The following is a 288,358-nucleotide window of genomic DNA, read 5'->3' as shown; positions in this document are numbered from 1 at the left end:
TGTGCTTCTCCCTATACCCGCAGTTCTGTGTCCATGCATGCAGCAACTGAAAGCACTGTCTGTCGAGCGTCTACGTGAAAAGAGAAGGAAGACATTGCTGGTAGTATTGTCTTCAGAGTTGTTAAACACCTCAGCGCACTGAAGGAAGCCATCTGACTGTGTGAGGGCAAGATCGTTGATGTCTGCAGGCAGAGTAGAGCTCTCCTGTCTGACTGGTCCACCAATAGCAGAGAAGATGACCCCTTGAGACACAGCCCCTCCTCATTTGCATAATGAGGCAGAAATGCATACAAAATTTAAAAAGACAGGCAGAAATAAATACCATGGGTGAAAAAAATAAGGTAAATAATACAAAGGAAGAATAAAACAGACAAAATATTAAAACACACACATAAATAAATACATTAAAAAAATTAGTAATAAATAAAGTTGAATAAAAATAAATAAGGTAATTATAACAAAGTGAATAAGTAAAGCACTAATTAAAATATAAATTTATGTCTCCTTGTATATTTAATTACTACCTACATTTATTATTTACTTTATTTTTTTGTGTATTTAATTGGATGCTTATTTATTTATTGAGCATTTATTTATTTCTGTATTTATTTCTGGCTGTGTCAGGATCGGTCCTCCATAACGGGGTGGGAGAGTTATCAAGCACGTAAAGTTTGGTTCAGATGTGAGCATGTACACTGAAGTTACAACAACTTCCTGTGTCATGGCGAAGACTTGATCTCTGACGCCACGCCACGGACACACCCATTGACGAAAACTCGCAAATAGCACAACTTTTCATCTTCAATGCCTTTAGAAGGCACAGCACAAATTTGAAGTCGGTCGGACTAAATCCCTAGGAGGAGTTCGTTAAAGTACGAAGTGTGTAAATCATCCAAAATTTGACGTAAAATTCAAAATGGCCGACTTCCTGTTGATTTTAGGGCATCGCTCCAAGAGGCTTTTTTGTGCGTCTGGACAAGATACACGTACCACAGAAAATTCGTGCACGTAGGTGAAACGTGCGGCGGGGCTGCTTTGTTAAAAGTCACTTCCTGTTGCCAGCAGGTGGCGCTATGACTGTGGGTGAATGTCAGCATGTACATGTGTTCAGGGCGGGACTCTCATCCTACATGTACAGTTTGGTGCAGATGTGAGCATGTACACTGAAGTTACGACAACTTCCGTGTCATGGCGAAGAGTTGATCTTTGACGCCACGCCACGGACACGCCATTGACGAAAACTTGCAAATAGCACAACTTTTCATCTTCAATGCCTTTAGAAGGCACAGCAAAATTTGAGGTCGGTCGGACTAAATCCCTAGGAGGAGTTCGTTAAAGTACGAAGTGTGTAAATCATCCAAAATTTGACGTAAAATTCAAAATGGCCGACTTCCTGTTGGGTTTAGGCTATGGCTCCAAGAGACTTTTTTGTGCGTCTGGACAAGATACACGTACCACAGAAAATTCGTGCACGTAGGTGAAACGTGCGGCGGGGCTGCTTCGTTAAAGTCACTTCCTGTTGCCAGCAGGTGGCGCTATGACTGTGGGTGAATCAGCATGTACATGTGTTCAGGGCGGGACTCTCATCCTACATGTACAGTTTGGTCCAGATGTGAGCATGTACACTGAAGTTACGACAACTTCCGTGTCATGGCGAAGAGTTGATCTTTGACGCCACGCCACGGACACCCCATTGACGAAAACTTGCAAATAGCACAACTTTTCATCTTCAATGCCTTTAGAAGGCACAGCACAAATTTGAGGTCGGTCGGACTAAATCCCTAGGAGGAGTTCGTTAAAGTACGAAGTGTGTAAATCATCCAAAATTTGACGTAAAATTCAAAATGGCCGACTTCCTGTTGGGTTTAGGCTATGGCTCCAAGAGACTTTTTTGTGCGTCTGGACAAGATACACGTACCACAGAAAATTCGTGCACGTAGGTGAAACGTGCGGCGGGGGCTGCTTCGTTAAAGGTCACTTTCTGTTGCCAGCAGGTGGCGCTATGACTGTGGGTGAATGTCGGCATGTACATGTGTTCAGGGCGGGACTCTCATCCTAGATGTACAGTTTGGTCCAGATGTGAGCATGTACACTGAAGTTACAACAACTTCCTGTTTCATAGCGAATCATCGACGCCACGGACACGCCCATTGACGAAAACGCGCAAATAGCACAACTTTTCATCGTCAATGCCTTTAGAAGGCACAGCAGAAATTTGACGTCGATCCGACTAAATCCCTAGGAGGAGTTCGTTAAAGTACGAAGTGTGTAAATCATCCAAAAATGGCCGTAAAATTCAAAATGGCCGACTTCCTGTTGACTTTAGGCTATGGGTTCTTGAGGCTTTTTTGTGCGTCTTGATATGATACATGTCCCCAGAAAATTTCGTACATGTAGGTTGAACGTGAACGAGGGGCTAATTTTTCCAATTTTCTAGGTGGCGCTAGCGAGTCATTTTGCACGCCCATGTGCGAAACTTGTAGAATACGAAATTTTTCACCGGTTCTGACATGTTTGCAAATTTTGGTGAGTTTTCGAGATGTTTAGGCCATGTCATTTGGCCTACTTTGCAGAAAAAAAAAAAAAAAAAAAAAAAAAAAAAAAAAAAAATCCGAGCAAATTCAATAGGGACCTCACACGGTCGTGCTCGGGCCCTAATTAAAGCTGCAAGCAGCGTTGGGCGGGCCCTCGCACTTGTAAGCGCGTCCGCGCGTGAGCCGGCCGAGTTGCATATTCTGGAGCTCTGCCGGTGCGGCTGTGAATTTGCTACGCGGTTCCGACGCCGCATGAAGGTGTATATGTCACTTCCTGTGTCCCCTATGTGGAGCTACATAGCACTTGCCGCTATGAATATAAATCGGTATTGACGTGTAGATGTCTGCGGGGTGGGAGAGTTATCAAGCACGTAAAGTTTGTTTCAGATGTGAGCATGTACACTGAACAATAATGTACCCAAACAATAAAATAAATTCCTTTTATATTTCCCTGCCTTGTTGTTTATGTGTACATACAGAGGAAGAATGTGAGAACAGCACACATTTCATCGTTACTGTGTGTTAGAGCATGGGAGAACAGTGGATACTTTTAATACAGCCCACACCCCTAATACTGTGTAACTATAACAAGTAGAGAACAGAAGAAAAAGATGTTCTTTCTTTACAACTGTCTGCATAGCTTATTCATATTGTGTAATGAATGAAAATAAATAGGCCTACTAGGCTCCTCTCTACTTTGACATTTAAGATTAGCTGTTTGATCCACCTTCATACACATGTGACATTACTGTACAACTTGAGAAAGGTGAGTTGTTTTCTGCTCCAGCCTGCCTAAAAGAAAAGCGTTTTTGGGATTAAATGGACTTTATTAGCTGCTGCAGTGCAGGATGAACTCAGAATAGACCCATTTCTCACCTTATTATTCTAAATCATGCAACGAAGAAGAAGAAATGCATAATAAATCCTGGGACAAAATCTGTCCACAGCATGTAGTCTGATGAACAAGACTTGTGTTATAGCTGACTTGGGCAGTGAAATGTTTAATTTTTTTAATTCATGTGGTCATAGTTGTCCACAACTCAAATCAGAATATAAGAAGAAATGTTTTATACCACCTCAAGAAGGCTTCCTATCAGAAAGTAGGAAGGTATTTCAAATGTACAACTGCAGTACTTAATTCTAAGTAAAGTAATTTCCCTGACATTACGTGTTACGCATGTAACAGGTTTTATACTTCCTGTGAGTATAATCCAATCAGTCTTATTTTCATACTGTATATCCGTTGTGTAATTTGATAAATTGTGTTGTATGTGGTGCTCGCATCGGGTACTACTGAGACTTCATTGCCCTCTTCAGAGAAGACTCTGACTGCAACATGCTTTTGTAAAGAGAGAAACGGACAGAAAAAGTCTCTAACTCTGCCTGTCAGCTCGCTCTGCTCCGTTAAAACTGAATTTACCATACAGAATTGAATACGAGTGCACTCCAGATTTAGCTGCAGCCAGCTGACCGTGTGCTTCTCTCTATACCGCAGTTCTTTGTCCATGCATGCAGCAAACTGAAAGCACTGTCTGTCGGAGCGTCTACATGAAAAGAGAAGGAAGACATTGCTGGTAGTATTGTCTTCAGAGTTGTTAAACACCTCAGTACACTGAAGGAAGCCATCTGACTGTGTGAGGGGCAAGATCGTTGATGTCTGCAGGCAGAGTAGGAGCTCTCCTGTCTGACTGGTCCACCAATAGCAGAGAAGATGACCCCTTGAGTTATCAAGCACGTAAAGTTTGGTTCAGATGTGAGCATGTACACGTAAGTTACAACAACTTCCTGTGTCATGGCGAAGACTTGATCTCTGACGCCACGCCACGGACACACCCATTGACGAAAACTCGCAAATAGCACAACTTTTCATCTTCAATGCCTTTAGAAGGCACAGCACAAATTTGAAGTCGGTCGGACTAAATCCCTAGGAGGAGTTCGTTAAAGTACGAAGTGTGTAAATCATCCAAAAATGGCCGTAAAATTCAAAATGGCCGACTTCCTGTTGACTTTAGGCTATGGGTTCTTGAGGCTTTTTTGTGCGTCTTGATATGATACATGTCCCAGAAAATTTCGTACATGTAGGTTGAACGTGAACGAGGGGCTAATTTTTCCAATTTTCTAGGTGGCGCTAGCGAGTCATTTTGCCACGCCCATGTGCGAAACTTGTAGAATACGAAATTTTTCACCGGTTCTGACATGTTTGCAAATTTTGGTGAGTTTTCGAGAATGTTTAGGCCATGTCAGTTGAGCCTACTTTGCAGAAAAAAGAAAAAAAAAAAAAAAAAAAAAAAAATAATAATAATCCGAGCAGATTCAATAGGGACCTCACACGGTCGTGCTCGGGCCCTAATTAAAGCTGCAAGCAGCGTTGGGCGGGCCCTCGCACTAGTAGCGCGTCCGCGCGTGAGCCGGCCGAGTTGCACATTCTGGAGCTCTGCCGGTGCGGCTGTGAATTTCCTACGCGGTTCCGACGCCGCATGAAGGTGCTATATGTCACTTCCTGTGTCCCCTATGTGGAGCTACATAGCACTTGCCGCTATGAATATAAATCGGTATTGGTGTGTAGATGTCTGCGGGGTGGGACAGTTATCAAGCACGTAAAGTTTGTTTCAGATGTGAGCATGTACACTGAACAATAATGTACCCAAACAATAAAATAAATTCCTTTTATATTTCCCTGCCTTGTTGTTTATGTGTACATACAGAGGAAGAATGTGAGAACAGCACACATTTCATCGTTACTGTGTGTTAGAGCATGGGAGAACAGTGGATACTTTTAATACAGCCCACACCCCTAATACTGTGTAACTATAACAAGTAGAGAACAGAAGAAAAAGATGTTCTTTCTTTACAACTGTCTGCATAGCTTATTCATATTGTGTAATGAATGAAAATAAATAGGCCTACTAGGCTCCTCTCTACTTTGACATTTAAGATTAGCTTGTTTGATCCACCTTCATACACATGTGACATTACTGTACAACTTGAGAAAGGTGAGTTGTTTTCTGCTCCAGCCTGCCTAAAAGAAAAGCGTTTTTGGGATTAAATGGACTTTATTAGCTGCTGCAGTGCAGGATGAACTCAGAATAGACCCATTTCTCACCTTATTATTCTAAATCATGCAACGAAGAAGAAGAAATGCATAATAAATCCTGGGACAAAATCTGTCCACAAATACTGTACAGCATGTAGTCTAATGAACAAGACTTGTGTTATAGCTGACTTGGGCAGAGAATGTTTAATTTTTTTAATTCATGTGGTCATAGTTGTCCACAACTCAAATCAGAATATAAGAAGAAATGTTTTATACCACCTCAAGAAGGCTTCCTATCAGAAAGGTAGGAAGGTATTTCAAATGTACAACTGCAGTACTTAAATCTAAGTAATTTCCCTGACATTACTGTGTTACGCATGTAACAGGTTTTATACTTCCTGTGAGTATAATCCAATCAGTCTTATTTTCATACTGTATATCCTTTGTGTAATTTGATAAATTGTGTTGTATGTGGTGCTCGCATCGGGTACTACTGAGACTTCATTGCCCTCTTCAGAGAAGACTCTGATTGCAACATGCTACTTTGTAAAGAGAGAAACGGACAGAAAAAGTCTCTAACTCTGCCTGTCAGCTCGCTCTGCTGCGTTAAAACTGAATTTACCATACAGAATTGAATACGAGTGCACTCCAGATTTAGCTGCAGCCAGCTGACCGTGTGCTTCTCCCTATACCGCAGTTCTGTGTCCATGCATGCAGCAAACTGAAAGCACTGTCTGTCGGAGCGTCTACATGAAAAGAGAAGGAAGACATTGCTGGTAGTATTGTCTTCAGAGTTGTTAAACACCTCAGCGCACTGAAGGAAGCCATCTGACTGTGTGAGGGGCAAGATCGTTGATGTCTGCAGGCAGAGTAGGAGCTCTCCTGTCTGACTGGTCCACCAATAGCAGAGAAGATGACCCCTTGAGACACAGCCCCTCCTCATTTGCATAATGAGGCAGAAATGCATACAAAAATTTAAAAAGACAGGCAGAAATAAATACCATGGGTGAAAATAAATAAGGTAAATAAATACAAAGGAAGAATAAAACAGACAAAAATATTAAAACACACACATAAATAAATACATTAAAAAAATTAGTAATAAATAAAGTTGAATAAACAAATAAGGTAATTATAACAAAGGTGAATAAGTAAAGGCACTAATTAAAATATAAACATTTATGTCTCCTTGTATAATTTAATTACTACCTACATTTATTTATTTACTTTATTTTTTTGTGTATTTAATTGGATGCTTATTTATTTATTGAGCATTTATTTATTTCTGTATTTATTTCTGGCTGTGTCAGGATCGGTCCTCCATAACGGGGTGGGAGAGTTATCAAGCACGTAAAGTTTGGTTAAGATGTGAGCATGTACACTGAAGTTACAACAACTTCCTGTGTCATGGCGAAGACTTGATCTCTGACGCCACGCCACGGACACACCCATTGACGAAAACTCGCAAATAGCACAACTTTTCATCTTCAATGCCTTTAGAAGGCACAGCACAAATTTGAAGTCGGTCGGACTAAATCCCTAGGAGGAGTTCGTTAAAGTACGAAGTGTGTAAATCATCCAAAATTTGACGTAAAATTCAAAATGGCCGACTTCCTGTTGATTTTAGGGCATCGCTCCAAGAGGCTTTTTTGTGCGTCTGGACAAGATACACGTACCACAGAAAATTCATGCACGTAGGTGAAACGTGCGGCGGGGGCTGCTTCGTTAAAAGTCACTTCCTGTTGCCAGCAGGTGGCGCTATGACTGTGGGTGAATGTCAGCATGTACATGTGTGCAGGGCGGGACTCTCATCCTACATGTACAGTTTGGTCCAGATGTGAGCATGTACACTGAAGATACGACAACTTCCGTGTCATGGCGAAGAGTTGATCTTTGACGCCACGCCACGGACACGCCCATTGACGAAAACTTGCAAATAGCACAACTTTTCATCTTCAATGCCTTTAGAAGGCACAGCACAAATTTGAGGTCGGTCGGACTAAATCCCTAGGAGGAGTTCGTTAAAGTACGAAGTGTGTAAATCATCCAAAATTTGACGTAAAATTCAAAATGGCCGACTTCCTGTTGGTTTTAGGGCATCGCTCCAAGACGCTTTTTTGTGCGTCTGGACAAGATACACGTACCACAGAAAATTCGTGCACGTAGGTAAAACGTGCGGCGGGGGCTGCTTCGTTAAAAGTCACTTTCTATTGCCAGCAGGTGGCGCTATGACTGTGGGTGAATGTCGGCATGTACATGTGTTCAGGGCGGGACTCTCATCCTAGATGTACAGTTTGGTCCAGATGTGAGCATGTACACTGAAGTTACAACAACTTCCTGTTTCATGGCGAATCATCGACGCCACGGACACGCCCATTGACGAAAACGCGCAAATAGCACAACTTTTCATCGTCAATGCCTTTAGAAGGCACAGCAGAAATTTGACGTCGATCCGACTAAATCCCTAGGAGGAGTTCGTTAAAGTACGAAGTGTGTAAATCATCCAAAAATGGCCATAAAATTCAAAATGGCCGACTTCCTGTTGACTTTAGGCTATGGGTTCTTGAGGCTTTTTTGTGCGTCTTGATACGATACATGTCCCCAGAAAATTTCGTACATGTAGGTTGAACGTGAACGAGGGGCTAATCTTTTCCAATTTTCTAGGTGGCGCTAGCGAGTCATTTTGCCACGCCCATGTGCGAAACTTGTAGAATACGAAATTTTTCACCGGTTCTGACATGTTTGCAAATTTTGGTGAGTTTTCGAGTATGTTTAGGCCATGTCATTTGGGCCTACTTTGCAGAAAAAAAAAAAAAAAAAAAAAAAAATAATCCGAGCAGATTCAATAGGGACCTCGCACGGTCGTGCTCGGGCCCTAATAAGACTAGCAACAATAGTCGTTGCAGCAGAGGGTGTCGAGCAGGAACACGGGGGCAGCAGGTGACCCGCAGCCACAGCTCCAGACTCCACAGCTCCAGAGCCAGAAAACCTGCAGGAAGTGATAGGAGAGAGGAGAGAGACGAGAAAGCACAAGACTACCAGAAAGGGGAGAAGTTGTGTTAGTAACATGCAATAATGGGATAAGGTTGCATACAGAGGGAGAGAAAGTAGAGGAGAGAGGAGCTCAGTGCATCATGGGAAATCCCCCGGCAGTCTAGGCCTATAGCAGCATAACTAAGGGATGGTTCAGGACTACCTGAGCCAGCCCTAACTATAAGCTTTATCAAAGAGGAAAGTCTTAAGCCTACTCTTAAATGTGGAGATGGTGTCTGCCTCCTGAACCCAAACTGGAACCTGGTTCCACAGGAGAGGAGCTTGATAGCTGAACGCTCTGGCTCCTAGTCTACTTTTGGAGACTCTAGGAACCACAAGTAACCCTGCATTCTGGGAGCGCAGTGCTCTGGTGGGGTAGTAAGGTACTATTAGCTCTTTAAGATAAGATGGTGCTTGACCATTAAGAGCTTTGTAGGTAAGAAGAATGATTTTAAATTCTATTCTGGATTTTACTGGAAGCCAGTGCAAAGAAGCTAAAACAGGAGAAATGTGATCTCTTTTCCTGGTTTCTGTCAGAACACGTGCTGCAGCATTCTGGATCAGCTGAAGAGTCTTAATGGACTTTTTCGAGCAGCCTGATAATAACGAATTGCAGTAATCCAGCCTAGAAGTAACAAATGCATGGACTAGTTTTTCTGCATCATTTTTAGACAGGATGTTCCTGATTTTCGCAATATTACGTAGGTGAAAAAAGGCGTTCCTTGAAATTTGCTTAATGTGAGACTTAAACGACATGTCCTGATCAAAGATAACTCCAAGATTCCTCACAGTGGTGCTGGAGGCCAAGGCGATGCCATCCAGGGAAACTATATCTTTAGATAATGCGTCACGGAGGTGCTTAGGCCCCAGAGCAATAACTTCAGTTTTATCTGAGTTTAACATGAGAAAATTACAGGTCATCCAGGTTTTAACATCCTGAAGGCACATTTGAAGTTTAGCTAACTGATGAGTTTCATCTGGCTTGATCGATAGATATAACTGAGTATCATCTGCATAACAATGAAAGCTTATGGAATGTCTCCTGATAATATTGCCTAAAGGAAGCATATATAAAGTGAAGAGGATTGGTCCAAGGACAGATCCTTGAGGAACTCCATGAGTAACTTTGGCGTGCATGGAGGACTCATCGTTAACATGTACAAACTGAAATCGATCTGATAAATAGGACTTAAACCAGCTTAGAGCGGTTCCTTTAATGCCAATGAAATATTCCAGTCTCTGCAATAGGATCTGATGGTCAATGGTATCAAATGCAGCACTAAGATCTAATAAAACCAGTACAGAGACAAGTCCTTTGTCTGATGCAATAAGGAGGTCATTAGTAATTTTCACCAGTGCTGTCTCTGTGCTATGATGAGCTCTAAATCCTGACTGAAAATCCTCAAATAAACTATTGCTCTGTAGAAAGTCACACAGCTGTTTAGCAACTGCTTTCTCCAGAACCTTAGAAAGAAATGGAAGGTTAGATATAGGTCTATAGTTGGCTAAAACATCCGGATCAAGTTTGGGCTTTTTCAGAAGAGGTTTAATTACAGCTACTTTAAAGTACTGTGGTACATAGCCTGTTGATAAAGATAGATTGATCATATCTAGTATAGAGGTGCTGACTAAGGGTAGAACATCTTTAAGCAGCCTAGTCGGGATGGGGTCTAAGAGGCAGGTTGATGGTTTAGATGAAGAAATTATTGAAGTTAGTTGGTAAAGATTGAGGGAAGCAAAACAGTCTAAACATGTATCTGGTTCTACAGCTGTTTCTAAGGTTCCTGAGTTAAGAGATAAGTCGGTGCCAATTGAGGGCAGGTCTTGGTGAATTTTGTCTCTAATAGTTAGAATTGTATCATTAAAGAAGCTCATGAAATCGTAACTACTGAGAGCTATGGGAATACTTGGCTCAATAGAGCTGTGACTCTCTGTCAGCCTGGCTACAGTGCTGAAAAGAAACCTGGGGTTGTTCCTATTTTCCTCTATTAATGACGAGTAGTACGCTGCTCTGGCATTACGGAGGGCCTTCCTATAAGTTTTAAGACTAGATTGTATAATATACAATGAAACAATTTCTACAGTTATTTATACACATAAGCTATAAACATATAGGCCTACGTATGCTATACACCCCAAACATGTATTGTATTGTATTGAAGAGTCCATCTTGACTGCGTTAGTGCACCAAGCATCATCAATGTAAAACACATCCACTTCTGCTCATCTTGCTAGAGTCTTGCACTGACAGATCGAAACATGGACCAACTGCCAAGTGCTTGATCGGGGATGTTGATGGGCAGGTCTCTGTAACAATGTGGCCAAAACAGTCTCTGAATTCATTTGTTTGGTCAACATGAGTCACATTTTGTCCAGACTGCATCTTTAGGAGCAGAATTAAGTCCAAGCTGGGCCAGCATGGCTCCTCTCCTGACTCTCTGTCCTCTCCTCTGAGCGATCACTGCACCCGCGTGGTGCCTAGTCCGGTTGTTTGGGCCAGGTGGATCGTGGTCTGCTGGTCCTTAATCCAAAAACCCCATCTTCATCTTCCAGTAAGGTTTTGGCAATTAAGCTGGGGGGGAAATGTAGCGAAATTTGAAGGAGCTCACGTCACCAGCTACTGCTTCTACAAGCGCTGCTGGTTGCCATAGAAATCAGAACAAGTAGGCTCATTTTAAATGGATTACCTGCAAAAATACTAGAGACTCTCATACTAAAAAAACTAGAGAAAACCCATGCCCTGTGCTGTGCTGCCATGCCCTGCAAATTTAAAGCTTGTATTTGTTGTGCATTTGCTGAACAGTCAGTTGCACACACCAACCATCCTCCTTTCTCAAGCCTGCAGACGTTGTACCTTATAGTAAGCACAGTCGGTACATTAATATTGGATTGGTTCTATTAGGTTAATAAAATAGAGGAAAACACAGTAAGGTTTGTGTGCTTACAACTTCAGTTTACCGATTGCCATTGTAACAGAAAACCCTCCCCAAGATGCGAACGGGGCGCAAACCTGCAACCCACAGAAACTGTATTTGTAAGACGGCATCATTAGCAGTGAGCTAAAGTGTCTTTGTAATTTCATTTTATGAGCTAAGGTAGGGAAGCTCATCCTTGTGCTGGGTTGGATTAATGTGGTCTGTTCTTGTTATTTACTGATTGGGTGATAACAGTTCAAATTGATTGGCTTTGGAAAAGAGAGGGTGGAGCTCATTATCATTTAACACTAGGCGTCTTGTAACACGTTATTATACGCGTCATTGGGGACACTGAACCCCGTAAAAAGCGGCATTACATGAACAACGTTTTTTTTCGCCGCCTCCAGACCGACGAAAAATGCGTCGTTATTTACACAATTCCACGGCGCTTTTTACGGCGTTTTGCTTTTTGGCGTCGTAAAAAGCGGCGTCCTGGCCGTTCAAATGGCGCTTTTTACGCTGTTTTTTTAACAAAACGAGGTAGGAAAGTGGCGTATTGTGAGCCTTTTAGCGTTCCATAAGTTGATAACCAGCTTCGTGGTACCGCTTATCCCGATTGCGATTGTTAGGGTTAGTGAAGCCAGATAACAAAAACATATCCTGGGTTTGTTGAACTCGCTTCGTGGTACAGGCCCCAGGTATGTGTGTGAGTGAGTGAGTAAGAGAGAGACAGAGAGAGGTGGGCGGGGGGGGGAGTGTTTGTATGTGTTTGTTTGTGTGTGTGTAGCTTAATTTGTAATATTATTTTAAATAATTTATTTATACCACAACTACCTTTATTTTTTTTATAAAATACAGCAAGAAAGTGTCAGACACTCAGTGCGTGAAGTAAAAAAACTGGTTAGAGCCAGCTGACGGTTTAAAAAAGAAAATAAAATCTCCGACAGGCAGAGACGCAACACGAGTTGGAGACACTATAGGAAAACACTGATGACAATCGCATTAATCACCATTCACTCCCTGGTCAAATGACATTGGCAGTGATGCAGGTAGTATCCTCTGTTTCTGATTAGCGGATGTCTATGCATGTCAGCAGCAGTCAACAGTTAGCCTAATATAGCTAACTTGCTAATGTTGGTAATTGTTAATTGTGTTTTATTTGGGAGGTGTTGTGTGTCTGTGGTGATGGTGTATGTTTTTCTAATGGACCCCGAGTCTGACAAGTTGAACTGAATTGAACTGATGTACGTACTCATAGAATCATTCATTCTAGTGACCAAACTTAAAGTCATCTGTCTCTCTCGCAATTCTATTTTTTCAACATTTTCACTAGCAAGGACCACACAATCAACAGGTATGATTAAATGATTTATTGACGATCGAAACAGAAGATGTACAAGGCTTGCAGTTGCCGTAGAGACATTCAAAAGTGTTGTGGGGAAGCTACGATAGGGAAATCCGCCGTAGCACCCGGGCATGACGGACCCCCAAAAGCTTCTTGTTACGTGAGAGCATTGGCTGATCTGAGATCTTTGGTATCTGAATGATAGTACGTTTGGGAGGACCAGCGGCGCATGATATGTATCAGGTGCTCGGGAATGACGTGGGAGGCTGAAAGGGTAGCTCTGATACTGAAGGAGTGACTGGGGTAATGGATGGGAGAAAAGCAGGACGAGAAAGAGTGCTTGGCGGAAGTGGCGGTGGCACCAGGAATCAGTGTGAACGTAGCTTCTTAGGTTCGGGATGACTGAGTGATGCGATTACGTTGTACTAGTTGTGACGGTGGCAGGAGTTCTTCAACGTGGCCTGTAGCACGAGAGAGAGCTATGCTGTTAATGTTAAGGTTTTGGTGACCATTCCGCTGCAAACCATCTATCCTTTGAGAACCCCCAAACCCTGGACTGGGAGCGAGAAACGGGAGGCTCTGGCAGCCCTTTCTAATTTGTAACGACTGTTCCCTCGAAATGACTTTAGTTTAAACTTCTGTTCGCTTGACCAGTGGCACAGTCAGTTGGCGATGGCTGGGGTGGGCTATGGCATCCCAGTGCCGAAGCACCTCGGCTTGAAATGTTTTAGCTGGAAACGACTGTCTAAGGTCTGTTTGCTTGAACGAAACTGCTCACTTGAGACAAATTTAAGCTCGAAACGACTTAGCTCAAAACAACTTTAGCTTGAAACGACTTTAGCTTGAATGTTGGTTTGAAACACTTGTCAGCTTGAAAGACTGTTTACTCGAATGATTTTGGATTGAAACAACGATCCGGATGAAATGACTGTTGCCTCGGTGATAGCTCGAAAAGCTGTTAGTTTGATGTTTGCTCGAAACAACTGTATGCTCGACGTGAGCTCGAAGCGACTTTAGCACGACGTGAATGACTTAGCTTAGGTTGACTTTGGTGAAGGCGACTGTTAGCTTGACCTAAGCTCGAAACGACTGTTAGCTCGATGTGAGCTTGAACGAGCGAGTTTGAAGCGACTGAGCTCGAAACAACTTTGGTTTACAACAACTTGGTTGTTTGCAATGACCGTAAGCCGGATGTGCGCTCGAAACGACCGTGAGCTCGAGACAACTGTGAGCTGGATGTTAGCTCGGAATGACTGTGAGCCAGATGTTAGCTCGAAGTGGCCGTGACCGGATGTTGGTTGAAATGATGGTTAGCTGATGTTGGCTCGAAACGACCGTGAGCTCGAGACAACTGTGATCCGCATGTTAGCTCGGAATGACTGTGAGCCAGATGTTAGCTTGAAGTGTCCGTGACCGGATGTTGGTTGAAATGACTGAGCTCAAAACGACTGTGAGCCGGATGTTACCTGAAATGACTGTTGGCTCGAAACTATTTTAATTTTAGAAATGATTATACCAATTTAGCTACGAGACGACTCGGAACACCTTAGCTAGAAAATGCTGTTGGCTTAAATGACTGAGCTCAAACGACTGTTGCCGGATGATGGTACGAAGGATTGAGAACAGAATGTTAGTTCAAAACAACGGAGCTTTAAGCTACTGTGAGCCCGAGACAACTGTAAGTCGGATATTAACTTGAGACGACTGTAAGCCAGATATTAACTCGAAATGACTGTTACCCGCATGTTAGTTGGAGAAGACTGTGAGCACAAAACAACTGAGAGCCGGACGATAGCATGAAACGAATGAGAGCCGGACGTTAGTACAAAACGACTGTGAACCGGATGATGGCACGAAGCGACTGTGAACCGGACGATGTATGTTAGCTCGAGACGACTGTTGGCCGAATGCTAGCTCGAAATGACCGTTAGCCGAATGTTAGTTAGACGCGACTGAGCGCGAAATGACTGAGAGCCGGACGTGAGCGTGAAACAACTGAGAGCCGGGCGTTTAGCGAGACGACTGTTAGCTGGATATAAGCTCGAGACAACTGTTGGCTGAATGTCAGCTCAAAATGATTGTTAGCCAGACGATAGCGCGAAATGACTGAGAGCTTGAATGAACCGGATGTTAGTTCGAAACGACTGAGAGCTCGATGTTAGCTCGAAATGACTATTGGCATCTTGCCATCTGCTGAGGTTAGTGGTAGGGTGCGGCGGGGACGCTGGCATCTCAGTGCCAAACTCCTACTGCAGGCAGCTGCTGAGGTTGCTTGAGGTGTAATACTATCGGTTACTGTGGTTGAAGGTAGGCAGCCGGGGGCGCTGGCATCCCGGTGCCCGGAGCCCCGACGAAGCCGGTCGATGGTAGGCGGCTGGGGGTGCTGGCATTCCGGTGCCCGGAGCCCTGACTGAAGCTGGTTGATGGTACGCAGCCGGGGGCGCTGGCATCCCGGTGCCCTGGCTGGAGTCGGTTGCTGAAATCACTGCTGTCATGTATGATTGGGAGTGATGGCATCTCGGAGCTGGTGCTGTTGCTGTAAACACTGATGCGAGGTGGAGGCTCCGGAATTCAGTTGTTGGAATCCTGCTTGCTTTGGTACTGATGTTTACCATCTTGAGCTGGAGGAAATATCTACTGTCCCTTTAGCAGTAGCGTTGATGCCACGGCGTGCGTAATGCGTCACCTGGAAGAGCTGGTGTTGATGGAACTGTGGGCATGCCATGCTGACATGATAGTGTTGAAAGGTTTGCTGTATTGGATGTTCTGTAAACGGGATTCTTTCATCTTTAACAGTTTTCTAAAGAGTGGCTATAGTCCATTTTGAAATCGTTTATGAAGACTGTTTGAGCGGGGTAACGCTGTGATGAGCTGTTCTTGTGAGGCGGAGGATTCTCAGGGGAAATTGTTGCAATGAAGCGGACCATGGAAGAAATGGAGTTAAGGCTGGACTCACCCTCTTCCTGGACGGCTTTACGATTAATTTCGACTTAAAATGCATTGTAACAAGCGTTACTGAGATTGTAATGGGTAAAATATTACCAAATTTTATTTAGTAATGCTTTATATTACTGCGTTACAGCAAAAAGTAATACATTACTGTAATTGCGTTACTTTTGGAACGCATTACTCCCAACGCTGTTCCTGACAGTAAATATTCACATTATTTAACATAAAAAAAAATAACTTTCAATGCAGCTTTCTTACCTGCTCTGCAGAAAGTACCTGATGGATGGATTCAATTCCAGTGGACTTGTTGGCCTTGAATGATGCTTTATAGATGAACATTTTTTACACCAATCCTAACACTAAGGATTTAAAACACTGCAACACACTGAAGTTTTAAATATGAAATTTTGATTTTAAAGTTTTACAATGAATGGTTGTTGTAGCACAGTATAAAGGGGTGAAATTTATGTGAAAACCAAAATAATTATTGTACTTTTAAATGACAAAAATTCAAAGTAAATGTGTAGCGACCTGTTTGAAGGATGAAGTGGACCGCTCGCTCACCTTTGGGTCTCCTGAAGGTTGAGTCAAGATCATGCCACTTGGTATATGCAACGAAGTACAACAATAATCTGTGAGAAATATTATAATATAGATCCTATCTAGTGAACAAACTAATAATCCTACCTATTTTAGTTGAAAAAAACCTGCCTTCGTTCATAGTCAACGTTGGGGGAAGACTCATTGGTGAATTTAAAAGCGGCATCAACTTTGCATTAAAGGAACACAAATTGCAGTAAAAATAGTAAATGAGAGAATCTGGATTTATCATTTCTATGAAATCTATGGAAATGGTTAAAACTGTACAATATCTGCTACCTCAATACAAGGACAATGTAGCACACACACATACACTCTAAACTTTGGGTCCAACAATATCAGGACATGAAGACTAAACACACACTCTACATGCGTCACGTCATACAATATCAGGACGTCATCTGAAACACAAGTCAATCTTTCACAGCCTAAAACAAAATGAGGACATGACGACTGAACACACAAAAAGACAGTGTTCCTGTCTTCTAAGTTATACTTTTGTTCTAAAAGAAAGTTAAAACCTCCACAGTAATGGACAGGGATCTACTTCCCTAGACGTAATAATAATTTTTGAAGATTACCCACATGTCTGATTTAAGAAGGTGAAAATGTATTTTATTTGTGCATAGGACTTAAGTGAGACGTATTAAAAATATAAGCAATTCACAGTAAATGTTTAGCAACCTGTTGGAAGGATGACGCGGATCGCTCGCTCACCTCCGGGTCTCCTGAAGGTTGAGTCAGGATCATGCGACTTGGTGTCTGCAACAGCAATATTTCAGTAAAACAATAGGTTTAAATAAAAAAAAGAACAACATTTTCACTGTCTAATAGACAGAGCCAGAAAGAGACCCTTTTCTACATTCACTTCTTTTAATCAAGTAATTTATACTATATATAATGATATTAACTCCCCACGGTACTCAATGATAAATTATCCCTTTTCACTTGGTGTGCAGGTAAATACACCAAGTCCTGAGTAACAAAGTTAATTAAATGTTGTTGGAGGAGAGATGACAGAAAACGCGTCGCACTTTCACCTGCCACCATCTTTAATATAGTCTGCAACATGCATTTTACCAATGCATCGGCAGAGGCACCCACCACGCCCCCGCGGTAATGTAAGCGCACCATAAAACGTAGTGGGAGTTATCGTGTGCAGTGCGTGACAGGACTGTATGATTGATTATAGCTGATACGCGCACATTAGTTTCTATCATGGGTAAGTAATAGCTACTCCTGCCAGACAGTAAAGTGTATTAAACTTTACAGTGTAGTGATGTTAACACAGCATATCGTTAGTGAACACTCCAGCCAGTCAGTTTTTGGTTGTCATGGTAATGTATTACGTCTGACTATTAACCACACCCCCATTCTCTGTTTGAGAAAGAACTTCACCAAAAACGGCACTTAAAACTGGTTGGAGGGGGGCTTTAAGTCTGGTTCTCCTATTTGACATGCTCATCAAATGGCCATGTGCTCCTCAATTAGCAAAAATCTACATAGATTGATAACAAAAAGTCAGCAAGACAAGGTCCAAAAAGAGCAATACTTACTCTGAATAAAATAGGATGTATACATGGTATTACTCTGCCTTTATTCATAATTTAGCTTACTCATTTTCTCACCAATGCATGTCTTTAACATTAACTTATTAAGCTAACTGATCGGTGCTAACACTGTGCAACTGCAGCTACAATAGTCTAATGCAAAGCGTGAATTTATGTTAAAGAACGGTCAAATTTGACATAAACTCAGAGAATAACTGTCTCTGTGGTTGAAAATGAAGAAAAGTTATTACATACCTCAGGAGCCTCAACTGTATCTGCAGGTCTGCAGCAGCAAGACGGTTGTGAGAAGTTTGGTGGCTCTGGGAAGCTACCATTAGCTTATTTAGATAGTAACATCATCATTAGATAGTCCTTGATAGTAACATCATCATTTGTTTCAACGTCCCTCCGAAGCACAACAAACATCTCTAGTGTTTACACATATTAATTTTATTAAAATACCAAATAAAAGTAATTTTAGTGATTCAACCAGCACAGAACAGGCATGGACATGTAACCAAAAACAATTATCATCATTATCTCAGCAAGATCCCGACCTTAGCAGTGAGGCTTGTGAAGAGCCTGAGGAAGAAAGTTCTCCGCCAGATTGTCAGCTAACCACACGTTGTATACACACTACTGCCAACTACCTCCCAAGTAAGATTCTTTGTTTCTTCTCTAGGTATTCCATGGATTAATTGTGTGCTAGGATCACCACTCTCCTGGGGCCTGTCCGACGAAGCCAGGTCAACATACTCAGGATATGTTTTTGTTATCTGGCTTCACTAACCAACAACAATTGCGATCAGGATTAGCATTCACACAAAGCTAACCTAGGTAATTATTGTGTGTGCAGTGTTGTTACTGTAAGCACTATCTTTTAAAAATAAATTCACATTTAATGTGGTTTCCACCATTATGGATCAAGCTGCAGTTTCCCTCTCTACCAGTAGGTGGCAGTATGAGTGCATTTAAATTGTTTGTGTGTTTGTTATACTTTTTTTTTTTTTCTTTTCTTTTAAACCTGTCCTGCCCAGCAGCCTGGTATAGAGTATAATGACCTGGATACCATATTGTGCCAGACAGATTTTACTTTAACAAGAGAGTATTAAAATACTCCTTTGTCTGTTTTATTATTTATTTAATTATGTATTGATTTGTCACCGGGCCGGACAGGGGGGCAGACACGGGATGGGGGGGCACAAACAGACAGCACAGAGAAAGGACAGCACCTGTAAGAGAAGGGGGAAAGGGGGATGGAGGGTGGGGACAACAGGGAAAAGCTGTGGGAAACACCAATTGCAGAAAGCAACGAAACCTGCAATAGAACAGAGAGGGGGGCTTGGGGAGGAGAAAAACAACAACAACAAACAAACAAACAAAAAAACAATAAAAATAATAATAATAGTAAAAGACAACCAGCCGAACAGCAGCAATAAACAGCTGACATATTAAGACAACCAAGAGAACAATGAAAACAAGAAACAGTCACACACACTAAATAAGCAACACAACACAGCCACGAGACCTGGAATAATAATTAATTTAAATTGAAAGAAAGGCATCAGGAATAGTTCTACCAGGGACAACCTAAGTTTGTTTGTGTCTGTGTGTGTCTGTGTGCGTGTGGGTGAATGTGTCTGTATGTGTGTGTGCGTACATGTGTGTGCGCATAAGCCTGTTAAAGAATGTAGTTATTAGTGAGAGTGGGATGCCACGACTGTAACAGGCAGGCAAGAACCCCAGTAGCCAATAGGGGTGGGAGAAAGAAAAAGAATAAATCAAATAAAAAAAATAAAAAAATAAATAAAAAAAACAAAGACTCCCAGATGCACTGCGATGCAAACGCAGAAGACCCCGACCCAAATGCCAGTTGACAACGTAATGTCGACGGAACGCAAAAAGCGTAACCCGCGGAAGAGCAGCGCCCGGACCGACCGCAGCGCGCACACAACATAGACCAGTGGCTCCACCCATCCAGCACCCCACCGCCGCGCAGCAAACAACCAAAATGCCCAAATGCCACGCAATCATCAACACCAATGCACAAGTGACGAGCCCAACGCGCACACTGCGCGAGCACAGCGACACCCATGCCCAGCAGCCCCCCGCGAATCCCGCGTGCGAGGTCGGGCAAACGAGAGAGAGCAAACGGAACAACACGACAGCGAAAGCCAGCGGAGAAAAACACCAGCAGCAAGTCCCAGCCCGGCAGCAAACGCGCCGCACAGGTCACCGTGCACCCGCCAATAAAAGTCCACCGTCCCCCCCAACCGCCGGAAAAAACTAAGGCCGCCGGTGCCAGCCGACATCCCCCATGCCCAGCGCGCCCCCCGGCCGCCATGCAACACCAGCCAAACCAGCAACGAGGCAAAATCAACTAGCTCAGCTGCATGCCACCAACAACCCACCCACCCGTCAAGGGCCAAGAACTCCAGGCACAAACCCAGAACAAACCGGAGCACAGCCCTGCCCCGCACCCACACTGCACATCCCGAAAACTAACTATATACCTCAGTATCCAGAGGGGTCCAACAACTGGCCGACAGAGAAATGGGCAAGCACGGATCCGAGGCCAACGAAGCAAAACAGGGACGCAAACAGGTCCCTCCAAGCCAATGAGGAGATGCCTCCCCCGGACTCCAATGCACAAACTAAACGCCCAGCAGCCATCCAGAGACCCTGCCCAGGGAAAAAGTATAATGCATCAAGATGCATCGACAATCGCCCCACAATCCCACCGCAGCCCACCAAACCGCAATTGGATCAATCAGAGACCCCCACCCCCAGAAGCCAGGACACCCTGCGACCCCCCAAAGCGCAAAGGACCCCAGACCGCATGTCCAGGGGGAAGCTGTACCCCCCAGCCCCAAGGAAGAACAGCAGAAAGCCGTGCCGGGAAGCTCCCTGCCGCCAGGGAGCGATAACGCGGGAGAACCAGGCCAACGGTCCCCCAGCCCAGCCAGAGGCATCCCTCCCTACAGTGCAGGCAGTGACAGCAGCCCCCGAGGCCGATCCCATCCCCGGACAGGGGCCCAGCCCCCCCCAGTCAAGCACCCCCAAAGAGGAGCACCAAAACCTACCCCGACAACACCGGTCATGCGCCCCAGAGACTCCCGAATGCCCCCACCGTGAGAGAGCTGGCAGGGGGAAGCAGCGGGGGCCTCACCTCTGCCGAAGAGGGCCCAGGCGAGGAGAGGAGACAACAGGCCCCCAGGCCCAGGGACACACCAGCCGCCCAGAAATGAGCAAAGGCCACAAGCCCGAGTCCGCAGAACCCTAGGCCAAGGGCGGGCCCCCACGCCAGGGGAGCCCAGACTCCCCCCAGCCCACCCCAGATCAGGCAAGGCCGTCACCAACCCCACAGCACCCCCGACGCCTGGGGCTCCAGGGGTAGGACACGAGGCCAATGAGAATCTCCCCCACTCCTTCAACCCCTCTGCCTGCCTCTGTAAATGTATTGTTTTGTGTTGGATGCATGTCATGGATTGTGAAGTGTTGTATGGTGGAGTAAAGATAAGGTGTGTGGTAACTAAGGTGCAACTAAAATTGGAGGGTAGTTGTGACACAGGCACCCCACAACTGTCAGGTAGTGGAGCCTCCCATCGTGCCCCTCCCACCCCCCAAGCCCTCTGTGTCTAATGTGTAATTAAAATTGAGGGGCAGGCAGTGAGGGAGGAAGAAGTGCGAGGCCGCAATAAAGCAGCCCCACCCCCCAAACGCCCTGCAGGCTGCCCGCCCCCCAGGGTCCTAAGGGTGTATGTTGTGAGACATGACCAAAGGGGGAAAGGTGAAGGAGGTCATAGGGAGGCTAGAAGACCAGATTCCTGACTGGCCCCATCATTTATTCAGTCCCGTCCCCCACCCCCCTAAGCAGGAGGACGCCAGGTCCCTCCAGCCCAGGGCTTATAGCAAGAGCCCCTCTAGCACCGGCAGCACCCCAGAGTCAGCGACAACCCCGCCCATCCCCAGGACGGGCCCAGGGGGGCCCAGCCCCCCCAGCGTGCAGACACCCGCCCCAGAGGCTCCAAAGCCCCGTGCCCCAGACCCCCACACACTCCCGAGGCAGGTCAGTGCAGCCCCAACCCAAAGTCCAACAATCCCCCGTCCTCGCCAACCCCCCACCTCACCGCTCCCCCACAATCAGGAGCACTCTGAGCACCACCAGGCCATCGGAGCTGCCCCCCCCCCCCTACAAGGGAGCAGGTCCGGGGCAGCAAAGACCCCACCCAAGGAAAGAACGGCCCAACAACCCAGACCCGAAGGTCGGCCCACACCCAGGAGGCAATGCCACTCAGGCCAGGTCAGGCCAGAAGACCCCCACCCCCGCGCCCTTCCCTCCCTAGCAACGAAGCATCCTACACACAAACCTAAGCTAGCGGCACACAACAGCCAAGTAATGCGCTGCGCAGGAGAGATGCCAGCCGGCGCAAACCGCCCCCATCCCCCCCGCAGCCAGAGAGACCACAGACCCCACCCACGGCTACACCGTGACCCACGCTGCGCGTTCACCACCGGACCGAAACCCACCACAATCATACCCCCCCACCAACCTCCACCGCCATGCCCGCCGCCCGCCCCCTCCCCCCAACCCGGACCCACACACCGGACATACAGAGAGGCAGCCAAGCATAAGGGGCGGCTGTGGCTCAGGAGATAGAGCGGGTTGGCCGTTAATCGGAAGGTCGGCGGTTCAATCCCTGGCTCCCCCTGGTTGTGTGTCGAAGTGTCCTTGGGCAAGATACTGAACCCCGATTTGCCCCTGGCGGCTGTTCCGCCAGTGTATGAATGAGTGTGAATGCTAGTTTCCGTTTGAGCAGTTTCCGTTTGAGCACTTAGGCTCAGTGTATGAATGTGTGTGACTGGTGAATGCAGATGTAGTGTAAAAGCACAAGTACGGAGTAAGGCAGTGAGAAGCATGTATGATGTGTCAACCTCTATACTAATGTCACTTAATGTGTCAACCTCTATACTAATGTCACTGGGACGGGGTAACTTAGCCATATCGATAGGTCTTCACATATCTTCTGCCAGAACTTTTGAACAGGTGTACATTGCCACATAGCTATGTAACCTGAGCAGTTCCGGCAGATGTTTGACTGCATAAGACCCATTCTGAACATCCTTTGTCCAGTATAATGTGTTCTATGGAGAGTTTTATACTGTATAAGTTGTAGATTGGGATTTGTAGTCATTCTAAAGGTATTTAAACATATCTGCATCCAAAAGTTTTGGTCTGGACTAATGGATAGATCTGTCTCCCACTTTAAGAATGGGAGTGAGATTGAGAGAGATCTGTTTTTAACAGTAACATGTATACTTTTGATAACAGTTTTGGAGGCGAGAGTTTAAGAAAGTCTGTTATCATTGGAGGTAAATCTAAGTCCATTATTTTATCCTTAAATCTAGCCTGAATTATGGATTTAAACTGTTGAAATTCCAGAAATCTATTATGGCTAATTCCATATTGTGCCACTAGATCCTGGAATGGAATAAAGTTACTGCCTTGCATTACATGCTCTAGATGTCTTATCCCTTTGTCATACCACAGTGGGGAATTTAGTGTTTTCTTATTTTGCAGGATGTCAGGATTATTCCAGATTGGGGTAAATCTGCATGGGATAGGTGAAGACCCAGATATTTGGAGAAGTTCCCACCAAGCTGCCAAGGAAGTGCTTATGTTAATGCTTTTAAAGCAGGTATGACGTTTGATGCTGGAACTGATGAATGGCATATCGGAAATTTTAATTTCATTACAGAAGGTATGTTCTATGTCCATCCATGAGTGGTCCAGGGGGCTCTGATTGATCCATTTTGAGATATATTGTAGTCTATTAGACAGGAAGTAATGATAAAAATTTGGCAGTTCTAAACCACCACAGTCTTTTGCTTTTTGCATAGTTTTTAGACTGATTCGTGGGGGTTTATTTTTCCACAAAAATTTTGAGATGTTTGAGTCCAGTGATTTAAACCAGACAGCAGAGGGTTTTGTGGGTAACATTGAAAACAGATTTTAGGTAGGACCATAATTTTTATGGTGGAGACTCTTCCCATGAGTGATATAGGTAATGATGTCCACCGTACAAGGTCATCCTCTATAGATTTAAGTAAAGGCGTGTAGTTTAGCCATGTCAGTTCTGACAGCCTGGAGGAAATATTGACACCCAGATATTTAATATTCCCTGACTTTAGCGGTGTGGTAGATATACTCTGGAAATCACACTTTACAGGTAAAACTATGGATTTACTCCAGTTAATGGAGTAGTCCGAGATGGATGAGAATTTATCTATAAGTGTGATTGTCTCAGAAAGAGAAGTTTGTGAGTTTAGGAGGAAAAGTAATACATCATCTGCATAAAGGCTTATCTTGTGGTGTATATTTTCTGTTTGAATTCCTTTAATATTATTATTTTGTCTGATCGCAGCTGCTAGCGGTTCTATAAAAATAGCAAATAGCGAGGGAGAGAGTGGGCAACCCTGCCTGGTACCCCTCTGGAGACTAAAGCATGGAGAAGTATGATCATTTGTTTTGACAGAAGCTCTTGGGGAACTGTATAAGATTTTAATCCAATCTATGAAAGAGTTTCCAAATCCAAATTTATATAAAGTAGCGAATAGAAATTTCCAATTTACTCTGTCTAATGCTTTCTCTGCATCTAAAGAAACAACTATAGTTTCCAGGTTATGAATAGTGGCATAGTCTATTACGTTAAGTAGCCTGCGTGTATTGTTGGTGGAGTGCCTGCCCTTAATAAATCCTGTTTGGTCAGAGTGTATTATACCAGGAGTGACCTTCTCTAGCTTTCTTGCTAGGGTGTTGCAGATGATTTTAAGATCTGCGTTAATAAGTGATATTGGGCGATAACTGGACGGGAGTGTGGGGTCTTTGTCTGGTTTAAGGAGCAGGCTGATATTAGCAGAATTCATTGTTGGAGGCAACATGCAAGTACCCCTAATTTGCATAACCATCCTAAAAGAATGTGGGCGCAAGTATTTCCCAGAATTCAGAGTTCAGCGGGAAAACCATCTGGCCCAGGGGCTTTATTATTCGGCATATGTAAGAGAGCTTCCTGGAGTTCAGCCATTGAAACAGGTGAATCCAGAGCCCTGATCTGTTCATCATCTAACCTTGGCAAATCTATATTGTTCAGAAATGCATCAATGTTAGAGCTAGATGGGTCAATTTGTGATGTATGTAAGTTTTTATAATAATCTCTGAATGCATTGTTGATTTCTTCTGGGTTATAAGTCAGATTCCCAGCTGAGTCCTTTAAGGAAGAAATAGTTGTTTTTTCTTTATTCAATTTCAATTGGCTGGCTAAGAATCTGCCGGATTTATTGCCATGTTCAAAGTTCTCCAAGCGTAGTCTTTGCAACTGAAATTGGGTCTTTTTATTAATAATTTCATTTAGTTCAAGTTTTGATTTTCTCAGATCATTCAGCATGTGTTCCTGTGGGGAGGCAGCAAGGGTAGTTTCTAATGTTTTTATTTTTGGTTCTAGCTGTAATTCACAAGATCTCTCTTTCTTTTTTTTGTATGATGAATAGGAGATTATTTTACCTCTCATGAGTGCTTTTGCTGCCTCCCAAAGAAGACATGGCGAGGTTCCTGGCAGGTCATTAGTTTCCATATATATTGCCCACTCCTTTTTGAAGTAATTTATAAAATCTAGGTCTTTAAGCAATGATGCGTTAAATCTCCAACTTCTAGTTGTGTGACCCTTTTTTTAGTAAGAGTGATAGAAACCGGTGCATGATCACTGATAGTGATAGGGTGAATCTGAGTGTTGGAAATGTCTGTCATAATTGAGCTGCTAACCAAAAAATTGTCAAGGCGAGAATATGAGTGGTGGACTGGTGAAAAGAAGGTATATTCTCTAAGAGTAGGGTGGTGAGAACGCCAAACATCGCAAAGACCAAAATCGCTCATGTATTGTTTAAGGATGTCTGCTGATTTCCAAATACGGTGACCACCTGCCGTACTGAGCCTGTCAACTGCTGGATTACATACCATGTTGAAGTCCCCTCCTAATATAAGAGCTGTGTCTGAGTGAGCAGAGAGTGAGTTGAAGAAAGCATGAAAAAAGGAGGGGTCATCAACATTTGGGCCATAGATGTTAGCAATACATAAAGGAGTATTTTGAATCGAAATGTTAACAATAATGAATTGACCCTCTGGATCAATAGTGGTGGTATTATGATTGAAGTGTGTTTTTCTATTTATCATAATGGTGACAGCCCTTTGTTTTGAGTTCTAACAGGCTGAGTACGAGTGAGGAAACTGTGGTGAGGTTAGTTTATCTGCTGTCTTGGGTAAATGAGTCTCCTGTAGTAGGACAATGTCTGCTTGCAGATTATTTAGATAGTTAAAAATTTTTAATCTCTTTTTCCTTGAACCAACTCCGCCTACATTCCAAGAGGTGATTATAAGTGAGGTCATCATTCAACTAAGGGATGTGGTGAAGGCTAGTGTGTGCAGTGTGCGTGTTGTATCATTGTGTGTGTTGTATGCGCCTGCGTGTGTGTGCTAGTGGTGTGTCCGACTGTTTGTGAATTAAACAGTATGAAAATTGCACAGCTGATCGATGTGTAAACGGGAGGAAGAGCAACATTAACAAAAGAAAGAAACAGTGAAACAAAAACAGAGGAAAATACACAAAACATTATCGGACAGTCTAGTCAGATAACCACAGTATAGGCTGTTGAGACGTGCACTGTATTTTATAACTTAACTTGCCATATGTCACGGAGTAATTAACTGATAGGGGAAAACATGATCGCATAGTGATACAGTTCACCTGTTGCTGGACTTGGGTCTTAGTAGAGCCAAGGAGTGGTGTCTCGGTCGCGGTACAGCTGGCCATCAACGTAAAGTTTATCCACAGCGATGACAGCCCGTGATCCTTCTCCAATAAGCTTCTTTCTTATCAGGAACAGGACTCGGCGTCGGTCCAGGATCTCCCGGGGAAACTGGTCGTTAACGCTGAAGTTGGTCCCTCTCAGCTCCCTGCCGCGGCCTTTAACCAGTTCCTTCTGCTTGAAGTGTTCAAACTTCGCGACAATGGGCCTGGGCCTCTGGTTCTCCTGTCGCCGTCCTCCCAGGCGGTGCACCCGGTGGATGCTGATGTTCTTCATGGTCTCGGCCGGGAGCTTAAGTTGATTTTGGATGAAGCTTTTAAGGGTCTCCTCTGGGGCTTCATCCGCCTGCTCCAGGATACCCGAAATGACCAGATTATCCCGCATACTACGAGCCTGGAGATCGATGATCGCTTCTCTAATGTTTTTATTGTCTGCCGAGAGCCGCGTCATTCCCTCCGTGAGGGATTTAACCGAACCTTTGAGGACCTTGTTTTCCGCCGCGAGCTCAACCACCTGTTTCTGGCTGAACTCCAGGGATTCCCGCAGAGCCTGAAACTCTTTGTGAAGTACTTCCACAAGAGATAATCGGGCATCAAAGCTAGACAATTTCTTGTCTATTGAATCCAGGATCTCTGTGAAATCTGCACCTTGCGAGGAGACTGCTCCAGGTGATGCTCCAGGTGAGTCTTCAGTGCAGTTTCTTTTTGATTTCCCCATGACCACTCGATGAAAACACTGGTCAATGTAAACTTCAAGGTCCTCCAAACACTCGTCCTCGAGGTCCTCCAGTGCGATTTGACTGCTCTTATTTGTTAATTCGCTTAAAATTGGCGGATTGTTTGTTTAATGAATTGTTTGTTTAGCTGCGCGCTGCCATGTTTGAATTGCACCAAGTCTCACGAGATTACACAAACGCTCACCGTGTCATCTCCTCTCCTGGAGATGTGTTTGTTATACTTGCCAACACGTGCCAACAATTATCCATGTTATTGACACAGATGCATTTAATGCCGTTCGTTTCATTTGGTATTTGATGTTTATGGTTTACTTGCAACCTAGTTATGTACAGTATACTTTTTATTTGTATTTGTGTCATCTTGGATATTGGCTCCCTGGTAAGAGCGGACTTAGCTGAGTAAAATGTAATACTGTTAACTTATATGACTCCTTCCTCCACTCCTGGGTCCTGTTTCAAAAGCATGTTTAACAGACTCTGGGCCTAACCCGGAACTCTGAGTTGATTAACCCTGAGATGGGAAGCTCTGAGTTTTCAGTTCCAGAACAGCTGGTCAGTTCTATAAGCTCTGATTATGTTCACTCTGAGTTAAGATTGTGCGTGGTGAACGAAAAAAGCCATCAGAGGTGGAGCTGGCACAGGGCCCAGATATTTTTAAATCCTGGATATTGGAGAAGGAGAGAATTTTGAAAATGTTGTCACTAAACCAGGGTTTTGCAGAATTATAAAATACTGACATTCTTTTCTGTCAATAGTATTGTATCAAAAGTAAGAAACTGATGCTTAACTGCAGTTATAATAGTAATAAATAAAAACACATAAAATATCCTAAAAATAACAAAATACCTCCATACACACAAACACACAAAAAACAATTCCATTGAAGATGGGTTTCTTTATTCTCCGTCAGTGACAAATTGCAAAAAATTTTACTTGTACTGAACAGTAAATCTGTTTGGCAGTCAGTGACGACAGCTGCCATTGTTTAGATTATAAAAAGTAAAAATAAATTAATAATAAAAACAATACTATTACCTTATAAACATTCAGTTCTGACACCACACTTAACATATACACAGCGTGTGGATTGCAGTGTACACCTCCCCTGTGGTTGTAAGTAACATTGAATCTTGGAAAACCAACTTAAACATCTCAGTTCAATGTTGTGGCAGCACAGACATCTGAACAAAGGTCTCGCAGCTGGCAGATTTCTTTTCAATTTGCAGAAAGAACATCAAATGTACAGTTATCTAATGTTCCATTACCAATACAGGAAAAAAGATGAAATCAAATATAAATAGTGCTTTATACAGGCTTATAAAAGTATGCAAATTCTGTATAATGCCCTCTTAGCCATTCTCAGATATTGTTCTAATCTTATGAGTACAGAATTTCAAATCAAAAACAACTTCAAAATAAAACAGGTTAACTGTGTTTCTGAACAGTTTATTTTTTTTCTACTTAATCTTATATTCTAAAATGAAATAGGAGCAGTCTGACCAACAGAAAAGATTGTAAAACTGCAACTGTAAATACAAAGCAGAATGTGTTAACGCTGTGTGTGTGAACACACAAGTACATTATCAGCATCAAAGAATTTAAGGCCTTTAATATGAATTTTTCTGCCAGAACACATTATGTATAGCAAACAGTGTCATGGCTAGCTGTGATTCAGCTGTGTGATGCACTTTAGTTTTTTTAATTTTCTTGTAATGACTTTAATACCATGGCCACAGAAAATACTAGTTTCTAATTGGCTTGCAGAAGTCTATGCTCAATAGGGTTGTGAAGTGGAAGGAGCTGCTAGTTTGGTTGGCCAGTTTGGCATAACCAGCTATGAGAAGCTACTGTCAGACTGTATCTTCAGATGGTGCGTTTCAATACCCATACTACCATTCTATTTAGTATGCCAGAATGTCCCAATACATGTCCACATGTTTTTGTATTTAAAATTACGCACTAAGGACTGCAAAGCATGTATGAGCAAGGGGGTCAAAGTTCAAGGCGCAATGTTATGATGAAGTTGTGTGTCTTAATTGTTGACATACTGCATGCAACAGTATGCACGTTGGAAGGCAGCCTAAATATATATTAAAGTAAAAGAAAAAGTTTGAAATGCAGCAAGGGTGCAGTTTTAGAGTTTTTACAGTCACAGAAGCATATTTATGGTTCCTGTATTGTAGCTAGGCTAGCAGCAAATGTTTAAAAAAAAAATACTTTTCAACAAATTAATTATGAAGAGACTGTTCCACTTGATCACAATCAGTGTTGGGCAGTAACGCGTTACTCAGTAATGGAAAAGTAATAATATTACTTTCCCCAGTAACTAGTAGTGTAATGGATTACTTTTCTAAAACTGTGATATTATTACAGTTACTAATCCAAGTAACACTGCGTTACTCATTGACGTGAATGCACGACGGTGTGGCAGGTCAGGGGCACCGGACTTTGTTGTTCATGAGAGCCAAAACTAAAGGAAGAAAGGAGAACGAGGGGGAGAGGTGTTCTTTCCAAAGCTGTAAGTAGCTACTGCCATTATTGTGTCACAGTCTAAGATGCAAAGAACATTGTTGTTTATTGTAAACTCTGTACAACCAATAAAAAGCTTTCAACCGCGAACAATTCTACATCTAATTTATAGAAGCATCTGCTGAAGCAGCACAGCAACGTGAAACTTACAGAAAGAAACTCCGGCAGCTGTCACTGATGCTTGGACTTGTCGGGAGAGAGTGGCGTTAACGTAAAGGTTTGTAAAAATACTGAATACTGGTCTTATAAATAGGCTACATGTGCAGAAAAACAGTAGTTCAAAAGTCGGGATTTACTTGCTTTATTTTTTTATTTCATCCAGTGGCGTAAAGAAACGTTATGTTTTGTAAAGAACACATTTCTTGCTGCTGTTAGGAATGTGACATTAGTTAAAAACTCGGGAGAAACTACTTTGTTTTGGGGTGAAGGCGGGTGTTTCTCATACATTGATTTATTTGTGGCGGGATAATTATCAACACTGATATACAGCACCTCCTCTTGCCCGCTCTCAAATTCAAATTCAAATTAGCTTTATTGGCATGAATGTATAACAACAATATTGCCAAAGCATCATACAAACTACATAAGAACAATCAACCCCATACATTTCATTAAACAAGTAATTAAAGCGTAAAGTGTGTTAAAAAATTAAAATGTATAAAAAATTCAAATAAAATAAATAAATAAAACAGTAAGGGTGTGTGTGTGTGTGTGTGTGTGTGTTAGAAAAATTTAAATATAAAAAATTTAAATAAAATAATTAAATGAAACAGTAAGCATGTGTGTGTGTGTTTAAAAAAATAAAAAATATAAAAAATTTAAATAAATGAATAAAACAGTAAGTGTGTGTGTTTGTTTTAAAAAAATATATAAAAAAATAAAAATAAAACAGTAAGTGTGTATGTGTGATATCTCTCCCTTTCTCTCTCTCATGAACACCGCTGCACAAACCTGTCCAAAGTTAGAATATAGCTGTGATTAGCGGCAACCCATCCCACCCCACCCCGCCGTGCCCCACAGTTGTCATTCTGTGGGAAAGACTGGATAGTCGTATAGTAACATAACTAGTTACTTTTATCACCCAGTGATAAGTAATGTAATATTATTAATTTTAAAGGAGTAATAAGTAACTACTAATATTTTACAATGTCTGAGTAACTTGCCCAACACTGCTCACAATAAAGCATATGCTGAAGTGTGCATCCCGGCGATTGGTCCACATCAATCAACCTCTCGTGTTTGCCAATGGCTATTTCAGAGGTGTGTAAAGCAATTTTGAAAAGTTCTGAAGGAAATTCAAAAGAATCTTCGGCTTGCTTCAAACCCCTCTGAAATAGCCACCAGGAAAGATTGGATTGCCCTGAATGAGAAGTGCAGGAATTTCCTCTGCCTAGAGATGCTGGTGAAAAGGAAATAAGTGTCTTTAGGTTAATGGATGTGGACCAATCTCCGGGGGACAACAAATTGCAGCACATGCTTTATTTATTGTAGTCTCTTCATACCAAAACTTACTTGCTGACCCCTGTACTGGAGTACACAGTAAAATTATCCTGTTAACACAGGAAAACCACATTTTTTATCTCGAGATCTTGAGAAAATTATCCTGAAAACAGAGTAAAATGTATGAATGCTGTAGTGACTGAAAATTACTTTGGAGGGACGAATACATTCGTACTGATTGGTTGGGCCAAGTCAAAACAAAATAATGCTCTCAAACAGAAATCAGCTAACTTTAACTTGATGTCAGACAAAAAGCAATCTGATTATCAGGCCAATGGCCTTAACTTAATTTATTCCTTATTTATATCTGAGTGCATTATGGCTTACCTGAAGAGCTCATCAAGTGAAGTAAATAGATTGGCATTTACAAGTCTGTCATACCAACCACATGTTGCACAATTGCAGCTTTGATACAAAACCAAAATGTATATGTGTACTCTTCATGTAAAAACAGTCATATAATGCCGTTATTTGGATTCAACGCTGATAAAAACACATTTTCTGCATGATGTTCATAACCTGCAGATGGTTGATCAAAACATATATTCTTTAATACTTACATAAATCTTATATTCTGTAACCCAAATTCATGGAAAAATGTGATTCCTGCATTGTTTGCAGTGTATTACATAAAGAGTACACTGTTACACTGAGTACACAACTCTAAGAATACAGAAAGGTTGTGATATAGCAAACCAAGTAAATAAAGCAATTTAACAACTTGCTTTCTTATAAAAACAAACTGTTAGGTCAATATTTGTGCAAAATAGAAATGTGAAGTTCAAAGGAGAAACAACATACGACAAACTTTCAGATATAAATGGTTGAATTCTGTAAAAATCAGGTAGTGTATCTTTCAAAAAAATTATTTGGTGAATGTTACATTGCCTAACAGTAAAGTTGCTATTGAAATGATAACTTTAAATAACACAATAAATTACCAAATTGTACTAAAATGTTTTAATAAAATCAGATCACTTGTGATTATGATCCCACTTGTATGATGGCTGTATGATGAGAGGTCAGGGCACTGTGACTTAAGTAAACAGATAAAATACAAGCAGATAGACAAAACAGTGATGGAATTTTTCTTTGTGTTTTTTTTCTTGTGTTTTATGAAGTTGCAGTGCTTTGAGCTCTCTAGGCCACTGTACTATTGTAAGGTTTCTTTTTCAAATAAAATTGATTTCAAAAATTCAATGTCATGTGATTTTCAGGCTATTTTCATTCACACATAAAACTTTTTGAATTTGAAATTAAAAAAATTAACAATAGGCACAGCTCACCCACTAAATAGATGCTTTATAGGTACTCATGCACCTGTTGAAACAATGAAACATCACTGCATTTCTTTGACTGTCACACTACTGAACTCAAACATTGGAAAATCAAAAAATAATTAAAAATGAAACACCATTTTGAAGTCTGTTTACAAGGCAGCTGTCAATATGACATAAGGAATGCTTCTGTACATTTGATTTTCAATGAAACAGGAAAGATTAAAAAAAAAACTCCAACACTCTGAAAGGGCTTTTTTTTATAGATTATTTGCATGTACAGTAAGAGCTGTTAAAATATTTCAACTGTGGTTTTTTGTTGTTTTTTACTAGATGTCAATTTCTATTAAGCGCTAAATAATTTGAAAAACACATTTGTCTGTTGTCGTTTTTTTTTGAGTCAAAAAATTACTGTATTTGCATGCAATACATCTTATTGCATGTGATAGAGAGTCTATATATGGAGCACGCAAATGTGAAAACACTGAAGCCTTACAAAGTTTTTGTGAAAAAAAGGCCAAAATTTGTAAATGTATCAAGAAACAATTGTCAATCATCTGTACATAATCAGTGTATGAATACTGCTGATTGATCATTTCAATGCTTATTCCGTACTTAAAATCATGTTTCATCAATGCAATCTATTTACAATGACAGAGTACTTTTATACATACAATCCCTTGTCTTATATTGTACAATAATTACAATTACAGCATTGAATCATTGTGTCCTTTAACACCTCAATACAAAAAAGTAAAGAATATCTATCTATCTATATATATATATATATATATATATATATATGTGACCAGACATGATGTGTGATGCTGGTTTCAAAGTATTTACTACACAGCACAACCATTAAAAAAACAAAATGTAGCTGCAGGTAGAGGGTTTTTGAAAAGCCAGGCAGTCAGATAATATCAAGAAGGAATCATCAAGAGGGTCTCCCTTTGTTTTTTGTTTTTTGATGGAAACATATTGCATCTATTGCTTCTGCGAGCTGCTTTGAATTCTTTATCACAGTTAAAGTATTGATGTCACAACAAACACAACAAATGGCATGTGCTAAAATGTCCATGCCTCGCTTTTACTTTTACTTTAGTTAAATAGATCAAAGTGTATGCATTCAAAGACACACATAAGCAGGTACTGTATCTACCTGTGACTGATGGTTATCCTGTCCAGAGAGTCTTCAGTGACTAACTAAAGGATGGTGCGACGTCTCTACTTTCCAGGCTGACTGAAGTTAACGTGTCCTCCACTGACACCGGAGCCTCCGACATTACTGGCCCTGTGGTCAGCCTCCTGGAAAACAGTTGAAATGCCAACTCCAGGTTTGGGTAAAAACCCAAAAGTCTTCAAGTTTCTTTTCTGTGGCTTAACGGAGACAGTCTCTGATAGCCCTACTTCTTAGCCAGCTGGAAAGGATGTTGGCCCTTTAAACATATGCGTGAATACAGCTTAATCACTTCAGAAGAACAAGCAAAAAAAATCAGGGATATCAGAATTTGTAATGCATGAAAGGTTATTTATCATAAGTCTTTGTATTCATCTTGAAAAAGCACTGAAGCTTACTTAACTTGTCAATACGCATTAAACCATGCAGGTTATTAAGTTATTAACATAATTGTTTGTTCACAGTCAACTAAATCGTGATTCATAGCTTACAGCTAGCCAGCTGATTTGTTGGTCTGGTTTTATAAAAATCAGGACAAAGCAAGTCCATGTCATGTAAAACAGGAAATGATTATGATTTACTGACCCTCATACAGACATGTGATTATATGAAAACCACCTTTCCTTAGCGCAAAGGTAGAAAAGGTTTGGCTGTCCAGGATCTAAGGTGCACAAGCAGCAAGACTCCAGTCTTCCCTAAATGAAGAACCTTGGGATTATATTCAATTCAGCTTTAACTATATCAAATAGTGTCACCAAATATGTTTTCCAAATATGCAGAAGAAGCTATGATGAAGTAGCCCAATCTATCTGAAGTTCCACTGGCTGCCTGTTCAGTTTCAAGACACATTTTAAAGTTCTTGCCACGGTATATGTAATTCATTTAAATGGCCTTGCACTTAGGTCTACTGTCAGGTCAGTGACTCAGGTCAACAGCTTCTGGATTCCTCAGTCCCAAATTCAAGCTCAGAATGTAATTATTGACATTTTATTTATTAGGCCCCCATAAAACAGCCTGCCTGTCACCCTGACAAGTTCCTGCTGTTTTCCATTAAATTAAGATCAAACCGAAGAGCTTTCAGTCCCTATATGGCCAACATTTTTTATCTGTGTTTGTCATGTGATGTTTTGTCTTGTCATTCCCAGGATTCCCAGTCCCAAACAGGACTCTGGATTGCACAAAGACTTTTAATAGACTTTTAAAAGTGTATGATGAAGTACCATTCCTTTTGATTTAAAACATTCAAGTCATGCTGCGAAGCACACACAGATTAAACTTGAAATTAAAGAGGGTTAGCATTCTCCAGAGACAATGAACAAACTAATACAAGTGACCAAAGACCTTATAGACAGGATTAGGGGGAAATAGAGTGTCGGAGAAAATCTAGTATGTGAGCAGTTATTTTTTACACTTCAGACTTCATCCAGTGAGACAAACTCAGGTAAAAGCAGGTCCATCTAAACTGCATTCCATTTTGAGATAATAATTAAAAATCAAGAGGGCTGTTCCTGTGTCACTGGAAACAGTTAAACCACAGCAGGTTCAACTGGACTGCAGCTAAATGATAAAGTTACCTTATAAACTCCAGTATAGTACTTGACTAAATGTACTTAGTTACTGTCCACCACTTCACCCCACACAGGTAAATCAGAGGCATACTCGCAGATTTATGGTTGTACCTCTCAAGAAATGGCAATTAAAGAAATGGATCTCAGATTTGTAATTTTCCACTTCAGCTAACCATCATTAACTGCTGCCGAAATAATTTTGAAATACCACTGGCACAATACAGTTCACGTTGCACCTTTGATTAACACAAAAAATACCAGTCTATACAAATACCATATCCTTACAGTAATAACTCTGCTACAGTCTACTGCCCTATCCATAACCTCTAAAACATATACAGTTTAAATTACACCCTCTTTGTATACCTATGAAAAATGAGTATGTGCTAATGAAAGATGGAAGGAGGTACCCCTCCCTTGTGTAATCACATTCAGTTGTCCCTCTGTCAGTTATACCAGGCGACTCCCGGAGGATAGATAGGGGTAGAGAGCCTCTCAAATAACTGTTGTTGTTTTTGTTTTGTTTTTACCAATTGTGTGTTTGCATGTAAACATGTAAAGTGAGAAGTGCTTGTTTGCTTGTAATTTATGTACTAAGGTGTTTATGTCTTTAGATGTATGTCATTAAATGTTTTTAACAGAGTGAATGGCTGTGTGACTAATTTGTGTGTGTTTTTAATCTGTGGCTAATGATTGCATGTGTGTTCCTCTTGAATGTGTTTTATTGAGATGTTTGGTTGCTATAGGACAACAGGAGTTCCTTAAATCCAACACAATTATCTCCTATGGAAGACAATGTAAGTAACCTTAACCTAACTGTAACATTACGTGTAAATTGCTATGTAAATTGGTGTTACGATACATTAATGACATTTTTATATCTTAGCCTTAAAGCTACATAAAGCTGCTGACGGACGTTGCTGACGTACTGCGGTAAGCGTGTCGACTCATTTCCGTTTCCGGTGCTTGTGTGTTGGTACCGTGTTGTGCTGCTCTCGCTGAATACCAGTAACATTTGTTAGATTACAGCAGCCAACTGTCAGCTAAACACTTATTCTTACAGTAATTTTGCCTAAGCACTCACAGTTCTTTCCATCTTTTGGTGACTGCTGTTCAATCTCATAGTTGTTCAAAAGTTTTGGTAGCTGATGCTACAGTACTTTAGCTTAGCCGTTAGCGACTTTAGCTTAGCAGCTAGCGATGGCTTCTCCTTCTCCCTCTCTCTCTCCTACTTTCTCCTGCTCGGTGTGTCAGATGTTCAGTTACTCCTCTGCCTCCTTTAGCGGTAATGGTACATGTAATAAGTGTAGTTTATTTATAGACATGGAGGTGAGGCTCAGTGATTTAGAAGTCCGGCTCTGCACCTTGGTAGATCAGTCTTTAGCTACTGTAGCTAGCCAGTCCCCGGTAGTCGGTGCGGAACGGCCTGAGTTAGCCTGTGGTAGCCGTCCCCCGGCATCTCCTGAGCAGCCAGGAAGGGGGGGCTGGGTGACTGTCCGAAGGAGGAATAGTCGTAAGCATTCAAAGCCTACGGGGCACCATCAACCTGTTCACATTTCTAACAGATTTTCCCCACTCTGCGACACACCCGCTGAGAAACCAACTCTGATCATTGGCAGCTCCATTTTGAGAAACGTGAAGTTAGCGAAGCCAGCGGCCATAGTTAAGTGCATCCCTGGGGCCAGAGCGGGCGACATTGAGTCTTATTTGAAACAGCTGGCTAAGGATAAACGTAAATACAGTAAGATTGTTATTCACGTCGGCGGTAATGGCTCCCGGTTACGCCAATCGGAGGTCATTAAGATTAATGTTGAGTCGGTGTGTACATATGCAAAAACAATGTCGGACACCGTAGTTTTCTCTGGACCCCTGCCAAATCTGACCAGTGATGACATGTATAGCCGCATGTCGTCATTGCGCCGCTGGTTGTCGGGTGGTGTCCAGCAAACGATGTGGGCTTTGTAGATCATTGGCAGACTTTCTGGGGAAGACCTGGTCTGATTCGGAGAGACAGCATTGTCGTGTAAAAATTTTTACCATGTAACGACTGACTTTCACCTCCTTTTGGACCTCCCTTTATAGCTCTGTTTCTTGGCTTCACATCATCTCTTGGCTCTCTTTCCTACTGCACCTGAATCTGAGAAAGTCCAAGATTTTCATGTGCCTAAGCATTTGGTGGGAAAGTCCCTGACAGCCTGCTCCTCCTCTCTGTGTCTTTTGCATGCACTCCGCTTGATCATGCATTTCTTCCTTAACCTGACTTTTGTGGAATAAACTGGTGTTGTTTGTGCTCCTGTGCTTACTGTGATGGACTATATTGATGTATGTTTTGTAATACAAAATCACAAAATCTGCTTCTATATTTTCCTTTGCAAGTGTTTTTGATGCTGCCTCACTTGCTCACAAGCTCGTGTGCTTTGGGAGAAAAGGGAGCTACTGCTGAGCCTGGGCAGTTAGATACAGAAAGGAGCACACACAGCTATAGAGTTTTAACACTGTGTTCCTAACTTTACACTATAAAATAACACTTTAAAGATGAAAATGTAGACCACCATTGCTCTAGTAATTATTGATAACAATTTAGGCTATAATGCTCCAAAATAATTCACAACAGCATCCATCCCACTTAGGAAGGAGCAGCTCTCATTTCTAGAAATCTGGCCAAGTTTATTAGCGGACCAAATCCATGACAACCCAGAGTTGAGACCAGGTTGCAGAGTCGCAGTCTAACACACTTCTCTGCTCCTCCATTTCAGGAGTTACTTGAGGGAGTGAAAATCCTATAGTGACGGTGTCTGCCGGGGGGCACCGTCGGGGGACCATCAAAATTATTTAAATCAAAGGTAAACAGAAGAGGAGCTGTGCATAAAAGCCTCATAAAAATTAAAACCACAAGAGCAATTGTGCAAACGAATAGGAAAATTAAATGTGGACTCTTAAACATCAGATCTCTCTCTTCTAAAGGTGTACTAGTAAATGAACTAATATCAGATTATGATATTGATTTATTTTGTCTTACTGAAACCTGGCTGGGTGATGGAGAATATGTTAGCCTAAATGAATCCACCCCTCCCAGTCATATTAATACTCACATTCCTCGAGGCACAGGCCGAGGAGGTGGAGTTGCAGCTATCTTCGACTCTAGCCTACTAATCAGCTCTAAACCTAAACTAAACTATAACTCATTTGAAAGCCTTGTTCTTAGTCTTTCACACCCAAGTTGGAAATCACTGCAACTAATTATTTTCGTTATAGTGTACCGAGCACCTGGTCCGTACTCTGAATTCTTATCTGAATTTCCAGAGCTTTTGTCAACTTTAGTCCTTAAAATGGACAAAGTTATTATTGTAGGGGATTTTAATATTCATGTGGACGTTGAGAATGACAGCTTTAGTACTGCGTTTATCTCTCTGTTAGATTCCATTGGCTTCTCTCAGAGTGTTCATGAACCGACTCACTGTTTTAACCACACCCTTGTTTTGGTATATGGTATTGAAATTGAACATTTAATAGTGTTCCCACAGAATCCCTCTTTGTCCGACCACTGTTTGATAACTTTTGAGACTATTGCTGAACTACACGCCATTGGGCAAAAATTTCTATACAAGATGTCTGTCTGATAGTGCTGTAGCTAAATTTAAGGATGTGATTCCATCAGCTCTAAATTCATTATCAAGTCACAAAGTAACAGAGGACTCCTATGCTAATTTCAGTCCCTCCCAAATCGATCATCTTGTTGATAGTGCTGCAGGCTCACTGCAAATGACACTCGACTCGGTTGCCCCTCTAAAAAAGAAAATAATAAAACAAAGACGGTTAGCTCCATGGTATAATACTGAAACTCGCAAATTAAAGCAAATATCGCAGAAACTTGAGAGGAATTGGCGTTCCACCAAGTCTCACATTAAGCAAATTTCAAGGACCGCCTTTTTTCACCTACGTAATATTGCGAAAATGATGCAGAAAAACTAGTCCATGCATATGTTACTTCTAGGCTGGATTACTGCAATTCCTTATTATCAGGCTGCTCGAAAAAGTCCATTAAGACTCTTCAGCTGATCCAGAATGCTGCAGCACGTGGTCTGACAGGAACCAGGAAAAGAGATCACATTTCTCCTGTCTTAGCTTCTCTGCATTGGCTTCCAGTAAAATCCTGAATAGAATTAAGACATTGTTAAGACTTTCCTCTTTGATAAAGCTTATAGTTAGGGCTGGCTCAGGTAGTCCTGAACCATCCCTTAGTTATGCTGCTATAGGCCTAGACTGCCGGGGGATTTCCTATGATGCACTGAGCTCCTCTCTCCTCTACTTTCTCTCCCTCTGTATGCAACCTCATCCCATTATTGCATGTTACTAACTCGACTTCTCCCCTTTCCGGTAGTCTTGTGCTTTCTCGTCCCTCTCCTCTCTCCTCCTATCGCTTCCTGCAGGTTTTCTGGCTCTGGAGCAGTGGAGTCTGGATCTGTGGCTGCGAGTCACCTGCTGCCCCCGTGTTCCTGCTCGACACCCTCTGCTACAACAACTATTGTTATTAGTCCTATTGTTCACGAATGATGAAAAATTTAATCTGGCTGAATTTAAGTCTGTCCCCTAATGATAACACAACACTTGGTGTATGCATAGTGTGGTTTAGATACAATGGACATAGTGCCTGTTGGAAGCAGTGCAAGTTACTCAGAAATTGTAATAAGTTATAAGCTACATGTCGAAGTGTCTTTGGGCAAGATACTGAACCCCGAATTGCCCTTGGTGGCTGTTCCACCAGTGTGTGATGTAGTGTAAAAGCGATTTGAGTGGTCGAAAAGACTAGAAAGTATGGAGCATTTACATAGTTACTCATCACTCCTTAAAAAAAGTAATAATATTACTTAGAAAAGTAATATATATAAAAGTAAATAGTTACGTTACGTTACTATATTACTTTCACTCCCCCCCATCCTCCCAAAAAACAAAGCAGTCTCTCCCCACTCCTGACTTTTTAATAATTTCATTTTTGTAACAGCAACATGTATTTATAAGAGCACTATTCAGTGCTTTTACAAAATGTAAAACATTGATTAACGCCACTCTCTCCCGAGTCCAAGAATCACTGGCAGTAGCGGCCGGAGTTTCTTTCCATAAGTTTCATGTTGCTGTGCTGCTTTAGCAGATGCTTCCTTAAATCAGATCTCCCTCATTCTCCATTCTTCTTCTTCTGATTTAGCTTTTTGGCTAACAGTTGACTTCAACAACATAAGGTCCAGTGCCGCTGACCTTCCCCACAATCAATGAGACGCAATGCATTCACGTCAAGGATAGTGCGTTCAGTAATATAGTAAGGCAGCGTTACTTGGATTAGTAACTGTAATAATAGTACTGTTTTGGAGACCGTTACACTACTAGTAACTTGGAAAAGTAATATTATTATATAGTAAGATTATTACAGTTACTGCCCATCACTGGTTGGAAGTTTCAGTCCAAAATCATTGCTACTAGTATCACCACCTTATCTTGTTATTATAAGATGTTTTTATAAGATCAGGATCTCATAAATGCTAAGAAACACTTTTGGGCCCTTTTTATGGCCTATTTGGTTTTGTTGCCTTATGAAATTAATTAAGAACAATGTTTGGAACATTTCTGAGCGAGTTAAATAAATAAATCTGATTTCTGAAGGTGACGTTCTTAAAAGTAAGTTGGAACGACACTTTCATTCAGTGCCTGTGGCTTTTAATGTGCAAATGCTGACACACTGCCAAGCTGAAAAATAAGGCTAAAATTGTCATAGATAAGAACACATCTAAGCAACATATTCATGTTATAGGATAAGGCAGTTAACTTAGGCATTCACACTGTCTGTGATTTTCTGTCTTCCTGCATGTGGCAGCTGTGTTGCTTTAGAGTATGTCATAGACTATTTGTCTAATATTACAGTTTGCTCTTGGTTTGTAATATATGACACTTGGCTGCTAGTGGACTAATCCATATTTGTAATTAGTCATCTGCTGCAACATTTAGGTGAATAACAATTTATTTGGAGTATAATTCAATTTAATTCACTTTACAGGTTAATTTGAAAATCATCTCTGGTTAATCTTCAGGTTTAAATTCCAAGATGTACTGATCTAACATGTGTTCCAGGATCCAGTGTTCATAGTGTTATGTCTTATCAATGTTGGTTGTTGTGTTAGCTTCTGCCACCAGGCTGTACCTTTGAGTAAGATGAGAGACTTTTGAAGCAGAGGTTTGCTGGAGTTTCTCTCTCTACACCTCAGAGCACTTGACTCCCATGCTTATGTACATTCTGTGTCTGAATAGCAAGGACTTAACATTATTCCTAATGGCACTTCATGTGTCACAGCCAGTGCTGTGACTCTGTGTCTCTCTGGTTGTTTGTCTGTGTGTGTGTGTTGTGGGCATGACTTGACTCCGGAAACCTGGTGGAGCTACACTCTGCTTACCCATCAACTCATCAAATTCCTGCTCAAATACTCCTGATTTGCTGTGACTCGTCACCTAGATTATTCCTAACCACATGTGGTAGAGGACCTCCAGCCATTTTGTCTCCGATGTTCTCTTGTGAGCTTGTTTTTGCGCTCTGAGTAATTCTTGTTGTTTTCTTGTTTTCTTAGAACTCTTGTGCTCCTCCACATCCATCACCGACCGCGACAGCCAACCAGTACAGAACCACGCCATCTCAATCCAGCCACCACATCACAAGCTCATTTGTGAATAAAGACTGTTAACTTTTACACTGCCTTCTGTATCCTGTGACCGCTCTTGGCTCTGCCAAACTCGAAAAGTAACATCACGTTTATGTATCCTCTTTACCTAGATTCTGACCCATTCGCGATACAATACGCAGTTATCTGATATGGGCAGATATATCAGCCTGACTAAATTATTGGTCTAGCTCTAGTGCAATTCTGTGTTTGTTCTTGCTATAACATACTGAATTCTTATCATATATTTATCCATGACATACTTTTAATGCACTTATTTATTTTCATTTAGGCTTGTTATTACAGTATATGATCTATGTTATTACATTTTTCATTAAATAAGCCACCAAAGTCATGGCGTAGCATATGGAGCCCCAAAAACAACAAAATGATGATTTAAAAATAATAATTTCCCCATCATCTATTATTCTGCGTAAGTACAAAGCTTTATATTTATGTTTACACTTCATTTGGCAGTAAACATATATAATATATCATATATATTGACACATTTGATATCCTTTTCCTGTTTTTTGTCATTTACAGGGCTCCACAATCACAAAAAAAGTAATGTACAGTATTATATTGTACAGACAAGGTTACTATGTTAGTGGTCAGCATTTTTATTGCATTCTAAGCAGGTTTACGTGATCAGTTTTTATTACTTAAAAAAAAAAAATTATGGTGTTATAACATCAGTTTCTATAGGATCCATACCAAACCTAAATCTGTCCATTTTATCAAAATATCTTGTTCTAGACCAAAGTGGATAGATTAATGATCCAACACTGGCCCAATCCCAATCTCCACACTCATGGACTCACAGACTTTGAGGCGGTCTGTAGTAGGTCTGTGAGGGCTTAGGGCTGTCCCACAAAAAGTGCACAAGGACTCTCTTGCAGACTTTTTGAGTCCTTTTTGCATACTTTCCATAAGTCTTGATATGTTTACATGTAAGTGTATGATGCTGTTTTGATAAAAAGAATATCTCGTCCACTCTGTAAAGCAAAAGCCTGGAATATGTTTAATTCAGGTCCCTTCAGTGCCTCGGCCATGAAGTAAGTAAAAAACATAAAAAAACAAACACACATGTTTTGGCATTGTCAAAGTTGTGGGCATCAACTAAGTCAGGTTTTAGGCTCAGATTTTAGCTAGAGATTGGGATTGGGCCTTTGCCATCCTTAGGTACAACCATTAATGGGCAAAAGCATCTCTGATGACCCTAAATCTGACGTTTTAGATCTGCATGTTTATCAGTACAATATGAGCGCATGACCAAAAATTCAAAGTGCAGACAGCTTTCTGTCATTGTGTGAACATTTAGTAAAACTAGTGTTTATGCAGTGCTTGTCTGTTTTTGTATAACACTTTATCACAAAGAGGAGAGTTCAACTCTTTCCAAATGCTAACACATAATCTTCCCAGTCCACAACTGGTCTTTAACAACAGAACAAAATAACATAATACAATAAGTTAATAAGCATTATCCACCTAACATTATGCACAAATATCATGCATATGTAGCCACATCATAATTTTAACTTTAACAATCATATTAAAATAATGCATAGATATAAAAATCAAATACATAAACACTATCTATATGGAGGACCGAAACTGTCAAAATCAAAATAAATAAATGACTCAATAAATAAATTAATATGCCATTAAATGCAACAAATATTATGTAAAAAATAAATGTAGGCATTCAGTAATTTATAAATGTGACAACTTGATTTTTCTGTTTTGATTTGCTTCAGTATTCATTTACCTTTGTATTAATCCCACTACTTTTTTCCTTTCTCGTTCAATTTTGCATTTTATTTATACATTGTAAAATGTATTAAATTTATGTATGTATTATTTTCCCTTTGCAGTTTCCCCAGATTTATTTCCAAAAACTTTTCGCTTCAGCTCACCTGGGTCCTGCTAATTATAGATACAGTAGCTTTAATGAATTACCTGTTTATCTAACCGAAATCAGAGAAGGTAGAAGGTAGATTTATTTGTAATTTTACAACACATGGTTGTATAATGTGATGAGGTTTGTAATTCCCTTCATGCTATTCACAAAGAGCAAACAATATATACAGAAATTATAAAATTGTATACAGAAATAAAACAATTTTACATGGTGTAGTGTTGAGGATGAAAACCTGTTAAAAACAGATGCCCCCGATACCGGGGGCAGCCGGGCTGTGGTCAAAATCGCTGACTGAATTTTTTCTATTTTTGCCGTTTTAAAGGTTCAGTGTGTAATATTTCTGAGGATCTATTGATAGAAATGCAATATAATATCCATAACTATGTTTTCAGTGGTGTATAAAGACCTTACATAATGAACCATTATGTTTTTATTACCTTAGAATGAGCCATTTTTATCTACATAACCTATATTTTGTCGTCATTTTTCTACTGTAGCTGACAATGAATCATCACAGTGTTCTTCTTCTGCTTGTATAATTCCGGCAGTGTAGATGCCCGTCACTAAATTAAATACATACATAGAAGAAGAAGAGGGAATAATAATATACAGTCTCTGAGTAGTCTTCTGGTTTATTAGAAGTAAGAAGAGAAGTGACATTTGGACAAATGAACAAGCACGTGTTATTTAGCACGAGAGCCAACAGCCTGTGAATCTTTATACCATGAAGTCAGAGGAGTCCGGACAGATACAAACAGCTGACGGCAGAAATCACGGATGTTGTGGATTTTCCCAGATGGAAGTCTACAATGTGGGACAGATGTTTTCAAAGCGGTGCTGAAGTTGTCTGTTTTCTGCTGGACAGGTAATTAACTTAAGTTTGTCAGACTTTAGCGATGTAAATGAAAGCACAGAGAGCCATGACGTGTTTCCCCTGTCAGTGGTGTTAAATATGTAGTTGCATTAATTTCATGTTGCCTACTTATTCTCCAGCCTGTGGTTTGGCTTTGCCGGTTACATTAGCGAGACAATCAGATGATCAGTAACAATAAAACCGTAACATTAGCTTAGAGCATGGAAGCATCAGCCAGCTAAACCTTTACTGCCCTGGTAGAAAAATCATGTAAGGTTAGTTGCATTGTTTTTATTCTCCAGCGCTGGCTTTGGCTTGTGGTGTAAAATATGTAGTTGGATTAATTTCATGTAGTTACTCTCTCTCCAGCGCTGTTTTGGCTTTGTTGTTATGTTGTGAGACAATCAGCTGATCACTAACTGGCAATAAAACGCTAGCTTACAGCTGGAAACTCAGATCAGACAGCTAAACCTTTATTGCCCTGGTAGAAAAACTTTTATGTAGTTAATCTCTCTCTCTCCAGCGCTCTGTTTTTGTTTTGTTACCTTCATGAGACAATCAGCTGATCACTAATTGGCAGTAACAGGCAGCTTCCAGCATGAAAGCTTAACTTTTACTGCGCTGGTAGAAAAAATATGTAGTTGGATTGTAATTTCATGTAGTTATTCTACAGCGCTCTGTTATGGCTTTGTTACGTGGACAGAAATGTGCCGTTACCCTCCTGAGACAAACAGATGATGAATATTATTGGCAATAAAACGGTACCAGCAGGGAAGCTCAGATCAGCAGCTAAACTTCACATTTTACTGACCTGGTGGAAAACAAGACCGTGTGCCTATCGAGTGACCAATAATGAATACTTTCCAAATTTGCATTTAAAAAACGTGTTTTATTTGGATATTGCTTCCCCACTGTGCACACAAATGTGTAATTTTTACTTTCACATGGTAAATGCCCATTAAAAACGTTGCACTGTTTTACCACAAGATGAAATTATGGCTGTCAGTACTATGTATTTCTGTTGTAATTGTAATTGTTGTAATAAAAAAAGACATTATGGTATGATTTGCATGCTTATCTAATTAAGCAAAGTGAGAGGAGTCTTGATCCTCACCAGCCAATGCCTTTATAAACTTCATGTATTATGTGGTTTATAATGGACTGTAGTAGCAAATTTATTAACTCTCTAAAGAATGTAATCTCAACCCATTCGAGCAGAGGGAGATATACGTGTAAAAAAAGGTGCCATGCCATGGCTGAATAAAGAATGCAAAAATCTGATGTTAGCTAGAGACCTGCTATTAAAGCAATTTTTGAAATCAGGTCTAACAACAGACCCTCAGAAGTGGGCCAGTTCTGTTCTCTCTTTTTATCAATAACCTACCAAATTCATGTCCAAACGTCTTTTCGCAAATGTATGCGGATGACGTAGTAATTTATACTCAAGCAAAATCTATCCAACAAGTAGCTGCTGACCTCACAGTGGCTCTATTCTATGTGCAGGACTGGCTAAAGGATTCATGCCTCATGTTGAATACCAGAAAAACTGTGTGCATGTATTTCTCAAAACGCCATGTCAAAATAATCAGATCAAATGTCTTTCTGAATGGAGTGGAGCCTGACCTGGTCTCAGAATTTAAATACCTTGGGGTAGTTCTCGATCCAACATTTTGTTTTAAAAGTCAGGTAAAAAAAGAATCACAGGTAGTCAAATTTAATCTTCAAAATTTTCAGCATATTCGAAATGATTTAACTATAGGTGCAGCTAAAACATATTTTTATTTAATGATTATTTCTCATTTTGATTATTGCTTGACTACCTGGTCTCTTGCTTGCCCCACAACACTAAAAACCATAGAAAGTCTCTATAAAAAGGCACTAAAAATACTTGATAAAAAAACGTAAATTTGCAGAGGACCACGCGAGCCTCTACCAGAGGAGACGTAATAATACCCGACAGGCGTACCACCTTCGGTCAGATGGTCCTGTCAGTCCGGGGTGGGAACCTGTGGAATAGTCTTCCTATAACATTGAGAGAATGCCCTACATATAGCTCGTTTAAAGTCCAGCTGAAAAAATGGCTATGGGCAAATCAAAATTGCACACATTAATGGGTATGCTGTATCTTATTTTAATTTTTTTGTTTCGTTTCGTTAATTGTATATGGATGAGTGTTTGTGAACTGAATGAACTTTAGTTAAAGTTTTATGTGAATATTGTATATAGGACTTTTAATAATTTAATGATAAATGATGCAGATGTAAATTTTATTCTGTAATGTTTTATGACCTTTGTGATCTTAGCCTGTGGGACTACGGATGGAAATTAGCTTGTAGCTACAATCCGACATGTTTACATGCATGTATTCCATGTTTGTTCATTAACATGTACTGTCCCAATCAAATAAACAAATAAATAAATAGACTGTGGTGAAGAAACAGTGAGGCTTATATTGTTCTATTATCTGTCAGTGGTCATACTTGATGCACTAGATGTGAGATGTTCTTCATTTACTTTGGTTTGTTAGTCCAGATGAGCCAACCCTCCCAAGTTGTAAAATACTGTATTACAGGAGTATGAGACATCATGTAGCACTAAATTTCTTGATGTGGCTTTTGTTTATTAATGAACAAGTAACAATAATATTCACAATAACATATGGTTTAACTGAATAATTAAGTAGATATAATTTTTTAATATATTGATGAATATACACTGTTTTTATCAATATTTCAATGTTTTGTTATTTGGAACTTGGTTATATGGACAGAAAAAGTGTTTTAAAGATATCTCCCAATAAAAGTCAACATTTAAACAGTAAATATGGTCAAAATATCGATATATTTTGAAAATATTGTATAACTGTTGTATTTTAGTTTATTTTCATCAAATTTACAGTTACAATTGTATTCTAGATAGTACTAGAAGAGGTCAGTTGCATTATAAGCTTCCTTATGATGGTTTTGATGGTTTATTGAATTAAAATATAGCTTTTTTTATCCTTTGGGCTAACTGAACCACCTCTTTTGCATAAAGAAATGTAAAAAAAAAAAAAAATAAATAGAAGGAAAAATGCTAAGGAAAATACTACATACTTAAAGTTCCCATAAAATGGAAACCGGAGTGTTATTTCCTACGTGTTTCCTGTTAACACAAAGTGGAGGGACAAATATTGATTGACTTTTGCAGTAGCCAATAGCGCTGAATGTACGTTACGCCCGCAACCCGTCATGCAGACTCTGTGCAGACTGGTTCCAGCTCCCGCTGAGTGAACACAGCAGCCGGGTCTAAACATATTCCCCGATTCCCCGAGGCCATTTTGACGGGGTGGTTTTCTTGTGTGGTTTGGGTCTTGGAACCTTGGGTCAGCTAACAGGACCGCTAGCAGCCTGAGCTAACTAACTACAGATGCAGACAGATACAGTTAGCAGCAGTTAACAGTTTAGCAAAAAGTAAAGCTATCTGTCCATCCTGAAGCTCTGTAAATCACCTCGGTACTGTATTCCCTGATGGTCTTTGAGACTGTGTGTTCCTGTTTAGACTGTGTGACCTGGGAGGCTGCTGAACGCGGTGTCATTGCACGCTCCCCCATCCCTGGCCATAGACTGTATAAAGCCCCCTGGCCTGAAAACCTCCATGGCTTCAGTAACATTAGAAGTGTAACATAAAACACTCCCCAGTGCTCCGAGCTCCCAGTCCAGGCATAGTCAGCTAATATGACAGCTAACTAACAGCAGCTAGTAGCAGTTAGCTGCAGCATGGTGGTCCAGTGGATAGCACTGTGGCCTCACAGCAAGAAGGTTGTGGGTTCAAACCCTGTGGAGTTTGCATGTTCTCCCCGTGTGGGTATGCTCTGGTTTCCCCCACCATCAAAAACATGTTAGGTAGCTCCCAGTCCAGGCCCACTGACTAAACACTGATATATACATCTGGAGTTGGTCTCTGGGCACTGCATAGTGGCTGCCCACTGCTCCCTTGAGTGATGGGTTCAATGCAGAGAATGACTTTCACAACATGTATGTGACAATCTTCTTACTTTATCAGCAAACTCTGTAAATCACAGATAGCTGAGGCAGGGCAGCCGGGGGACATCAGAGGGAGAACCAGAAAATATTGTTCTCCATCAAATATGATCCAGTTTCACCAAAATCAGTTAAGATGTGTTTTTGTTTTTGTACAGTAATCAGTGAGGTTGGCCCCCAGAAACACGGTACTCCACTCCAGTGGCATCATAAAAATTAGAAAGCTTTTCATTGGATGCTGAATAAATACACGCCCCCGAGTGCAGGATGTCATCAACATTTTAAAATCGTTTTCCAGGTAATGACAAACTCTAAAATACCATCAAGAATACCTCCAAAACAATGTTTGTTTATCATTGTTGGGCCAGATGCTGGTGTATTAGGGACATATAGTGCAAGGCATTTGCAATAAAAACAAATAAACATCGATTTTGATTTCATGGGGACTTTAAATACAAAAATAAAATACATTTAAAAATGAATCATTAGATTAAATGGAAAATTAAATGACAAAGGAAATAAATAGGGGGATTAATAGTATATTGATTGGATGGTGACTGGAATCGGATGATTTTCAGCTTAATCGGCCATGGCCAGAAATGGCCAGTTTAAAGAAAGAATTTTCCATTAAAAAAACGTTCCAAAAATGTTTGTGTATGCTGTCAATTATAGTTCTTTGAAAGAAAGAAAATCAGAACTGGCTAAAATCAGAATTGGTAGGTCAGCCCTTTAAAAACGTGTATCAGAATTAGCCATGCAATTGGTACATCATCATTAATACAGAAGCAAATTAAATCAGAAATGTCAATTTATGCCACATTGTTTTTGGTGCATTTAACGGCATATTAATTTATTTGAGTCATATATTTATTTACCTTTGATTTTTTGGCATTTTTATTCCTCTATAATTATACGTATTAAAATAGACAATATGTACAAACATTTTGTCATGTATTTTTAGGATTTTTACTTTTTTCTCGATGATAGCAGAATTGGGAAAAAGTAAAAAAATAAATATACTATTTACAATCACACAAGCCATTCCAATGTTATTGTCACTGCAAGGAGAAAGCAAAAGGCAAAATAAATGTTAGTTCAAACAATGTCCATGGTGAAGTTAGCATACAGTATGTGAGGTGCTACAGTAATAAGCAATAAAACAAAACAGTGTCCAAGTCTCCAACTTACTTTATTCCAACATCCTGGCACAGGTAAGCCATCGTCTCCCTGTAAAAAAGAAAAACAAGAAGTGAAAAATAATGTACGCTGCAGACAAGAACAATATTATCATGCAAGCAACAATGCATACAAAACACGCTTTACAATAAAGAAATATATAAAGAAGAAACAGTTGAAATTAGTATTCTCTTCATAGAGAGAATAGTTATTTTTTCCATTCAGGGTTTAGGAAGCAAAAGTCCTGTTCTATTTCAGAAGATGTATTATAGGTCTGTTTCGAATCAGACGGTTGTTGATTGAATTTAGTCCATAAATCTGTTTCTTAAAAGATCTGGCAAAGTAAGATATAACAATAACATTACTAAATATAGGATGCATCCTTTTTACACTAGTGAAACAGGCCAGGCAGCTCATTCATCTCTTGAACAGAGATATTTTGGGGAAGATACTGTTTTATCAGGAGTAGACAGGCATGCAGTTCATCAAAGACTGCCTCAAAACAATAATTACTTAATTTGGCCATTAGTCTATCTTTCATATTATTTGTTAGTTTGTATTTGTTGAATAGTTGTTATAGTATTTTGTCATAGTTCTCGTTCAAAGCTTTGTAGATACAGCATGACACATTCATGAGTTTAAATCAGTTCCCTTTCAGATTTTTGGGTCAATTTAGGAGGAAGTTGGCGACTATGATGCTGTGTTTTGTTTTGTTGCAATGACAATTTTGCTACAGATCTAAATTGAGCCACTTTTCCAACATAACTTGTGTAAATTATGCTGGGGTTTCATGCTTGAATTTACAAATATATGTTCATGTACTAAACTTCTTAGACAGCCTTACCTGTGAAGATGAAATTCAGAAATTAAAGAGATCTTTTCTGTCAATCCCTTTCTCCATTACTAGATTTATGGTACCTTCCCATACCAAATCTAACCAAAAAGAAGCCTTGCAAAGTTTTTTGCAACAAATGGGATGCATGACAAGATTTACGTTGGACCAATAAGCAGGTTATAGGGAGTGTTTAGAAAATCACATGACTTGCTGCTCCCCCTGAAACTTCCACAATACGAGAACAAGAATTTAAACAAACATGTTTATTTTAGTTGTCCATTTTGTAATGAGACATCTGCTTTACCAATCACAACGCACAGCAGTGTCAGCAACTCATGATAGTAGCTGGAACATGGATATAGTATCACCATCTGAGCAATGTCCAAATTTAGTTTTATGAACTTATCCCCAAAGAAGCCAGTCTAATCAAAAGCAGAATACATGACAATGGGTTGTCTAATTAAACTGATGGCACAAAGAAAAACTTAATTTGCAGACAGGCTTTTTAAGGCTAAATGTGTACACAGAAAAACTTGCTGCAATGACGCTTTCCATTCTAATACAACGGCTTGCTTTGACCAAATAAATTAATTTAGTTTCCACTGCTTTTCACCACCTGTGGTTTTATGTAGCCTTGAAGATGGAAAAAAAATGGTGCTCCATGCAAGAGATGGTAAAGTAAATAAGGGGTTATGAAGAAAGGCTCTACTAAACTTTCAGTCTAGTACAATTTCAAGGCTTTAAATTTAAGATATTTCTGGTTATGTAATTGGTGATATTAGTCACAATCATAGATATGAAATAGTAGTTTTTTAGTAGTTGTGATACAGGTGTTAAACAAGTATTTCATTTCAGACGAAAGGCTTGTTCTTGTTAGTTCTACGGGAGGTCAGTTGGAAACGTTCTGGCCTATTACTAGGTGAGTCAACTACAATAAGTTGATTTTAACTTTCATGCAAAAGTAGATGTTTCTGTGAATCTACAGTGCAACTTCTGAGTGCCCATAGTCAGGGGTGAGGTTAAGGATAGCTAGAGGCATGCTGGGAAAAATGAAGGGAAGGAAAGAGCACCATACCACAGGGCAAGGGGCATCCAGCCCGTCCAGGCCTGGCAAGCCCGGTTCACCTTTCTCCCCTTTAAAGCCTCGGAAACCCTGTTTGTGAAATCAACCATTTAAAAACCAGATTTGCAGCTCATTTCTAGCGAAGCAGCAATTGTCCTCCACTGCTTAATGGCGGGAGGATCTCCCCTTCGGTCCACTGGGTGACTGGATGCAAGTTTCCTAAACATGCCGGCAACCTGGGACAGACAGGAACTGGGCTTTCTGAGATGAGTTTGAAATGTTTCGAATGATTTCATGTGTACAATGACAAATGGAAGGATGTAACTTTTTTCTCTCTGGCTTGGGCCGGGTATTAAAGGTATGGTTTCAGGTCAAATTTTTTGGCCTGTGCAGAAATCTAGTTTGTCCCCAATCTGTCATATAAGGGCAACATAAAGGACAGGGTAGAGGGAGGCTGAAAATAGAGACAACATACTTGGCATCTTTTGATACTCATCAGCAGTAGCTGCCCGGTTCTGCTCTGTATAATTCCTGGAAAAAAAGAGGTTCCTCAGGCAGAGTTGTGGTCTGTGGTCCATCCAAGTCATTTTGTACCTGATAAATCTATTTTCATCTTTAAGCTACAACCTTTCCTTTGTCTAATGAAAGTTTTTTAATTGATCAAAATTAAATTTAAGATCTCATCAATTAATTCACCCTCATCTCCCAATATATTGGACAGGTTGCAGTGGACACTTGGACCAAAACTTCCCTGAGGTTGATTAGAATCACTAAATACCAGAGCCAAAAGGAAGCTGACTACTGAATACAAATCTTCACAGAAACTGAAGCTCTATGGGATTTTGTTGTATTCTAAAATAGTTCTCCTTCCCTTTGGCTCTTGGTTAATCAGACTAATGACATACCAACGGACAGGGGGCATCTAATCCAGGTGCTCCTTGGTCTCCCTTATCCCCTTTGGCCCCCCTGTTGCCTTTCTTGCCCCTCTCTCCCTGCAAACAACAGCGTATTTAAAAAGACAAACTTCAGTCCTCCTCATTAAGCCATACATGAAGCAAATGTTTGTTTTTTTGAAAGAGTTCATCTGCCAGGTGTTCTTACATATATGCAATTTAGACAACATGACATTTATTTTAATTGACTCATGTGTTTGGTGGGCTTTTTAGTGGAAAGGGAATGTCAGTAGAGGTAGTTAGGGAAGAGGGATTAAAGCCAGTGCTGTTGGTGGGCAGGTTTCATCCAAGTACCTTACCAAGGTCTACCTACAAGCTAGTGTCCACTAAAAGTAGGTTTTAATAGACTTGCAAGTGAGAAGGCTGTTACATGTACTGCTATGTTTTCATTTTACCATGTAAAATAATCTGCTGAACAAAACATCAAATGTGAAAATGAGTGACAGGCTAACATCCAAAAATAAAAGCTAAAGAATAGTGAAGTGGCAGACAGACCATGTGAGGTGACTGGCTGATGGAGCATTCCAAAGATGGGTGGACAAAGTGATGGATTTGACGTGAGTGACTGCTGTTGATTTTCTAACAGTAAGTGTTGGTTTCTTTAATTGTGACCATGGTTTTTAACCAACAAACATGACAGGGGCATCAAATTATGCTAATATGGCTTTTAAAGGCAGTTAAAATGACTTATTTTGTCATTAACAAAATATGTTTACAGGTGTTGGGGAGTACTACTACAAATGTGAAAAAAGTTCACAAAAGGGATCAGATAAAGAAACATTATCTATAGGGTAGGTGAGGGGTCTAACTGCAGACACACACACACACGGCTATTTAAACAGTTTACATTATCCACAAAAAAATATTAATACTCCCATAGATCTTCAGGGGCTCACCACAGCCACTGCTGGCATATACTAATTTAAGTGGTTTAGATTTACAAATATTGAAAGTGGTAGCTATTTCTAACTGTGTGTATACAGTGAATAAAGTATTATTACAGCACGCTACTAACTTCTGTGTCTCCATTCATTTAAAAAAATTGGATATTTAGGATATTTACAGAATTATTGATACAGGTATACATGTTGTATTGCATGTGTGCTCATTTTTACAGATGTTACAGTTTGACAGTCCACAGGCTGTAGTCCATATAACATTAGTCCAGCAGGGTTTTAGTTACGTGTGAGCTCAGCTCCCATGAGGAGGGTCTGAGCTCTTATGGAAGCAGTAAAATCATGCATTAATCACTTATTAATTTACCAACAACTATTATTTTTAATCACAAATGTATTTTCATTGAAATTATTATTTACAATGATAAGATAAACAGGTTAAAATAAACAAGTTTTCCAAATGAACTATGCTGCGCACCGCATGAATGTCATTACGACATGATTAATAATAATAATAATCAGTCAGTTGGGATAGGCTCAAGCCCCCCGCGACCCTGTACGCAGGATAAGCAGTTGACGATGGATGGATGGATGATACCATAACGGGCAGATTTGCGGTCTGTCATTGAGCAGTAGTCTTTGTTGGTTTATTTCAGGCACATCTGGGGCAAGTAATGGGCTGCTGTGTGTGTGAGAAAGTGTTGGACAATGTAATGAGCAATTAAGTCTCTGTCTGTGTAGGCTCAAGCCGGTAAAGTTCGTTATACTACAGACCCCCACGAAGCTCAAATAATAACAGTCCAGTTTCCACAGTTTTTCCTATTAAATTCAGCTGATAGCAGTAAAATGCCATAGTATATATTACTCTTCAAAGGGAAATTATGAATGAGAAGTGTGTGTGTGTGTGTGTGTTTTTTTAATAAGACTGGAAGAGAGGCGTTAACGACGTTATGTTTTTCTGTGAATTGATGGCTGCTGTATGGACAGAGTTAATGTCCTATTTTGACAGAATAAATCAATAGTGCCTGTAACAAAGATACTGTTACTTGCTGAATTATTGAAGCAATATACAGTCTGCTTTGTTGCTACACTGGCATGTTAAGTGCTAAGTAGACAGGATAGGCTCAAATCAATATGCTATATTTAAGGAATTAGCCAACTACTTTTCACTTACAATGTTGACTGATTAATTAAATATAAATCAACAACAAAATCCCTTCCCCTATAAGTGTCTACATGATTTAATTTTCTAATTTTTGAATGCGCTCCCTGTCAAATCACATGATTTTATTTTGGGTTTTTTTGCGTGTATTTCCTGTCTTGACACTGGAGCCGACCTGAGACAGGAGCCTGCACCGGAAGTGTCTCCACAGTCAATGCGTTCTCATCTCAGTGCGTCATTACCGACGCTTTCAGACGGCATGACAAAGTGAAATTATTTGACATTAAAGGTACCCTTCAGCGTCCGGCATGCCGGCTGTGGCTTTTCTTCAGACATGTTCAGGCTCTGTTACTTCAATGTTTCCGGCTCATACAGCGCAGCGAGCCTCATATTGACACAATACTCCTGGAAGCGGCTATAGACAGACTGGGAGACAGCTTCACTAATCCATGCTCCTCACATGATAACGTTGCATTTATTTGACTTGCTACATCGGCATTAGCTTGCCTGCTGCTTTTTCAGTAGGCTAACTAACAATACTATTTATTTTCTTTCACCGGAGGCTCAGCAATGTCAGCACAGCTAAATGTATTGGATGATAATAAAACGGTTAGTGAGCTAGACTGAATATTATAATGACATTCTTGTCACACTTTATAACAGTTAGGCCGCGGTAAGTAACATTACTACATTGGCTCTTCCATTGTGTTGTTCTGTGCCGTTATGTTGCATTATTGTATATTATGCGGGTCATATACATCATATACAGCGACTGAGACGGTGGAGAAGCTGTCTACCTGAGTATTGGTACAACTACAATAAATCTAAATTGAACATCAAACAGTGGTTGATCCATGCTAAAGTAGCTGGCTGCTCCTGCCTTGCACCAAGGCTGGTATAATCAAATCACTTCACATTTGCTTTGTAGCGTTACATCATTTCTGTTACAGGATTACACAGGATAGTAATATTAATTGTGTTATCTGGTAAAGTAATGTGGAAAGCCATAACATTACACATTATATATTGCAATGCACTGGATAACATTAGCAGCTGCTCGGTGTTAGCGAGCTAACGTGACTCTCTCTGTGTTTCTCCAGCCTTTTAGATTGTTCACGGTTTTCTCCGACATAAGCTGATTCTCGTTTGGCCTGACAGGCTTCAGCACATAAACCTTTATTGTTTTGTATCCTTACGTGGAGTTTATGTTGGAGTCTCTGTTGTGCTGGGAACCAGTTGTTTTATGGTGTTGGTGGACTGCATTTCATTAGCTGCGGTGTTGTTGCTGTAGTCTGAGAGAGGCTCAGGAGCACGCATGTAGCAACATCCCAACCCGGTGCCTTCACGTTAAAAGCAGAATAGTGGCTGTTCCAAGCAATAGTAAAAACAGGCGTGTGCTTAATTTCTAAGTGAGGTTAGAGCCTATTGACAATAAGGCAGTAAAAATTTGATTTATTAATAAGTGATTTTAATTGAAAAACAACATATAGCCCCTTTAAGGTTTATCAAATGCTTTTGGCTCAAATGCAAAGCCCAGCTGTGAGTGTTGCTAGTATCAAATTAAGAGATGATGTAGGTTCATGCAGTTGCTGTAAGTGACATGAAATGTTTCTTTGTGCAGCCTTGCTATTCTTTATCAGCTATTGTGCCACTTGGGAATTTATGAAGCCCACTGCATGAGTGTTCAGTAGTTTGAAAACCATGAAAAGACTACAAATATGGTAAATTAAGTATCAGCAGTTATAAAGGCATTGGATAAAAGCTGAAAGGTTCAGTCTGATCACTTTGAATCTCACCTAACTAATAAATTAACCTGTCTTGAAAATTAATAGCTCAGAAACATGCACAATTGTTAGTGTGCTGGCATTTAAATGTAGCATACAATTTCACAGTGACGCAGGGAGCACTGCTTGCCAATACAAGGGGTCAGTGGTTGGAGTGAATATTTGAAGGCTAGCAAGGATTAGGTACTGTTAAGTAGGAGTAAGGGAGGGGGAGGAGGCCAAGGTTTGTGAGAGGGAGAGAGGGCAACCCCAGAAATAAAAAGAGCCACGGGCCACAGAGCAAGGTGGAGGGAAGTAAAAGGGGATAGGAAGACCTGCGGAAACAAAGGAAGACAGGACAAGAGTAAAAACACCAACACTATCCCCTAAGCTTTGTGTTCAACACCTTCAACTGGACAGTCATATTCAGGTCTGTTCATCAGAAGTGTATTTTTCTGGGTTCTGTAACTGTACATTGAAAATATTGCTTCTATTGACTAGATGCCAGTTGAATGTGCTGAGAGAGCTTATGAAATGTGAAGACTTATAAGATGGGAGTGGAGATATTAAAAGAGTCACAGGTTAATGGGAAGGAAACAGAAACATTCTTTTAGAGGAAGGGTATGTCGACATATGTGCAGGTTCTCTGATACACTTAACCTGCAGATGAAATACAAATCCAGTGCAAACTATATGTACAATACTGACATATTCTCACCCCTATGTGTTAGCAAACAGTGTAATACATTGAGCAGACAGAAAATATTAGCTTCATGTGGAGTCATGTTTCTGGTCAAAAATACATTCTCATTTTAGCTCTGTTTTTGGTTCCCACCGACTACACAGAAAAATATCTAGTTCTTTAGCTGCTAAATGCACCACTGTATTCACCACCTAGTGGCAAACTTTGTCTGTCTGCTGTTTTATCAGAGCTTTTTCCAAAAAAGAAATAGCTGCTTACTGTTGCCAAGTGAACAGTAAAGCTGTGGGCCGCAAACAACAATGACCTGAAAGTCAATATAACTCTCTATAGAACAGCAACAACTTTTACCCCTTTCACATACTGATTTAATAAATTTTTAATAAAATATTTATTATAGCTGACATAATAACAGACATAAGATCACAGAGTATGGTCTAGACCTGCTCTTTTATGAAAAGCGCTATGATATAACTTGTTGTGATTTGGCACTATATAAATAAAATTTAATTGAATTTGAAGTCTAAACTGAATCCACATTATGATGTCACATAAAAGATAATAAAAACAGAAGAACTGCAAGGCAAATGTAGTAGGCTGTCTCCAAGGCCACTACTTAACGTCACTAATATCTTACTATCTGTTGTAAAAAAAATAAAAATATATATAAAAAATGTCTGGAGAATTAGCAAGAATTATTCACATTCTTAAGTGCATCAATGACTCAGTTTCAAAACAATGCCACTTCAAAACATAAATTTGCCTCAAAAAGGCAACGGACACCTTGATGTGAATTATTCAGGATTATTAAAAAGCATATATCAAAGCAAACTATCTGCTTTATTGATAGTCAGCTCTTTAATTCTCATCTCCTTCATGAGAACATCTTTGAAGACTTCATAGCTCTGCTCAGGTGACCTATTATGGCCCCACAAGGCAGATGCAACGATAATGGCAGAGCGTAAATAATGCTGTGGATGCAAATACCAGCCTGGCCTACTGCAATATGACTCAAAAAGTGTTTAGTTCAGTTGCTGAATTTAATGTGCAAAGGCATACAAGTGAGCTGATCTGTGTGTATTCCACAAAACAAATCTAATGTGTCCATCAGCCAGAATCAAGTCCTTGGTTCTGTTATCCTTATAACTGACAAAACATTACAGGTAGTATCTTACCCGGTTCCCTTTGAGTCCTTGTGGTCCTGCTAAACCCTGCAAAAAAAATGAGAAATAAGATGAGTGCATGTGCATCATTGCCTCACTTTGGGAAATGTGCTTGTTTGCCATCTTAGGGCATCAAATTGACATAAATGCAGTGCCCTTATTCATTTCAGTGAGGCAGAAAAATACAGGTTTGTCCGCGAAGAAAGTTAAACCTGGCTCAACCTTTGCCAAAATGCAATGCAAAAGTCAGAAAAAACCTGCACTGGAAGTCCAACCCGTTGGACAACCAGTTGGCACATATGGATGCATGGTCAAGGCCCGTTGTCAACAGTTTGTAATGAACTGGAGAGCCCCTTAGCGTCATAGTTCAATGCACTGGGGGAATACCTGTAGCGTTACTTTTGAACGCTAAAGGTACGTTTCACCACGTTAACAACGTGCTGTTTCAAAATTGCGATACTTTAACAAGTATTTTTATTTTGGAGGTCTAACAAGACATTGCATTTTTATTGTTTCAAAGTTGAAGAACACCAAGATTAAACCTGGCTAAGCAACCCCAAGGAAACCCCAAGGCTTTTGTTATGAAAACAAAAAATATTGTACAGAAAAAAATGTCATTGTTACGGCCTTAGAGCCGTCTGTCCTGTGTTTTGTCTTGTATGCCCCTCTCCTGTACTTCTTCTGTACTTCTCCAGGACCCTGTTTCAGAAAGCGGGATTAGTGAAAACTCTGAGTATGTTGAGCCCCCGATGAGGGAAACTCTGGGTTTTCTGTTTCAGAGACAGAGATTAGATAAACCCTAGATCAGTAACTATTGAAACTTTTCCTGTGAACGATGGCAAATTATCTGCTTTTGATCGTCTCACACCTTCTCCCACAAGTAAGTTTTGGGGAAAACATCTCTGTGCGCCCATGGGTGTGTTGGTCTTAAAATGAGGTGTGGTCAGACGCATTGTTGGTGCATTGCTATCTTGAGTCAGCAGAAAGCGATTGCGCCATTGACCAACAAAAACCTGGTCTAAAGTCAATGGAGCAGTATTTCCCTGCTATTTAAAGAGTGCCTTATTCAGATAGTATAGGGGGATTCCATTGATGTGCAGATCACAGTTATATCTGCGGATCAGGTAGGTCTGGTCATAAAAGTAAACATTCTGATGAACAGTAGGTGGGTGAAATAGGGTAAATTATCTCCCCATTCAGACAGACGCTGTGCACATTAACGCACAAGGTACAGCAGCATACCTTCAGTGATTATTTAAATTTTCCGACATGCGACAGGACTGGTCAGGATGCACTGACAGAAGCTTCTCTAATCATGACAGTAAATTAAAAGAAAAACATACATCAATACAACACACACTTAAGAAATCACCTGGAAGAGAGAGAGATGTGACCCATGACCAGTTCATCATAGCCTATAAAAATGCAGCGCAGTGAGGATCCAGACATTTCATAGAGAGGAATGTATATGACACGGAACTATCTGTCAGCCTGTCACTGTTAACAGAGAGTCTAGTCTAAAGTGTTCTAAAACGTGTTATGTTTTTTTTATAATGTGACATTCACATTCCATTTAAATAGCAATGCGCCAAGGTACAAGCACACCTGGCTTAATCAACACTTTCGCTGTCATCCACTACTCACTGTATAGTGGACTATATAGTGAGCTCACCATTTTGTAGGGCTGTCCGAATGTATGTATATGTATTATTATACCCTATATAGTCCACTCAATGTATCACAGAATGCATTTTGAAAAGTAGTGTACAACCGATGGTCACTAACCAAGCCCTATATACCATCATGCATTGCGCTGATAGAAAAAAACAGTCCACCAACTGATTGTCCGACGGCAATGACGTAATTAACAGTGCCAAAAAAAATGATTGGAGTAGTGTCCGAAGCCATTTTTAAAATAATGCGAGTGAGCTTACCATCCCATTGTCTCAATTTCGCTTCATATTTTCAAATTGTACAAGCATTAACAATCTGAATACTTTCAGTTTTCATTTTATATATATATGTTAATTGTTGATATAGTTAAATAATTTAACACACAGTTAAAGGCTATGGGCAGCTTTGGCTCAGGAGGGTTTCCCACTAATTGGAAGATTGGTGGTTTGATCTCCCGGCTCTTCCAGTCACCATGTCAACCAAGTGTCCTCGGGCAATGTACTGAATGTGTGTGACTATTCATTTCTGTTTCTGATGAGCAGTTGGCACCTTAGCCTCTGTCATCGGTGTATGAATGTGATGTAGTGTAAAAGTGCTTGAGTTGTCGGAAGGCGCTATACAGGTAGAGACCATTTAATTTAACCCCTTGACGCCGATTGTCGCGAATTCGCATCATACCTCTTCCTTGCAGACTGCAAGCCAAAATAGCACATGGATTCCCCCAATGCCTGTTGGTGCATATTTGATACGAACCTAGGAACCTTTTGCAAGCCCAGGTTTCTCATTTATGCCTGTTGTTTTGCATTTGCATCATACCTACACATACCTGAATTTATATCTTTTCTATGTTTTAAAGACAAATTAACAATCTTCACTAAATTTAACATCAGCTCGAAAGCAAATGAAAACACAATTTTTTTATTTTTTTTTGATCGTAAAAAAATTCAGGCGTTAAGGGGTTAATGGCATTGGATTTGGCCACATTGCAGCCTCAACCCTGGCTACATCAACTTTGGTATCAGCCTTTCATAATGTCAGAAGCTGTTAAAATGTCTCCTTTTGTTATTAATATGCTGCTTTCAATGAGTTAAAAGATTCTTCCTGCTGTGATAAATATTTAATATGGAATTACAGACTTACAGGGATGCCTTGTGGTCCAATTGGTCCAGGTAATCCCACATCTCCCCTTTCACCCTGTAGTGACAAGACAAAATGCAAAGCATATGTTCTCCTTAAACTATATATTTATTTCAGAATAAACACTGAAAAAAACCCAAAAGAGGAAACTCACTCTTTCTCCCTTTGGTCCTGCTGGCCCTGGCATACCTGCTGGCCCTGGCACCTTTAAAACAGAAAGGGAAAAAGGTTATCCGTTATCAGATACAAACAGAATTGTACTAGAGAAAATATAATCATTAAATGCTTCAAATCAGTAAATCAACAAGTTTTCTGGTGGACATGAATAAATGTCACAAAAGATAACATCATGGAAAGGCTGTAAAGGGTTAGGACATAATTTTCTATCCTAACACCTGTAGCATTACACCCAACTTGTTGAACTACTGTCCAAACAGTTAAAAAGGAGAGAAAATGAATAAAATGCCAACAGCTGCAGCAGTTCTCTGTGAGTAGCAGTCAAGATTGGAGAGGAAAACCTTGCATCTCAGGCATATACAGTGTGTACGGTGCTATCTGAAATACAGCTGTCCAAATATACTGTATGACATGTCAACATGCAGCAGGGACATCTCTGCATGCTCCTTTTATATAGTTCTTAGCAATGGCAACTTTGCAGCCCACTGCTGATACAGGATCATGAGGAAGGAAACTGTGGAGGCAGGACTGAGGAATGAGGATTCACACCGTTTGGGCATCTTGTATCAGACAAGAAGGAAATTCAAAAACAAGTTTCCATTTTAGTGGGCGCAGGTAGTAGTGGGACTGTAACCCTTACAACTACAAACCCTGAGCAGTTATGGTTTCTCATGATTTGTTTCAGCCAATATCAAGCTATTACAATGTTTTCTCATAGCCATAAATATCTTCTGGTGCTGTTTTAAAGGCAAAGGTTGGTCACACCAAATAGTGATTTGATATAGGTTTTTCTTCTGTTCGCTCACTTTGCATTTTGTTAATAGATAACTATAATCTATTAACATGTCTATTTTTGAAAGAATTCTTACTTTACAGCATTCCACATTTGCCTAAAACTTTAGCACAGTACTGTACAATTCCATAGCACTAATTCCATTGACACAACAAGAGTCATGTAGTGTCACAAAAAGTTTTAATTGCTAATTTGTCCTCTTTGATTGCAAGACAAAAAGTTTTCCCTGCAAGTCAGAAAGTTTTACAAGTTAAATAGTTTTGCGAGTCAAAAATGGTCAAAATACATGTTTACATGTACAATTCAATTCAATTTTATTTATATAGCGCCAAATCAGTCAATCAACAGTTCTCTCACAGCGCTTTTCATAAAAGAGCAGGTCTAGACCGTACTCTGTGATGTTATTTACAGAAGCCCAACAATTCCCACCAAGAGCAAGCACTAGGAGACAGAGACAAGGAAAAACTTCCTTTTAAGAGGCAGAAACCTCGAGCAGAACCATGGCTCAGGGTGGGCAGCCATCTGCCTCGACCGGTTGGGGTGAAGGAGAGAGAGGGAAAGAGAGAGGGCAAGAGAGGAACAGGGGAGGGAGGGAGGCAGCCTACACAATATATACACACAGAGGTACAGACAGTAAAGGTGATGTTGCTATAGACTAAATGAAAAATGGTATAGATATGTATAGTAGTGTTAATGATAACAATCGTACAGACTAGATGAAGGTAAGTTGACGCTCTTTTCAATTGAAGTGCTTTTAAATGTAGTATGCCAATATTTAATGATTATTTATATTTCCCTTGGCAAGGCCACAGACTATCGCTGTCTCCTTTTTAGAATGACATGTATAACAGTTAGCTAGCCATCTTGGCATGAAGCTTGACTGGCAGTGCATTTGTGCACTCTGACATGACTAGCTAGGCTAAGGTTAGCTGCTCATGTTTAACACATTGAATATGAGAAGCAGCAAAACAAATTGACTGACTGTGGTAATTAAAGTTTATGGTCACACAACAGTAATAGACTTTAGACTGTTAATATTACATTAAAAACATAGACTGTTATCTAGATAGATAGATAGAGAGATAGAAAGAGAGACTTTATTGTCATTCTATATAAATACACAAAACGCAGTTTACAGCAAACCATTGAACTTAGCAGCTTTAAAGTCGCATATATGCCAACATTTTATATATGTTCATATTTGTATAGTGATGTTTTTATAGGTATGGTGAGACCAAAGACAATTTTCCAACCTTGGCTGGACAATAAAGTGGTATTCTATTTTATTCTATTCTATATATAAATAAATAAGCAATAAAAGGTTTACATAAAATAATAAAATGAAGCAATAAAACATACATTAAATGCATCAGCAATATTAGCATTAAAAACTAACTGGTCCAGCAATTAGATAAAGTGCATTCAGTGTGTGTTAAGCACAGTTTGGCACCACATGATCGACATTTAAAATTTCAGCAGCATGAAAATTTCACAGCTCTCGGGAAAAAGCTGTAATTTAGGCAGTTTGTCCTCGTCCTGATGATCTTGAGCCCGCCTGAAGGAAGTTTACAAAACAGATGGAACCTGTGTGTGAAGGGTCTCTATTGATGTTCCTGGCACGTCTGGGAAGACAGCTAGAGTGTCGCTCAGATGGGGAAGAGGGGTACTGATGATCCACTGAGCAGTCTTCACCACCCTTTGTAAATCCTTCCTTTCTTCTGCTGTGCAGCTTGAGTACCACAGTGTACAGCAGTATGTCAGGACACGCTCAACTGTACATTGGTAGAAATCTTTCATGAGTTCATGGGGAAGTTTTAAGCATCTGAGTGTGCTGGGCCTTCTTCACCAAACATGCGGTGTTCACTTTCCAAGTGAGATCCTCAGATAAGTGTACGCCAAGATATTTGAAACTGGGCACTCGCTCAACCTCCTTTTGACTCGCAAAACTTTTCCACTTGCAAAACTATTTCACTTGCAAACCTTATAGACCTGCAAAACTTTCTGTCTTGTAAGGAAAACTTTTTGACTTGCAAAGTCAAAAAGCTTTGTGAGAGAGAAATATGCTTTTTGCTAGCATTAAAAAGACACAAAAATACCTTCATAAATCACCAAAAATGACCGTTAAATTCAAAATGGCCGACTTCCTTTTGGGTTTAGGGCATCGCTCCCACAGGCGTTTTTGTAAGTCTGGACATGATACATCAGCCACAAAAAATTCATACATTGCAAAAACAATGTGCAGTGGGGGCTGTTCTTTAAGGGGCAGCCCCCACTGCGAGCCATTTTGCCATGCCCATGTTTTTGTGCAAATTTGTGCAAAGTTTTGTGAGTTTTCGGTATGTTTAAGCCACCAAAAATTTACTTGTGAAAATACTAAAGATAGAAAGAATTCCTTTAGTTTAAATAGGGTCCTTGCAAGTTTTTATTGCTCGGGCTCTAATTAGTCTAATTGGAATTTAGACTTTGCAGAAATCTAGCCAGACCTTAATGATTTCTATGGGGTTCTGGTCATTACATGAGCCAATATAAACCATGGGGGCATAAGGATGATATACACAGAGAGTTGTAGAGTTGCCATGTATGGCATGAAAGTAGATTGTTGATGGCAGTGCATCCTCAGAACCCAACACTGAACAGTCCTGTCCTCACAGAACTACTTTAAGAAAATAGACAGGACAAGCATGGGAAGCTGGAAAGCAAGTGGACAAGCAGACATGGCAGACATCAAGCAAGCTTTAGCAGGGGGGTGGAGGAGGAAGAAGAGGAGGAGAAGGGTCAGGGAATTGGAACAGGACTTGTGCCACTCACCACTGGACCCGGACTGCCGTCTAACCCATGAGCCCCCTGTGCAGCGTCGTACATAGTTAGAGAGCAGAGATGGGGTTGGGATTGGGGTGGGGGGTGAGTGAAGCTGTGACTCGAGTGAGTTCAAAAACACATTCAGATGATGACAAATGAAGGGTGATGGACGTGGCAGAAGTGGAGGTAGAAGTGGAGTGACAGTAATTGTGAGTAACTTCTTTTACTGGTCATGGTAGATGATGACATTACGTCTATGGCCATGTTGTTGCTCAAAGCAATACTCTTTACTTTGACTGTTATCACACTGTCACTCACATTTACTGTCAGAATATAATGTCTTGTTTGTAGACATGAACATGCTGTACCAGCTGTAGAGTGAAAGTAATCAACAGCACAATGTAGGATTCACTCCTGTCCTAAAACTACACTGTATCTCAGTGGTCGGCAATAGGCGGCCCGTGGCCAGATTACTTTGATAGCAGCAAAAAAATAATTACTATTATAGCAGCTGGAGTGCTGAAACAGATCTCAGTCATGACAGCAAAAGTTACTCACATAATCACTTCCTCTTAAGTAATTGTGCCTACAAAATAAAAGCGCAAGAACATTTTTGCAGCAGTACATTATGTCGTGTTTAATTGAGAACTTTTACTCTGAAAAAGCCGTCAGCAAACTTGAGATTGTGGATTCCCCTGCAACCTGAAAAGCAGGAATTTCCTCTGCCTGGAGATACTGGAGACACGAAAATAAGTGTCCATAGGTTAATGTGGATGTACACACTCCTGCACATGCTTAATTGTGATATGTAATATGATGTCTTCACAATCAGTTTGTTGAAAAAGGAATATAAATACTAGCCACAAGTGAGGATTGAACACACAAACTTCAGAACATGAGTCCTCTTCACTACCATGTGAGCTAACCACATAAAAATTGGAATATAAATAATCAATTGACGATGTTCTGGACTGCCAGACTTATTTTCCATCCCGTTGTATGTGTTGTTAGACTGGTGAATGTGGTTCTTAATTTGCTTTTGTTTTATTTATTTGCATTCTCTCTAAAGTCTGTTTACAGTGTTCTCTTGGCCACGGTATCTTGGCTACGGAGATGTGTTGATACTCTTTCCACCCCTGGTCAGCTACGTAGCGTATACTTGCTCAGTCTTTCCATTATGAAATGTTATTGTATTATTGTAACAATATAATATACCACTCAACATGATCCATAGTCTCAAATGAAAATGAGTTACTGTGCAATTTATGATGTGACATTTCACTATCATGTGATGACATAAAAGCAACATCTGAGACAAGAAACATCAGTCAGTAACAAATGCCTAAAGTACAGTTAAAGCAGCATGGGTTTAAAGGCTTATACCGTATAACATGTCTGTGTTGAAGCAGTGACATAATCGTTAAAATAATCAAGATTAAGTGAGAAAACTTAACAACAGGATAGAACACAAAAAGATAGAAGACAAAGAATTCTGAAACAGACCAAGTCCAGTGTACTTACAGGGAGTCCAAGATGGCCTTTGTCTCCCTTTTCGCCTTTCTGACCTGTTGCTCCTTTTTCTCCTCTGATGCCCATGCCTGGTTCTCCCTGGGTAAAACCGAATCCCATCCTTACACTTCCATGCTTAGAATGGCTATGATGTTGACAACATACCGTAAAACTTCAATTAATAGCCCAGGCTTTTATTTGCTGTAATCACTGAACTCACACTCCCTATATTTGGGTCATGTGTCTATATGGAACAGGCCTTTAATTCCTTTCCTACATAACTCTTGCTCAGCAAAGATGGCCCATAGAATACTATCAGATTGTTTATTTAAACCAGTATGAATATTACTTAATTACTTACTTAATAAATATTAGGCTTTCGAATAACGAATTAATTATGAATCATTTATTTGATCTAGCTCAGAGAGACAGTACATCTAGGGCAACCTCACGCTCAGTAGATGGTGACATGGGACTGGATTTTCACTACGGTCCCAACCCACTTCCACAAAATAATCCTGTCGCATCTCAATCCCATGAGAGAGTAAAAAAAAGAGAATATTTTTATATAAAAAACAGACGTATGAGAGAGACTGACACATTTTGTTTTATTTATTTTATTTTATTTATTTAATAAACTGCATGGAATTAATTGTTCTTTTGTATTATCTTTAAAGCTTTGGCAATATTGTTCTTTGACATTCATGCCAATAAAGCAGAAGTGAATTGAACTGAGAGAGAGATTTTATTTTATTTATTTGATAGGCTGTATGAATTGAATTTATACAGTCAATTAAACATTCGGGAGAGAGAGACCTGAATCAAAGTAGGGGAAGCCTAGATATCGACATGCTTTATACAACTTTTAATAGGCTTGATCCAATGATGATTCACTGAAAAATTGATGGCAATCGGAGCTACGGTCTAGGAGGAGATGTCAAAAATGTGATTTTCAAAAAATTCTAAATGGCGGGAAAAAACTCTAGTGGGACCTTCATAGTCCTTGAGGCTTTTTTGTAGAGCACATTGAGCTGCACCTGTGTGAGAAATTTTAAGTCAATCGGACTTATGGTGTAAGGGGCGTGGCCTTTCAAAGTTTGAATTTTTAAGCCTTAATTATAGCGCCACCATGTGGCCGATTGGGTTCATATTTCAATGGAAGCTGATGCACAACATTTCCAGTTATTCCCGCAAGTTTCATGTTTCTAGCTCATTCCAGCTCACGGGAATTTGAGCCGGCGAGGCAACAAATAAGAGCTACCCTATAAGAGGTTTTATACATATATTTATTTTATAAGAACTATAAAACCTGTGTATATTTGTCACACCAGGCCAAGAAGGATAGGCGTCTAATTGGGAATTTTTTAATTGATGTTTTACGGTACACTGTAAATGGAGTCAGATTTAATAAATTAAGGAGCTGGTGGATATTATTTTATGGAAATAATATCTCACCTTAGGCCCTGGAAGTCCTTGAGATCCCTGTATGGAACAAAAACAGTGGGATTACAGATCATTTTATACTGTATCCTAATTGTTGCCAGTTAATACCACTGGTGTATTGGAATAGTGTCCAGAGATAAAAAGTAGAAATACAGGTTTGGCATGTGCATGTGATGTCCGCCTCTATTAGTGGGGCTTCAGTTAATGAACAACTCCATATGCATTTTTTTTATTTAATTAAATTTCATGTGTAGTTTTCAGAGGTCTCTAGCAGTGACGTTTCAGATTGCAACCGCTACATTTCCAAGTGTGTCCTTGTGCACGTGCTCTAACTCATGTGCAAGCACTGTGCATCAGCTAAAACGGAAACAAGCAAATCAGAGGTTGTGGAAATCATTTTTGTTGCATCAGTTTCCGAATTAAAGGTCCCCCCACATGTTTTTTTTTTACAGATATTTTCCTTTATTAGACCTCTTCTCAGGGCAGGTTGTGCTTGATTGACAACCCTTTCTCTCTCCTATTTCACCTGTTAAGGACTTACACTTACCATGTTATCATTCTATTATTGGTTCATAGGTTTGGAGATTACCTTTATTTTGTAAAGGTATGCTAAGAATCCCTCTGCCTCATTTCAAACAAAAAAAGCCAAATAAAGTGAAAACACTTGACAAATGTGCAAGGCCTTTAAGCATGAGTTAGTCTTTAGATTTAGATGTTAAATGGCACATTTGACTCACTGCTGGGCCAACTGGTCCTGGAGGTCCTGGAGGCCCTTGAGGACCATAGATCTAAATACAGATGCACACAAACATAAGCAACATTTTTTAGGTCAGAAAATATGCACAAATTTACCATGAAGTGCACTAATCAAACCTGTAGGTTAATCACGGACCTTTACCATTTCTGACCTTCCTCCTTCTCCAGGTTCTCCTTTGGGACCCTGTGACAAAAGATGGCAAAGACGCAAAATGACACAAAGTTGACGATATATTCCCTTGTATTGCCTTGAATTTTTTATTCACCTAATCATTTGTCAGACAAACAATTAGGTGAATTAAAAATTAACACTTTTTCAAACAGCTCTTGGGGTGAATACAAAATGTTCCCCTTTCCCCTTTGCCAGGTCAGACACTGCATCCAGAAAAATGCAGCCTGAGAAGTGCCATTGCATACCATTGCGCCAGATATTCCAATATGGCCAGGGCCCCCTGTAGCCCCCTTTTCACCCGTAGGGCCATCTAAACCCTACAATGAAAGGGATATAGACATCGTGATAATAGCAGAGCTTTTTAGTTCAGGGACTGATGAGTTGATCTTTATGTTAGAATCAAAGCATAAAAGACAAACAAGAAAGATGTGTTTTTATTTCATCCTCCTTTTCAAAAATGTTACACCAGTCACCACCAGGGGCAGTATACAATACTTATGTCAATTAGGTTCTTCTTTTTCGTTTTTGGTCCAGACCAGCTGGACCAAATGTCAACGGCAGCAGTGTGATCGAACCAGGAAGAGAGGAACGCAAGCTGGGAGTGTTCCTCACTGACAGAACACAAGACTCTGGTAAGACGAGAGGAGGCGGACTCTGTGTTTACATCAATGATGCTTGGTGCTCAAATGCAGTCAAAGTGGGTGAATAATGTTGACAAGATGTGGAATTTTTTTTTTAAGATGTCAACCTATGAGGGGTGAAAGTAAAAATTATTAAATGATAAAAATGGAGGCAACGAAAATGCATGTGAATTGAAAAATAAAGGGGTAAAAATAGATGTCAAATGAATAGTGATAAATAATCAAGTGTTTTGATTAATTTAAAGTTGTTAACTTTAAGTATTTGCACAGTATGTCACTCAGCATGTGAAGTAAAATGTGTACTTTATGTTAAGATTGTATTTTTGCGAAGCTAATGTCGGTTAGCACATTAATGGAGATTCACATTATATGTTAGCATTGAGCTAACCGTCAAAGCGCTATTTTTTATTAATATTATTGTTGTGTACCAACAGTGTGGATTTGTGCATTTTATATTAAGTAAATTTGGACTACTCCAAATTCCACTTCTCTCCCTGGGAGAAAGAAAGGAGGGGGTTGAGATATCAACTTTCAACAGACGGCTGAAGAGACCCCAAAAGAAAAGGTTGAAATTTTCCCTCCCTAAGTGCTGTCTCTGGGCAGTCTGATCGTAAAACTGGCACCTTTTGATGCGAAATGCGAAAGGGGTACACAACACCTGCCTTCCTGAGCTAAAACAATGTTTCATTATAAACTGTTGTTCTCTTTAAATAATAATCCTTGCTAAGTTAGTAGTGGCGTTGCCTCTATTTGATTAGTTATGTTACCATGTTGTTGCTATCTGTTGTTGATATTATTGCTGAAAAGAATCTAAATCTAAAAGTTACTTTTGCAGTGTTTTAATGTTCCAAATTGTGTGCCGCGACCTCAGCCTTCCCTCGTTTCAGCAGCTTACTTGTTTTATTTACTTTGTTAAAGTTATCAGTCCGAGTTACCCTAGTTTTAATTCTAGAACAACCAAGTTTAAGCTTGGTGACAAGCTAAATGACACTGAGCCCCGACGCCCGGGTCAACCACATGTCCTGCCAGCAGTAACAAAGGACGACGAAAACTGCTAACCCGAGCCAGGGTTGGCCCCCACTGCAAGTTTCTTCAAAAAGCCTACCAGAGGAGCCCCCCGGAGCAATTCCCCGGCAGAGAAAGCGACTGGCCGACGGCTTGAAGCTGTCCTAAACGAGAACGCATGGACTCTGCCAGTGTGAGGCTGTTTTACCAGCATGTCCAATAATTGGTTAGTCCAGCATATGTAATCCTTGAAACTCCCAGACAAATTTAACCGAGTTATCATCTAATTGCATTCATTAGCTGCCGTATGAGTCAAATTCTCCCGCAATAGACCTCCATTCTCATTGTTTAGCCATTGTTTATTTCTCTGATGTATTTACCCACATTTTTATATCACCTTTTAGTTAATAAATTCACTGTAACCAAGGAATTGTGTGTTGCCTATTTCTAAGTCCATACCAAGAGAATTTACCCCTTCCATATGAGACTGACTGACTGATTTAAGATAATTGAGCGATTATTAACTAACTGATCACTAGTAATTGTATAATTATTAAAAGCTACCCAGAGGTCCGGAGACTCTAGGTTAATTACAACTCCGGTGGTGCCCCGCGAGAGATTTATGGATTAATATTTTCTGAATATTAAAATTCATAAATGGGTATTAATTCTCATAAATTTACAAAAAATCATATATAGCATTAGACCTGCTACATTATGTATCGATATGATGATGCAACGATATATTGCCTATTTATATATATATTAAAACCTGAAATTGAAAACTTTTCTTTATAATTTAATCGAAAATAAAAACCATAGACTGTATATAAAAATGGACGTAGTATCAGTTTATGGTCGTCAGCTCATCAAGGTAAGACACAGGAAAATATTAAAATAACTCACATATCTGTTATTGACATTATACTTCACAAGGTTTTAAATGCATAAATGAAGTAACGTTGCAACACTAACGTTAGATTTTGTTGAGACCAACGTTAACAGTTAACTATGAATCGGTTATTAATTACGTTAACGTTTACTTACAGCTCAAACGAACAATTTGAAGCAAATCAATTAATCCTTTTACATAACGGTAGTTACGAGTCGTTTATTTGGACGTCGACTCAGTATGTTACCTGTAATAGGGGCGGCTGTGGCTCAGGAGGTACAGCGGGTTTGCCGTTAATCGGAAGGTCGGCGGTTCAATCCCTGGCTCCCCCTGGCTGCATGTCGAAGTGTCCTTGGGCAAGATACTGAACCCCGAATTGCCCCTGGCGGCTATTCCGCCAGTGTATGAGTGTGAATATTAGTTTCCGTTTGAGCACTTAGGCTCAGTGTATGAATGTGTGTGACTGGTGAATGCAGATGTAGTGTAAAAGCGCTTTGAGTGGTCGAAAAGACTAGAAAGGCGCTATACAAGTACGGAGCATTTTACATTTTAATAAACGTAATAAGCTAGCGGTAGAGTCCTTAGTTACATGGTGGAAGCAGAATAACTTGTAAAACAAGCCATGGCTGTTATCACATTAATTAATTCCCCACACCGCTATATTGAGTAACGCTGCTGCTGTCGGCAGGGCTGTGTGGGATTATTCTCTGGAATAGGACACTTGAGAGAGAAAGGTACTTTTTATATTGGTCACAAGATTCTTGTTGAGTATCTGATGCCTCCACGCCTGCTTTAACTGTAAGTAACGTTACTAGAACAACTTGGCTACTGGACATTTGACAGCTGATATAAAATTGTCTGTCTTAAGAGGACAACACAAAAACATTTAAAGACCGTCTCCCTTGTTCCATTTCGTTAAAAATGTCTTTTAGACAACGAAGTCCCATCTGCTCCCATTGTGGGGCTATTATTGGCCTCCCCCCAATCAGGAGTGTTGCATTATTGAATATAGGGTAAAACGTGTGCCAGTTACAAGCTATATGGCAGTGTGTTTCAGCCAATCTCCAAGTTTTGATAAGATGAGAGATAATGGGGCCAAAGCGTAGCTCGCAGTGTTTGCTAGAAACATTGGCAAAGAGAACGTCATGGAGTGACCAAGGCTCTGTAATAGCACTTTCTAAGGCATGCCAGCAGACAGACACATCTGGGCTAAACCAAGTTAGGAGGGGCCTCAACACAAAGGACCAGAAGTAATGTTTGAAGCTGGGGACAGAAAGGCCACCATCCTCTCTCCTCCCCTAAGGTGGACATCTTAAGTCGCGGCCGCTTGCCTTTCCAGATAAATTTAGACACCGCTGAGTGTAATTTACGCCAGTAGCCAGCAGGAGGGGAGAGAGGTAGCATAGAGCTCACAAAATGAATCCTGGGTAACACATTCATTTTAACCACTGAGATACGGGCATGAATAGACATGGGAAGACCCATCCACTTTTCCATATCTTTCAAAACATTGTTTAGAGCAACAGAATAGTTATGTTTCACAATCTGGTTTAAGCAGGGAAAGACCTCAATGCCCAAATATTTAAACTGCTTAACAATGGGGATGTTAGCAGGGATGGTTGAATCGTGGGCAGAGTCATTTAAATGAAGTAGTGCGGACTTTGACCAGTTACTTTTTGTACGCAATGTGCAGCACAAATCATTGGTAGAGAGACTGATCCTCGCTGTTTTCCAGTATCTATTAGGCTACTGTTTACAAAATGGGACATCAACAGGAGGGAATTCACACGGCAGAGCATCCCTGCAAAACTAGATGAAGGCCTATCGTGTAAAGTTATGTAGCCTATAATTTTAACGTAAGTTAAATAGGCTACATTTGTATAGCACACAGAAGCCGCTGCCATGGTTACTATCCATAGAGCGCCTGCCGTTTACTGGCGGAGCACTGTCTCCCTGTTGTTCACCTGAGGAGCTCAGAGGGGCACCGCGGGGCAAAGCTACTACGTAGAGATTTTAAGGACGTTACTAAGACTGACATCTTCCCCAATACTAACCAGCATGCAGTGTGTAGCTTTCCACTTCGCTATGGCATTTGATCGCTTGTCTTACTTTTGTTTATCTACTTCTCCCGCACGCTGCATCCAGTGTAGTCTGCCGAAGCCTCCCTCCACTGCTTGTCTGGGTGGGTAATTTGCAGGCTGATCAACATCCCACCCCTCTTGTGACCCATGGTTTGACTGTATGTGTATTCAGAGCCAGTGAGCAACGGACTTTCAAAATAATAATAATAAAAACTGCATTAATGTGCCATAAAATAATTGTTGGTGTTAATTAATTAATGCGTTCATGTGCCCAGCCCGAATATTTCCACATTTATTTATGTAAACTGTATGTTGATGTGTAGCACCTTATCACCAAAGCAAATTCCTCATACGTGTAAAATACTACTTGGCAATAAAGCTCTTTCTGATTCTTATTCTGATTTCCCTCCCCCCTCCCCATTTTGGTCTATCAGACCATATTTCTCTGCTTCCCCTGCCCACTCACACCCAGCTGATTAAAAGGGTCAAACCAACAATAAAAACAGTCAAAGTGTGGACAGATGATTCTACAGCAGTTCTACAGGACTGAGGGCACAGACTGTCCCCCACCCTGGAGAGTCACATCAAACCTTGAGGAATATACATCATCAGTGACATCATACATCAGCAAATGTGTTGACGATGTGATGATAACTTTGACAATAAAATCATTCCCCAACCAGAAAGACTGGATTAATGGAGAGGTAAGGGCTCTATCCAGAGCCAACAAAGCTGCTTTTTAGTCAGGTGACAAGGAAGCATACAACACTGCCAGAGAAACTGAAAGCTAGCATGAAGAAGGCAAAGACATGTAGAAAGACATCAACACCAACAACAGCAAAGATATGTGGCAGGCAACTTCTACAGAAGAGTAATAGAAAGCACCCTGACTGGAAAAATCACTAACTGGCATGGGATGTGCACATCCAGGACCGGTGGGCTCTGCAGGGGTTGATTTAAACTGCTCAGAATATCATTGGTCCCATCTCCCAAGCATCAATAATATCTTGAGGTGAGGTGCCTACGCAGAGCCCAAAGGATACTAAAGGACAGCACCCACTCAGTCATAGCCTGTTCACCCTGCTGCCTTCTGGGAAGAGATACACAAATATCTGCTGAGCAGCTTCTTTCCCCAGGCTGTGAGGCTAAATTCATTATCAGCACCATGTGAAACAGTTTTATTTCTATGACTTGTTATTTATCCACCCCTTTAGTGTATATAATGTTTTGCTTTTTGTGAGTACCACAAAGGGAACTACAACTTCATCTCGTTTTACAACCCTGTGCTGTAAAATGATACATCTACTTTGTACCTTTAATCCCCCAACAGCATCCAGACACCAACTTTACCCAGTGCCTAAACTTCACAGCAACTGCTAATCAGGCACCAGAACTGAGGACTTCCATTAAAGCAACAGTGTGCAATCCATGTGAACACTTACAGTACATTTTCCTTCCTTCTTCCTTCCTTCTGTGCATTTATTTTAGCAAACTTTTGAATGGAGGCCTTTTAGCTGCAATGGAGTATTTTTTATTGCTGCATTGGTAAAGGATTTGATTAGTTCTTCCTTTACTGACCATCCTCCCACAGACTGACTCACATGTTTCCAGTAATAGTCTGTAAACCTTACGGAGAGACTGCGCAATCCAAACAATATATACGTAGCCATACACTAACTGCTGTTTTGTTTTGTGTTTTCTTCAATATATAAAAACAAATAAAACAATAGCTAATAATCCATTAGCTAATCCATTTTCATAGCTGTATGGAAATGTTGCGCTCAGGGACACGATACTGCCCATCTTACTTCAAGAACAAACAAAAGAACATGTTTAAGCAATGTCTGCCTCACTAGTTCATAACTGTCAAACATTCAGATACAGGACTATCAGTATTTACGGTAGACTCTCGCACTAACACCATCCTTCAAATATCATAAGCCTTTATATGTGGTAACATTTGGTATCCCTGCCACAGTGAATTAAAAGTTGAACTCATTCCTGGGATCTCTTCCAAGCTAGTGAGTCTCTATTTAGATACTAAGAAGGCAGCTGCAAAAACCAAGGCCTTCCCACTGGATAATGATACATGTGGGACTTTGGTCTTTGGTCAGGAAACCCTAGGCATTGATGTGATGTTGATTAACACAGACACTCACAGGTGATCCAGGTGGACCCATGTCTCCCTTAGGTCCCGGGAAGCCAATGACACCACTCTCCCCTTTAGGACCTTTAGGACCTTCAGGACCGACTAGGCCTGTGGGACCAGGCTCTCCAGGCTTCCCTCTGGGTCCCTGAAAATACAAGAGGTCAAAGACACCTCACCCAATTAGTGCTGCTGAATCAGCATTCACAGTATTGCAATTGTGTTCTTTAGTTACTCAGCTGTCACACTATTGTCTTCGCTCTTTGTTCTCTTTGCACTTTAGTTTTTCATTATTGGGTGTGAAGGCAGGAAGCATTCACATCTTATGTACTTCTAAATATGTATTTTTATTTAACATTTATTACATTTTCTTTTTTGCTCAGTGTTGGATCAAACATCATCAAAATATTTGACAATACACTCAAAACCAGCTCAAGGATGTGATTTTTTTTCAGTATTTTCTCACCAACATTTTGACTGCTGTAAATGTTTAAAGTTTAAACAAGGAAAAATCCCCCAGTCTGGCACAGCAGTCTGATATCATTGCCTCAATTTGATAGTAGGTGAGTGGACACCACGTCTCCAAGTGGTTCAGTCAGTAAGTCACTTATCTGGTATTATAAAGCTATAAGTTTCAAATTCTGAGGCAGCCAAGTCCTTTTCGCCAACAATATGGCATTTCATGCATGTTTAGTGTTTTGAAGTGCTCATCATTCAATGCAAATGCACTGTTTAATTTCATTGTTTGTCCAGTGATTTTAGATCTTACCACTTGTTCCCATTTCAGTTTGAAAGTTTGAGATCAAATTCAGTGAACTTGTACAAATGGGGATGCTGGGCAAGTCTGTGAGAGCCATTTAAACGGGTCACATAATCAATAATTAAACTTGTTTTGAGTATGGTGGTTGCACCACCTATGAGCGCCGCCCATTCATGTAGCCATGCATACTCTTTGTAGGAGGTTTCCTATTCGTTCAGTGCCAGAGTCCACCCAGTTCTGGAAGCAGGAAGTGCTAAAATGTTTGGTGTGTTTCTGGGAGCGAGGGCAGTTGGAAGAAAGAGGAGAGCTGAGGAAAGAAAAGATCGTCAGAGAAACCCGTAGATAGTGAATCAGTTATAGTAAGGCGTTAATCCCTTCCGTGTTCATCTACTACAACGTTTCCAACTCAGCAATAACCTGCCAACAACTAGCCACCCACCATACTAAAACCGCCGTCAGCTAACCGGTCTAGAATCCATTACAGCCAGGCAGGTTGTAAGTGCTGAAAAAACTTCATCCCCTTCCCCTCTGCTTTCTATCTCTGAGCAGTGTGTGTTTTTTGATGTGGATGAACAATTACCGTTGAGGAACGGTAGCCGTTGAGCAACCTTTCATTATTTGATGGATGCAGTTTTTCTTTCTTGCTTCTGAACTGTGTTTGAATTGCAATGAACTGAACTTCTTCTGAATAGATCTGAACTGAACCCTAAGTGGAAATTTAAGTTGTGTTTATTGTTTGTGGAACTTATTTTTTTTAAATAAATGTTTGCCTTTGATTGCATATCATTATCGAGTTGTGGTTTTTCCATTATTGTTCATTTTCTTGGATTCAATAGGAGGGTCCATAACGTTGTGTATGTATCCTTGTGTGTCCTTTGGTGGGTTAATAAATTATTCTGAGATACAATCAAAAGTATCTAATGTGTCAGGAGAGAAACCTCACTGGCACCCCAAAATAACCTGTAGCCAAACTGTCACAATGCTTTTTTCAGTCCTTTTCTGAGTTTATAATGGATGTGTATTGTGCTTATAGTGTGTCACATGACCTGTGATGTCACCCACTCATCCTCTTCTGCCTTTTTGCTTTTCTCAAAACTTTCTACAACTTTCACTTCTGATACACAAATTTAACATGAATTAGTAGGCACATTGTTCAGTAGGCACTGGTGTTATTTAAGCCACAAGAGTTATGATATTTTGGCTCTGAGCAAAATAAGAAATATGAGAATTTTTTAAATGTTGATTTCTAGGTCATTGTTAATGTAACTCTTCAAGGACATTTATTCTTCTAATTAAACTTATTTCTACCATTTATACTTTTTAAATTACTGTGCAATTTATTACAACAGAAGTGAAAACCATTGACAATATTACCGTTAAACGTCAGGCTTTTCAGTTCTCAGCTTCTTTAGGTTGTACAGTTCAGCTTCCTGGATTTTCAGCAGTGCAGGCAATTCACTTAACATTTTCAGCAATCCTTTCTAAATTATTTCAGCATTCACACACAAAGAAAATGCAATTTTATCTAGCCACACCATAAAATCTAAAATGGGGATCTTTAATCATAATTCCTACATATTTGACATTGCAATTAATAAGCCGTGTTTCCACCACAGGAACTATACCCCTTTGGAGGAACCAACTGCAGGGACAAGAGTCTAAATTTAGCTCAAGGGTCTTTATATTACCCCCCCAAAAATTGCTCGGAAATAGCATCCAGCGGTGTGTTTACAGCTAACAACATATATATACGATAGATTTACAAAAATACAGCTTTATAAATACGTTTTTACATGGAGCCGAAGTCTGTCTCCTCTTCTCCAAAACAAACGGACCAGCCGATTAGAACAGGTACAGCACTTTAAAAATCAAGTTCCTCCGACGCTCAGGCAGGCACAGACGTGAGTGCTGCAGCTGATTTGCTGCTCTTGTCCGCTGGAAATGTTTTCATGACCTTCCAAACAGTTTCGATTGTCACACTGTGTGCCTGTCTGCTCTGTTTAGTTAATTCTCAGTTTTGTTATTTTAGTCTGTTCTGTATCTGTTCTTTAGTCTGTTCTGTCTTGTGGAGTTGCCTGTGTTTCTCAGTTCTATCTTGTCTGTTCTGTGTTTTGAGTTCCAGTTAGATTCTTCTCTTGTGTTTTGCAACCTGTTAGTGTCTGTCTGTTTTCCCCTGTTGTCTCTCTGCCTGGCTGTGCCTGCGTTGGTCTCATGTCTCTCACCTGCATATCCCCTTCCAACTCATTAACCCTGTGTATATATGCTTGCTTGTTTCCCCTCACTCAGTCTTTGTCCAGTCATTGCAGTGTTTGTAGTGTGTAGCCTGTCTTGCCCTGTTTCCCTGCTTTCTGGATTATTTCCCCTTCTTGGATTTTTCTTTGGTTTGTTTGAACTCCGCTCTGTGTACTGCATTTGGGTCCACCACCCTGCTGAACCGCACACCTTTGAAAGCGACTTTATGTTTGCGTTTCTTTCTTTGTGCCATAGTTCCTTAAAGAACTTGATGGATTTATTCAGTTTGTTATTAAATTTGTAACAGACTTTATCACGTGTCTCTTCATTATACTCCCCCAGAATATTACATTCCAATCAATTCTGATGTTCATTTGAACATTTTGCTCATGGATTGAGGTTACTGATTATGCCTGTCCATTGCTTTGTATGGCGTATATGTCAGCAGGTTAAATTTGCCTAATCTTCGCAGTTTTTTAAACCACGGTGGAAATGCCCACAACAATGGGCTGAAGGATGTTTTAGTCCTTGAAAAGTAAATCTTGGGACTCAAAGTCCTGGGTACTTTTGGTGGAAATAAGACTATAGGTTATCACCATCTTCATTAATGTAACAATTTAACTGCCTGGCTAGTAAAATAGATTGCTGATAAGTTTTACCTTTTCTCCGTCCAGTCCTGGAGAACCTGGTAGACCAACTTCACCCTGAGGAAACACCAAAGTTGGATTACCAACTAGGCAAAGCAGGAAATTGCCACATGGCCCAAGACCCACAGGGGTCCCCAACTTACTGTATATCAATTGGTTTCTAGTATTTTGATTTTTGAATTTTGTTGAGACGAAAATCAACGCTACATTAAAACAATGCAAGAGCCTGCAGGTGAGACATGAAATATGATTCAGGAAGTCCAGCTTGGCCAATGGCTTTAAAGGATGCCAAAACACTGCACAGTGTTTTATAACACTCATAGACAAGATTTTACAACTCTGGAAAGTTAACATTGTTAACTATTTACAAGTTAATTATTTTATCTTTTGTCATAAAGACTGTAAAGCCAGGAATCCACCGACTCCGGCTACGGCAAGTTATGGCTGCGCCACGGTTTTGATACGTCCGTAGCCTGGCGTCAAAGTCCACTGGAAGGGTCTCAGAAGCGTTTCAGCAGCAGAGCGTGCAGCCTGCCCCACGTTATTTACTTGTTATTAATTTGTCCTTTTTGTGCTTCTACTACCTTCTTCACAGCTCTATGTTCCGTCAACTTCAGGCTGCATTTCTCACAAGGAGCATTTCAGAATCAGAGCGTTTTACAGACTGATTTTGCTGACATGTTTAGATTTTGTTCATTTTGTAATCAGTGTTTGCATTTTGTGCTTCTACTGTGTTTAAGTACGCTACGTAGTTAAATGATTTCTTTTTGTGTCTGTTTTAACAGTGTTTATTGTTGTTTTACAATCGGGAGTCTCAACAGGGTGTTTTATTTTGAAAATTGGCTGGATTCTCTCTGCCGTTCTGTGTCTGACTTCCTGCCTGGTTCGATCTGCTCTGTGCTGCATGACGCAGCTAGCAGCCAAAATAGACCTACTACCTGTTCTCTGCGGAGCGGACAGCCGCTTCTGGGACGCGCAGACGTAACGCGCCGTAGCCAGTCAGTGGATTTTAGCCGTAAGGTAAATAGCTGAAATATGGCATTCACATTACAAAGTAATCTTCCAGGAATTTGTACTTGCATATATATGATTGGCCAACCCATTGTATTGCGGCAAAAGTAGAATGAAAGGGTTGCAGTTGTTTATGATGTACCAGAGGCATTTAAGGCTGGCGGCTGTGGCTCAGGAGCTAGAGCGGGTTGCCCGTTAATTGGAAGGTCGGCGGTTCAATCCCTAGCTCCCCCTGGTTGCAAGATACTAAACCCTGAATTGCCCCTGGCTGTTCCGCCAGTGTATGAGTAGTTTCCGTTTGAGCACTTAGGCTCAGTGTATGAATGTGTATGACTGGTGTTATGCAGATGTAGTGTAAAAGCGCTTTGAGTGGTCGAAAAGACTAGAAAGGCGCTATACAAATACGGAGCATTTGCATTTCTTACTACAACTAAAGTTAACTACAGTTATTGTTAGTTGGGCTCTGAGCACTGCCAAAACCTGTGTGACCTACAACATAATACAGTGGGTAACTACATTAAATTAACCTAACTACATATTTTACACCACAGGCCAAAGCACAGCGCTGGAAACTAACTACATGAAATTAATCCAACTACATGTTTTTTCTACCAGGGCAGTAAAAGTTTAGCTGGTTGATCACTTTGATGCTGTAAGCTAACATTACCATTTTATTGCCAATTACTGATCAGCTGATTATCTCACTAACATAACCGGCAAAGCCAAACCACAAGCTTTTCATTTACATCGCTAAAGTCCGACTAACTTAATTACACGTCCAGCAGAAAACAGACAACTTCAGCACCGCTTTGAAAACATCTGTCCCACATCAAAGCCTTCCATTTGGGAAAATCCACAACGATTATATCCGTGATTTCTGCCGTCATCTGTCTGCATCTGTTGCAACCCTGTCTGGCTTCATTGTATGAAGATCCACTGGCTCTCTCTCTCTCTCGTGCTAAATAACACGTGTGCTCCTTCATTTGTCAAAATGTCACTTCTCTTCTTACTTCTAATAAACCAGAAGACTACTCAGAGACTGTTTATTATTATTATTATTTCCTCTTCTTCTTCTTCGTACGCATTCAATGTAGTGACTGGCGTCTACACTGCCGGAATTATACAAGCAGAAGAAGAACACCGTGATGACGAAACGCGCTCTGTAGCACTGTTTGTCCATTGTCAGCTACTGTAGAAACATGGCGACAAAATAAGGCAACATCCATAGAAGGGGGGACCCGCAAAATGTAAATGTAAATGCTCCGTACTTGTATAGCGCCTTTCTAGTCTTTTCGACCACTCAAAGCGCTTTTACACTACATCTGCATTCACCAGTCACACACATTCATACACTGAGCCTAAGTGCTCAAACGGAAACTAACATTCACACTCACTCATACACTGGCGGAATAGCCGCCAGGGGCAATTCGGGGTTCAGTATCTTGCCCAAGGACACTTCGACATGCAGCCAGGATTGAACCGCCGACCTTCTGATTAACGGCCAACCCGCTCTACCTCCTGAGCCACAGCCGCCCCTAAGCCACAGCCGCCCCTAATAACCCGCGATTATGTATAAATAAATGGCTCATTCTAAGGTAATAAAAACATAACGGTTCATTACGTAAGGTCTTTATACACCACTAAAAACATAGTTAGATATTATATTGCATTTAAGTCAATAAATCCACAGAAATATTACACACTGGACCTTTACTCCTTTGACAATGTGTTGAGAAAGGGCCCTGCATAGTGTTATCTATTATTTCAGTTTTATACTAATATGGTTCATGATACTAAATACATTTGCATTTCATCAAATGACCCACAAACAAATTCCATGAAAAACCTAGGGCTAGTTAATCCAGCAGTCAAGCCCCCTCCCCCAGGGCCACTAACAGGTTTTTCTGGCTATGGGACACAAAACCTTAACACAAAAAACCTCCTACCTTGGTACCAGGGAGTCCAGGAGGTCCTGGAAGTCCAGGTAATCCAGGGGGGCCCTAGGGCAAAAAAAGATCAACTACTATGATATAATTTTTAAAATTACTGTGGTGACACATATCATGATAAACATAAACATCCATATACACACAAATGATGAAAGTACTTACCATCAGAGGTATGTTGCGAATATCCTGTGGAGTAATATTAAATGTATACATAAATAAATATGTTGTTAATAATACTGTTTGTTATTCTTTAGTTTTTCTAAGAAAAGTGGAAATAATTAAGAATTACACTGAACAAAATTATAAACGCAAGACTTTTGTTTTTGCCCCCATTCATTATGAGCTGAACTCAAAGATCTAAGACTTTCTCTATGTACACAAAAGGCCTATTTCCCTCAAATATTGTTCCTAAATCTGTTAAAATCTGTGTTTGTGAGCACTTCTCCTTCGCCGAGATAACCCATCCACCTCACAGGTGTGGCATATCAAGATGCTGATCAGACAGCATGGGTATTGCACAGGTGCGCCTTAGGCTGGCCACAATAAAAGGCCACTCGAAAATGTGCAGTCACTAACAATATTTTGAGGGAAATAGGCCTTTTGTGTACAGAGAAAGTCTTAGATCTTTGAGTTCAGCTCATGATGAATGGGGGCAGAAACAAAAGTGTTGCATTTATAATTTTGTTCAGTGTACATACATTTTCATTGTTGTGGATTTCAGCCTTTCCTGGCTCCCCAGTTGGGCCTGCAGGACCCTATAAGGTGAAAAGACCATTTATAAACTTAATCATGAACATAGTGATTATAAAGTAGACATATTTGCAACATGTCTGTCTGCCAGTCATGACTTACTCTTGGTCCAGTTGAGCCTTCAGGACCTATTTCCCCCTAAAGGTTAAATGGAAGTTTTACACTTAAACTCCTCATAAATATTTTCAACTCTTATTAGTATTTGGAATGTAGTATTCTTATTGAACTGTTCTTTTTAGTTATTTCAGAATGTTGTCTTTTCTTACCTTATCTCCCTGGTCGCCTTTGTCACCCTGTAACAGAGATATCATGCAGTGACTTCCATGAGCATGATATTTTATTGAAGCTGCACATCCAGAATACATACAGAGGTCTTAGCTGAATAGAGTACAACTTAATATTATTAGCCAGACAAATAGGGTTTGACTGAATATAGATTTTTGCTGTCCAACGTCATACTTTTAATCATGTACTAGATACTGATGTTTTCAAAGTTGCCAGTCAATGATATGTGTCAGTATACTGTATTTCAAAAGTTTCAATTTCTATGAGAAAACCCCTAAATTTCTGTGAAAAACCCTACATACTAAATGTGGGATACAAATACAAATACTGAATAATCCAACCACTATGATCCTCAAATATCTAGTACCAATAGTAAATCCCATAATTATAAATTCTTCTACACATTTTAGGTGGTTCACACAATCAAAAATTCACATGGAATCTACATTGTTACTTAATTGACCCTTCGCTAAGCCACACCCCCTTAGTTACTGTCTCCGCCATGCTAAAAGACCTGTTGGACTTTTAGCACGGTGCTGCCACTGTTTATTACTTACTTGCACTCCCTGGAGAAATATTGTCTAATTTATTGGAAAAAACGATCTCAGAAAGAAGCAGACAGTTTTGCAGTTGCATCAAGCATTTGAAGGCTGTATTCAGGCTGTCAAACTGACATGAAAAAAATAATGATAGAAGCTAATGCCTAACGTTACCAATCACAGAGTCACCACCGCATTACCTGACTATTGAGAAAGAGGACAACGATATTAAGGATCAACACTGTTCCTGTACAGCTGGGTAGGTCTCTGTTCACTATTACAATCATTAAAAAGCAGAACAGTAGGGTTATATTATGTTACATTCAGTGGTAAGTTAGCTAGTGTTAGCTAACTAACATTACATTAGGAACAAACCACAGCCTACATTTTCCTGGATTTGTTTTAGGTTTTGGAAAGTGAATAAATCGTACTTCTCCTTTCAACCTCTCTGGGTAGCGACTGTAACTATTGAAAGTGCCCCAGGAACAGCTTTGACCATACCTTAGAAAATACAGCAAAAAAAACCAAACTTGATAACAACTCCTGTTGCATACGAGTCCATGGAGCACAGCCATGAAAGTGTCGGACCTCAGGTAGAGCAAGTGATTGGCCAGCTGCGTATTCGGGGTGTGGCTTAGTGAAGAATCAATAAACAAACATTAACAATGAATCTAATCAGCAGACAGAATATGATTAAAGGACTGGAACTTGGAAATAGCTGATTACAGAATTCTTGCCTCAGTGACCACTTACTAGCGTTTTATGCAGCTTTCATCTGCATCTCATGGTCTGCATCAGTGAATTAAGTTTGCTCAGTTGACATGTACATAGCTCAGCTGTCATCATGTAACCTATGTATGCTCTGCAGCCTGGTGGTACGGCAGCAGAAACGTCTATATCTCTTCCCAGAAGGAAGCAGGGTGAACAGGCTGTGGCTGGGTGGGTACTGTCCTTTCGTATCCTTTGGGCTCTGTAGGCACCTCACCTCACCGGTATCACTGATGCTGGTGCGATGGGTACCAATGATCTTCTGAGCAGTTTTAATTACCTGCTGCAGAGCCCTCCAGGCCTGGCCGTGCACAGCCAGTTTGTAGTGTTTCCAGTCATGATGCTTTCTGTTGCTCCTCTGTAAAAGCTGACAAGAACTTGGCACTAGAATTAGGCCTTTTTAAGCTTCCTCAAGAAATACTGGCGTTTCTGAGCTTTTTTCACCAGCGTGGAGATGTGAGATGACCATGTCAGGTTCTCTGTGATGCTGATTCCCAGGAACCTGAAACTGTTCACCTGCTCCACCTCATCACCTCTGATGGAGACAGGAGTGTGTGTCCTTATTTCCCTTTTCCTGAAATCAACGATCAGCTCCTTAGATTTGCTGATGTTGAGCAGTAGGTTGTTTGTTGTACACCACTCTACAAGATTATGAATTTCCTCCCGATATGAAGTCTCATTGTTGTTTGAAATCTGGCCGATGATGGTGGTGGCATCCTCAAACTTCACAACAGAGTTCTCTCCATGTCGGGGAATGCAGTCGTGAGTGTACAATGTGAACAGGAGGGGGCTGAGCACACAGCCCTGGGGGGCTCCAGTATTGAGCGATGGAGTGGGGGAGGTGTGTCCGCCAATCTGAACTGACTGGGGTCTGTTTGTGAGGAAGTTCAGTATCCAGTTGCAGAGTGTTGTATTTAAACCCAGTGTCCTGAGTTTGCTGATCAGCATTCTGATGTAGGTGTTGTTTTTCTCAAGGTGTGTGAGGGCTGAGTGGAGGGCAGTGGAGATGGCATCCTCTGTGGATCTGTTGGTTCTGAAAGCAAAGTGCTGAGAGTCCAGGCTGGCTGGGATGTTGTTCTTTAAGTGCTGAAGAACCAGTTTCTCAAAGCACTTCATCAGAAAGGGGGTGAGAGCCACAGGGCGGTAGTTGTTCAGACCAGACACTGCAGACCTTTTAGGTCCAGGATTGATGGTGGCTGTCTTGAAGCAGGTGGGAAACCTCTCCTGAGACAGTAAATGTAAATGTAAATCCTCCGTACTTGTATAGCGCCTTTCTAGTCTTTTCGACCACTCAAAGCGCTTTTACACTACATCTGCATTCACCAGTCACACACATTCATACACTGAGCCTAAGTGCTCAAACGGAAACTAACATTCACACTCACTCATACACTGGCGGAATAGCCGCCAGGGGCAATTCGGGGTTCAGTATCTTGCCCAAGGACACTTCGACACGCAACCAGGGGGAGCCAGGGATTGAACCGCCGACCCGCTCTACCTCCTGAGCCACAGCCGCCCCAGTGAGATGTTGAAAATGTCAGTAATAACATCAACTAGCTGATTGGCTCAGGTTTTTAGTACATGGCCAGATCAGGCCCAGCTGATTTACTCATATTCACTCTCAGCAGGACTCTCCTCACATCTGCTGTGGATACTGACAGGGGCCGGTCCTCTGGAGGAGGAGTAGACTTTACAGCTGACTCCTTGTTACAGAAATCAAAGCGAGCATAAAAGGTGCTAAGTTCATCTGGTAATGTGGCCTCACACATGATCGGGGCGCTCCTGCTTTTGTAGCTTGTGATGTTTTTGATGGCCTGCCACATACACAGATTTCTGTCATCACAGAGATGTGCGCGCAACCAGGGGGCAGAAAGTTCTGTCCTCACGGTACATTAGTTTATACAGCATATCTAGCTGCAGTGTTGGGCAAATAACTTAGAAATTGTAATGACTTACTTTTTACTTATTACTAATTTAAAAAGTAATAATATTACGTTACTTATTACTGGGTATTAAAAATAAATAGTCACGTTACACGTTACAATTACTTTCAACGACCGCATCCCGGCCTTAAAAGTGATGGGAAACCTGTTCAGCTGCGCATTTTAGAAATAAATCCACTTTACTTGAACAATAATTAACCTGAGGAGTCAACAACCAGCAGAACTGAAAACACTTGACACATGATTTTAACAAAACATATAACATTTTTTAACACCACTGTCTGAGATTAAAAAAAATCAAGCAGATTCTCGACTTTTGAACTAACATTACTGTTTTGCACATGCACTTACCTAAAAGAAGTATTTAGTGCTTTTACAAAACACAAAACGTTGATTAACCCCACTCTCTGCCGAGTGGATACTTTACTGGCAGTAACGTTAGCTACCAGTGTTATGCCAAGTTTTGCCTGCCTGCTGAGAACTGCATCTCTCCCTCGTTCTTCCAATAGCTTTTTGGCTACATTGTGTCCAGTTTCGCTAACCTGCAGCGCGGTCGTGCATGTTATATTAATATGCGAAATGAAACACAAACAAACAGATCTAACTCTGAAATGGCAGTTTATTATTATGTCACCAAGAATTTACAAACAATGCGTAATCTGAGTTGATTACAGTGATTGACTACAGTCTTCTGACCGGCTACCAAAGTGCTTTTGCCGCCTGGCTGCGCGCGCATCCAGTTGTGATTGTATACAAGAAACCCGTCTATATCTTTGGGGTTGTTGGTGTTGAGGTCTCTCTCCAGTCTTTGCTGATGTCTCCGCTTTGCCTACTTGATGCCAGTTTAAAGTATCGCTCTGGCAGTGCTGGAGGCTTCTTTATCACCTGACTGAAAAGCAGCTTTTTTGGCTCTGGATAGAGCCCTCACCTCTCCATTCATCCAGGCCTTCTGAATGGGGAATGATTTTATCATTTTATTGACATCACATTTGCTGATGTATGATGTTCAAACAACTCTACTTCCACTGACATGTTTGCCTGCTAGGCAAACTGCAGAGGGTCCATCAGGGGCCTGTAATGTCCTCCAGGTGGGCCAACATCAGTCTCTTGAAAGATTTCACCAGGGTAATTGTTGAGCGTTTAAAGCATGAGGGGACTTCACAGTGACCTGTTGAAGATCTGTGTGAAGATGAGGGGCAGCTGGTCAGCATAGGCTTTCAGACAGGAGGGTGCCTGGTGCCTTCATTATCTTCTGTCTCTGAAAAAGCTGACACACATCATCTTCACAGATCCTGAATGCAAGAGAGGGGTTAGAGGGAGGGGCGAGCGATGGCCCAGGTTACAGTTGGTTGTGTGATATCTGAGTCAAACTGGGTGAGGGATATGAATGTTGGTTTATCAAACCTACAGCAAAATAAATTCAGGTGGTGGTTGGTGGTTCTCCAGAGTGGGGGGATGGTTTCCTGTAGCTGGTGATGTCCTGCAGGCCTCTGCAGCCTGTCATCTCCATGACAACTGAACAAACTCAATCTGCTGATGGAGACTATACGCTATAGTTGAAAGCTTGTTAGTAAGATAGTATGTGGACTGAACTTAGGATTACTTTGTCAAAAAACATTTCTGTACATTCCCACAGATCACAGCACAACAAAGAATGGTTTCTGACCAAACATTCTTTGATTTAGAATAAATTGAAGAATGCATGTATGAGTGTTGTTAGGAATGACTGACAAATGGTATTATAAGGCTAATTATACTATCCGACAGCACTCCAACAAACACCAATTGAAGCCCAGCTAACAGCACAGATAGGTCAAAGAAACACACTCCGTTTAAGTGGAACTTAACTGCCATTCACAAACACAAAAGACTTGTGATTTAAATCTGACTTTACAGATGTTCAGTTATAATAAGGATGTCAGGATGACCGAAGCACAACCAGACAGTTATGATGCTCATTCCATTCCAGGCCTACCCTGTAGCCCCTCTTGCCAGGGATGCCTGGGGTACCAGGGATGCCAGCCTGACCCTTTGCAGTGGATAAAAAAACAGTCATGACCCACTGATCTGAATGGGTACGTATTAATTGCTGAATACACTGCTCATAAAATGACTTTACCTTTAACCCAGGAGCGCCTGGGAAACCTGCTTCTCCCTACAATAGCCATGATGGCATAAAGATGGCAGAAGGAGTATAAGAACATTATAAGAAAAACATTTGATACACAGTTTTTCTTCAAGATGTTATTCCATCAAGATGAAAGCAATTATACATGCAGTTACATGGATAGATTACAGAATGGGTCTCTGTAGTCACCCTGCTGCCTTCTGGGAAGAGATATAGAAGTTTCTGCTGCCAAACTCAAATTCATCCTCAGTACTGCTCCACTGAATTTATTTCTGTTTACCATTTTTATAATTGCTTCTGTTTTAATGTAAATTGAATGTGTAGCAGAAGGGAGTTACAAAACTCAATTTCATTACAGATTACCGTAATGATCATTGATGATTTATGAATTGCAAACACACAATCACAGACATAGCTGGTTGGTAGCGGGAGTTCCTACAGTACTGGAGTTTTCTCCTGGTAAATGGGTATGCATCAACTGTGTGTCTGATGATGCTTTGATATAACATCTCATAGATGTAGACAGAGGGTCACAATTTATGAGTGAGAAATTAAGAAGTGTTATCTAAGAGGGCTCTGAAATAGTGTAAGTAAAAGGGAAACAGATAATACAGGAATCCTTTAAACAAGCTCCTTCAAATAAAAAAAAATATAGTGAATATTTTGCTTGATTTGATTAAATTCTGTTGACTAACTAATCATTGTCCCATGTGTCCCATCCAAGTTGGATGAGGAAAGTTGGTTGGTGTGCAGAGCCACACATTTACATTGCACGTACCTTATCTGTACCGTTATAGTGTACTCCAACTGGTACAGATACTGATAATATTGCTACTGCTGTGGCTACTACTACTGCTGCCACTATAAAAAACTAGCCTCTGGTACTTGCCTCTTAACCAACTTTTCCTATGGCAACAACTGAAACCATACGACAAGCATTCATTCGCTGATTATGTGTGTGTGTTCTGAGAAACTGAAGTTCTTTTTCAAGACTAAGTTCTAATCACACATCATAAGAATATTGTAGCCTAATAGTGTAATTAAGGCTGCACTTTTCAGACTGTCTGCTAACGTACATGAGACTGTGATCAGATAAAACATTTCTGGACCCTGCTACCCTCATTAGAGACACTCCCCAACAACCAACTGCCCCACAGAGAAAACAGCATCACCCTTTGGTCTGCTTGAACCATCACTCTGGTCACCTGAAAAGTTGAAGGTGTCATTTGTCTGCTATGTTTCTAATTTAACATCTCTCCTTTTCTATGACAAACAGTGGGTGTAGGACCAAATTTTTTAATTTAATTGGCAAAATATAAATAAAATTGAATTGAAAATTGAATTTAAATGAATTTTGTCCTCTTTCCTCTTGCCTGTAATTAGTGACATTGGATTTCTGCTTGCTCCTGTCTTGTGTATAAAGATATTTTGGCCGGTGTTACTAAAGGAAAGCTCATGGGGTGTTCCAAAGAGAAATAATATAATCAAGGAATCATCCCTGTGAGAGCATTTGGTATCTTGCTCTGGACCGAAGTGTAAGATGGATAAATGTAACCCAACCGAGTTCAGGAAATTCTGATTTTTCAAAAAAGGCTACGAGACTTTCTATAATTTACTTACACTACAGTTAAAATGGACATTAATCCATTCAAGGGTAGTTTTGTTCAGTGTTTCATTTCAATTTGTCTACAGAGATCCAAAACAAGAAGTGCGCATACATAAATGTTCACTGTGAAGAATAATATAACAAGATTGCATGGCTTCAACACTGGAGAACTTACAGTAATGGCTGGTCTCTCACAGGGAAAGTACAATCAAAGCTGCTTTCAAAGACAGAGCTTATTGGATCAGTCTAAAACAAAGTAGTGGAGTATTTTACCACAGTGACATGATGGGCCTGTTGCCTGCTGGAAGCTTTGGAACTGAAGAGGTTGAGTGTAGAGGAGTCATCATTTGTGGTCAGCACCATGCCTATATTAATGGTTATTGTGTCTACCACAAAACTTCTACCTGGCACTTTTTATTTCACTCCTCTTGATTCACTCTTTATTTCACTCCTCTAGGTTGATGGAAGCTTCAGCTCCTTAGACGACCATACACTAACATTGAAGGATGAGCCAGTGAAAGTGCTTTCTCTTTATTATTAAACAATAAAAGTTTTCTAGATCTCTGTTTTCTGTGGATATGAACAAATATGCAATTTCCTGGAAGGTTTTACGCTTCCCCGCGACCCTGTACACAGGTTATGCCGTTTTCGATGGATGGATGGTTTTACGCTTGTGACATTTTCTTTCTCTTTTCCCTATCTGTCCATTTCTGAGGCTTAATGGAGAAAACACACAAATACACGTCTGCAACTGCTATTGCCATATTACCGTGGCCAAAGGAGAGCTGCTGTAGGTGCATGTCCGCTGGGACTCCTTCACCAAAACAAAACTGGGCTTCAATTTGAAGATAACCTGAAACTGTCTCTCCAGATCTACAAAGTTCTAATTAAATTTCAAGTTGTGCACTACTTTACTATAACCTGAATCCAAAAATTTTGAACTGAATACGGAACCAGAATCTTAACATAAATAGGTTGTTTTTTTGTAGTATTGTTACAAAAATATGGCGGTTGATTCTTGTAGTAAGTGATATGAAAGGTTTTTTACAGGGTCTGTCTGAACTCAACAACTGTTGTCCAGCAAAAAAACTATGTCCAAAGTACTGAAGTTGATTTTGAATCTTTAAGACTGATTTGGGTATCTGATCAAAATAGTTTGTGCTGGGGGATCAGGGTAGACTGTAGAGGAGACTCAGGATGCATTTCTAAAATCTTGGCTATGGCCCTAAACAGAGCATAGTAAATGGGCTGCAAACTGTATTGGCAGCTGTTCCTAATATTTTGTGACAATTCAGAAAAACTAAAAGGTAAAATTCTTACCTTAATTCCTTGGTCTCCCTTAACTCCCTGTGAAGCAAAGCAGAGACAAATACTATTAAAGTAACAACTAATAAAATTCACAGCAATCCACTAGATGGAGCACAAGATCATCTGTAAGTATTTGAATTAGCGGTCTCGTTCAAAGCCTCATACAATGGATTTGCATTCTGAAGGAGTATTTGCATCGTATCTATGAAGTTATCTAATCCCTGATGTGCAGCCTCTGGGGTAAAAAGACAGATAACAGTGCCTGTGAGCTTAGTGACCTTCAACTCAGTAGTCTGTTAAAGTTCATGGCAGAAAACAGAAACAGGATTCTGGACTGATTTCATTGGGAAACAAAGCAAGACGGAAAAATGGATATGTGGATATATATATATATATGGCAATAATCTGCTCACAGCACCTAGGTTCTTCCAGCAGTCCCAGCTTCAGAATAGATTTCAGAGGGACACTACTAAAACATAGTGTCTTCAGGCAAAATCACTTTCAGAGAGTCAGGTTGTAGATATATACTGTGATTTTGTAGTGAAACACTGTTTAGTGATGATACCCAGTCAAAGCGCTTTTGCTCTAGTTTAGTACAAGAGTAAAAGTTCTGAATATATGAATTATTGAAGCCTTAGTCTTAAAATGTATTCAGTTTCTTTGTAGAATCTTTGAAGCTACACTAACGTAAATATTAATATTGAATTAAATAACTGTAATGCAAAATGTGTCACTCTTGTGATGACAAAACACAGAGAATCATCACTAACTGTGCAGGTACCCATTTGTCACCTAAGTGCTCCATACATTATTTTGTGGTTTGGTCACATAGAGTTCCTCATGCATCGTGCGTGGTAGTATTGGATTAAAAGGTTAGTTACATCCCAAATAAATCTTTATTCTTTCGGAGGAAACAGTCAACACCTGTCAGATCACGGCTGCAGGATAAGAGCTAAAAAATAACATTCAGATTCCCTAGGCATTGTATATGTAATGTTCTATGACTATATGATGGAATAACATACAAATACAAATGGGAATACTGTGCTCTCGAGCTCTATGGCATTTTTTTGCCTCTTTCAGCTCACTGTTTTGTCTTTCAATGCCCTCAGCTGTCTACTCAAAAACATTGATAAAAACACAATGTTCATATCATATTAATATCAATCAATCTTAAAAGTAGCTCAATACCATTTACCATAAAACCTCTTTAAACTGTAAACCTTTTTATTCACCGCGGGAGTTTTCCTCGTTTGTGCTGGTCACTATTTACATTCCACCTCAGGCCTGTGTTAGTGAGGTTGCTACACCTGGCCGACCAGATGACTAATATGGAGAAAAAACATCCAGACTCCCTGCTCATTGGTCTCGGGGACTTCAATAGAGCAAACCTCAGCCATGAACTTCCAAAGTACAGACAGCATATTAAGTGTCCCACCAGGGACACTAACACACTGGACCACTGCTATACTACATTAAAAAACGCCTATCGCTCCGTCCCCTGAGCAGCCCTGGGACTCTCTGATCACTGTCTGGTCCATCTTATCCCGACACACAGGAGCAACCCACTTTGCCAGCTAGTGAAAAAACAGATGATCAACCACCATGATGAATTAATGTTGACATTATTATTAGGGTTGTCAAAATAATAGAATAGAAAAAACAACACCTTAAAATTTGAACGCAGATTAATCTTTGTGATCGACTGGCCGGCCAGCTGCAGCGGAACGCAGTCTGTATGTCTGTCAGACTGGGCCAAACTAAAACATTCAATTTTGAGGGGGGATACGAGCGCCCCCTCCCAAGTGCAACAGAGCTGGTGAAAAATCAAGAATTTAAAAGAAAAATGGTACAAGAGGCATTTGTAACTATTTAGCCTTCTGACTGACTAGACACATGACATGTTGGTAGTTAACATTTTACTGTGACTTAAGTTTTAACCAGGCTTGACCGGTCTTGTTCAGTGCAGTGGTGACTTGATTACACAAACTGGCAGGCAGGTGTCATCCTAAAGTTTCTTGAAGGTCTTCAATACCACAAAAACACTATTAGTATTTTTTATAAAAATCGTTGTGCCATTGTTATTGCATATGAACAGTGACAAAAAGGTTATGAATGTATGGGAAATAAAGATATTTAGCTAAATAAGTTTGTTAATTATCATTGATGCACTCATCTACCAAAATCTATTTGAATTTAAATATTTTAAATGCTTATCACGGCAAATATCGATGTGATTCATTTTGATTAATTCCATTAATTAATCACAAAACTACAAACAGGTTACAAAACTTGTAATTAATTAGACTCATTTTTTTAATTGCTTGACAGCCCTAATTATTATATGTCTATTATTATTATTAACAAGGTCAAACTTCATTTAATACTTTAACTAACAGTGCATAAATTAAAAATAAATGACATTAACAAACGCTGCTGGCACACTGGATGTCTTCATATTTGTATCTTGACACTTGCACAAGGTTGCCGACAATGATAATAATAATTTACTCCTGCATCCTTTGCACTCTGCTCACTGCACTATTTGTCAATCTGTCTATGTTGTTTTTGTTTTTGTTTATAGTGTGCTCTATTCTGTAGCCTGTGTTTGATTTTATTATTGTGTTATTGTATTATTGTATGGGTAAGCACATCCTGAGCAATGTACAATCCTTAGTCAAATTCCACATACCTGGCAAATAAATCTGATTCTGATAACACAAATGTAATCTTTATTATTTTGCTATATTACTATATTCCTTTCTTTATTTTAGTCCCACCACCTTTTCACAATTTCAGAATTTCTCCTTTTGTCATCTATATAATAAATGTCCAATCCAAAAATGTGACAGCAGCTGCTATGAGGTTATTAACAGACATCAAAGATTCTCAGCCTCAGCTTCCCCCACTGTCTATTCATCCATCATCATCCATCTTTCCATTGATCTTTCCACACCTCAAACCAAGCAGCAGCTCACATCTAGAGAACATGTCTGCTGTGTGTGCACCATTCTATACCACCCCAGTCAATTTAAAAGCTATCTGCAAAAACAATTTTAGGTTAGTTAGGTAGTTAATGAGTTTTCAACAACAGCGCCACCTAGTTGCTGGTTGGTGCCAAAGTTTTTGCACAATCTCCATGTGGCACAGGAAACTACTAGCCCAAGTCTGGTGTTAATCGAACTGATCTAAAACACAGATAGATGCAAAGATATGACATCACGCCCTGTTTTGATGGTATCCTACAGAAAGTTGTTCCCTTATAACTTATTAACTTGTTTTTTTTATCACACATTTAAAAACTTTTTATAATGAGGGTCCAGATTCTACATTCTTCACAGTTAAACATGAAAAAGTTACAACAGGTAGAAAGTGGAATACCTTTGGCCCTTCAGGACCTGGTGGGCCGACATCACCTCGATCACCCTGTGGAGAGACGGAAAGACAAATGTTAACACTGATTCCTCCTCCTTCCTCTCCATCTGTATGCATTCATATCCCATCAATGTATGTTACAAACTCAACATGTTCCCCCACCCTTAGTTTAATGCTTTCTTGCCTCTCCCAATGCACTGAAAGTCCTACTGTGATCCTCGGTAGTAGTCTTCTTCTATTTATTATTATTACTATTATAAATTTGGTCGAAAAGTCTTTTTTGCTTAGGAAGGTTCCTAACTGAGAGCTGGTCGAATTCCCTAAAATCTTAAGAAGGGTGCTTCAGTGCTTCCTTTCTTATCTCCTTTGGCATAGGGTACATTGGACCTTCCTTTACGAAAGGAAGGGAGATAATGCAGTCCCACAATTCCTTGCGGCAGCAACATTTAAAGCGACGCACGTTCTCAAACTCAAACGATAAAATCCATTGACCACATTTAGCAAAATCCTTGATATACAGATGCACATTATGATTCTTGAATAAGACTTTCACAATTTCCTTCTTTCTTTTGGCTTTGCAGTAATCTGATTCTGTTTCAACACCATTTTATGTTTCGGATTGTTGAAATATGCTATGAAGTGTTATATTTGAATTTTTACAACAAAAAAATAACAATAAGTTAACAATGGCTATTAAGCCTTTTCTCTCTGCATACGTCTGGAACGGTCCACAATAACTGAGACCCATATGCAAGCTTATTATGAACATAGTAACGTTGCAGTGTGTAGGCTCAGTTTGCATTAGTTATTTTTGCCCGATGTATTGCGGCCTTCAGCAATATCATTAATTAATTTTACTTCAGTCACAGATACTGACACCCTTGCCTTAATAAAGGCAATGATCAAGATGGATGACCACTACATCTCTATGCCACATACTGATTTTAGATTGGTTGCCAGTCCTTTGCCGGGCCAACACATACACACCCACACTCACACTCACACTCAAGGTTCGAACCCAAGACAGTCTTGCTGTGAGGGAGGTGGTGTAGTGCTAACTACTGCACCACCATGCCACCCTTGTATGTCTACTGTCTTTCTAAAATACCAGTTTACTATGCACATGTGGCTGTAAAGTATTTTACTCCTGAAAACAATTTTAAAAAGTACAACTTCCTTCTGTTTCTGCATTAGTCCCTGCAGGCACTTGAAAAAACACTGGGGCAATTAGATGGTAATTGCTTTCTGTTCACGATTAAAAATCCATAAATTACTTATGGATAATGTGTAGAAGAGAGCACACCTTTTGTCCTGGCACACCTGGCTCACCCTGGACAGAAAAAACAAAGTGTGAACATACGAAGCCAGTATAACAAATTCAGTATTTTCTTTGACAGATGTACAGAAAAACAGGCGGCTGAAGCTTGATTTGAGGGCTTCATAGTCATGCCAAATGCTTCTCCGGTCATGCTGCAACCCAACTCAGCTATTATTGCTCACGCTAAAGTCTATCATATGTGAGAAGCAGTCCTGTGAGATTCAGCTTGATTTCTATAATGAGGGCCCATTACAGGACAGTGTACGTTTCTCTGACTTCACGATCTACATTCCTCCTTTTAAATAATCCGTGACAAATTTATTTACCTTCAGTCCTGGTAAAAGCTGTAGAAACAATGTAGAAATCATAAGAAGGTTAACGTCACACCAACAAACTTCCACTAATTAATTAAATGATTCTGGAAAAATACAGGATGTGGACTCATTGTACCAAAGCTTACCCTTGGGTCTTTTCCTGGTTTGCCTGGTTCACCAGACTTACCCTTTATGAAAAGACCAAATATTATTTAGACAGAATCTACAAAACTATCTACAATACCAGTTCATTTGAATTAGCAAATATGCCTTTGGTGAATATAGTGAGAGCATGAACGTAAAATCAAAATAGTTTTTCCACTAAAGTAATGAAGTAAAACTATCACGATAGTAAAGAAAACTTGCATCAGCCTTGAACTTGCACCTTAAACTTTTAAAGACTGTACTTATGTATTACTGTATTACTGTGGTTGCCGGTGTAGGGAAGTCAAAAAGTATTGAGACAGACAAATGGGCTGATTCTGAGAGATCACATTTCTCCTGTCTTAGCTTCTCTGCATTGGCTTCCAGTAAAATCCAGAATAGAATTTAAAATCCTTCTTCTCACCTACAAAGCTCTTAATGGTCAGGCACCATCTTATCTTAAAGAGCTCATAGTACCTTACTACCCCACCAGAGCACTGCACTCCCATTATTGAATGTTACTAACACAATTTCTCCCCTTTCCGGTAGTCTTGTGCTTTCTCTTCCCTCTCCTCTCTCCTCCTATCACTTCCTGCAGGTGTTTCTGGCTCTGGAGCTGTGGAGTCTGGATCTGTGGTTGCGAGTCACCTGCTGCCCCCGTGTTCCTGCTCGACACCCTCTGCTACAACTATGGTTACTAGTTCTATTGTTATTATTGTTATTATAATCATTAACATTACGATTGTTATCATTAACACTACTATAAATATCTGTACCATTTTTCATTTAGTCTATAGCAACATCACCTTTACTGTCTGTACCTCTGTGTGTATATTGTGTAGGCTGCCTCCCTCCCCTCTCTTTCTCCTTCCATCCCCCTCCCTCTCTCTCTCTCCCTCTCTCTCCTTCACCCCCAACCGGTGTAGACAGATGGCCGCCCACCCTGAGCCATGGTTCTGCTCGAGGTTTCTGCCTCTTAAAAGGAAGTTTTTCCTTGCCTCTGTCGCCCAGTGCTGCTCTTGGTGGGAACTGTTGGGCTTCTGTAAATATCATCACAGAGTACGGTCTAGACCTGCTCTTTTATGAAAAGCGCTCAGAGATAACTGTTGTGATTTGGTGCTATATAAATAAAACTGAATTGAACTGAATTCTGATTGAACATCAGTGAATGCTGTTTCGTGCAAACGTTGAAATGATTTTTAAGGTGGCTAATTAACAGGTGTAAAAGTAGAATTTTAATTTCTGGGTGATCTCAGACTGGGACTCACTGGTGGGCCACTGGCTCCATTCAGGCCTGGGGTCCCTGGGGGACCGGGAGGCCCTGGAGGTCCTGGGGGTCCCTGCATGCCAGGCTCGCCCTGCTGAGAGACCTTGAGTTACAACCTGCCATGCTGGAGCATGCCTCGCTACACCAGCCATGCCAACACAACAACTTCACACTATACAGCAAATAAATACCACAGAGGGTTGCAGAGAGGAAGGTTATCTGGGGAGCAAGGCAAGCAGGTTTAATACTTAAGCATGAAGATTCATTCTTGACCTTATTTATTTTGAGGTAAACTATTCTAAAGCTTTCTCTGGCCATCTTCTGACTTTGAGCCCTTCTCTTTAAATGGGGTCAAAGTACCCAGAGCCCCCCGCCCCCTGGTCATACCCCTGAGGGCCAACCTTACCAGCACCAGTAACAGACCATATCAGCTGGACATTCACATCCGATGCCAGTCTATCCTTGAACAGAGACAGGGGTTATGATTTCCTGTTATGTCACCAAAGTTGGTTACTTAGGTCACATGATGACACTGGTGAAAGTTCCATTAGCTGACAAAGGCCACTGGAGTTGAAAAGGGCCAGAGAAAGCTAGTAAGTTCAGTTTATATATTTTAAAGATGATGTTATAATCTTCTCAGTGACTACCCTTGTTGGAAGAGCAAGGCACTGGGAAATAAGCGACGCTTAGTTATAGTTTAGTTTAGTTAGTTTATAGAGTTTGAACGTTTTGACAAGCCACACAAAATGAAGGCTAATGTTCCTGGATTTGTAACTGCATACATTGTTATTGTTTATATTTGAAATTAATTGATGTATTGCATGTTGATGCTTCTTGCAGCTCCTTTGAAATATATGTGTGATTATTGTGATGACTACCCACTGCCAGACAGAGATCTGGGTTATCTCAAACCGAAAGCACACACAGTACTAAACAAAATCAAATAAAGGAAATTTAGAGGGCAAAAAGTTTGAGATGCATGATTGTATGATGTAACATGATTTATTGGCAGATGGGGTCTGACTTACAGAAGTTCCTAACACAAAGTGCTTGCCTTATTTAAGTCACTCAGCAATTACTGTGTTACTGTGGGAGACCACACATGTACAGTAGCTCAGGACCAGCGAGCACTGCTAAGCTTCTATTCTGAGATAATGTAGAACATATCCATTCACATTAGCTCTGTATTTTAGCATTCTTTCTCTGCACTGCAGTGCAGAATTTGTCCAGATATGATTTATGTCTCTGGATATGTTAGGCTTCTTCACAGGGGTTATACACACACTGTTATGGGTAGACTGCAGCTGCCAATAGCTGATAATAAAATGTTCTTCACAGTTTGACCACATTTATGATTCTAGAAAACAAAAATCAGTCATGGTTTTATTTATATCATGATGGAAATCCTGTTCTATCAGATAGTCAACACTGATCAGCTGATTTCTGATTTATCACAGAGAGGCAATATGAACTGTGTACAGTATGTTAGTCCAGCTTGTGTTTTCAATCTATGACAGCAACTAGTGCTCTCAAAACAAGGTATTGTGTCATGGCACAGAGTAGACTGTACACCTGGGATAAATAAGACAGAGCACATGCCAACTAGGCCAACCTGTGCCAGAGTGCCACGTGACCCACAGGGCAGCACACTGTGATGTAGTATCTTCACATGTCTCTTTGAATTAGTCAAGATATATGGTGATGTGTGATCAGCTGATGTGATGAAGTGTTTTAGTTGTATAATCTTATCTTATCTCATAGTTTATGTCCTATAACCACAATCTTACCCCAAGGTTAAACATGCCGTAGTTGTGTAGATATTATTGAAAGAAATATTTTAAAAGATTTGTATTGGATTTAAACCTGGGTTTCAGAGAACCATCAATATCAATCTTGAATAGCAATAATGTGGATTTTGAATTAGCAAAATAAGTTTAGCAAAAAGGTAATTCTGCATAAATAATGTTTTCCATTTCAGATTTGTCACACTGTTCACCTATATACATACATACATCATACACATACGCAACAAATATTGTGTTAAATATTCACTTTTTTTTGTTCTGTATTTCTTCTATATCTGCACATGGCCACTACATCAAACTTGGAGGTGTGGAATTCGAAATAGGTAGAGAGGGTCCAGTTAGACTTTTTTGACTTGTCATTCATCTTGGTGATATATCAGTTGATTGTTAAGTGAAGTAAACACTAATTGTAGAATCTACTTTGCATGTATGTGAATATGTATCTTTTCATTGGCTAACATACAGTTTTAATTCCACAATGAAAAATTTTAACTACCATCATTTCTTTAATCTAAGATTTAAAAAATGCTTTAAATAAAACATAATAACAATCAGAAACAGTAGCCAAAGGTTGGTTAATTACAGCATGATGGCAGAGGAGGGCTGGGGAGGTTTTAGCAATGGATGGTGGCAGTTGGCATCCACACTGCAGGCAGAGAAGAGTAGGGGGCAGAGAGAATTGTACCTTGAGGCGTTTTAGGATTAGAGGGCTTATTGAGGGCATGTTGCGCACGGTGATGGGCAACATCTGGGCAGTCACAAAGCACAGCAGTGCAAAAAGGTCACAGGGCAAAGGTCGCCAGGAGGACAGAGAAAGGAAATGGGGCAGAACCAGAAAAGACCAGGGAAGAAGAGGGAAGGGATATGGAGGAAAAAGAGAAACAGAACATGAGAGTTAAAAGCAAGGAAATGGGATGGCAAATGAGAGAAAAACAAAAACAAGGTTGAAGAAAGGAAAGACAAAAGAGGCACCAGCACAGCAAACTACGGGCCAGGAGGGACATAGGGGATGGTCAGTGTACTGTGATGCTCCTGTATTTCAAAAGTGAAGACTGTGAAATCATTCAAATGTTTTAGATATTGTCAGAGTCTGTTGGTTGTAAAGTATCAAGCATCCCCTATTGTGGATTTGCATGCATCAATGTCCCCATTAACAGAAAGCCAGGCCCTTAGATTGCAGTGGAGCAGAGGTGGGCCCCAGTCTTGCCACAAAGAGAGTACAGCAGTACAGATAGAATGCACATCCAGACTTACTGTGGCCAACTGTCCACCACAGGGCTGTACAATACGCCGCTTCTGTTGAGATGACCAGCATGACCATTAACACGTTTAGGAGAGGTACAAGTAGTTCTCAACAGACTGTAAAACAAGTAGAACTAGCTGCATGCAAATTCCCAACCTTTTACATAGTGTACTTATTTCCACAATTTGTTATAATGCAGCAACCTTTAAAACAAAGACTACCTTCTCCCAAAGCCTAAAACCCAAAACTACTATTTACTTCTTTAACATACATATTTCTAGCTTAAGTCAATATTGGGATGTACTTCTTTTGAAGTCAGTTTATTTTAGTAGAGTAAGGTAGAGCAAATGAAACCCAAAATAACAAAAGTACTTTTTAGTACTATGGAAATATATGCAGCATATTATAAGTAAATTTATGTAGGGGTATAAATGTAATAAAAGTAGGTAAGTGTGCTGCTTTGACCCTCGCCATTTCACCAGTTCCACCACAACTGGAAACAGATTTAAATGTATAGAAATAAAGGGCTGCCAATATTAAAGTGAAATCATTTCATTAAATTTAATACAAATGTTATTTTGCAATTGCGTTAAAGCTCTGTATGATAAAATTTAAATATCTAATTGTTATTTTCATATTTGAAAAAAAATCTTTTGTGTACTAATTAAATTAAAATGTGTACTTGTACACTCACTGTGCACACTTTGTGTAAGCATTTTTTGGATGTTGTGAGCAATGTCACTAAAACACACTTAACCTTAAAAAGTAAGCCTCTTACCCCAAACCCAACAGGAAGCCAGCCATTTTGAATTAAATATGAAATAATTTGCAATTTACGAGCTCTGTACTTTAACAAACTCTTCCTAGAGAATTAACTTTCTTCAAATTTGGGCAGTGCAAGCTGAAGACCTTTGCGATGCTAAATTGCAAAGCCTTTTAGCATACATGAACCAGTGTTGCCGTAGTGATGCTGCAAATTGTGGCAAATTTTGATGTTGAACTCTTACAGAGTGAATACGATCAATTTCAAATGTGCTTATACATTCTATGTTTCAAAATAAGTAAGTGTACCCAGGGGCGGAGCTAGACTTTCAGCACAGTGGGGGCGGAGCTTCATCATTGGGCCCACTTGCTACAAAGACATATTAATATAAGTTTACATGACACCAGACTCACTCTGAAAATCCACAGAGTCTGTCTGCTTCGCTGCTGCCGGAGCAGCCATTCTACTAAATGTTTTTTCTTACACCAGAAGCGCTGCAGTGCGTCCATAGACTGAGTGCGTCCAGAAAGCTTCCCAGTGTCAAGCAGCACAGCGAAGATGAACCGGGCAGGAAGTCAGACACAGAAACGGCAGAGAAACGGTCAATTTCCAAAATAAAATACCGTTACAGACTTCCGATCGTACATCAACAATAAACACAGTTAAATCAGACAAAAAAGAAACATTTTACTACGTAGCCTACTTAATCATAGTAGAAGCACAAAAGGTAAACAATAATCACCAAATCAACTAAATCTAAACATGTCAGCAAAGTCCGGCAGGCAAAACGCTCTTATTCTGAAATTCTCCCTGCGGTAGTTACATTTAGTAGTAGTTGCTAGATATACCCGTCAAGACGAGAAATGAAAGCGACCTAAAGAGAGCTTTGAAGAATGTAGTAGAAGCACAAAAAGGACAATTAAAAACAAGTCATTAACGTGGGGCAGTCTGCACACTTCGCTGCTGAAACACTAAGAGGCTTCCAGTGGAAGCTGACGCCGTAAAAAAAACGCTGCGCACACGCAGCCTACGCCCCTCCTTCAGAATTCCCATGATGCATGAGGATGAAGGGAGTTAAAATGTGCTAATAAGGGTGCCATTTGTTTGAAATACAAATGTGACTTTATGATTTATGTTTATTAAAACGTGTCTCCTTAGAATCTAGTGTGTTTGTTGGTAATTGTCATTCTTGTGGTGGTTTACCATTGAAACCATGAGTGAAGGGGCTGTTTCTCCCACTACAGTGTATTGTCATATACTGTTGCTGTTTGTTCGTGTCCACTATAATCAGCTGAGCTTAACTCCGTAGTTCAGGTAATGGGCCCCCTACCAGTGTGGGCCCTGGGTTGGCCGCCCCCATGCACCCATGCTACCTCCGCTGATGAGTGTACCACTTTGACAATGCATTGTCAGATGTTGTCCACATTGACAAGTGCAGTGTCCAGTATTCAGAGCCAGACTCAGCTGGCCTCTGGTGAGTCCATGGATCTCAGTAAGTTTTAGTTTTGGAACTTTATCTATATTTATTTCAATGTATTGATTTAATTTTAATATTGGCATCATGTTTTGGTAGTATGTACAATGAACCCTTATTCAGTAACAATTCCATGTTATACTAACTGCATATTATGTGACATTCCTTTCATCTACTTTTTAAAGATATATCTTTTCTGGCTCTAGGGCACTGGCTCTCTTTGCAGCATGACTTGGTGACACCCCTGCTGAGGGTTATCTATCGGGGGGTTTGGAGGCACCCACAAACCTTCAATATCACAGCCTGACTGGAGCGCAAGGCAGCCACACATCAAAGGCATGTGTCTTACCCACTGCGCCATCACCACCCCTTCATGTTAAACTGCTGCTGAAATACACACAAGAAATATCTTCTGATCTTGCTGGCCTTGTCCTGAGAGGCAAACTCTCGGAATCATGGAACATTTTACCTCCACCTACAATAACCCCCCCACCCCCCACCCCAACACCCATGGGTCTCACTGAAGGAATAAGGCCTGAGGTGTGAGCAGACACTGGGAATAGACCTCCTATACAGACTGCTGCTTTCTTGCAGACTACAAATATCAAACCCAGAATCATTTCTGGGTCTTTGTTCCTCTGAACTTCCAATTCTGAAATGTATCCTGCCTGAAGCATTTACTGTCCAGAGATGTATATCGCAACATAATGCACAACAACTCAAAAACCATTTCAGCATGCATTGTACATCGTAGGGGCTTTTAAACAAGGTAGAAAATGTTTATTACACCAAAACAATTGAATCATCTTAGCAGAAGCAGTTTAAAAAACTGAAAGAGAGAATTATGCTGGAAATTAACTTAGCAATCTGAAAACCCCTCCTTTACACAGGAGACTCTTATTCTTGGCACCCCCACACACAGGCTCTTATCACATCCAACTGTGTGCTCCAGCAGGCTGCTGGTAATTGCCTTGTTTTCTCTCAATTAGCCAAACCCCAGAGACAACGGGTCAAAGAATTGTAGAACTCATTATGCTAGCCGCCATTTGTCTGTCCAGCTTCTGCAGTAGTTTCTCCTCTTCCATCTTCACTTTTCTATTCTGTTCTATTCTGTTCTGTTGACAAAAATGACTTGACATGTGGACCTGTGAGATATCACAGTACAAGTACACAGAATGTTATACGCTGTGGTATAGACAACAATACAGTTTCACTTTGTGTCAAAAGGTAGAGCAGGTTATCCATTAATCCCAGGGTTTGCGGATTGATCCCAGGCTCCTTCTGTCCATGTGTTGAAGTGTCCTTCAGCGAGATACTGAACTCAGAGTTGCTCTCTATGGGCTGGCCAGCACCTAGCATCGCAGCTCTACTGCCATTGGTGTATGTGTAAATGGCAGAATAAGAGGCGAAACCGTAAAGTGCTTTGTCCGCTAAGGTAGAAAAGCACCATCTACATGCATTCCATTTACCATAACATTTATATTGCAATACAACAGGTAGATTCAAATACTTTCTGCATTTTAGCATAAACACTGATGATCAAGCAGTAGCTTTTTGTGAAACAGTAATGAGAAAGAATGTCACAATAATGTTTTCTTACCCGGTGTGTGAAGTCTCCACATATGCCCTGGGGAGAATAGAAAAAAGTTCAAACAGAAAATAAGAATACCAAATAGTACAGGTTTTCACATATATTTACACAATTACACCAGTTTATTTGTCATGGGGAATGCAGTTCAGCCCGTGAACATAGTTTAATGTGTTCTGTGCTGGGCTTGAAGAGCTTTGCCAAGTCTGAGAAAACATCCTGATGATGTCATAGTGATGTAATTAGGGTTATTTTATCTTGGACTAGGAGACTACAAATGTATGTCAAAAAGACTGTGTGACAAACTGGCAAGGGGGGTAAAAAGAAACTATTATGCTGTATTATGAAAAATGTAGAATCCAGTGTTTTGGAGTTTGACCCATATTAGGGACTAAAAGTCAGGATTTCTCAACCTTTGCTGATTTTAAAACTAACCTTATGGTTTGTATGGTATAAGTGCAATGCTAATTTGCTGAGTACCTTTTAACAGTCCTTTAAGTCAAGCATCTGGATACTTCTTAAACCACTGCTGGAAACTAAACAATGTGTTACTCACTGACCAAATTGTCAAACTACTGCAAATGTCTCACCTTCTCCCCTTTGGGTCCAGGTTCCCCCTTGAAAGCAAAAGAACACAGGTAAATGAGAGAAGTGAGTGGTTAAGCAGTTGGCTTAAAAGTTTAGCAGGTTATTATTTAACGACTGATGTCAGTGATCAGAAACTTACTGCAAGTCCTCTAGGACCACGCTGACCCTGAAAGACAGCAACACAGTCAGCTTTGTGATTTAGGTATTAATGCGAGGCTATATAAAACATTCAACATTACTGAACACAGATTCCTCCAATTAACATGAGCAAAATGGTGTCAAGGTGTCAAACAAACTGATGAATTAGCTGTTGCAGGAGTTTATTCAAGTTGTTGTTGAATACATTCACCAGACAACCCCTCAAAGCCCTTTTCCTGACATTCATCAGAATGGAGACTAAGAAACAGGAGTTCATTAGTGGTTGATTAATGAACATTAAACATTATTTCAACAGTATGGATCCCCATTTTGTAATTTTACTGGCATGGAGTTCACTGGAGCTTCAAAATAAAAGCCAGAGCATCAACCTCAGCTGGACAACACTGAAATAACCTATAACGTAACATAATTTAAGACAAACAGAGGTCTGTCATCCTGTAAATCTGTAATGAAGCTGGAAATTATTCCAGAGTATTGTCCAAACTGGTGGGAGAAGTCCACTGCATTAATATCACAAATGTTACAAGCCCATCCATCACCCTGATTTCCATCAGGGCTGCACGATTTGGAGAAAAAGTCATATTGCGATTTACAATTGTGATTGCATTATAATGGAACAAATGGTACTATGAGTCTAATTGCTTAATTATCAAGGAAATGCACAAAATACTCACATTTTGAAATGTGTATTTCTCAACTTGAACAGAGTCCAATGATAAACAATATTTATAACAATAACTAGTAAAACAGATGTAAAACAGAACAAGGGGAGTGTGTTGCTCTACATAGGAGGTGGCTAGAAGGAGCAAATATTGGCACACTGGCATTCTGGCACTGTCTAAATCTACAACGGTCCACTGCAGAGACTCTATCCACAACCTAGAGGAGGAACCATTATATATGAGTGTATTGGTATAATATTATAACATTAAATAAAGAGTATGACGTCACATAGAATACTGTTAGTATAACAATAATATATTAAGTACTATATTCATTATAATTTCATACTATTTTAACACTAGTTGAATAGTAAAACCAGTCATAGCAGTTTCATTTCTGTTGGTTGTTTTAATTTTTTTAGTCCTTGTGCAAGAAAAAGACTCTACATTGGTCTCTAATTTGTTAATGTTAAGTATAACTATTCAATAATCATGTTGTTCAACATTGTAAAGCTTATTTATACTGATTTAATATATTATTTATTTATTATTATTTATTTTATTTCTGCACTGCGATTTGAAGAGGGCACAAAGCCAGATATTATTTTGTTTGCCAGATCCTTTGCTAAAGCAATGGCACAAAACAATGTTATGGAAAATGGGAAACACTGACTGTATATAAAGTCATATCCCTATTTAGGCTACATTCAAACAGGTGGTAATTTTAGTGTGACTTCATAGGCATTTGTTTAAATATTTTTTTATTAACATAGACCTAAGCATAATTAAGTAGTTACCAGCAGGTTACTAGTGCCAAGCAATATTAACGATGTCATGCACTGGTCTTTTTGGCTAATTTGAGCAAAGCCTCTAACTAAACTATGAAAACTTCTTTTACCAACTACCTGTGGTACAAGCAGGGTGCAACTATGAGGGAGCTCTAAATCTTCCGTATCATCATGGATCATGCATAAAATGAGGAGTGTCTTCATCCAGCCAGAGGGAGCGATCACCGAAAGTCCTCCTCTCCCTGGCTCTGTCCACTCCCTCTCGCTGCAGACGGTCGGTGATTCTCTCTGGCTGGATGAATCCCGATGCTCCTGTTTTACGCATGATCCATGTGCTACTCAGGGCTGGCCATGACAGTGTTGGAGCCCTAGGCGAGATTTGAAATTTTTAGCATTGCACCAGTATATATTTCATCTCCATCTATGTAAAGCGAAACACAATATTCGGGCAGTATGTCAAAACCTAAAAATTTAATAGAATTCAGGCATTCTGAATACTATTGCTTTTTGTTTTCTCCTGTAGATCAACTTTTCTAATTTAATAAAATCCCTGCTAGTCAAGTCAATTTAGTCAGTACACATGCTTTGCCTTCTCTTCTTTTTTGAGTCTCCGTTTGGGAAAATAACCTCTTTTAATAGGCCTATGTGGGACCTTTTCACGTCAATGATAAATAATTTTAATTCAGATATAAACTCCTGGACTTCAGCAGGTTTTCTGCTCACGTTCAAAACTTTCTGCACATTCATAATGTATTTAATTCTACCTTGCCTCGACCCTGCTGTGCATTATGTTATTGATCCGCTGGTATATAGCCTATCCCCTTTAGACCAACACAGTTTGGGACAGCATGCTGCATGTAAATGCTCCGTACTTGTATAGCGCCTTTCTAGTCTTTTCGACCACTTAAAGCGCTTTTACACTACATCTGCATTCACCAGTCACACACATTCATACACTGAGCCTAAGTGCTCAAACGGAAACTAACATTCACACTCACTCATACACGGAAACTAACATTCACACTCACTCATACACTGGCGGAATAGCCGTCAGGGGCAATTCGGGGTTCAGTATCTTGCCCAAGGACACTTCGACACGCAACTAGGGGGAGCCAGGGATTGTCCCGCGTTTATTGCAATTAAATCACAGCAAAAGGTTTACTTTGGGTTCATATAGCTGTAGTATTCGCTGGTTTATTCGCTTATCGCATCAACACTCAAAATGTCCAGCGGTCAAACACGCGTGAGTAAAGCGAGGCGAATATTAACTTTGCTTTCAGTGTGAACACAGCGTTAAGATGTTTATATTGCAAAACTGTCCTTACTGTCTGGACTCATTGTGCATGATTAAAATCGCCGGTGTCACATCAGCTGGGTGGAGTTGATTTGCGCTGAGTCGAAAACCACCATCCTTAGATCTAACAACCATACCCAGTCTCCCTGTATTAATTTTTTTTTTCAATAGAGCCCCAGAAAAAAGGGCACTTTCTCTTGCCTGTGCAAGAGCCTGGTGTGAGTGTGGATAAAGAGCAGACTGCAGCCGATTGCGGTTATGTAATCGCACGATTACATCAATCGTGCAGCCCTAATTTCCATACCATCTTTTTCTACCTTACAGGATATGAATTAGACACTACAACCTGCATTAAAACTGAACATTGAAGATAAACTTATATAGCATGCGGAAGCTGGAACTCTTATGAACTTACTTATAAACAACACTGAAATGGATGATTTCAAAAACCTAGTCCTGCTGTACCTGCACATGATACTCATTACACTGTATGGTTAAACAAGAATTAAATAATTTGAGAATATGGAATGTTAATGTTTGAGGCACAGTAAGCACAGTGTAAAATACTTTAGGGCCCATTTCAGTAATAACAAGGACTGAAAGCCAGAGTGCGGCTAACAGCTCCCATCTGTCTTGACCATACTACATACAACCCAATGTTAGCCCATTACTGTGTTGCATAAATCAAGCCACATTCTGTTTTCATTCTAACTTTCTGAGTACAAAATAAACAGCAGCTGAAGTGCAGTGTTTCCAATAGTTTGACTTGTTTGTGGCGGGCCGCCATAATATTAACGCTGACCGCAACAAAATTATTTTTTTTAATTTTTTTTACTAGGCCTATTTAAAATTGTATTTGATTGCAATGCTGCGCGCAACGCATATATGCTCACACCCTCTCTCATGAACACCGCTGCACAAATCTGTCCTACACAATGCTGTCAACGTTAGAATGTTAACTTTAGAATCAAGCTGGGTTGTCGAGGTTAGCATGCCGTAGTCAATATTGACTCCCCTCTGCTGTCATTCTGTGGGTAACAGACATAAACAGCAAAACAAGGTTTAACACAATTATTTAACAATCCCTTTAGCTTGTGGGTGCCCAGAGTGTGTCCAAGACTGGTTAATAGTTTATGAAAAATGCTAGGAATGCTTACCATGTCTCCCTTCGGTCCGTTCTGTCCCTGTGTGAACATTAAAATAATGGAATCAATCTTAACAGTCACCTCCACTTGATTTCCTTGCAAAACACGTTTTAGAAATCTCCATATCATGTTTAACCCCACCCTAACAGCAATGACACTTATCGTATTACAATGAGTGCACTGAAGAAGCACTAAATTACTTAGTTATTTCACTTTTTGACAGGAAATTGGGGAAACTCACATGCTTGCCATCCAATCCAATTGGACCCTAGGATAAAATAAGAGAAAGAGATTTTGATAGTTTGAGCACATATTGAGATCAGCCATTACATCACAAAAGTCTGTACAAAGAGCTGGCCCCATTACAGCATCAATTGGAAAACGGGCTGGCTGCAAATACTGACTAAACACATTTAAATACTTTAATACCTCTCTTTGTTTTTGTCATTTAGCTAGTCTGTACATCTTGATACAGATAACCATCTTGATCATGTTTAGCAAGTAAAAAAATGGTGAAGCAGAATCTATGTCATAAAATAAAAAAATTCTAATAACAATTTAGTAGGATGCACCACTTAACAATACAAATTCATTTTAAATGAATTATTTTCAGTTTTAATAACTTATTACTAAGTATGTAATAAAAAATTCTTAGTCATTGGTTGTGCGTCATTTGGCAGCTTAATCAGGAACAGTTCATTAAGAAGGTAATCAATCAATGCGTATTTATAGATAACCATATAGATGACCATTCATTAGCATACTGTCTAGAACTCACTTCTCAATTAACACTCAGCTGTCACTATACATTCAGAAGTTATTAATAACTAGTTAACTTATTATTAATTAGCAGTTAGGTCAAGATTTGTTCCTTTCTCGTTCCTCATTTTTATTTTGTGTAGTGTAATTACTAACCGTTCTTACTAACTACTACTAACTAACGCACTTATTTTATCCCAAACCATGATATTTTCCTAAACGGAACCAAGATTTGGTGCCTAAACATACCAAACTGTGACTGTTTCACTGTTATATTTTGAAAGTCTTAACCAGACATTGCATATTTATTATTGCTAGGGCTACGCAGAGCATCTTAGTTTGAGTCGGAGGGCCACGGACCAAGCTGACAACATTTGTCAAGTTGAAATTGGGAGACCGAACATGACTTTTGCTCATTAAAGCAAAATAAGTAAAGTAGGACAGTTTCAGCTTTACACAAATCATCAAAGCATCATTTACATGATCAGGCAATATGGTTATGACTTACTGGAAAGCCTGGAAATCCTCTTGTTCCAGGTTGTCCCTAAAGAGAAACAGACAAACAATCAGTTCTGAAAGTCTGACATACAATAAAAATCTGGAAGCAGGTGAGGAAAGAAGATACAGTTCTCTCCCCCAATCCCTCTACTGCACAAAGATATAAGTGAATACTGAAGTTGATTTTGATTCAAGGAGTGATACTGAGCCCTCTGGGGAATACATTCAGTACGGGTTAATGCGTTCTCTCTGTACAGGAGAAAATTAGATGCTGACATGGAACACTGAAAAGAAAAGAACAAAGGCTTTTAATCTAATAATGATGTGCAACTAGGTATAGAAGGTGAATGAGCTCACTGTATTCATGTTAATAATAATTAGCTAGCCAACTTTGATGGTGGCCTCTTAGAGATTTTCCACCCTGCTTCTCGGACTGGTACAAGACATTTAATATCCCTGTAAAAAGGAGTGAAGGGAAAATAAAGATGTAAGGAAAGACAAATGCAAGGAAATTGTGAATGCGACTAATGAAACAGATTGTCTGGAAGGAGAGATAGTTACAGGGAGCTTTGAATGGTTTCTGTCCCAAAGGATGTTCAGCCTTTTTGAAAAAATTCCAGACATGGCTTCATTCATTGTCATAAAAAATTGTATAATTATATGAAAAATATCTTACACCAAGGTCAAAGGTGAAATTAGAGCTTCTCATAGTCTTGAGAAGAAAGGTAGTGAGTGGGCGATGACTTTTTTTCGCCACACTCGGGAGTTGAATGAATTTCTTTTTTTCAAACCATAATTTCGAAGATCAAGAATGAACACAATCATGAAAAGAAGTCCTAAAAGTGCTAAAAGCGCTGATGAAGATTTCGAGATGCAGTTGGAAGTTCTTGAAAAAGTAAGTAGGCGTCTTGAAGTAAGTTTGTTTTGGCAAAATACTATTTCAAGCATTCTTTTTCATGCTGAGCTTTTAAGCCAACACGGATGGGAGTGGCAAAAGTCCTCAGAAAAGATCCATCCACTGATAAAGACCATGAGATGTGATTGAAAGCTCCATATTCAGGAATCACCTGTCACACTCAATTTAAATTGGAATGGAAATGCATTTCAAGGCACTCAGTTTGCCTAAACTGTCATGTCAGTCTCACATGCTTCTTATATGCCTTACTAACTGACTGTACTGTGCGGAGCTTCCTCTTCAGCCTGTTATTCATCAGAAATGCCTATTACTGTGGGCATACACAGGTATAGATAGCAATAACTATCAATTTGAAAAACAGATGTGTACTCCACTTAAGTTGGCATGCAACTTATGAGGCCACATTGTCCACCTGAGAACTAAAAAGTACACAGAAACACTAAACTTATTTGGCTTCCCAAAAATTTAGGTAACAACAAGATGATCAATTAAGACCTTGTGTCAGGAACTATCACTGACCCCAAGTTGGACCGGGATGAAGTTTCGCGATTTGCTTCCTGATAAAACAAGCATGACTAATGATGCCATTTATGGCCAAATCACATTTCCAACCCTCTTGAACACTGCTGCTGTTTCCACACAGTCTGTAATTATGTAGTATTATTCTATCATTTGTGGTGCATTCACCCAGTCTTGATTAAAGGCGGTTTGGCTGGGCTAGCAAACCTAAGCCTAGCACCCCCACAAGCCTGGAACAATTCTAGTTTATCAACAGAACTGAATGGTCTGTTGGTGTCTATGAACCTGATGTGCAAAGCAGAGGTCCAGTAAGTGGTAGCTAATAAAAAAGCTTGTAGGGAAAGGTGAAGACACTTACAGGAGGTCCTCTTGGTCCAATGATAGACAGACCTGGCTCGCCTGGTGCTCCCTATAAACAGATAGAAAGACAGGAAAATAACAAAATGATAAAATGGAGAGGGGGTTCCACTTGCATTCACAGTCACCTCTACAGATTATTATTAGAGAATTTCACCATATTGATGCATACATCTGGAGGCAATACCAGTGCTGGTCATAAAATTAGAATATCATCAAAAATGCAATTTATTTCAGTAATTCCATTCAAAAAGTGAAACTTGTATAATGTACACATTCATTCCACACAGACTGATATATTTTAAGTGTTCATTCCTTTTAATTTTGATGATTATAACTGACAACTAATGATCTCAGTATCTCAGAAAATTCAATATTGAAGAGACCTGGTGCCACACTCTAATCAGCTAATTAACTCAAAACACCTGCAAAGGTCTTTAAATGGTCTCCGTCTACTTCTGTAGGCTACACAATCATGGGGAAGACTGCTGACTTGACAGCTGTCCAAGAGACGACCATTGACACCTTGCACAAGGAGGGCAAGACACAAAAGGTCATTGCTAAAGAGGCTGGCTGTTCACAGAGCTCTGTGTCCAAGCACATTAAAAGATTGTGCAACAAAACCCATTCAAAAATGTGGGGGAGATTCACAAAGAGTGGACTGCAGCTGGAGTCAGTGCTTCAAGAACCACCACGCACAGACGTATGCAAGACATGGGTTTCAGCTGTTGCATTCCTTGTGTCAAGCCACTCTTGAACAAGACACAGCGTCAGAAGCGTCTCGCCTGGGCTAAAGACAAAAAGGACTGGACTGCTGCTGAGTGGTCCAGTTATGTTCTCTGATGAAAGTAAATTTTGCATTTCCTTTGGAAATCAAGGTCCCAGAGTCTGGAGGAAGAGAGGAGAGGCACAGAATCCACGTTGCTTGAAGTCCAGTATAAAGATTCCACAGTCAGTGAGGCTTTGAGGTGCCATGTCATCTGCTGGTGTTGGTCCACTGTGTTTTCTGAGGTCTAAGGTCAACGCAGCCATCTACCAAGAAGTTTTAGAACACTTCATGCTTCTTGCTGCTGACCAACTTTATGGAGATGCAGATTTCATTTTCCAACAGGACTTGGCACCTGCACACAGTGCCAAAGCTGCCAGTACCTGGTTTAAGGACCATGGTATCCCTGTTCTTAATTGGCCTGCAAACTCGCCTGTCCTTAACCCTATAGAAAATCTATGGGGTATTGTGAAGAGGAAGATGCGATACGCCAGACCCAACAATGCAGAAGAGCTGAAGGCCACTATCAGAGCAACCTGGGCTCTCATAACCCCTGAGCAGTGCCACAGACTGATGGACTCCATGCCACGCCGCATTGCTGCAGTAATTCAGGCAAAAGGAGCCCCAACTAAGTATTGAGGGCTGTAAATGCTCATACTTTTCATGTTCATACTGTTCAGTTGGCCAACATTTCTAAAAATCCTTTTTTTGTATTGGTCTTAAGTAATATTCTAATTTTCGGAGATACTGAATTTGGGATTTTCGTTAGTTGTCAGTTTTAATCATCAAAATTAAATGAAATAAACATTTGAAATATATCAGTCTGTGTGTAATGAATGAATATAATATCCAAGTTTCACTTTTTGAATGGAATTACTGGAATAAATCAACTTTTTGATGATATTCTAATTATATGACCAGCACCTGTAGCAAATCCATCCACTAGCATTTGTTCGTCATACAATAGAATGTATCTAATTCCAACACATAATTACCTCCTCTCACTTAACCGGGGTGGACAGAAATGTAAAGCTCAGGTCACACTAAATATTCCCACAGTGAAGTTATCTGTGCATTCTTGTGAAATACAGGCTAGCTAACTGGGAACATGCTACAGATACTATGTCACAATGGCTCTCCAAGATACTAAGGACACAAGCACGAGCAAGTGCCAGGGCACCAACAGTCCCTGGCGTGAAGTACAAGGAACCTATTGTTGTTGCTAGGATTATTTTTGAATTGTTTTGAATTGAATATTATTTTTTTTGCCCATTACAGGCTCCATACATTATCAGATCGACTTGAGATGTGGACAGTGTCATCTAAAGATGCTTGTAATGCTTAAATACAAAGCTTTTAAGGATTCATCAAACTGTAGTGCCTGGCATCAGAGTTGATGTTTCGCCATGAAAAATGAAGTAGCATGTAAATGGACTGTACATAGTCAAATCTGCCTTAAACTTTACATGTTTGATAATTATCACCTGAAAACATCTATATGCCAATATTCAGTCATAATTATAGCACCACCTACAGGCAACAGGAAATTACATGTTTTAAACTTTGGACATGTGTGACTCAATAGCGCCCCCTACAAAATTTCAAAGACACAGCTCCTGCCATATGTTAAACCTAGGTTATGAAATTTAAAATAAAAGCCATCTGGAGCTATAACCTAAACCTAACTGGAAGTCAGCCGTTTTGAGTTCAATAAGTGACTGTGATACCGCGACCACACATTGTCAAATCTTTTTCCACACGGTGACCAATTCATCACAGTGATGACATCATAGTGATGTTATCTCAGCTTAGGTTTAGAGACTACAAATTTATGAGCCTGCGTTACAAACTGGAGGTTATGGAGTTTGAAAGAAGGAGGTATATGCCAGGCACATGAAGTCTAACAACAGATCCTAGAAATTGCATTTTGGGAAATGTATCTTAACCTCGGCAACATCTGTTTTAACCATTGTTCTTTAGTCTATCTCTAAAAACTTCCCAAACTTTATGAAAGTACATTACTAAACTGCTGGAGCACCCTTTAGGAGTTTATTCAAGAGATGTACTGTATCTCTAGCAGCCTGCATTCTAGCAGAGCCAGGTTATTTAAAAGGAGTTTGACATATCTAATAGTCTTCCACTGTTTTGGACTCTCAGACAATTTTCTATTGATCAGCAGCATGAATTCATGCATCAAAGTTCAACCAAAGATTTGCATGGATTTACTTTGCCCCTGCGAGTGAAATCTCTGATTGCAGCAATTCCATCTTTACTGTATTTGATTTAAGTATGGAATTTGCTTATATTTTGCTGTTTTTAATGCTCTGATGATTAGGCCTCAAGTGTTCAAATTGACTATCATGTTCATCCCAGACAAACTTGATCTTGTATTGTATTGTAGACTTCTATTTAATAATTTGCCTCTGGGCTCTGGATTTGGCACACTTGTTGATATGCACTGTGACAGCGGTGGTCTGTGCAGCCCTTCCGACCGTCCCTGCAAAATCCCACAAACCACTGAGGCCAGATGGCGTTATTCAGCTTTCCAGCACTTTCCCTTATTAGCTTCTCTCCCCCTAAAGGGAAACCCTATTGATAAGACATAGCTGATAGGCCCAGTCAACCATCAAAGACAAAAAAAACACATCTCAGAACATTATAACCTAAATTCCACCAGCATGTCCCCACCAGACGAACAAACACACGCCAATATTCCTGGCAGCTACAAAGCCCTCCCCTGTCCCCATTTGGGTCTATCAGACCGTATTTTTCTGTTTCTTCAGCCCACTTACACCCAGCTGATTAAAAGGGTCAAAGACAATTAAAGTGTGGACAGATTAATCTACAGCAGCTCAACAGGACTGATTTTGGGAGCACAGATTGGCTTGTGTTCAGAGAGGCTGCCACCCAGGAAAGCCACATTAACCTTGGGGAATATGCATCATCAGTGACCTCATACATCAGCAAATGTGTTTATGATGTTGTGATCACTAAAACGATAAAATCACTCCCCAATCAGAAGGCCTGAATGAATGGAGAGGTGGGGGCTCTATCCAGAGCCAAAAAAGCTGCTTTTCAGTCGTGTGATAAAGAAGCTTCCAGCACTGCCAGAGCAAGACTGAAAGCTGGCATCAAGGAGGCGAAGCAGAGACATCAGCATCATGTGTGAGGCCACATTACCAGATGAACTTAACACCTTTTATGCTCGCTTTGATCTCCTCAACAAAGGGTCAGCTGTAAAGTTTGGATTGGTGGGCACCAATCCATTCTATAGTGGTGCATAGAGAACAACTTACTGCTCAGCTGAGCTGAGGTGGACCTGACATGGTCATTTCACATCCCCATGCTGGTGAAGAAAGCTCCGAAATGCATGTATTTCTTGAGGAAGCTTAAGAAGGCAAAATTCCTCTGCCAAGTTCTTGTCAGTTTTTACAGAGGAGCAATAGAAAGCATCCTGACTGGAAACATCACTAACATGGGATGTGCACGGCCAGGACCAGAGGGCTCTGCAGTGGGTGACTAAAACTGCTCAGAAGGCTCATTGGAACCCATCTCCCAAGCATCAATAATATCTCTGAGGTGAGGTGCCTATGCAGAGCCCAAAGGATACTAAAGGACAGTACCCACCCAGCCACAGCCTGTTCACCCTGCTGCCTACTGGGGAGAGATATAGAAGTTTCTGCTGCCGCACCACCAGAGCAGAGCAGCTTTTTCCCCCAAGCTATCAGACTAAACTCAAATTCATCCTCAGCACTGCTCAACTGATTATAGTTTATTTCCGCTTATCATTTTTATAATCGGTTCTTAATTAATGTATTGTATTAATTAAAGTGTTGTCTGCTATGTAGCAGAAGGGAGTTACAAACTCAATTTCACTCCATAACCTGTTGTATTTGGACAAAATAAAGCTACTGACCTACCTAACTATTTGTTTTCTCACTCTTGGTTTTATGGCAGATGTATCACTCAGGTAACGATGGAAAAGGAGAGTTCATGTCATCTGAGGCTGTTTCCTTGGTTTATTAGAAAAGTGAAGTTCTACAGACACACTCTAGACACATAGGAGTAACTTAGTTGTAAGAGGTCATGGTAACAAGGCAAAGTTAGAATCACAATTCAAAAATATAGCCGCAAGCGGCGATTTGCGGGTTCATACCTTTTTTTGCATTATCACCATCAAAAACATTTCACACATATGGTTCAATATTGTTATTAAACACATTCTGCAAGTTTTGTAACGATTGGACAAGCATTTTCTGATCTATAGCTTGATTTGTTTCATTCCACATCCAATTATTATGCATTTATAGCGCCTCCTAGGTGTAAATTTCAATGAGACTTTCAGGGTATGTGTGAGAAGCTTATGTACAAATATCCTGCAAGTTTTGTGTTGATTGAACAAACAATATGCATTTTCTAGCCTGTTTTGCGTTTTATCCCCTGCAGTTTGTTTGTATTTATAGCGCCCCCTAGCTGTCAATTTCGATGAAACTTTCTGGGTATGTTTCTGGCAATCATGTGGACATATTCTGTGAGTTTTGTGATGATTGGACCAACGCTTGCGGATTCTTGTCTATTTATGTCCTGAGCCACACCCTTTACATGTTTATTGGTCAATATCTTGAAAACGAAAGGAGCTATCAACAAGCTTTATACAATTTTATATATGCTAAGGCCAATGATGATCCAGAGAAAATTTGGGGCAATTGGAGCTATGGTGTAAGGAGATGTAAAAAAATGTGTTTGCATTATGGCAGGCGGCCATAAAAAAATCCTGTTTTAATGTGTTATGTATCTGTTGGGCCATAGTTCTTCAAATACGCTAGTTCATATTTTCCTTAAAAAACAACTACAGCTTTTATTTATAGGAGTGCACTGACTGCAAAGAACAAAACGTTTACCGGGAACAAGCCCACTGAAGATTACAGACATCACGGAGCATTAATATTTTTCTTTCATATTAGACTATATAATAATTTAATTGAAATATACACTGTATATACTAGTATTATTAAACATACTATTTCATTAAAATGGTGTAGCAGAACTAAATTTTAGTCATGCAATTTAATAAATTTATGAGAATTGATACCCAATTATGAATTTTTAAGATTCATAAAATCAAAATTTATTCCTCGTTTCAGGGCACCACCGGAGTTGTTATAATCCTAGAGTCTCCGGACCTCTAGGTAGTTTTGAATAATTATACAATTATTACTAGTGATCAGTTAGTTAATAATCGCTCAGTTATCTTAAATCAGTCAGTCAGTCTCATTTCTAAAGGGTCAATTCTCTTGGCAGGAACTAGAAATAGGCAACACACACAGCTCTTGATTATATTACAGTGAATTTATTCTCTAACTAAGGTGATAAAAAGATGGTTGGATATAGGGAACATAAACATTTGCTGAACAATGAGCCTGGAGGTTCGATTGAGGGAAGCATTTGACTCATACGGCATAGAAGAGCTAATGAAAGTAAACTAATGCTATAGTTTAGGAGTTAAAATGGACATCTGATCACAGAACATGTGTTAAGTCTTACTGCTTGTCGACAGCCTGCTTTTGGCCTGTTGCACGGGTCCCACGCTAGCTGCCCGATCCTGGCTTTTTGCTAGGGATTCTCCGGGGTTTTCCGTGTCTGATTGAAAACGCCTTAAGCCGAAAAAGGCTTAAAATGGAACTTGGTCGTTCCTGAATTAGTCCAGTGTAACTTAACGGACTGATAACTTTAACAAACAAAAGAAATAAAGAAAATAAAACAAACTGAAGGCAGATCGATGTCGCGGCACTTCAGGTGTGTAGCTTCAGGCAAACAAAAGACCTGTCTCGCTGGCCGAGTCTGGGTGTTGCCTGGCGAGGCACGCCACACGGGTGCCGAAGCATCCAGAGGGCCGAGCAGAGCGGAGAGCCAACAGCGAAGAGAAGAGAGCGAGAGGTTGCGTGTCGCTCTTTTGTTGCCTGGGGCGTGGTTCCCCAGGGGGCGTCTCAGGTTTCCCAAGGGACTGCCTTTCTAAACTTAATGTTTAAAGAAAAGAAATCTATTTGCACATATTATAATCAAATATTTTCCACAATCGAACCTCAATGGTCGAACGGTTGTACTGTTCTAGGCATTTGGTAACAGGAAACAATTATCACATTATTGGTCAGGATATTTATACATTTAACGGCATTTCCGACGAGGACATGTAATACTTATTTCGTCCACTTGGGGAAGCTCAGGTTACATGAGGAAAGCTTGGATTACATTAGATGAAGGAGTGTCTTGCTGAAAATAAAAACACTGCACAAGTAACTTTCTTTTCAGCACTAATATCAACAACAGATAGCAACAACAGTTAACATAACTACTCAAATAGAGGCAAACGTAATCAGGTAACTAAAGATTTAATTAAACTTAATTAAATGCTTTGAGTCTTTGGAGACTGCAGTCTTTTTACATTGAAAGTTCGGCTGTCCTGGATTATGTCACACTTAGGTGAGACAAGGAGTAGCCCTTTGATGTGGTAATAAAACAAAGAATAAGGTCAGTTGCCACGGAAACATGTGTGGGGGGCCAGTTTTGATAGGCTGTTCAGGGAGAGGCCAATGGCTGGTTCGTGTCCCTTTGTCAGTTTAACAGTCAGGCCCTGCTTTATCAACTTGAATGAAAATGGTGCCAGTTTTATGGTCGGGCTATCACTTAGAGAAAGCAACTTTGACCCCCCCCCCCTCTTCTCTGGGGAGGAGAAAGGAATTTAGAGTAGCCAAATTTATTTAATATAAAATGCACAAATCCACACCGTTGTTCACTACAATGGTTTGAAAATATAGATGCCAGTAAAACTACAATGCAATACTCTCACTTGCTACTATGTGTCAACAAACAGCTTGGCTCCACAAAACACAGAGAGAGAGAGAGAGAGAGAGAGAGAGAGAGAGAGAGAGACAGAGAGAGAGAGAGAGAGAGACAGAGAGAGAGAGAGATCATTTAGGCTCCCAGCTCAGCACCTTTCATCCAGCGCAGCCAGCCGCCATATTGGCGTAATAATCGCGGATAATAAAGCAGCATGAAAGCGGCTACATGACAACAAGCGCAATCCATAGCCTGGTATCAACCGATCCAGCAGAACAGTTTGTCCCATTCACAGAGCAGCAGCACACAGTCACGATGATTAACGATGCTTCACTCACCAAAGCAGGCTCACTTCAGCAGAAAGGTGCAACGGCGGCTTTTCCTCTGGGCAAACTTCTGGAGGACTGAAGTTTTTCAGAGAGCCCGCACACTCGTTGTGGCCCCGCAGTGCTGTTTAACATTTTCCACAGAGTTTAATAAACGTTACGATCCGACTTTCACTGAGCTCGTAGCTGTTTCTTCCACCTGTTTGTTGGGCTGCGATGTTTAACCCTTTAAAGTAAGCTCAGTTTCACAGTATCGTCCAGATAACTCCCGCTGGGGTCATGTTTTGCAATCCTCTCAGAAAGATGAGGATGAAGACAGGTACAGAATGGTCTCCCTCAAAGCCAGAGGTGCTTATCAGCTCACGGGCGGCGCTGTCAATGAGACAGTGTCCGTTTAACGTTAGCTAGCTGTTAGGGATGTTGCTTACCTGTTGCTATCTGCAGACTAGCACGGCTCTCAGACAGTACAGTACACAAAACTGTGTAGCAGAGTGACAAACTTATTATAAACCAGCCAGGCTACTGACTGTCTGTATAATTATTAAATTTCACCTTTCTGTCTGCTGCAGCTTGTGGCTAAGTTACCTCCAGAGAAAAACACACGGTGGGAGCAGCAGGCTGACTCGTAGCTTCTTCTTCTTCTTCTTCTTTGGGTTTTACGGCAGCTGGCATCCATTGAGTTGCATTACTGCCACCTTCAGTTTTTATTTACCCTTTGCTTCCATTCTTACTAAATCCGCCTATCTAATCCAGTCGCCCTCAGAAAACCAAATATCCATTTCCTACCCTCCACACTTTCTCCATACTCCAATAAACTTTTTACTGTATTATCTATCCGTCCTATTTTTTTTAACTGTGTTATCATTTCTTGTCTTTCCTGAGTAAATTTCCTGCATGTTATAAGAATATGTTCTGCTGTTTCAGCCTCCTGACATTGTTCACACATTCCTGTAGGATGTTTTCCTGTAATTAAAAGTGTGCTGTTAAGATTGCTATGCCCAATTATCAGCCTACTTATTATCACCTGCTCTTTCCTCTTTGCTCCCCTACTTCTTGATATACCTACTTTACTTTGGATTCTGTGTAAATGTCTCCCTTTTATTACATTATCCCAGCTCTGTTGCCATTGTTGATTTACACTTCTCCACACTATGCCTTTCCCCTCTGATTTTGAGAATTTAATGTTGACTTCAACATCTCCTTTTTTAACTGCTTCTTTTGCCACCTTATCTGCTTTCTCATTTCCCTGAATTCCCGAGTATGCAGGGACCCACAGAAATATGACATTTTTCCCCTGCCTAGCTATTCTTGAATTCATAAATAAGACTTCATAAAGCAAGTCCAGGTGACTTCTAGTTGTGCATGTCTTCATGCTTATAAGAGCTGACATAGAGTCACTACATATTAATATTTCCTTATCACTAATTTATTCTGTCCATTCCAACGCCTTCAATATGGCAAACAGTTCAACTGCAAACACACTCAGACAATCAGATGTTCTTTTGCTAAGTCACTTAGGAAAAATAACTGCAGACCCTGTTGCATCTGTTTGCATGTCCTTTGACCCATCTGTGAAAATCTGAATACTTTCCTTATACTTACATTCCCTATAGCTATAATATACACTAGTTAAATCGGCATTCTTGTTATTGCATTTAATCTCAAGTAGTTCCAAATCAACACATAGTACTTCTAATTCCCAGACAGGTTTGATAGGCCATACCACATTTGCGCCAAACTCTTTATCATATACCCCTGTATCCCTTGCCATTTGCTCTCCTGTCCACCCAGAACTTGTTTTTTGTGTTGTCTGCTTCTCCCAGCACGTCTGCAGCACCCTTTTTGCTGGATGGCTATCTCCATGCCCTCTTAAATTGACCCAATAATTAGCCCCCAGCTGCTTCCTCTTCAACCACAATGGCATTTCACCTGCTTCTACTTGGAGAGCACATACTGGGGAGGTTCTAACCACTCCTATGCACACTCTTAAAGCCCGAGCTTGTATAACATCCAGCTCTGCTAACACAGATTTGGCTGACCATTTTGCCGAACCATATACAATACTTCCATAGTCTAACCTTGATCTTATTAAGGCTATATATCTGACTCGTAGCTCTGCTCAGCTCTGCCTGTTAGGCCCACCCCTTAACCAATCACAAGTTTAGAAAGGTGACAGGCATCTACATCGAACGAATCGGAGGCCTCTCTTAAAAAAACAACCATAGTTGGTCACAGCTCAGGGTCAGAGGTACCCTCTTAAAGTGATAGAGCCTAATATGACAACACCTACATGCTGCTAAGACATTTTAACTTTTTAACACAGGAATGACATAATATCAGAGCTTTATTTGCCAGGTATGTGTGCACATACAAGGAATTTGACTCTGGATTGTACATTGCTCACCATGCACTTACTTATACAATAATACAATAATAAAATCAAATACAGGCTACAGTATTGAGAACACATATATACACACTATAAACAACAACAATATAGACAGACTGAGACAATAGTGCAATGAGCAGAGTGCAAAGGATGCAGGAGTAAATTATTATTACCATTATTATGTACATGTTGGAGGTGGATGTGATATACAGGTACACATACATGAATACATGTATACAGTGCGATGGAGCATAGTGCAAAGGATGCTGGATTGAATAAGTATTATGTGCAGGTGTTACGTACTTGAGGTAGGTGGGTTTGGTAAACAGTATCTACAATATGACAATTTAACAGTATGAACAGTGTGAGCAGCACTGAGATAGAGAATGATGAATAAATAATAATTGGTAAACAGTAAAGAGGTGGCTGATTAGAGACAGAGGGGGCAGAGTGGGGGGGCTCCTCCTGAAGGCCTCGATCATCTCCACAGTTTTGAGAGTGTTAAGCTCCAGGTTGTTCTGACTGCACCAGAGAGCCAACTGATCAACCTCCCGTCTGTAGGCCAACTCATCACTGTCCCGGATGAGGCCGATGACCGCTGTGTCGTCAGCGAACTTCAGGATTTTGACAGATGGGTCTCCTGAGGTGCAGTCGTTGGTGTAGAGGGAGAAGAGCAGTGGGGAGAGCACACACCCCTGGGGAGCACCAGTGCTAATAGTCTGGGTGCTGGATGTGATGTTCCCCAGCCTCACCTGCTGACTCCTGTCAGTCAGGAAGTTTGTGATCCACTGACCGGTGGAGGCTGGCACAGTGAGCTGGGTGAGTTTGGTGCTGAGGATTTCTGAGATGATGGTGTTGAACGCTGAGCTGAAGTCCACAAACAGAATCCCTGCATGTATCCCTGGAGAGTCGAGGTATTGCAGGATGTAATGCAGTCCCAAGTTGACAGCATCATCCACTGACCGGTTAGCCCTGTAGGCAAACTGCAGGGGGTCCAGCAAGGGGCCTGTAATGTCCTTCAGGTGGGCCAACACCAGTCTTTCAAAGGACTTCATGACTACAGATGTCAGATCGACAGGCCTGTAGTCATTTAATCCAGAGATGGAGGGTTTTTTGGGAACCGGGATGATTGTGGAGCGTTTGAAGGAGGAGGGAACTTCACACAGCTCCAGTGAACTGTTGAAAGATCTGTGTGAAAATGGGGGCCAGCTGGTCTGCACAGATTTTCAGGCAGGATGGAGACACACCGTCTGGCCCATATGTACAGTATAAAGCATACATATTATGATCAATAGCTTCCTTTTGTGCATTTATAGCGCCTCCTAGTGGTCAATTTGAATGAGACTTGCAGTGTATGTGTGAGGTCCTTATCTAGACATATCCTGGAAGTTTTGTGTTGATTGGACAAACAATTTGTATTTTGTAGCCTGATTTGCGTCTTATCCCCTGCAGTTTGTTGCATTTGTAGCGCCTCCTAGTGGTCAATTTGAATGAGAATTGCAGTGTATGTGTGAGGTCCTTATCTAGACATATCCTGGAAGTTTTGTGTTGATTGGACAAACAATTTGTATTTTGTAGCCTGATTTGCGTTTTATCCCCTGCAGTTTGTTTGCATTTATAGCGCCCCCGGGTGTTCGATTTGAATGAAACTTTCAGGGCATGTTTCATTTACTTATGAGGACACATCCTGAAAGATTTGTGATGATTGGAGAATGAATATGGGATTTATAGTGTAATTTGCTTAATGCTAAGCACCTTTCTTGCGCTTGTAGCGCCCTCTAGGGACATATGTACATCAAACTGTCCAGGTATATCCGTGGCACCTATCTGAACATATCCTGTGAGTTTTGTGATGATCGGCCCTACGGTTGCTGAGCCACGCCCCTTTCAATGTTCATTGGTCCATATCTTGAAAAGTAATTGACATGCTTTATACGACTTTTAATAGACTTGATCCAATAATGATTTTCTGAAAATTTGGGGGCAATCGGAGCTATGGTCTAGGAGGAGATGAAACTTGCGATTTTCAAAAAATTCAAAATGGCGGAAAAAAACTCTAGGCGGACCTTAATAGTCCTTGAGGCTTTTTTGTAGAGCACATTGAGCTGCACCTGTGTGAGAAATTTTAAGTCAATCGGACTTACGGTGTAAGGGGCGTGGCCTTTCAAAGTTTGCATTTTTAAGCCTTAATTATAGCGCCACCATGTGGCCGATTGAGTTCATATTTCTATGTAAGCTGATGCACACCATTTCCAGTTATTCCCCCAAGTTTCATGTTTCTAGCTCATTCCAGCTCACGGGAATTTGAGCCGGCATGGCAGACAACAAATAATAACTAAAACATACAAACATAGAAGGGTTCTACTGCTACACGGTATGAACCCTAACCAGGACCCACTCAAATACACGCACATAAAACAAACTGCTGTGGAAGCAAGCAGATAAAACCAAATAGATCACATTACTTTCTAAGTAAAAAATTCTTGAGCCAGTAAAGAGTAGTGTCCATCTGCTGTGGATCTTTTGCTTTTTTTTGTAAAACCAATTGCTTGCCCCAAACACCCTCCCACAAAATCCACAGAAGCCAGTGCAGTGTTCCTAATATGTATACGTTTGTTATTTCTTCATCCTCTCTCTCCTGGCAGCTACTGTGAGAATCTAACCACTTTTTATGTAGGTTGAGCTGATACCAAGGAGTAGTGAGTTGCAGTAGTCCGGCCGTGAGGAGATGAAGGCGTGAATGAGTCTTTGAGCAGCAGAGGGTGTGAGTGAAGGTCTCATTTTGGCAATGTTGCGAAGGTGAAAGAAGGAAGTTTTAATGACATGACGGATGTGGGGCTCAAGGAAGAGGGTTGAGTCAAAAATCACACCTAGGTTGAGGGGCTGGGGAGATGGGGAGACAATGGTGCTGTCGATGGTGAGAGTGGGGTTATTGGCTTTGCTGAGAGTGGATTTGGAGCCTATGAGGAGGAATTCTGTTTTATTGCTGTTTAGTTTGAGGAAGTTGTGTTGCATCCAGGTATTAATCGCTGACAGACAGGAGTTGATGTGGGAGAGGGGGGGATTGTGGGGGGATTTGGTGCTGAGGTAGATCTGGGTGTCATCAGCATAACAGTGGAAGTTCAGGTTGAAGTGGCGGAGTATCTGACCAAGGGGGAGGATGTAGATAATGAAGAGAAGGGGGCCGAGTACGGAGCCTTGGGGAACGCCTCGGGAGACTGCGACTGTAGCAGAGGTGTGGTTATGAAGAGAGATGAAGTGGGATCTGTTGGAAAGGTAGGAACGGAGCCAGGTGAGTGCAGTACCTTCGATACCAAGATCTTTGAGTTTGGTGAGCAGGATGTTATGGCTCACGGTATCGAAGGCTGTACTCAGGTCAAGAAGAATAAGGATGTTAAGGGAACCGGTGTCAGCAGAAGTGAGGAGGTCGTTGAAGACTTTGAGGAGAGCAGTTTCTGTGCTGTGGAGGGGACAGTGAGGAGTTGAAGAGGTTAGTGAGGTAGGGGGAAAGGACAGGGAGACATGACTTCAAGAGTGGAGTAGGGAGGCAGTCAAGTGAGCAGGTAGTGGGTTTGGAAGAGCTGATGAGTTTAGAGATTTCAGGAGTGGTGACCAGGTCGCACTGGGAGAGGAGGCAGTGTGGAGGAGGAGGAGGGAGGTCAGATGGTATAGGGGGAAGAGGGTCCGTCGTAGGTGCTGGAGTAGATACTGGGAGGTCAGATGCAGGGGATAGAGACTGATAAATAGTGTTGATTTTATCAGCGAAAAAGTGAAGGAATGAGTTGCAGAGATCTGGAGAAGAGGTAGAGAGGGTCCAGTCCAGGTTTTTTGTGCAACCTGTTGGTGCGCACAGCTCTATGTGATGCAGCGGGGGAAGCATTCCGATGACATGGGAGAGGTGCGACAGAGCGTGCAGGGGACCAGATGGATGGAATGGATTGTCCGTGGTGAAGATAAACAAACTTGCGGCGAAGGCTTCTGTGGATGTAACGGGGTCGTCGAAGAAGTCTGAGATGTTTGATGACTGGGATGCAGGATGGAATGGAGTAGTTGATTAATTCGACCAGTTGCGGAGTTGAGTATTTGAACATGATTTCTGAGCAGAGGGACTTAGAGCTCCGTGATAGCAGTTAGCAATGGACTATGACTAGGGACACAGAGATGGATGACTTATGTAACTGCCAAAATGATCCACGGCATGACAGGAGGAGATGAAAGTCTCGGTCACGGCTTGCATCTGGTGAAGGTTGCCTGTGAGAAGGGCTAGGAAATCGGGTTAGCCGCTAATGCAGCTAGAGTTAGCCACCACGCATTGGATGAGCACGAGCAGCCAGCTAGCGGCTAACCGACGAGGCAGTAGTCCGGTCGAGGTGCCCAAGTGGCTCAGGAACCAGCTGAAAGGTCCAGAGGTAGGGGTACAGTGAACACAAACACTAACAAAACAAGCAAAGGAAAGAATAGCAGATGGAATAGCAGACGGAATAGCAGATGGAAAAGCTGCGAATAAACAGCGCCAGCGTCCTCTCACATCTCACTCTGTTTGTGTCTATTTCAAGTCACTGTTCATAAGAACACTAGATATCTACCAACCCACCCTGTTCTCCTCCTGTAGCTTAGAAATACACTTGACGCCTTCTACTATACTAGGCTTGGCTAACACGCTTGTCTTTGTGGTATGACTGTCAAGGAGGTCTGTTTCTAATGTCGCTGCACATTATGCCCTACACATCACAAATTACCTTCCATTTGATGACAACTAACAAACAATGACAAAAATGTAAATCTGTTGTTTCTGGCTTTGACAGCTGATAAATGGGGATGTTATGATTGCTTTACCAAATGTGGAGAAAGAGTTTTGAAGAGTGTCCAAACATGTGTCCACGTTTGCAACATGTTAAGGTGAAAGGGGACACACCTTATTAAAGCTTAACCGTGAGGACACAACCTTGCCATGTTATGGTGACACAGACCAACATTATCATCCCATTGGAGTGGTGTTTCTTAATGTAAGTTTCTACCAACTCACGAGAAACCAGCTAGTTGCTAACTTTGTCTGTCTGCTGTTTGGTGCTGCACAGTGCTATTGCTGGAAACAAAGCTGATGAGAAAGAAATTTGATGGCCAGAAAACCAAACATTTAGGTTACAGGGACTTACAGGAAGCTCTATACAGCTAAGGAGGGCAGCAGAGTTGCACAGTAAGCTACATATGTGATCAATTTAGCCAATGTTTAGACGAAAGAATGAAAATATTTATTGTTGCTGCTGAAAAGAAATTGCTCAACATTTAGCAATATATGGCTGTGAGCACACAGGACAAAGAATGTGACCATGTGTATTTCCAGCTACTACATTAAAGGTGCCCTGTGGAGTTTTCTTGTAAACAAAGTTTCTATTTAAATTCAGTATTTCTCATCACAACAGTTGTAATAATTAAATTATAGCCAGCAGTCTGATTTTTCCTTGCCTTTTTGAAGTATTGCTGCATATTTTGATATGGTACTGCTACCTGTTGATCAGTGGAATAGTGTGAAACCAGTGGTATGCATCATGCACATGCATCTGCCTCGTTTGCACAAGAGCAAACACAACAGGGACTCATTTTTAAAAGCATTGCTCAATAGCACTAGAAGTGATGAAAAACTCCACAGGGTACCTTTAAGTTTTCCTTAAAGCAGCTATACTTTTAACTTGATGTAACCCCCACATCTGAGTTCATTTTCATTGAACTTACAGTCAACTTTCAACACACTGCAACAGACATCACACACTCTTTGCGGGTAGTGTTAATTACACTGAGGATTTCATGCTCCTGTCCTGCTGACATTGGCAGGTTTACTTTCTCTGTTGACATGCTTTTGCAATTCATGAAGCCAAGTGGGAGATACTGGAGCCTACAGTAAAGTGTGCTTCCATTTCCACCAAGAGGCCAATATCTATCTTTTCGCTCCCAGCTGGCAGTTCATATTTATTCACCTTTCAACTTTTACCTCAACATGACAGCATGAGCTAAGATTGAACTGTTTTTTAACTATTCCCTTTATTCCCTCATGTACTCTGCTGTGGTCTTTAAAATTGTCTCTCTACTTTCTTTGGGGAGTCTCAAATTAGAACTTTCAGACGCTTATGTGACAAATAGTTATTATTGTGTTTCATGGCTTAAAGAGCTCAGGTAATCCAACCAGGGTGGGAAACCATTTACAGAATGTGACCCTCATGCTGTTTGAAATACAGACCTGAGTCCCTAAAATAAATCACATGCTACCTGTAAACACAGTACACTGCACAGCTATGCACTTCAAAACACCAACACCACCACTCACTAAGTCACATTTTAGCAATGTCAAATGACAGCCTATTTATATTCCACTGGTTTTCTACAGCTCATACTTGTACTGATGCAAGTTGACTGGGTTGACCATAGATGAACAAAATAACAAAGCACACCAAACCAAAATTGTCTTTGACTAGTGCTAAATAGCAAAAATATTGGAATCCTGCTAATGGCACATGCTCCTAAACTTACCTTCTCCCCTGCTTGTCCTTTTAAGCCCTGGGATCAGTCACAGCAGACACATCGCATGCAAAAAGGGTGTGAAGAGGAGAGAGACACAAGAGAGAGAGAGGAACCAGTGTTAGAACAACCGACAGGGTTTGAGGCATGCAGCATCCTATGGACAAATGATGGGAAGGTGATGACGGGGCTGCTGTATGTGTAAGTTAAGTGGTTCCTAAACAGAAGCTAAAGGCCTCAGTGTGCTTCAAACAGTGCTTGTCAGATGGTCTAACAGATAAATCAGCATTCACACCTTCTTTTATTATAGCTGCTTTCACCACTTATCATGCATAGCACCAATGCCGTTATTGCTTTTCTTTACTCTTTACAGTTTTTGTTGTAATGTGTCATTTTCTCAACGAGAGACTATCAAAATGTTATCCTCAACTCAGTTCTGGGATAGACGTTTGCCTTTAGATGTCGTCTGACTGCACTTTCTATAGCCAAGTTTGCTTAAAGCATACAGAGACCTTAAAGATTGCTGTGTGGTAAAGCTGAGGAGAGATGTGCAGCATCAAGATGGACTTAACAGACAGTGATACAGCAAATTTGAGTAAGGATTAAACATGTCACTTCACTTCCTTTGAGAATAGTCATAAGGGAAACAATTATTTTTTGTGTTTAGAGTTAGATTAGACTAGTTAGACTAAGATGTCAGTTCTACTGTCATTTTCATTTAAAATGAGACAAACAGTTGTACATCTTTCATGTAAATATACTAATCTCATTTAGGGTAAGATGAGATCGCGCTAACTGTCATGGCACGCTGTTTCTTTGTCCCTGAATTTGTCCCATCATCATTGTTCGTGCCATTTGTTTTGCTTTTGGTGGCGCCTCTGCTTGTTAATAACACTAAATCATCACTGGTTAATGAGCGTCAGGCACTTTTTGATATCTGGGATTCTTTTGGGAGGCTTTCACATTTTGAGGGTGGATATACCACAAATCACCCACTTTCCTGGCTACGGTACCAGAGGAGCTTCATTGCGGTGAGTCAATGGGTGCTTCTTAATTGCCTTAAGGCCCATTTATATTCCTGCGTAGGGCCTACATGCGTACCTACACCGTAGGCTACGAACGTAGCAATGTATTTATACTTGTGCGTAGGTGTGTCCGTCATTCTGCAATTACACCCCCAAAAGCTAGTCGGCAGTAGCGCTACAGCGTCCACTGTGTTGACTTTTGCCGGCTGAGCAGGCTAACTTCCAGTTTAGCGCTCCACTAACGTAAATGGGGGTAAAATTGTAAACATGCGGCTCGTGTAGGCTTTTCAAATGTTACTGAGAGGCGAGAAGCGAGGAGCGAGGATCAATCTCTGAGGAGCTATGAGTGAGGATCAATCTCTGAGGAGCTATGAGCGAGGATACACGAGTGCATCCTTCGCGAAAGTCTGCATCACAGACTGACCGACATGCCCCCTTACTGGAAAGCCGTTACTGATTGGACGCTGCAGCTGATCCTACCAACAGATTAAAAGTGTATCACTACCAAGTTTTATATTTGATTTGTTTTATGATTCACTAGTTAAAAGTTCAATGTGTAAGTTTAGTTGGAATCTAGTGGTGAGAGTTGCGAATTGCACCCCCCTTAGCCATCCAAGTGAGTTGTATAGCTACGGTGCCTGAGACAGGACAAAAGATGTTCTCTGTGAGATAGCAAAGAGTTGCCAGTCAAGAAATCAGGTTTCTTTACATTGATATATTAAGAAATTATATTTACTTGATTATTCAGTAAAACCATAAACCATATTATTGTGAATATTATTGTTACTTGTTCATTAAACAACAGCCACATCAAGAAATGAAGTGTTACATGATGTCTCATACTCCTCTAATACATTATTTTACTGTACTGTAATCGTACTTTTTGTTACATCTTAGGGTGGTTGGCTCATCTGGACTAACATACCAAAGTAAAAAACATCTCAAAAACTATCAAATCTAGTGCATCAAGTATGACCACTGACAGATAACAGGAAAATGTAAGCCTCACTGTTTCTGCACCACAGTCCATTCTAAACCACATGATACATAAGTTTACAAAGGCATTGGCTGGTGAGGCTCCTCTCGCTTTGCTGAATTAATTAGGTAAGCAATCTGCAAATCTTGCCAAATTATCTTTTTTATTTTTTTGAAATACAACAGAAACAAAATGTAGTATTAACAGCCATTATTTCAGCCTGTGGTAAAACGGTGCAACGTTTTTAATTGGCATTTAGCATGTGAAAGTACAAATTACACATTTGTGTGCACAGTGGCAAAGCACTATCCAATAATGATATAATGCAAATTCAGAAAGTATTCATTATTGGTCACTTGATAAGCACACGGTCATGTTATGTGTCACTATTAGCAGTAAAAATAAATACATGTTTTCCACCAGGGCAGTGAAATGTGAAGTTTAGCTGCTGATCTGAGCTTCCCTGCTGTTACCGTTTTATTGCCAATAATAATCATCAGCGGTTTGCCTCAGGAAGGTAAGGGCACATTTCTGTCCATGTAACAAAGCCATAACAGAGTGCTGTAGAATAACCACATTAAATTACAATCCAACAACATATTTTATCTTCCAGCTTAGCAAAAGTTTAGCTGGCTGATCTAATCTTAGATGCTGGAAGCTACGTTTTATTGCCAATTAGTGATTAGCTGATTGTCTCAAGAACATAACCTACAAAGCCAAAACAGAGCACTGGAGAGAGAGAGTCACTACATGAAATTAATCCAAATATATATTTTACACCACAAGCAAAAGCACAGCGCTGGAGAATAACTACATGAAATTATTTTTTTCTACTAGGGCAGTAAAAGTTTAGCTAGCTGATGCTTCCATGCTGTAAGCTAACATTACTGTTTCATTGCCAATTACTGATCAGCTGATTGTCTCGCTAACGTAACCGGAAAAGCCAAACCACAGCGCTAGAGAATAACAAGGCTACATGAAATTAATCCAACTAATGTTACATATTTTACACCACTGACAGGAGAAGCGCGTCACTTCTCTCTGTGATTATGGACGGCTTCTAGCTAAAGCTATCAAACAACAGCTTTCATTTGCATCGCTAAAGTCCGACTAACTTAATTACCTGTCCAACAGAAAACAGCTCTGCTTTGAAAACATCTGTCCCACATCAGAGCCTTCCATCCGGGAAAATCCACACCGATTATGTCCGTGATTTTTTGCCGTCATCTGTCTGCATCTGTCCCGACTCCGTCTGGCTTCATCTTATGAAGATCGACACACTGCCGGCTCTCGTGCTAAATAACATGTGCTCTTTCATTTGTCCAAATTTGTCACTTCCCTTCTTACTTCTAATAAACCAGAGGACTACTCAGAGACTGTTTATTATTATTATTTCCTCTTCTTCTTCTACGGACGCGTTCAATGTAGTGACGGGCGTCTATACTGCCAGAATTATACAAGCAGAAGAAGAAGGCTGTGGTGACGAAACGCGCTAGTTATGGATATTATATTGCATTTCTGTCAATAAATCCTCAGAAATATTACACACTGATCCTTTAAAATCACTGTGTTCACTGTAGGTCTTAACAACAAAAACACCACACACAACTTTCTTAATACATTAAAACAGATTTCTCTTTCCTGTTATTAACCCCATTAACTTTTATTATGGAGACAATTAAAGTCAGAGAGAGTCGGAGAGTCTGTTAGGAAAAACTTTTACATCAATTATAATAATTTCCATTAGTCACATGTGAGGCTGATCATTCCTGAGTGTTTAGTCCAAATACGGTAGATGACAATAAGAGGTAATAAACGAATAAAAAGTCACTAAACTGCAGTGAAGACTCAAGCAAAGGAAGAGAAAGCCTGCACATCCAGCCTATCCAGCCTGAAAGCAGCCAGCGGCTCTATCAGTAAAATGAAAAAAAAAACTAAAACGTTGAATTGATATAATGGAACACAGTGCTTGATCGATAATGTATTGAGAGGGAACGCAAAGTATTGCGAGGTAATGCAAAAGTAGTCCTCAAAACAAATTCCTCTCCTGACCCTTAGGAGCCACTACTTGCAAATTAAATGTATCAAGTAGTGTTAACCTGTTGGAAACTGACACCTTTTCCTGGAAAAACGCCTAAAATAACATACCTAAAATGAATCAGGAATAACTCCTCAACCATTTGCCTAGATGCATAATTCTGGTCTCCTTGAAAGGTCAGAAGCTAAGGAATATAAATTCATTGTAAATTAACACATTTATTTTACCATTACAGACTGCGGACAACTCAGCACAACACCAGTGAAGCTGGGTTCCGTCTCTTCAGCAAGTGTTTCTCTTCTGGCACCACACATATGCTCGCTACGCCTACACATGCGCACGGACGACCCAGGGTTAGTGTTACAATTTTGGATTTATTTACACACTTTAAAAACATTTATTAAAAGTGTTAAAAAGCATGTAAAAAAGTATTTTTACATGTTTATTTACAGCATTAAGTGTTGAAATGTATATTGTAATAGGCAGTATATTTAGTTATTGTCAGAAAACTGGTTGTTCTATGTAAAATCAGACGTTGAGCACCCCCATATAGCCAAAATGGCATGATCCTTGTTTCACTGCGAAGCTTCGACTGTGAGATTGATAGTTGAATCAGGCTCCGCCCATCGAAGCATCGAATCTTATATGTATGTATATATATACAGTATATATATATATTAATTAGTTAATTGTATTACCACAATTAACTAATTACAATGTTTAATTATCAGCAAGTCTATGCTTAATTGGCACATGGCCAACAGTCACAGTGCTCTCAGTGCTGCAGTCATCAAAATAGCAGTCTTTCTCTTAAGTCAAAGAAATGATATGTTGCTTTTGCCACTGGCCATGTCATAAGAAATGTAACCACAGTGCTCTTGATGCACAAAGTCACTCACCATTCTTCCAGGAATACCCATACTTCCTCTGTCACCCTATTGGCCAATGCAATAGAAGGAACAGGGTCAATACGAAGTTTAGACTGAAGACAGAAGTGAACTCTTAAAGGGATACCTTGACATGTAGACTTACAGGCTCTTCTCATCAAATTAATTAGAATCTTATTCCACTGACACATTATAAGAACATCATATCACTAACATCGGTTTGTAATAAATATAATAAATAATCTACTACAGAGAAAGAGGTGCTAACACTGATTATACAGAGTTTGTTAAAGTCCTAATGCCATGGTATCCATTTAAGGTATATAATCATTTTTGTTGAGAGGGCTTAGTCAGTTACTGTAACCATGCCGTGCATAGTGTTAAGACTAGAGCATTCCATGACACTGTGACAGTGTAAAAAAAACAACACAAAAAACAATTTGATGCAGGCATGACCAACCCTGACTCCTGATACGTTTCAGGTGTTTTGATCATCAATGCAAAAAGAGGATCGACTATTCCTTACATCATTTGAGGCAAGTGGTTGGTGTCTATGACAAGGCCCTGCTCTATAGCTTTAGATGAGGATATCTATTTCCTTTTTCCTATTTCCCTCCTGAAGCACTGTTCTGATCAGCTGTCTCCAGTGTTCACAGACATTTTTAACACCTCACTGGAGACATGCCATGGTGCCAGCCTGCTTCAAAGCCTTCACCATCATCCCTGTCCCCAAGAAACCAAGGACCACTGGACTAAACGACTACAAACTTGTCGCCCTGACCTCTGTGGTTATGAAGTCCTTTGAACACCTTGTGTTGTCCCACCTAAAATCCATTACAGACCCACTCCTGGATCCCCTGCAGTTCGCCTACAGAGCCTACAGGTCTGTAGATGATGCTGTAAACATGGCCCTTCACTACATCCTCCAGCACCTGGACTCCCCAGGAACCTATGCCAGGATCCTGTTTGTGGATTTCAGCTCTGCTTTTAACACAATCATACCGGCCCTGCTGCAGGACAAGCTCTCTCAGCTGAACGTGCTTGACTCCACCTGCAGGTAGATCACAGACTTCCTGACGGACAGGAAGCAGCACGTGAAGCAGGGAAAACATGTCTCTGATTCCAGGACCTTCAGCACCGGATCCGCTCAAGGCTGCGTTCTTTCCCCCCTTCTCTTCTCCCTGTACACCAACAGCTGCACCTCCAGCTACCAGTCTGTCAAGCTCCTGAAGTTTGCGGATAACACCACCCTCATTGGGCTCACCTCATTGGGGATGAGTCCGCCTACAGGTGGGAGATCAACCATCTGGTGACCTGGTGCAGCCAGAACAGTCTGGAGCGCAACGCCGTGGAGATGGTCGTGGATTTTAGAAAGAGCCCAGCCCTAACCTCCCCCATCATCCTGTGTGACTCCCCAGTCACCACTGTGGACTCCTTCCGCTTCCTGGGCACCGTCATCTCCCAGGACCTCAAGTGGGAACTGAACTGAACCTCCCTCACCAAGAAGGCCCAGCAGAGGATGTACTTCCTGTGGCAGATGAAGAAGTTCAGCCTGCCAAAGACAATGATGGTGCACTTCTACACCGCCATCATTGAGTCCATCCTCACCTCCTCCATCACCATCTGGTACGCTGCTGCCACTGCGTATCATTTGCTCTGCAGAGAAGGTGATTGGCTGCAATCTTCCTTCTCTTCTGGACCTGTACTCCTCGAGGACTCTGAGGCGAGCAGGAAAGATTGCAGCTGATGACTCCCATCCCGGCCACAAACTGTTTCAGACTCTCCCCTCTGGCAGGAGGCTGCAGTCAATCAGGACCAAAACCTCTTGCCACAAAAACTTTTTTTCCCATCTGCAGCTAGCCTCATTAAATAGGCCCGGGTCCCCTACAGACACTCCCCCCTTGCAAATGATACAAATGTCTCTGTACATGTAAATACTGTTTCATCTTGTGTCGTGCACAGACCTGGCACGTAGCACATATTTGTTGTTGTATATTTTTATGTTGTCAGTATATATATTTATATGTACACAATATTCTCTTCCGTTGTGTTACTTCTGTACGGCACAGACCCAGAATAATGCACATTCATATATCTGCAACGTTGTTCTTCCATTCCATATTTAAATATTTCTACATTTATTTATGTTGACTGCATGTTTGTCTACGTGTAGCACCACAGGAAATTCCTCATATGTGTAAAACACTACTTGGCAGTAAAGCTCCTTCTGATTCTGATTCTGATAAGGAGAGTTGTAGGGCCTTAGATGGATAAAGGGCCATAGGTCAGAGTGTTCACCTGTGCTGAGGAGCTCTCATCTGTGAGAAACGATTTGTGGAGACACATTGCATGACCGAGTAGACTGTGTATATTTTTTGGAACATTTGTGAACAACCACTTTCCTAATAATTAACTCATACATCATGGACATCTTCAAGTCTGAGAGATATTCACTTGTTTCCCACAAGTAATATACTACAGATCAGTGTTTTCATAAATATTTACAGCTCAATAAAATTAATCTGTAATTTTCTGAACTATAAACCAGTACAGAATTCATCTCTTTAAATCAGGGACTGAAAAAGATTTTACTTTTACTTTACTCATGCATATTGTTGAAAAAAGATTTTATGATAACTGTTTAGAATGTTATATCTCAGATTTGTGAAGTGATCCACTGTTTGCCACCAAGTGTTTGTTCTGACCCTGAAGAATAGTTTAAAAAAAACAATTAACCATCTGGTTTCTTTAACTTTTCACCCAGGAGCAAAAGCCTTTAAACTGATTTGACATTTATTGACAATTATAGAAGTAAAAATCGTTTCAGTTACTTATTTAAATTAATTGTTATTATTCCAGCTCTCATGTGCTGTGTTTATTTATTTTGCTTGACTGTTTCTTGTTTTCATTTCTCTCTCAGTTGTCTTCCTATGTCAGTTGTTTATTGCTGCTGTTTGGCTGGTTGTCTCTTTATTTTTGCTTTTTGTTTTTTGTTTATTTGTTTGTTGTTAGTTTTGCACCCTCCTCGTTCTCTTGCAGGTTTTGTTGCTTTCTGCAATTGGTGTTTACTTCTGCTATTTGCTGTTGTCCCCACCCCCATTCTCTTGGGGCGGCTGGGGCTCAGGAGGTAGAGCGGGTTGGCCGTTAATCGGAAGGTCGGCAGTTCAATCCCTGGCTCCCCCTGGTTGCGTGTCGAAGTGTCCTTGGGCAAGATACTGAACCCCGATCTGCCCCTGGCAGCTATTGCGCCAGTGTATGAATGAGTGTGAATGCTAGTTTCCGTTTGAGCACTTAGGCTCAGTGTATGAATGTGTGTGACTGGTGAATGCAGATGTAGTGTAAAAAGCCCTTTGAGTGGTTGAAAAGACTAGAAAGGCGCTATACAAATATGGAGCATTTACATTTGCAGGTGTTGTTCTTTCTCTGTGCTGTCTGTTTGTGGGGTGTTTGTGTCCCCCATTCCCATGTCTGTCACCTGTCCAGCCCAGTGACAAAACACATTTAAATAAATAAAACAGACAAAGGAGTATATTAATAGTCTCTTTTTAAAGTAAAATCTGTCTGGCACAATATGGTATCCAGCTTCTCACCAGAAACAAAGAAAAAAAAAAAAATACATTTATTTGCAGTAATCACAAAATTCAAACTTCATAAAAGTAGGTCTTATAGCCATTAGATGAAGTGAGTGTTTTGTAAAACCTCATTCAGTTCACATGTTGCACTGCATTCCATAGATAGAAACCTGATCGCTGCTGCACAATTCCTCCAGCTCTATGACCCAAACATGTTTCTTTTGCATATGGAGAACTTTAAGTTGTCTGTATGTGTTTAAAGTGAGAGGGGAACATAGGCCTCATGCAAGAACCACTCGTACAAACAGATTAGTTCTTAAGTGGCTTGTACGGGTGATTTGGTTTAAAAAGTGCAATGAGAGTGCTTCTGCAAATGTAAAACTTGTTAGAGCCACAACTCTGCAGACAGACACACTGAACCAGCCCTGTTCCCTTTATTCCACTGCTGACATAGATGAAAATAATAGACTTTCCTTTCTGGTTCTCTGACAGCACGACACAATGTCCAACTCAAAGTTGTTTTTATTCTTTGATGTAATTTTCGCAAATGAACACTTCCTGACATTTGGGGCAGAGTGAGTAGCCTTATATGGTATTATTGGGGCATTTATTATACTAATTTACAGTTCTCATGTAACTCTTTCCTAAAAGCACATCCTCCAGCCCTCAGTCAGTCAAGACAGCTTGCAATTTCAGTGGCTGAACCGTCGAATTAAAACTTATGGGTTCCTCACGTGATGCACACTGGCCCCAAAATACTTTTCCCATAGACTCACACTGTAAAAGAAGTGGATATAAAATGGTGTAAATGTTTTGACTGTCACAACCCATGCGAAATGACTTGTGTCATAATTCGATCTAATTGGTCCAATAACGTTTGGAAAGTCTAGAAGAGTTGCACAATCAAATCATTGTATCCCCTATTTATCTTCTGCCCTCTTTATTTCTAATCATTTGTGTCAATAAAAAAGATGGTAGTTTTAGTAAATGAGCTACAGCAACACTACATTTTATTGAAAGAAAAAAACTCCACTAAAAGCTATGCTACAAGATACGCTACAAGCTACTCGCTAGCTAGCTAGAGTAGCTTAACACACTGCAGCTATTACATTAAGAAACGTCTATTAATGTAAATTATATTTTGTGCTATATTTATTAAACTACAAAACAAATGAATGTGGTCAGCCAGGAGCACTACCAAAACCAGCGGCAACCTACAACCCCACAGATGTTAAATAGATGGGTTTCCCTGCCAGTCAGTAAGAACTGAAGCCTCTTGGATGAGAGGCGAAACATCTTTGAGTATCTTCAGTAAAGTCCAGCTGCCCTTGATTTTGCCATCCCTGGATAACTATGACCTGGATGAATCTTCACAGACATCTTACATTACACAATGACCAAATGCCTGGCTCTTTAAAGGAAAAAAAGTAGCAAATTGAAACATAATATTATTTTGAAAATAGCCAGGCTACCACGGGCCACTATTCCCCAACACTGTTAGAAGACGTCATTGAGGAATCTGACTGAATGAATGGAATGGAACCACAAGCAGGAACATAAGCCACCATAAGCTAATTGTAACACCAGACCAGGTAAGGCAAAACCCCTGAACGTATTGAACTTTGTAAGGGTGTGTCTTGTTGTAGTGTGTGAGTCGCATGTTAACTTTACTCAGAAACTTAGTTTCTACCAGATAGTTCAACAAACGTCTCGGGTTACGTATGTAACCCTGGTTCCCCGAGAAGGGGAACGAGAGACTGCGTCGGTTACGACACTATGGGAACGCCTCTAGGCGAAGCAGGTCTGAACGTGAATGAAATCACTCCAATCCTATTGGCCTGTTGCTAGAACGGTAAGGTGTGACGGAATAACCGGAGGAGTATAAAGCACACCTGTACACACTCATCATTAGCTTAAACTATGAAGCAGGCGCTTCAGGCAGGGAGAGAGGTGCGGCGGGCCGACGCAGTCTCTCGTTCCCCTTCTCGGGGAACCAGGGTTACATACGTAACCCGAGACGTTCCCCTTCGAGGGAACTCGAACTGCGTCGGTTACGACACTATGGGAACGAGATACCCACTAAACCGTGCCGAAAACCCTGCCTGCCCCTGTGTGCAATAAAGTGGCACGACTAAGAGGAGAGCGCACGAGTGCCAGGTGCCGAAGGAAGGTCAAGACTGTAAAACCGAATGAATGTGTGCGGAGTGGCCCAGCCAGCCGCTAAACAAACATCCTGCAAAGAGGCCCCGGAAAGGAGGGCTCGAGAGGCCGCCTTGCCTCTGGTAGAATGAGCCCTCACAGCCACAGGTGAAGGCAAACCGCGCACCTGATAGGCCAGGGAAATAGTCTGAACAATCCAGTTGCTAATAGTATGTTTGGATGCAGGGAGCCCGGCCCTGGGAGACCCAAAACACACTAGCAGCTGGTCAGCCTTCCTCCAACGGGAGGACCTCAGAGTGTAAATACTCAGTGCTCTGACAGGGCAGAGCAGATGAAGTCTCCCGTCCTCCGCCGACACATGAGGTGGAGGATGAAATGCCTGCAGCACTGTGGACCCTGCCGCACAAGAAGGCACTTTAGGGATGTATCCTGAACGAGGGTGCAGGATAGCCCTAATATTCCCCGGGGCAAACTCCAGGCTTTGCGGGGAAACCGAAAGCGCTTGGAGCTCCCCCACCCTCCTCAGAGAGGTGATAGCAAGGAGAAAGGCCATCTTGAGGGTCAAGTGCTTAGCCTCAGCTGACTCCAGGGGTTTGAAGGGGGCCTCAGCCAACGCCCCAAGAACCACTGCCAGATCCCAAGTGGGAACCTTGGACCGAGTCGCAGGTCTCATCCTCCGGGCACCACGGAGGAAACGTACAACCAAGGGAAGTTTCCCCAAGAACCCCTCCCTCAGAGGGGTGTGGAAAGATGAAATAGCTGCCACGTACACCTTGTGGGTGGAAGGGGAAAGACCAGCAGAGAACCGGTCCTGAAGGAACACTCCACTTCAGGCTGTATCCGTGTGGACGGGGCCCTGGAGCTCAGGAGGGTCTCGACTGCTCCGGCTGTTAGACCCGCCTCTAGGTACAGTGCCCCCTCAGGGGCCAGACCCACAGTCGCCATATGGCGGGGCAAGGGTGAAGAACCCGGCCCTGCGCCTGGGACAGCAGGTCTCTCCTCAGAGGGACCCGCCACGGCGGGCCGTCCAGGAGCGACATGATGTCCGAGAACCACACCCGGGTTGGCCAGAACGGGGCTACGAGCAGTAGGCCGACATAGTCCTGGCGGACCCGCTCCAGAACCGGGAGCAGAGCGACTGGGGGAAAAGCGTACAGACGTAGCCTCGGCCACGAATGTACCATGGCGTCCAGACCCAACGGGGCTGGAGGAACGAGAGAAACCATAGCGGGCAGTGCGTAGTCTCTTGAGACGCAAACAGATCCACGTCTATGGGGCCGAACTCTTCGCACAAGAGCTCCACCACTTCGGGGTGAGGTCTCCATTCCCCGGGCCTCAGCCCCTGCCTCAACAGCAGGTCTGCTCCCTGATTCTGCGTCCCCAGGAGATACATCGCCCTGAGCGATAGTAACCTCTGCTGGGACCACAGGAGGATCTGACGCACCAGTCTGTCCAGAGGGCGCGAGCGCAGACCGCCCTGGTGATTCAGATAGGCCACCACCGCTGTGTTGTTCTCCTCGGAACGACCCAGGACGTGGTGGCCTTGGAGATCGGGCAGGAAACTCCTTAGAGCCTGGAACACCGCCAACATCTCGAGACAGTTGATATGCCACTCGGATCGATGCACTTGCAAAGCGGCCGTCCATGACCGCGCCCCAGCCCGTGAGGGAGGCGTCTGTCGAAAGAACCAGCCGGCGACAAGACCCTCCCAGCACGGGCCCCTGGGACAGGAACCAAGTTTCCTTCCAAACTGATAGGGAACGAAGACACTTGCGCGTAACCCAAACCAGACGGAGAGGATTCCCCTGGGGGAAAACCCTTGTTCTTTAGCCACCACTGCAGGGGTCTCATTTGCAGCAGTCCAGATGGTACTAAGCTGGACGCAGCCGCCAGGAGACCCAACACTCGTTGAAAGTGTTTCATAGTGATGGCGTGACCCCTTTCACGGCAGCCAATATGGTGTCGACACGTGCCGGAGACAATTGTGCCCGCATTGTTGTCGAATCCCATGCAACCCCTAGGAACATAGCCCGTAGGGTGGGCGCCAGCACGCTCTTCTTTGCGTTGAGCCTCAGCCCTAAACGCCGCAGACGAGCCAGAACGACATCTCGATGCCGAACCGCCAACTCTCGAGACTGGGCTAGGATGAGCCAGTCGTCGATGAAGTTGAAATCCGGATGCCCCGGAGCCTCAGCGGGGCCAGTGCTGCATCCATACACTTGGTGAATGTGCGAGGGGAAAGTGCCAGGCCGAATGGAAGAACCCGATACTGGTAAGCCACACCCCCGAAGGCAAACCTCAGGAACTTCCTGTGAGAAGGACGGATGGAGACCTGGAAATAGGCGTCCTTTAGATCTATCGTGATGAACCAATCCTCAGATTGGATGTGCGTCACGGTGGCGGGGATGATGAGCATCTTTAACCTGAATCTCCTCAGAGACCGGTTAGAACCCGCAGATCCAAAATAGGGCACGCAGCCCTCCGTCCTTCTTGGGGACTATGAAGTACCGGCTGTAGAACCGGCGTCTCTGTCTGGGGGGGAGACACGTTCCACGGCCCCTTTCCTCAGCAGAGTACAAACTTCCTGTCCCAACACCGGACCTTGCTCCGGGCGGACCACAGTCCAAACCACCCCCTCTCTTCTGTTGAATTTGGAGGGCGGGTTTTGAACTGTAGTCAATACCCATCTATGGCAGTGCGCAGGACCCGCGGAGAAATGTTCGTCAGGCTCCGCCAAGCGTCTGCAAAGTCTGCCAACGGAACCAGCCCCTCGGGGCTGGTGGTCGGTGTCTCGTGTGATCTTCTGGTGGACCCCTGAAGCCCCAGAACGGCAGGGGGGAGCCGCCGAAGATCCACGGTGAGTGAGTCGGGATGCCGTCCGCCTGCAGACCCTCGGGGCAGGCAGTACGGCGCGGACTCGATGGTGGCAGGTGCGTCCTGAACGTGTAAACGGCGGGATAACATCACCTGTTGCCACGGCGGAGGGGACCTCGGTCGGCCTCCGGGGGGGGGGGGTGCGGGAGGGGAGAAAGACTCCCCTACCCCGGTCTTCCCTGAGCTCCGTCGGGAGTGGATGACGGTCCTCAGATCGCGTCTCTCAGACGGCTGAGGGTGAGAGTGCCGTCTCGCTGCCCCAGCTCCTCGGGGGGGGCCCCGAGAAGCAACACTCTGCTTCCTCTCCTCTCCGTAGGAGCTCGTAGAGGGAAGGGACCCACGCCTGGCAGCCTCAGCTGCCTTGGGTCCAGACCGGTGAGGGAGGTACTGGCGGAACGCTTCGCACTGCGTCTAACGCTTCGTGGTTCTGCGAAGCTCCGCCAGATCTTCCTCGGAGGGACCCCCCCTCTGAACCATCTCCTGTAGCAGGTTGGCTTGGTAGGCTTGAAGCACCGTGGTGTGCAAGCTCGCACCTGCCTGGCCCGCTGCCATGTACGCCTTCCCCACGAGCGTGGATGTGGTGCGACATGGTTTGGATGGTAACGCCGGCTTCTCCAGGGAGGACGCAAGTCGAGGGGAGAGATAGCTCGCAAACTCATCCTCCACCCGAGGCATCCTCCCATAACCACGGTCCCTAACCCCCATCACATTACTGTAGTTCAGTGATTGGGGTGTGGAAAGCCATGTAGAGAAGGGTCTGCCCCATGATTACTCAGTTCATCATGTACTTTCTTTTCAGGAAAGAATGGCAGAGACCGCCGTGGAGGTGGCGTGTGGTGCTTAAGAAACCTTTCATCAAGCTACCACTAGCCTGTGGTGTCTGCTCCTCCCGTGGCCAGTTGATGTTGAGCTTAGCCACGGCTCTAGTCACCACCTCCAGCAGCACGTCATAGTCGGGCGCGGCCAGATGACGCCGCCACGACACCCGGAAGTCATCGTCCACTGCGCTGAGCACGTCCGCCTCCTCGGAGTCGGATTGCTGCAGCGTCTCCGGATCCAAACCGCGAGCGGGAGAAGCCGAGAACGGGCTCCCGAACGAGGAAAGGAAGCGTCGGAGCCAGCGGATGAAGCCTCAGCTGTCCCGAAATCCTCCGACAGATCACGCTGTGAACCCATGAGTGAAGCCGCCGGGCCGCCTCAGCGGCCGCAGGGCCCGCGCCACGGGGAAAACACATCTGGCCATCCTCGGAAAGAGAGCCATGCTGTACCTCAGTACCCGCACGGAAAGGGCTTCGCAACGGGCGCAGGCAGCCCCCTCGAGATCTGCCCGTGCGTGCTCCATCCCCAAACATGAGACACACATCTCATGAGAATCTCCATCCGTGATGTACCGAGGGCAAGAAAAAACACACCTTCTGTACATCTGGTTGCCGGACATGCTGGTAGACTTCTTCTTCAGGTAAGACACACTGCTTGTAGGACTGGAGCTTTCTTCAAACAACATACAAGAGCGCCTGCTGAATAGAAAAAAGCTAATGATGAGTGTGTACAGGTGTGCTTTATACTCCTCCGGTTATTCCGTCACACCTTACCGTTCTAGCAACAGGCCAATAGGATTGGAGTGATTTCATTCACGTTCAGACCTGCTTCGCCTAGAGGCGTTCCCATAGTGTCGTAACCGACGCAGTTCGAGTTCCCTCGAAGGGGAACTGACACTTTCTTTTTACACAGCAACACAGAGTTTGCAGTACATAAAATTAGCTACCATAAGCCAATGGTCATCCCAGACCAAGGAACACCAGGTAATGCTTGTGAATTCAACCTTTCATGTGTATTTCAGAGTTTGAGTTATATCTTCTTTCAAAAGTTGCACAGCCTCGCTTTAATCAACGCAGCAAGAATGTTTCCTCAAAAACACATTTAGTAAAACAAATTAGTAGGATATAGATGTATTTTGTTGAGACAGAATTGTTAATGGATATGTGTTCACTGTTTAAACAAATGTCCTGGGAAAGCTACGGCTACCATCTAGTGACAACAGCTGGATATATTTAGTTTTGCTGTGTCCATTTTCATTAAAACTCATTTGGAAATCAAAATAAAGACAACTACTCAGGAGAGAGCAAGCGGAGGGATTAACACTGCAGTGATTGCTATTAACACATGCAAATGCTGTATATAAAGACACACAAAGACACAAGTTAAGAAGACAGTTACCGGAAAGCCTGCTCGTCCAGGAGGACCCTAGAAAAGGGTTGAGAGAAAATTGGTACAAAAAGGAAAGAGTAAATGTTACAGATAAAGTCCACATATAGATACCTGCACGGAACCAGGCCAGAAAAAAATATTTGGAGAGACTAGAGGTAATTACTGTCTTGCTTATGTTTTATTTTGGCCTTTTCAGCTCAGTGACAGCACACAGAAAGAAGCCTGCTTATGCAGTAGCATGCCTCTTTAAACTTTAAACTGGTCAACAGGCATTTAGTGAATCACATTTTAACACAACAAAAGATTTTTCTGAACATGGAAAATCTTCTTTTCACCACAGAGAGGTTTTGCATGCTAAAAGTTGTTATGTTTCTTCAAAACTCTGAACTGACCTCACCCAACTAGAATACCTTGCTAATGTGGATATAACAACATGGCAGCATCAAAAACAAAACACAAAGAGCTAGAATACAATAGATTTCAGAACAAGTAGGGGCACAGCGGCACATTGTCAAAAGTCAAGTGAATTTTTCTTTCATTGTGTGAACGGAACACAAACCGTTGCTTCTTGTGTGAGCAGCTCTTAGGTAAAGGATGGAATGCTAATTGGTTTGAAATCAACATACTGGAAATTCTCAAAAAGTGGTTTGATAAAGACTTCCCTTCTTCTCTTTTTGACCTATGGGCTCATAGCCAATCCCCTTAGACCCAATATAAACCTGAAATAACAGTAGGGACATAGGAAAAAACTACAACTATTTTTTTATCATTGATTTATGAACTAAAACCACACATTTTAGTTTGTAGATTCTTCATTTTATACACTGCTCTCCTCCATGTCAGAAATGTAGTTGCACTTCAGTCTTGAGGCTCTGGGTTAGTGTGGCTGACGCTTGGCTAGTCATAGATAAGTAGTATTTCTACTAAATCAGGCTGACTTTGAGTCTGTTTCTCTGTCCCTCCTCTTCAGCCACTTTTCTGGTTCCTCAAGCCCTTTCACTGCCATTTTCCATCAGTCCACCAGATACCCTTGGACATTCCCTCCTTCCCACATCACCTGACTGCCAAACCCATTCACACACTTGTTGCCATTCCTCTCATCAGTCCTGCAGTTACCTGAGCCAAGTTCAGGCCCGACAAAAAGTAGCTAAATGTCTATTTAAACAGAAATGATGGTACCCTGTTGTGTATGCATGTGCACTGCACTTACTGCCTTTTTAATATGGCTGTGTTTCTACATGCTATACTGCTTACTAGGGATGAGGATCGTTAATTTTTATTGATATTGATACCCTTATTGAGACTGCTTAACAATCCGATTCTTTGGTGATACCACTATCGATACTTTACTATTATTTAGTGATGGTTATTTGGTAAGACCAGACCCAACGGGCATGAGGTAGGCCTGCAGGGTATGAGGAAAATATTCAATGTGCGATAACGTATTGAGCGAAAATATATTGAGATGACATATCACTTGCGATAAACAAACATATATTGAAGTGTGCATATTAACTGCCTGGTTGTTTTTAATTTAATATTTTAAATACATAATTATAAATGTTTTCGGCTATTAGCCTATTTCAATGGAACACCGTGCTGGCCGCATAATTTGGAGCAGCTAAAGCTTGGCATTAAAATGCGGTATTGACGAGCTGTTACTGGAAAATAAAGGTCTGAGTGGCTGTATATATACACAAAAGGAAAGATAATGACTGTGAATTAAGTCCATATTGGTAGCCTATTGTGTTGTGGGCAGAATATTAGGCTACCACTTGTTTTCTACTCTTTCTGTGGCTCATTGTCGACAATAATTTCATGTATTTAGACTGTATTAGTGTGTAATGTAGTGGCCAATGTTGCTGTAGCCTTGAGAAAAAACCCTTGATAAACATGTTCAGGTATTTTGTAAGATTGATAGATCAGCCCCAAACAAAATGTTACCTGGATACTGACGTACCTAATCAATACGTGACTGGAAGCCAAAGATCGGTGAATGTGCGACTAGCTCGTAGGCATTTCAGCTACTACTTCTAGTGAGTTCGAAATCAGCTTGGCGCGACCTCATAAAAAGTTTGTGTAGTGTTCACATATACAATCATGATTGCCACAGAAATGCAACTTAAAACTCGGCAGGAATATGTTTATGAATATGTGACGAATCTGGGAATGGAGGCAGTCCACAGCTGCTGACCAGTAATAATAACTGGCATGGGATGTGCACGGCCGAGGACAGGAGAGCTCTGCAGCAGGTGAAACGCAGTAAAAATATGGTACCAGTGTTTAAACTTGCGCGAATAATGCAAGGCGAACATTAATTTTGTGTTGTATGTGAATACACAATTAGAGTTAATAATTTAGGTGGGGAGATCATGCAAAATCCACACAGAAAAACCCCAGCTGGCCAGTAGATTCAAACCTACAGCTTTCTTGTTGTGAAGGTAACAGTGCTAAGAGTCCAGGGTCCTCATTTTCAAAAATGTTCTTAGATTTATACTTCATCATTTCTGATGGTGTGCTTACAAGGTAGATTTATTTATCATTTTACACCATAAGGATTTACGAGATAAAGTAGTTCCCTTTATGCTACTCACAAAAAGCATATTATATACAAAATAAATATGGGTGAGTGGATAAATAACAAGTCATAGCAATTAAACAGTTTTCTATTGAGTGCTGAGGATGAATTTAGTCTCACAGCCTGGGGGAAAAAGCTGCTCTGCAGTCTGGTGGTATGACAGCAGATACATATGTATCTCTTCACAGAAGTTCAGCAGGGCGAACAGGCTGTGGCTGGGTGGGTACTGTCTGGTGCTGAGCACTAGAGTGGAGGAGGTATGGCTTGTTTAAAAAAAAACAAGATGGCGACGTCCAAAATGCCAAACTGGTGACCTCACATTGACTATGTACACTTTTTTTAATACAGTCTATGGTCATACGTAAGTCTATTTTATAAATGAGGCCCCAGGTACTTAAATATTTAATTCACAGATTGAATTCTAAAAAAGTGGAAGACTTAAATGATATGTAAAAATCAAAACTGTGTGTACAATTTGAAGTGTAGGTTAAAACTATAACATGTATACAAAACATTTGGTTCATGACAGAAACAAGAGCCACATCATTAAGTAATGTACACATTATCATTGCATCCAGAAAAGTAACTATATTTTCCATTTCATCTACATCACACCAAAGTGTAAAAATTACAAGTCACTTTACCACAAGCAGGTCACACAAGGCGTCTGGTGTACTTACTGGAGGTCCTGTAAGACAGTGAGAAAGAAAGAAAATATTTAGATTTATAGTTTATAAAAACATATGTTACATACAGTCTGAAGTCCTGCTTATGATTGGTTCTCAGTGTACCGTGAACAGGGTCAGCAAAGCAAATATTAGATGCTGACCATGATTCCACCCCTAACTGTCTAGGGCCTTGTGGCAGGTGCCCAGTTAGTAAGCCAGTTGTTACTGTGAACTAAACATGTTTCAGAAGTCCATGGTGGGTTAAAATCAAGGGCAACTGGATTTGTTTGAAGATACTTGAAGATGTTTCGCCTCTCATTCAAGTTATGACTGGCAGGGAATCTCATCCATGTAACCTCTGTGGGGTCGTTATCAAGGTGATGGATAACGCTTGGTTTGTTAGTGTTTCTGTCTGCAACCACATTAGAGGTAAATCCCAGAGAGCCTGGGTCTGAACAGCCGTTGGTATTGTCACATGAGGCCAAATATGAGTGTTTGTTCAATCTCCTGGGAGGAAATGAAAGGACAGCAACAGCCAAGAGCACCAACGAACCAAGTGGTATCCATTATTTACATAATGATCAAGATTAAACAGCCAGTTGCCCTTGATTTTAACCCGCCTTGGATAACTATGACCAGCATAACTGAAAATCTTCACAGACAGGTTTCAGAAATATTCTCTGCAGCCACTATGTACTGTGCATGTTTGTGTAGGCAATGACTTACTAATGTGTTTAATCTATTTCTTCAAACAACATCGAGACACTAGGAATTATTCCCCAGACAAAGCCAGGCTAGGATGTTTCCACACGTCATGTTCATTTAAGCATCAATCATAAACAGCAGTTTCAATTTCGGGGGTCTTGATCATCTTGCATCTGAAAATCTCCATGCGGTTTCCTGAGACTGCCACAGTGAGTCCTGAAACTTGAAAACATTTCACTACCCTGGCTGTGTTGCAAAGAGTCTGCCCACAAATCAATCCCAACTTGGATGTGGAGTGAAAGTACTTCAAATGTGTAGTTAAGAAGAGTAGAAAACAGCTATGTGCCTTTGCTTCATAAGGTCAATCTAATCTCTGAAATCTAGGGGTCACTTTTGACCAGGTATTGACTCTGAACTTGTTTTTCCCAGCTGGGGAACATTGCTAAACTCCGGCCTATTGTTTGTCAAGCTGAGATTGAAATGATCATTCACCATTTCATTTATTCCTGCAAATACGCACTTTCACACTGCCTTATTTTCCGGGACTGTTAGTATTCGATCCGCCTCTGAGCCGGAAACGTTTGTAGTAACAGAGATGGAACGATGTCTGTGTGGAATGCCACAGCCAGCATGCTTATGTTACACATAATGGTCTTTTTCTATTTTTCTGGTTCTGTGAAAGCACACGTGGTTATGAGAAACCTATTGTTCAGTATGAATGAGTGAATGCAGCATATGGGGCAGATATTGTTTCCGCGAGTCTTTTTATGAAAGCGGCTTACACGGCTTGTGTGTGTGTGTATAAGCTGCACTGCTTTAAAACAGCAAACGTACATGTATTGGTGTGGCTGTGGTGTTTAAGGTCCCAGTGAGACAATGAAATCACATCCAGGAAGATAAGTTTATTTGTAATACTCAGACAGGACCCTTTGGTTTATTTTAGCCGAAATCTATTCAAATAAGATAATGTAATGACCACCTCTTGTCCTCCCCTCCTTGTGTCACTCACACACATACCCATGCAAACACAAACACCATCTCTCTCTTTCTTCTCACCCCCTGATGGAGTTTAAGGTAAGGGTTCCCAGTCGTTTATCATTAGTGTCATCTCTATATGTTCCTATTCAGACAAATATGAATTCATGTGAATTAGCTATTTAACCAACCTGTTATCACCAAGAGTTAACCTCTTGTTTACCAACACTGACAACACAGCCATTGACTGAATAACAGGACAGAATAGCTATAAATCATACCTGTCAACTTTTTCCCGGGATACTCCTGTATTTTTCTGTTCTCGCCCGCTATCCTCCCATTTAAATAATCCCGACAACCCAGCTATATTCTAACTTTGGACAGGTTTGTGCAGTGGTGTTTATGAGACAGAGAGAGAGAGAGGGAGTGAGAGGAGGGGCTACACGAATATATGCTGCACAGAATTATGCTCCTCAATTCAACTCTTCAATCAAACAATCAAATACGATTTTAAATACGCCCAGTAAAAAAAATAGAAAATCAGTATGTGGCCGTCAGAGTTGATAATTATCCCATACATATGTGCCACCCCCCTTCACACCCAAACAAAGCAGTCTCTCCTGACTTTTTAACTAATGTCACATTCATAACAGCAGCAAAAAATGTGTTTTTTACAAAACATATAACGTTTCTTTAAGCCACCAGCCAGAACACTACTTAAGGCCAGGATGTACAGGGCAGGCATTGACTTCATACAGGTAATGAGAGTCGAGATGGAAGGATGGTTCAACGTTATTGTATTCAGGAGATAAATGTGTGTGGGTGTGGTATCTGTCAATAAACAAAGAAATTAAAACAATGAGTACAATACTGTTACATATACTGTACATCATACAACACTCCTATCATTATCTGAACAGGAATATGTGAGAATATACTGTCTAACGTGCAAGTTAAATGAGAGCAATATATACCCCACACCTGTGATTAATGCCCTCTTAACAGCATAGCAGGCATTTAGCGATCCACACTCTTTAACACTGACATTCCTTTAAACATATCCAACATGAAGTGTGCCTGAAACTAAATAGAAAAGGTTCTTAGGTCAACTTAATACAAAGCAGTAGCTCAGTCCATAAGGATTAGGCTGGGAACCGGAGGGATGCCGGTTTGAATCCAGCTTGGACCAGAGTTGCGGAGTGTTGACTGGTAGCTGGAGAGGTGCCAATTCACCTCCTGGAGACTGCTGAAGAAGGCCTTGAGCAAGTCCCTGAACCCCCAACTGCTCGGGCGCTGCACAGAGTGGCAGCCCCCTCACTCTGACATCTCTCCTTGTGTTGCTATGAGTCCTGTTTGTGCGTGTGTCTTTTGGACCTGTGTGTAAAATACTAAAATATAAAGTTTATCTCACTCATGCACACTCATAGAACTGGAGTTACGTCTAGTAACTATAGCATTTTTAAATTTACCCGACCTGATTGCTCTCTCACTGTCTCAACTAAAGAACACAGAATGGGTATTAAACAATGTAAGAGAAGGTTAAGAGTCTTTTGTACATATATTATATTGTGTAAAGCAAACTGTGTTGTTTAATTTATGCCACCTATAGTGCTGGAAATAATGCTTTGAAAGTTAAATAGTATTAGGAATCATCTCAACAGCTGGTTAGCCAGGAATGTCAGGTAAAGGACTGAATGATCTGCTAAAATAGTTGTTGCTTAAATCATGTTTCCCTCATGTTTGATAACCACTATTCTATTTCATATTTTGATTTACTGTTGACTGACTATAGTGATGTAGTCAAGTATGTGAATTTAACTAAAACTTTAAGTAAATATCACTAGTCAGAAAACCTGAGTAGCCATCTTAAAAATTTCAAACAAAGGAATAGGAGTTTTCAGTGTGAAAACCTTCCTCCACGCCCCAAACTCTTCATTTGGCTAGTTGCCTACAAGAGCTCGACTGGGACTTTCCCCCTAAAACCGCTTTGAACTAACATCTTTGCATTCTTTTTTTGTATCCTAGTTTTCTTAAACGTACGTAGGTATCTTTTGTTCTTCACCTAAAGTCAGTGCATTTTTACTATTTTCTATGCTAACCCTTGAATGCCTTAGTATTCAACTGAAGAGTTGCTTTTTTAGGGCCCGTGCATGAAACATGCAAGGTCCCTATTGGAACTGAAGGATTTTTTTCTTTTTCCACAAAGTAAACTCATTTTTGGAGGCCTAACACGATCAAAAACTCACCAAACTTGGCCTTGCACAAAAAATTGGAAAAAATTAGCCCCCACGCCATGTGTAACCTACATTCAAGAAATTGTTCGGGGACATGTGTAGGGGCGGCTGTGTATCAGGAGGTAGAGTGGATGTCCCGTTAATCGGAAGATTGGCAGTTCAATGTGTGTGAATGTTAGTTTCTGTTTGAGCACTTGGGCTCAGTGTGTGAATGATGCATGCAATGTAGTGTAAAAGCTTTGAGTGATCACAAAAACTAGAAAGGCGCTATACAAATACAGAGCATTTACATTTACATATCAAGACACACAAAAAAGCCTCAAGGACCCATACCCTTAACTCAACAGGAAGTCAGCCATTTTTTATTGAAAGTGAAATTTAACCCATTTTTCTCCATTTACAGGGTGCGTACTTTAACACACTCCTCCTAGGGAATTAGTCCGATCGACTTCAAATTCGCTGAGCAGTCTAAACCAATTGACAATTAAAAGTTGTACAAAGTGAGTTTTCACAGGAAGTTGTTATAAATTTAGTGTACATGCTCACATCTGCACCAAATTTGACTTGTATGATAACAGTCCTATCCTGAAACACATCCATATGCCAACATTCACTCAAAGTCATAGCGCCACCTGCTGGCAAGAGGAAATGTCACGTTTTACACTATGATGTACTACTCCTAGCAGGTTGGCCATATCAACTTCAAAACTGTCCCAGAAAACCCTTAACACATTGACGATGCCATGTTGTAAAACTTGACATGACACAGGAAGTTGTTGTAACTTGACTGTACATGCTCAGATCTTTACAAAATGTTATACATTTGATAAGAGTCCCACTATAAACAAATGTACATGCCAATATTCATCCATAGTCATAGCACCACCTGCTGGCCCACCCAGCACATTTCACCTACATATAGGAAATTTCTGTGGCAGAATTACAGAATCACTCTGACCGACTTCAGTCTATTCTAAAGCCACTGACGATTAAAACCTGTACAAACGGTGAGTTTTTGTTGAACAGTGTGCCCATGGCGAGGTATCCAAAATCGATAATTCGCCATGAAACAAGAAGTTGTTGGAACTTTAGTGTACATGCTCACATCTGTAGCAAACTTTACATGTTTGATAACAGTCCCGTCCTGAACACATCTACATGCCAATATTCGGTAATAGTCGTAGTGCCACCTAATGGGAACAAGAAGTAAGCTCTGTCTGACACTCATCATGTGATTTAAATAAATTTTCACAATAGCCGTGTTTCCATCAACGTTTTTTTTATTCGCATTTTGAAGTATTAGAAAAGATTGATGGCAAAATAAAAAAAAAAAAAACGAATTTCGTCTCTTGAGGTGGTTTTTGCCTTTGTCTAAAAAAAGTTAACGCACCAAATGGGCGAGGGAAACACTTTTGCCAAATAAGTTCTGAAGTAGCAAACTTGTAACTCACGTCTGATCAGCTGTTTCTGCTGTTAGCGTCTTCCCAGATATTCCCATAACATGCAGAGACATGGCTGGTAGCAGTTTGCCCGCTTGAAACACATTCCTGTGGACCTCACTCCATTTTTCTAAGATCAGTGGCCATCAGTTCCATGCAGCTGGTTTTGTTTCTGGTTTGGAAACCATACGTCTTGTTTATTACATCCATGTGTAACTTCAGCTACTGACGTAACTACGATTGCCGTAGCCTTGTTAATTGCTCCAAACCAGCTGATGGAAACGCACATATTTAGATAGTATAGTATGTCATTGCATTTGTTCATACAACGAAATTCTGTTGGATCAATCTCATTTTAGCAGCTTATAGTAACATTAAATATGCGGTCTGCATGGTAGAGGGAGTGGCCTGCTAGCTCAATGCCTAGGTCGGTGATGTTTTCATGCAGCCAGTTAGGCCCATTGTGTGTATAATCGCTAGGTGCACGACCAAAACAATACTCCCATAGACGCTACTAAAGCTACTAAAGAGAGAGCTCCGGGTCTGTGTGCAACCAGGCTATGTTCAGACTGCAGGCCAAAGTGACCCAAAAGTCACATGGAATCTGATCTTTTCCAGGCCACATATGAAAGTGGCCCAAATCCAACCTGAGTGTCCAGACAGGTCGGATTTAAAAAGACGTCATCCAGAGCAGCTGTTGTCAAAGTCCTGCTGTAGATGGAGCCGAAAAAGCGAAAACCTCTGTGGCTCTGTTTACTTCTGTACAACAGCATGCTGCATGTGATGTCATGTTATTTCGCGCATGCGGGTCACTTTCAGGCTGTGAAGAGTAGACACTGCAGTCTGATATGGGCCACATTTAAACAATAATGTGAGCATTAAGGCCTGCAGTCTGAACGTAGCCCTAGATGGAAACATGGCAATTATATTCCATACTTGATGTACTGAGACATAATGTATAGTTACAGTTGTTCTCCTGCGCCACATAGGGGACACAGGAAATGGCGTTTAAGTCCTCCGTGCAGCGTTGGAAGTGTGTGACAATTCAGAGCCACACCATTTTGCAGAGCTGCAGAATGTATGGCGCGACTACGTCACGCCCTGAGGCGAGTCGTGGTGCAAGGGCCCACCTAACACTGCTTGCAGGCCTGGGATTGACTGTGAAAGTATCAGGCATGTTTGTCTTATCATAATAATAATAAAATAATTATTATTACATCATATTTAGCCACTTTGCTACAATTACGCTTCACACAACAGCTGCGACTGTGTTTACGACCTGACCTTTCTTTTCTCCATAAGAGGGAAGAATTTAGAAAGTTGTGTGGCGCTGCAGAGAGCCCCCAGCTGCAGTGGTGCATGGATCACACGTATAATAATAATGATATACCATAATAATAATAATATTCATCCAGCCAGAGGGAACGATCACAAACCAATCAGCTCGTACTAGGGACACATCCGTACCAGAGAGGGAGTGGGGCAGTGGAGCATACAGGGCCAGGGACAGGACATTGCGGAGCGACCGACCCGCTGCGGACGGTTGGTGATGAAGTTTGTGATCACTCTATTATAACCAATAAGATCAGGTTTATTTCATCAATTAATATATGCTATTGATCTGTTGTGTTAGTTTATTTTCTTTATCATATAACAATACCTAATTAATTCTTCATTTACTCAAAGATTAGGCATTTAGGCTAATTTAATCAGTTATCTGTGTTTTCTTTGAAGAAGAAGAGAAGGTCAGTTTATCAAAGAATTTAATTCCCTCTAAAGAGACTGATCAATTAAAAAATCTAGTTATTAATTAATTCGGTTTATCGGGTTTTCGACCTCTTTTCATGTCTGTATTTTTTGTCCGTTGCTTCTGTCTTTTATTTTAAGGCACATTGTGACATCTGCAATTCAGCAAATGCAGCATCGACAGCTTGTGACCTTTACAGGGGTCTTTGTTGAAGCTGCAGCTGCAATTCAGAACACTGGTGTAATCTCGTCTATATTTTACATTCTCTGTGGGAGTTACTTTATCTTCATTCAAAATAAAAATAAATAAAAAACGTTGACATAGTGGCTGATAAAAGTATTTATAGACTTGAGTAAGTAGATAAATAACTGATTCCAGAATAATTATGAAATACAAATAGCCATTGGTGGCCAAAAATCACCTGTTTGGTTTTCCAAATCCCAGGTTAGAAACCATTTTTCATTTGAGAAAAAGAGAATATTTTGAATTATTTGCATGAATATTGTAGTTTTGTCCTACAGTAAAAAATATTGGTGTCACTTTTGGTGCAACCCTTTGATTTTGTGAATTATTCTTCTATGATGGTTTATTAGTTTCTCTAGACAAGGAAAACCTATTAAACATAAACATATGAGAGTAACAGACAGTCAGGACCAGCCCAAGACTCACACTCAGCCCTGTAACATAGACCTTTCACAAATACACTTCCACCTTTTCACAAGGACGATGAGAAAGCTGATTACAGCAAGGTGTGGAAAATCACTGATGGCAAATCTCTAATGTGAAATGTCAAATCATCATCTTTTATTACAACTAAGGTGAATACAAAGTGAGGTTAAATATATCAAAGAAATAAAATCAATAATGACTAAACAACCAGGATGCAATCAATGAGAGTAATAGGATTCAATGTAATTTAGTTTTGGCTATGGTGGTGTAACTGACTCATGTGGCTGGCCTCCGACTTTGTTGTCGTTGAGAGGAGTGAGGTTAACGTTAATTCAAACTGGAATAAAGGCTTTAAAAGGAACATGGTTGTTTCTGAATTAATTAAACGGTCTGAAACTTTAAATAAACAAAACAAAAGGTAAATTCACTGAAGGTTCGTGGGATCTTGTGAACCCACTGTGGTTGCGGATCTACATTGCAAACCCAGGCACAGTTCAGTATTACCATTTCGGACAACTGACTTCTTTAGCCTTTAATAAATCAACATGCCACAAGAAATCCTCTAAGCCCAAATTTTGTTTGGCAGTGCTGAAGTACAAAATATCATTGCATTTCTGAGTAAGCCTGTTGGTTGCTCCCAGTGGTCAATACATGTATAATTTTAATCAGACCCGTGAAGTTAAACACAGTCTTAATTACAGCAGAACATAGCTGTTCCAGTAATTTCTGCAGTTGTAATCCACTCCCTTAAAAGGTAGGCTTAAACATTCTCTCCATGCAAGCATGGGGAAAGCAAACATGGAAGCAAGATTCTAGTAGCATTCTGGGCCCACCATCACATCCTGTTGGCTGGAGCCATTCACCCAAGGGACATACTGTAGAGAACCTTGATCCAAAGGCACTTGGGATAGGGTGTTCAAATATAACACATGAAGTGGGCCTGAAGAGGGGCCCCTGCAGCGCAACAAGCAGTGGGCACAACATGAAACAAACTTTACACTCATAAACAAACACAAACACTAAAAGGGAATTTGCTTGACTGCATTGATATCCTCTGCTAAGCTTAATGCTGTCTAACTATTGCTAACACCTGTTGTTTCTACTTATTTAAGGACACAGGTTAGATGTGGCTGGAAATGGAAATCTAATATAACATGCCAACATGCAAAGTCATGGGTGTTTCCAGCTCCTATTAGAGTCAGTGATTTACATTTATTAACTTTTGCATGTTTTCAAAGCAATTATGCTTTTAAATGTGTTGGTATAATAGCAAATAATATACAGCAAACAATTTTAACAAGTGCCCCTGTTTTCTACGAGAATGCTTCAACATAATGGCCTTTACTTCTGCATCTGCAACAATTCTAAATCTTCAAATCAAGCCTGGTAATGCCCTTTTTATTCTCAGCCTACTTGACATTTTGTTTTACAAAGAGTAAACTGGTGGGCAGGTGGACTCCCATCTTAAGACCCCCACTCCCAGATTCCCTGCTTCTCCAGTTGCACTTATAAACACACACAGAAGCAGCCTGTGCAAATGTTTTGGCTGTCAGGCTTTTGGTGAGCACCACAGAGAGATCTGAGGAAATATGTCAATGACTACTCTGGAAGACGATTGAAAGGTCGTTTTGTGCAAGTTTTGTGTTGATTGCCACTTTGGGGGCATGTGCATTTTGAATGAGGAGAGGGACGAGAAAGCACAAGACTACCGGAAAGGGGAGAAGTTGTGTTAGTAACATGCAATAATGGGATGAGGTTGCATACAGAGGGAGAGAAAGTAGAGGAGAGAGGAGCTCAGTGCATCATAGGAAATCCCCTGGCAGTCTAGGCCTATAGCAGCATAAATAAGGGATGGTTCAGGACTCACCTGAGCCAGCCCTAACTATAAGCTTTATCAAAAGTCTTAAGCCTACTCTTAAATGTGGACATGGTGTCTGCCTCCTGAACCCAAACTTGATAGCTGAACGCTCTGGCTCCTAGTCTACTTTTGGAGACTCTAGGAACCACAAGTAACCCTGCATTCTGGGAGCGCAGTGCTCTGGTGGGGTAGTAAGGTACTATGAGCTCTTTAAGATAAGATGGTGCCTGACCATTAAGAGCTTTGTAGGTAAGAAGAATGATTTTAAATTCTATTCTGGATTTTACTGGAAGCCCATGCAAAGAAGCTAAAACAGGAGAAATATGATCTCTTTTCCTGGTTCCTGTCAGAACACGTGCTGCAGCATTCTGGATCAGCTGAAGAGTCTTAATGGACTTTTTCGAGAAGCCTGATAATAAGGAATTGCAGTAATAGAAGTAACAAATGCATGGACTAGTTTTTCTGCATCATTTTTAGACAGGATGTTCCTGATTTTCGCAATATTACGTAGGTGAAAAAGGTGGTCCTTGAAATTTGCTTAATGTGAGACTTAAACGACAAGTCCTGATCAAAGATAACTCCAAGATTCCTCACAGTGGTGCTGGAGGCCAGGGCGATGCCATCCAGGGAAACTATATGTTTAGATAATGCGTCACGGAGGTGCTTAGGCCCCAGAACAATAACTTCAGTTTTATCTGAGTTTAACATTGAAAATTACAGGTCATCCAGGTTTTAACATCCTGAAGGCAAATTTGAAGTTTAGCTAATTGATGAGTTTCATCTGGCTTGATTGATAGATATAACTGAGTATCATCTGCATAACAATAAAAGATTATGGAATATTTCCTGATAATATTAGGATTGGTCCGAGGACAGATCCTTGTGGAACTCCAAGACTAACTTTGGCATGCATGGAGGACTCATCGTTAACATGTACAAACTGAAATCGATCTGATAAATAGGACTTAAACCAGCTTAGAGCGGTTCCTTTAATGCCAATGAAATGTTCCAGTCTCTGCAATAGGAGCTGATGGTCAATGGTATGAAATGCAGCACTAAGATCTAATAAAACCAGTACAGAGACAAGTCCTTTGTCTGATGCAATAAGGAGGTCATTAGTAATTTTCACCAGTGCTATCTCTGTGCTATGATGAACTCTAAATCCTGACTGAAAATCCTCAAATAAACTTGCTCTGTAGAAAGTCACACAGCTGTTTAGCAACTGCTTTCTCCAGGACCTTAGAGAGAAATGGAAGGTTAGATATAGGTCTATAGTTGGCTAAAACATCCGGAAGAGGTTTAATTACCGCTACTTTAAAGTACTGTGGTACATAGCCTGTTGATTGAGATAGATTAATCATATCTAGCATAGAAGTGCTGACTAAGGGTAAAACATCTTTAAGCAACCTAGTCGGGATGGGGTCTAAGAGGCAGGTTGATGGTTTAGATGAAGAAATTATTGAAGTTGGTAAAGGTTGAGGGAAGCAAAACAGTCTAAACATATACCTGGTTCTACAGCTGTTTCTAAGGTTCCTGTGTTTATAGATAAGTTGGTGCCAGTTAAGGGCAGGTCTTGGTGAATTTTGTTTCTAATAGTTAGAATTTTATCATTAAAGAAGCTCATGAAGTCGTAACTACTGAGAGCTATGGGAATACTTGGCTCAATAGAGCTGTGACTCTGTCAGCCTGGCTACAGTGCTGAAAAGAAACCTGGGGTTGTTCCTATTTTCTTCTATTAATGACGAGTAGTACGCTGCGTTGGCATAACGGAGGGCCTTCCTATAAGTTTTAAGACTATCTTGCTGAATTTTCCAGTTTGGTGGAACAATATTTGCTTTAATTTGTGAGTTTCAGTATTATACCATGAAGCTAACCGTCTTTGTTTTATTGTTTTCTTTTTTAGAGGGGCTACAGAGTCGAGTGTCAATCGCAGCGAGCCTGCAGCACTGTCAACAAGTCCTCCGTTACTTTGTGACTTGATAATGAATTTAGAGCTGATGGAATGCATCTTTAAATTTAGCTACAGCACTATCAGACAGACATCTTGTATAGAAATTTTTGCCCAATGGCGTGTAGTTCAGCGGATAAAGAGGGATTCTGTGGGAACACTATTAAATGTTCAATTTCAATACCATGTACCATGGATTTGGTCCACTAATAAACTTGGCCAGATTTCTAGAAATGAGAGCTGCTTCTCCAAAGTGGGATGGATGCTGTCTCTCCGAATCAGACCAGGTCTTCCCCAGAAAGTCTGCCAATGATCTACAAAGCCCACATCGTTTGCTGGACAACACCTCGACAACCAGCGGCGGAATGACGACATGCGGCTATACATGTCATCACTGGTCAGATGGTAGTCTCCTCATCTTATAACTATCCATTCAGTTTTTGTGTGTGCGCGCGCGTGTGTGCGGTAAGTATAATATAGTAATAGCAACAATAATAGTCCAGTGTTTCCCATTTTCCCAGTCCGAGCCTCTCAGACTACAGCGACAACACGGCAGCTAACACATGCAGTCCACTAACACCATAAAACAACCGTCTCACAGCAAAACACAGGCTCCACGTAAGGATACAAAACAACAATAAAGGTTTATGATCAGACCAAACAGGTTCAGATGATGTCGAGTAAGAACAAAGTGAGTATTAGTAAAGCTGGAGAAACACAGAGAAAGTCACGTTAGCTTGCCGGCTAACGCCGAGCAGTTGCTAATGTTGTCCGGTGCAAAGTTATATTGCTTTCCACATTACTTCGCCAACTAACGCGACCCATGTTACTATCCTGTGTACCACTGTTGATTTAGCCAACAAGAAAGGATGTAACGGTAATAAGCAAATGTGAAGCGATTTGTTTACTAACATTAGCGTATATGTATAGTAATGCAGCCAGAAGCAGCCAGCTAAATCTACAGTATTTCGGACCTGCTGCTGTTTGCTTCCTAATTTTCAGTTTAGGTTTATTGTGGTTTTACCAATACTCAAGTACACAGCTTCTCCACCTCTCCGTCGTTGTAACTAATGTGACCTACATAATATACAATACTGCAACTTCACAGCGACAACAACCCAGAGGAAGAGCCATGCACTAACACTAACGTTACAGTAAAGTTACTGCAGTCTTATTAATATAAAGTGTGACACAATCTCGTTATATTATTCAGTCCAGCTCACTACCTGTTTCGTTATCATCCAATACATGTAGCTGTGCTGACATTGCTGAGCCTCCGGTGAAAGCTACACAGATAGTAAAGATAGTTACTGAAAGCAGCAGGCGAGCTAACGCTGTAGCACGTCGGCTAAATGCAGTAAATGTACCGTGATCATGTAACGAGCATGGATTAGTTCAACCTGCAGCTGATAAAACTATTACTGTAACGTTTAGTAGGGGTTTACCTGAGTTTCCAGTATATTGTGTGAAGCTGTCTCCCTGCCTGTCTATAGCTGCTGTCACTCTGCCTTTTTCCCAGGAGGACTGTGCTGATATGCAGCTGGTTGCACTGAATGAAGTAACGTTACGGAGCCGGTGTTGATCTGCCTCTGAGACAGGAACACTGAAGTAACAGAGCCTGAACATGTCTGAGTGAAAAGCCACAGCCTCGATTCTGGTGTTCCTGCGTTTATTGCAGGATTTATGTATGAAAGCGGTTGTGTTTCGGATTATACTCACTCATGAGTTCAAGCGAGCATGCGTAAGAGCACACGCCTGGTAGCAATCTTAAAACCGCTGGAAACTATATAATGCCCCTTTAAATAACATTTATTTTAATAATACCTGCAGCCCAATGCCACAGTTTAGTGTGAAGAATTTTGTTGATTTTATACTTATATTGTTATTTAGGCTATTCCAATAACACCATGAAAAATAAACAAATTATTAATGAATAATAGTTTCGTTAATAAAAAATTATTAATGAAACTATGTCCCTCTCCTTGGTGCAGTCATTTATTCTAAATATACTAGTAGCATAGAACACATGAACATTGTGGCATAGTTTCCTTTGCTCTTGCCTGCTCCTATGATAAACCTAGTAAATACTAAAGAAGACCATGTCTCTGTGTGAACTGATTATTTTGTAGAAAAGTAAAATTGTTGAGTATTAAAGTAGTGTTAGGGAATTAAAATATATTGGAAGGAAGTCAGAGTTGTGTTTATATATTTTTTATGTTTTATTTTTTTTTATAAATAATTATAAGTGCCCTTTTTTTTACTTGAGCCCCTGCCCACCAAAATGTCTGTGCACGTCCATGTTCAAAACCCCAGACAATGGAGCCTATATACTTTAGGGTTGGGAATAATATGCTGATGAAATATCCATGTGCAGACTGCAGAGTTTATTGCCACTCAAAGTTCTGCAGGATATCTCATACATCAAATCAATTAAAGTAGAGGCAAAATAACCTGCCCTATATTATAGAAACAGCATCTAGTTTCATTTAACCCTCCCCAGCTGTTTCATGTCTTGCCATTCTTGTCAAACCAGGGTTAGTTGTTTTGCTCTTAATAGCAAACCCTTTTGTAGAATATCTTCCAACAGGCCTTATACCACAAAAACCAACGCTAAGCCTCAGATTAAATAATTACACAGCAGCTCTCGCAGCAGTGCCACAATGACAGCATTGAATCTTTGCCAGAAAAGCCACCATAAACCTGACTCACGAGAGGGAGGAGGAGGAGGAGGAGGGTGGGAGGAGGTGAAATGCTGTCCCCTATTTGTTTTGAGCATGTGGCCTATGAATGACACGTTGTACCTTAAAGAAAACACACAAAATAAACTTCCACTGCTCCATTCCAGGCTGGACAGAAGACAAGCGTCCTAATGCAGTGAGTGGGACTGAAATAGAGGCCCATAAATCATACCTTTGTTTACCCCTTCACTTGTCTATTTTCACACATTAACTATTAATGCATCACAGCTGCATTAATAAGTTCTTTTGGCCAATTGGAGGCAGCACGACAAACTGAAAACACAACATTTGACATATTAGGTGCATTTGACTTCATATTAAACAAAGTTCACTTTAGCATTTTAGCATGATCATAGTATCCTATTGTTTATCAACCAACAGTCAAGGGCTAATCACGAAAGCTAGCTAAAAGGGCATTAGGTTTGAAAGAACCATGACATTAGTGACAAACATAATAATTGCAACATGCCAATATAAACAGCACATTAGGGTAACATTTTAAACTTTGCTAATGTTAAAACATGATGCACAACCAAGATGTTGAGCCCCTCGCAGCTTTTTACATGTTAGGAGTTCAACTTTCTTCACAAGCTAGTTGCTAATTTTGCTGCTGAAAACCAGATTCATGAGAGTGAAGTTTTAAGCAGTCAAAAGAAACACACAAAAATAAAGGAAGGAGCTAAAGGCTACAGGCTACAAAGCTCTGTGGGCTCAGTGGACTGGAGAGATTTGTGAAAATTCTCTGTGCAGTTTTAAAACAAAGCAAGAATTGAATTTCTGCAGTCCAAACTTTCATTTTCAAATTAGTTCAAATGAGCTGAGTAATTTCAGAGTCTGTTTGAATCTGTCGGTGAAAGGTAGTAAAGCTTTCTGAGCAATATGTCGTATGTACAAGTGCAGGCTCTGTGGATTAGCCTGTTGAGTGATGAAAGAAATACTATATCCACATATACATATATACATATACATGTGTCCTTCAAATCATATTATACTTCATTAGTTCCATGTTTCCATGCAACAAACACTTGGAAGCTTAGGAAGCCCAGGGTCTATCATTAAGAAATTAGGCTAAATATCAGTGCCCAAGGATACAAGGTTACATTTCCCTGACTCGCTAATTCCTCTAACCACTAGAAATTCACAGGCAGAGCCTTTTTGCAAAAGACCAGAGTTTTTAATGAGCCTGTAGCCCCAGCTCCTCTTTCACTGACTTAATGGTGGGGTTGCATTCAGGCACACCGAGGGTTTGTCAAGTTTTGCTTTTGTACATGTTGAACTGTTGTTAGACCTCAGGGTAGGGATTAGCAGGACACAAAAAATCTGTGGAAGGAGAATAAATGAGTTTGACTTTCCAAGTAGGGAGGTCAGTAGTTTTGGAAACTGAGGTTAGCTGATTTCCAGAAAAACCTCACCTTCAAGCAGAAAAGGAAACAAATATGGGCTGCAGATGGATAATTCAGGTAAACAAATAAGGGTGACCTTAAGATGTGCCAAAGAGAACAAGACAGACCTTCTCTTGAAATAGTGAGTGATTGTGTGTGAGAAATTCACAAAGTGGAAAAAAAGAAAGATTTAAAGGAGAGCCACCGGAAAAAGGCTTCTCAATGCCTTTGGCTAGGATGTGCCCACCTCCCACACTGTTAACCCAAGAGCGGCCCCTTTGCTGTTAAATAACCTTCAAAGGTCTACCGGCCCCTGTCTCATGTTTTCATAAACATATGTCATCCAGCTTGCACTTCCTATGGGAAGTCAAAGAGAGACAGAGAAGTGTGTTGAAATAGAAAGATTGCAGTTCCAAATCATCTGCATCAAGACTGATTGAAACGTATCCTGTGGGTTAAGAAGCCAGAGGGTGTGGGTGACGAGGACGGATGTCTAAGGTGAAAAGCTGAATGGATGGATAGACTTGCAGGCAGAAAGAAGTGCCAAAGGAAGACCTACCAAGGGAAGGGGATTTGATTCAGATACATTTTATAAATTTAGTAAAGCAATTTGGGCCACTTTTTAGGAAATGCACCTATTTGCTTTCTTTCTGAGAACTACAGGAGAAAAGCGCAACCACTGTCATGTCTGTTCATTATGCATGTAGCAAGACTCAGGAGGCAGATAGCAAAACAGTGCCAGCATTTAAAATCATCTAAAACTTCAATTATGGCAAGAATCAAAATCAAATTTTTTGGGGCAATTTTGACATCACGATTATTTAACATGATTACTTTGGAAACATCATGCATTTATTGAACATTTAAACATAATAAACAATTACATATGCATTGCTCCATACCAAAATTCCAAATATCCCATGAACTAAAAAATAGCAATCCAACATTATTAACTTTAAACTGCATCTTGGAACTATGAGGATGACAGCTGAATGAAACAAGACAAAACGAGATTATCATTGCGATATATTGGAATATCCTTTCATCGCAATTATCCTGTTTGGATAATATTATCCTGATGGAAGCCAAAATCAAGCCAAAATCATAATTAAAAATAACATTTGAGTAATCACTTTGTGCTTGTGTACAGGTTAAACAAACAAGATATTTCATTTCAGTTTGTGAACTTTGAACAGAGCCAGCTAGCTCTTTCCCCTGCAAGCAGCCTTTATGCCAATCTTAGCTAAAGTAAAAGCTTACTAGTTCTTGCTCTTTAAACAATGCAGCAACATGGAAGTGGTATAAATCTTTTCATCTCTTGGCAAGGAAGCATGTTTTTCCAAAATGGTGAACCATACCTTGAGCTTGAGGAACTCATTCACAAAACCTTGGAGGTTCCTGTAGTATCCGTTTCACACTTCACTACTTCTCAGAGGCTTAAATTTTTTCTAATTTAAGTTACTATGATTGATCCTCACAGTCATATTGTCCCTGTTGACTCATATCACATCCACACATGTTGGACACTGTGAAATGACACGGGTCCAACAATATTTTTCCTTACTTTTCCAATCTTACTGTCTAATATCCTCACATATTTCCAGACTTTCACTGTGCAGGAATCCTGCCTATGAAACGTAGCAATCTATCTTAAGCACATGATAACATTATTCTCAATCATCTATTGACGGTAGTTTCTAATAATAGGCTGAGCATGTGGCAGTTCTAATGAGCAGACAACCCTCTCTTCCCCTCTGCTTCATGGAAGGGGAAACCTCTGCCTGACCCTCCAGCAATTTACTTAGCTCAGACAAAGGTTAAAACAACAAATCTACCAATGTAAACTCATGGAGTGTTTTATGTATGGGTTAACAGTATTTGCATTGTGCAGGTTGCACAGTTCCCCTTCCTCCATCCTTTGCTATCTTATGCATACTGTGCATATATCGTTTCAGAAATAGTGTTACTGTTTTCACAACCTGATAAATTATCAGTGAATTCTTACAAAAACACCTATATTTAAAAAAACAAGACTGAATGTGGCGACATTTCTACTTTTTTTAGTGATGGGCAAGAAACCTTAACAGACTGTGAAATTGATTTTTAAGAAGTCACCAGGTTAGAAAATGATTACCGAAACTGTCTGTTGTAAACATCCATCACAGTTTCCAGACCCCCTTCTGATTCCTCTTAGGCTATGTTCAGACTGCAGGCCAAAGTGACCCAAATCCGATTTTTTGCCCATATGTGACTCAGATCTGATCTTTTTATAACAGTGTGAACAGGCCAGAATCCGTGTATGGTTCGTTCTTTCATTATTTTGTTTAAAACCACATTGGAACCATATCGGAAATACCAAAAAACAAGTTGTTCTTTGGTTTTTCTGTTTTAAAACCAAAACGGAAAAATGGAAAAACACTAAACAAAAAAACAGACATCTGTTTTGTTTTTCTGTTTCAAACTCATAACCGAAAACAAAGGAGCTCAGGCATGTCTGTATTTTTATTATTATCATTATTATCATTATTATCATATGTAGTCATTTTGCTACAATTACACATCACACAACAGCTGTGGCTGTGTTTGCACCTGACCTTTCTGTAAGAGGGAAGAATTTAGAAAGTTGCATGGCGCTGCAGAGAGCCCCCAGGTGCAGTAGTGCATGGATGATGCATAATATTCATCCAGCCAGAGGGAACAATCACGAACTGTTCGCAGCGCATCGATCGCAATAGCGACACAACCCGTACCTGAGAGGGAGTGGGCGGACCAGGGACAGGAGATCACAGAGCGACTGGCCTGCTGCGGACTGTCAGTGAGCCTTCCCTCTGACAGGATGAAGTTCTGATTTTACGCGAGATCCATGAATATTTTAGAGACCCCCCAAAATATCACAAATATTGCTTTTAGGAGAGCTGATGTCTTATTAAGGTGAGCCAAGATCCCCCTGGCTCCCCCCTAGTTTGCACCATGCCTACAACTCACTCCCCGACTTGTCACATATGGTCAAGGCCTATCGGCGTTTGTAACGCACTGGGGATCACTATAGCGTCATAGGTCAACGCAGTGGAGGAAACCCTGTAGTATCAGTTTGTGACAGTAAAGGCAGGTAGGATATGATAAGCTATTTAACAGAAAAGACTCATAAGAATCGGGAGACTTGCGTTTGTGTATCCTGTGAAACAAAAGGTCAACATTAGGCTAAATATTTTTATATTTAATTTTATATAAGGCTATTTCTTTTCAGGTCGCATCGCATCTCATATCAACTGTGGCGAATATGATTGTAGAAGTGAGCACTATATTACAGAGCCTCAAATAGTCAAAATTATCCAATTTAACTTAAGAAGGCTATGTCAGCATCAAGGAAGCATTTTGTTTTGGGCTGATCTGAAGCAGCTGGTTACTTGAGCGATATAATAAAATATCCGAATATGTTTATCAAGGGTTTTTTCTCGAGGCTATACGGCCAGGGTGCGACCTCCTCTCCCTCACCCTGTGATGCTTTAGCATGTTATTATTGCTTTAGCTATCATGCGTAAAATCAGAAGTGTCAGACTTCATCCAGCCAGAGGGAACAATCATCGACCGTCCGCAGTGGGCCGGTCGCTCCACGATCTCCTGTCCCTGTATGCTCCACCGCCCTACTCCATCTCCGGTGCGGATTGTGTCGCTATTACAACCGACGCACTGTGAACAGTTCGTGATTGGTCCTTCTGGCTGGTTGAATATTAGCCATGATCCACAGTCGCAGTTGTTGTATGATGTGTTGTAGCAAAATGGCTACATATGATAATAATAATAATAGGCTAACTATAATACTAACTATAATATAATATAATAATATGTGGTCCAAATCCGATACAGATTGGATCTTTTGAAATGCAACCTGAGTCTGGACACTCAGATCGGAATTGATGTGACTTTGACTTTCAGGCCGCGGACAAAAAAAATCGGAATTGAACATTAAGGCCTGCAGTATGAACGTAGCCTTAGACTATATCCTACTTGCCATAATTATAACGAACATTTTACCACACATGTGGTGTAAGAATACCTGAAAGTAATGATTGAGACCATAAACTCATTAGGAAAGTGTTTAGTGAGGGAATAAATCAGCTGAGAAGAGGGCTCATTTTCTCACAATGCAGTCAAACTTCTTTTTGCAACCAGATTGCCCCCTGCTGGCCATTAGAAAGAAGTCAGGTTTAAGGCAATGCAGGTTCACCTTTCAGACTGATGTTCTGGCTTGGTTAGGGTGGTTTGACGCAGTAGCCGAGTAATAGTATTTAACAGAATTAAATGTATGCTAGTGAAAGTATTGAAATGGGCCGCAGATGATTAAAATATAATGCATGCATTTCATGGCACATTCGGGGGCTCCACAAATGTTTCTGTTGGGAATTGGCCACGCTTCACAAACAGCTATCAGACCGTAAAGAAATCTCATTTGGGGAAAAAAATGTATTTGGTTTGAATCACTGACCCACCTTCAAATTAAAAAATTACGTATGGCAACTGTCCACAAATTCTTGCAGTATGGGTCCGTCCGACTGCATGACATGTCACAGTTTCCCCAGATCTCAGCTGCTACTTTTATGAGTACAGTGTTATTATAACTGATAAAATTGATGGACCAAACTTTAAAAATAAGAGCTAAATTATACTAATCTGGAATTATCTTTAAACCATTACACATCCAATTATGTTGAGTTGTGTAATACTGATGTTTTCTTTCATTTCATTAAGACACCAGAGTCCATTATGTGAAAAGGCAAGATCTTATTTATTGAATTGGATTTTAATGCACCCAATTATGAGCTTAAGGACGTTTTATGAGCAACATCAACTTGTGAGTCCATTTCTCACTGTTAATCTTTGTGGGGTCACTGACATACATCATAATTTTCTGAGGAATGTTACAACAGTATGGATTTTACATGGCAATTGCTTTCCTGACACCCTCTGGTCTTCAAACAATCAAAACATACTGGTTCGGTCTCTTCAGGTTCCCTAATGTGTACTCTTGTCTGTCATCTTACAGTGGTGAGTGAGGCAAATACTTTTAGTCCAGCTTTGTCACTTCGCTAATGTGAAACATCACAGAGGTCAGATGTCCCTGAGAACCAGCAGAGCTGGAACTTTAGTCCCCACGTGACTTCATAAGTCAGTCTTCTGCCAAGTTTAAGAATGAGGTGCTGTGTGGATTTAAAGAGGCGATTCATTCTTAAATCGAGTTACCAGGCAAGGGAAATGGTAGCTGATACACTACGCTATGCAAGCTATTAAAACAGAAGCTCAGACAGAGAGAGAGGAAGAGAGATTGCTGAAATGGAAATGGAGGTAAAGTCAATGCTTTTACCATGTGTGCTATAGAAGTCTGGCATTAGTCCAGTTTCACACTCCACAATACTCTCAGTGTTAAAAATAAGGTTCTTGCTCTAATAGCTCGTCTGTTAGGCTAAAGCAAAAGAAGAACCACCAACATAAACATCACAAGTCTTACGTGTTAGAGGGTACCAAAGGGGTCTGGCTCCAAACAGGGTTAAACCACACTGTAAAGAAGGAAGTGAAAGAAAATATGGGGAAAATCCACTATAAAACCTTCAAATATTGGATAATTTCTAGATGTTATCAATATCATGTCATGTCATGTCAATATGTGAATGGAAAAAGATTAGTTTTGGGTCTGAATCTATAAATGGACAAAAAATTATAGGTCACAGAACCTTACCAAACCTTCCCTGTGCATTTAACAACTGGCCACCAATGTGCACCCAAGTCCTTTCTGGGGCTCCACAAAGCTGAAAGATGGGCATGAGCTTTTCAAGCTAAGCCCCCCATTGTGCAGTCTGATGGTGGGACAACAGCAACACTTGGATTTCAACTTCTCTCAAAACCCAACGGAGAAATCATGCAGCCCACCTCATACCACCCTCTACTCACTGATTCCAGCCAAAATATCTGCAGGGAAGTGAGTAGAATAATTAATTAGGGGTCCAAGCCCGAGTGGGCTGGGAACCTGCGAATGCAAGGTATCGTGGGCGTGGTTTAGGACATATATAGACAAAAATCCGCAACCGTTGGTCCAATCATCACAAAACTCACAGGATATGTTCACGAGTGCCAGAAATATGCCCTGAAAGTTTCATTCAAATCGACCACTAGGGGGCGCTTTATATGCATCGTAACTGCATGTGGAATGATACAAATCAAGCAATAGATCAGAAAATGGTTGTCCACTTGTTACAAAACTTGCAGAATATGTTTTATAACAATGTTGAACCGTATGTGTGAAATTGTTTTGATGGCGATATTGCGAAAAATGGTATAAACCGCCGCTTGCAGCTATATTGTTTATGTATATTGTTTTTCTGTGTTTTAGTTATTTTTATTTGTTGTCTGCCGCACCGGCTCAAATTCCTGTGAGCTGGAATGAGCTAGAAACATGAAACTTGGGGGAATAACTGGAAATGGTGTGCATCAGCTTCCATAGAAATATGAACTCAAATGGCCACATGGTGGCGCTGTAAAATGCAAACTTTGAAAGGCCACGCCCCTTGCACCGTAATTCCGATTGACTTGAAATTTCTCACACAGGTGCAGCTCAATGTGCTCTACAAAAAAGCCTCAACGACTATTAAGGTCCGCCTAGAGTTTTTTTGAAAATCACATTTTTGACATCTCCTCCTAGACCGTAGCTCTGATTGCCCCCAAATTTTCAGAGACTCATCATTGGATCAAGCCTATTAAAAGTTGTATAAAGCATGTCGATATCTCAATTACTTTTCAAGATATGGACCAATGAACTTTGAAAGGGGCGTGGCTCTGGACATAAATGACCACAAATCAGCAACCGTTTGTCCAATCAACACAAAAGTCTCCTTTAAATTGATCACTAGGAGGCGCTATAAATGCCTAATAATAGGATGTGGAATTAAACAAATCAAGCTTGCAGAATGTGTTGCGTAACAATATTCAACCGTATGTGTGAAATTTTTTTGAAGGCGATATTACAAAAAAAGGTATGAACCCGCCAATCGCCGCTTGCGGCTATATTTATTATTATTCTTCCGTACGTTTTCGCCTAATTCCAATACTGCGGCCTACATGGTAAGTGCTACAGACACGAAACGCACAGGATAGGTTTAGACCCATGAGACGACGGCAGGTGAAAAAAATTGCACACTTCTACCTCTAGGGGGCGCTATAAGCAAGCTCAATGCGTTTGGGCTTGGAATTACGAAGGCGCATATGTAAAACCTTATATCCACACGTTCGGGGGATCTAGCTGAATATCATGGTATAGGCCACACCCCATTTCCGCCTAGACTTCATTTTCGCTACATCACAATGTTTGATTAACTCCTCTGAAGCCGCAAGTCTGATCGAAACTAAACTTGGCACGGACCATCTATGGACGAAACCGAAAAAATTTCCCAATTATTTGGGGGACGTTTGCAACGTCGGATCTACACCAAACTCGGGGACCTTATCTGGCACGCCCTCCCAAAGGGCTGTGTGAAATTTGGCGTCAATTGACCTCTAGGTGGTGCTATTAATCGTATATGAAATACCACTCCCATAGACGTACATTCATTTTATATCTCCGTAACCACAAGTCCCTTTAATTTCAAACTCTGGTAGTTCATTCGCCGCACGCCCTCTGCAGTTTCCATTGTTTTTATACAGGTTATCTCACTGTACTTATCACATGGAGCAGGTCAAGACTGTACTCTTTGTAATATTTACAGAGACCCAACAGATCCCACAATGAGTGAGCACATGGCGTGGCAAGGAAAAACTTAATTTAAAAGGCTGAAACCTCGAGCAGAACGAGGGCCACGGTCGAATAGTCTTTTTTGCTTAGCAAGGTTCCTATCTGAGTGAAATTACCCGGAAGTATCTAAGTGGCAGCCATGATAAGAGCTGGTTGAATTCTCTAAATAATAATAATAATTAGTCATTTAGCTGACACTTTATCCAAAGCAACTTACAATTTATATGTCAGAGGTTATCCAAAAATGTCTTCATTGTCAAATCCATCCAGTTAGGTGGAATTGAAAAACAAGCACATTGAATTTCTAGTTAACAATATATCATAATCATAACAAAATACTGTATACATAAATGTCGTTTCACTGACTCTCCCCCGTTGGGGAATGCATTAAAAAGATTTATACCCATACCAGGAAGCCCCTTGGTCATTCACTATTTCTATTTACTATGTAATTTATATTTATTTTAATGGCTCAACTTTTTCTACTTGTATATTGATTTTTTAATTATATTTTAAATTTCAACGTTTCAATCCCATTTGTTTTGTTTTTATTTTGAAACAACCTTCTATTTTGTTGTTACTGCCTACCCTAACTGATGGTAAAATGTACCCTATGTATACATTGAAAACATCCTTTCTTAAGAAGTGTAATTCTGTGTTGGACAGAAAACCTTACTATTTTGTGAAGTATTGACATTGTCACTGTGTTTAACGTATATGGTAGATAATGTTTTTTTTAAGCATAGAGTAAGATTGTCTGACTACTGCAGTTGTCTGTCCTTCTGAAATCTCCTTCACATCTCATAATGTTTTTCATGGAAAAGTGATTGGGAAATTTTTTTGAGTTAGACTCAAGGTGGGCGGCTATCTTCCTCCTCCCTACTCTAAGAGTAGGCTTAAGACTTTCCTCTTTGCCTTCCCTTAGTTATGCTGCTACAGCCTAGAATGCCGGGGGACTTCCCACAATGCACTGAGCTCCTCTCTCCTCTTCTTTCTCTCCCTCTCTATGCAACCTCATCCCATTAATGCATGTTACTAACTCGACTTCTCCCCTTTTCTGTAGTCTTGTGCTTTCTCGTCCCTCTCCTCTCTCCTCCTGTCACTTCCTGCAGGTGTTTCTGGCTCTGGAGCTGTGGAGTCTGGATCTGTGGTTGCGAGTCACCTGCTGCCCCCGTGTTCCTGTGCGACACCCTCTGCTACAATTATTGTTACTAGTCCTATTGTTATTATTGTTTTTATAATCATTAACATTACGATTATTATCATTAACACTACTGTAAATATCTGTACCATTTTTCATTTAGTCTATAGCAACATCACCTTTACTGTCTGTACCTCTGTGTGTATATTGTGTAGGCTGCCTCCCTCCCCTCTCTCTCTTTCTCTCTCTCGCCCTCTCTCTCTCTCCTTCACCCCCACCCAGTCGAGGCAGATGGCCGCCCACCCTGAGCCATGGTTCTTGCTCGAGGTTTCTGCCTCTTAAAAGGAAGTTTTTCCTTGCCTCTGTCGCCTAGTGCTTGCTCTTGGTGGGAATTGTTGGGCTTCTGTAAATAACATCATAGAGTACTGTCTAGACCTGCTCTTTTATGAAAAGTGCTGTGAGATAACTGTTGTTGTGATTTGGTGCTATATAAATAAAATTGAATTGAATTGAATTGAAAACTGGTTGGTTTGACAGCAAAAAGGGGAGAGATAATATAAAATATCAACTCCTATCAAGTCTGAGCTGAATCAATATTAAACTGAACTGAGTAATTTGACATCAAGTTACAATGTATCTTATTGTTACAAATTTGTTTGTATCAGATCTTGGACCATGTATCTAGATATCTTTTAAACACCTGAGATCGTAGTCCTATATTCATGAGAAAAAAGTACTTTGTGCCTAGCCCAGTATTTTAGAAATGAAGCCACTCTAACAGGCTTTTGGGCCATGGGAAAGTAGAACCCGTGTTTCCACTCAAGTTGGAGATGGCCAAGAAACGCTGGCCCTGGCCAGGCATGAGGTCATAACACAGCCTTCATCATCGTATCTAAATCTGCTGTTTGTTTGATTGGCCAGGCTCTGAATGGGTGCTGTCATCAGGGACATTAATTCATTAATTAATTCAATATTCATTAATAAATGAATAAAGAACACATGGAGACATGATGGGTGTACACAGTCACTTCAAAAAAGCACACAACAACTCATTTATCTAACATACATTTATCTTCAGGTGAAAAGTGAAACCCATATTTACACTGGATATAATGTCAGTGCTAAGATAAATGATCAGAGTGTGTTTATGGGGAACAGGAAATGCAATATTAGCACAGTTGTCTAGTCCTCTGGAGCCAGGAGGTCAGTTCTTGCAGGCATGTTCAACAGTTAGACTAAATAATTAGCTCACAGTTGACAAAGACAAATATGTGATCTGAGAGAACCCAGTTCAGCCTGGTCTTTGAGTCCTCTGTCCTGATACATTCATTTGTGTTTAATGCAAACCTTGGGCCCGGGAAAACATGGAGTCCCAAGCAGGTTAATATCATGTTTTACATGATTTCAAACTGAATATATTTGGGTTTTGGATTGTTGGTTGGCCAAAATAACACATATGAATACATCACATTGGCTCTGAGAAATTGGGATGGGTATTTTTCCTTATTTTCATTTGCAAACCAAATGATTAATCAATAAATAAGATAAAAGATCCAAAAGAATATATTAATAAATAATAAACAATAGATAATCTCTAGTTGAGGACCCAATTACCACAATACAGTAATCCATGCTGATTATATCTAAAGCCTGTTCTGATCATAAACATACTGTTTTATAACAAGTCACATTGTGCTACCATGTAATTATCGAGCGCAAATAAGGGAAGATGATAAAATGAAATGAAGGTAGCTAGAAAACCTCAAAACTGAAATTACATTCAAACAAACTGATCATTAATTAGACTTACAGTGTCCTGTATATCATCACCATTAGAGCAGCTTGTAGACAACACACAGTCTATTTGTTGTTATTTAGCCTGACAAAGTAGCATATATTAAATGAGTAAATGAGGTAAATCTTCAGGTAAATGCTCAGTGGACTGTCTCGCTCTCCTTCCCAACCAGCCTATGAAAATAAACAGTAACAACTGATGAGGGATAGCATGTAGGCTGCTAAGACAAACAAAATGAAAAGCTCAATCACATGATGGGATCGAGTTTCGAACGGAGCAGTCCCAAATGAGAAAAACAGGCCTGGCCGCAAAAACGTCAGTTTACCTCCAGCATGAGTTATGACTGACCAGACATTCCCGCATTCCTGCATCTCACCGCCAGCTACCCCTTCTGAACTTCCTTGTTTCCTACCCCTCTACTGTCCAGAAAAGAACAAATCTGATAACAAAATAGAGGCTGAAAAGCAAACCTATAAGTGGACCACACGTGAGACTAGTAAAGCAGCTTGTTGATATGTGACACCCCATGCTGTGCAGTTTGGAACACCACAAATATTTCCCGGCCCTATAATATCATATAGTGTGAATGCTTGTTGATGCTGGATACTGTATGGTGCATGATTACTTTGTCATGTGTTGGTCAAGTAGAAATTCAGATTTGACACGGTTGCTAGAGGAAAGGTCATGGGGGTCACCAAAAATACTAGGAACCGTCCTCTGGGAACCATGAATGTCCACAGCAATTTCATGGTCTGTCCAGTCAGAATTACTCGCTAAATTCTATATTTTGATTCTGTACTTTTAGTTGTTTCAATGAGTTTTAATGTCCCGTGTGTAGTATATATAGTAGGTTTTACTCTCTTTTAACAAACAGGTCACAACAAGTGATGGTAAATGCTACACTCTCAAAGGTGAAATACTGTAGTACAGTGGTACCTCAAGGAGCTGTCAGCTCTCCACTCTTGTTCACACTTTACACTAATGTAGTGTAGAAGTAGTCAGTCCAACAACCATGTCATAAAATTCTCTGACAACACAATTATTTTAAGTTTATTGCACGTTGGTGACTGCCCTTCAACTTATTATAGGAAGATTAACTCCTTTAAGGCTTGGTGTGTGAAGAATCATCTCCTCCTTAATAGTTTGAAAACAAAACAGCTCATATTTGATCTCAGGGAAGTGAGAGCCCACAACTATGCAGTCATTGGGGACAGAGAAATCAAGCAAGTAACTTCATATAAGTACTTGGGTATACAATTAGATAACCGCTTAAAAGGAAATGTGCATGTCGACTATTTGTGTGCCAAACTGGCCCAAAGACAAGCATTTTCTCCGCAGATTGAGTTTGGGGTGAGTACTAAGATCATGACTTTATTTTACAACGCAGTGCTGGAAAGTCTGATCAGATATGGAATGGCATCCTGGTTTGGCACCTTTACCATCCAGTGCAAAACAAAAATTGAAAGACTAATGAAAGCTGCGATGCAGGTTATGGGAAAGAAAAACTACACTTCCATCCAGAGCATCTTTGAAAAAATGGTAGTCTCCCGGGCAATTCTGAACGACTCTTCCCATATTCTGCACTCTGAATATGACGTATTACCTTCAGGGAAAAGCTATAGATCTAGCAGAAGTAAAAGTAACCGCTATAAGCTGTCCTTCATCCCTATTTCCATAGCGCTCCTAAATATACAATCTGCTCTGAACAAGATGGCTTGAAGCACTTCCGGCAATTTATTTATTTTTAAGCATAGTTTAATATTGAGTGATCACTTTCACTTGTGTTTTTAAGAACCGGATCTTAAATTAGTTTTATATCTTTAGAATTGCAGCTGTTGTAATTTTATTGTTTGTTATATTGTTCACTGCTTTATGAGCTCAAGTGCAATTGAACAGAATTATTCAGAGGTTTCATACCACTCAGGTTCTACTTACCTAGTAATCAATTACTGATAGGTGTAGTGTCTCAGATACTGTGCAATGTAATGTAAATGTATGGTGCGTACTGGATGATACATGTGAGTGGAAAGTCTATGTGTGTGAATGTTGTTACTGCAGCCTTATGCGGCACTGATGCCCAAGACAAATTTCCCTTAGGGGACAATAAAGATGATCTCATCTTATCTTATCTTATATGCTACATGTTGATTTTCACCCTTCAGAGAGCAACAAGACTGGATTTGAAGTCAGCACAAGAGGTTAACTGGACTGACAGCAGTACATGAGACAGATACTCTTTGAAAAAAATCAGGTTCCTCTTGCTCCTCCAACTGCTCCAAATGCCATTTGCAGGATTCCACGGCGCCCAAGTCAAAACAACCAATCAATGCCAGGAACAGTTTCTAACACAGTGTCAGTCACTGCTCGTGCACATTGACAAGTGGCAAAGAAACATGACAAAGAGTGGGAATAACGTTTGTGGGGGCAGTAGTGTACTAGCATGTGGCACTCTGCGCTGGGTGTCGGAGAGGCATCTTTGAGAAAACGAGTCGAACCAATCTATGTGTGTGTGTGTTAGTGTAGGAGCTCAGAGAGAGCAGGATTTCTGTGATTTCCACACAGAATTGTTGTTCGCAGAGAAAAAAGTCAGGTGTGTTGATAATGAGTTTACAGCATCCTTTCAGATTTGAATGCGTCAGAGATGCAGGACAAGTGATTGTGTGTTAATGTTCTGTTAAGTTTCTGATGAGCAGTTGGCACCTTGCATGACAGCCATCAGGTTATGAATATGTGTGAATGGATGAATATGGCATCTAGTGTAAAAGAGTTCTGAGTGGTCGCTAGACTAGATATGGTGGTATACCAGTACAGACCCTTTACCAAATATGTTACTAATCAATGAATAAAACCAAATGGCTCTTATTATCCGCTACATCTTCACAAGATGAATTAACTTTAGTGGTCATATTTATTTTTAATCCTGACTGGTTTAATTATCAGATTATGTGAAGATATGAGATGTGTTTTGCTCTGTTCTGGGACTCATCTTTCTCTCATAGTGAAATAGAAAGCTTTATGGTAAAGTATTGAGAAAACATTGTCTGATATGTTGATGTACTCCTTAAAGTGCTGAATTGAGCATGACACTGACAATAAATGGTTTGGCTGAGATTTTTGGGTCTCCATGAAATATTCTAGAATATATTACTAGAATACAATGTAATAAGAGCAATAAACTCTTTCAATATCTACATCTGCAAACATCATTCAGGTGTCATTTCAAAATTTGAATGGGCAGAAGAGCAGTGGGAAAAGCAAGGCTAGTTTAAACCTATATGCACATGTATAGCATTCAAATATTGACGTGTTACATGTCAGCAGTTGTTTGAATCACTTCATACAACACATTTAAAAAGCTGCAAAAGCACAATGACCTCCTGGGGTTAGTGACAAAAGGCCTGAACCCTGAAAGCCATACACTTCCAAATCATTCTTACATTACTCAACAAAAAACAGGTTATAGGTTTCCTCGATCCCATTCCAGAAATTAGCCATATCACCCCCTTACCACTGCAGCACTTGCCCCAGGGCATTGTGTGTGTGTGTGTGTGTGTGTGTGTGTGTGTGTGTGTGTGTGTGTGTGTGTGTGAATATGGGGGGTTGCAGGGGATCTTCAAAAACAATATAAAAACATAAACGTCCAACCCTGCTTATTTTTCTTCTGTCGGCTTTGGATAATTGCCACTAACAAGGCACAGAGCTCTGTAGCTACAGCCTCTTATACCATCAGATCCTATTACAGAGACTGGAACATTTCATTGACATTAAAGGAACCGCTCTAAGCTGGTTTAAGTCCTATTATTTTTAGTCCTTATTATTAAGTCCTCCATGCACAAGTTAGTCATGGAGTTCCTCAAAGATCTGTCCTCGGACTAATCCTCTTCACTTTATATATGCTTCCTTTAGGCAATATTATCAGGAAATATTCCATAAACTTTCATTGTTATGCAGATGATACTCAGTTATATGTATCGATAAAGCCAGATGAAACTAATCAGTTAGCTAAACTTCAAATGTAAATGTTCCATACTTGTATAGCGCCTTTCTAGTCTTTTTTGATCACTCAAAGCGCTTTTACACTACATCTGCATTCACCAGTCACACACATTCATACACTGAGCCTAAGTGCTCAAACGGATGTGCCTTCAGGATGTTAAAACCTGGATGATCTGTAATTTTCTAATGTTAAACTCAGATAAAACCGAAGTTATTGTTCTGGGGCCAAAGCACCTCCATGACGCATTATCTAAAGATATAGTTTCCCTTGATGGCATCGCCCTGGCCTCCAGCACCACTGTGAGGAATCTTGGGAGTTATCTTTGATCAGGACATGTCGTTTAAGTCTCACATTAAGCAAATTTCAAGGACCACCTTTTTTCACCTACGTAATATTGCGAAAATCAGGAACATCCTGTCTAAAGATTATGCAGAAAAACTAGTCCATGCATTTGTTACTTCTAGGCTGGATAACTGCAATTCCTTATTATCAGGCTGCTCGAAAAAGTCCATTAAGACTCTTCAGCTGATCCAGAATGCTGCAGCACGTGTTCTGACAGAAACCAGGAAAAGAGATCGTATTTTTCCTGTTTTAGCTTCTCTGCATTGGCTTCCAGTAAAATCCAGAATAGAATTTAAAATCATTCTTCACACATACAAAGCTCTTAATGGTCAGGCACCATCTTATCTTAAAGAGCTCATAGTACCTTACTACCCCACCAGAGCACTGCACTCCCAGAATGCAGGGTTACTTGTGGTTCCTAGAGTCCATGATGCACTGAGCTCCTCTCTCCTCTACTTTCTCTCCCACTGTATGCAACCTCATCCCATTATTGCATGTTACTAACTCAACTTCTCCCCTTTCCGGTAGTCTTGTGCTTTCTCGTCCCTCCCCTCTCTCTCTCCTTCCATCCCTCTCTCTCTTTCTCTCTGTTCCTCTCTTGCCCTCTCTCTCTCTCTCTCTCTCTCTCTCCCCTTCACCCCCAACCGGTCGAGGCAGATGGCCACCCACCCTGAGCCATGGTTCTGCTTGAGGTTTCTGCCTCTTAAAAGGAAGTTTTTCCTTGCCTCTGTCGCCTAGTACTTGCTCTTGGTGGGAATTGTTGGGCTTCTGTAAATAACATCATAGACTACTGTCTAGACCTGCTCTTTTATGAAAAGCGCTGTGAGATAACTGTTGTTGTGATTTGGCGCTATATAAATAAAATTTAATTGAATAGAATAAAATGAGCCCTGTTCAAGGAAGACGTGACTTGAGTTTCCTAAAATAGTCAAACTGCCCTGTGTAGAATGATATTTTATCATGTCTTAAACATTTCCTGTTATCATATCCACTCCAAGACTTCCATTTTTGGTGCTTCAGATATGCAGGTTAATGGGTTTTTTTTATGTAAAAACCTCATGTCTGTGTGTTTGTGCTTGTTTGTGGCCATGTGTATCTGAATAATCCAGAGAAACCATCTGCTATTCAATTGTTACCTGAGGAACAAAAACTGGAGACCACTGTTTCTCTCTGTGTCTCAGATAAGCAGAGAAGAACCTCCGAGTAAACATGCTTCTGCTCGCCCTGTGGGACCACTGACACAGTGCTGCAGGCAGGGGAGCTGTGGGTCCATTTTGGCTCACTGGAGCAAGCCTGAGCCACTGTGGCGAAACATTAATTCACTGAATCCCCCTTAGTGACATCAGGCCTCATAATTTGCGATATCCATTTCATCATGCAAGAAAGGGCACAAGAGTAAAATACTGGAGATTCTGCAAATGAGAAGAGCATATAATTTAAAGCTCTCATTCACACAACAGGGATCTTTACATGTCAAGTGCTCCAAGCAAGGCCCTTGTCCCTATGTGTGTAGAGTGGCTAAAAAAAGGTGGCTAAAATATACTGTTCATCTTTAAGAGCATCTGTTGATAGAAATACAATATAATATCCATAATTAAAGCTGCAAGCAGCGTTGGGCGGGCCCTCGCACTTGTAAGCGCGTCCGCGTGTGAGCCGGGCCGAGTTGCATATTCTGGAGCTCTGCTGGTGCGGCTGTGAATTTGCTACGCGGTTCCGACGCCGCATGAAGGTAAATGCTCCGTACTTGTATAGCGCCTTTCTAGTCTTTTCGACCACTCAAAGCGCTTTTACACTACATCTGCATTCACCAGTCACACACATTCATACACTGAGCCTAAGTGCTCAAACGGAAACTAACATTCACATTCACTCATACACTGGCGGAATAGCCGCCAGGGGCAATTCGGGGTTCAGTATCTTGCCCAAGGACACTTCGACTTGCAACCGGGGGAGCCAGGATTGAACCGCCGATCTTCCGATTAACGGCTAACCCGCTCTACCTCCTGAGCCACAGCCGCCTATAACAAGGTGTTATATGTCACTTCCTGTGTCCCCTATGTGGAGCTACATAGCACTTGCCGCTATGAATATAAATCGGTATTGGTGTGCAGATGTCTGCGGGGTGGGACAGTTATCAAGCACGTAAAGTTTGTTTCAGATGTGAGCATGTACACTGAAGTTACAACAACTTCCTGTGTCATGGCGAAGAGTTGATCTTTGACGCCACGCCACGGACACGCCCATTGTCGAAAACTCGCAAATAGCACAACTTTTCATCTTCAATGCCTTTAGAAGGCACAGCAGAAATTTGAGGTCGGTCGGACTAAATCCCTAGGAGGAGTTCGTTAAAGTACGAAGTGTGTAAATCATCCAAAATTTGACATAAAATTCAAAATGGCCGACTTCCTGTTGGGTTTAGGCTATGGCTCCAAGAGACTTTTTTGTGCGTCTGGACACGATACACGTACCACAGAAAATTCGTGCACGTGGGTGAAACGTGCGGCGGGGGCTGCTTCGTTAAAGGTCACTTTCTGTTGCCAGCAGGTGGCACTATGACTGTGGGTGAATGTCGGCATGTACATGTGTTCAGGGCGGGACTCTCATCCTACATGTACAGTTTGGTCCAGATGTGAGCATGTACACTGAAGTTACAACAACTCCTGTTTCATAGCGAATCATCGACGCCACGGACACGCCCATTGACGAAAACTCGCAAATAGCACAACTTTTCATCGTCAATGCCTTTAGAAGGCACAGCAGAAATTTGACGTCGATCCGACTAAATCCCTAGGAGGAGTTCGTTAAAGTACGAAGTGTGTAAATCATCCAAAAATGGCCGTAAAATTCAAAATGGCCGACTTCCTGTTGACTTTAGGCTATGGGTTGTTGAGGCTTTTTTGTGCGTCTTGATATGATACATGTCCCCAGAAAGTTTCGTACATGTAGGTTGAACGTGAACGAGGGGCTAATCTTTTCCAATTTCTCTTTTCACGTTGCTGTGCTGCTTCAGCAGATGCTTCAAATGTAGAATTGTTTGCGGTTGAAAGCTTTTTTGCTGGTCGCACAGAGTTTGCACAAGATGACAATGTTCTTTGCATCTTAGACTGTGACACAATAATGGCAGCAGCTACTTACAGCTGTGGAAAGAACACCTCTCCCCCCTCGTTCTCCTTTCTTCATTTAGTTTTGGCTCTCAGCGGACATGAACACAAAGTCCGGTCATGCTGAACTGTCACACACTCGTGGATTTACGTCAAGGATGGTGCGTTCAGTAAAGCTTGATTTATACTCCTACGTAGGGTCTACGCATGTAGCCATGCCTTTATACTTGTGCATCCGTGTGTCCATCAGTCTGCAATTACACCCCCAATGCTAGTCGGCAGTAGCGCTACAGCATCCACTGTATTGACTTTTGACTAACTTCCGGTCTAGCCCTCTGCTAACGTGAATGGGGGTAAAATTGTAAACGTGCGGCTGGTATAGCCTTTTCAAATGTTATCGACCAAATGGATCACATTCTGATAGCGAAACCAGTCATTTCGCTCGGGTTGTGACGGTCAAATATATCGATATAATATATGTTACAGCCGCCATTTTGGCCGCTAGTAAAAGTTACTTCAAAGCATGCGCACTTCCTGTCGGCTCGGAGGCATTGCGAGGCTACCCAGCCGACCAATCACAGAACTTAGGTGCACGTCAAGTAGGGGGCTACACAGAGGCTACGCCGTCAATTTGACGCAAAATATAAATTGCACTTTACGAGTAACGCAGTGTTACTTGCCTTAGTAACTATTAATAATATTACCATTTTAGAAAAGTAATTAGTTACACGACTTAGTTACTGGGAAAAGTAATATTATTACAGTAACGAGTTACGCGTTACTGCCCAACAGTGCGCCGGAGTCACTCGAGGTCACTTTAGAAAAGACAACAAGTGCCAAACTGAAGAATATCATGGATCTTGTAGACCACCACTACACAGTGTCCTTAAGACACTTCCTTTAGTGGCCGACTTAAGATGCCTCTGTGTTCTACTGAATGGCTCAGAAGGTCTTTTATTCCAACAGCAATTTGATTTTTTAATGAATATTTCTGATTTTTGGGGGTGGGCTGGTGACTGAGCAATTGGTTGCAATTTGCAACCCTCACCACTAGATGCAACTAAAACTTACACTGAACCTTTAAGGTAAATGTAAATGTAAATGCTCCGTACTTGTATAGCGCCTTTCTAGTCTTTTCGACCACTCAAAGCGCTTTTACACTACATCTGCATTCACCAGTCACACACATTCATACACTGAGCCTAAGTGCTCAAACGGAAACTAACATTCACACTCATTCATACACTGGCGGAATAGCCGCCAGGGGCAAATCGGGGTTCAGTATCTTGCCCAAGGACACTTCGACACGCAACCAGGGGGAGCCAGGGATTGAGTATGGTCAATGACACTGACTGAAGAACCTAACATGTTTTTTGATGGTGGGGGAAACCAGAGCACCCAGAGAAAACCCACGCACACACGGGGAGACCATGCAAACTCCACACAGAAAGGTCAGGACGACCGGGGTGCATGAATGTGCTCAGTGGATTATGTGCCAATCCGGCCATTAGGTTTAGATCTCTTGTGCACATGTGTGGGAAAAAAAGGTCAGGAGGTCACAATAAACCAATTACAACAGGGTGTGAGTTGTTTTTTGACTGCTAGAACTCAGACAACCTGGAAAACAGAGTGAGTGTGGAATGTGTAATTCAGGATGTGAGATGTTGGACTAGGAACCTGGATCATCCTCTGACTGCCCTCCTGAGCTTATGCTTGATGACAGCACACTTGGCCACTTTAGTGAACGATCAACTGGGGACAAGTCCATGTCTATGATCTCACCAGTCAATTACTAACGTGTCTGCTTGTCTAGGTTTGTTTAGAATTGTTTTTCTGTGTGGAATAATACTTGGTTGTACATTGTTGGTGATGAATCAGAATCCACCTGATCTGTATTCATCTGTATATCCAATAGAAGCAAGGCGTATGCTTTTTTCGATCGAATATTTGTCCGTTCAGTGACCCAACAGTTTGGCTGCAGCACAAAAGTATTTCCAAACCAAGTCCGAAATTACCTGCAAGGTAATGGCATCAAACCAAACAGGTAACTAGTAAAAAAATAGAAGGATTCGCTGTGAATTCTATCCTGTGATAAGTATTTCTTCCCCTCTCTTCTTTCTCTAAATTCTCTAAACACTGAAGACTTACACACAGGCTTCTCCACTCAAAATATTCCCTGTTGCAATGCAACAATGGCAGGGACTGGTTGGGTAAAAAGAGTTTGAGACTGGAATGGCACTGATTCTCATCTCTGAACTACTAACTGAGAAAATCTGGACAGGGAACGTGACTACACAACACTCTGAAGTGCTCTAACGCACCCTCAGCTGCTAAAGAAAATAGTAGGGCATTGTGGTTATATTGGATAACTGCCTACTTTAATGTGAAAAACACTGCTGCTGGAAAACAGCATGGTGCGCCGTCAACTATCCCTAAGTAAACACACTGCCAAACAACTAAAACACACATTTGCCTGACGACCCACTGAGGGCAACTGTTCAGTAAACAGTGAGAATGTCCATCAACTCCATGTCGTCACTACCTCCTGACTGTAAATAGCTCTGTTTGTATTGGGAACATCAAACGGTTGGTTAACAGCTAGATGAGCAAACCAACTGTTCACCCCACAAGGCTCTCTCATTTAAGAACTGGGGAAGTCATCACACACAGACGCATAGTGTCATCATTTGCCTTCACACACGAAAACGCACAGACTGCCCAGGAGTGAGCCAGCAACAGGTTTGACTTCTGACCTGTATAGGTAAGCGATCCCCTGCTACATAAAATCACTTCACCTCCAGTTAGCAGCAGCACAGTCAACCACAGAAAATGGCATTTTGATAAACAGGAAGTAAACAAGTCCAACTGTGTCCAAATTCAGTCCCATCTGCTAACTTTATTTAGTGTATACAATACTCATTGTCATAATATGATGTTTATGCTGTTGTATAAGCAATCAGTGCACTTCAATGTTTTGTACACTGCCAAATAAACTTCACAAAAAGACAACAAATAGGTTTTCCAAAGATTCCAATAGTGTCCATTAACAGCACTGTCAAAAGAAAAGTGTTTTTAGTTTTTATACAAGGTAGATTTCTTGATCATTTTACAACACAGGGTTGTATAACACGATTAAGTGCTAACATTTAGGAAGTTAAAATTTCAAGCTTATTTGGTAACTTGTTCAGTGAAACGGTACTCATTATACAATGTGAGTTATGAGCCCATGATGCCTGAATAGTCACACAATATCCAGCATGTTTAAGACAAGATAAGAGATAAGATCAGCAGCAAGTGGACAGCATAGAATAGAGTAAAGTGATAATTGACGATAAACATAACACTAACGAATATGAAATAAATAAATTATTCAGTACTAACAAATATGTTTACAACTCCATCCATCCAAAAAATAAAATATTAAACAAGGCAAAGTGACAATGTTCATTGATTACCACTCAGAGTCTCTGAGTTGTGGTTACTGCTAACAGTCTCACAACTGCAGGAAGAAAAGATTTATCCAAATTTCTCCTTCACACAGCGTGGATGTATCAGTCTGCCACTGAAGGAGCTGCTCAGTGATGCTAGTGTTTCATGAAGGGGGTGGGACAAGAGGGACATTAACCACCCCCTGAATGTTTGACTGAATACTTGGAAACTCGGTTATAGTGTAAAAAAATGCATATTCTGCTAAAGGGTTTATGTACAGCTTGAAATGCTTTACCCACTTACTGATTATTTCCTGCAAATGTATGAAAACACAGATATCAGCACAGTCTGACAGACTGATGAATGATGATTTAGAAGATGCTATATGGGAAGGCTTCAGTCAGTTGATAGCTCCATAGTCTGAGTGATGCGCTGCCAAGCAAACACCAAACTATTCTGAAATGAGGGGCATTTATGGCAACTGCAATTGCTAAATGTGTGTTGAAGTTTGAGAGAGGTTACTGCCAGTTCTGGCGAAAAGCTTAACCTGACTGCAGCTTCAGTCTCTGTGTTCACAGACCTTGCTCATAGAAGAACAGATTTGAGATGGGTTGCTACTATTTGCTGCATAAGAGCCCGGCTGGACATTCTGTCTCCAGCCATTCTTGGATCAAATCTGAGTGTTACATAACAATGCAACCCGAGTACTTCAATAGATCCTATTTCTCTTCTCTCTTCTTCACAATAAAATGCTCCAGTCATCTTTAATTCATGTGATCCGACTTTTAGCTACTCACTGACTAGAGCATGACTTGGGTTCTCCGGTAAACCCATTGCTCCCGTTGCATTCTTCAACTCACCTCAGAGACCTGACGCACTAATGTCTTTACAAGACAGCAAGAAGCAAAGACGCAGCTCCTACATGGGTGCACGGCACATTCTTGGACTGGTGAGAGGAATCTTAGGCACTTTAAGTCGACGTCCAAAATCACTCAACAACAAAGATTTGAGAGGAGAGGGTTAGATTATTTCCTGGATGGCATATAAGAAAAGAACAGGAAGAAGAACAGACCAAAAGATAGGCACTCATGAGTGTTTCTCAGTTGTATTTGTGGAAAAACAGTTATTACTCATAACGAAATGATGTAAATGCTCTGTATTTGTATAGCGCCTTTCTAGTCTTTTCGACCACTCAAAGCGCTTTTACACTACATCTGCATTCACCAGTCACACACATTCATACAATGAGCCTGAGTGCTCAAACGGAAACTAACATTCACACTCACTCACACACTGGCGGAATAGCCACCAGGGGCAATTCGGGGTTCAGCATCTTGCCCAAGGACACTTCGACACGCAACCAGTGTACCGCCGACCTTCCGATTAACGGCCAACCCGCTCTACCTCCTGAGCCACAGCCACCCCGGTTGCGTTTTTAGGATGCATCCCAAAAACATAAACCTTCCAGCACTATATCTTGAGGAGGAATAGCACTCTTGTCGTTATTCATCATTGTTTGTCTTCACAGCATCATATGTCCAAGTGCTATTCCTTCCTCTCTCTCGTCCAAGGGAGTTGAGTTGAGCACCCTGGTCAGATAGATGAAATGGTACCAAGGCAGCAGACGAAAAATAATGAGCATGTGCGCATGTGGCAATATCTGTGAGAATGAACAGGGCTTAAAGTTCCACCAATCAAAACTGCTCGGGGCAGCTCTGTCACTCTGACATCTCTCCATGTGTTGTTACATGTGTGTGTATTTCAGACCTGTGTGTGTATACTAATAACAATAATAACACCAGAGTGAGAACATTGAATTTCCCCTTGTGGGATTAATAAAGTATGTTGTCTTCTTCTTTACCAAGACCTGGCTGTAGGGCTGCAACTAATGATTATTTTGGTAGTCTCCTAATCTGTTAATTATTTTTTTGATTAGTCACGATTACTTTTGTCAACCCCTAACCCTAACCAAACTAATTCAGCTAGCTATCATTCCATGAAGAAGGTTTACTATTCTGAATGAATGCTAGTATCAGTGCCAGGTAAAAAATCGGGAAGAAGACAGGGAAGGCTACTCCTATAATTTACTTATTTACTTTTGCACTTAACGTATTAGCTAACACAACTAAAATAGCGTTCTCTTAGCCAACACCTTCCATGAGTGCTCAAAACCAAGAATGCAAAGAACTATGGAGAGGCTCCTCCAAGATAACAGCCAGTCTTATCACCCAAAACAATAAGCTCACAATCAGGTTTATTGCCAAGTAGGTTTTAACTTACAAGATTTTGCTTTGATATATTGGTGCATAAATAAAATTTATATAAAATAAAAGTAAGTACTGTAACCACAACTGTACACTAACAATGTAATGTATATTTAGAATAATAAACAGTCCCCTTTCATCCTACTTCTGTTGTTTAATTTGTTTTATTTCCAAAGTTTCAAGAGCTGAGAATGATCTCTACATCACGAGCCAGATGTTGATTTACTAAAATTATAAACCATTCTCAGACTGTAAATACAGAATACCAGCGGTACAACACTATCTTACAGTTGTGGCCTTTAATCTGTCGTTGTTGTTGTTGCTGCAGTGGTCTGTGTGACTGGGACCAGAGGGCTCTGTGGGCATGACTGGCCGAGATTCTCAACCCCGAAAACATTTGAGCACGTTTTCGATTAGCCATCAACTGTTGTAAAACTGCCAATATTCGAAATCTACATAGTTGATTTCTCACTTTAAAACTTCTCAAAAGAGATTTAGTGATGAAATAACGTACAAAACTTTCAGCTTCTAGCTTGATTGCTTCTTCTTCGTGAGTGGTCTCACCCTTTTACAACATCTCTGTAACAACGCCTCAAAATTGAAATTCTGCGTCAATCCATTTTTATAATCGACGTCGTCGATTATATCGACTAATTGTTGAAGCCCTACCTGGCTGCATAGCAGCGTACCAGAGAAAGCTGTCACATTTGCAGGAGGAGCGTATTCCGTGTGTGTGTCTACATAAATGATGCTTGGTGCTCAAACGCAATCAAAGTTCATGGACAATGCTTATCAGATGTGAAATTTTTAATATTGAGATGTCGGCCATATAATATCCAGGGAATTCTCCACTGTTTTTGTTGTTGCTGTTTACATTCCTTTAGATGCAAATTCAAAAAATGCACTACAGAAACTGTATGAGGTCATTAGCAGTCACATGACAAAACAACCTGATGGTGTTTTAATTGTTGCTGATCTGGCCATGTACTAAAAACCTGAGCCAATCAGCTAGTTGATGTTATTACTGACATTTTCAACATCTCACTGTCTCAGGAGAGGTTTCCCACCTGTTTCAAGACAGCCAACATCAATCCTGTACCTAAAAAGTCTGCAGTGTCTGGTCTGAACAACTACCGCCCTGTGGCTCTCACCCCATTTCTGATGAAGTGCTTTGAAAAACTGGTTCTTCAGCACATAAAGAACAACATCCCAGCCTGGACCCTCAGCAGTTTGCTTTCAGAACCAACAGATCCACAGAGGATGCCATCTCCACTGCCCTCCACTCAGCCCTCACACACCTTGAGAAAAAAAACACCTACATCAGAATGCTGTTGTGTGGATTTCAGCTCAGCGTTCAACACAATCTCCCCATGAAACTGATCAGCAAACTCAGGACACTGGGTTTAAATACAACACTCTGCAACTGGATACTGAACTTCCTCACAAACAGACTGGTTCAGATTGGCGGACACACCTCCCCCACTCCATCGCTCAACACTGGAGCCCCCCAGGGCTGTGTGCTCAGCCCCCTCCTGTTCACGCTGTACACCTACAACTGCAACCCCCGATGGAGAGAACTCTGTTGTGAAGTTCGAGGACGCCACCACCAGCATCGGCCAGATTTCAAACAACGATGAGACTTCATATCGTGAGGAAATTGATAATCTTGCAGAGTGGTGTAAAACAAACAACCTACTGCCCAACATCCGCAAAACGTTGATTTCAGGAAAAGGGAAATAAAGACACACACTCCTGTCTACTTCAGTGGTGCTGAGGTGGAGCAGGTGAACAGTTTCAGGTTCTTGGTAATCAGCATCACAGAGAACCTGACATGGTCATCTCACATCTCCACGCTGGTGAAGAAAGCTCAAAAGTTACCGTATTTCCTGAAGAAGCTTACAGTTTTTTTCGATTGCTTAAACACATTTCTTGAAACTCTAAACACAAATCCACAACTTCTCACCCAATTCCCCAAACATCCTATTTTCAGGTCAAAATGAAGCTCTCCACTCAAAACCATTCAATCTTGCTGAAAATCTTTGCCCTCAGACATAACACACAAGCCCTCCAAAACACACACACTACAACACAGTCTGACACACTGCTGAGATAAATTCAAAACAATACTACATAAACTGGTTATAAGTAATCTTGCATGTGGTTCTCCCCCTCAAAAACCTTTTCACATGAAGAACACAAAAGAAATAACAAATGTATACATTAGCAAACATTTTTTATTACATAACCATTAATTTAAACATAGCCATCAACAAATTATTCTGCCCCAGCGTCCTGTATTTGTTCTGGCACAGCCCAGAGATTCTTGTTCTCCACCTTCTTCACCACCTACTCCTCCTCCCTCTACCTCCTCCACCTCCTTCTTCACCTCCTCCTCCCTACTCCTCCTCCACCCTACTCCTGCTCCACCTCCTCATCTTCCTCCTATGCCATCTCCTCCTCCACTTCCTCCACCTCCTCATCTTCCTCCTATGCCATCTCCTCCTCCGCTTCCTCCACCTCCTCATCTTCCTCCTATCCCATCTCCTTCTCCGCTTCCTCCACCTCCTCATCTTCCTCCTATCCCATCTCCTCCTTCAACTCCTACTGTTCCTCTTCCTTCACCTCTTACTCCTCTCCATACTGCATTTCCTCCTCCTCATCATCTTCCTCTTCCTCCTCTCTGGTGTCCTACACCTCTTCCCTCAGATTTTTCTGGATCCATTGTTCCAAAACTGAATGAACTGACTCTGGCCCTGGTTTTTCTTATTGCTTAAACACATTTCTTGATATTATGCCTCTTTTTCTTGAAACTCTTAACACAAATCCACAACTTTTCCCCCAATTCCCCAAACATCCTACTTTCAGGTCAAAATGAAGCTCTCCACTCAAAACCATTCAGTCTTCCTTAAAAACCACCACTTTTCCCTAAGACATAACACACAAGCCCTCAAAAACACACTCACTACAACACAGTCTGACACACTGCTGAAATAAATTCAAAACAATACTACAATAAAATGGTTATTAGTAATGTTACTTGTGGTTCTCCCACTCAAAAACCTTTTCATATGATGAACACAACAAATGAAATAACAAATGTAAACATTTTCATATTTTTACAGTACAACACACCAAACAACTAATTATTCTTCCCTAGTGTCTTGTCTTTGGTCTGGGAACGGCCAGAGATTCTTGTCCTCCACTTCCTTCTTCACCTCCGCCTTCTCCTACTTCTCCTCCTCCACCTCCCCGTTATCTTCATCTTCCTCCTCTCTGGTGTCCTCTATCTCTTCCTTCAGATTTCTCTGGATCCAAAACTGAATGAACTGACTCTGGCCCTTTTATCTATCTATTGAAATTTCTGATTGCTGTGTTATCAATTATGACTCTTTGTGTTTCCACCTGCGTAGTTGTGTGCTAAGCTTTGCTAACATGAGTATATGTATATATGACAATATTGACTGTCAGAGCTTTCTCAACGACCACATGGTGTAGGCGATGAGAAATGAAGGGATTTGTGTTTGTGTTTCTGAGAAACAGAATTGTTATTGTAACAGCATTGTTATTGTAAAAGTCTGTATTTCTGCCAGTTCATCTGAGGGAAAATTGCTCTATAAAGTGGCCCCACAAATCCTGTGGCTTATGACTTCATATGAAAAGTCAAGTGAGCATGAGGGGAAATAGATTAAGCTCAGCTTCATGGCTGATCGGGCAAATCAGAGCCGTACGTCCAACACCAAAGGGTGAAGCCTCTCAAGCTGTGCGCATCTGGAAATGTCCTTACTGATGCGAAGGCAGCATGAAAGCAGAGGTTTTATTCACATTGACTGATATGTACATTGATTTGGCCTTTGAAATATCAGAACCAGGAGTTCTAGTTATGATGTGTCCAAACACCATTACCTAAACTTGGCAATCTTTGTTAAAGCTGTGCCTGAGGTACCTTATAAAGCCAAGATGTTGGCAGCATGGAAGTTTATTCTTGAAGTTGGGGTCTGTGTGACAAAATTATCTTAACTCAAGGGCCATGTATTAGCTTTTTTAGAGCTTTCAACTGCATCTCAGGTCTTTACCTGGTTCAAACAGTTATTGCTGAAGCATGTGTTATCATTAGTGCTGGGCAAGGATTACAATTTTTAATTGTGATTAATTGTGATTTTCTTTAATCACGATTAATCATATGCCGAAGTTGAAATGTCTGAAAGCGCAGCACAAATCATTGGAAGAGAGACTGATCTTTGCTGTTTGTGAGTTTCCAGAAGGTATTACTGTACTGACCCCGAATAGTTGAAGAGTCTAGGCCTTGATGGGCAGAGCCTGATTCGACTGTCAATCTCACAGTCGAAGCTTCGCAGCGAAACAAGGATCACACCATTTTGGCTATATGGGGTGCTCAACATCTGATTTTACATAGAACTACCAGTTTTCTCCCAATAAGGTGATATACTGCCTATTAAAATACACATTTTGACGTTTAATGCTGTAAATAAACATGTAAAAAGAATAAAACTTTCAATAAATGTTTCGTTTAAAGTGCGTAAATAAATCCAAAATTGTAACACTAACCCCGGGTCGTCAGTGCGCATGTGTTGGCGTGGCGTGTATATGTGTAGTGGCAGAAGAAGAACAATTGCTGAAGAGACGGAGCCCCAGCTTCACTGGTGTTGTGCTGAGTTGACCGCATCACCGTTGATGGCATGTGGTAGCTCGTTTCACCATCGTGGTGTCACAGATGAGAACAGCCAGGACTGGGATTGTCCTTATGTGAAGGGATGGCAGAGTCAGGTGGCGTTCGTTGGAGTAGCGTAGTGGCCGAGAAGGAACATAAACTTGTATTATTTAGTTTAGGTAGATGGGTGCAGACCCAGTAGTCACTCTGTATGCAAGCATTAGTGACTTGAACCTGATTCTGGAGGCCACTGGTGGCCAGTGGAGGTCACTGAGTAATGGAGTCCTTTTGGGCTGATCAAAAACCAGACGCGCTTGCTGTGTTCTAAATTCTACTTCCTTGTGTTTTCTGTACCATAACCCCATGCATGGATCTCTCAGAAAGGCTGGAGGGAGACACGGTCCCCACCCCGACCCTGTTACTTCAGGAATGTCTCTGGTGATCCAGGTACCAACAACAGATGGGACTTGAACCCAAAGACGCTGCACCATAGGCACGGACAATCTCACCACACCACCAAATACCCTTCATTTCTCATTGCCTACATCTTGTGGTCGTTGAGAAAGCACTGACAGTCAGGGATAGGAGGAAGATGAAGAGGTGGAGGAGGCAGAGGAGTATAGTATTGTATATATATATAGTATTGTAGTATTGTTTTGAATTTATCTCAGCAGTGTGTCAGACTGTGTGTGTCAAAGCGACTTACAATAGCTAATTATGTCAGAGGTCGCATGCCTCTGAGCAACTAGGGGTTAAATGTCTTGCTCAGGGACACAATGGTAGATGTGTCATAGTGGGGGATTGAACCTGGGTCTCTCACACCAAAAGCAGACATCTTATCGACTGCGCCATCACCACCAACTGAGTCCCATGTGTTTGCGGTAGGTTGTTTGTTGTAATGTCATTGCTATATTTTGGGTTTAGGTTCTAGCCTACTGTTTATCTGACAGCCTAAAAATCAGGTGATGTGAGACTAGGTGCTTTGTAGCTAGCTAAATGTTACAATAATATTTGTTGATGAAAGTAGCTCACTCACTCTCACAATTAGCTGAGAGTTTATTAGCTTTAGGTATAGATGTTTCATGTTTGCATGTTCTCTAACAGCAGTTTGACAAAATGATTTTAACCTAAGGTTATCGTATGAGCTTTGTACTAAGCTTTTAACCACATCCCACGTACTTCATCAGTGAATGTACTTGCATAACCTTTAACAATAAAGTAAATAAGCCTATAATGCAAAAGTGCAAAAAGCACTCCTATAGCTTACAAAAAAATATTGATTACAATGTTCAGTCACTGGTGTCCATTAAGGATGGAGCGCTTGTTTGCCTTTCTGTTCACGCAGTGAGATCCCACACATCCAAAAGAGTCCGCAGGAGGAGGTTCGCTCACAGTCTGAAAAGGCACAAAACGCAAACGCTAAAGCATGTGGCCAGCTGCGTGGGAGCTCTTCCTGTAACACCAGCAGAGAAACAGAGAGAGAGATATCGCGGACACGGTGGATGTGCCGATTGTCCTGCTTGCTAGATTGAAAGGCCTGCCATATTATCACTGCCGCTGGTGAAGTTGACAATTAATGGCAGGCCAAAACGGCCCTCAGGCCACCGGGAAATTTCCCGAGTCTCTCGATGGCCAATCCGCTAGAGCCTATAGCTTCATTAAATGGGGCGATTCCCTTGAATTTAAGTACTTAAATACTTTTACAAATATATAGAATCTTCACTTCAGAGTGACTTTCTCTGAGATGTTTTAAGGATTGCTCAAAGATGTTAATTCCCTCTTTGGTCAGTTGCTCAACAACATATGTTGAAGAAGCCTGTGTGGGTTCCCTTTGTCTTTCTAGTGTCCCTAATTACAACTGAACATTGAAGGTGATACATGACCTTTAACAAATTTAACTACCATTCTCTCTGCCCTCCTGCAGCCAGCTGAAGAAAAAAAATACTGATTCTCAACTCCATTTCTAAAATCCTCAAATACGTGCTGTTCTTGGCAGGCGAGCGACCCACAGGATGTCTGGAGCGAAGCAACACAGGCCTTACAGACTGTATGCCAGACAGTTTGAGCGTGTGTGTGTGTCAGTAGGTCTCAGTAATGGAGCTGTGGACTCATTTCATGCATTTTTGCTCAGTGTTCCCTGTAAACAGTCATTACTAAATACATTAATGACTCCCATTAGCCTAACAGGGCTGATGTGGTGATGCAGTACAGTGTGTTTTGTGTATTTTTATGCAGACTGAGGGTGTTTGGTGTCAGCCAGAGCTTCATGTTTTTATTTTATCAGGCAGTGATGGAGAGTGTCATCAGGTATGGGATGACGGCGTGGTTCAGCAATCTCTCCACACAGTCCAAATCAAAGTTGTAGCGTCTGGTACAGACTGCTATGAAGGTGATGGGGAGGACTGAAAAGCTCTCCCTTCAGTCCATCTATGAGCAGTCTGTACTCAGGTAGGCACAGAGGGTACTGTTAGACCCGTCCCCCATCCTTCAAACGGAATATGAGCTCTTGCCTTCTGGCAGAAGGTACAGAATCCCAAAAACCAAATTGAACCGTTTTAAATACTCTTTCGTACCCACCTCCATCAAAATTTTAAATCAAAATTTTCTGTCCGCTGAGGCCTGGGAAGTGTGCAATAACTTCTGCCTGTTGTTTTTGTATTTTATTTTCTTTTTGGGGTTTTTTTGTCTGTAGGGGCAGCTACTACTACGCACTACGCACTTTTGAATCCGTGACAAATTTCCCCTAGGGGACAATAAAGATCATTCAGAGTGGGCAGAATTTATTATTTCTGAAGGAAGAGCGTTTCACAGTGTCCAAGCCACCACTTTAAAGGAATAACTGAGTGGAGAATAATAATATAATAATAGTGAAGCGCGAGTAACCACCAGTAAGCCCTGGTCAGAATTTCTAAGTAACTTACAGGTGAAATAAGTGTGGAGAAGGTTGGACATGTACACAGATGCCTAATCATGCAGGGCTTATTATGTCAAAAGAAGAACCTTAAAATGAATCCTGAACCTGATCACAAGCCAATCTAAAGATGACAGGATGGGCGTGAGGTGAGTTGATCTTCTGGAGCTGAGTTGGACAAGTGGGAGTAGAAGAGGCGATGCTACCCCTGACATCTCTAATCTTATCCTCAAAGAAAGACAGAATGTTACTGCAATCCTGATTTGAAAAGTCACATCAGGAGGTGCAGGAGTGACAATGTGCAATCCTGATTTGAAAAGTCACATCAGGAGGTGCAGGAGTGACAATGTTGTTAATGGGGTCAAACAGGACTTTAGGGTTACATTCAATCATCAACCGCTTACAGGGGCTGGAGCCAAATCCCAGCTCACATAGGGCGACGGACAGGTTGCCAGTCCATCGCAGGGCCACACATAGACAAACGACACTCAATTTAGGGTCACATGAGTCCGCATGTCTTTGGACGGTGGGAGTAAGCCGGAGCACCCGGAGAGAACCCACACAGACACCAGGAGAACATGTAAACTCCACACAGAAAGGCCAGGGTAACTGGGGTTTGAACCCACGACCTTCTTGCTGTGAGGGGACAGTGCTAACCACTGCACCGCAGATGAAGTAGTCTAAACTTAACTTTTATTACGAGCGATTAAACTCATTTTAATTTAATTTAATTAATTAGGAATTTACACCTGAACGTTCAGCTACCATTGGTTAGCATGGCCATGACCCGGGACATCACCAGGCCAACAAAATCTCAGCTTCTCTCTCTCTCTACTGGCTCCCTGAACCTTATCTTGCCTCTCGGACCAGGCCAGAGTTCGTTTCGGGTTACGTATGTAACCCTTGTTCCCCGAGATGGGGACGTGCCGGTGCCGGTGACGACACTATGGGAACGCCTCTGGGCGTGACAGGGCTGAAACATGAATGAAACTACTCCAATCCAATTGGCGTTGCTAGAACGGTAGCGTGTGACGGCGTAACTGGAGGCGTATATAAGCACGCCGGCACACTGGACACATTAGCCCTTTTCTATGAAGCAAGGCACTCCAGGTGGGGTGAGGTGTGGCGGACCGACGCAGTGTCTCGTTCCCCTTCTCGGGGAACAAGGGTTACATACGTAACCAGAGACGTTCCCCTTCGGGGGAACTCGAACTGCGTCGCTGACGACACTATGGGAACAAGAATACCCACTTAAACCCCGCCTGCGTACTGCGCCCCAGCGTACAGTACCTGACGGCACGACTAGGAGGAGAGCGCATGGGTGCCTGGTGCAGAAGGAAGGTCCAGACTGTAGAACCGGATGAAAGTGTAAGGGGTGGCCCAGCCAGCCGCATCACACAAATCCTGGAGCGACGCCCTTACGAGGAGGGCCCTGGAAGCCGCCATGCCTCGAGTAGAGTGCGCCCTTACTGCTATAGGTGAAGGTAACCCGCGCACCTGATAGGCAAGGGAAATAGTCTGAACAATCCAGTTGCTGATGGTGTGTTTGGAAGCGGGGAGCCCAGCCTTGGGGGACCCGAAACACACCAGCAACTGGTCTGCTTTCCTCCACCGGGAGGACCTCAGAGTGTAAATACTCAGTGTTCTGACAGGGCAGAGCAGATGAAGTCTCCTGTCCTCCGCCGTCACATGAGGTGGGGGATGAAACGCCTGCAGCACCGTGGACCCTGCCAACCTGGATGGGACCTTAGGGACATAGCCCGGACAGGGGTGCAGGATGGCTCTGACTCTCCCCGGGTCAAACTCCAGGCATTGCGAAGACACCGAAAGTGCCTGGAGATCCCCCACCCTCCTCAGAGAGCTGATAGTGAGGAGAAAGGCCATCTTAAGGGTCAGGTGCTTGGCCTCAGCTGACTCCAGGGGTTCGAATGGGGCCTTAGCCAGCGAGAACCACTGCCAGGTCCCAGGTGGGAAGCCTGAACCGAGTCACGGGTCTCATCCTCAGGGCTCCACAGATGAAGCGTACTACCAGTGGAAGCCTCCCCAGAGGCTCATCCCTCAGAGGGGTGTGGAACGCCGCCACGGCAGCCACATACACCTTGAGTGTGGATGGGGAAAGGCCAGCAGAGAAACGGTCCTGGAGGAACTCCAGTACCATAGTCACCAGGCAGGTAACTGGGTCCACCGCTCGTTCTCTGCACCAGGTGGCAAACACACTTTAGGCCGTACATCCTTCTCGTGGATGGGGCTCTGGAGGACTGTTCCTGCCGTGAGGCCTGCCTCCAGGAACTGGGCCCCTGAGGGGGCCAGACCCACAGTCTCCATAGGGCGGGGCAAGGGTGAAAGACCTGGCCCTGCGCCTGAGACAGCAGATCCTCAGAGGGACCTGCCATGGCGGGCCCTCTAGGAGCAAAATCAGGTCCGAGAACCACACTCGGGCCGGCCAAAACGGGGCTACTAACAGTAGTCTGACACCGTCCTGACGAACCCGCTCCAGAACCTCTGGAAGCAGAGCGACTGGGGGAAAAGCATACAGCCGAAGCCTCGGCCACGTCTGTACCATGGCATCCAGCCCTAGCGGGGCTGGGGGCGAGAGGGAGAACCACAGAGGACAGTGCGTCATCTCTTGAGACGCAAACAAGTCCACGTCTATGGGGCCGAACTCTACGCACAATAACTCCACCACCTCGGAGTGGAGTCTCCATTCCCCGGGCCTCAGCCCCTGTCTCGACAGCAGGTCTGCTCCTTGATTCTGGGTCCCAGGGATGTACATCGCTCTGAGGGACAGCAGTCTCTGCTGGGACCACAGGAGGATCCGATGCGCCAGCTTGCATAATGGGCGCGAGCGCAGACCCCCCTGGTGTTTCAAATAGGCCACCACCGCCGTGTTGTTGGTCCTGACAAGGACGTGGCGACCGCAGAGAGCGGGCAGAAAACTCCTCAGAGCTCTGAAAACCGCCAACATTTCTAGGCAATTTATGTGCCAAGAGAAATGATGCTCCTCCAAGGAGCCTCTCGCGAAGTGGTCGTCCAAGACCGCGCTCCATCCCCTGAGTGAGGCGTCTGTCGAAATAATTGTCCGGCAACATGATGCTCCCAACACAGGCCCTTGGGACAGGAACCAAGGTTTCCTCCATGCTGACAGGGAACGAAGGCACCTGCTCGTAATCCGTATCAGACGGAATGGATTTCCCCTCGGGGAGAATCCCTTGGATTTTAACCACCACTGCAGGGCTCTCATGTGCAGCAGGCCAGACGGGATTACGCTGGATGCTGCTGCCAGGAGACCCAACACTCTCTGAAAGTCTTTCACAGTGATGGAGCGGCCTAGCTTCACTCTGGTCACAGAGGACAAAATGGACCCGACACGTGCAGGCGACAGGTGGGCCCGCATCGTCATCGAGTTCCACACCACCCCTAGGAACGTAGTCTGTTGGGCGGGTGTCAGTACGCTCTTCTTCGTGTTGAGCCCCAAACGCTGAAGGTGGACGAGGAACCGCTAACTCCCAAGACTGGGCCAGGATGAGCCAGTCGTCGATATAGTTCAGTATGCGGTTGCCCTGGAGCCTCATCGGAGCCAGAGCTGCATCCATACATTTGGTGAACGTGCGAGGAGAGAGTGCTAGGCCGAACAGGAGAACCCGATACTGGTATGCCACTCCCCCGTAGGCGAACCTCAGGAACTTCCTGTGAGAGGGACGGATGGAGATGTGGAAATTTGCGTCTTGTAGATCTATCGTGACAAACCAATCCTCGGATTGGATCTGACTGACAATGGCGGGGATGGTGAGCATCTTGAATCTGAATCTCCTCAGAGATTTGTTCAGGAGCCGTAGATCTAAAATCGGACGCGATCCTCCGTCCTTCTTGGGCACTATGAAGTACCGGCTGTAGAACTCGGACTCCCTGACTGGCTGGGGTATGTGTTCTATGGCCCCTTTGTTTAGTAGAGAGAAAACTTCTTGTTCCAACACCTGCACTGCAGTCCAGACCACCCCGTTGAAAACGGGTGGCCGGGCCCGGAACTGCAGCCTGTAGCCATCTACTATGGTGCACAGGACCCATGGGGAAATATTCGCAAGGCTCCGCCATTCTTGTGCGAATCTCCCTCGGGGCTGGTGGCCGGTGTTCTGCGTCGGCCCTTGGCGGCACCCTGAAGCGGAGCTCCGCCTGGGAAACTCCGCCGACAACCCACGGTATGTGAGCGGAAACTCCTGCCACCTGCGGCCCCTCGGGGGCGGCAGATTGGCACGTGTCTGCTGGAGGCCAGAGCCGGATAGCTGCAGCCTCTCCTGGCTCATACCTCGAGCGGGAGAATCTGCGAAGAGGGCTCCCGAACAAGACCGAGGGGAGTCAGCAGACGAGAGTCAGCAGACGAGACATGGGAAGCCTCGGCAATCCCGATGCCGTCAGAGATGTCGAGCCCCATGATCGAAGCCGCCGCGCCGCCTTGGCCTGATCCACGGGGAGAGCGCATCCTGCCGTCTTGGGAGAAGAGAGACCTTGGCACCCTCAGGGGCAGGGCCTCGCAATGGCCGCAAGCAGCCCCCTCGAGAGCTGCCTGGGCATGCAGCATCCCCAAACAGGAAAGACACAGGGCATGAGTGTCGCCCGCCGTGATGTAACGTGGGCACGGGAAAACACATCGCCTGAATTGATCACCAGCCATCTCTCTGTCTGCCATCCTTCCAGGTAAGAACTCTTCTTTTCAATACTAGTAGTCTTTCTAAACATGCCAGAGTGCCTGCTGAATAGAAAAGAGCTAATGTGTGCCGGCGTGCTTATATACGCCTCCAGTTACGCGTCACACGCTACTGTTCTAGCAACGCCAATAGGATTAGAGTAGTTTCATTCATGTTTCAGCCCTGCCACGCCCAGAGGCGTTCCCATAGTGTCGTCACCGACGCAGTTCGAGTTCCCTCGAAGGGGAACTCTACCGCCATGTAGCCTGCTCGAGCAGACACATAGCAGAACCAAACTCTCTTCCTTGCAACAACAACACGAGAGCCTACTTAAGACCCCTGCAAACAAGCGTAGTTTGTGCCGGCAGACGTGTGTCTTTTCAAGCAATAAGTTAACAAAGCCAGTTATCACCAAGCGGCTAACTCAGCAATCGGTTCCATCTGCACAATCAGAACATGGCACAGCAAAAGACTGCAATCAGAACCACAGTTCTTTCCTGCCTGGCCCATACACAATGGAATCGCCAGCTAACAAGCAGCACGCCAAAGCAACTTTTTCCTTTATGGACGGGTAATGTACTTTGGCGTTATATAGCTTCACATAGTTTAAAAGTTTATGTGGCTTAGCACAGGACTGTCTAGATTTTTTATGTACATGTATTGATTTGATTTGTTGAGGTTTTATTGTAGTGATCTTCCCAACGGTTAGCGTGAGGTTATTATTGTAACTGTAGTTTTCAGCCACCACTAAATTGATTTTATCTATGAAGATTCTCAGTGGATTCTCATGGGCTTTTGTGAAGACAGCCACAAAATCCAAGAAGAACAAAACTACAGGGGAGGAGGAAAAGAAGGTCAAACGCAACAACATTGTGATTCCATATGTGTCTGGAGTATCAGAGAAACTCAGAAGGATTTTTAACAAACATAACATCCCTGTGTTTTTTAAACCCAAGAACACACTAAGACAGATGCTGGTACACCCCAAAGACCGCACACCCAAACACAAGAAAAGCAATCTAGTGTATGCGGTCCAATGCAGTGAGGAATGCACAGACCTGTATATTGGGGAGACTAAACAACCACTACACAAACGCATGGCTCAACACAGAAGGGCCAACTCCTCAGGTCAAGACTCTGCTGTCTACTTACATCTGAAGGACAGAGGACACTCGTTTGAGGACCACCAGGTGCACATTTTAGACAGAGAAGATGGATGGTTTGAAAGAGGTGTCAAGGAAGCCATCTACACCAGGGTTGAGAAGCCGTCATTGAACAGGGGAGGGGGTCTACGCCACCACTTATCCCCCACTTACAATGCTGTCCTTTCATCACTGCCCAGGAAACTCAACAAACGTAACCTATTGGCCTCAGGTGAAGATACCAACGATGGTCGTTCAGTCTTGGCCACAGGTAGTCTCAACGACTGTAACGACTGTCGTCACAGCAACAAGGAACACTAACGAACCAGCGGTATCGATTACCCGAGATAACGACCCCACTGAGGTTAAATAGCTGAGTTTCCCTGCCAGTCAGTCAGAACTGAAGAAGTTCTTTGGATAAGGGACGAAACGTCTTCCAGTAGCTTCAACCAAGTCCAGTTGCCCTTCATTTTAACCTTCGTTGGATAAATTGATTTTAGTAATGTTGTACTTCAGTCTTTGCATGCTAACTACCTCCTTTGAACTTGGCACTGTTATCTGACACTGATCACACACACACACACACACACACACACACACACACACACACACACACTTCAAACACAACCACACATACATATAAAACTTAAAGCTCACACTCCACTGTGTTTCTGTCTGCAGCACGTGTCCTTGCCCGTGCACTCATACACACACACACACACACACACACACACACACACACACACACACACACACACACACACACACACACACACAGACACCCTTTTGTTCTTTAGTGCATTTGGTTTCATCTTCTGTGTTTTGTTTTTGTTTATCTTTCAAAGAACTTGGAATTTGTTTGCTTGTGTACATACACACTGGTTCCTTTAATGTTGCGAGTAAATATATTTTACCAACCACTTCTATGTAAGTCCTTCAACCTACCAGCTAATGATGATCATTTTGGTTATAGTACTTAATGTAATTCCAAATTCCGAATTGATAGTTTGTTTGTTTTTTTATCAATTGCTAACAAGTGCTGACCTAAACTTAAGTTACTTTATCAAAACTCTTAACACATCAACACACCTACCTCACACAATTAACCAAATAGTACATTTTCTGCTTAAAACTTAATTTTGTTCTTTAAACACCAACTCTACATTTCAAAATGCAAAATAACATTCTCTACATACGCAAACTCTATCAAAACACAGCAAACCTGACTCAAAATCAAATCATTCTGTCAAAACACTAGCACATTTTCTTTTTTAAGAGAAACAGATCAATCAATCATAGCACACCAACTTTCTAAATACAAACAGTTGATGGCATTACTGAAACTGCATTTCTTTTAATGTTTCAGCTCTACCTGCATACAGTAAACTATGTGAAATCCATTGTTTTTTGTAATTCAGTTTCCTTTTACTGTAAACCACCCTACATTTTTGGCTTGAGGGCCGAATGTGTGCATTTTTGCCAACAAACTATGTAAAAGTGAATGACTCATCTTTACTTTATGGAATGTACAGTAGACAAAATTGTAAGCGACAGAATTACACAAGTATAAGCTTTATTAGTAATGTGAAATTGCAGCCAGTAATCCTCCAACGAACACTGTTTGGCCCTGCCATCTCTAAGTACAAAGCAATCACAGTCTTGGCAGTTTTCATCTGTAACACCATGATGGTGGAACAAGCTACCAGATGCCATCAGAGCAGGAGAGTCCCTCTCTAACTCATCTCTTCCGAGAATAATTCCTCTTTATAACACCTCTAACCCCTAACCTCTGCTCTTCCTGAGCTCTTCTTCTTCTATATCCTTACAATTCTCTTGTATTGATTGCACTATTTGTTAATTCTTACTTCTTTCTCTGTGTATTTACCCAATTGATCCTGTAAATGCTAAAAGCTCTTACTAGTATTTATTATCACTTGTATTGTCACTTTATTGCCACTCTTACTGTATTGATGCTTAATTGATGCTTGTATGTTGTTTCTCAAATGTAAGTCACTTTGGATAAAAGCGTCTGCCAAATTAATAAATGTAAATACACAATTATATTGAAACAAAAAATGCACAGATGGGAAAGAAACAAAATGCGCAGTCCTCTTCTAATCTATGTGGTCTTCAGCATATGACCACATGTTCTCATCCACATCATATCTAATGTCATCTCTTGCTATACACTAAGTTGAGCTACTACTCACCTTGGCCCAACTATTTCTCTGCTTTGTTCGGACATAATTCTTTCTTTTTCTCCTATTGTGTGTTGTTCTGAAAACCCCCTTTTTACTGCATTGTGTATGTAATTGAAAGAACTTCAACACCTGCCTGTGTCTCTAGTTGAGATTGGAATTAGCTGTAGTTGATCTTTTTTTTTTAACCCAAATTACAATAAATATTTGGACGGTGGGAGGAAGCCAGAGCACCCAGAGAGAACCCACGCAGACAACATGCAAACTCCACACAGAAAGGCCAGGGCAACCAGGGTTTGAACCCACGACCTTCTTGCTGTGAGACAACAGTGCTAACCACTGCAGCACTAGTAATAATAATAATTATTATATTATTTTATATAAATATGTATGCCATTTAAACCATAATTTCCTATAACATGGAGCTTGGTTAATTTCCACAGTCGTACTACCCTCTAACATTTACACTGAAACAACAAATGGTGTCATTTAAGCAGGGGGATGAATTGACAGTGGGAACAAGTCTCATTTTACTGGGAGCTACTGTATCCAAAATTGCAGAGCAATGTGCGTTAAAGGGGTGGACCAGACAAGTACATCAGCCTGGGAAGATTGCACTGCGCTTGGGTCAAAAGCTGCAGGAATGTTGATCAGCTGAGAGGCTGTTTATGATGTGAGAGCAACTTACACATTTACTGGGCAGAGAGTCCAAATTAAAACACAGGTTGAACAAAACAAATTCATGGTCAGCACAGGAACACGCATCTCCTCTGAGCAGAGTCCAAGGTATGACCCATAATGTCTGTGGGACCAGACCTAATGATAGAGGATCAAAAAATTGAACTGAATTCAGACATAAAATAACTATATGGTGTATGTTGTGATGCAGATTTTTTTCAGGCAGTTGCTGCAGTAGTAACAGTGTGAAATGGCAACTGTGATATTCATACAGGAAATAATTAACACACAAAAGCCTGAAATATGTGAACATGGGTGAGTTATCAACCAGCAGTAATGTTGTTACTGAAACCTGTAAGTTGTTTTGTTTGGAATATAAGTATCATCTGGAAAACAACTCAGCTGTCCATGAGCATAACATCTGACTTTGAAAATGAAGCTGAGGTGAATGTGTGTTTGGTGGTCAGTGTGTGAGTGTGTGTGAATGATTAGTGTATAGTAGGGTAGTGTAAAGCGCAAGTTGCAAGAATAGAAAGGAATCATTCAAGTACAGTCCATTTACATTTACTTTTGTACCTTCCCGGAGAAAGTGTTTTGCCTCTCATTAGCCCATTCACGCATAGACACACTAACACTGATGTTGGCTTAGCTGCCACTTCTTGTGTCAGAGCTAGAATCCTTTTGGAACAGGAACAGGACAAGTAATGGCGTAATGAAAGGGAATTGAGTCTTATAATGTGCATCGTATCATAACATGTAGAATCAAAATGACAAAAGGTTGAACTTATGTAGTAGCAAATACTCACCCTGAACTTTCCTACAATTCAGTCTGCATCCCTGATCTGCTGCACTGTGCCGATACAGCCAGATTCCATTTAGAACCCCTTTTCCCATAAGAGGCAGCTGAAGAGTAATTGCACTTTGGGGGGTCCAGGTGCACTAGGGAAATGTCAGATTCAATTACATCTTATTTCACCTTGCTGTATTCACTAGCATGCTTTATTTGGAATAGCAGAAATGGTCACTCATTTGCGGTCAGCTCTTGTGAATGACTGTGCATTTCCTAAATCCCATTCACCCAAACATGCACTGAAAGTGGCAACAAAAACAAGATACAGTGGAGCCTTGCTATGGAAAATATTTCATTCTCTAGACCACTAGCTGCCAATAATCTTTGAAAGGGGAAACTGCAAAACACAGGAAAATTATTTCAAAACTTGTCACCATCCTGGCCTGAGATGTTTGTATTATTTTGGCCTTCTCTATGTTCTGTGTTTTTATTCTTGTTTCACTCTGGTTTTGGTTGAGGTACTGAGGTTTTGGTTTTGTAACAGCATTACTGTTCTCTGTCTTATTTTGGAAATGGTCTGTGTGGGGTGTTTGTCGCATGCTTGGTTTTGGTCTGCATGTCGCTCTGTTTAGTCCATGTACCTCTGTGTATTTTCAGGTGTTCTTCTTGAGTTTGTTCCTGTCAGTTACTGTTTTTTCCGTGTCTCAGTGTCATGCCTGTTTCCTGTTTAAGTTTGAAGTTGTCTGCGTCCGTGTTTGTTATCCAACTTGTGTCCTGTCTTGATTATGCCTCCCTGCTCATTAGCCTTGTATATATTGTCTGTTCCATCCTGTGCTGGTTCGTTGTTGCTTGTTGTTCTGTCTTGCGTCGTCTTCTTATGTTCCCTGCCAGTTCGTGTGGATATTTGAATTTTCGTCTTTGGATTAAGTGGTGTGTTTTTTGACTCCCTCTGTTTTCAACTTTGCTTTACATTTTTGGATTCTCTGTGTGTATAACTAGCTTTTTGCTAATAAATCTCAACAACTGTTCTAGCTCTGCTCCTGTGTCGGTTGGGCGATGTCTACAAAATTTCCATCGATCGATATCTACAATGAAACATCGGGATGGACGATGTCATGGGATGCGCGGGCGCGGCCGCACATCACACACCTGAACTATATGAAAATGGCTAAATCTCTTCTACTTCACCTTCTTTTCAGTTGACAAACAGCAAAACAGCAAAACAGCCAGCATCTGGTAAGATGTGGGACAGAACATGCAGGTGACCAAATCCTTATTTCATTGTCGTCTGACATAATCAACATAATTACAGCTTGCGTTACGATCGGCTGTTTAAAATACATGATTAGAGAAAAAGCTGCAGAGTAACAGCCTGTACCCCTCCATTCAGTGGTCTTATGCTCTATGTGATCACCTATACCGTGTTTTAAAGCAGCCAAATTCCCAGTATAATTGCTCTCATTTACATATTTTTCTGTTTCTGTTGTCAGACAATTAAACAAGAATGAAAGTGTTATTTATAGCAGCTCATAAACACTACACGTAGCCTGTAGTCATTTCAAAGCTGCTGTGCTCAATGATAAAATAATAATTGCAACGTTGTATGAAAAAATCAACATGAATACAGGTTACCCCTCTTAAAAGCTTTAATAGCTTCTTTGGGGGTCCCCCCTTTTCACACAATAACCTTCCTGTTACCATTGTAATTTGTCCTTAAAAAATGATAATGTGTGTGTGTGAAATAAATATAATATGAAATATGAAATATGAAATATAATTACTACCAACAGCTCTGCTGTGTATTTGACTATATCTGCTTTTAAAATGAAGAATCACAGAGGAAGTTAGAGGTAACTAAAGGTTGTCTTCTTAACTTAATTTGCACTGTGGCACATACCCTCCAAACTCAGAAAAGACTAAATGGCATGAAATTACATGAAAAGCAAAAGAGATGAACAAATGACTTAAGACATTGGCGAATTATTCATATGCCATTTGGTGATACCCAACAGTTTGACAAGGAATTGTTAACTGTGATTTACGGCTCCAAATGATAGGCTGTTACTTATTGCCCCTTCATGCAATATCCCTACACTACGGACATCCACACCTGTTTCCTGTTTCAGTATCCTGACTTATCCCTCGCCCTGCCTCTGGCCGCTACATTCCTCCAAGTATGGCCACATACTGGCAGCTGCACTGTGTACTCATCACAAGCGAAGAAAGGGGATCTGCCGTGCTCTCTTCCTGTCAGCACAGATGTCAAGGTGAACTTAGTGGACTTAAATAACCGCCTCTGCCACCCAACCACCCCACCCCCACCTCCGTCAGCTGCATAGATCAGAGGACACCTCTTGTTTACAAGGGCAACGCAGGGGTTCTTTTTTAGCTGCAACCAAATCTACAGCTAAGCGAATCCTTATTCAGGATTTTAAAAAGCAGGGCAGTTTAATTTAAGCATGGAAGGTAAACATTTCACTTGGTTTGGATCTGATGTAGTGCATGTTGAACATTTTATTTTCGATATTTAACAGTAAATCTTCACACCCCTAGAAAGTTTTATATGACATGAAGTCAAAACGTAAAGCCTCATTTATACGTCGTGTCTTCTAGACTTTCTAAATGTTATCGACTGAATCGATGAAATTCTGATTGTGAAAAGAGTCATTTCACAGGGGTTGTGATGGTCAAAAAATGTATCCACTGTGTTACAGAAGCTGGTTTGGCTGGTGGTAAAACTGACTTCAGCACGGAGCACTTCCTGTAGGCTTGGGGGAAATGCGATGCTACCCAGCCGACCAATCACAGTTCTTGCAGTCCACAATGCCGAAATGTGTAGTTACATTTTTAGGGTTGTGCACGTCATGTTAAGGTCTATGCTATAGGGCTATGTGTAGGCTCGAGTATTAATCAGTAATCAGGCTTAACTCTTTCTGTGCTGCTTCTCTGCCTCACCCATCAAACACACACACACACACACAGGCCCTGTTTGCAGTTCTCTTTGATCCCAGGCTGTGGGCAGCAGTTGTCTGTCAGCAGGCAGACTGCTGGAAATACTCTTAATTCCCGGAGATCTAGTTGCCATCTAGTTGCACCACCACCTGGCACCATAGCCCCTCAGTCCAGGGTTTGTATCTTGGGCTAAAGAAAAAGTCACATTGTTGTTGCATGTCTACAAAACTTGGTGTTTGCTACAAATGTTTAGCTTAAGAGAGTTTTACAGTTTTTTGGAGATTTTATCAGTGTGTCACATGATCAGCTAGAGTGTGGATGACATGATTTTGTTGATCAGAATTTTTTTATAAACTGCTGCCCAGTTATAAACTGCAGTCACGCATATTCATGTCCATAAGCACAAAAAGGCATCAAAATGTAGCTAAAAGCCTTTTCTCTCTGAAAATCCCAACATCTTTCTTAGTAGAGGATTAGTTTTTAGATCTAAACCTTAATTGATAGGTAACTCTCAGTTGTTGTCTTATTCACTCATGTATAATCTGCATGCTGATGCTGGTGCATCTGTCACCAATTCTTTAACTTGCAACATCTTCTTTCCTGTTTGGAGTGTGGACACATGATGTATATTTTAATGTTCAGCTACTCAAGCTCTAACTAAAAATACCAAAATGACAAAAGGCTTTTTTTTAAAGCCAAATGCGCTTTTCTATAAACAAAGCATCAAACTGTGAATTTGTCAGAAGTCTGGCTGAATACCTCAATTGGTTGAGAGTCAGTCTCCGAAACAGCCCTTTTTATTCCCATCGTGCGTTAGTATCAATTGTCAATTGATTTGTTTTCAGCTTTACAGAGCTGTGTGGTGTTGAAACTTAATGACCAACAAAATGTTCAGATGAAGAACTAAAACTACCAAATTACAGATTCCCACCTCGGCTGACAATGATGCAGTTTTTTCTGATCCTGTTTGATAAGAGTCCCGCCTGAACACATCTACAAGCTTATTCACTCATAGTCATAGCGCCATCTACTGGAGGTGTGCATTTTGCCATAGTCACTGCAACAACTGTAGCAAAAAGTTTTTTAAATTGTGATTTGTAGATTAGGATGTGTGCACCTACAATGAAGAATCTGAGATTCTAAAAAAATTCTACTAGTTTGCACATCTTGAAGCATTTTTCTGTGCGACTTCACATTTACTGATTCACAGATTGTTTTTCTCCAATAATGACTTCACACCCACTGTCCCTCAAAAGCCCATTCTGGTCAAAGCGTAATAGGGCCATGTGGTGATTGCGCATACTCAAAATACCCAGAGTGTTGATATGAGGCCCACCTAGCCATAAGCAACGTGTCTGGTCATTCATCTCCATTCACATAAAGCAACACATATGTTTAGAGCTGAGTAATTCTGACATTTTAAACACCAAACAACAAATCAATAGATCGAGAAAGTAATCTACAATGAGAATAATCCTTACCTGCAGTCCTACATATGTTAGGCATATTTTTATGCCTATTGCTCTGTTTCATGGTCATCACAAACTTTTTAAAGACAACAGACTCCGTGGCACATATGCCTCATAGTGAAGTGTCTCACATTCTGCTGAGCTACTTTTAGCCACTTACAAGTTTATTTTTCACCGACTGCTCAGAAACATGTCAGGCTAGAATAATACTCAGTGTCCTTCAAGTGAAAGAGACCTCCTTAACACTCAAACACACACTGACCCAAAGTTACAATTTTAGACAATGTATTCCTCTTAACGTTTGGCATAGGACAAACCTTTAAAATCACCATACATACATACAGATGGGTGACAGAGAAGGGGAATTGGGTAACTAGAATTCAAAGGGTTTCGTCTTATAGGCTGCATGAACATGCTCAGTAAGTGAAATGTCATTCTAACATTTACATTATATGCTGTGGAATGTTCAGTGTGTCAATCCTAGTGTGTCAAACAGTTTTGAGGGTTAATAATTACACATAACACATGTTTACAGAGCTTTAATTATCTGGCCTCTTTGTCACATGAGCTGTCTCCTTTTCTCCATCTCTACTGATTATCCACTTCTTTTAATCCAATTAAACAACATAAACTCCAGTTTGCAGTGTGTCCATCTAGGTATCAAAGTCCTGCCCTCTCAGTCACCTGGCACTGTAAATAATCAAAAATATGACAGCCATGTGAACATAGTGTGCAGCTGGTGCTGACTGGCAGGCACCAGGTGGGCACTGGAAGGGAGCTTTATAGCCATCTGTACATGAATACATCACACATTGCACTGCAGCACATGGGCCAGGGTAAGGTCTATTGAACAGACAACATCTACTATTTAATTAACAGCCACAAATGTGCCATAGTATGGAATATGGTACAGTAACGTGAAAAAATGTATTTCCTGCAGAAAATGCATGTTAATGCTGAAAGCTGAAATGATTTTTAAAGCAAATGTAAAATGAATTGCCTGAAAATTTGAAACCTGAAATGCGAAGCTGAAATGTAAAACTGGTAGAATTGAGAGTTGGAAAAACCGAATAGGGGAGAGCCGGGACGATTGAAACACCTTTCAGATAAATGTAATTTTAAAAGAAAACAGTACAGATCAGAAACTACTTTTAGTTGTGATGACTCACGTGTGTGTTCTATCAGTACCAGGTGCTGTTTTGTACAAATGTGAAACAACTTCAGTATAATGTGACTTGGAAGTTGTATATTGTCTAACTGGTTGGGACTGAAGATACAAAATAAATAAATTTAAATTGATTATATTATTATTGTTTTTATTTAAAACGTCTGACAGTGCCCTTCTTAATATGTAAATTTCATTTTTAGAACATATGGTCTACAAGTCAATGCGCATTTGGATTTTTTCTCAGACCTATGTTTGATTAGCCTTAAATGTAAATTATCCCACAATTTCTGCTTTGAATCATTTTTAATACTGATTTACAGTTAAATATAATTTATTATAAACAATGAGTTCAACCAATCCTGATACTGAAGTATCAGACCCAAAGTGTTCAATATTAAATAAATAAATAAGACAAAAGAAAAGAAATAATAATTTGAATACAAACATAAAACATATACAAACATGAAATTGTGAAACAATCCAAACATTTTTAAAACTCAGCTATTACTATTTCATACTGTTTCTTTTGGCTGTCTGCTCATTCAAACCAGTGCAACAGCACTAACACTGTGAAACAGAGAAAGGCTTTAGAATACTTGGACTGGAACTAAATAGAAATCACCTGCAATAGTTTTTAAGATGTTATTGGATTATTTCACAATTGTACTGCAATTATATATATTGCATATATTGTGTGTATAGACTTTGGGTCTCTATGCAACGCCCAGGGGCAGTCACAGTTGAAGTCAAGCTCTCAGTAACCTGGGGGAAATCTAAAGATATAATTTAAGAAACTTAGACATGGAGTGTATTTTATGTATATATTTGTATATATTTAAAATGGATTACCTGGGGATTGAAAAATAAAATAAACAAATAAAGGATTTAGTATACATAATTTGAAATAGAAAGAGGACTTTAATGTTGGAAAATGTAAAACTGGAAGTAAATTAATAAAATTAAAAATACAGTAAAATTCTGAGGTGGGTGGGGGGTTAGGGGGCTCATCATTTTTCTACAATTTCAAAACAATAGTCAGATTTCTATATGAACATTGAAACAGGGTTTGCCTTCTTTAATCATTCCTGCTGTTCATACTGGCCATTAAGAGATCCCTTCTTAATGTCCTTCCAATGTAAGTGATGGGGGACAAAATCCACAGTCTGCACTCTGTGAAAAAATGTATTCCAAAGTTTATCTGAAGCTGAGTTCTGACAAGTAACTTGACAAAACAAAACCTCCTTCCCCCAGACTCACATTCTACATGTTGTGGGACACAGAAAGTCACAAAAAGGTGTCAGAGCTGATGGATCATCTGGCTGTGACTTGAAAGACTTCCAGACCTGCAGCGACAGTAGATTCTCCACTGAAGGTGTGAGCAAATGGTCATGGGCCATGCAACAGACACCTAGTGCCATGTTAAAACACTTCTATTGACAAGATCAATTAGCACTAATTTGTGGTGACGGGCACCTCACCCTGTTCTCAAAGGCTCTCTCTCTCTCACACACACACACACACACACACACACACAAATCAACAAAATGGCATTGCTTTGCGTCCCTTTTTTTTGGTCTCTGTGTCCCTGCAAGGCATGGATATCAAAAGGTTTGGATGGTATGGCGATTTAATTTAGTCTAACTCATATTTATGCAGCCACAACAGCAAATGACGAGGATCCATCCATCTGTAAATAGCCTTTCCTCTCCGTGCACACTCTGAGCTAGTTAGGTTAGCAAGCTGCACATAGCTGCTAGTCAATCTACACTGCACAAGCATGTCGATAATATTAAGTCTTTACCTCTGATGCTGAATGTGAATGAATCAATCCAGATGAATATTTAATATAAATTAAATCTGTATTTTTTTCTTTATTTAATATAGACTTAAAGGATTTGTCCTGAGGAGGCGCAGTTACTCAGGAGCAGAGGTAATACCTCTGGCATACCTAGAAACTTAAGAAAACACACGTGGAAAAGCTCAACAGTCTGGCCGGTGTGATTTACTCTCTAATTAATTTGTATCGAATATTTGCAGCTTAAACCAGTGCTGTTTGATTCAATGTGAAGCACCCCTGGGACACGCTCCCCTCCTCATTTCAATCTAGCTCAGTATGTAACGCCAGCCATCACTGACCTAGGAGTCAAAATTGATATGAAACTGGATAAACACGTTAGGAAGGTTAAATCTAGTTTCTTTCAATTAAGACAGCTGGCCAAGTTGAAACCTTTCTAAACAGAATTTTGAGACCGTTATACACGCCTTTGTGACTACTAGACTAGATTACTGCAATGCACTTTTTGTGGGGATGAATGGATCGTCTCTCGCCCGTCTCCAGATGGTGCAAAACGCTGCAGCTCGTCTTTTAAAAGGAACACGTAAATATGAACACATCTCCCCAGTTCTACGTTCACTCCATTGGCTACCCATTTAGGATCGATTTTAAACTTCTTTTACTGACTTTTAAATCCTTGAATGGCCTTGCCCCCACTTACTTATCCAAGCTGCTTCATCCTTATACACCTACCCGCTCGCTCAGGTCAACTGACAAACTTCTCCTGAGAGTGCCAAAAACTTGTCACAAATTTAAAGGGGACCGTGCTTTTGCGGAGGCAGCTTCGAAACTGTGGAATGCCCTTCCTCTTACCATTAGACAGGCTTCCTCACTCCATCTCTCCCATCTGGCTTTTGACCCTTGAGGATGACACTTGGAGCAACTCATTTGTTAGTGTTTTTAATTCATACATTATATGTATGTGATAACCTGTAAATTGATGTTTGTTTTTAATCTTTGTACAGCACTTTTTGCAACTTCGCGATTGCTGTTAAAGTGCTCTATAAATAAATTTTGATTGATTGATTGATTGATCAATGTGAAGCAATGGAGCTGTATAGAGTATAATGTTCAGTTATTCATATGTCACAAAGTACTATTTATTTGCAGTGGATAACTTATATATGGTATTTTAATAATTACTATATGTTTTGCCTCCTTCCACGTGGCTGTTGTGAACTAGGGCTGACCCTGAATAGTCGAAGATTCGATGCTTTGACTGTAAATCTCACAGACGAAGCTTCCCAACGGCGTAATGAAACGAGGATCATACCATTTTGGCGATGGGGGGGTTGTTCAATGTCTGTTGTACGTAAAACTACCAGTTTTCTCCCAGGTTAATATACAGCCTATTATACTATAAATATCAGCATATAGTGCTGTAAATAAAAATGTGAAAAGAAAGAAGCTTTTAATAATTCTGAAAGTGCGTGAATAAATCCAAAATTGTAACCCTAATCCTAAAGGAAGGGGGATCAGTGCGCATGTGTGGCCGTAGCATGTGTGTGTGTGTGCTTGTAGCAGAAGATCCTTAACACTTGCTGAAGAGAGACAACAACAGTGTTGTGCCGAGTTGTCCGCACCTCACGGGACATTCAAATTATTTATCACCAATTGATGAACCACACAAAGAATATTATATTGTTTTTAAACAGTACCGGCAAGGAACCCCGATGTGCATTTGAGGTATAACATAGACATAGCCGACAAAAAGCAACAAATTTAATAATCAATTTGTTCACGACTTCATTCACGCCATAGCAACACCGTCACCTTATAATGGAGTGAAGTGATGTGAACAGTAAAGTTAATAAAACAACACAACATCAGCACTGGTAGTAACACTTTCACAAACTAAAACCTCCAAAGTGTGGGAGCATTTCACTCTTCAGAGACTCTTCACTCTTCACTCAGCCAAAAAGGTTGTTAACTGCTCCTGGCCTGGGAGCAAGTCAGTTATGCCGGAGCATCTGAAGAGGAGGCACGTAACATTGGCACTCTGGATGATGAAGAGTCGTCTCAGAAAGGTAGTTAGCAAGCTAGCTTAACCTTAAAGCCATGTGACTTCACTTTATAAGCTGTAACTGTTTCTATACAGTTTCCCTTGGTCAATTAATTGTTAATGGAGTTTAGAGTAGTAAATAATTAATAAACACAACGGTCCTGTTCACTTTCCAGATGTGCCCTAACTTTACATCATAAACGATGCATCGCTCGTGTTACTGCCAAGTGCACAAGATTGGACACAGGACAATTTCATACTTTCTAAAAAAAGGCGTTTTGTGAGTTGTTGTGTTAGGGGAAACTATGGAAACTTTGTGAAATGTTGTCTACTACAAAATCGTTATTATTGGTCCTCTCTTGTCTTTGTATAAATATAGTGTCAGTTTGTCCCAGTGTGTTGCATTACCGGCGTGTAAGCTGCTCCGTCACTAGACAGCAGATCAGCTGCTCAGACTAGTGCTCTCACAGCGCTGCACACACACAGTTATTTCTTACTGTATACCTGTTTGGTCCATGAAAGGACTGGATTTCAGTGGAACTTTCTGTTGCTGCAGAAGAAACGTATCATTTTATTGTCTTAATTGTTAATTAGCACAAGCCTAAACCAACCTCAAATTTGATTTAAAAGCTGATAGCTAAATCAGTCAAGTGCGGAAAAGTGAATGTCAGTGTGTAACCCCCCATACCCCACCCGCGCACACAATCGCCGCTGCACAAACACACATGATTCGACGAGCACTCGACTATAGGCAAGACTTGACGAGTCTGATTCGACTATGTATACAACTGTTAGTTGTATGATTGCAGAGACTGCACCAGAGTTGTCTGGTGACATGGACACAAACATGGGAATCTTTCCCAGTTTTAGTTAATACTGATTGATTTCCAGTTTTCCAGCAGAACACAGTGAAGTGGTGGGTTATCCAGGAATGCCTCAATAATGCCACCTCATCACACCAGCTTGCATCATGACCTAATGTGACACAAAATATCCCCGACTGCCAGATTTTGTAATAATGTCTGAGTGAGCTGAGGGGCAGAGTAAAGCCACCATTATGCATTTTATTTGTTGTGTCATTTGTCCCACAGGGGGTGTTTCAGAAGCAGTTTTGCCTGCCTGATTTTGCTGACTTGCTCAGATTTTGATGATTTAGTCATTTTGTGATTTATGTTCTTCTACCATTGGTAAGTAGGCTACTTGTTTAAATACCTCTAGTAGTGATATTTATGAAGCTACACTTGCAATCTTGCATTGTGCATTAAGTGATGATGATGACCTTGTATTTGACCGTGAAGTCAAAGCAATCAGTAAAACAAAGTGGTGAACATGTGGATAGGTGAATGGACGGAGGTTGCAGATCTTACCAGGGGGACACAGGCAGCTTTGGGGAGCTTCTCTCATCTCCCGTGTCTTCGGTAGTCGCGCTGCAAGCTTCTACATGAGAGGAACAGAAGTAGAACGTTAGAGTGCACTGACATTGTAACATTTCATGCTCGGTGCAACATGAATGTTCCATGGATACATGGAGCCCTTAATATTTAATCTATCAATTGTCATTTATCATTTGACTTTCAGCTTTTGACTGATTGTCTTTTAAAGAGGTACTTTGTGGCTGATCATGCTAATAATGCAGTAGTTTCTGCTGATATTCAATATGTTAACATTTTACCATGTTATGTCTAAAAAAAGAACTTTTTTCCCAGAAATATATCAATGTCAAATAAGAAAAGACCTTAATTAAGGCCGTAAAATGAAAACCATTATGATAACAGTAATTCATATCCAATACAAAGTCTCACAACATTTAAATGACCATCATGACCATGCGCATGACAGTCCACTCCTAACTTTGGAAAAAGCTGCTGGAAAAACAATTGTAATTTAATGTCCACTTACTTGCTTGTTCCAGAATGGACTGTATTACATGGTTTTTAGCAGATGGAGTATGAAACTGTACATATTAAAACATTCCATGATTCTGAGCACTTTAGGACTTCCTGCCATTGTTGGGAGTGAACTTTCAAGCTCAACTTTTAAGCCAACGTGGACAAGAAGTCCAGTTGTTATGTTATGCTTATTTGCTCTTTGTGCAAAGTAAATTCCCCTAGGGGCATAAAGGTTTCATTCAGTTACAATTTCATGACAACTTCATATGCTGATGGACCACGATATGGTTGAAAGCTACAGTGTTTTGATGCTTTGGCAATGTTGTTATTACATTCATGCCAATAAAGCTAATTTGAATTGAATTGAATTGAATTGTGTTTTGGATTGACTTTAAAACCATCACCAGGGGCATGTAGATGTGTATAGCTAGCAAAATAGATTTTAAACTGTCAGTTGTGCACACTCAACACAAATTGCGACTTACAGTCCTTACAATATATATTTGAAAAATGTGTGCTAGTGTGTTAAGACTGCTCTTTAGAACGTTGTAACCAAAAAACCTTTATTGTTTGCCTGCCAACATTTTTTAGTCTTTCTTGACATATCCAAGAGTGATAGTTCACATCATTAGATCAAAAATAGCCTATGTGTGATTTGTCCCTGAACAGAATACAAAACCATCCAAGTACATTCTCCACAGAATAGCAGTCAGTCCCACTTGTGATGGTTACTAGCAGAGGAATGCCTGGCTGATTAGAGGCCTGTAACAGGTGCTGAAGAGGATATCATAAATGCACAGTAATTCTGAGCACTAATGCAGTATTCTGGGTATTGCCTGGGTTACTGCAGTGTGTCTGTTATCCCGGTATGTGGGAGGAATGCCATGGATCAAATCAGGGATCATTAAGGGGAAATGTGTAACATTTGCTTCCAAAATTGTTGGATGGAACCTGAACCCAATTTCGCAGGGGCTTTTAGACTTTGTTAGATAATCAAACAAGCTAAAAAAAAAAAACAATTAAAAGTAAATGTATGTCCTTCAGGCCTTCCATGAGTATTTTATTCCTTACATATGGAGTTAACTATGGACACATGCTAAATCTATGACTGCTCTGTATGACTGCATGCTCAGACACACATTTCCCTTAAACCACTTTATATTATTCATGAATACTGACAGGAATTTATTTGGTTGATACTTGTAGACCCGACTCTGTTGAGTTGTTGAGAGATAAAGCTGAGTGGAGTGCAGTTCAACAAAGAGCTGAACATATAACCACAACAAAGCTTACAACAGAAGCAGTGCCTGCCAAAGGGAGACAAATATAGTGGACATACTTCAAAGACTGTCATTAGTCTTTAACTCGTGTCTTCACATATGCATTGTCCCACAGTCTAATGACTGTTCTATCTGAATTATACACTCCTTTTGCTCTGTAGGAAACAATAATTTGTTATGCAGATGATACTCAATTATACCTATCTATGAAGCCAGATGGAATCAATCAGTTAGCTGAACTTCAAAATGCCTTTAGGATGTAAAAACCTGGAAGAGCTGCGATTTTCTGATGTTAAAGTCAGAAAAAACTGAAGTTATTATACTTGGCCCCAAACACTTCCGATACACATTATCTAGATAATAGTTACTCTGGATGGCATCGCCCTGGCCTCCTGCACCACAGTGAGAAATCTGGGAGTTATCTTTGATCAGGATATGTAATAAGTAATTTGTCAAAAATAAGGAATATCCTGTCTCAAAATGATGCGGAAAAAGTAGTCCATGCATTTGTTACTTCTAGGCTGGATTACTGCAGTGCAATCGTTCTAAAGATAGTCGGATTCGGCCATGGGAACACCAGGAGAGATGCCTGTGCTCTGGTCACTCTGTGACAGAGACAGAGAGACGTCGTCGGCAGTTGAAGTCTGGGAGAAGATAAGGAAGGCTTGGGTTTGGCTCGCTGGCCATTTAACGTTAGCTGTATTAGTGCCTTATGTTGTTCAACATGTTCAACTTTTCATAAAGGCAACGTGATTGTCAGTCACTGTTGATCAACCGACCCATGGGGTTGTAGCAGCGGAAGTGAAGCTAAATTTTGGTCTGAATATAAAACCCCAACACAAAATGTCTCAGCAACATTGCTCTTATGCCCATGAGCATGCGATGCACCTTAGAATAGCTTAAAACTGCAGTATTTTCCAAGTTTAATGTGAGCTTTAGATGAATGTTTAAGTGTTGGTCGGGAGGTTTGGGGGTCCTCCCCCATGAAAATTTCATGTTTTCCAATGAAAAATATGTCATTTCAAATCATATTGGGCCATTATTTTCAGCATATCTCTGAACAAATACTTGGAAATGCTAGAGCAGATAATAAATAAACAATACCCAAAGATCAGTCAACTGGAGGAACTACAACCTTTAGATCTGGAGAAAGTAATTTGGTTGGTTCTGTTGCTCCACAGTGATTTTACGTTGATGGCAGGAAAACCCTGTTAATATGACCTCAGAATCATTATAGATATGACTGTTCATGTTTGCCTTTTGTGTCTTCATTTTACAGCTTCTGACATTGATCTGTAGATATTAATATAGAAAATAGGCAACATGAGAAACCTCCTCCCTTCTGAGATGCATTTTATTTGCACATTAAAATCCAAAAAGAAATGTCTCCACATTAGCTTAAAAGGACTAGTTTGCATCACTAATTAGCTTTACTAACCTCAGCTCTCCAGTCACCTCTGTCCTTTCTTTTCTGAAACCACTTTTTCAAACTGAAAACTGAAAAATAATTTAATCAGTCTGTACAGGACAGAGCTGCAGGCTACATCAGTTTAGTCTAAGTTTGTAACTGATGTTCTCAACATTGGACAAGTAGGCAGTAATAAAATACAGCTTCCAGTTACTTTCTATAAATTGAGCTAATGTTAAGTTCCATAGCAGCTGTGTAGCTGCTGTAGAAGCTTTCCTGCTCAGCTGCGCAGTCGGAAGGGGAGGGGAGATGTTAGCTAACTTAGCGCTAACCGGCTTCACTTTTCCAGCAGGTGGGAAACAACAGACTTTTCTTGGTCTTGAGAAGCTATCACACTGTAACAGACACCATACATTTACTAGCAGAATATTTTCCTCCGCTCGCATTCACCGTCACTTTCTGCCGCTCGGAAAATCAAACACTCGCTATGCACCTCCTGATTCAGAGTTACGTTGCTCTTATAACACCATCACCCATACGTGACTTATGTTCTGCATAGAACGAGGAGAGTAAGTGAGCCGAGCATTGAGTGCTGCCGTGCTCAAAAAACTCCCTTTTAGCCAGTAGAAACCCTGAGGAGAACCATGACTCAGGTCTAATACTGTTCTGAATTTAAAGACAACCAGGCAGCTAACATGCACACTTCAATATTTATCGCAAGCCATAACGTCATCACAATATTTGACAATGTTATCGCATATTGCAGATTTTCCACATATGGTGCAGGCCTAGTATATAGTGCATTTGGGAGAATGAATCCACATTTCGTGCTTTAGCGAGTATCTGGTGCAGCAGGACGGTGTGTGTGGGATTGAGTCAAAATAAACTACAGTGTGTGTGTTCATGATGATGAAGGAGCATTGCAGCAGTATATATCATTTTTATTTATCGTGATACGTCTACACAGCCTCATACCCAGGCACAATAACTGCGAACAAAGTTTACTAGAAACATTACACAATAAGCTAATGGATTCTGCTGTGATCCAAATTTGACTGGAAGAATAATAAGAACCGACTCTGTGCTGCTGGAATGAGGCACATTTTCCATAACAGAGGAAACAGGTCATCAGTGAAGGAGACAAGGAGGTGGATTCTGGAAAGTGTTGGGTGAAAGTACCATAGACGTGTCGCTTTCTACAAAAGGCCACATCTGTGCTTGTGTCCCATTAATATTGACTGTTTATACACACAGAGCTAAACAAGGCTGCATGGAGATGAAGGCCGAGAGGTCCTCCTTACTGGGCCCTTTTGAAGTCCTCCAGAGCCAGGCACTCAAACTGGACAACAGGACACCTTTGATTGGATTGAACTGTGTCCTTTAGTACATCAACCTCACTATGTTCTATTTGTGAAGACATATTTGAAGGAATACATGTAAATCTGTGACTTTCGTCTGTCATGTTCATTTATGAGTGTCTGGTGTGTTTCTTAGTTGTCCACTCATAGCTGACATGGCCTCAAAAGAAGTAAAAATCTAGACTCGGGCTAACATACAGAGTTCAATACCGCCGTCATCTCCAGCAGTAGGCACCCTGTGCTGCTTTTTCTCATGGTAACTACATCATACTAGCTCTAGTTAAAGGTCATGGGATTGGTAGAAACAGACAAGGGGAAAACAGGACCCCTGGGGGACTGCAATCACTGTGAAAGAGCTTGTTAGTGTAGCTGTGGAAGAGGTCAATGAAAGGGCAGCCCAGAGGGCCACTTTAGGAGCAACAGATGTGAAAGGCCAGAGAGAGCTCCTCACACATTATCTCAGCGAAGATATGATATTTCTAAGACATGTACAACTTGGTCTGGGAATGGTCTAATCCAGTAATGCGCAAGAACATTGTTGAATTGATCCGTCCCAACGAAAGACGTTCTTGTACCACTTTCTAATAAGGCATCCTCTATGAAGGTAGTGGTGGCTTTATTAAACGTCAATAAAGCATCTAATCTATAAGTTAGAAACCATAAGTAAGAACAAGTTTTGGGTTGTAGAAGCCAAGTTGTAGGAAAATCTTTTTGGTGTTCACCCTTTAGATTAACCCTTTCTAGTAAGATGGTTAATGAAAAATTTACTGATGCTTTATAGATCAATTAGAAACCATTAAGAAGAACATGTTTGGGTTTCCCAAGTCTCAAAAAATGAGTTAATCAAGTTATTTGATGTCACAATTCAAAAGGATCAGAATGCAATAATAGCTCATTACTATTTTATAATCCTTACTGAAGCTATGTGAGCTCCTCCTTATCCATAAAAGCATAGGAGACAACTACTAAACCTCCTTCAAGTAATTAAACATTTTATTCAGTAAAGACTAAATATAAAAAATAGTGAACTAACTTATTTATATTAACTAAATTATCGTTCTTTCCTTTCGACCTGACATTATTCATCATCCCCTGAAAGTGACATGAATTAAAGCTGTAAGTCCCATCTGAGGCTGCAGCCTACACCATCATTTTTTACCTTTTAATTCCATGAATTTAATTATTAATAATGACTGTAAGTTAAACCCCATAAAACTGACCAAATACAATAAAGTAATGGGGAATTTTACTCATCCAAAAACCCTTTGACAATGCTGACAAGCACATCATTAATTTGCACCCCAAAATATTTAAGACCCCTGACATAAAACAAAATCCGAACCTTGATAACATCTTAAATGGGTAATTAATGCGTTTGCCAGATATTTCAAATGAAGGCTTTAAAGTGTGAAGTGTTTAGTGTGTTTTAGGGATAAATTCAGGATTAATTAAGTATTAAGAGTATTTAAGGGGTTGTGCCACTTGTAGAATGGGTCTACATTGAAGGGCAACTTATAGTTCAGTCATCCTCTCTTTCAATAAACAAATATTGTAAGCAATATTTTCCTAGTCAACAGAAGCCATATTGCGGTTTCTAAAACGTTTAGATTTTGTTTTTCAGTAAAGCCTCACCTCCTCCAGGATCTGGTCCAATTGGCCCAGGATAACGGGCTCCACCTGTTCCAAAGACAACATCCACGCGGTGAGGTGTGCGTCCCGCTGCTGCTGCTCCAGACTTACTATCCTGGACTGCAACTCCGACGTCCGCACAAAAACCACAATGCAAACTCCAATGCACAGAACAGATACTGCAACGCAAATCGTTACGCCAGACAAATCTCTCCAGTTCCTCCACAGAGGCTGTTTTAAAGATCCCTGCGTGCCGCGAGTCCTCTCTTCACCCGGTTTACCAGCGACTCCCCACTTCTGACCCTCTTCCATTTTACACGTCTGACTTTGGTTTTATCCACAAGGAAATCCCTATCTTCATCAGTTGAATACCAACAGAAGAGGAATCCTGCCGACCCGCAGCTCTGGTGCTTATGAGAGAGTCTCTCTCCGTTGGAGAGGGGAACAGTTTTGCAGATGTCTTTTTTCTTCTTCAAACTGTCTCCAAATCCATTCGCTGCTTCTCCTATGAGCGATCCCGGTCCACCGTAGGTCAGCCTTCAGTGCGCGTCTCTGAAACCCGACCCAGCCTCCCTCCTCTGCACAACTCTGGATGCCGCGGGCTCTTTGCTCACAGTGCATGCTCCTCCTCTGCGAGGCTTTAGGTGCCGGGGCGGGACTGATGGCGGTGCTGCTGACCCCTTTGATCCGCGTAGCCTACTTGGTGAGGGATATTTTTAGGGTTCGCAAAGCCAGGACTCAAACAGTCACACAGCCGGCATACAGAGGCTTTCTGACAGAAGTGCCATTCACCACAACGAACTCATACCAACATGTATATCTGTTCCTTTCAGTGCATGAAATTGGAATAAGTTACCTTTGCACATTAAAATAATAAGAAGGGTGGGTAGGTGTGAGCCAAGGAGAAGAGGGATAGAGAGCTAAGAAGAAGTTAGCGTGTAGCGCTTGGTGATGGCAGAGGTGTGTTTTTGGCATTGGCTATGGCCCACAGTAGCCTGTATCTTGTTCAGTAATAAAGAGCGAGTAAACCAGCTATCATCTCATAGGTTCTTATTCAGGGACGCTACAATATTCTGTTCTAAATCCCAAAAGCCAGCACATCACTGGATCAGTCCTCCTTTCAGTTTACCTTCTTGTTGGAACCAGTTACAGAAAACAACTAAACTATCAACATTTGTCTCTTATTCAAAAAAATAATCTCCAACACATTTACTGAAACCTGTAACTGCTTCCTGTGATGATGATTTATGATACTCCTGCCCATACATTTCTTCTTCTGTTTGTCCCCTGTACTGCCCTTTATATTGTTTTTTTGGTGGTGCGACAGCAGATACTTCTGTAGGGTGAACAGGCTGCGGCTCGGTGGGTGCCAAGTAAAAGCAATGATACTTCATTAGGGCTCTGGTGTCAATCAGGATGCACAATACATAAACATCATCCAAACAAAGACATAAATATAAACATGGTAAATGGACTGTACTTGTATAGTGCCTTTCTACTCTTCCGACCACTCAAAGCGCTCAGGAGTAACAATTAAAAAAGAACACGAAACAGATGCAAACTACACATGGTCCATTTAATATATATCACAATTGTAATCTTTATTAAATAAACAATAAGTTTGTTGTAACTAGTTAGTTAGTTGATGTGGAGCATATTTTAACTACTTCATATAATGTTGGATAATTTAATCTACCGTACCGTTCAAAAGTTTGGGGTCACCCAGACAAGTCACACTTATTCATCAAATGAGTTGCAAAATTAATAGAAAATATAGTCAAGACATTGACAATGTTATAAATACTGATTTTTATTTGAAATAATAATTTTGTCCTTCAAACTTTGCTTTCACCCCACGCTTCCTGAAGCACCTCCCACAAGTTAGATTGGCTTGATGGGCACTTCTTACGTACCATACGGTCAAGCTGCTCCCACAACAGCTCAATAGGGTGGCTGCGCTGGCCACTCCATTACAGACAGAATACCAGCTGACTGCTTCTTCCCTAAATAGTTCTTACATAGTTTGGAGGCGTGCGTTGGGTCATTGTCCTGTTGTAGGAGGAAATTGGCTCCAATCAAGCGCTCTCCACAGGGTATGGGACGGCGTTGCAAAATAGAGTGATAGCCTTCCTTATTCAAAATCCCTTTTATCTTGTGCAAATCTCCCACTTTACCAGCACCAAAGCAGCCCCAGACCATCACATTACCTCCACCATGCTTGACAGATGGCGTCAGGCACTTCTCCAGCATCTGTTCACTTGTTCTGCATCTCACAAATGTTCATCTGTGTGATCCAAACACCTCAAACTTAGATTTGTCTGTCCCAATCTTCCTCTGTCCAATATCTGTGTTTTTTTGCCCATCTTAATCTTTTCCTTTTATTGGCCAGTCTCAGATATGACTTCTTCTTTGCCACTCTGCCTAGAAGGCCAGCATCCTGGATGCCTCTTCACTGTGGACGTTGAGACTGGCGTTTTGCGGGTACCATTTAATGAAGCTGCCAGTTGAGGACCTGTGAGGCGTCTATTTCTCAAACTAGAGACTCTGCTGTACTTGTCCTCTTGCTTAGTTGTGCACCTGGGCCTCCCACTTCTCTTTCTGTTCTGGTTAGACCCTATTTGTGCTGTTCTCTGAAGAGAGTAGTATACACTGTTGTAGGAAATTTTCAGTGTCTTGGCAATTTCTCGCATGGAATAGCCTTCATTTCTCAGAACAAGAATAGACTGTCGAGTTTCAGATGAAAGTTCTCTTTTTCTAGCCATCTTGAGAGTATAATCGAACCCACAAATGCTGATGCTCCAGATACTCAACTAGCTCAAAGGAAGGCCAGTTTTATAGCTTCTCTAATCAGCACAACAGTTTTCAGCTGTGCTAACATAATTGCACAAGGGTTTTGTAATCATCAATTACCCTTTTAACATGATTAGCTAACAAAATGTACCATTAGAACACAGGAGTGATGGTTGCTGGAAATGGGAATCTGTACACCTATGTAGATATTCCATTATAAATCAGCTGTTTCCAGCAACAATAGTCATTTACCACATTAATAATGTCTAGACTGTACATCTGATTAATTTAATGTTATCTCCAATGAAGAAATGCTTTTCTTTCAAAAAATAAGGACATTTCTAAATGACCCCAAACTTTTGAACGGTAGTGTATAATAATGCATCTTATTTTATAAACTGATCATGTAATTTTCATGTAAATTATTCATTGATAAATTGTTCTGTTTTTATGTGGTGGCTACCTCATGACCCAATGCTAATTGTTCCCTAAAATTGATAGGTGTACTACCCTTAATAAAGTGTTTTCTGTTCTGCTTGGCTCGAAGCTGATTGAAAGACCAGTCAAATCAAGATGGTTGACCTCATGCAGTGGCTCGTCAAATGCATTTTTGAAAAAGCACATGGGTAGCTTTCTTAATGGTCTCAGGCCACCGCAGAAGGCTTTTTAAAATGCAAAGAAATATTTTCCTGTCTTGTGTACTGTAATTGAAGTCTGACCAAAAGATGTCCCATTGAATGTCAGCCACATCTTAGGACACCATGTTTCTGCAGAGGTTTATGACGGTGGCTTGATGGGCAGGAATCACTACGTAATGACTCCATGTCCTTGTAATTATAATGTGGCTTGGTTTGGCCAGATGGCTTTGTATTTCTCAGGGCTGAAAAACACACTTTGAAAGGTACGGTTATTGCAATCATGGGATGCTTTTAAATTAATAGTCACTAATCCTGCTGTTAAAGCTGTGGTAAAGATTGTAGTTGTAAAGTTACTTGAGAATGAGTTTAGCATTTCCTTTAGCAGAACTACTTTTACTTTTACTTTTCAGCAGAAACATTTTTCTTTTATGAGGGAGCACCATAAACAGTCTACACTCACCTAAAGGATTATTAGGAACACCTGTTCAATTTCTCATTAATGCAATTATCTAATCAACCAATCACATGGCAGTTGCTTCAATACATTTAGGGGTGTGGTCCTGGTCAAGACAATCTCCTGAACTCCAAACTGAATGTCAGAATGGGAAAGAAAGGTGATTTAAGCAATTTTGAGCATGGCATGGTTGTTGGTGCCAGACGGGCCGGTCTGAGTATTTCACAATCTGCTCAGTTACTGGGAAAAACATCCAGTATGCGGCAGTCCTGTGGGCGAAAATGCCTTGTTGATGCTAGAGGTCAGAGGAGAATGGGCCGACTGATTCAAGCTGATAGAAGAGCAACTTTGACTGAAATAACCACTCGTTACAACCGAGGTATGCGGCAAAGCATTTGTGAAGCCACAACACGCACAACCTTGAGGCGGATGGGCTACAACAGCAGAAGACCCCACCGGGTACCACTCATCTCCACTACAAATAGGAAAAAGAGGCTACAATTTGCAAGAGCTCACCAAAATTGGACAGTTGAAGACTGGAAAAATGTTGCCTGGTCTTATGAGTCTCGATTTCTGTTGAGACATTCAGATGGTAGAGTCAGAATTTGGCGTAAACAGAATGAGAACATGGATCCATCATGCCTTGTTACCACTGTGCAGGCTGGTGGTGGTGGTGTAATGGTGTGGGGGATGTTTTCTTGGCACACTTTAGGCCACTTAGTGCCAATTGGGCATCGTTTAAATGCCACGGCCTACCTGAGCATTGTTTCTGACCATGTCCATCCCTTTATGGCCACCATGTACCCATCCTCTGATGGCTACTTCCAGCAGGATAATGCACCATGTCACAAAGCTCCAATCATTTCAAATTGGTTTCTTGAACATGACAATGAGTTCACTGTACTAAAATGGCCCCCACAGTCACCAGATCTCAACCCAATAGAGCATCTTTGGGATGTGGTGGAACGGGAGCTTCGTGCCCTGGATGTGCATCCCACAAATCTCCATCAACTGCAAGATGCTATCCTATCAATATGGGCCAACATTTCTAAAGAATGCTTTCAGCACCATTTTGAATCAATGCCACGTAGAATTAAGGCAGTTCTGAAAGCGAAAGGGGGTCAAACACAGTATTAGTATGGTGTTCCTAATAATCCTTTAGGTGAGTGTATGTTCAATAGCAAGTGGCCCTGTAGAGTGTGGTGAAGTGGTTGAGCACAAGGTGTAGCGACAAGCGGGGGCATTCCTGTGAAACTGTCACGGTTGTGCTTGCCTCACGCACACGCCCGTGCACTGCTGAAGTTGAATTGTCTTGAAATTTTTGTATGTGATGCGCAGCACAAATCATTGGAAGAGAGACCGATCCTCGCTATTAATGAGTTTCCAGAATCTATTACTAAATAGTTATCAGGACATCAACTGGAGGGAATTCACATGGCAGACCATCAACACAAAACTAGGTATAAATCAGGTAAAGCTATTTAGCCTATCATTTTAGCTTAATTTAAATAGGCTACAGCTGTGTAGCGCACAGAAGCTGTTGCCATGGTTACTAAGACCGACATCTTCCCCAATACTAACCAGCATGCAGTGTGTAGCTCTGTCTCTGGTCCACTTCGCTATGGCATTTAATTATTTGCTAGTGTTGCTTTTGTTAATCTACTTCTCCCACACGCTGCATCCAGTGTAGTCTGCCGAAGCCTCCCTCAACTGCTTGTTTGGGTGGGTGATTTGCAGGCTGATCAACAACCCACCCCTCCTGTGATCCATGGTTTGACTGTATGTGTATTCAGAGCCAGTGAGCAACGGACTTTCAAAATAATAATAATAATAATAAAAACTGGGTTAACATGAGATAAAATAATAATAACTGCAAGCAGAATTCTAATAACTTGCCCAGCCCTAAACATTACCTAGCTTGTTTGGTAGCTTATTTAACAGCTTACTGTGTAAGTCACCTTCAACAGCTAGAGATGCGCAGATTGATTGGCTGTGGACTGAAATAGCCTGTTTGTTTGTTTTCGCTTACTCAGCTCTGACCAGTGACCAGGTCAGAGCATTGTCAAAAATCCAGTTTTCTGCCAGTCACATTGAACGTTACAAACACGCTGCGCCGTGTTTCATGTGTGTGCACAGACAGTAACCTCGTGTCACAGCCACACATACGTTAAACATGTCTTAGTGTGTGGAAGTTATTCACGAGAGTGAAGAAGACGCAACGCTCACTGTTCATCTGCAGAGAAACACACAGAAAGAGACGCTGTGGATATTTTAAAGCAGGGAGCAGGTAAAGCAACAGTGAACACATCGGTAATTAACAACAATCCTCCTCCACATGTGGCTTATCTGCTGCTGTAAAAAAGGAATCGCGAGTGTGAAAAAATACAAAACGCGAGTTCTCTTAAATAAAACTGCTGACAAATAAAGTCAGAGCAGACAGAGAGAGAAAGAGAGAGAGAGACAGACAGGTGGAGGTGTGTGCTTGTGGTGTCTCAAGGGAAAAGCAAGGTGAACAGATTACTGTAGTTTACAGTACAGTAAACACAAAAATAAGGTGGAGAATTAAGTAGGATTAAAATGTCGAGATAAGAAATAGGATAATGTATTCTTTTAAATATTTTTAAGAAAAATAATTAAGAATAAGAATTTGGCGTAAACAGAATGAGAACATGGATCCATCATGCCTTGTTACCACTGTGCAGGCTGGTGGTGGTGGTGTAATGGTGTGGGGGATGTTTTCTTGGCACACTTTAGGCCACTTAGTGCCAATTGGGCATCGTTTAAATGCCACGGCCTACCTGAGCATTGTTTCTGACCATGTCCATCCCTTTATGGCCACCATGTACCCATCCTCTGATGGCTACTTCCAGCAGGATAATGCACCATGTCACAAAGCTCCAATCATTTCAAATTGGTTTCTTGAACATGACAATGAGTTCACTGTACTAAAATGGCCCCCACAGTCACCAGATCTCAACCCAATAGAGCATCTTTGGGATGTGGTGGAACGGGAGCTTCGTGCCCTGGATGTGCATCCCACAAATCTCCATCAACTGCAAGATGCTATCCTATCAATATGGGCCAACATTTCTAAAGAATGCTTTCAGCACCATTTTGAATCAATGCCACGTAGAATTAAGGCAGTTCTGAAAGCGAAAGGGGTCAAACACAGTATTAGTATGGTGTTCCTAATAATCCTTTAGGTGAGTGTATGTTCAATAGCAAGTGGCCCTGTAGAGTGTGGTGAAGTGGTTGAGCACAAGGTGTAGCGACAAGCGGGGGCATTCCTGTGAAACTGTCACGGTTGTGCTTGCCTCACGCACACGCCCGTGCACTGCTGAAGTTGAATTGTCTTGAAATTTTTGTATGTGATGCGCAGCACAAATCATTGGAAGAGAGACCGATCCTCGCTATTAATGAGTTTCCAGAATCTATTACTAAATAGTTATCAGGACATCAACTGGAGGGAATTCACATGGCAGACCATCAACACAAAACTAGGTATAAATCAGGTAAAGCTATTTAGCCTATCATTTTAGCTTAATTTAAATAGGCTACAGCTGTGTAGCGCACAGAAGCTGTTGCCATGGTTACTAAGACCGACATCTTCCCCAATACTAACCAGCATGCAGTGTGTAGCTCTGTCTCTGGTCCACTTCGCTATGGCATTTAATTATTTGCTAGTGTTGCTTTTGTTAATCTACTTCTCCCACACGCTGCATCCAGTGTAGTCTGCCGAAGCCTCCCTCAACTGCTTGTTTGGGTGGGTGATTTGCAGGCTGATCAACAACCCACCCCTCCTGTGATCCATGGTTTGACTGTATGTGTATTCAGAGCCAGTGAGCAACGGACTTTCAAAATAATAATAATAATAATAAAAACTGGGTTAACATGAGATAAAATAATAATAACTGCAAGCAGAATTCTAATAACTTGCCCAGCCCTAAACATTACCTAGCTTGTTTGGTAGCTTATTTAACAGCTTACTGTGTAAGTCACCTTCAACAGCTAGAGATGCGCAGATTGATTGGCTGTGGACTGAAATAGCCTGTTTGTTTGTTTTTCGCTTACTCAGCTCTGACCAGTGACCAGGTCAGAGCATTGTCAAAAATCCAGTTTTCTGCCAGTCACATTGAACGTTACAAACACGCTGCGCCGTGTTTCATGTGTGTGCACAGACAGTAACCTCGTGTCACAGCCACACATACGTTAAACATGTCTTAGTGTGTGGAAGTTATTCACGAGAGTGAAGAAGACGCAACGCTCACTGTTCATCTGCAGAGAAACACACAGAAAGAGACGCTGTGGATATTTTAAAGCAGGGAGCAGGTAAAGCAACAGTGAACACATCGGTAATTAACAACAATCCTCCTCCACATGTGGCTTATCTGCTGCTGTAAAAAAGGAATCGCGAGTGTGAAAAAATACAAAACGCGAGTTCTCTTAAATAAAACTGCTGACAAATAAAGTCAGAGCAGACAGAGAGAGAAAGAGAGAGAGAGACAGACAGGTGGAGGTGTGTGCTTGTGGTGTCTCAAGGGAAAAGCAAGGTGAGCAGATTACTGTAGTTTACAGTACAGTAAACACAAAAATAAGGTGGAGAATTAAGTAGGATTAAAATGTCGAGATAAGAAATAGGATAATGTATTCTTTTAAATATTTTTAAGAAAAATAATTTTAAAAATGGCAGAGTTTATAGGTTACTGCAATGTATTTTCAGCTCCTTCCAGTGAAAATGCTAATGTTATTTTATAATCAATGTTTCATTATGACTATACATTTGAATGGACCCCAGTGAGAATAGCCAACATTTATACTGGTGCTGATGAGGATCCTAATAAAAATAGATTTTTCCAATAAATAGTTACAAAAATGTTTGTGTAAGCTCTCAATTATAGTTCTTAGAAAGAAAGAAAATCGGAATCGGACAAAATTAGAATCAGCAGGTCAGAACTTTAAAATAATCAATAATTGGAATCAGACAGAAAAAATTTAATCTGTGCATCTCTTACTGCAGCTAGTACAGCGATAATCCTGTGTGTGAACCGATATAAGGCTAATACCGTAGATCTACCGTGTGTTGGGTTTTACGCATTATGATGTTAAGTAGCAGATCAGTTGGCCTGCTGCTGTTAAATATCTAATATATATATATATATCTAATATATATATATATATATTAGATATATATATATCTATATATTAGATAAGAGTGGCGGAGGCACTGGCTAGCTACCTCTCTCCCAACCTCGCCTCATCCCTCCGTACGCCGGCGCTCCCCACCAAGCCGTGTCGGATGACGGCCGATTTGGTGGGCAAGGCCTACATGGCAGTGGGTCGAGCTGGTGCCAGCCTACATACGATGGCTGTCTTGCAGGCACAACAGGCCGATCTCCTTCGGGACTGTGACGTAGGGGGAGGTCCCTCTGAGGAGGACCTGACGGAGCTCCATAGAGCGACGGACTTGGCTCTCCGTGTGACCAAGGAAACGGCCCGTTCCATCGGCCGATCCATGGCGGCTTTGGTGGCTACGGAGCGCCATCTGTGGCTCAACCTATTGGGCATCCAGGGGAAGGAGAGGGCTTTTCTCCTGGATGCGCCCCTCTCTCCTTCTGGCCTGTTTGGCGAAGCAGTGGATGCTGTCGTCAACAGGTTCCAGCACGCCAAAACTCAAGGAGAGGCATTTGAGCGATATCTCCCCCGCCGGTCAGACTCCAGGACCGCGACGGCTCAGGAAAGGCGGACGCAGCCTTCATCCAGCACCTACCGCCACAGCCAGAAGCAGAGCGATCCCCCTCAACCAACCTGGGACGCAAGACAGCGCTCTCGCCCACAGCCCCCCGGGAAGACCGGGTCCCTTCGGGGGCACAGCTTACCAGTATCGGGTTCTTCCGTTCGGCCTAGCACTATCTCCCCGCATGTTCACCAAATGCATGGATGCAGCTCTGGCTCCGTTGAGGCACCAGGGCATCCGCATACTGAACTACATTGACGACTGGCTCGTCCTGACCCAGTCTCGAGAGTTAGCGGTTCGTCATCGAGATGTCGTCCTCGCCCACCTTCAGCATTTGGGGCTGCGGCTCAACGTGAAGAAGAGCGTGTTGACACCCGCCCAACGGACTGCCTTCCTAGGGGTGGTGTGGGACTCAATGACGATGCGGGCCCACCTGTCTCCCGCACGCATCGAGTCCATTTTATCCTCAGTGACCAGAGTGCAGTTAGGCCGCACCATCACTGTAAAACACTTTCAGAGGGTTTTGGGTCTTCTGGCAGCAGTATAATACCTTCCGGACTACTGCACATGAGAGCCCTGCAGTGGTGGCTAAAATCCAAGGGATTCTCCCCAAGGGGAAATCCACTCCGTCTGATAAGAGTTACGAGCGGATGCCTTCGTTCCCTGTCTGTATGGAGGAAATCTAGCGATCTGTCGCCGAACAATTCATTCAACAGACGCCTCACTCATGGGATGGGGCGCGGTCATGGACGGCTGCTTCGCAAGAGGCTCCTGGGAGGAGCATCATTTCTCTTGGCACATAAATTGCCTGCAAATGTTGGCGGTTTTCAGAGCTCTGAGGAGTTTTCTGCCCGCTCTCCGCGGTCGCCACGTCCTTGTCAGGACCGACAACACGGCGGTGGTGGCCTATTTGAATCACCAGGGGGGTCTGCGCTCGCGCCCATTATGCAAACTGGCACATCGGATCCTCCTGTGGTCCCAGGAGAGACTGCTGTCCCTCAGAGCGATGTACATCCCTGGGACCCAGAATCAAGGAGCAGACCTGCTGTCGAGACAGGGGCTGAGGGTATGCAGTTGCATAATATACAATAGGCTACTGCAACAAAACGGCAACAACAACACAGAGGAACACCCATCCACTAACGGACACTCCTCCGATTCATTGAATTCAGGTGTTCCAATCACTTCCATGGCCACAATTGTATAAAATCAAGCACCTAGGCTGCAGACTGCTTCTACAAACATTTGTGAAAAAATGGGTCGCTCTTAGGAGCTCAATGAATTGAAGAGTGGTACCTGATAGGTCGTCACCTGTGCATTAAGTCCATTCGTGAAATTTCCTAACTACTACATATTCCACAGATTCGAAGTGATTGGGAACAACAGAAACTCGAAACGAAGTGGTAGGCCACATAAAATCACAGCGGCGTATGCTAAGGTGCACAGTGCGCAAAAGTCGCCAATTTTATGCAGAGTCAATAGCTACAGACCTACAAACATCGTGTGGCCTTCGCATTAGCGCAAGAACAGTGTGTAGAGAGCTTGGGTTTCCATGGCCAAGCAGCTGCATCCAAGCCTTACATCACCAAGTGCAATGCAAAGCGCTGGATGGAGTGTGTAAAGCATGCCGCCACTGGACACTAGAGCGGTGGAGACGTGTTTTCTGGAGTGACGAATCACGCTTTTCTGTCCGATGGATGAGTCTGGTTTTGGCGGTTACCAGGAGAACGGTACTTGCCTGACTGCATTGAGCCAAGTGTAAATTTTGGTGGAGGGGGGATTATGGTGTGGGGTTGTTTTTCAGGGGTTGGCCTCTTAGTTCCAGTGAAAGGAACTGTTAATGCTTCAGCATACTAAGATATTTAGGAAGATTTCATGCTCCCAACTCTCTGGAATCACTTTGGGGATGGCCCTAACCCAACATCCACGGATGACTTTTCTGTCTTGAGATGTACCTAAATGCGGAGCATTAGGATTGATGACAAAGTCACACATGTAGACTTGGTTTCCAGTGACTTTTGTGTATCGGGCTGCAGCAACTGGCTCAAGCTCCAGGCCTCTTTTCATGTTTTAGTTTGCATAGTCTTCTTCTTTCTCAGCATGCTGGTGGCAAGCTGCTCGAAGTCTGCTTTCCTGGTGTATTCTCTCTTGAATGAGGATGAAGTAAGACGAGGGGAGCGGACACAATGCCAGATGTTATTTCTGCTCTGCTGTCTAGTTTCTTTCTCTCTTGTCTCTGCTTTAGACTTTGAGACCATTATGTGATTGTAGCATTCGATCTGGTCTTTTGATAAGACTGTAGAGAAAGTGCTTCACTGTGGCAAAGGGAATACTGGGAAATCATCAATGGGGTTAGATTGACTTCGCCAAGTGTTGTCCAATAGTGGGAGCTACACACACACAAAGAAAAGAAAAAACACTATAGGCAGTTCAATTCAATTCAACTGTATATATATAGCGCCAAATCACAAAACAGTTATCTCAGAGTGCTTTTCATAAAAGAGCAAGTCTAGACATTCTATTTACAGAAACCCAACAATTCCCACTAAGAGCAAGCACTAGGTGACAGAGGTAAGGAAAAACTTCCTTTTAAAGAGTCAAAAACCTGGAGCAGAACCATGGCTCAGGGTGGGCGGCCATCTGCCTCAACCGGTTGGGGTGAAGGAGAGAGGAAGCAAGGAAGATATAAGATATATATACAGTATATATATATAAAGAGGGAGAGAGGGATGGGGTGGGGAGGCAGCCTACACAATATACACACAGAGGTACAGACAGTAAAGCTAATGGGGCTATAGACTGAATGAATAATGGCTAGGATATTAGTATTAGGATATAGTGTTTATGATAATAATTGTAATGTTAATGATAATAATAAAAATAATAATAACAGTAGGACTAGTAATAATAATTGTAGCAGAGGTTGTCGAGCAGGAACATGGGGGCGGCAGGTGTAGGCTGCGGCAAGGACCAATCCTCTTCACTTTATATATGCTTCCTTTAGGCAATATTATCAGGAAATATTCCATAAGTTTTCATTGTTATGCAGATGATACTCAGTTATATCTATCAATCAAACCAGATGAAACTCATCAGTTAGCTAAACTTCAAATGTGCCTTCAGGATGTTAAAACCTGGATGACCTGTAATTTTCTGATGTTAAACTCAGATAAAACTGAAGTTATTGTTCTGGAGCCTAAGCACCTCTGTGACGCATTATCTAAAGATATAGTTTCCCTTGATGGGATCGCCCTGGCCTCCAGCACCACTGTGAGGAATCTTGGAGTTATCTTTGATCAGGACATGTCGTTTAAGTCTCACATTAAGCAGATTTCAAGGACCACCTTTTTTTACCTACGTAATATTGCGAAAATCAGGAACATCCATGATGCAGAAAAATTGCATTTGTTTGCATGCATTTGTTTCTTCTAGACTGGATTACTGCAATTCCTTACTATCAGGCTGCTCGAAAAAAGTCCATTAAGACTCTTCAGCTGATTCAGAATGCTGCAGCTCGTGTTCTGACAGGAACCAGGAAAAGAGATCATATTTCTCCTGTTTTAGCTTCTTTGCATTGGCTTCCAGTAAAATCCAGAATAGAATTTAAAATCATTCTTCTTACCTACAAAGCTCTTAATGGTCAGGCACCATCTTATCTTAAAGAGCTCATAGTACCTTACTACCCCACCAGAGCACTGCGCTCCCAGAATGCAGGGTTACTTGTAGTTCCTAGAGTCTCCAAAAGTAGACTAGGAGCCAGAGCGTTCAGCTATCAAGCTCCTCTCCTGTGGAACCAGGTTCCAGTTTGGGTTCAGGAGGCAGACACCATCTCCACATTTAAGAGTAGGCTTAAGACTTTCCTCTTTGATAAAGCTTATATTTAGGGCTGACTCAGGTGACTCCTGAACCATTCCTTAGTTATGCTGCTATAGGCCTAGACTGCCGGGGGATTTCCTATGATGCACTGGGCTCCTCTCTCCTCTACTTTCTCTCCCTCTGTATGCAACCTCATCCCATTATTGCATGTTACTAACACAACTTCTCCCCTTTCTGTTAGTCTTGTGCTTTCTCGTTTCTCTCCTCCTATCACTTCCTGCAGGTTTTCTGGCTCTGGAGCTGTGGAGTCTGGATCTGTGGCTGCGGGTCACCTGCTTCCCCCGTGTTCCTGCTCGGCACCCTCTGCTGCAACGACTATTGTTGCTAGTCCTATTATTATTATTGTTATTATAATCATTAATATTACGATTGTTATCATTAACACTACTATAAATATCTGTACCGTTTTTCGTTTAGTCTGTAGCAACATCACCTTTACTGTCTGTACCTCTGTGTGTATATTGTGTAGGCTGCCTCCCTCCCCTCTCTCTCCTTCCATTCCTCTCCTTTTCTCTCTGTTCCTCTCCTGCCCTCTCCCTCTCTCTCGCACCCCCTCCTTCACCCCAACTGGTTGCAACCCTCACCAATAGATGCCACTAAAATCTACACACTGAACCACTGAATGGATGAAATTACATTTATGTACCTTGCTGGAGTTGCAGGGAGGGGGTCGGGGTGGATGGCAGCACTTTCTTTTAAGGTTAGGAATATATTGTGATTTCGAATCTTATGTCTCAAGTCACTTCTGCCTTTTTCTGTTTTAGTGCCTATGTCTAAACATAACCATAAAAAGTCAAATAATGCTGTAGTCACTAAGAGTGGCAAATGAATGAATGGAATGAATGAAAAGAAGAAAACAAATGAAATATGCTGTCAGTGAACATTTTACCAATACTCTCAGCATCAACCTCTTGCGACTTGTCAGGTAAGTTAATTAACAACATTTCTTCCTTATGTTAATAGAAAACAGAATTCAGTCTGCATTATGTTTCCTTCAAAACATGTACTCTTGCAAATTAGTTTAATATAAACATGGGAGACAGGGCTGAAATAAATTAAATAAAATTAAATGGAAAATAACTGACCAGTTTAATAACCACCTTCAATGTAGTTCAGACTACATGATGCTATTTAGTGTACAGATGAGAAACACCAGCACAGAAGGATACAGCCTGAGAGGAAACCAATGCCGACCGAACTGTCCTTGAACTGACCATGCAAAATAATCATCTTATTGTCCTCAAACAGAAGAGCAGATCCCGCATTTTGTGGTCACAAAAAGCCTCATGTCTGAGACTGAGGCCCACAACTTAGTGCCAGGAGAGAAAAAAAACTCGAAAAACTGCATGTGACGCATTCAAAGACAAAGAAATCTTTGGCATTACAAAGCATTGAACAAACACTGGATTTCCTCTTGTGCTTGTGTTGATAATAGGGATATCCTGCTGATATAGATACCATAAGCACATTTCATGTCAGGTCAGCTCACCTTCTATTTAAGTCCACTATCAAATTTCCAGAGGTGGAGTCTCGGCTGCAGGCTATACAATTTCCATTCAAACAAAAATACTTATTTATACCTGACGACAATTTTCAGTAAATGTTCCTTCCTCCTTCTTTCTGCCAATAACCTGTCTTCCTGATGCATCCTGAACTCCTGAGATAGAGTTAAGGGCTGTGTTCATTTTGGCACCTGATCTTGATTTGGTATTAGTCATAAACTTTATTAAAAAAAAATTTAAAAAAAAGTACATTCATTTTAGACAAATTTAGTAATTTCATTATTGTTAGTTTTGTCTAGTTTTAGTCAATAAAAGTCATCTCATGTCTCTTGTTGATCACGCACAATTCATTTGTCCTATGAGCACCTTGCCAAAGGAGGGGAACCACCCAGAATGGTTAACCCAAGGACACAGTCAGGATCATAAACGATCTCAAAATGGGAACAATCCCATCTAACTACCGCCCAATAACCTGCCTCTGCACAACATGACCTGTCCCGGGCCACTGTCATTGTGCGTCATTTGGTTTTTGGTAATTTGATTAATTCTATTTTTCAATTCTATAATTCGTGAATTGGCACCACTAAAATACAATATCAAATATCATGGCACACAGGTTTGAATTGTACTTAACAAGAACTTATACATAGTTGTGAAAGTGAAAGGCTTCTGGATACATAGAGGGTAAAGTATTTGTACTTGAGTATTTCCATTTTGGGGGTGACTGTGGATCAGGAGTTAGAGCGGGTTGCCCGTTAATCGGTTCAATCCGCGGTTCCTCCAGGCTGCATGTCAAAGTGTCCTTGGGCAAGATACTGAACCCCGAATTGCCTTTGGTGGCTGTTCCACCAGTGTATGAATGTGTGTGAATGTTAGTTTCTGTTTGAGCACTTAGGCTGAGTGATTGAATGTGTGTGAATGGTGAATGCAGATGTAGTGTAAAAGCACTTTGAGTGGTCGAAAAGACTAGAAAGGCGCTATATAAATACGGAGCATTTACATTTTATGGCACTTAAACTTCACTACATTAAAAAAAAATATTGTACTATTTTTACTACACTACATTTATTTGTATAACATTATACTTACTAGTTACCTTTCAGATAAATGTATTACTTGTAAAAAAATATATGATTTGTAATTAAATGTGATGTGACGGATTGCATATAAGTGGTCTATTAAGTTGTTAAAATGAGCTTTTCCTCGACAACATGCTAAACCAACAACATGACAAAATGCTACTTAAACATACTTTATATGCATCAGTAATAATATTTCAATATATGATAAATCTCCAAGCAGATCAGCTCAAGCATATATTAAATATATGCATTGATTTTTTTTATAACATAATTACTGTGATTCAGTATGTCAAATATCAATATATTACTCTTTTCCTCTTTAGCCACAAAAAAGTACACAGCTATGCTCTCTGAAGCTGTAGGCATGGTCATGCTTTGTCAGCACGCTATAGTTCTCACAGTGATAATGTTTAGGAGGTAATGTTAACCACGATCACCATCTTAGTTCTGTGTGTTAGCATGCTAACATGTGTCAATTAGCGCTATAAACACAAAGAGACTGAGGCTGATGGGAATATCATTAGTTTTGCACGTAGACAAATTAAAATTTTTACCTGATGACGGTGCTAGACCAAAGTTGTTACAGTTTATCCTGAGGGATACATTTACATGGGAGCCAAGACGCTTCCAAGACATTTCACTGAAAACCACAAATGTGAACATGTTCTTGACAAAAAGTCATTACATAGTCTGGTAACCATGAATGTCAGCGGGTGTCACCTGGATCCTGACATGACGGAGCCACAGAGAGGGCACCGAACGTCAGAGCCACGAGTAAGGCAACCTTGGCCAAAAGGAACTCCAGGTCCGCTGTCTCAAAGGCTCAAAAAGGGGCTCAGATTGGTGCGCCTAAAACCAGTGCGAAATTCCACTATGGAGCTACAGGCCGCGATACTAGCCTGCACCCCTTTCAGCGAACACAGATGGCGGCACTGTAGGGTTCAACCGTACTGAATGCCAGACCTCTGTCCATGAGCAGCTGGAGGAGGGCAAGTATCCCTAGCAGTGTACAGGCCACTGGGTCCAACCCCCTGCTCCGAGCACCACCTCACAGGAGACAACTAGACCCCTCCAGGTGTCGCCTTTCAGTGGCCAGAACCACATGGGCTGGCTGAGAAGTGTATAGCTCCTCATCGCACCCCCAGCCTGAAAGAGGGCATCCCCCCTCGAGGGGAGTTTCCACCACCGGCCCACCAGCAACCGCTGGAGGCATGGAAACCAGGACGTGCTCGTGTGCTCCAGAGCCACCAGGATCACCACCAAGGCTGAAACCTGTAGGCCATCCAGGATGCGTGGGATGTGTGTGAAGGCGTCCACCCCCAGCGGGGGTCGTCCCGCGAGCTCAGTGAGGACCACAGGGCACATTGAGCGTCCTTTCGGTTGGCAAACAGATCCAATTCTGCCACGCCAAACCTGAGCCAGATCTGGGCCACCCGATTGGGGGGGGGCGCCACTTGTCTGGGCAAGGGCCCCCCCCTCGACATGATATTCATGAAGAAGAAGCCTCATGATCGAACAGAGCCGTCACCATGCCCGTGGAACAACACGGTGGAGCAGCTCCACCAGAGCCTCCACTCTCTCCAGCACCACACCCAGGTAGGTGAGCGTCTGGGAGGGGAGAGGAGCACTCTTCTTCCAGTTCACCATGAAACCCAGGTGAGACCGGTGTGCGATGAGCTCAGCTGTTTGCACCACCATCCTGGGACCGCGCCAGAAGCAGCAGGTCGTCCAGATAAAACAGGACCATGATGCCCAACCACTGCAGCGGCTCTAGAGCCGTCTTGATACACTTGGAGAAGTGCGCTGGGCCAGGGAGTAACCAAACGGCAGGCCGCTGCACTGGTACTGAGCTCCCCGGAAAGAGAACCGCAGGAACTTCCTGTGTTTGGGGATGACGGAAACGTGAAAGTACCGGTCCTTCAGGTCGATGTAGATGAGCCAGTCTCCCTCCACACACTGCAGCACCTGTTTTACTGTCAACATAACGAAAAGGTCTCTCCATAATCGCTTTGTTGTTGTCTCATGTTGTGACAGTGACAGTATTTTATCATTAAAAAAGCTTATGAAATTGTAATTCCTGAGAGCTATGGGAATACATGGCTCAATAGAGCTGTGACTCTATGTCAGCCTGGCTATAATGCTGAAAAGAAACCTGGGGTTGTTCCTATTTTCCTCTATTAATGACAAGTAGTACGCTGCTCTGGCATTACGGAGGGCCTTTCTATAAATTTTAAGACTATCTTGCCAAATTAAACGAGAATTTTCCAGTTTGGTGGAACGCCAATTCCTCTCAAGTTTCCGCGATATTTGCTTTAATTTGTGAGTTTCAATATTATACCATGGAGCTAACCGTCTTTGTTTTATTATTTTCTTTTTTAGAGGGGCAACAGAGTCGAGTGTCATTCGCAGCGAGCCTGCAGCATTATCAACAAGATGATCGATTTGGGAGGGACTGTAATTAGCATCCTCCATTAATTTGTGACTTGATAATGAATTTAGAGCTGATGGAATCGCATCCTTAAATTGTCACCCAACTAAATTCCTCATATTGTCCCACTGACACTGTGCTCCCTCACCTCTTTAAGGAAGCCTGGGAGACTATTGGTCCGAATGTCCACAAAATCATAAATAGTCGTTTGGCAGCAGGTGTCGAACCCCTGAATAAAAAAGAAATCTGGATTCCTCGGTTTTATCCAACTACAGACCTATCTCGAAGCTTCCTTTAATCTCAAAAATTTTAGAGAAGACTGTACTTCTACAGCTGCAGTCTTTTAGATGTACGTGGTATTTTTGAGATTTTTCAATCTGGTTTTAAAGCATTTCATAGCACTGAAACTGCACTTTTAAGGGTTTTTAATGACCTCTTATTAACCACTGACTCTGGTAATTCTGCCATACTAGTGCTTTTAGACCTCACTGCTGCATTTGATACAGTAGACCTCGCAGTTCTTGTCTCTCGTCTAGAGCTCTGTGTTGGTATCAGGGACACTGCTTTGCAGTGGTTTAAGTCCTATTTGTCTGGGAGACGCTTTTCAGTAAAGCTTGGGGACTTTGGTTCATATAATGCCTCCCTTCTTTGTGGTGTTCCACAGGGCTCAATTCTTGGACCACTTCTCTTTTCCCTAAATCTCCCCCTAGGAAACATAATTAGAAAGCATGGCATGTCATACCACTTCTATGAGGATGACTCCCAAATATATCTGCCCCTCAAAAGAGGTGATAACAACTCCCTCGTACCTCTACTGGAGTGTTTAAAAGATATTAAGGCCTGGAGGGCTTCTAACTTTTTAAATCTAAATTAAGATAAAACTGAGATCATTGTGTTTGGACCCAGTTGGGCCAGTGATAGCCTTCCTGCAACAATATGCAAAACCCATAGTGACAAATTAAACGTAACCTATTGGCCTCAGGTGAAGATGCCAACGATGGTCATTCAGTCTTGGCCTCAAGTAGTCCTAACGACCATAATGACTGTCGTTACAACAGCCAGGAACACTAACGAACCAGCGATATCGAAGATCCTGTCAAACGACCCCACTGAGGTTAAATAGCTTAGTTTCCCTACCAGTCAGAACTGAAGAAGTCCCTTGGATGAGGGACGAAACGTCTTCTAGTATCTTCAACCAAGTCCACTTGCCCTTGACTTTAACCTTCTTTTTTTAACTAATTTGAACTATTTTCTTAGCAAGCCTTTGAATGGCTCAGTACTAAAGTGAATTAGTGAGTGAACAAGTAAAGTGATTTGTCTCATTTTATTTTAATACCACTATAACTAAAAGTTATCCACATTATAAAGAAATACAGAAATTTGGGACTAGCTGTTAAAGTAGCTTATGTGAACTTATGTGAGTTTTCAAGGCAGCCTATGGCTATCGGTGCACCCTCAAAAACTCCTGAGAAATAGCCTAGCAATCATAGCCCAAACAAATGTACAAGGCTATGCACAAAAAATTAGCCAAACTTATAGAAATAGAATGATAGCCTACAGATTTTGCTCAAATGTTACAATTATTAGCTTTATATTCAAGAATCAATCATATCAAAAGTATCAAAAAACATCTCACACACATGTTCATTAAACCTGAATATAAGCTACAACAATGAAAGTAGGCTAAGTAGGCTAGGCTCAGGCATATAATACAAAAGTCTCCTCCAAAAAGCACTCCTACAGCCTATAGGCTCAATTGTTTCTAGTAGTTAATAGTTTTTGTATACAAAAAAACAACTGTTGATTACAATGTACACTCACTGGTGTCCAGAAAGCAACCAGCACCAAAATAAACACTTATCTTTAAATAATTGAAAGAAGATATGTTTTAATGTTTTTAATAGCCTATGAAGTAAATACAGTTGTACCAGCAGGGATTCAGTATTGCACAGAAGCCATTACCACATTACCATGGTTACTACCCACAGAGGGCCTGGTGTTTACTCATGGAGTGCTGTTCTTCTTCGTATAGGCTTTGCCCTCTAAGGCTATAGCTATTGGGTTTGCCCCTACGCGAGCATGCGCTGCACTGAGAAAAGCTTTTCTACGCCCACCCACAGTTGGGCCTCTCTTATGTCCTTACTTTGTGTATACACATCGGTGAGACCTGGCAATCAGCTCCCATTTTTCTCCCATTTCTAAAGAGCAGAAGATCACCAGATAGTGATGTCTTCCAGTAAGTCGGCCAGAGTGGGGCGGGACGCCGCTACATCCGTACGGGTGTGCGGAATCTGTGACACAGGCTTCTGCCAGGGGACCTTCACCCCCAATGCGAGGCGTGCCTTGGGCCGGAAAACGCCAGCCAAGCGCTCACCCTGGCTTACGCTGCCCATCCTGCGCCCTCCTCTCCCCCAAGGTGCGGATAATTTTGCCATTCAGGATGATGAGATGTTGGGCTGTCCACCCACTCTCTGGACGAAGCCCTCGACCTGCTGTTACCGGAAGAGCATGTGTCGGATGACTCTGCTCTTTCTGTTCGCGGGTCTCCAAGCGGCTTCACGCTTCACCCGTTCCAACTTCTGGTGGTCGCCGGCCACAACGTGGGTGACTCCAACCTTAAGGGGAGCTCTCTCTGGGGATTTTAGCATCCCACTCTCCATCACCACTTCCCTTCCATCCATCGGTGGCCTCGCCGCTGAAGACAGCTGAGAGAGCCCCCCCCCCCCCCCCCTCATTCAGAGGGCTGATGGCCATGATCATCTGGTTGTCCCCCCGGCCCAAGAGAGATCCGGTCTGGCCGCACTAACCTCCCATTAAGCGGTACCAGGAAGCAGTACTCCACATTAGCTGGGGCTAACGACATCTAGCAACCGGATTGCTTGCTGCTGGTCTGACCCTCATCGCTCAGAGCAAACGACTGGTATGCTATGTGTTGGGACTGTGCGTGATAATGTTGTTGCTCTTGTGTGCAAGCTGTTTTTGGAATAATCACTCTGTGCCTGTCTTAGTTGACTCAGCCACACCAAGGACACGCTCCCTGCACTGTGTGAGCCGGCTGTCGTTAGCCACACTGTGTGTGCCACTGCCGTTAGCATGTCGGCTGACATGCAGCTTGAGCTCACAGCCAGATACATTACACTCCCTCTGTTTGACAGAGGATGCTTTTCCCACTCCCCTCCTCACAGAAACTGTCTGAATGAGCTGGTCAAGCGGAGCGGCGATGAGCCCATGAGTGTGGCTGCGCCGCCTCGTGTGGACCCCCCGGCAACACTGTCTGCCCCTGCCTCCCTTTCCTCACCGGGGGAGTGGCATGGCAATGAGCCCGTGTGTGTCTCTACGCTGCCTTTTGTGTGAACCCCTCGATGACTCTGTCTGCCCCTGCCTCCCTCCCCTCACTTGGGGAGCGGCGTGACTATGAGCCCACGATAGTGGCTACACTGCCTCGAGTGGAAGCCACACATGGGAGGGAGCCCCAACCCACTCTGTTGGAGATGCTCCAACGTGTTGTTCCACAGGCGGTCGTGAGTGCTCTGTCGATCTGCTTGACAACCAAGCAGTTCCCTGTGGTTCTCTCAGAGCTCAGAGGACACCCCTCCACTGGGAGATGGATGCCTTGGGCACCCCCATACGCTTTTTTCTCCAGCTCGGCTGATCCTGCGCCTCCTGGACCGCCTGCAGGATTCAGCCTTGGCTGTGGTCCTGGTGGCTCCGGAGGGCACAGGTGTGTCCTGGTTTCCCTGCCTTCAGTGTCTGCTCTCAGGTCGGCTGTGAAAACTCCACTGAAGGGGCGACGCCCTCTGCCGGGGAAGGGGGGGCGTGACTCGGAGCTATCAGCCCCTATGGGTCTGGCCGCTGAGAGGCAGTGCCTGGAGGGTCTAGGTCTCTGACAAGACGTGGTGTGTACCATCCAAGGGTCGAGAGCCGCCTCCACTCAGTTCTCTTTCTCCTCTAAATGGTCGGTATTCCAGTGCTGGTGTTTGGGCCAGGGGTATGGACCGGTAGCATGTCTGCTGCCTAGGGTGCTTTCATTCCTCCAGCTGCTGATGGACAGAGGTCTGCCGTTAGGTTTAGGCATTATGGGAGCCGATGGCCAGGTCTCACCGTTGTGTATATACACAAGGTGAGGTAAGAGAGGCCCACACCACGGGTGGGCATAAACAAGCTTTTCTCAGTGTAGGGGTAAACCCAATAGTGATAGCCTTAGAGGTCTGCGCCTATACTCAAAGAGTCTTGAGTTACAATACGTAACTACTGTTGCCCGGGAGTATTGTGCTAATATGCTGGTGTCTTGCTGCGATGTATGAAAGGTATGGAGCTGGTGTTGATCTGCCTCTGAGCTGGGAACGTTGAAGTAATAGAGCATGAACATGTCTGTGTGAAAACCCACAACCGGCATGCAGGATCTCTGTATGAAAGCGGTTGTGTTTCGGATTATGCTCGCTCATGAGTTCGAGCAAGCACGCGTACAATCACCTGGTTGCAATCTTCAAACTGCACCGCTAACCCTTAAAGTATGTATGTTATGTTAACTTCAGCAGTGTTTTTCTGTTAATTTGTTAAAACGTGTTGTGTCTTCACTAGTTTAATTTTAGATAAAGTTCAATTCATTTTATTTGCTTTGGCAGTTTTAGAAGCTTGCTGGAGTAAGTCTGGCTGTGATGGAGAACTGACCTTTACCTGTGTTACCAGGTATATTTAGTTCTTTATATTTGTGTTTGTTACATAAAAAAACATATTAACAGTCTTGTGCCATCTCTGTGAAGCTTGCTGGAGTTGTAAGACTGGCTGTGATGAAGAACTGACCGTTATCCAGTGTTACCAGAAAAACGCGGGTTGAAGCCAAGGACCAAACGTGTGTGTTTCACTATCCTACACAACCCAACCACTACATCTGCAGCAGTTTTCTTTAGTGCCATTCTCCTACAGGAACTTTGGGTACAATAAATATGCATTTCCATTGCATTATTTGTGCTTTCCTGAATAGATGCATCCCTACTAAGGCTTTCATAAAGTCCAAGGTGCACCAAAGCTCTCATTGCTGAGTTATTCTTCATCCATGTTTTGCAGCATAGCATTTGTGTGTGTGAGTCCTGTCTGCTGTAGCACTGTACAGCTGTTGCTCATCATAACAACACTGCATGAGAGCTGGTGTTTACTTTAAAGTCACTGATTGGGTGCTTCTTGCTTATTCTAACGGGCTGGTCCTCATCAAACACAGTGTTCTCTGTGAGTCAGTGCCAGGGGGTACACCCACAATTAGCTAGCAGCCCACTAACACTGGCTGCATGAGGAATGGATTAGTGCACAGTGTACTTAAAAACAGGTGCATGTTCAAATGGGTGTCACATTGACACAAATACCACTTGGATACTTGGAGTAATGTAGATGTAATTGCAGAAAATTGTTTACCTTTTATTCATGTTCTTTTTACTATTATTATTATTATTATTTACATGTATTGTTATGTCATATATATATATATATATATATATATATACACACACACACACACAGGTCAAAGGCCCCCGCCATGAGAATCAAAATCCTGGTTGGATATCTGTTTGTTACTCAGGACTATCTAGAACAGCTGTTTTTACCGTCATATTCAAATGTTACACAGCATAAAGTCACCCTCAGCTCAGAACAAAACCTCTCCATGTCCTTCTTTTAATAATGCAGTGACACAAGACTACTGTCAGAGCAATTCCACTAAAATGTTTTTTGCACGTGTAATCTCAGTTTTAAAAATCTGTAAAAAACCACCTATTATCCATGATTAATTATCTCTATCAGTCATGATGCGATTGGTCGCACTGTTGGAACATAACTCTTGGAGGAATATTGGAGAATATATTGTATGTTCAAATCACCAAACACATTATTCCCGGATCATGTTGTGAGCTTACTTCCTATGTATATGCAGGAGATCAAAGCGAGCAGTTTAGTAGTCTAAAGTTCATCTGGTAATGTGGCCTTACACATGATGGGGGAGCCACTGCTTTTGTAGCCTGTGATGTTTTTGATGGCCTGTCACATATCATTGGTGTTGTTGTTGTTGAGGTCTCTCTCCCGTCTCTGCTGATGTCTCCGCTTTGCCTCCTTGATGCCAGCTTCCTCATCCCCTGACTGAAAAGCAGGGGTTTTGTCCCTCAGATCTCCATTCATCCAGGCTTTCTAGTTGGGGGTTGATTTTATCATCTTAGTGAACACCACTTTATCAACACATTTGCTGATGTATGATTTTGCTGATGAGATATTCCTCCATGTGATTCTTCTGGGTGGCGCCCTCTCTGAACATGTGCCACTCAAAACAGTCTTGCACCACAAGATGATCCATTTGGAAACCGAAGTTAGCATAGAAGTCCTCCATTGAGATATGGTATTGAATTAAATTGTGATGGAATCACTTCCTTATATTTAGGTACAGCACTATCAGATATACATCTCATGCAGAAATCTTTGCCTAGTGGTGTAGCAAGTTAAGGACATGCCACAAAATCACCACACCACAGCTCTCTTTGGATCTTTCTTTAGTGAATTTGTCTGCAATGATACGCATGTGACAGGGACTGCATCAGTTCACGCACTCTTCTTGGACTACTGTGGGGAGAGAGAGTGTTCCATCCATCCATCGTCAACCGCTTATCCTGCGTACAGGGTCGCGGGGGGGCTGGAGCCAATCCCAGCTGACATCGGGTACAAGGTACACCCTGGATAGGTCGCCAGTCCATCGCAGGGCCACACATAGACAAACAACCACTCACACAATTTTAGGGTAACCAATCAACCTAGCCTGCATGTCTTTGGATGGTGGGAGGAAGCCGGAGCACCCAGAGATAACCCACGCTGACACGTAGAGAACATGCAAACTCCACACAGAAAGGGGTTTGAACCCACTACCTTCTTGCTGTGAGGCGACAGTGCTAACCACTGCACCACCATGCCGCCAGAGAGACTGTTTGAGTTTTTAAAAAAACACTTTATTTCATTGGTCTTTTAAACCAAAGCCATTTACAAAAGCAAGCATCTTCAAGACTCAAAAATGTTGATTTTCTTTTACAAAGAAACCCACGTCAAAACTACATTCACTGTATCTTGGCCAAATAGTAGTAAAAAAAGTAAAATAAAATATGTCAATAAAATGCAGGTTAAAATTTTAAGCTGAACACATTCACTTCATATGTTAAGTATTAAAGTTCTATTCTGTAATGACTTAAACCAGCTTAGAGCGGTTCCTTTAATGCCAATGAAATGTTCCAGTCTCTGTAATAGGATCTGATGGTTAATGGTATCTAATGCAACGCTAAGATCTAATAAAACCAGTACAGAGACAAGTCCTTTATCTGATGCAATAAGGAGGTCATTAGTCATTTTCACCAGTGCTGTGTCTTGTGCTATGATGAGCTCTAAATCCTGACTGAAAATCCTCAAATAAACTATTGCTATGCAGAAAGTCACACAGCTGTTTAGCAACTGCTTTCTCCAGGATCTTAGAGAGAAATGGAAGGTTAGATATAGGTCTATAGTTTGCTAAAACATCTGGATCAAGAAATTAGCATAGGAGTCCTCTGTTACTTTGTGACTTGATAATGAAATTAGAGCTGATGGAATCACATCCTTAAATTTTGCTACAGCACTATCAGTATATATCACTATATATATCACTATAAATTTTTGCCCATTGGTGTGTAGTTCAGCAGTACAAACTTCTACTCAGTTAATTTCATGTATTATTTATACTTTTTCTTACTCACTGCTGGTTTAAGTCACTGCCTGTCAACCTGCATGCAGCCCATTTATTTAGAACAAATTTGCTGTGCTATGCATATAATGTTTGTTGTCTGTTTTTCTCTGGCAGCTTAAAATAAAAATTTCTTATGCTGCGTGTGTGTGCTTGAATCAGACTCGGTGTAACTAGTATGATGTATCTGCATAGAATTATATCTGTTGTCTTAAAATAGTTATTTTAGGCTATACTCTCACTCGCCACTTTATTTGGAACACAAATTGCTAATCAGCCAATCACATGGCAGCAACTCAATGTTGGTGCCAGACGGCCTTGTCTGAGTATTTCAGAAACTGCTGATCTACTGGGATTTTCACACACAGCCATCTCTAGGGTTAACAGAGAATGCTCCGAAAAGGAGAAAATATCCAGTGAGTGGACGAAAATGCCTTGTTGATGTCAGAGGTCAGAGGAGAAAGGGCAGAGTGGTTTGTAGTAGTAGATGGGCTTATAGCAGCAGGAGACCACACTGGGTGCCAGTCTTATCAGCTAAGAACGGGAAACTTAGCCTACAATTCACACAGGTTCACCGAAATTGGACAAAAGAAGATTGGAAACGTTGCCTGGTCTGATGAGTCTCGATTTCATCTGCAACAACATTAAGATGGTAGGGTCAGAATTTGGTGTAAACAGCATGAAAGCATGGATCCATCCTGCATTGTATCAACGGTTCAGGCTGGTGATGGTGGAATAATGGTGTGGGGGATATTTTCTTGGTACATTTTGGGCCCGTTAGTACCAATGGATCATTTAAACGTGACAGCCTGCATGATACTATCAATGTCAATATGGACCAATGTCAATATGGACCAAAGTCTCTGAGGAATGTTTCCAACACCTTGTTTAAGGCATGCCACAAAGAACTAAGGCAGTTCTGAAGGCAAAAGGGGTCTAAACCAGCACAAGGTGTACCTAATAAAGTGGCCAGTGAGTGTATATGATTTAGTACAATAGAAGTGAGGATTTGCCTTTTCTATCTTTGAGCCACCCAATTATGTGCAAGGCCAAAACATTATAATATACTGTATATAATGGTTAATTTCTTTCTGCTACTGCATATGACGCTACAGAGGGAACAGCATCTCATTCAACTACATTTGTCCTTGCTTTGTCTATTTTTCTTTCCTTACATATTTTCCTTAAATATCTCTTTGTTACTTGAACGTGTCTTTTGGACTTTTATTGTGACTAAACAAAGGCTTTTTCTCACCAAAATAAAGTCCAAACGTCTCATATCACTCTGCATCTTGTGTCACTATAGTAATCATTTTTAGCTTGGAGTTCTGGGATACATCAAGGTATTTATGGCTTGTGTATTTCACTCTGAGCCTCTTTTCTGTAATGTTTAATGGCTCAGGGCTTATAACAACCACATGCTCTCTGACTGCCAAATGCTTCAAAACACTGTTTGTTGTGTCTCGTTTCACATTGCTATTATTATCCATACACACAGCCAGCCATTGACGGCAGGCTTCCTTTGTCATGCTCTAGGGAAAGTTCAGAGATGAAATAGGAGAGTGTATAGGCAGAGCTTGCATCCACAGGTGGATGGAAGAAAGGGATATTTGGTGAATGAAGGTTTTAACCTCCCCACCCCCCTCTCATCCTTTCATTCTCTGCTGGGCTGTATTTAAACGGTACCAGTCTCTCCGACCTCTTTATAACCAGCTTCCTGTTCCTGCACTTTAGGTTTTGTTCTGTGGTTGTATGGGATAACAGACAGACACACACACACACACACACACACTGGAACAAACTGCAGTACCAAAGCACTTGGAGCATTTGGTCCTCTAATTTTTTCTGATAGCTGCCAGATGATGAATCCAGGCAAGGAGCCCCTACTGAATGATGGTCTGACTGACTGACTGACTGACTGACTGACCCACTTGCTAAGTCACATTACTGATTTTAGAGAGAACAGGAAGTAGGTCCATCTGCCAGAATAGCATGGAAGGGGGTTGGGGTTCTCCAAAGACTAATTTCCTGATTTCCTTTCAAGAAAATTGCATTTCCTTTGTCATGGGAGCTGCAGTAACCCTAGCCTATCACCTTCAGTCTCTTGTCTGATGGTGAATATGAAAAGGCAGAGGCTGAGGGTAAGTAGTGTTGTCAAAGAAGCTGTAGAATATGGGACAACTTTTCAAAATGAAGCTGCTATATCTATCCAAAATAATTTTTGTGTCTTAACTTATAATCATTTTCATTATATCAGACCCCCTTCTTCACCAACAGCCATTCAGGGTATTTGCATTCTGTAACTGCCTCTCTACAGTACATAATACAGTAGACATCACTGTTACTGGCAGCCTCCAACTTTCCTATGTGGGATTCAAATGGATACCATGCACCAGGGAAGATCATCGGAGCCAACCTGCCCTCCATTCAGGACAGGAAACATCACTGCAGATCCATCTCACCCCGGGCACAACCTGTTCCAGCTTCTCCCCTCTGGTAGGCGCTACAGAGTACTGTAGGCCTAAACCAACAAACAGTTTCTTCCCACAAGCCATTACTCTGATGAACAGCTGACTCTGACTCACAGTGTCAGGAACAATTCCTGTGCAATAACCCAGTAACTCTGCCTCTATTCAGCCACCTGTTTACTGGCTACCACTTATTATTAGTGTGAGAGCTACAGCTGTAGCTGTAACAGTGTAACAGTGTGAGAGCTACAGCTGTAGCTCCCACAGGGGCAGCAGGTGACCCGCAGCCACAGATCCAGACTCCACAGCTCCAGAGCCAGAAAACCTGCAGGAAGTGGTAGGAGGAGAGAGGAGAGGGACGAGAAAGCACAAGACTACCGAAAAGGGGAGAAGTTGTGTTAGTAACATGCAATAATGGGATGAGGTTGCATACAGAGGGAGAGAAAGTAGAGGAGAGAGGAGCTCAGTGCATCATCCCCCGGCAGTCTAGGCCTGTAGCAGAATAACTAAGGGATGGTTCAGGACTCACCTGAGCCAGCCCTAACTATAAGCTTTATCAAGGAGGAAAGTCTTAAGCCTACTCTTAAATGTGGAGATGGTGTCTGCCTCCTGAACCCAAACTGGAACCTGGTTCCACAGGAGAGGTGCTTGATAGCTGAACGCTCTGGCTCCTAGTCTACTTTTGGAGACTCTAGGAACCACAGGGTACGGAGCACCTGGTCCGTACTCTGAATTCTTATCTGAATTTGCAGAGTTTTTGTCAACTTTAGTCCTTAAAATGGACAAAGTGGGGATTTTAATATTCATGTGGACGTTAAGAACAACAGCTTTAGAACAACGTTTATCTCTGTTAGATTCCATTGGCTTTTCTCAGAGTGTTCATGAACCAACTCACTGTTTTAACCACACCCTCGAACTTGTTTTGGTACATGGTATTGAAATTTAACATTTAATAGTGTTCCCACAGAATCCCTCTTTATCCGACCACTGTTTGATAACTTGAGTATGTATTGCTGAACTACACGCCATTGGGCAAAAATTTCTATACAAGATGTCTGTCTGATAGTGCTGTAGCTAAATTTAAGGATGCGATTCCATCAGCTCTAAATTCATTATCAAGTCACAAAGTAACAGAGGACTCCTATGCTAATTTCAGTCCCTCCCAAGTCGATCATCTTGTGCAGAATCAGTATATATCGTCACTCGCTGTCCATCTGCTAACAAACACGCTTCTGTTAGCCCCACAAGTTCTGCAAGCTGTACAGACGCAGGCTGTGGTATTACTTCAGCTTTTTCAACAACAAATCCAGTTCCTTGAGCTTTCTACTGCATGGCCAGCACACAATTTATCTCCCACACGATAACAAGACCCATCAGTCCAATACTCCAGGTCTGCCTCGCGTAGTGGAAGGGCTTGCAAGTCTGATCTAAGCCTTGAATATTTCTCTGCCTCTTGAACACAATCATGGGGCTCACCATCCTCTGAAGTTGGTAAATTCTCGGCTGGATTTACCGTATCACACCTTACCAGGGTGACATCTCCCTGCTCTAAGAGCCTATGATAGTCTCTAAGCCTTGGCATAGTCAATGTGTATTTTCCATAGTTCAGCAGATTCCTGAGACTATGATGGGTAAGAATTGTTACTGGGTAACCCTTGTAACAGATGATGCTTTGTCATACATTAAATGAACTCCCACCATTGCTCTGTAGCACAGTGGTAGCCCCAGTTCTTCTTCAGAATAGGCAGTAGAATAATAGGAAATAGGTTGAGGGTTCGACCCTGTACCTGTCGGCTGACAAAGGACTGCACATGCATATTTACCTCCGGTGGAAGTAGACACATATAACAAGAAATTCTTAGAGTAGTCTGGTAGTGTGAGCGCTGGTGCCTCCTGTAACCTCTGTTTGATTGTTTCAAATGCCACAAGGCCTTCCTGTGTCCAGGAAAGATTGCTATGAAATTGAGCGTTCCCAGTAACCTTTGCCATAGCTCTCAAAGGTCCTGTTAAACTAGAATAATCCTCAACCCATGCTGAAGAATAACCAGCAATACCGAGAAATGTCAACATCTCTCTGACAGTTCTAGGCTTTGGAGCCTTACGAATAGCCTCCAGTTGACAATCAGAAATGCTTCTGTGTCCATGCGTTATTTTCTGACCCAAATAAAAAACCTTCTCCTGGCAATATTGCAACTTTTTCTGTGAGGCATTATGCCCCTTTTCTGCCAATATCTGTAACAATTTAATTGAGTCTTTATGACATGTTTCTTTATCTTGTGAACAGACCATAATATCGTCGACATATTGAATCACAGTACTCTGCAATATCTGATCTAACTCTCTGAGTAATCACAATCTATTTTCCCTATCTTTTTGACATACCTATATTCACATTCAAGCTAAGGAACATAGTTGTCATTTTTACTGGGGACGCTGGGGACACACCCCCCCCCCCCCACACACACACACACACACACACTCTTATTTAAAGCATAATCTGTTAAAACATTTTCTGAAATATAGCTTGCGGTTAAATACCAAATGAAAATGCCTTTCGAAAAACCTAAAGAAGACAAAATGAAATGCAAGTACAATATAGAAGAAACAAATGTGCACGGTCCCAAAAAAGTACCTTAGGCTAAGAAAAACAAACTGCTGATTATGAAATGACCCAAACAGCACCAATCAGTAACTTTAACAATTTTTATAACACAGTTTCCCCTTGGCCAAGTTTCCCTTCTCTATTTATTTATTCATATATATATTTTTCTTTAATCCTCGCCTATCATCCTCTGCATAGCCTCTCATACACAGCAGAGACACAGCAGAGGCAGCTCTCCACACACACTACACCCTCTCATATTTCTCACACACACGGTAGCTATCCAGTCAACAAGAATGCATTCCTTCACACTATTTATAAAGCATGCTTCCGCCGCACGTTTTTCCTTTATTATTTTCCTTTATTATTTTCCTTCCTAAATTTGTGCTACCTCAAGTTTGTAGATATTTAATGAGAGGGCTACTTCAGACATAGTTCGTCAACACATGTATCGAGAGGTAACTTACAATTACATTTTTATTCTACAAGCTCACAGTTTCTTTGAATGGACCCGAAAATTCAGCTAGTGCCTTTCCAGGATTTGCGACCCATCTAAGATCGCCTTCAAGGGCTTTTGTCCAGATCTGTGGCGTCCTAATCCTTATATTATCTTATTCCTTAGCCTTATTAATTTTATTCAAACCAAATTACCCTGGCCAGGGTTACACTCTCTTTTTCCCTTAATCCAATTTGACTGTTCCTTAAAGCCCAGTTTCACGCGACAGTAGTTTCCATCCCACATGACTTACGTTTAGAATCTGAGGGCCCATATTCTTAATTTTTGCAAAGTTATGAAAGCTCACTTTCTGTTACTCATAGGCTATTCCTTTTTCTTCCTTTTATATCTATCTACCTTTCTTCATTATATTCACACATACCCCTTATTGCGTTGTCCACAACGCAAACAAAATTTAGAACAGACCGGTGTACCCTTTAAGGCACACACAGACACACAAACTGACCAGCGCCCACAGTTTATGAGAAAACTCACCATATATGCTAGCTTCTGGAGTGGGAGTCAGCTCGACGGAGCCCGTGATGGAACAATGAATTTAGGGACAACGCGGTCCCATCTGGGGTGCCATTTTCTGTGGTGTCCGAACAATAATGCTGTGATGTCATGTTGAGAAGAAACCCCGCTTGACACTGTTCTTGATCATAAAAGTTTATTAAATCAAGGAGTTCAGCATCAATTACAAGCTCTGCAGTAGCTTGGAGAGTGACCCAGTCCGATGGCCACTCTGTCTCTCTGTACATCAAACAAAGCTTATATAGGATATGTTTAGGTATCTGTTAGGTACCATAGAGGGGTTTGAGTCTGCAAAGTAAAAGGTCAAACCCATAGAAGGGTATAGTACTATTTTCAGGTAACAAAACAAGGGGTTAGAGGTCAAATTCGATAGAATCAATCACTGCTCTCCCCGTAGAAGGTCACTGACCCTCAGTCTTGCTGCAACAGTGCTATTTTGAACTGTTGTGAGTCAAATGCCTAAGTATTGGATACTACAAAACAAAGGTGGAGACACAGTCCTAGAAAAACAGCCAACATTCTCCAGTTAAAGCCAGTAGCCTCTACTCGCCCATTCAGAATTTCACTGCAAGGCAAGGTGTTCTTGCTTGACACCTTCTGCTACAACTGTTATTACTAGTCCAGCTGTGGTTATTGTTGTTATTATTATCATTGACATTACGATTATTATCATTAACAATGTTAGCATTCACATTACTATAAATATCTGAACCATTATTCATTCAGTCTTAACCAACATTACCTTTGCTGTCTGTACTTCTGTGTGTATATTGTGTAGGCTGCTCCCCCCTACCTCTCCATCCCTCTCTCCCTCTTTATGGCTATCTCTCTCTTTTGTCTTTTTGTCTCTTTGTAAACTTTTACCAACATGTTTATTTTCAACAAAAATAGACACCAATTAGAATACAAAAGTTTCACCGGAGAGGGTCAGAGATCGATGCAAAATTAAGTCACCAGAACAGAGACCCACGTTGACATGAAGCCATGTAGCAACTGATTTACAACTTCTTTTGGACCTCCTTTTATAGCTCTGTTTCTAAGCATTGTTATCTCTTGGCTCTCTTTCCTGCTGCACCTGGATTCACCATGCTGCAGGTCTTTCATATCTATTCATATTAAAAAAATACTCACAAATAGGATAAATCATTGTCACTGCTTGGAGCAAAGACTCACCATGCAGAGAGAGTAACTTTTAAACCTTAAAACATATTAGAACTTGTGTCTATATATAGTGTTTCTTAACGCATATATAAAAAGAGTGGCCAGTAGAGGGGTTTAAACAAGTGACTTAGACTGCACTATATAATAACTTTATCATATGTTAAAAGATTAAGATAGTAAATATTACACTACACTCTCTTGTTCTTGTTCTTTACCTCTCTCTCACTCTCTCTATCTATCTATCTCCCTCACCCCCAACCAGTCGAGGCAGATGGCCGCCCACCCTGAGCCATGGTTTTTGCTCGAGGTTTCTGCCTCTTAAAAATAATTTTTTCCTTGCCTCTGTCGCCTAGTGCTGCTCTTGGTGGGAATTGTTGGGTTTCTGTAAATAATATCACAGAGTACCATCTAGACCTGCTCTTTTATGAAAAGCACTATGAGATAGCTGATTTAGCGCTATATAATTTTTTTTTTAATTGAATAGGAGGTTCCCACTATGGAAGATGGGTTTGTATCTACAGTGCATCAGACAAGCTTTTCTGTATGAACCAGCACTGAACACTGTTGAACTTGGCCCCATCCAGTGAAAATCCTGTGTTCTGATCAGACAAATTGTTATTCAAAGCAAAGTAATTTTATGTCTTAAAAAATGCCTTAAATTAACTTAATATTGATCTGCTAGAACAGTAAAATGCTACAGCAATAATAATGCAGGAATATAATAGTATAGGATCACAGGGACTATTTGTTCTGTATTGACTACTTTTTCTTTTGATATTTAAGTAGACTTACAGATCATACTTGACAATATGGCAAGAGGCCCAAAAGCACTGACTGTAATAGGTCAAATATCTGGTCTCCAAGGCTAATCCTGGCTCAGCTTCTCCGCTGACAAGAAACCCTTTCTTGGCTTCTGACTGTCATCCTCTTTAGTCAGGAGTGCCACAACACAGATCATATTCATCTAAAAAAGTAGAGTAAAGCTTTCAAAGGGAAAACATCACTTGAAATGTTAGCAAAACATAATTACAGTGTTGGGGGATGAAGGAGCGGGTTGGAGATTTGCAGACGGTTACTTTTTTGGTTAAGATGTTGTGGGCTCTTGGCTCGAGGAAGGCAACAGAAAAAGGAAAAAGCCCATGTGTCTGGTGGAGTCATTTCAGAATGAGGATGAGCACACAAAATAAAGTAAATAAAATTAAATGTGATCCAGATTAAGAATTCAAAGTAGCAATTAAAGGAGAACAGTTAAACATAGTGGGATGCTTTTTCTCTAAAATAAAATAAATTTTTTCTCGGGTTGTGCCTGCCTCTCTGTGTCTCCTCCTCTCCCCCCGTGTGTGCTCTCCTCTCTCTCTGCTCTTGAGCCCAGCTGACGGTCTAAACCTGCACCTCATCAGCCGCCTCCTCTGCCTGTCACACCTGCCAGCAATCAACTACATCTCTGCCAGTATACCAACCCGGTTCTCCACACAATCTCGGCTTGATCGTCGTTTCTCCTGACCTGGTGCCACTGCATTACTCAAGCCTCTTTGAATCCTGCAAAATTCCTGTTCTCTGTTTTCCCTGTGATTAACCCTGTCTGTCTGTCTGCTTTTCCCCAGGTTCACTTACCTCCGTCACCGTCGTGTCAGCTGGGCTTGCCTACCTTCCCTCTCCCCTCGGGTGTCCTCCACCAATCTGCCTGCCACCACACTCCTCCAACCCCCTCTCCGGTCAGTTCTCCCATGCCTCCTCTCCTCCTTGAACCCGGGCTCCCCTCTGCTCCCTTGCCTCAACCTCCTCTGCCCCACCTGCTCCTCAGTCCTCCGTGCCCTCAGCCCCTTTTCCCCTAATAAAACCTGTTTCAATCCGAGCGTTGCTTTTGGGTCCGTTCTGTCCAGCTCATAACACCAAGTCCTCAAACTACATAAAAGGAAGGAGTCGCTTTAAGTAAAGCATGTAACCAATTACATATTTCATAAGATATATAAAGAGCAGGGAGTCCTTTACGTCTCTACTGTCAGACAAAACGACAGTATTGGATGATTCTGACAATGTTCTATGACAACATTTTTCCATCCATTGCTGACTGATTTTAAATATTCTTCCTATTTAGTATGTCACCACATATAGCAACTTATGGTATGGTTCACATTTGGGAAAGATTAATATTGCAACAAAAAAAATATGATTGAGGTATGGTAAGGGTTAGGCAATTAATGGCTGGGTAGGCAATGTCTTTCTATAACACTTTTTGTCATATTTGTTGAAACTGTCTTTACAAACTAATACATATTAAAAAGGTAGGTGCTCTGAACAAGAGAGGGGAAAAAACTAGTGTCTGTAGTCCTCATAGTGCTGCAATAAACACATACAGTCGTTCCATTAGGACCGAATGTTGCTGGGTGACACAATCTCGTTACCATGATTACCAGCCCTGCTGCTACATGACCTGCCTACATGCGCGCACCCGCAAGCTTTCCCAGGCCTGAAGAGGTGAGACCGTGTTTTACAGTCTAGGTGCTAGGCACAGGGAAAGTCAATGGTCTGTGTATCATCCGATCATTCACTTATTTCATTTAATCTGGCAAACCAAAATCGAATCAACATTTTGTTTTTCTGTATGCACCAAATATGAAACTGATTTGTTTGTTCCCTTGCTTTCAGCTCTAAACGGGAAATATGATAAACAAGGGAAACAAAATGAAATAATTGGTTGAATTTACGTTTCTTTGTTTTTCTTTTTTGTTTCAACATTTCCCACGGTGCCGTCAATTCTGATTCGAGCATGCGCAGTGGATAATCTGCAACCACGTGGAACAAGCCTACAAAGCAGTGTCCCTCAGTGCTGAGGCTGTATGGCTGCATCCTGGAGCCTTCTGTCTCATGCTGTCTTGTCTCATGCCCTCCTGCCTGGTGCCATCCATAAGCTTCTACGTTGCAAAATAAAAGTCCAGGGACAGCCATTTGCTTTATTCTGGTACATTGTATATTTATGTGGTATCAATGTGCAGAATCCCTGTCAAATAAGCCTGGGAAAAAAAGAGTATGTTGTATCTCTGTTATCCTTATTGGGTTACACAAATAGATATTACTCTGTGATATTATTGTGTCTCAGCTGGCAGACTTTGTCCCCAAAAAATAAGGACCACAGGGCTAAATGACTCCAGACCCGTCGCCCTGACCTCTGTGGTAATGAGATCCTTTGAACGCCTTGTGTTGTCCCACCTTAAATCCATCACATCAGTGGTGGGAGAGTGACCATCTGGCCAGAACAGTCTGGAGCTCAACACTCTGAAGACAGTGGAGATGGAAGTGGACTTCAGAAAGCGTCAAGCCCCACCCTCCCCCATTATTCTGTGTGAATCCCCAGTTGCCACTGTGGACTCCTTTCTGCTTCCTGGGCACCATCATCTCCCAGGACCTCAAGTGGGAGCTGAACATCACCTCCCTCACAAGAAGGTCCAGCAGAGGATGTATTTCCTGTGGCAGTTGAAGTCCAACCTGCCAAAGACAATGATGGTGCACTTCTACACCGCCATTATAGAGTCCATCCTCACTTCCTCCATCACCATCTGGTATGCTGCTGCCACTGCCAGGGACAAGGGCAGGCTGCAGCGTATCATTCACTCTGCAGAGAAGGTGATTGGCTGCAATCTTCCATCACTTGAGGACCTGTATGTCTCCTGGTCACAAACTGTTTCAGACTCTCCTCTCTGGCTGCGGTCCATCAAGACCAAAACCTCTCGCCACAAAAACAGCTTCTTCCCATCTACATTTACAATGCCCGGTCCCCCTGACGCCCCCCCCCCCCTTCAAATAATACAAATGTCTGCACATGTAAATGTTATTTAATTTAATTTAATTTTCATATCATGCACAAACTTGGCATCCCAAGTGAAAAAGAAGCACTTTTTTTGGATGCACTTTTTGTTTGTTTGTACTATACTAAGTGTATATTAAATGTGTTATTTTGGAACAACTTAAAGTATGTTAAGTGTCATTTTAGTCAACTTTAAGATAATTGCAATATATTTTAATATACTTAGCTGTGTTAAAATGGACCTATTTTAATTACCGCTACTGTAATTTAAATATACTTTTTTAAATTTAACTTAAAATACCCTTTTGTGCTATACTTTTTTTATTTGCATTTCAGCACATTAGTAATTTATTAATATTATACTCCAAGAGCCACTATTAATATCTTGGGAAGCTGCTTTATGAAACCATTCAGTATGAGAATAATTCATTATTAATGCATTAAAAATATCTTTCAAAATGCCCTTTTAGCATAATAATAAAAAACAGTATTTTACAACACACACAACACTTGACAACAAAATTTTTTTAATTTTGTGTATATTACAAAAATAAATTCCTGTACATTAAAAGGTACAGCAGCATGTATCATATCTTGACCAAAATACCTTCAAATAAAAATAAAATCAGTAAAATGATGACATATGTTAAGTATTACTGAAAAGTACACTATACAGATCCCATCATTAATGTTACCCATGGTGGTCCCTCATACGGTTCGGACTCTGGGCAAGCCATCCCACTTCTGACACTATATGCGGCCAAAGGCGAGAGCAGTCACCCTGCCAAGATTCAAACACAGGTCTATAGGGTACCAAACATGCAACTTTGAGAGCAATGCCAAAGAGCCAGGCTCGTTGGTATGGCAGTCCAAGCGCTTACTCAACTGTAGTGAAGGTAGTCCGTCACAAGCATACAGTACAAATGGTGGAACCAAACTTTACACTTAAAAATGTCACAATCCTTATCCTTGGAGTGGAGGGTCGGTTATCTTTTTGTAGGACTGCATTTTCTGTGACTGCAGACATTATGGGAATAATTTGGAAACTTCTTTATCACACAGCATCTGTGGAAGGGAAAAGGAAATATTTTGTCTATATGAAAGCAATATTACCTCCAATTAATTAACAACCATTGTCTGATTTTTTATTTTGTTTAAAGTTGCTGAAACACAATATGACATCATGTCTAACTGTTCTGATGCTAACTGTTTAGGTTCAGGTGCAGTGTTTCCCCCAGAATGACAGCGTAAATGTAACGGGGGAGGGGGCGACTTTAGCAGATGATATGCCAAATTTCACTTCCAAATACTGCTTTTAAACGCTATAATTTTCTTTGTGGGGTAAATGATTTGAAATATTTCATGAAAGTTTAGAGTAGTTTAGAGCAGTTGATATTTTATTAGCTACAGATTTAGCAATAAATATGTGGTGATAACCGCAACTGATCAATGAGGTCCTATACAGGTGGATGCATAATTTGGCAGAACAGATGATGTAGGCTAATTTACCTGCCAAGATTTGTGTCCACCTCTTTTCTCAGCATAAAAAGGGCGTTACCACACGCGAGGTGCATCTAATTCTCGGCAGGCAGGCAGAATTTGTCACAACACCCGGCGCTTCAAAACCTCACCATGATATCACATCACCATGACATAACATTACCTCGCGGGAGCAAGGCGGTGGCAGGCAGCGAGTCTGGCGCACATGGTTATTTTTCTCTGGCTGCACAAAGTTGCAACCACCCGCCTGATCATTGTTCTAAGCTCACAGTAAGCTCACGCAGTCTACCGGAGGTAGATTGTGTCTGACGGCGCTGTTTTTACATGGTGGCCATAAAGGGATGGACATGGTCAGAAACAATGCTCAGGTAGGCCGTGGCATTTAAACGATGCCCAATTGGCACTAAGGGGCCTAAAGTATGCCAAGAAAACATCCCCCACACCATTACACCACCACCACCAGCCTGCACAGTGGTAACAAGGCATGATGGATCCATGTTCTCATTCTGTTTACGCCAAATTCTGACTCTACCATCTGAGATTGTCTTGACCAGGACCACACCCCTAAATGCATTGAAGCAACTGCCATGTGATTGGTTGATTAGATAATTGCATTAATGAGAAATTGAACAGGTGTTCCTAATAATCCTTTAGGTGAGTGTAGCTATCCTTATTGGTTAGGCTCCTTACATGCTCGCTAATATCTTTTTTAAAGTGTGCAGTGGTGTTCATGATACCAACCATTCAATTCACAGACGGGCTATCTGCGTGCAGGAGAGAGAGAGGGGAGCGAATATGCGCTGTGCAGCACTGCAATTAAAATGGGTCGCCAAGTTTGCTTGGGCGGCTGTTAATCTACCTGGGCGGCCTGCCCAAGTAAAGCCTATGTGTGGGAAACACTGGGTGAAATGGTTTTCCACAAGGGACCCGTCCCAGTAAATGTACAGTTCTTCCATTACAACATGATCAAAAACATTACATAAACACTACGGTACATTCAGCCAAGGAGATGTATATGATAAAATGAGCACATTGAGCTTGTGAGGGTCCAGCTGGTCCTTTGAGATTTTCGTGGCCTCTAAGCCATCTGAGTGAGGCAACGATCCCAGGAAGCTCTAAAAGAAAAGATGAGATATAATAAATATTCAGTTAGGCCAGTACTTCCACCTAGTTTAGTTCTTCATTTGCGTATCATTATAAACACTGTAATTCTATTCTTATAGCAAATCTTTATTATTATTCTTTATTTAATTTTTTTAAATTTGAGCGAAGGAATTTGAGTGGAATGCTGCAATGGCTGCCACATACACCTTGAGCGTGGACGGGGAGAGGCCCGCGGAGAAACGGTGCTGGAGGAACTCCAGTATCATAATTACAGAGCAGGTAACTGGGTCCACCGCCCATTCTCTACACCAGGTGGCGAACACATTCCACTTCAGGCCATACATCCTTCTCGTGGATGGAGCTCTAGAGCTGAGTAGTGTCTCGACCGCTCCTGCCGTTAGGTCATCGGTCATCGCAGGTTTCATCAAATAAATATACGTTAACGTCTGGGACACAACAATAACATCCAGAAATCTGCAAACTATAGCCTATGTATGGCCAAAATTGTTGATTTAAAAGCCTATGCATTTTTTGATTGATTGCAACAAACGTGCTTATGAACTTACCTGTGACTCCGACTCCAACATAATTTGCGATTTCAACCCCTGATACTACATTTAAAACAATCTTTCTACAGATTGGTGGAATACATTATAATAATGATCTCAGAATGGATGTTTAGTCTGGACAGATAGACAGATATTTTATAAAGTATTTTATTCAAGCGCATGACTGCCATTACTTAGTTCAAAAACACCAAAGTACGAAGCAGAAATAGTGAACCAGACACAAACAAGCGGGAGAGCATGAGACAAGAGGCTCCAGGCTGCAGTCATACCCGACTTGCATAGTGGGAAATGGTTAGACCTACAACAGAGAAAACATAAATGCGACCTATTATTTTGTTTTGGTTTCCTTGTTTCTTATATTTCTCGTTTCGAACTTAAAGCAAGGAAACATGTCAGTTTTCATTTTTTTTGTTTGCCAGATTAAATGGAATAATTGAATGAGTTCAGAATATATACAGACCGTCAAGGTCAGTGTACTTATGTGTTCATTCATTATTCTATTTTTAGAAGTGAAATGGAAAACCAAAAACAAGTGGTGTATGATATTTCAAAACTCTGTAGTGACTAATTTAATGAAAAGTCGATTTATTTTTTTATAATTTAGGATTATCAAATGAATATTACTTTGCTTAATATAAAAAGCGAAAATGCAATAATGAGAGAATGTCTGAAGGGGTGATTTGAATGACTAGCATGGCTTCTCTTGAGGCATACGCTGATATAATTAGTGATATGTTGAGAAGACATGCGACTCATGCTGACATTTCACAGCACCTTACAGACATTGGCGTGGGATATGGATGCTCTGTGATGAGTGTACGAAGATTTTGTGAGGGTCACAAATTCAAGTGGGAAAAATCTGATGCGCAGTTGGAAGTAGATGTGTCAACAGCAGTTACTGAGGTAAGCAACTGTCACAGAAAAACCAAATTGCCTTCTGTGTAGACAGGCTTCTTAACTTTATTCATTTTCTGTGGACTGGACTGACCTTCAGCAGGAAAATGATGACTGCCTATCTGGTGGCTAAAGGATTTTTGGAAATTCTGCGTGAAAGACCCTACCATGAAGCGAGATGCAGGGTAGCTTATAATAATTAAGAAACAACAAAGCATTAAACTGAGGCTAACTAACTTTATCAAGTAAAGTTTCAACCTATATTGAGGCAGAGCTTTCAGATCAACTGTTTATAGTAAAAACAATATTAGTTAAAGGCCTTAGATACTTCATTTAGATCAAAATAGAAACTTAGCCATGTTTGGGGTGACCCATGTTATTGCAGTAGATGAGTACATAGCAAAGTTGTGGCTCATGCTGTTGCCATTTATGACTACTGAGCCTAAGCGCTCAAACAGAAACTAACATTCACACACTGGCAGAACAGCTACCAGGGGCAATTCGGGGTTCAGTATCTTGCCAAAGGACACTTCGACACACAACTAGGGGGAGCCAGGGATTGAACCGCTGACCTTCCAATTAACTGCCAACCTGCTCTACCTCCTGAACCACAGCCACCTACTAGAATCATAAAGTTGAGCGGATGTGGCCTGAAGTAAACAACAGGGTCAATTACCCACTGAAGGAGGCTCTGATCCAATTGACTGACCAAGAACTCCTTGACATGGACCTTAACATCAACAGATACCGTGTGTCCAACTTGACTGATCAGCTTTGTCATCTTGGCATGAACAGACTTGTGGATGCCCAGAATGAACACAGAATCCCTGGTATGTTAAAAACCATTAAAGAAGAATATGATATGATCCAGATACTCTTTATTAGGTTATTGTACTCATTCGAACAATTCAATTACAGGAAAAGGAGTCCCCATTTCGACTTGCAGGGGGTGGGTGCCCAAAAAGGTCTCACAGGTGTTATTGCCTCAGGCACCTGAAGCAGCCATCCTTTACGCTGAGGAACTGGAAGGCATCTTAACAAGAGTCGTCATTTTGGAACAGACAACGGAAGAAGAGAAGGCTCTCTCCCAACTGCAATCACATTGTCTCTGAAGTTTTCCTCTACACTTCACACATTGTGATGCATTTTGAAGCCACTGGTCGATGCAGACCGTGCATCCTAGGAGGATTTAACAGCAGGTGGAAAGAACTGGCTCACTCACTGGCCCTGCAAGATAGGAATGAGAGATAAATGAGCAAACATTTTACAAACTCCACTACTGGTTTTGTAAATAGTTTTATACAAAAGCTTAAGTACCGGCACCGACTTATCTCTAAACTCAGGAACCTTAGAAACAGATGTAAAACAGATATATGTTTAGACTGCTTTGATTCCCTCAATCTTTACCAACTAACTTCTTTAACAACTAATAATTTCTTCATCTAAACCATCAACCTGCCTCTTAGACCCCGTCCTGACTAGGCTGCTTAAAGAAGTTTTACCCCTAGTCAGCACTTCTATACTAGATATGATCAATCTATCTTTATCAACAGGCTATGTACCGCAGTACTTTAAAGTAGCTGTAATTAAACCTCTTCTGAAAAAGCCCAACCTTGATCCAGATGTTTTAACCAACTACAGACCCATATCTAACCTTCCATTTCTCTGTAAGGTTCTTGAGAAAGCAGTTGCTAAACAGCTGTGTGACTTTCTACATAGCAATAGTTTATTTGAGAATTTTCAGTCAGGATTTAAAGCTCATCATAGCACAGAGACAGCACTGGTGAAAATGACTAATGACCTCCTAATTGCATCAGACAAAGGACTTGTCTCTGTCTTTTCTGTAAAGTAAAACAAAAGAGAAACAAAATGAGGGTTTCCTTTGTTTTACTTTACCAACTCGGACTTGGCGAAGGTGGACACCACAGACATAATAAGAAAAGAACACAGAAGAGAAGAATATCCGGTCAAGTTAAATGTGAAAAGAGCTAAAGAGGTGTGACTGGCTAGTACAAGCAGGAGAGGACAGACGCAGAGACAAAAATCGTCTTTCTTGGTAAGTTTATTATTGTTAGCAAGACAACACAATTGTGAGAATTGTTTTAAGACGCGCTTGAAATAATGTTATTATGTACTGCAATGCCTGACCACACGATATAATAGCATGTGATGTTATGTAAAATACTGCTCAACTTTATGTCCATTTGTATGATCATAGATCCTGTATTCAACTTTTAAAAGTTGAACATACACTTTGCCAACTTTAACCAACTTAATGCTAAACCCAGAGTTGGAATTTCCTGCCTTAGCTCAAGAAAATTAAATAAAGAATAATAATAAAGAATTGCTATAAGAATAGAATTACAGTGTTTATAATGATACGCAAATGAAGAACAAAATTAGGTGGAAGTACTGGCCTAACTGAATATTTATTATATCTCATTTGCAACTGCATTTCTTTTTTTTTATGGGTTCCTGGGATCGTTGCCTCACTCAAGGCTTAGATGCCACGAAAACCTCAAGGGACCAGCAGGACCCTCACAAGCTCAATGTGCTCATAGGTATGCTCACGATCACTGTTTTTGCTCTCACTACATGGCAACGGGGTCAGACTAAATAAACAAATATTCTTGTGAAAAAATAATTTTATTTAAAATATTGTTATACATTAAGTAATTGGCTACACGGCACAAAGTTAGTCATGGAGTTCCACAAGGATCTGTCCTCAGGCCAATCCTGTTCACTTTATATATGCGTCCTTTAGGCAACATTATCAGGAAATAATCCATAAACTTTCATTGTTATGCAGATGATACTCAGTTATATCTATCGATCAAGCCAGATGAAACTCATCAGTTAGCTAAACTTCAAATGTGCCTTCAGGATGTTGAAACCTGGATGACCAGTAATTTTCTAATGTTAAACTCAGATAAAACTGAAGTTATTGTTCTGGGGCCCAAGCACCTCCGTGACGCATTATCTAAAGATATAGTTTCCCTTGATGGCGTTGCCCTGGCCTCCAGCACCACTGTGAGGAATCTTGGAGTTTCCCTTCGAGGGAACTCAAACTGCGTCGGTGACGACACTATGGGAACGCCTTTGGGCATGGCAGGGCTGAAACATGAATGAAACCACTCCAATCCTATTGGTGTTGCTAGAACGGTAGCGTGTGACGGTGTAACTGGAGGCGTATATAAGCACGCCGGCACACCGGACACATCAGCCCTTTTGCTATGAAGCAAGGCACTCCAGGCGGGGTGAGGTGTGGCGGTCCGACGCAGTGTCTCATTCCCCTTCGAGGGAACTCGAACTGCGTCTGTGACGACACTATGGGAATGAGATACCCACTTAGGCTGCGCCGAAACCCCGCCTGCCCCCAGCGTGCAGAACCTGACGGCACGACTAGGAGGAGAGCGCACGGGTGCCGGGTGCAGAAGGAAGGTCCAGACTGTAAAACCGGATGAAAGTGTGAGGAGTGGCCCAGCCAGCTGCCTCACACAAATCCTGGAGCGAAGCCCCTACGGGGAGGGCCCTAGAGGCCGCCATGCCTCGAGTAGAGTGCGCCCTTACTGCTATAGGTGAAGGTAACCCGCGCACCGGATAGGCCAGGGAAATAGTCTGAACACTCCAGTTGCTGATCGTGTTTTTAGAAGCGGGGAGCCCAGCCTTGGGGGACCCGAAACACACCAGCAACTGGTCTGCTTTCCTCCACCGGGAGGACCTCAGAGTGTAAATACTCAGTGCTCTGACCGGGCAGAGCAGATGAAGTCTCCCGTCCTCCGCGGTCACATGAGGTGGGGGATGAAACGCCTGCAGCACCGTAGACCCTGCCAACCTGAACGGAACCTTAGGGACATAGCCCGGACAGGGGTGCAGGATGGCTCTGATCCTCCCCGGGTCAAACTCCAGGCATTGAGGAGAAACCGAAAGTGCCTGGAGATCCCCCACCCTCCTCAGAGAGGTGATAGCGAGGAGAAAGGCCATCTTAAGGGTCAGGTGCTTGGCCTCAGCCGACTCCAGGGATTCGAAGGGGGCCTCAGCCAGAGCTTCGAGAACCACCGCCAGGTCCCAAGTGGGAACCCTGGAACGAGTCACGGGTCTCATCCTCCGGGCTCCACGGAGGAAGCGCACGACCAGTGGAAGCCTCCCCAGAGGCCCATCCCTCAGAGGGGTGTGGTACGCCGCCACGGCAGCCACATACACCTTGAGTGTGGATGGGAAAAGGCCAGCAGAGAAACGGTCCTGGAGGAACTCCAGTACCATAGTCACCAGGCAGGTAACTGGGTCCACCGCCTGTTCTCTACACCAGGTGGCAAACACATTCCACTTCAGGCCGTACGTCCTTCTCGTGGATGGGGCTCTGGAGCTGAGCAGTGTCTCGACTGTCCCCGCCATCAGGCCCGCCTCCAGGAACTGGGCCCCCTCAGGGGCCAGACCCACAGTCTCCACAGGGCGGGGCAAGGGTGAAAGACCTGGCCATGGCGGGCCCTCGAGGAGCGATGTTATGTCCGAGAACCACACTCGGGCCGGCCAAAACGGGGCTACCAGCAGTAGACTGACACCGTCCTGACGGACCCGCTCCAGAACCCCCGGGAGCAGAGCGACTGGGGGAAAAGCATACAGGTGCAGCCTCGGCCATGTCTGCACCATGGCCTGTTGTCTGAGCCGCCACAAGGGAGGGGACCTCGGTCCGCCTCTCGGGGGGCTGTGGGCGAGAGAGAGGGGCACATCCAGGAGAAAAGCCTTCTCCTTCCCCATGATGCCCAAGAGGTTGAGCCACAGATGGCGCTCCGTAGCCACCAATGCTGCCATGGAGCAGCCAATGCTTAGTAACATGGAGCGTTTAAGTCCGTAGCTCTACAGAGCTCAGTCAGGTCCTCCTCAGAGGGACCTCCCCCTAGGTTGGTCTGTTCCATGATTTACATAACTCATTGTGCAAATCAGGAAAGAACGCGGGGTTGGCGCTCGGGCTGCAGAAAACTCATAGAGGTTACTGCCGGCCCACTGTTCCTGCCCCGCCTCTCATAGCTGGGCTCGGTCTGATGACGTCGGCCAGGTTCCCGGAAGTCATCCTCCATGATGCTACGCACTTCTAGCTCCTCAGAATCAGACTGTGCAAGCCTCTCCAAACTCATATCTCGGCGAAGAAGCGGACTCCCGAACCAGGAAGAGTGGAGGCGGAGTCAGCAGACGAGGAATGGGAAAAGCCTTGGCAGTCCCGATGTCCTCGGAGATGTAGCGCTGGCGCCCCAGCCCCCACGGGACTTAAGCACCCTCAGGGGCAGGGCCTCGCAATGGCTGCATGCGGCATCTCCAGACAGGAAACACACAGGGCATGAGTGTCCCCAGCCGTGATGTATGGAAAGACACACTGCCTGAACTGCTCACCAGCCATCTCTTCTGCTTCTCCTTCCAGGTAATTTCGTCTTGTGGTAGCTTGCTTCTGAGTAGTCTCAAACATGCCAGAATGCCTGCTGAATAGAAAAAAGCTAATGTGTCCGGTATGCCGGCGTGCTTATATACGCCTCCAGTTATGCCGTCACACGCTACCGTTCTAGCAACGCCAATAGGATTGGAGTAGTTTATGTGTGTTTATTATGTGGCCAAAGGCGAGAGCAGTCATCCTACCCAGATTCAAACACAGTTCTATAGGGTGCCAAACATGCAACTTTGACACCAATGGCAAAGAGTCAGATTCGGTATGGCAGTCCAAGCATTTACTCAACTGTAGTGAAGGTAGTCCGTCACAAGCATACAGCACAAATGGTGGAACCAAACTGAAACTGAAAAATGTCAATCCTTATCCTTGGAGTGGAGGGTCGGTTATCTTCGAGTAGGACTCGTTGCATTTTCTGTGACTGCAGACACTATGGGATTTGGAAACTGCTTTATCACACAGCATCTGTGGAAGGGAAAAGGGAATATTTTGTCTATATGAAAGCAATATTACCTCTAATTAATTAACAACCATTGTCAGATTTTATTTTGTTTAAAGTTGCTGAAACACAATATGACATCTAACGTCTAACTAATGATCAAAAACATTACATAAACACTACTGTACATTCAGCCAAGGAGCTGTATATGATAAAATGTTATTAAACAGGTACAACACAAACATACAGATTTGCTTAACAACTGTCATTTCACATTAACACAGCAGTCAATTTGTGAAGTATAAAAGTAGCCAATTACTTAATGTATAACAATATTTTAAATAAAATTATTTTTTCACAAGAATATTTGTTTATTGAGTCTGACCCCGTTGCCATGTAGTGAGAGAGTGCTTATATACGCCTCCAGTTACGCCGTTAGCACCGTTCTAGCAACACCAATAGGATTGGAGTAGTTTCATACATGTTTCAGTCCACGCACAAAGTCGTTCCCATAGTGTCGTCACCGACGCAGTGTTATGTTCCCCTTCTCGGGGAACAAGGGTTACATATTACATATAGTCTCACATCAAGCAAATTTCAAGGACCGCCTTTTTTCACCTACGTAATATTGCGAAAATTAGGAACATCCTGTCTAAAAATTTTGCAGAAAAACTAGTCCATGCATTTGTTACATCTAGGCTGGATTACTGCAATTCCTTATTATCAGGCTGCTCGAAAAAGTCCATTAAGACTCTTCAGCTTAATAGCCGCATTTAAAACCTGCATGTACCGACAGTAACGTAACTCATACATATCAGCAAAAGTTAGCCTAACATAGCTAACTTGGTAATATCTTACTTGCTGTACTGTCCGCTGCTTTCTCGTCAGATGGATAGCATTCCTTTCACTGTTGACTTTGTGTGTGAGGCCACATGGACAGAAATGCTGTACAATTTTAGTTATGATATTATAAATGATTGTCCTCCCTCCAGCCCTGCTCACATCCTCTGCTTGCTTTCATGGCAGTGTGCTGGTAGTCAGAGCTCCCCCTGCAGTCCATAAAGTGCCTCTGCGTCTCAGCCCTTCCAAACCCTCCCTGCAGCCTTTGGGCCACGCCTCCTCATTTGCATACACGACTCAATCCTAAAGTCGTGTATGCAAATCCCAAATAAATAAAAATAAAAATACAAACCTAAAATGTTTAGACCAGAAGAGGTAATAGAAATCAGAAACAAAATAAATAAACAGACAAAAAACAGATAAACGAAGAAAAAACAGACACATGGATCAAATGTACAGTTTTACAATAGGCACCATACTCTCATCTGGTAGCAATATATTGCACGTATTTTCCCCATTTTGCCACACATTTCATTCTACATTGATGTTGAAAGAGATTTTTTCATATGATGCCACTTTTGCCAACTCGTGCTCCACTCCTGGAAAGGGGGCTCACCTGGGTTCTTCCAATTTCTCATTATTATTTGTTTTCCAATCCTTATACTGGCCTGAATAAAGTCAGCTGCTCCATAGATCGATGTTACTTGTGGATAATTTAAAACATACAGCCTCGGGCAGAACTGCAAGCTAGTCCGGGTAATGTTTTCAATGCGATCATAAATCTTTAGCCAATAATTCTGAATCATGGGACATTCCCAGAGCAGGTGAAAAAGAGTCCCTTCCGAGCTGCAGCACTTCCAGCAGTCTGTATTATTCCTCAGCTTCAGCCTAAACAGCCAGGTGGGGGTCCAATAAAAGTGATTAAGGATCTTAAACTGGATTAATCTAAATTTAGTGTCTCTTGAAACCTTCTTAGTGTTTTCACAAATATGATCCCAATCTTTAGGTGTGACATCAATGTTCAAATCTGCAGACCAAGCTAGCATTGTTGCATAAAATATGGTAACTGTCTGCTGGAATAACATTGGATAAAAGATAGCAGCCTCATGCCCCAACCCCATTATCTTCATAGTCTGAGAGAGAAGGCTTTACTGCTGAGTTTCTATTCCTCTTCCTATGGCAGTAACTAACAGGTGACACACACACACAAATTAGGGTGGTCAATATTGGGTGCATATATATTGGCCAATACCAGAGTATGTCCTCTTAATGTATTTTACTATAGAATAAGTGGCCATTCTATTATGATTTAAGATCCATGGGGCAACATAAATTATACATATTGACCAAAAGAAAAAAAAAGAAAGGAAAAAAAGACAATACCAACACTGCAGTGATTTCACTAAAAGGCAGACTGCAAACCAGTCTGGCGCAAAGAACAATAGAACTAGGAACACTGATGAAAAAGAACAAAAAGGAAAATCTCTAAGGTCCATGACTAATGGAAAAAGGGCAACCTAAACACCCACTGCCCTGAGTATCGTTTACAGGATTGTGTTCAGATAGTAGGTTAGGGGAAACATACGGATTTCTATACAAAAATAAAATTTGTTAGCAGCACCGGCACCGGTTATGAAAAATATCAACTCAAGTGTCAATTTCAAAATGATTTGTAACATTCAAAGCCGGTAATTTGAAATGATCTGTCCATGCCCACAACCAGAACAGAGGGTCTGCAAGTTACTTACATAGACCCCCTATCACACGTACCGTTACTTTCCTAAACAGACGAACAGTAAGGCCTAGTGTTTCCAAAGCATATCCGGGGAACACCCGGATTGCATGGCGCGCTAACAGTACCCGACATGTACCTCAGCGCCTCTCGATGTACTCCATTGCTTTTTCCGGATCATCAAATACCCGTGGACTCTGATGAAAATCTTCAGAAGTGCAGGGTAGAGCATGCCAAATTTAATCTTACGCTCATGGAGTGCTTTCTTGCAACGTGAGAATGCTTCTCACTTCCTTTGCGTCTCCCTCGAATAATCCGGGAAGATCATAACTTGTTTGCCGTTTCACGTCAGGCGTTTCTTTTCCCGTGCTGCTTCCAGGGTGGCTTGGCAATCTTTGTATCGTAGCAATTCTTATCCCCCGCTTCTAGCCGTGTCCCGATCCTGTGAGCGCGGTCCATCTCGATTCCCCCTGCGGATGGATCAATGCCAAGGGTCGCCGAGATAAACTCATTCAGGAACGCAGTGGCATTACTCTTTTCAGTCCCCTCCGGTATCCCAATTAATCTGAGGTTGTTGTGTTGGGATCTATCTTCAGCTATGGCCAGTCTGTCCGGCAGTACTTGTATGTCATCATTAGTGGCTGCCGCCGGTCTCGCCGGTTTATGTTAGCTTGCACATCTAGCTTACGCTAGCTGACTCACACGCTCTTCCACTTCCGTAATGCGTGAAATAAGGGAGGAGAGCTTAGTATCCACGGAGCTCAGAGACCGACGAATTTCTTTCAGATCTGCTGTTTCTTCTAAGATCTTGCTCAGCATGAATCTGACCCATCTCAGTCTGGACGGGCTCCGTAGCAGTGCTAGCTGAGGGATCTTTGCGAGCTGCTACCCCCTTCGTGCACATGTTAAGCTGAGTCTGTGCGGCTAAGCAAAGTTTTCTTTGTTCAGTGTTACAGCCAGAAGACGAACTTTTGCCTTCCTCTGACATTTTAATTCCCACGTAAAATATAGAAAAGGACTGTGTATATCTGAACGTGTTTTAGGATATATTAAGAATATTAACCCAAAGACAGCGGGAGCACACGATTCAGGCAGCCATCACTTATCCCTGCATCACGTGACTTCCTTTTCTTTAACTCTTGAGAAAACACTACGATCTCAATAGTATATCTTTTTGAGATCACTCCAATCTGAATTGTTGCTTCTAAAACTCCTTAGAAGAAAAGGATGAGATGAAGTGAGATTGAGGTTTTGAGACTTGGGTAAAACAAATGGATACTGAATTGAGATTACAACAGGAGATTGGAAGTCACAGATGAGATCTCCTCATTTTATCTTTTTTAGATCACTCCAGTCTGAATTGTTGCTCCTAAAACTCCTTTGGAGAAAAGGATGAGATGAAGTTAGATTGAGGTTTTGAGACTTGGGTAAGACAAATGGATACTGAATTGAGATTACAATAGGATAAATGAAAGTAAAAGATGAGATCTCATCATTGTATTTTTTGGAGTTCATTAATGTCTAGCTTACTGCTCCTAAAAAGCAGTTGGGAGCTCTGGGGAGATGTTCATGAGCTTGATTGTATTACATTACTGTCTGTGCTTGGAGAACAGTGTTAGATTTTAACCCCACACCTGCTGTTCAATGGGCAACAACACTACCGCTGCGCCATCCAGCTAAAATTAATAATGAAGGACTGATTGTCTTTAAATAGAATACAATTTTCCTTTACTTAAAAGAGCAGAAATACCATATCCACATTTAAAGTCCTCAAAATTCTACTCAAGTAAAACGTATAAAAGTATTCCATAGTGAATGTACTTAAGTATCAAAAGTAAAAGTGCCTATTCTGTATGACAGATACTTGTTGTGTATCAGTTCTTGCGTGCATTCGGTCATTAATGAATTAATCTCTAAACATCATGTCAAAGTATTGGGTGTTCCAGTTATGCTGGCTGTGACTACCTTAACAAATTGGAAAGCATGACATTTGAAAGTGCACTATTTTCCATGTCAAAACGTATTTTATTTTTCTCTCTAACTTGTAACAGATAATCAACAATAAATACAATAAGGATTTGAAATTAAGGGGAGTAAAAGTACAAACCCCCATAAAAAGAAAATACTCAACAAACTAAACTAAACTAAACTAAACCTCAACATTTGACGTAAGTAAAGTATTTGAGTAAAATAACCCCTAAGAGGGGTCACTAAGACAAAACTGAGAAATATCTTGGAAATCTCTTTTTTTACTGATCCACACTCTGGAGACAGAAATTACACTTATTTAAGATACTGTAGAGATCTCATCTTTTGATCAGAGTAAGACAGAGATGAGTTTTTGCTCCTGAGGCCAATATGAGAAAACTGAGCCATATTTGAGAAGAATCATGAGATCCCAGGAGTCACAGCTGAGTTTTATTTGAGCTCATTCTCTGATCTCATGGTCCAATGTTCAGGAGACTTAAATTAGACTTATTTAAGATCTGTTAGAGATCTCTTGTTTTGATCAGTCAGACATAAATGAGATTTTATATAGTTGTTTCTCCTGAGATGAATTTGAGAAATGGGAGAAAAGGCCTTTGGTCTCACCTTGGTATTAAAAGCAGCTCATTTGTGTCTAGGAGAAAAGAAGGAAACAACTATGAGAACTCATCTTGGATTTTGCTTTCCTAAGTATTGGAATGGTAAGGCAAATTCCTTTGTTTTTGTTGTTCACTGAAGACATTTGGATTTAAGATAAAAAGATGAGTATGAGACAAGAGTTCAGAATTTCAGCTTTTATTTCCTGGTATTCACATCTAGATGTGTTTGAACCCACACATTTTTCAAGTGAACAAAACTATCGGAACATGTGGCTGACAGATGTTTCTTGATCAGCAACGACCTCCACAGTGCAGGGGAGAAGGTATCACAATCCACTGTTGGAAGAAGACTCAGAGAGCAGAAATATAGAGGCCACACCACAAGATGCAAACTTTCAATTCAATTCAATTAAATTTTATTTATATAGCGCCAAATCACAACAACAGTTATCTCACAGCGCTTTTCATAAAAGAGCAGGTCTAGACCTGTGGGGGCAGCTGTGGCTCAGGAGGTAGAGCGGTTTGGCCGTTAATCGGAAGGTCGGCGGTTCGATCCCTGGTTGCGTTTCAAAGTGTCCTTGGGCAAGATACTGAACCCCGAATTGCCCCTGGCGGCTATTCCGCCAGTGTATGAGTGAGTGTGAATGTTAGTTTCCGTTTGAGCACTTAGGCTCAGTGTATGAATGTGTGTGACTGGTGAATGCAGATGTAGTGTAAAAGCGCTTTGAGTGGTCGAAAAGACTAGAAAGGCGCTATACAAGTACGGAGCATTTTCATTTAGACCATACTCTGTGATGATATTTACAGAAGCCCAACAGTTCCCACCAAGAGCAAGCACTAGGCGACAGAGGCAAGGAAAAACCTCCTTTTAAGAGGCAGACACCTCGAGCAGCTCAGGGTGGGCGGCCATCTGCCTCGAACAGTTGGGGTGAGAGAGAGAGAGAGAGAAAGAGAGAGAAAGAGAGAGGGATGCAAGGAGAGAGAGAGGGGAGGGAGGCAGCCCACACAACACACACACAGAGGTACAGACAGCGAAGGTAATGTTGCTATAGACTAAATGAAAATATACAGATATTTATAATAGTGTTAATGGTAACCATCGTAATGTTAATGATTATAATAACAATAATAACAATAAGACTAGCAACAATAGTTGTTGCAGCAGAGGGTGTCGAGCAGGAACACAGGGGCAGCAGGTGACCCGCAGCCACAGATCCAGACTCCACAGCTCCAGAGCCAGAAAACCTGCAGGAAGTGATAGGAGAGAGGAGAGAGACGAGAAAGCACAAGACTACCAGAAAGGGGAGAAGTTGTGTTAGTAACATGCAATAATGGGATAAGGTTGCATACAGAGGGAGAGAAAGTAGAGGAGAGAGGAGCTCAGTGCATCATGGGAAATCCCCCGGCAGTCTAGGCCTATAGCAGCATAACTAAGGGATGGTTCAGGACTACCTGAGCCAGCCCTAACTATAAGCTTTATCAAAGAGGAAAGTCTTAAGCCTACTCTTAAATGTGGAGATGGTGTCTGCCTCCTGAACCCAAACTGGAACCTGGTTCCACAGGAGAGGAGCTTGATAGCTGAACGCTCTGGCTCCTAGTCTACTTTTGGAGACTCTAGGAACCACAAGTAACCCTGCATTCTGGGAGCGCAGTGCTCAAACCACTCATCAGCAGTAAGAATCGGAAGGCCAGATTGAAATTTGCAAAGAAGTACAGAGATGAGCCACAAAAGTTGTGGAACACAATCTTATGGACTGGAGAGACCAAGATTAATCTGTACCAAAGTGATGGAAAGGCCAAAATGTGGCGAAAGAAAGGAACTGCTTATGATCCGAAGCATACAAGCTCATCTGTGAATCATGGTGGAGGTAATGTCATGGCTTGGGCGTGCATGGCTGCTTCTGGAACAGGCTTATTAATATTTATTGATGATGTAACTGATGATGGTAGCAGCAGAATGAATTAAGAAGTGGACAGAAACATTTTGCCTGCCAATTTACGGAGAAATGCATTGAAACTAATGGGGAGGAAGTTTATTATGCAGCAGGACAATGACGCAAAGTACACTGCCAACAAAACAAAGGACTTCATAAGGGGAAAAAGTGGAAGGTTTCAGACTGGCCAAGTCAATCAGCTGACCTTAACCCAATAGAGCATGCATTTCACCGCCTTAAGAGGAGACTGAAGGGAGAAACAAACAAGAACTGAAAGAAGCTGCGGTAAAATCCTGGAATAGTATCACAAATGAATAATGCAACAGTTTGGTGATGTCGATGGGTTGCAGGCTTGAGGCAGTTATTGCAAGCAAGAGTTATGCCACCAAATATTAAATGTTATTTACTTTAAGATGATTTGTTCCATTACTTTTGCTCACCCAAGAATGCTGTGGTCTAATACAAACAGTGATATGTCCTAAGATGTTTAACAAATCTAGATGTGAATACCAGGAAATAAAAGCTGAAATTCTGAACTCTTGTCTCATACTCATCTTTTGATCTTAAACAAAAACAAAGGAATTTGCCTTACCATTCCAATACTTTTGGAGGGGACTGTAGGTGTAGACTGCACCAGTTTAGTTCACCACCTGGGTTTATACTATATTTACAGTTTACCTTGTATCTAATCTGTTTGTGTGTTTAATATTATCTTGTGCCTGCAAGCATTTTTTGACTGTATGTTACAAATGTGGTGATCTATTACTTTCTATATTATCAGGTACAGCAAGGTGTATAACAAAAAGTCTAGGAAGTGGAGCTTGTACTCATTGAAGGTGGAGAAGAACTACAGTTGCATCGCAGACCTCCAGAAGGCCATCCTCCTCCTCCGACGGTTGTCTACAACTGAGGAGATGCCTAGAAGAGAACCAGGAGACCTGATGATCCCCGTCAACATGGGGTTCAGTCAGGTGTCCATGCCCCAACTGTATTGCTAGATACAGTAAAACGTACAGCAAAAAGTAAGGTTTTGAAATGTGGTAATCATCAGTCAGAGAGGCGATCTGATATAATAAATCATCTCCACAGCAGCGATACAATGCTACATGCAAAGTCTGAACTGTCTTCATAATCAGTCAAGATACCTCTGGACACACCTTGTCTTTCTTTCTGTATATACTTATTTTTAATCATGTTTAAAAATTATCTATTTGTGATATAGGTTGTAGTTTTAGTAGTATATAATAGCAAAAAACAAATGTTATACCACATTTGGTTGTCCTTATTTGAGACTTAAGATATAAATGTAGTTGCTTGATTGTTTATGCTGCAAGTGTAAAGAAAAGGCATTTATCTTGTTGAAAAAAAAAAAAATTAAAATATCCAGAACAGGGAAAAATATACCATGATGAGAAATTAGACAGGTGGTCTATAAGTTCTACTTGTCTGTGGTTCTTTTTAGGGTTGAGCCGGATACTTCGCTGAAACGAGTATCCAGTACGGATAAAGCACTTTTGCCGAGTACGAGTATTATACGAGTAATACAAGTCAATATCTGTGCTCGGATTGAATAAAAATCCTCATCGGGTAGCTGACTGTGTCAGTGCGTTCTGTGATTTTATTTTCTTTTTTAAAAAGAAGTAAAGAAGTTTTTTAACACCCTCAAAAGTGTTCCAAACATTGTTCTACATTAACTTCATAAAGCAATGAAACGAAAACTCCATTCATGCCATAAAATGTGCTCAAATAATGTTTGAAAGACTGAATCTCAACATTTAGGCTGCTGAAACTCACTGTCCCACCTTTTGCACCCACATCGCAAAAGGTGGGACGGAACATGACTACAGTCTCTATAGTAGGCCTTAGAAAGGTATCCTAACCTAAATAGATAGCCTACGTTAATATTAAAATTCAGTATTTCAATATCCCTACCAAACTGCTCATAATATTCAGCCTCATAATAAAACCCATTTATTTTAATGGCTGCGTCAGGGTGTGTGAAACGGACTGGGAGCAAATAAAAAATATTAAACACATTTAAAGGCAGTAAGTAGGCTTATCCTGCTGTACTGTAAAAACCTGTAGGCAACATTAGCCTAAGGCTTTTAATCAGTCTGTAGGATCGCCAGAGTCAAGAGTTTCTAAAACAGTCTGTGGGATTTCCTACAGATGGTGATGTCATTTTCCAAGAGAGCTGATTGGTCAGTAGGCCGCGTTTTCACGGAGTTAATCTCTTTTCTGGAACATAACCTGCTCCAGAGCAGGTTAGCCTTCAGCATAAGTTAAGTTAAGTTTTTAAGTTGTTAAAAAACAAAGTTATGTTGAGTATGAAAACTCTTGTTCATTACATTTTACTTCATAATTGCAACCGCATGTGTTGTATTCATTGTTGCAAAACTTGTTCTGTATATAGTTCGTTTGTTATCGTGAACAAAACCATTGATCTGAAGCTCAATGCTGATGCTGTCATGTAAATAGTTTTCTAATCAGCAATAAATATAACAATTTCTGATCAACCCATGTCAATTGCATGCTTAAAATAACATACCGGTTAAAGCCCCGCCCATTTTAATACAACACGACACACTTCCGGGTTAAACACGTCCATTTCCGGTTTAAGCTCCGCCCAGTCCGAGTACAGATACAGATAATGCTGTACTCGCTCACTCCTAGTTCTTTTGTTTAGTGCTGGAGCCCTTCTGACTTCCAGGTCTCAAAGGTGTAGCTGTTACGCCCAGCCTAGGGGAAACCTGAGCGCAACATAATGATGTCTTCTCTCTATTTCCCACTCCCCAGAATGAGCAAATGCCACTGGATGTTCTGTCTAATCATAAGATGAATGTATTTACCATTGGCACAGAAAACAAAGACATCAGGGCCAAAATAACAAACACAAGAACTCACAGCTCTCCCCTACAGTTTTCCAAGATTGCTTTCTCTTTGTCTCTTAGCACATGTGTACTCTATGACAGATTTTACAGGCTGCACGGCAAGGTTTCACCGAACCCACGTCTGGCTGGGGAGGCAGGAAAAAGGGAAGAGAGAGCGTAGCAGCCACATAGTTCCTTATATACCAATTGTTCTCCAGCCCAATCAGCTGTCCACCACCTGTAACACAGATCAAGTACACACAGAACTGCTTCTCCCTAGGGCAGGGTTAGGGGTAACGGAATGAAAAAAAAATACACATGAATGACCACGGGTCATAACAGTACCTCTGGGATTGCAGAATTCTGATCAGTCAAGACATATCTCCATTTTTGAGGGTTTGTGCTGAGATGTATTTCCTACCCCAAAATTACCTTAGAGTCGGTCCAGAAGAGTTCTTTAATATCACAATATCTAAGTTTTTCTTGAGCATATTGGTGACCATGACTGAAACAACAGCAGTTGCAACATTTTGATTCCAATGACTAGAGAACAATGAACATTTCTGACTTCATTCTTGAGTCTCAGGTATGACCGCTGACCAAATCAGCTTGTGCTGGTGTCACAGAAACTGTGTAATTGTGTTTTGATAACCCTTCCAAAGACAGCAGGTAAATAGATTCGGGCTATGGTCACCTTCTCCAAATTGATGAACTGGGACAACGCCAATGGTGGTGGAGTTAGCCGCCAGCTTTGTGTTGTTGGTGGAACCAGAATTGTGGAAGGAGCATTGGTGGGATTTATCAGCAATACGGGCCGCCCACTGCGCTCCAGGGGATGGCAGGACGGGATGCCGTCTGGCCACTATATGTTCTGGCTTCATGCAGATGGTGGTGACTTTGGGGTCCAGAGGACGGACTGGGGGAAACCCCAGATCCGTAAATCCCTCCACCTTAGTGATTGGAACATAGGTGGAGACAGGAGACTGGAGAACCTTCGGATCCGTAGCGGCACCTTCCTGGTACCACCTAATAGGAGGGAAGCGCGACCAGCACAAGCACTGATGCTTTTGTTTATGGTCAACTAGCATGTTTGGAAACATACAACGTTTTTACAACTCCTTAGTAAAGTCAGTGCATTCACAACAATATTGTTCTGATAGAGGACTGATGACATTCCCAGAATCTGCTGTAGCACATCAATAGTTTAACCACAACACAGCACCCTGACAATCCAGAATATCAACAAAATGCTTGGCATGAGCACAGATTAAAACAAAAAATGGCTGACATGAAGTGGGCTTCTGCTTGATTCAGTCTAAGCCCCCTGTGCTCAGCCTGATCATGTTCCCCTTTCTCCACGGCTGTGATGAAGTGTCAGCATTGCGGTTTTACATAATGTGGCATGACGCGTCATAGGCTGCAATCCATACACTTAAGCCCAGGCCTTAGAAACACTGACCCTTTGGTGTTGCTCTAAAAATAGTCCCTCCATCTCACTTGTGGTTGCTAGGGGCCTTAGTAGCTCTTGATATGTGGATACAGCTGTGTGCTGGCGATAAAGACACTTGTCACTTCCTCCATCAGCATTTCCTTCCCACACTGAAGAACCCTTGTGCAAACTAATTATTAAATAAACAAAAGATTCCATTCTTCTTTTATTTATTTATTTATTTTTAAACCTGTCCTGCCCAGCAGCTTGGTATAGAGTATGATAAGCTGGATACCATATTGTGCCAGACAGATTTTACTTTAACAAGAGAGTATTAATATACTCCTTTGTCTGTTTTATTATTTATTTAATTATGTATTGATTTGTCACTTTGCCAGACATGGGGATGGGGGGGCACAAACAGACAGCACAGAGAAAGGACAACACCTGTAAGAGAAGGGGGATGGAAGGTGGGGACAACAGGGAATAGCAGAGGGAAAGTCACGAGAGCTGGAATAATAACAATTAATTTAAATAAGTAACTGAAAGAAAAGCATCAGGAATAATTTTACCAGGGACCTAAATTTACTGTGTGTGTCTGTGTGCGTGTGGGTGAATGTGTCTGTATGTGTGTGTGTGTGTACGCATAAGCCTGTTAAAGAATGTAGTTGTTAGTGAGAGTGTGGCGCAACACCAACCCCAGCAACTGGCAGGCAAGAACCCCAGTAGCCAATAGGGGTGGGAGAAAATTTTTTAAATAAAAAATAAATAAATAAATAAATCAATAAAACAAAAAAAGACTCCCAGATGCACTGCGATGCAAACGTGGAACCAAACAGCCCGAAAAAAACAATAACAAAAAATAAAACGCCCATCCAAATGCCAGTTGACAACGCAATGCCGACGGAACGCAAGAGGCGTAACCCGTGGAAGAGATGCGCCCGGACCGACCGCGACACCCAATGCCCGGCAGCCCCCCGCAAATCCCGTGTGCGAGGTCGGGCAAACGAGAGAGAGAGAGAGAGAGTGAGCAGCAGAATACGACAGCAAAAGCCAGCGGTGAGAAACACCAGCAGCAATCCAGGTCACCGTGCACCTGCCAATAAAAGTCCGCCGTCCCCCCAACAGCCGGAAAAACATCCCCCATGCACAGCACGCCCCCAGGCCGCCGTGCAACACCAGCCAAACCGGCAACGAAGCAAAATCAGCCAGCTCAGCTGCATGCCACCACCAACCCACCCACCTGTCAAGGGCGGAGAACTCCAGGCACAAGCCCAGAATAAACCGGAGCACAGTCCTGCTGCACCCACACTGCACATCCCGAAACCTAACTTTATACTTCAGTATCCAGAGGGGTCCAACAACTGGCCGACAGAGAAATGGGGAAGCATGGATCTGAGACCAACGAAGCAAACCAGGGACGCAAACTGGTCTCTCCAAGCCAACGAGGAAATGCCTCCCCCGGACTCCAATGCACAACCCAGCAGCCATCCAGCAAACCTGCACAGGGAAGGGAAGAAAAAAAAAAAAACCCACAATGCATCAAGATGCATCGACAATCACCTTACAATCTCACTGCATCCCTCCATACCGTAACCGGCAGCGCAGCGCCCAGAGACCCCCACCCCTAGTAGCCAGGGCACCACGCGACCCCCCAAAGCGTAAAAGACCACAGACTGCATGGGGAAGCTGCGCCGAGGAAGAACAGCAGAAAGCTGTGCCGGGAAGCTCCCCGCCGCCAGGGAGCAATAACGCGGGAGAACCAGGCCAACAGTCCCCCAGCCCAGCCAGAGACATCCCTCCCCAGAGTGCAGGCAGAGCCAGCAGCCCCCGAGCCCCGTGAACCCAAGGCCGGTCTCAATCCCCGGAAGGGGGCCCAGCCCCCCCAGTCACCCACCCCCAAGAAGGAGCACCAAAACCCGACAACATGTGCCCCAGAGACTCCCAGAAGCCCGAGTCCCCAGATCCCTAGGTCCAGAGCGGGCCCCCATGCCAGGGGAGTAACGCCCCCACAACCCACGGCAGAGTAAAGATAAGGTGTGTTGTAACTAAGGTGCAGTTAGAATTGCAGGGTAGTTGTGACACAGGCACCCCCCAACTGTCAGGTAGTGGAGCCTCCCATTGTGCCCCTCCCATCCCCCAAGCCCTCTGTGTCTAATGTGTAATTAAAATTGAGGGCCGGCCAGTGGTGGAGGAAGAAGGGCGAGGCCACAAGCAGCCCCACACACCCCCGAGGCAGCTCAGTGCAGCCCCGACCCAAAGCCCAACAATCCCCCGCCTTCGCCGGGGCCCCTCCACCAGCCCCACTGCCACCCCCCACCTCACCGTTTCCACACAATCAGGAGCACTCTGAGCACCACCAGGTTATCGGAGCTGGCACCTGAAGGTCTGGCCACACCCAGGAGGCAATGCCACTCACCTATCCCCGCGCCCTTCCCTCCCTAGCAGCGAAGCATCCCACACACACACCCCCACCGTCCCCAAAGAAAAGATGCACCACGATGCATCCAAGAATCAACCCACCCCCAGACACACCTACCGGCCGCACGGGACCCTGAGAAGCAAGGCAGTACACACCCACCCCCACTAAGTGATAAAGTTGATCAAGGGGGACCAGAGAGATTGGAATTGTGTCAATTTGTGTTTTTTTTTTTAAATGCCATTCTGGACACTGGATGAATCAAACCAATGGTGGCACCAAATTTCACCAATTCAAAATTCAAATGCTGTTGTAATGACCATTCCTTCTTTTATAGTTTCCTTGGTTTCAGGCACATCTTCATCCGAAGTGGACAAAAATTAGAGCAACACAAAAATGAACGCAAATAAATTACTTATAGTCATTAAAAACACAAGTTTTTTTCTGCAGTGCAGAAAGAGACTTCCCCCTTGAGCCTAGCACTATTTCCTTAAGGAACAGTAACTCTGTTATTTCATTTACCAAATTAAAGAAGGTAAGGAATGTCTTGTGATCATGGGTCTCGCTGTCATTGCTCATGTCTTGGTGCACAGTGAATATAAATGAAATGAAATTTGTATCTTAACTTATTTCTTCAAAAATCCCTGACTCACAGCCTCAATATTTACCTAGTATTGTTCTGCTCTCCAGCATACCAGATATGGGCTTCAAAGGGATGCCCACATGAGAGTCCGACATGTCAACAGGGCCTTTGAAACCCGGCACTGTTATGCAATGTTGTTGGGGCGTCTATCCATCATCGTGACACACTCATAAACAAACACCCTTAAATAGAGGAACACGTGATGAGGAGGAACTTTCTCACTTGCTGTACACTGTATTAACAAATGTATAAAATCAGAGAAGTTTCAGAAGTGTGTGCTTAATGATAATAATATGTGCTAACTTTATCCCTCTAACTTTTCACTTGAGGCAGACTCAGGAGGAGAATGAGTATGCTGACAGGAGTATGCGTTTGCTGCTCATACATTCATGCAAATGCAAATGTATCTTCACAAACTACTATTTTAGTACTTAAAATACATCTGTATGTATTCAGGATGCATTGAGATAATGATCCTGGAAGTCCAGTTTAAGTGACAGGTTAATGCATTGAAATCAGACAGACCAGGAATGTGTGCTGCAGGTATTTGATTGGCCAACTCAGTGCCTTCCTAGATGAGCGCTACATCAAAAGGTGAGCTTAGATAAATTTTTGACAGACAACTCTGTTACTTTGCCAGAGCCATCTGCACTGGTAGCCTGGCTGCACTGATGGACTTTCTCCTGTATTGTGTATAATTCAAACACACTATGCCGTAATACAGTCCAGTAAATAAAATATAGCTTACTGCAGTTCAAATTATAATGAGGCTATAGCCTTAAACAGTACGTCAGTAGTGCAAATATGCTACTAAGCCACAGCTTGGCAGTGGTTTCAGTGCATTTCTGAATATTAAAGTTACCTGAAAATAAACTATAGGACAGGGCTTTTCAACTATATTGTTCAGGGTGCCACATTTTCAGAAAGCCAGGGCCTGGGGGCCGGACATTTCTCTGAGCTATTATTCTCATTATGTATGTACAACACAACGCGCCATCACAATTTAAGTAAGTAGCAAATAAGTAGCCTAAAACCTATTTTTCCATAAAATGTTTTAACCGTTTCAGTCCAGTGACTTAAAGCAGACGGCAGAGGGTTGGGTGGTTATCATTAAAAACAGCTAAGTGATTTTGTAAAAGTTTGTAATTGATTTGGTAAAACTATGGATTAATTAATGGAGCAGTCTGAGATGGATGAAAACTTATCAATGTGTGATTGTCTCCAAAATTTAAGTTTGTGAGTTTAGGAGGAAAAGTAATACATCATCTGTATAAAGGCTTATCTTGTGGTGTACATTTTCTGTTTGAATCCGTTTAATATTTTTATTTTGTCTGGTAGCAGCTCCTAATGGTTCTTTAAAAATGGTGAAAAGTGAGGGAGAGAGTGGCCAACCCTGCCTGGTGCCCCTCTGAAGAATAAAGCTTGGAAGTATGATAATTTGTCCTGACAGAAGCTCTTGGGGAGCTGTATAATGTTTCAATCCAGTCTATAAAGGAGTACCCAAATCCAAATGTATGTAAAGTAGCTAACAGAAATTTCCAATTTACCCTATCAAATGCTTTCTCTGCATCTACAGAAACAACTGTAGTTTACAGGTTATGAATAGTGGCGTAGTCTATTACATTGAGTAGCTCGTGTGTATTGTTGGTGGAGTGGCTACCCTTAATAATACCTGTTTGATTGGGGGTGTATTATACAAGGAGTGACCTCCTCTAGCCTTCTGGCTTAGGGCTTTGAAGATCTGCATTAATGGGCAACAAATGTAAATGTTCTGTATAGGAGCCTGGAGCTGGGGATTGAACTGCTGACTTTCAGATTAATGGGCAACCCACTCTATCTCCTGAGCCACAGCCACTCCCTATAACTGGATAGGAGTGTGGGTACTTGCCTTGTGTGTTTATGTGAGCTTCATTTCCTGTTTTAGTTTGTAATTTTGTCTGCTTCGTGTGCCATAATCTCTCTTTACTTCCTGTGTTGGTTTCCCTGAATGTCTAACTGGTTTCACCTGGTTGTCATTATGTTCACCGCTCCTAGTGTATTTAAGTGGTCTGATCTATTCTCTCTTTGCCAGTTCATTGTCTGTTGCCTTTGTGTCCAGTGGTCTCCTGTGTTCTCCCGTGTCGGTTGGACCTTAATTGGCGGGCGGGAGTTGACCTTGGGGTTTCCAGTAGTATAGGCCTGCTGGTAGCAGAGTTGGAAAGCTAACATATTCAGAAATTTATTTTTTCCCCCATATGTTGTATCTATGAAAAGACTACTTTATTGTATTATTTAAAGATCATTTGAAGAGATGATGATGATTCTATCCGAAGCTTTCGGATCTATATTGGTGGTTGATCAATGTAACTGTGATCACTATAAGGGGTTTCCACTGTAATACAGCTTTAAATGTGTTTATTTTTACTTAAAAACAAGCGTTTTAATAATTAGGTTAAACTGGTCTTTTTTTTAAAGAACCAAAGCTAGTACGGGAGATGGTCGTCACTAACTAACTAAATGTTGTTGCTCACCCAGGGGTGGAAATTCACTTTTTTTTGGCTCAACTGCCAATGGGAATGGTAGATGAAAAAATCCACCGGCCAAACATATTTTTTACTGGCCAAAATAATAAATTGCCTTTTTGTGTCACACATACATTTGTTTCAGCCCTTTTATTTGAGATAATAAGTATTATGTCGACAAAAAAGAAGAGGACAGAGTGAAATTTTAAGCAAAATTATATTATTGCTATTAAATGTACTTAAGACATAACAGTAAATTTTTTTCTAAACTTACATAAACTTACATAGATGCTGATTAATGATAAAAATAAAATCTCATCACTGCTCACTCTTAATCATGCTTTCAAATTAAATTTCCTTATAAGACTGCTGACTTTCGACAATCAATTTCAATTCAGTTCAAATCACCCTCTTGCACGGTTCAGGAAGTCTGGCCTCCTGGTTATGACAGAGTCCTGGTGCCACAGCTTTTGTGGGATCAAAATTTTTTATACAATCTATGGATCGTGCTCCTTGATCTTCTGGGAAGGACAGCTGGACCATAAGAACATCTGACAGTGTATCAGACACCAGACTGGATGTTCTGCTTCAGCCTCCTTTTTTCCTGGTGTTTTTTAATTTTGTTGGTTTGGTTACTACACCTGGTAAATGTTGCCACATTACAGTGGTAGCTAGCTAGCTAAATGCTAAAAAAAACTCCAAGCACAACTTTAGTATTGCACCAATATGTCATTACATTACATTTACTCATTTGGCATTTATCCAAAGCAACTTACATGTGAGTATCAACAAAGCATCAATATAGCAATATATCAATCAATATAGTAAGAGCAGCAATAAATACTAAGAAGAGCTAATAGCATGTTTGGCAACAATGGAGTTAATACCTAGGGAAAGAAGTAGGAGTTCATGAAATAGTGCAATCAATACAAGAGAACTGTAAGGGGAAAGAAGAGCACAGGAAGTGCATGTTGAAGGTTAGGGGTTAGAGGTGTTATAAGAGAAAGTGTTCTCGGAAGAGATGAGCTTTCAAGAGCTTCTTGAAGTTAGAGAGGTTTACCCCTGCTCTGATGGCATGTAGCTTGTTCCACCATTGTGGTGTTACAGATCAGAACAGCCGGGAATGAGATTGCTTAGTGTGTACAGATGGCAGAGCCAGGCGGCATTTGTTGGAGGAGTGCAGTGACCAAGAAGGGATGTAAGCTTGTATTATGGAGTTAGGCACATGGGTGCAGACCCAGTAGTCACTCTGTATACCATATGCGCTGCTGCGTTCTAAACCATTTGTAGGGGGTTCACCGCCCAAAACCTGGAAGACCCACTAGGAAGGCATTGCAGTTATCAAAGTGAGAGATAACCATGGCCTGTACTAGAAGCTGGGTGGTGTACTGAGTAAGGTAGGCCTGATTTTTCTTAAGTTTTATAGAGCAAAGCGGCACGAACGAGAGACAGCAGCAACATGGTCTGATAAGGACAGCTGGTCATCAATCATGACACCCAAGTTTCTCACCACCCTGGTTGGAGTGATGGTTGAGGAGTGAATTTGTAGTTTTATGTTATGGTGGATAGATAGATTGCTTGGCTGGAACGAACAAGAGTTCAGACTTAGAGAGGTTTCGTTAAAGGTGGCAAGCCTTCATCCATGCAGATATGTCCGAGAGACAGTCTGTGATCCGCGGTGACGGTGGGGTCGTCTCGTGGGAAGGACAGGTAGAGTTGCGTATCGTCTGCGTAGCAGTGGTAAGAGAAGCCATGTAAGTAAGTAAGTGGCCTTAGCACAGAGC

The 288,358-nt window shown here is 41.6% G+C and overlaps 1 protein-coding gene across 17 annotated transcripts; it reads right to left on the bottom strand.

The window, feature by feature from the left end:
* Nucleotides 1–49,372: 49,372 nt before the first annotated feature.
* Nucleotides 49,373–222,988, bottom strand: col13a1 (collagen, type XIII, alpha 1). 17 transcript variants are annotated; one of them, XM_038737503.1, is made up of 40 exons: nucleotides 222,371–222,984; nucleotides 216,171–216,240; nucleotides 148,777–148,784; nucleotides 145,528–145,554; nucleotides 134,717–134,752; nucleotides 129,791–129,817; nucleotides 112,949–112,999; nucleotides 111,166–111,201; nucleotides 110,140–110,166; nucleotides 109,911–109,937; nucleotides 105,990–106,016; nucleotides 105,853–105,879; nucleotides 105,275–105,301; nucleotides 101,449–101,490; nucleotides 98,391–98,483; nucleotides 97,125–97,166; nucleotides 96,991–97,008; nucleotides 96,650–96,676; nucleotides 95,353–95,397; nucleotides 91,984–92,010; nucleotides 89,049–89,084; nucleotides 88,905–88,958; nucleotides 83,661–83,687; nucleotides 83,497–83,532; nucleotides 83,343–83,399; nucleotides 82,807–82,830; nucleotides 82,642–82,695; nucleotides 79,697–79,741; nucleotides 76,059–76,193; nucleotides 69,245–69,292; nucleotides 69,090–69,140; nucleotides 68,365–68,391; nucleotides 66,922–67,008; nucleotides 65,410–65,445; nucleotides 61,786–61,836; nucleotides 61,635–61,688; nucleotides 58,833–58,868; nucleotides 53,089–53,175; nucleotides 50,298–50,336; nucleotides 49,373–50,167 (listed from the first exon to the last, which is right to left on the bottom strand). In XM_038737503.1, the coding sequence occupies exons 1-40, from the start codon at nucleotides 222,677–222,679 to the stop codon at nucleotides 50,165–50,167; spliced, it is 1,980 nt and encodes a 659-aa protein (XP_038593431.1). In that variant the 5' UTR covers nucleotides 222,680–222,984; the 3' UTR covers nucleotides 49,373–50,164. The 17 variants fall into 17 exon arrangements, 16 of the variants coding, with proteins under 16 accessions (XP_038593431.1, XP_038593435.1, XP_038593440.1 ...); XM_038737507.1 differs by lacking the exon at nucleotides 65,410–65,445 and having other exon boundaries at nucleotides 222,371–222,983; XR_005447250.1 differs by lacking the exons at nucleotides 49,373–50,167; nucleotides 65,410–65,445 and adding an exon at nucleotides 66,056–66,135 and having other exon boundaries at nucleotides 50,318–50,336.
* Nucleotides 222,989–288,358: the final 65,370 nt, after the last annotated feature.

This window comes from Micropterus salmoides, unplaced genomic scaffold, assembly GCF_014851395.1.
Source record: "Micropterus salmoides isolate LMB-PRFRI ecotype aquatic unplaced genomic scaffold, ASM1485139v1 Ms_hic_scaffold_22, whole genome shotgun sequence".
Taxonomy (NCBI): domain Eukaryota; kingdom Metazoa; phylum Chordata; class Actinopteri; order Centrarchiformes; family Centrarchidae; genus Micropterus; species Micropterus salmoides.
Note: the sequence above shows the minus strand (reverse complement) of the source record. Positions and strands in the feature narration are given on the sequence as shown.

Excerpts from the sequence above, each read along its gene's own strand:
- col13a1 (XM_038737497.1), bottom strand. The coding sequence starts at position 222,679 with ATGGAAGAGGGTCAGAAGTGGGGAGTCGCTGGTAAACCGGGTGAAGAG. Across the intron at positions 109,938-110,139 it reads TTGGATTGGATGGCAAGCAT|GGACAGAACGGACCGAAGGG; the intron begins GTGAGTTTCCCC and ends ATGTTCACACAG. Across the intron at positions 97,167-98,390 it reads ATGGAGCCAGTGGCCCACCA|GGTAAGTCTGGTGAACCAGG; the intron begins GTGAGTCCCAGT and ends CTTTTCATAAAG.